This window comes from Pristiophorus japonicus, chromosome 2 (assembly GCF_044704955.1).
Source record: "Pristiophorus japonicus isolate sPriJap1 chromosome 2, sPriJap1.hap1, whole genome shotgun sequence".
NCBI classification, from domain to species: Eukaryota; Metazoa; Chordata; class Chondrichthyes; family Pristiophoridae; genus Pristiophorus; species Pristiophorus japonicus.
In genome coordinates, this window is record NC_091978.1 from 370458681 (window position 1) to 370737735 (window position 279055).

Consider the following 279055-nt stretch of genomic DNA (forward strand, 5'->3'; position numbering starts at 1 on the left):
CTGGACCACCGATCACAATGTAGCATTCTCATTGATAATGGGAGCTCGGAGCCCCCATTACTGTTGTGTCTTTAATACTCTCATGAATGACTCCACGAGGTCTAGTGTTGTACTTGAGCTGTTGTGACCTTAGTCCCATTTATTGTAACTGCAGAGTGAGGCACAAGCATCGTGGTCAGCCTTTTATACCGGGCCCTGCACACCTATGCAGGTGACCCTCAGGTCTCCCACCGCAGTGCCCTCTGGTGGCACACCTTATGTGACTATACAGTTAGTATACATGGTCTACATACATGACAGTAACTGTCAATGAGAACACTCCTAAAATCTAATAAAACACACAAATTTAGAAAAACACCACTTTTTTAAAATAGAAATTGCATTAAATTAAATGTTTTTGAGAAAAAAATATTTTTAAATTTAAAAAAAAAAAAGTTTTAATAGTGTTAAAAATAAATGTATCTTCCTAGACAGGCTTTTAATACAAAAATAAGTAATAACATTTATTTTTTCTATGTTTTAAAACTCTTACGCTGGTAAAAGTAAGCTATATGCCTGCTCTTACCAGGTGTAAGAGTTTGGGGGACATTCGCCGGGCAAGAGTTGGGCAAACAGCCCAAATCTCTGCCCGCGGAGGCCCTTCACCCGGGGCTGCGTGCGATCGGCCAAAGGTCATTGACAGATTGCAAAGCCGGTTCTCGGCGCATGCGCATTGTACGCACCTGGAGAGGCTGAAATGTATGGCCTAATATTGTGAACTAACGTTCTTTAATGTACTGAAACATTAGTGAGACAGACTTGAGGATGTATTATGGCCTTAATAGGCTGGGTTTGTTCTCATTGGAACAGAGGAGGTTGAGAGGAGACCTCATTGAGATGTACAAAATATTGAGGGGCCTGGACATAGTGGATAGTAAGGGCCTATTTCCATTGGTGGAGGGGTCTATTATGAGGGGGCATAGTTTTAAGGTGGTTGGTGGAAGGTTGAGAGAGGATTTGAGGGGGGACTTCTTTACACAAAGGGTTGTGGGGATCTGGAACTCGCTGCCTGGAAGAGTGGTGGATGTAGAAACCCTCACAACTTTTAAGAGATGGTTGGATGGGCACTTAAAGTGCAGTAACCTGCAGGGTTACAGACCTAGAGCTGGTAATTGGGATTAGACTGGATGACCTTTTAGTCGGCGTAGATATAATGGTATGTACTGCAGGGAATAGAATACAGCCAGGGCGATCTAAGAATATAAGAAATAGGAGCAGGAGTAGACCACATGGCCCCTCGAGCCTGCTCCGCCATTCAATAAGATCATGCCTGATCCGATAATGGACCCTGGTCCACTCCCTGCCCACTCCCCATAACCCCTTATTCCCTTATCGGTTAAGAAACTGTCTATCTCTGTCTTAAATATATTCAATGACCCAGCTTCCACAGCTCTCTGAGGTAGCAAAGGTGGCCCCTTATTCTAAGATTATGCCCCCTAATTCTAGTCTCCCCCATCAGTGGAAACATCCTCTCTGCATCCACCTTGTCAAGCCCCCTCATACTTTTAGCACTGAGAGACACTGTCCTGGACGAGTTTCGATCGTCTGGATGGTCGGAGAGGAATTTTCCCAGATTTTTTCTCCCTAAATTGGCCTGGGTTTTTATCTGGTTTTTGCCTCTCCCAGGAGATCACGTGGCTCCGGTTGTGGTGGAGTGGAGAATGTTTCAGTGTAAGGGGTGTCGCAGTTGTGAGGCAGACTGGTTGGGCTGGGCGCTCTTTGCCTTTCCGTTATTGTTCATGGGTTTGCATGTAGCCTTTAGGGCTGCTGACCGAGGGCCGGGCGGCTCTTTGTCGGCCGGCGTGGACACGATGGGCGGAAATGGCGGCCTCCTGCGCTGTAAATTTCTATGTTTCTATGTTAATCCTCTCCCCGCTTGGTTAGAAAAGGAAAAATGTATGCGGTGTGACTCTGTGAAGTACGTCACACTTGTTTTCACGAGTAGCTGCGAGACACGGAACCAAAGAAACATCCTCAGCAATGATTGATTAACTGCACAATTTAGTCTTTCAAAATCAACTAAATGTTTGACCGCAGAAGAAATTAAGTTTGTGAAAATAAAATATTGCGTTTGCATTTTTTTTTAAATACAAAAACGGGGCATGCTCAAAGTCGGTTCTGATTTAGAAATGGTTTTCTCAACGGGTGCCAGTCTTAAATTTTAATGAAACCGAATGTCAGGTTTTTTTTTCGGGGCTGGGAATCTGATGCCGATTCTGCGGCTCCGACCCGGGAGGGAGCCGTAATTATCGCCTCCAGTCCACGACTGCGCCGTGCGATGCTCCACGCGGTATCGCACCCCGCCGCGCGCTCTGCCCCAACCGGGAGATCAGCCATCTCCGACATCCAACGAGCGCTAACGTTACACGCAAGAGAGCTTCGACTATGTAGGCCGATTTGGGAAGTCTTAAGAACGCAAAAAAAAATCAGTGATGGGAAATTGCTGTGTGTCCCTTGGAAACTGATAGAGTTAGGTCACAGATCAGCCGCGATCACATAGACAGGCTCGAGGGGCTGGATGGCCCCCTCCGGTTCCCTACTTCCTAACCTAATCTCTTCCCAATTCTCCCACCGTGATATCTGGCTGCATTTTGAGGGTCCATAATAGTTTTTGTCCAATTATTCCATAGGCCCCCCCCACCCCCTCCCCCGCCCTTGTATTAATGCTCTTGTTTGTTATTTACTCTGGTCGTCAAGGGTACAGCACTGTAAAAGGCCCAACTGGTCTGTGGCGGTGTTTATGTTCGGTGTTGGGGAAGTCCAGAACCAGGGGTCACAGTCTGAGGATAAGGGGTAAGCCATTTAGGACCGAGATGAGGAGAAACTTCTTCACCCAGAGAGTGGTGAACCTGTGGAATTCTCTACCACAGAAAGTTGTTGAGGCCAATTCACTAAATATATTCAAAAAGGAGTTAGATGTAGTCCATACTACTCGGGGGATCAAGGGGTATGGCGAGAAAGCAGGAATGGGGTACTGAAGTTTCATGTTCAGCCATGAGCTCATTGAATGGCGGTGCAGGCTCGAAGGGCCGAATGACCTACTCCTGCACCTATTTTCTATGTTTCTATAAGAAATAGGAGCAGGAGTCGGCCACACGGCCCCTTGAACCTGCTCCACCATTTAATACGATCATGGCTGATCTGATCATGGACTCAGCTCCACTTCCCCACCCGCTTCCCATAATCCTTTACTCCCTTATCGCTCAAAAATCTGTCTATCTCCACCTTAAATATATTCAATGACCCAGCCTCCACAGCTCTCTGGGGCAGAGAATTCCACAGATTTACAACCCTCAGAGGAAATATCTCAGTTTTAAATGGGCGGCCCCTTATTCTGAGACTATGTCCCCTAAAGTTTTAGTTTCCTCTGAGTGGAAATATCCTCTCTGCATCCACCTTGTCGAGCCCCCTCATTTCCTCCCACCCCTCTCCATCTCACCCCGTCGCCATATCCTTCTATTCCTTTCTCCCTCATGTGTTTATCCAGCCTCCTCTTAAATACATCGATACTATTTGCCTCAACCCCTCCCTGTGGCAGCGAGTTCCACATTCTCACCGCTCTCTGGGTAAAGAAGCTTCTCCTGAATTCCCCATTGGGTTTATTAGTGACTGTCTGATATTGATGGCCCCTAGTTCTGGTCTTCCCCACAAGTGGAAACATCTCTACATCTACCCTTTCATAATTTTACAGAGCTCCCTCAACCTTCTCTCTCCGAGGGAAAAGAACCGCAGTCTGTCAGCCTTTCCTGATCAGCGCTGGTATAATCCTTGTAAAAAATGTTTGCACTTTCTCCAGTGCCTGTATATCCTCTTTGTAATATGGCGACCAGAACTCAGCACAGCACAGACTGTGATACATCAGCAACCTTTGGGCGGATAGAGCTTCCGTCCGATATTGAAATTATTTTGCCTGTGACCGAGTACACTTGGCAGTTCTGATCTGTAGGTTTATCGCATTCAATTTAAAAAAAATATGTTTTTCATAAAACGTGAAGCTTTTTCATTAAAGTCTGCTGGCAAGTTATGCTTGGGAGACTTTTATCCTCTTCACACCTATATTACCTTAAAAATCTCATTTTAAACTTAACATCTCGGTTAGTTTAAGATTGGCAGTGACTACTTTCTTTGTAATACAGAACCCAGAACTGTGCACAGTACTCAACATAAGAAATAGGAGCTGGAGTAGGCAATTTGGCCCCTCGAGCCTGCTCGATCTATGGATGGTAGGAGCATGTGTGCACACTAGGTCCATGCAGCAGAGCTGGTCTCCAGTCGCCCTGGTTAACCCTTGCTCTGTCAAGCCCGTGTGGTGGCTGGTGTACAACGGTCACCCCACGTTAAAAAAAATCCACGCACAGGCATCTTCCACCCTTCAGGATGTAGTTCAGGATCTGGAATATTAGGTCCTTCATTGAAACATCTGTGAACTCATCCCTTTTTGGCGTGGAAGCAAGTCATCCTCGATACGATGAACTGCCTAATACTACTACAAGTCTGCTCCGCCATTCAATAAGATCACAGCTGATCTACGACCTGAGCTCCACTTCCCCGCCCCATCCCCATATCCCTTGATTCCCTCCGTTCCCAAAAATTTATCAACTTCTGACTTGAATATATTCAAAGACTGAGCCTCCACAGCCCTCTGGGGCAGAGAATTCCAGAGATTCACCACCCTCTGAGTGAAGAAATTCTTCCTCATCTCAGTCCTAAATGGCCGACGCCTTATCCTGAGACTGTGACCCCTGGTTCTAGACTCCCCAGCCCGGGGGAAACACCCTCCCTGCATCTACTTTCTAAGAATTTTGTATGTTTCAATGAGATCACCTCTCATTCTTATAAACTCTAGAGAATATCAGCCTAGTCTGCTCAATCTCTCCTCATAGGGCAATCCCCCCATCCCAGGAATCAGTCTGGTGAACCTTTGCACTGAACATTGGATTGGGTGCAGGCAAAGTTCCCTTAAAGCTGTGCGATCAGCTCCCGTTAATGGAGCCACGCACACAAAATTAAAAGGAACGTTGGGGGCAGGTGTTCTTTACCTCATGAACAAAAGACTTGCATTTATATAACGCCATTCACAACCAGCTTCTTCTCAAGGTGGTCCCTCGTATCGAGGATGACTTGCTTCCATGCCAAAAAAAGGATGAGTTCACGGGTGTTTCAATGAAGGACCTAATAATCCAGATCCCGAACTACATCCTGAAGGGTGGAAGATACCTGTGGGTGGATTTTTTTAACGTGGGGTGACCGTTGCACACCAGCCACCACACGGGCTTGACAGAGCGAGGTCTTGGTCCAGTGGCAAGAGTTAACCAGGACGACTGGAGACCTGCTCTGCTGCACGGACCCAGTGCGCTCACATATCGCAGTGTGGGCTGGGCCTATGCTGCCCCTGGGCCCCGATCACGTTTCCCTAGCTGTACCTGCCCACGCTCCAATCACCGACCCTGGATTATGGGGACGTCCAATCCAGTCACCTACTTCACTGCCGTCGCCCTCCTGCACCAGCTCGCGCTGCTCCCTGGGACATCTCAGCGCTTTACAGCCAATGAAGTACTTTCGGAGTGTGGTCACTGTTGTAATGTGGGAAACGCGCCAGCCAACTTGCGCTCAGCAAGCTCCCACACAGCAAGGTGATAGTGACTAGATAATATTTTTTTGTTATGTTGATTGAGGGATAAATATTGGCCTCAGGACACCGGGGATAACTCCCCCACTCCTCTTCAAAATAGTGCCATGGGATCTTTTTCATACACCTGAGAGGGCAGACGGGGCCTCAGTTTAACATCTCATCCGAAAGGCAGCATCTCCGACAGTGCGGCGCTCCCTCAGCACTGTCCCTCCGCCAGTGCGGCACTCCCTCAGTACTGTCCCTCCGACAGTGCGGCGCTCCCTCAGCACTGCCCCAGCACTGCCCCTCCGCCAGTGCGGCACTCCCTCAGTACTGCACTGGCAATGTCAGCCTGGACTTGTTTATGCTCCAGTCCCTGGAGTGGGACTTGAACCCACAACCTTCTGACTCATCGAGGCGAGAGTGCTGCCCACTGAGCCATGGCTGACATTTGCCCTAAAGAGCTGTATTATTGTTGCTGGACTTGTGGTGAACACTTTTGCTGTTTTATTTGTTCCTGTGGTGCCCCAATGAAGAAATCTGATGTGATATTTTCCTGGAAGTTCCTCTGATGTGTGTGTGTTTTTCGCCTCACTGTCAGTAGAACTTGGCTTCCCTCCTTTTTTAAAAGAAGCATTCAGTCACTATGGTGACTCCAGGTGTTGTCTAACCAGGGTTATTTATGGGGCTATTTATAAAGTCAAGGTCCCTGTCTGTCTTTTAATCGCCTTCTCAACGTGTCCTGCCACCTTCAAAGATTTGTGAACAAGCACCCCCTCTGTTCCTGCACCCCATGAAATTGTACCATGAGTTTATATCGCCTCTCCTCATCCTTCCGACCGAAACTGCATCACTTCACACTTTCCTGCATTAACTTTCATCTATTTCCACCTCCGTAACATCGCCCGTCTCCGTCCCTGCCTCAGCTCATCCACTGCTGAAACCCTCATCCATGGCTTTGTTACCTCTAGACTTGACTATTCCAACGCACTCCTGGCCGGCCTCCCATATTCTATCCTACGTAAACTAGAGGTGATCCAAAACTCGGCTGCCCCCCCCACCCCGTATCCTAACTCGCACCGAGTCCCGCTCACCCATCACCCCCTGTGCTCAATGCCCCGTGTCCTAACTCACACCGAGTCCCGCTCACCCATCACCCCCTGTGCTCACTGCCCCATGTCCTAACTCGCACCGTGTCCCGCTCACCCATCACCCCCTGTGCTCACTGCCCCGTGTCCTAACTCGCACCGAGTCCCGCTCACCCATCACCCCCTGTGCTCGCTGCCCCGTGTCCTAACTCGCACCGAGTCCCGCTCACCCATCACCCCCTGTGCTCGCTGTCCAGTGTCCTAACTCATACCCAGTCCCACTCACCCATCACCCCCTGTGCTCGCTGACCTACATTGGCTCCTGGTTAAGCAACACCTCGATTTCAAAATTCTCATTGTATTTACAAATCCCTCCATGGCCTCGCCCCCTCCCTATCTCTGTAACCTCCAACAACCCCCAAGACATCTGCGCTCCTCTAATTCTGCCCTCCTGAGCATCCCTGATTATAATCGCTCCACCATCAGTGGCCGGGCCTTCTGTTGCCTGGGCCCCAAGCTCTGGAACTCCCTCCCTAAACCTCTCCGCCTCGCTACCTCCTTTAAGACACTCCTTAAAACCGACCTCTTTGACCAAGTTTTTGGTTGCTGCCGTAATTTCTTATACAGCTCGGTGTCAAATTTATGTTTTGTCCTATAATACTCCCGAGAAGGGCCTTGGGATGTTTCGCAACATTAAAAGGCGCTATATAAATACAGGTTGTTGAACTGTTTCGTGCCCCGTGTGTAAAGTTTAGTAGCTTGGCTCTAATCTCGCATAACTTCTGGAGCTCGGGGCTGTGACTGTTTACGTTGCTTTCCCAAGGGTTTCCACAGATTGATCCTTTCACAACCTCAGGATTTTCCAAAGCGCTTTACAGCCAATGAAGTACTTTGAGTGTAGTCACTGTTGTAATGTGAGAAACGTGGCAGCCATTTTGCGCACAGCAAGCTCCCACAAACAGCAATGTGATAATGACCAGATAATCTGTTTTGTTATGTTGATTGAGGGATAAATATTGCCCACAGGATACTCGGGATAACTGCACTGCCTTTAGTGCCATGGGATCATTTACGCCCACCTAAGGGTGTAGATGGAGCCTCTTTTTAACGCCTTCTCCGATTGATGGCAGCTCCGACAGTGCGACGCTCCCTCAGTGCTGCCCCTCCGACAGTGCGACGCTCCCTCAGTGCTGTCCCTCCGACAGTGCGGCACTCCCTCAGTGCTGCCCCTCCGACAGTGCGGCGCTCCCTCAGTACCGCACAGAGTGTCAACCTGCCTTATGTGCTTGAGTGGGGACTAGTGAGTGTTGCCCACTGACTGACGGCTGGCACTTCACGGAGGGGATGTGCTGTCTGACTAAATTTGGTGAATTGCTGTAGTGGGTCTTGTGCGCTGTACGGACTGCGGTGATGACGAACAGTGAATGTTGAGCCCAATGACGGACGGCTCTGTGCTGGGTCAGTGTCACGTTTCGAGTGCCGGCTCCTCACCTGTCCACGGGAATGCGAGTTTGTCATCATGTTAGAGTTTTGAGGTGTCTACTGTATATGATCCATACAGGAGGGTGGGTATCACTACAGCCCTGTAGACCATGAGCTTGGTGGCAAATCGCTGGCAAAATACCACCAACGATGTCTCTGCAAGATCCTACAAATCCCCTGGGAGGACAGACACACCAACATCAGCGTCCTCGACCAGCCCAACATCCCCAGCATCGAAGCACTGGCCACACTCGACCAGCTCCGCTGGGCAGGGCCACATCGTCCGAATGCCAGACACGAGACTCCCAAAGCAAGCGCTCTACTCGGAACTCCTACACGGCAAGCGAGCCGAAGGTGGGCAGAGGAAACGTTACAAGGACACCCTCAAAGCCTCCCTGATAAAGTGCAACATCCCCACTGGCACCTGGGAGTCCCTGGCCATAGACCGCCCTAAGTGGAGGAAGTGCATCCGGGAGGGCGCTGAGCACCTCGAGTCTCGTCGCCGAGAGCATGCAGCGGAAGGAGCGTGCGGCAAACCAGTCCCACCCTCCCCTTCCCTCAACGACTATCTGTCCCACCTGTGACAGGGACTGTGGTTCCCGTATTGGACTGTTCAGCCACCTGAGGACTCACTTTTAGAGTGGAAGCAAGTCTTCCTCGATTCCGAGGGACTGCCTATGATGATGATGATGTTACGGAAAGAAACGTTGTGCTCTTACTGATTCTGAGTTGCGAGGTTGCCAAGAAAGGGAAACTTTACAGTTGTGTGCAGAATGTAAACATTTATTCAAATACTATATAAACAGACACAAACGTAACACATGGGGAAATCCAGTTGAACCCAGATAGTAAGTCAACAAAATGCCGTGGGGTACTCTTTCTCTCAGAGCTATACTCCACCTTCCTCAACGCAGTGCAAGATTCCTTCGCCATCACAAGAATGCAACAAATGCCCAATTTTAAATAAAGGAATTCAGCCAACAGTTCAGAGTAGTGTACTGTACTGGAGTAAAAGTTAACAAATGTCATTCTTAACAGTGTGGGCTACTTTAAAATAATAAAGGATAGAAATCCAATCGACTGTAAAAGGTATCAAGTTAACAGATCACTAGATCAAACACACTCGTAATTAATTTAAGTTGTAATGAACAGGTTCAGTGTACATTCAATTTTTGAAAAATGTTGTGTGAACACCCTGTACAATGTTTGTGCCGTATCAGTGCCTTGTCCTAATCCTACATTTAACCAGATTGCAATACATGTACTGTGGTAAACGTGGCTCCATTCACTCACAGACACAAGTCTAGTACTCTTACTGGAAAAATCTGCTTCTTCTCAACATGAAGTTCGCAGTGGAGAGAGATCCCCAATCACAGGGCGAAAACTGACAGGACCCAAGCTCGGGTCACACGAGACAGTCCCAGCTCCAACTGGTGGCTTGCTGCAGCCTGTCCTGAGCTGGGTGGACCAACACTCGCGCTCTCTCTCTGCTGTGCAAAATCGGACATCAGGGTGAGAACACGCTATTCAAATCATAGTTGGTAAAGGAATTAAACACAGAGGTAACCAGCGCATCGCAACTGGTGTCAAAGCCCTGTTTGTTTCCAGCCGTGCCCCCTGGTGCCGGGGGAGAGAGAGAGAGAGAGAGGGGGGGGGAGGGGGGGAGGGGGAGAGAGAGAGAGAGGGGGGGAGGGGGGGGAGCAGCGAGGGAGGGGAGGGGAGGGGAGGGGAGGGGAGGGGAGGGGAGGGGAGGGGAGGGGAGGGGAGGAGCGAGGGGAGGGGAGGAACGAGGGGAGGGGAGGAACGAGGGGAGGGAGGGGAGGGGAGGAGTGGGGGAGGGAGGGGAGGGGAGGAGTGGGGGAGGGAGGGGAGGAGTGGGGGAGGGAGGGAAGGGAGGAGTGGGGGAGGGAGGGGGGGAGAGGGAGGGAGGGAGGGAGGGGAGGGAGGGAGCGAGAGGGGGAGCGAGCGCGAGGGAGGGAGGGGAGCGAGCGCGAGGGAGGGAGGGAGGGGAGGAGCGAGGGAGGGAGCAGGGGAGGAGGGATCGAGGGAGGGAGGATGGGGGGGAGCAAGGGAGGGGAGCGAGGGGGGAGGAGCGCGAGGGAGGGCGAGTCTCAGAACCTCCTCGCAGGTCTGCTGGGCGTGTGGCCCAGGTAGGCACGTGCGGGAATCGGACACCGCCTGTTTGGGTGGGGCAACACACGGGACTGCAGTTGTTTGATGGACACGGGCGCCAACATTATTTAAGTGTCCTTTGTTTTATGATTTATTAGTTGTGCCTTTCTTAAAAAGGGGGCACTGCTGTTGACACTGAAGGGGGCGGGGCAGGGGGGGGAGGTGGGGTTAACCAGTGTCTCGTCCTTTAAGTTAACTCGGCAACACCAGCCGGAGAGGCTGAAAAACAAAACATCACGGACCGATCTCAGACGCTGCCCTCTCGCCTCGCGCCAGTAAATGAGCCGCGTGGCGATGAGTGCAGAGGACAGTGCCGTGCAGTTTATAAAGAGCGCTAACGAGCTTTGAGGCACATCTCTCTCTCTCTCTCTATCAGTGATACACAAATACCGAGGTTTTTTTGGGGGGGGGGAAACGTGCACAGCGGGAACGTTACACCAATTTGTGCATTACTGGAAGAAAACGACAAAATAAAGGCGAGGTATCGGTGGTTATCGGCGCACTCGCTCGACGGCCGTCGGTCAGCTGCTCTGGGCCTCAGGGGGGTAGTGTTGTCGAGTATTGCTGTAACAGTGCCGTGTGACACGCATTGCACACGCTCACCGGCTTGATGGAGGAGGGCAGCGGCAATTCATTGTCAGCGCACGCGGTGCAGAAGATCTCCTGACAATTGTTGCACCGTTTCTGTAAGAGAATTAATAAAGCCACAGTTTCAGATCCAGAGACAAAGAGTTAGGCATAGCTAAGAAATAGGAGGAGTTGGCCATTCGGCCCCTCGAGCCTGCTCCGCCATTCAATACGATCATGGCTGATCTGACCATGGACTCAGCTCCACTTCCCTGCCCGCTCCCCATAACTCTTCACTCCCTTATCGCTCAAAAATCTGTCTATCTCCGCCTTAAATATATTCAATGACCCAGCCTCCACAGCTCTCTGAGGCAGCGAATTCCACAGATTTACAACCCTCAGAAGAAATTTCTCCTCATCTCTGTTTTAAATGGGCAGTACCTTATTCTAAGATCATACCCTCTAGTTCTAGTCCCGCCAATCAGTTGAAACATTCTCTCTGCATACACCTTGTCAAGACCCCTCATAATCTTATACGTTTCAATAAAATCATCTCTCATTCTTCTGAACTCCAATGAGTAGAGGCCCAACCTATTCAACCTTTCTTCATATGACAACCCCCTCATCCCCGGAATCAACCGAGTGAACCTTCTCTGAACTGCCTCCAATGCAAGTATATCCTTCCTTAAATACGGAGACCAAAACTGCACGCAGTACTCCAGGTGTGGCCTCACCAATACCCTGTACAGTTGTAGCAGGACTTCTCTGCTTTTATACTCCATCCCCCTTTGCAATAAAGGCCAACATTCCATTTGCCTTCCTGATCACTTGCTGTACCTGCATACTAACTTTTTGTGTTTCATGCACAAGGACCCCCAGGTCCCTCTGTACTGCAGCACTTTGCAATCTTTCTCCATCTAAATTATAATTTGCTTTTCCATTTTTTCTGCCAAAGTGGATAACGTCACATTTTCCCATGTTATACTCCATCTGCCAAATTTTTGCCCACTCACTTGACCTGTCGAGATTGACTCGGTTACCAGGGGTTCCCTACGGTCGTGAGGACGGACTTGAGAAATTTGGGCTTCTAACCCTCGCCCCTCATTATAAACATGCAGGTTAAAGGTCGCTCCAATGGAGGGTTATGATGCCAAGGGATAAGCGTTAATTACCACACGCCCGAGTCTCCTCGGTCTTGCGTCTGCTGACCCGTGTACTAATTCGCACCAAATACCACTCACCCATCACCCCCTGTGCTCGCTGCCCCGTGTCCTAACTTGCACCCAGTCCCGCTCACCCATCACCCCCTGTGCTCACTGCTCCGTGTCCTAACTCACACCCAGTCCCGCTCACTCATCACCCCCTGTGCTCACTGCCCCGTGTCCTAACTCACACCCAGTCCCGCTCACCCATCACCCCCTGTGCTCACTGCCCCGTGTCCTAACTCACACCCAGTCCCGCTCACCCATCACCCCCTGTGCTCGCTGCCCCGTGTCCTAACTCGCACCCAGTCCCGCTCACCCATCACCCCCTGTGCTCGCTGCCCCGTGTCCTAACTCACACCCAGTCCCGCTCACCCATCACCCCCTGTGCTCGCTGCCCCGTGTCCTAACTCGCACCCAGTCCCGCTCACCCATCCTCCCCTGTGCTCGCTGACCTACATTTACATAATTTCTTTTCCTGTAAACTATTATTTAAATGGAGACGACAGAATGCTGCTGTACAGAGGGACCTGTTGTACTTGTGCATGAAACAATGTGCCCTGGACACCGTGGACCACTTCCCTTATCTCGGGAGCCTCTTATCAACAAGAGCAGGCATCGACGACGAGATCCAACACTGACTTCAGTGCAGCCTTCGGCCACCTGAGGAAGAGAGTGTTTGAAGACCAGGCCCTCAAATCTGCCACCAAGCTCATGGTCTACAGGGCTGTAGTAATACCCACCTTCCTCAATGGCCCAGAGACATGGACCATGTATAGTAGACACCTCAAGTTGCCGGAGAAATACCACCAACGATGTCTCGGCAAGATCCTGCAAATCTCCTGGGAGGACAGACGCACCAACGTTAGCGTCCTCGACCAGGCCAACATCCCCAGCATTGAAGCACTGACCACACTCGACCAGCTCCATTGGGCAGGCCACGTTGTCCACATGCCTGACACGAGACTCCCAAAGCAAGCGCTCTACTCGAACTCCTTCACGGCAAATGAGCCAAAGGTGGGCAGAGCAAATGTTACAAGGGACACCCTCAAAACCTCCCTGATAAAGTGCAACATCCCCACCGACACCTGGGAGTCCCTGGCCAAAGACCGCCCTAAGTGGAGGAAGAGCATCCGGGAGGGCGCTGAGCACCTCGAGTCTCGTCGCCGAGAGCATGCAGAAACCAAGCACAGGCAGCGGAAGGAGCGTGCGGCAAACCTGTCCCACCCACCCTTTCCTTCAACCACTGTCTGTCCCACCTGTGACAGGGACTGTGGCTCCCGTATTGGACTGTACAGCCACCTGAGGAATCAATCCCTCGATTCTGAGGGATTGCCTATGAATTGATGCATGAAACACAAAAAGTTAGTATGCAGGAAGACAAATGGAATGTTGGCCTTTATTGCAAGGGGGGTAGACTATAAAAGCAGAGAAGTCCTGCTACAACTGTACAGGGTATTAGTGAGGCCACACCTGGAGTACTAAGTACAGTTTTGGTCTCTGTATTTAAGGAAGGATATACTTGCATTGGAGGCAGTTCAGAGAAGGTTCACAAAGTTGATTCCTGAGATGAGGAGGTTGACTTATGAAGATAGGTTGAGCAAGTTGGGCCTATACTCATTGGAGTTTAGAAGAATGAGGTGATCTTATTGAAACATATAAGATTCTGAGGGGGCTGGGCAGGGTAGAGAGAGAGAGGATGTTTCCCCTCGTGGGGGAATCTAGAACGAGGGGGCATAGTCTCAGAATAAGGGCCCGCCCATTTAAAACTGAGATGAGGAGGAATTTCTTCTCTCAGAGGATTGTAAATCTGTGGAATTCTCTGCCCCAGAGAGCTGTGGAGGCTGGGTCATTGAATATATTTAAGGCGGAGATGGACAGATTTTTGAGCGATAAGGGAGTGAAGGGTTATGGGGAGCGGGCAGGGAAGTGGAGCTGAGTCCATGATCAGATCAGCCATGATCGTATTGAATGGCCGACTCCTGCTCCTAATTCTTATGTTCACATGTAGTAAAACGTCGCAAGTTGTTTCACAGGAGCGTTAGCAGACAAAATTTGTCATGAAGTCACATAAGGAGATACTTAAGACAGGTGACAAAAAGTGGTTGTTTTTTTTTTAAAAAGAAGCGTTTTAAAGGAGGAGAGAGAGGCGGAGAGGTTTAGGGAGGGAGTTCCAAAGCTTGGAGCCCAGGCAACAGAAGGCACGGCCACCGATGGTGGAGCGATTATAATCAGGGATGCTCAAGAGGGCAGAATTGGAGGAGCGCAGACATCTCGGGGGGTTGTGGGGCTGGAGGAGGTTACAGAGATAGGGAGGGTCGAGGGCCATGGAGGGATTTGTACACAAGGATGGGAATTTTAAAAATCTTGCTTAACCGGGAGCCAATGTAGGTCAGCGAGCACAGGGGGTGATAGGTGAGCAGGACTCGGTGCGAGGTAGGACACGGGGCAGTGAGCACAGGGGGTGATGGGTGAGCAGGACTCGGTGCGAGGTAGGACACGGGGCAGCGAGCACAGGGGGCGATGGGTGAGCGGGACTTGGTGCGAGGTAGGACACGGGGCAGTGAGCACGGGGGCGATGGGTGAGCGGGACTCGCTGCGAGTTAGGACACGGGGCAGTGAGCACGGGGGCGATGGGTGAGCGGGACTCGCTGCGAGTTAGGACACGGGTAGTGAGCACAGGGGGCGATGGGTGAGCGGGACTCGCTGCGAGTTAGGACACGGGTAGTGAGCACAGGGGGCGATGGGTGAGCGGGACTCGCTGCGAGTTAGGACACGGGTAGTGAGCACAGGGGGTGATGGGTGAGTTGGAATTTTTGCGAGTTAGGACACGGGGCAGCCGAGTTTTGGACACTGTGATGATTATTATTGTACCTTTGGCCTGGTAACTGAGGCTTCCTCTTGACAGAGTTTGCAAATCACATTCTCCACACTTTCCAATATCGAGCGATCAGATTCCTGAGAGACACAATGTCAGACAGTCACAAATCCAGCCTCATTTTAAACAGCGTGTAATACTGAGAGAGTTGTATACTAACCGTTTCTGATTCTGCTTCTGCTTTTAGATTTGACCTGAAAATAGATGAAAGAAAATGCTAGGTTTAGCTACGTTCCACACAGTGAGCTCATTGTGTGGATACAGTTCGTTATCCAATGAGTGTGTGTCAGCCCAACATTGAGCTGCAAGGAGTGAGACACAGAGGGAGGAAGGGCGAGAGCGAGAGCGAGAGCGAGAGAGGGGGGAAAGAGGGAGAGCGAGAGAGGGGGGGAAAGAGGGAGAGCGAGAGAGGGGGGGAAAGAGGGAGAGCGAGAGAGGGGGGGAAAGAGGGAGAGCGAGAGAGGGGGGGAAAGAGGGAGAGCGAGAGAGGGGGGAAAGAGGGAGAGCGAGAGAGGGGGGAAAGAGGGAGAGCGAGAGAGGGGGGAAAGAGGGAGAGCGAGAGAGGGGGGAAAGAGGGAGAGCGAGAGAGGGGGGAAAGAGGGAGAGCGAGAGAGGGGGGAAAGAGGGAGAGCGAGAGAGGGGGGAAAGAGGGAGAGCGAGAGAGGGGGGAAAGAGGGAGAGCGAGAGAGGGGGGAAAGAGGGAGAGCGAGAGAGGGGGGAAAGAGGGAGAGCGAGAGAGGGGGGAAAGAGGGAGAGCGAGAGAGGGGGGAAAGAGGGAGAGCGAGAGAGGGGGGAAAGAGGGAGAGCGAGAGAGGGGGGAAAGAGGGAGAGCGAGAGAGGGGGGAAAGAGGGAGAGCGAGAGAGGGGGGAAAGAGGGAGAGCGAGAGAGGGGGGAAAGAGGGAGAGCGAGAGAGGGGGGAAAGAGGGAGAGCGAGAGAGGGGGGAAAGAGGGAGAGCGAGAGAGGGGGGAAAGAGGGAGAGCGAGAGAGGGGGGAAAGAGGGAGAGCGAGAGAGGGGGGAAAGAGGGAGAGCGAGAGAGGGGGGAAAGAGGGAGAGCGAGAGAGGGGGGAAAGAGGGAGAGCGAGAGAGGGGAGAAAGAGGGAGGGGGAAGAGCGAGCAGGGGGGAAAGGGAGAGAGAGACGGGGGTAAGAGAAAGGGGGAATGAAAGAAGGAGAAAGGAGAGGGGGGGGAAAGGAGAGAGATAGAGGGAGGGAGGAAAGGGCGAGAGGGAGGGAGGAAAGGGAGAGAGGAAGGGAGGAAAGGGAGAGCGTGGCAGAGATGGAGTATGGGACAAGAGAAGATTCACATTGGTGCAGTGGGAGTTTCCTCTGGTGTGGAAGGTCAGCGTAGAGCAGGGGAGCTCTACTCGGAACTCCTTCACGGCAAGCGATCCCCAGTGGACAGAGGAAACGTTACAAGGACCACCCTCAAAGCCTCCCTGATAAAGTGCAACATCCCCACCGACACCTGGGAGTCCCTGGCCAAAGACCGCCCTAAGTGGAGGAAGTGCATCCGGGAGGGCGCTGAGCACCTCGAGTCTCGTCGCCGAGAGCATGCAGAAACCAAGCGCAGGCAGCGGAAGGAGCGTGCGGCAAACCTGTCCCACCCTCCCCTTCCCTCAACCACTGTCTGTCCCACCTGTGACAGGTTCTCGTATTGGACTGTTCAGTCACCTGAGAACTCACTTTTAGAGTGGAAGCAAGTCTTCCTTGATTCCGAGGGACTGCCTATGATGATGACCCAACTCCATATACCCGCTTTTGCCCGTATTCCTGAATGCCTTTGGTTAACAAAATGCTACCAATCTCCGATTTAAAATTAAGAATTGACCCGGCATCAATTGGGAGAGTCTTCCAAACTTCTACCTCCCTGTGTGTGTAGAAGCGTAAAGAATATGAGAGCAGGGAGGTTATGCTTGAACTGTATAAACTCTAGTTAGGCCACAGCTGGAGTACTGCGTGCAGTTCTGGTCACCACATTACAGGAAAGATGTGATTGCACTTTGAGAGGGTACAGAGGAGATTTACGAGGATGTTACCTGGACTGGAGAATTTTAGCGATGAGGAAAGATTGGATAGGCAGGGGTTGTTTTCTTTGGAACAGAGGAGGCTGAGGGGAGACCTGATTGAGGTGTATAAAATTATGAGGGGCCTGGATAGAGTGGATAGGAAGGACCTGTTTCCCTGAGCAGAGGGTCAACAACCAGGGGGCATAGATTTAAAGTAATTGGGGGGAGGTTTAGAGGGGGTTTGAGCGGAAATGTTTTCACCCAGAGGGTGGTGGGGGTCTGGAACTCACAGCCTGAAAGGGTGGTAGAGGCAGAAACCCTCACCACATTTAAAAAGTACTTGGATGTGCACCTGAAGTGCCGTAACCTACAGGGCTACGGACCGAGAGCTGGAAAGTGGGATTAGGCTGGGTAGCTCTTTGTCGGCCGGCACGGACACGATGGGCCGACTGGCCTCCTTCCGTGCTGTAAATTTCTATGATTCTTAAGTGTTCCCTAATTTCACTCCTGAAAGGTCTGGCTCTAATGTTTAGACTCTGTCCCTAGTCCCAGACTCCACAACCAGCGGGAATAGTCTCTCTCTATCTACCCTCTCAGTTCCCCCTAATATCCTAAAAACTTCGATCAGATCACCCCTTAACCTTCTAAATCCCAGGGAATACAACCCCAGTTTGTGTAATCTCCCCTCGTAACTTAACCCTTGACGTCTGCAACACAAATGAAATGCCGAGCGCAGCGAACACTGAGGTACCTCCTCGGTTGGTGAGTGCCATTGGGCGGACGCCTCTCTCCCGCTTGCCGGAGTCGGAGATTTTCTTCCCGAAGCTGCTCCAGTTCCTGTCAAATTCCCACCCCGCCCCCACACAACCCAAAAACAGTTAGTTGCCGGCAGACACACGGACACAATGCTCACACTGCAAACTCACAGAGCAAGAAAAAAAGACTTGCATTTATATAACACCTTGCACGTCCCTAAACGCTTTACAGCCAATGACATGCTTTTGAAGTGCAGTCACTGTTGTAATGTGGGAAACGCGGCAGCCAATTTGTGCACAGCAAGCTCCCACACACAGCAATGTGATAATGATCCAGATCATCTGTTTTTTATGATGTTGACTGAGGGGCACAGGAGATGATGGGTGAGCGGGACTGGGTGCGAGTTAGGACACGGGCAGTGAGCACAGGGGGTGATGGGTGAGCAGGACTTGGTGCGAGTTTGGACACGGGGCAGCGAGCACAGGGGATGATGGGTGAGCGGGACTAGGTGCGAGTTAGGACACAGGGCAGTGAGCACAGGGGGTGATGGGTGAGTGGGACTGGGTGTGAGTTAGGACACGGATCAGTGAGCACAGGGGGTGATGGGTGAGTGGGACTGGGTGCAAGTTTGGACACGGTGCAGTGAGCACAGGGGGTGATGGGTGAGCGGGACTGGGTGTGAGTTAGGACATGGGGCAGCGAGCACAGGGGATGATGGGTGAGCGGGACTACGTGCGAGTTTGGACACAGGGCAGCGAGCACAGGGGATGATGGGTGAGTGGGACTCGGTGCAAGTTAGGACACGGGGTAGTGAGCACAGGGGGTGATGGGTGAGCACGGTGCGAGTTTGGACATGGGGCAGCGGGCACAGGGGGTGATGGGTGAGCGGGACTCGGTGCAAGTTTGGACACGGGGGCAGCAGGGTTTTGGATGAGCTGGAGTTTACGTACGGAGGGTGGAAGGTGGGAGACCGACAAGGAGAGCCTCCCATTCCTCGTCGCTGGGCGAGATTCCTGGAACTCCTCCAACCCAATCAAGAGAGCACTACCTGCACACGATGTGCCACTCTTCGGGGAGCAGGCTCACCCCACCGCCCTCCCCGGTGTACCGGGGATGGGCAATAAATTCCCGCCTTGCCAGCGTCTCCGCACGGAGCAAACATTCACAACCACGGTAAAACAAAGCCAGTCACACGTGTAACATATCAGATGGGCTCCTAAATTTCAGCTGCCACATCCATCAGGTACCTTTCAATGCTGCCCTTAGAGACAGACACATGGAATCATAGACAATAGGTGCAGGAGTAGGCCATTCGGCCCTTTGAGCCTGCACCGCCATTCAATAAGATCATGGCTGATCATTCCCTCAGTACCCCTTTCCTGCTATTTCTCCATACCCCTTGATCCCTTTAGCCGTAAGGGAATCCCACACACATTGAGAAAAAGGCATATTGCTAATGAGTCAGAGCCTGAAGGACGTGGTTAAAGGCTTAGCGTTCAATAATAATCCACCTCTTGCCTCCACGCACAAATTTACATTTATGAGGGGCTGATCGAGCGGATAGGAAGGACCTATTTCACTTAGCAGAGAGGTCAACATCCAGGGGGCATAGATTTAAAGTAATTAAGAGGTTTAGAGGGGATTTGAGGGGAAATGTCTTCACCCAGAGGGTGGTGGGGGTCTGGAACTCACGGCCTGAAAGGGTGGTAGAGGCAGAAACCCTCACCACATTTAAAAAGTACCTGGATGTGCACCTGAAGTCCGTAACCTGCAGGGCTACGGACCGAGAGCTGGAAAGTGGGATTAGGCTGGGTAGCTCTTTGTCGGCCGGCACAGACACGATGGGCCAAATGGCCTCCTTCCGTGCTGCAAATTTCTAGGAGTCTACAGACAATTTCCAACTTGGAGCAGCTCTTGAAAGGTGGCCAGTCATCGCCCGATCGCCCACTGATATCAAATGAAATGTCTTCTCTCAGAGGGTTGTAAATCTGTGGAATTCTCTGCCCCAGAGAGCTGTGGAGGCTGGGTCATTGAATATATTTAAGGCGGAGATAGACAGATATTTGAGCGATAAGGGAGTGAAGGGTTATGGGGAGCGGGCGGGGAAGTGGAGCTGAGGCCAAGATCAGATCAGCCATAATCGTATTGAATGGCGGAGCAGGCTCGAGGGGCCGAATGGCCGACTCCTGCTCCTATTTCTTATGTTCTTATTTGAGCCTTTGTTTTATAATTTACCTTCTTCATGGCTGCCATCTTTTGATCCCCCTGGGATCCAGCGCGTAGTCCAGCACAGATCTCGAGCTGGGGTTCAACGTGCAGGCTGGGTCTTGGCTCCTGGGAGCTGAAGACAGAGAAATGTGATCAGGCCGAGCGAGGGAGAGACCATTTCTATCGCCGGGCTTAACAGTGACCGAAACGCAGAGAAATGTGCGAGCTCGGGAGTTTGCGGGGTTAATTTGGCATGGGATGCAGAACATCCGAGCAAGCAGCACTGAAGAAAGCCGATAGGAATGTTACTCTACACCGACGGGGCAGTAATCCAACCGTTCACACTTCCTCGCGCACAAAAGCAGAATGCTGCTGGGAGTCTGAAATAAAAGCAGACAATGCTGGAAATACTCAGCGGGTCGGGTAGCGTCTGCGGAGAGAGAGAGAGAGACAGAGTTAACGTTTCAGGTCTGTGACCGCTCATCAGAACTGGAACAAATTCGAGATGTGAGAGTGATTAAGGAAGTGCAGGGGCAGGGAGAGTGGGGGAGGGGGGGGAATAAACAGAAGCGAAGGTCTGTGATTGGGTGGGAGGGGCAGGAGAGACTAGAGAGACAAAAGGGACGATGGGGCGGGGCGAAAGGAGATGGTAATGGGGCAAGTTAAGAAACAAAAGGTGGATCGGGGGGGTAAATGGGAACGGCAGAAACATCGACCGCTGACAATTGGATTGCAATCCAAAAAGGCTAATCGAATGGTGGCCTTCGGGTCAAGGAGGCTGGAATATGAAAGTGAGGTGGTCCAGAGCCCTGGTCAGACCCCGGCCGGAGTCACTGCGGCCAGTCCTGGGCCCCGCCCCTCAGGGAGGTGATAGTGGTCTCGGGGGAGAGGGGCAGCACACATTCACCAGAATGGCTAAAAGACTTGCATTTCTATAGCGCCTTTCACGACCACTGGACATCCCAAAGTGCTTCACAGCCAATGAAGTACTTTTTGGAGTGTGGTCACTGTTTTGTAATGCGGGAAACGCAGCAGCCAATTTGCGCACAGCAAGCTCCCACACACAGCAATGTGATCATGACCCAGACAAACTGTTTTTGTTATGTCGATTGAGGGATAAATATTGGCCCCGGACAAGGATTAAATTATAATAGAGGATAGTTTGTATAAACTTGACTTATAATCCCTTTAGTTGCCACGGTCGGGTGGTGATCTAATCGAGGAGTTTGAAAGGATTCGATTGGGTGGAGAGAGAGAGAGAGAGAAAGTATTCCCTCTGGTGGTGGGAGTCAAAGACAAGCTACGTCACATTAAAATTAGATGAAAGTTCTGATGAAAGGCCATCGAGCTGAAACGTTAACTCTGTCTCTCTCTCTGCAAACGCTACCCGACCCGCTGAGTATTTCCAGCATTGTCTGCTTTTAATACTGCAAAAATCAAAGCCAGGCCGTTCAGGGGTGGTGTAACACAAAGGGTGCTGGGAATCTGGAACCCCCAGAGAGCTGTTGAGGCTGGGGCAGGGGGAGGCAGTTGAAAATGTCAAAATTGAGTTTGGTAGATTGTTGTTGGGTAAGGGTATTAAGGGTTACGGAACCAAGGCGGGTAAGATGGGGTTAAGACACAGATCAGCCACGATCTAATGAGCGGACCAGGCCCGAAGGGCTGAATGGCCTCCTCCTGTTCCCGCTGGGATTGGCGGGGAGACTGGTGGGCAGGAGCGTGGAGAGCCCGGTGTTGGGGGACCAGCGGGAATGCGGATGGGGATTGGGGTGAAGAGAAGGGGGACAGGAGTGATTGCGGTTCCTGGGGTGGGGAGGGGAGGGGGGAGGTTGGTGGGTAGCTCAGCCTGGGAAGGTATACAACAGCTCCCCGTCTCCTGGCCCACGGGGAAATGCTGACAGACAAGCATTGTTTAAGCTCACTCACCATCCACACGCTGCGCCGGCCCTCGGTATCCGGTGCTCCCGGAACCGAAGCGAACAATAGCGTTGCCCTCCGAATGACTTCACCAGGTTCCCGGACTTTTGTATCTCAACCAGGTCCTCCTCGCCTGCCTGGGGAGAGGGTCTCGCACGCTGTCCAAAATTCACTGATACAAGCGGGCTGCCGTGATTTTAACCCCCTCCTCTCCGCCACACGGCAAGTGCCATTCTAGTCAGCCATGGGGGGTTAAAATCGGGGCCAATGACTTCTATTTGTAAGCTCCATTCTTGAAGACAGGTTTAAATGAGCAACGGAGAGAGGACAATTGCTGAACTGAGAGATTCAACTTAAGGGGAACAGAGAGGGTAGATAGAGAGAGACTATTCCCGCTGGTTGGGGAGTCTGGGACTAGGGACAGAGTCTAAACATTAGAGCCAGACCTTTCAGGAGTGAAATTAGGAAACACTTCTACACACAGAGGGTGGGAGAGGTTTGGAACTCTCTCCGCAAATGGCAATTGATGCTGGGTCAATTGTTAATTTTAAATCCGAGATTGATAGCTTTCTGTTAACCAAAGGGATTGAGGGATATGGGCCAAAGGCAGGTATATGGAGTTAGGTCACAGATCAGTCGTGATCTCATTGAAAAAAAAGACTTGCATTTATATAGCGCCTTTCACGACCACCGGATGTCTCAAAGCGCTTTACAGCCAATGAAGTACTATTTGGAGTGTAGGCACTGTTGTAATGTGGGAAACACAGCGGCCAATTTGCGCACAGCAAGCTCCCACACACACAGCAATGTGATAATGACCAGATATGTTTGCTGAGATATAAAGACACCGGGATAAATCACCTGCTCTTTTTCAAAATAGTGCCATAGGATTTTTACGTCCAGCAGAGAGAGCAGACGGGGCCTTGGTTCAACATTTCATCCACAAGTCGGGACCTCCGACAGTGCAGCGCTCCCTCAGTACTGCCCCTCCGACAGTGCGGCGCTCCCTCAGTACTGCCCCTCCGACAGTGCAGCGCTCCCTCAGTACTGCCCCTCCGACAGTGCAGCGCTCCCTCAGTACTGCCCCTCCGACAGTGCGGCGCTCCCTCAGTACTGCCCCTCCGACAGTGCGGCGCTCCCTCAGTACTGCCCCTCCGACAGTGCGGCGCTCCCTCAGTACTGCCCCTCCGACAGTGCGTCGCTCCCTCAGTACTGCCCCTCCGACAGTGCGGCCCTCCCTCAGTACTGCCCCTCCGACAGTGCGGCGCTCCCTCAGTACTGCCCCTCCAACAGTGCGGCGCTCCCTCAGTACTGCCCCTCCAACAGTGCGGCACTCCCTCAGCACGGCCCCTCCGACACTGCGGCACTCCCTCAGCACGGCCCCAGACAGTGCGGCACTCCCTCAGTACTGCCCCTCCGACAGTGCGGCGCTCCCTCAGTACTGCCCCTCCGACAGTGCGGCGCTCCCTCAGTACTGCTCCTCCGACAGTGCGGCGCTCCCTCAGTACTGCCCCAGACAGTGCGGCACTCCCTCAGCACTGCCCCTCCGACAGTGCGGCGCTCCCTCAGTACTGCCCCAGACAGTGCGGCGCTCCCTCAGTACTGCCCCAGACAGTGCGGCGCTCCCTCAGTACTGCACTGGGAGTGTCAGCCTGGATTTGTGTGCTGGAGTGGAGTGGGACGCAAACCCGCGACCTTCTGACTCAAGAGGCCAGAGCCACGGACAGGCTGGAGGGGGTTGAACGGCCTCCTCCTGTCCCTGTAAGCTGTGCCCCTCCCCGATCGACAGTACAAGTGCGAGGTCACCTACCGTCGCCTGCTGAGCATTGCCACCTCCTGCTGCAAGGTGTCGATCTTGTCGCCAAACTCCTGTTTGAAGAGCCAGTTGGCCTTCTCCGCTGACTGCCAGTTGATCTGCGCCTGCCGCAATCTGGATTTGAGCCAGATGAATTTGTGGTAAAACAAAAAGTCATGGGGGAGGGAGGGGGGTAGGTCGGGCGTGGGGTGGGAGGGGCGGGGGAACATCAAGTTTAAACAAAAACACAACGAAAAGAACTCAAAACGATGGCTCGAAACAACAAGAACAGAACAGAACAGAACCGACGACAGTCTCGCTGAAGGAAAGGGACCAGGCAGTGAGGTGGTTGCTTTCCAAGTGTTTTATTTTGATCTAACACTACACAGTTCACAATAATGATGGCTGATTAACAAAACAATTCTTTTTTTTTTTTGACATCTTTTCTCTGTCTGTCTTCCCCCCCCCCCGACCCCCAGCAGTGCTCGGCTGCTCCGGGATTAACTCGGACACGCCTTCGTCCTGGAATTCTCTTCGTTAAAACTAATAAATAATTGCGGACAGCGTAGTGCGCAAGCGGACAGTGGGTGCGCGACGGACTCCCGGGTTCCCTAACTGGCGGACAAAACTGGTTTCCACTCCCGACAGCCAACCGCTCGATCCCGCGCGCTTCCCGATTAATTCCCCGCGCGCTGTCGCTGGGTTAAAATCCGGTTGCATTTCGGCATTGGCCGAGTTCACCGTCAAACAGGGAGCTGGGGCCTGGAACACCCAGGAAGGTGTGTGCTGTATTTGACACGGCAACTCTCGGCACGGCGTCGCCCGCACCATAAACTACCCGAGCCGTGGATCTGGGGCCGAACGGGACTAATCCAGTTTCTGAGCGCAGAGCGCTGGAATAATTGACAAACATAAAACCGCTGCTCATTTGCAGAAAGAAAAAACCCAAATGGTTCCAGTGAAATCTGCTCGGCACCGTACAGTTTGTAAATTGCAGGGTTCCGAAATGCCCAAACCGTTTTACATGGGATATCCGGCACAGAAACAGGCCATTGGGCCCAACCAGTCCATGCCGGCGTTTATGCTCCACTCGAGCCTCCTCCCGTCTTTCCTCATCTAAATCTATCAGCATAACCCTCTATTCCCTTCTCCCCCATGTGCTCGTCTAGCCTCCCCTTAAATGCATCGATACTATTCGCTTCAACCACCATTCCTGATATTCCAGATCCCGAACTACATCCTGAAGGGTGGAAGATGCCTGTGGGTGGATTGTTTTAACGTGGGGTGACCGTTGCACACCAGCCACCACACGGGCTTGACAGAGCGAGGTCTTGGTGCAGTGGCAAGGATTGACCAGGACGACTGGAGACCAGCTCTGCTGCACGGACCCAGTGCGCGCACATATCACAGTGTGGGCTGGGCCCGTGCTGCCCCTGGGCCCCGAACTCGCGCTACTGGGAAAGAGCGGGGGGAGTGGGACTGATTGAATCGCTCTGTCACAGAGCCGACACAGGCACGATGGGCCGAATGGCCTCCTCCTGTGCCATGTGATTCGATGGATGGAAGAGCAGGATCAGACCAGGTGGCTTGTGGAGAAAATCACCGACACAGGTTTGCGGGACACAATGGCGGCTCCTGTACTGCATCATTCAATTATTCTGCTCCTCCGATTGGCCCAGGCCATCACTACCACCATATCCTTCTATTCCTTTCTCCCTCATGTGTTTATCCAGCTTCCCCTTAAATACATCGATACTATTCGCCTCAACCCCTCCCTGTGGCAGCGAGTTCCACATTCTCACCGCTCTCTGGGTAAAGAAGTTTCTCCTGAATTCCCCATTGGGTTTATTAGTGACTGTCTGATATTGATGGCCTCCTAGTTCTGGTCTCTCCCACAAGTGGAAACATTTTCTCTGTATCTGCTCTAGGACCTCTATTGGGTCACCCTTCAGTCTTTTTTTCCCCCAAGAGTAAAGAGACCCAGTCTTTCCCGATATGTATACCCTCGCATTTCTGGTATCATCCATGTAAATTTTCTCTGCACCCTCTCCAGTGCCTCTATGGGGTGGATTTTCTGGCCCCTTGCCGCTCCGTTTCTCGCCCCGGAGCGGCGGCGTTGAGGTGTTCTGGGCGGGCGGCCAACCTCCAGCGCCCCGCGGGAGTTTACGGGGCCGGTTTTGTGGCAGCGTGGAGTGGCACCGCTAGCAAGAGCTGCGACGCCCCCCGGTTGCGACACCGGCGGGTTTTTTTGACTCCCGCCCGACCCGGAGCGCCCCCCCTGGTGACCTCCCGGCAAATCAGGCGGTCCGACCCACACCGACCGCCGAGAGGCAAGTAATGCTCAGGCAAGTGCGATTGGTTTTTCTGTGAATTGTTTTTTTTACGATTTGTATTGTGGGCTGGGCAATGTTTTGGGAATGTTTTTGTGGGGATTTTTCTGCCCAGGCCTCTCCCTTGTTCTTTAGCTGGGGATTGTCCCATGCTCAGCCGGCCTAGCGCCCCGAGAGGTGTGTAACGCCTCCCCTAGCACCCAGACCCACACTCAGCCCAGCTGACCAATTTTGCTGATTGAGGCGCAAACTGTTCCCGGGCGCTAACTTTACCGTCCCCGTCGCCATTACCGCCCCGAAATATGTTTGATGTGAATTTGTACGCAAGGTGAAAACCTGCTGCAGGTCTCGTCATTGTCGCTGTTCTCTCATCGAGCGACTATTCTACAAACCAGGCCTGGCTCAAAGAGGCGCAGACATGATGGGCCGACTGGTCTCCTTCTGGGCCATGAATGTCGAGAAACTACCCCAGCGTTAATCCCATGAAAAATGATCTTGTGAACTGCTGCGTCAGGCAAATTGTTCCTCCTCACCTGTCGTACAACGTTCTTAAAACCAATTCAACTCAACTTGTTCCTACAACCTCTGTCAGTTATCTCCCACCACCATTTCTACTTGTCTTTATAAGCTGCTTTCAAATGAGCTATAAGAACATAAATATAAGAAATTGGAGCAGGAGTCGGCCATTTGGCCCCTCGAGCCTGCTCCGCCATTCAATAAGATCATGGCTGATCCGAACATGGACTCAGCTCCACTTCCCCGCCCACTCCCCATAACCCTTCACTCCCTTATCGCTCAAAAATCTGTCTACCTCCACCTTAAATATATTCAATGACTCAGCCTCCAGAGCTCTCTGAGGTACAGAATTCCAAAGATTCATGACCCTCAGAGAAGAAATTCTTCATCTCAGTTTTAAATGGGCGGCCCCTTATTCTGAAACTATGCCCCCTAGTTCTAGATACCCTCACGAGGGGGAACATCCTCTCTGCATCTACCCTGTCAATCCCCCTCATTATCTTATATGTTTCAATAAGATCACCTCTCATTCTTCTGAACTCCAATGAGTAGAGGCCCAACCTACTCAACCTTTCCTCATAAGTCAACCCCCTCATCTCCGGAATCAACCTCGTGAATCTTCTCTGAACTGCCTCCAATGCAAGTATATCCTTCCTTAAATACGGAGACCAAAACTGTATGCAGTACTCCAGGTGTGGCCTCACCAATACCCTGCACAGGTGTAGCAGGACTTCTCTGCTTTTACATTCTATCCCCCTTACAATAAAGGCCAACATTCCATTTGCTATCCCGTCCCTACATACTGCGTTACTGATAGAATCCCTAATATAGCAAATATACCGTCAACCTACACTTTAGGAACTGCAAACGATGATAATTGGGGAAGTTACACCTCTCTTTCTGCCTTCCTCATCCTATGGATGTGTCTGTAATAAATAAACCCATCCCCACCACCTCAGTGAAAGAGAAATAGACTTTATATAGCGTCTTTCACCACCTCAGGATGTCCCCAAAGCGCTTTACAGCCAATGAAGTACTTTTTGAAGTGTGGTCACCGATGTAATGTAGGAGAGACGGCAGCCAAATTTTGCACAGCAAGCTCCCACAGACAGCCACGTGACAATGACCGGATAATAAGTTTTAGTCGTGCCCCTATTCAACAAGGACAAGGGCAATTAGCTAGGGAGCCCGGGGGAAATTGGTCTTTGAATGTAATCTGCAGCCCCACAACCCCGAGATGTCTGCCCACATAGCCCTCGCCCTTCCCTATCTCTGTAACCTCCTCCAGCCCCACAACCCTCCGAGATGTCTGCGCTCCTCTAATTCTGCCCTCCTGAGCATCCCTGATTATAATCACTCCACCATCGGTGGCCGTGCCTTCTGTCGCCTGGGCCCCAAGCTCTGGAACTCCCTCCCTAAACCTCTCCGCCTCTCTACCTCTCTCTCCTCCTTCAAGACATTCCTTAAAACCTACCTCTTTTGACCAAGCTTTTGGTCACCTGCCCTAATTTCACCTTATGCGGTTCAGTGTCAAATTTTTATCGCATAACGCTTCTGTGAAGCGCTTTGGGACGTTTGACTACGTTAATGGCGCTGTAAGTTGCTGTTGATTCATTCGTAAAAATATTCAGTGGGTCTCAATCGAGGTGCGTCTCTGAAACCGAGACCTCGCAAATCCAAACTAAAGGATAAAAATGCCCATCATCGTGGGAAAGTGGAGTTGAGGTCGAAGATCAGCCATGATCTTATTGAATGGCCGACTCCTGCTCCTAATTCTTAAGTTTTTTTTAAATCGCACCCAACGCCGTACTGTGTGTATCTGTGAGGTCTCATCATTCCCGGCTCAATACCAAGTCGAATCATCGAAAGATACGGCACAGGGGAAGTCCATTCGGCCCATCGTGTCCGTGCCGGCCGACAAAGAGCTACCCAGCCTAATCCCACTTTCCAGCTCTCGGTCCGTAGCCCTGTAGGTTACGACACTTCAGGTGCACATCCAGGTACTTTTTAAATGTGGTGAGGGTTTCTGCCTCTACCACCCTTTCAGGCCGTGAGTTCCAGACCCCCACCACCCTCTGGGTGAAGAAATTTCCCCTCAAATCCCCTCTAAACCTCCCCCCAATTACTTTAAATCTATGCCCCCTGGCTGTTGACTCCTCTGCTAAGGGAAATAGATCCTTCCTATCCACTCTATCCAGGCCCCTCATAATTTTATACACCTCAATTAGATCTCCCCTCAGCCTCCTCTATTCCAAAGAAAACTCCAGCCTATCCAATCGTTCCTCATCGCTTAAAAGTTTCCAGTCCAGGCAACATCCTCGTAAATCTCCTCTGTACCCTCTCCAGTGCAATCACATCTTTCCTGTAATGTGGTGACCAGAACTGCACGCAGTACTCCAGCTGTGGCCTAACTAGTGTTTTATACAGTTCAAGCATAACCTCCCTGCTCTTATATTCTATGCTTCGGCTAATAAAGGCAAGTATCCTGTATGCCTTCTTAACCACCTGTCCTGCTACCTTCGGGGATCTGTGGACATATACTCCAAGGGCCCTTTGTTCCTCTACACTTCTCATTATCCTACCATTTAATGTGTATTCTCCTGCCTTGTTAGCCCTCCCCAAATGCATTACCTCACACATTTCTGGATTGAATTCCATTTGCCGTTTTTCTGCCCCACTGACCAGTCCATCGATATCTTCCTGCAGTCTGGGGCTTTCCTCCTCACTGTCAATCACACGGCCAATTTTTGTATCATCTGCAAATTTCTTTATCATGCCCCCTACATTTGTTTAAATCATTACTATATACTACAAAAAGCAAGGGACCCAGCACTGAGCCCTGAGGAACACCACTGGAAACAGCCTTCCAATCCCAAAAAACACCCGTCAATCATTACCTTTTGCTTCCTGCCACTGAACCAATTTTGGATCCAATTTGCCCTCTCCCTTGGATCCCATGGGCTTTTCTCATCCAGGCCTTTGTTACCTCGAGACTTGACTATTCCAATGCACTCCTGGCTGGCCTCCCACATTCTACCCTATGTAAACTAGAGGTGATCCAAAACTCGGCAGCCCGTGTCCTAACTCGCACCAAGTCCCGCTCACCCATCACCCCCTGTCCTCGCTGACCTACATTGGCTTCTGGTTAAGCAACGCCGCGATTTCAAAATTTTCATCCTTGTTTTCAAATCCATCCATTGCCCTTGCCCCTTCCCCATCTCTGTAACCTCCTCCAGCCCCCGAGCTATCTGCGCTCCTCAAATTCTGAGCGTCCCTGATTATAATCGCTCAACCATCGGTGGCCGTGCGTTCTGTTGCCTGGACCCCAAGCTCTGAAACTCCCTCCCTAAACCTCTCCGCCTCTCCCCCTCTCTTTCCTCCTTCAAGACGCTCCTTAAAACCCACCTCTTTGACCAAGCTTTTGGTCACCTGTGCTAATTTCTCCTTATGGGGCTCAAGTGTCAAATTCTTTATCTGATAACACGCCTGAGAAGCGCCTTGGGACGTTTCACTACGTTAAAGGTGCTATATAAATACAAGTGGTTGTTGTTGTAGATGGGAAAAGTGGTCAAATTTTTAATAGGTGTACGGCAGCGAGAAGATTCCACTGTACGCATTTATTCCGATAATCCTGGTTATTGACCTCAAGGTTCCGCGACATATTGAACTGACCCAGGCGGGCACTCAAGACTTTTGTTGTCAATTGGGGACCCTTTCTATTTTTTGAAAATTGAACAAATTGGCAACTACTTTAAGAGGGGAAGCGTTCTTCCAAAGGCGGCAAAGTATTCTCGAAGGAAATCGCATCACTCCGCAACGGTAAATAAATAAACCAACCCGTGTAGAGGCGGGCAAAAAGGGCCACGTGTGAAACATTAATTATTCAAACACTAGAAGAATCAACTTTTTGGTAGCTGAATTAATTGGAAGAAAAATAAAACTGCTTCACCGCAAACTGTAACCACAACTTTTTTTTTCTGTTTTAAAGGATTTCCGTTAATAAAACCGATGCCAGACACATAGGGAATATTCACTCTCTCGACGCCCTAGAGTTTCTGCGCGGATTTATCCGCTGCAATGTTTAGATTCCGAGCTTGTTTCACCAAATCGTTTTCACTTGGGGAGGGGGAGGGGGAGGAGTGGGTGGAGGTCATTTGTTGTTGAGACACAGAGTCAGAGGGGAGGCGAAGACAACATTGCGAAAACCAAAGGAGGGAAGATGATGAAGAAAACAACAAAAAAAGGAACAGGGGGAAAAAAAAAGAGAGAGAGAGAATAAAAAAACACGCACTTTCATTATTACGTCAGAAGTTAACAGCTTGGAATTGTCTTCCCATTGCACACATTCAGGCACCGGTATTATCTTAAATGGTCGACTCCCGAACATCGCGCAGCTCCAGTTACTTGCCCAGAGTGTTTTGGACAGTTGGCAACCGGGCAGATCTGTTCCCCCCCCCCCTGCCGAGTGCTTCCTCCTCCTCCCCAACCATTCCTCTCCCTCAAGGTGAAGGGTAGAGGTGCACAGAGTGGGGGGAGCAGGAGGAACGGGGCTAATGGTAAAGGGGACAACTATTCCCCAGCGTTTAACATTTCCGGGGCTCAGACGCCCCGCGCTGTCACTATGACGTGCTCCGGGAATGAAGAGCACAGCCCAGCAAAAAGGGAGCGCTCCACCGGACAACACCTGCAAGTCACGGCCAGGACAGAGACGATTGGGTCATTTCCCACGCCTGGAGTAACGACCATCGATTTTCCACGCGTAATTTTTGTATTTATGTAACTATACCCCACTCATTGCATTTTGCTGGAGAGAATGTTTTGGGTCTGGTTCCGCCCCGGTCCGGCATTGACCCAATTTCATTCCCGCAGCATTTTGAAATATCTGGACCCGTTTATGGATAATTTTCTACCGGAAGCATGTAGCGAAAGAGCGAGAGCAGTATTGACAGAAACACTTGCCGGCTGTGCTGGATGGGTCTATGTGAGCTACCAGCGACGTTACAATTGGAAAAGCTGGCATGAGATTCTGGATTGGAATATTAACCATTGTCTATGGAATCTTAAATACAAATTAAGACTGTGGCTATTGAAGGGACGGGCATTCGTTTATTTCCCTCTTTATTTGTTAAATGTAATCATTCAATTTTGTTACATCTCTTTCCTAGCACGGGCTTTATCTTTGAGGCCAACACACCGACACACGGGTGTAACAACCCCACTCCCGTGTAACAACCCCACTCCCGTTAGTCTCAGATACTTTGCGATAATGCCCCAACTGGGGTTTGAAGATCCAGCAACTGTGGGAGTGACTTCTCAGATAAGGCTTCCCGGGGGGGCACAGATTTAAATAATTGGTCGAGGGTTTAGGGGGGATTTGAGGGGAAATGTCTTCACCCAGAGGGTGGTGGGGGTCTGGAACTCACGGCCTGAAAGGGTGGTAGAGGTAGAAACCCTCACCACATTTAAAAAGTACTTGGATGTGCACCTGAAGTGCCGTAACCTGCAGGGCTACGGACCCAGAGCTGGAAAGTGGGATTAGGCTGGGTAGCTCTTTGTTGGCCGGCACGGACACGATGGGCTGAAATGGCCTCCTTCTGTGCTGTAAATCTCTATGGTTCTATGAAGACATTGATGTTGGTCAGGTAGGGCCTGAGAGAGGGGTACGATGGGTTTGGACAATCAGGGTAAGGCACCTAGTGACGGCCAAGTTCCTGTCTGCAGGAATGATAGACAGAGGGGCGGGAATAGATAACATTTAGTACACACCACACCTCCTTCCTGGAATGAGGGGTTTGTCCTATGAGGAGAGATTGAGCATAATGGGCCGATAGTCTCTGGAGTTTAGACGAACGAGAGATGATCTAAATGAAACACAAGATTCTGAGGGGGCTTGACAGGGTAGATGCAGGAAGGATGTTTCCCCCCGGGCTGGGGAGTCTAGAACCAGGGGTCACAGTCTTAGGATAAAGGGTCGGTCATTTAGGACGGAGAGGAGGAGGAATTTCTTCACTCAGAGGGTCATGGGGATTGGGGGTGGGGGAGTGGAGTTGAGGTTGAAGATCAGCCTTGATCTTATTGAATGGCAGAGCAGGCTCGAGGGGCCGAATGGCCGACTCCTAATTCTTATCTTATATTCTCCTTCGTGCCGGTATATCTGCCCACTCTTATTTTTAAGCTTGGGCTGTCAAGCTAGTAAAAGTGGCAGAGAGGGGAATGTAGGAGAGTATTAAAAACCATTCTATGCTCCACATTGCACAACAAACATAGTCCCATCCCTGGTGACACATTCCCCCGGGGATTATCCAAGCTATTATTGAAGCTTGCAGCGCTTGCGCTCTCTGTATCCAAACCTGATGTTCAGAGGCGGGCTGGTGGGTCGCGATGTGAAGCCCCCATGCAGTGGGTGGACCTGGTGGGCAGAGCGTGTGCAGGGAACCCCTGATCGAACGGCCCGACCCCCCCCCTCCACTGCGACAGGGCAGGCGGCCCCCGTGCACGTTGCCGCTTATTTACCTTTGCTCCAGTTGTTTAATGGTCGAGCTCATCTGGTTTGTCTTCTCCTCCAAGCGAGCGATGATTTCATTTTTCTGTCGGATCACGTTATCGGAGCCCTGCCGACGTTTAAAAAACAACAAAAAGAAGCACCGTTTGCAAATGGGAGCAACAAGCCCTGGTTTCCCGTAGCACCAATCACACCGAAGAATTCTCTCAGAAAGCAAACCAGGAAATAAAATGCACTAATCATCCTTCACATTTTGTTCACTCTCATCAAGGGGGGGGGAGGGGGAGAGAAATTGCCCTCCAAAAAAGGCCCGTTAGCGTTTCGAACGGGGCGGTACTGGGCCGGTAAGGTCTCTCCGACCGGAGGGATGACCCAACCATAATTCCACCCCCCCCCCCCAGTGCAGGGGTTCATCAAAAACCGACCGCTCCGAACCCGTTGTCGGTCGCGCACCGACCCGTACCGCCACTCCTACTCCCCACCCCCCTCCCTCCGCGGGGCAGGAAGCTACCGGCGGCTGGGCGGAGCGGCCGCCCTTAAAGATGGAGGGGGCGCACCTCCACGGCCACCATTTTGTTCGAATTGTCAAGAGTCAACCCGACCACGACCGTCCACTGGTCCGGCTAAACCCTTTCCTGGTGGTCTCACTCGGCCTCGCTGCGTCCCTCCCCCCTCGAAGTGAAGGGGAGGGACATTCCGACGCGTTAGCGCGACGCGATCATTGCCTGGCCCCCGCCTCCAACAGCGCCAGGAGGTGGTGTCAGAGTTATAAAGAGCCGAACTTTCTGGCTCTTTCCTCAGACGCGCTGGAAGCCATTCCCGGCCTCTGAATCAGCTTCGTGCTGCGGCGAGACTCTTAGTTGCAGCAAGATCTACCGCCGATAATTCAAAGCCCGCAGGTAGTGCTGCCATTAGTCCCGAGCCAGAACACATGATTGGGTTCATTTGCCCCCCCCCCCCCCCTCAGTCACGCCTGGAGACCGCACTGCTGCGACCGACTGCGAGCAGTTTTACGCACTTTAATTCGTATTGTGGCTCGGTCGTTGCAGTCAGAGGCGATGGGACGACACTCGAGGAAAGCTGCCCACAAAGACCTCGCGCGTTCTCTGCCATATCAATTTCACCTTCCACCGATATTAGTTTGAATCCGCCGTCAGGCCTAGGGGATCTCATCAAGCAGGCTAAGCAGCCAATCACACTGAATAATTCTCAGACAGCAAACCAGGAAATAAAATGCGCTAATCATCTTTCACTTTTTGATCATTTTTTACAGAGAACGAAATAAAGATTGGGACAAACACATGGGATTAAGGTAGAAGCTGAAATATCATAAACAAACTTAAAAAAAATATACTGTATTAAAAATCTGAAATTTTTTTATCAGAAGGAAAAAAATGTGACATTCCACAAATATAAAGTTAGTTTTTCAGAAGTTATGACTCGCTATGGCATTAACACAGTAATGCCTCAGAACAAGGCTTAAACTTTGTTTTAAACAGCGATATTACAGCGCAAAAGTAAAGTTTTCGTCAATTCACTGACTTCAAAATGGTTGCCGCCTGCAGGGAGGTTCAACAGCGCCCCGTGTGGAGAAGCGTAGCGTCACCGACAGAAATTTGGCTTTCCGCATTTAACTGCGCGCTTGCAGATGCCAGACGTTGCTGTCAGTTTCACAGGACAAGGACAGCGATCACTGACAGTTTAACCGTCATTACTGTGCAACTATCCTTCACTCACTGTATTTTGCTGGAAAAATCACCCCGCTGTTATCGGTAGAACTTGCTCTTAAAAAAAAAAAGTGTGTGTTTGCTATAAGGTATACTGCTTGCTGTGAGTCCTGTCATAAGTCCCGCCCCCACCTCCAACCCATTGGCTGACACGGCGGTGTCAACACCAAAGTCTGTGCCAAGTACGGTCGCCTGGATCGTGAAGTTTAGTGTTTCATAGAAATTTACAGCACGGAAGGAGGCCATTCGGCCCATCATGTCCGTGCCGGCCGACAAAGAGCTACCCAGCCTAATCCCACTTTCCAGCTCTGGGTCCGTAGCCCTGTAGGTTACGACACTTCAGGTGCACATCCAGGTATCTTTTAAATGTGGTGAGGGTTTCTGCCTGTACCACCCTTTCAGGCCGTGAGTTCCAGACCCCCACCACTCTCTGGGTGAAGAAATTTCCCCTCAAATCCCCTCTAAACCCTCCCCCCAATTACTTTAAATCTATACCCCCTGGTTGTTGACCCCTCTGCCAAGGGAAATAGGTCCATCCTATCCACTCTATCCAGGCTCCTCATAATTTTATACACCTCAATAAGGTCTCCCCTCCGCCTCCTCTGTTCCAAAGAAAACAACCCCAAGCCTTTCCTCATAGCTAAAATTCTCCAGTCCAGGCAACATCCTCGTAAATCTCCTCTGTACCCTCTCCAGTGCAATCACATCTTTCCTGTAATGTGGTGACCAGAACTGCACGCAGTACTCCAGCTGTGGCCTAACCAGTGTTTTATACCGTTCAAGCATAACCCCCCCTGCTCTTGTATTCTGTGTTTCGGGTAATAGTGTTTGCCATTTCTAGCAGATAAAGAGATAGAAAACGATGTAATACTAAATTGGATTCTAGCCCATGCTGAGCAAAAACTGTTGTTAATGAACCTCCCCCCGTATACGACTGTAAAATGAGGTGGTGCTTGGATTTAATTCAGTGGGAAAAGTGAAAGTACAACCGTGTCCACTCATCAAGGTCATAACTTGTCCAGTGCCTCCAAGAAAGAAAAAGAAAGGAAGGGGAGAAAAGAGATAGAGGGAGAGAGATAAGAAAGAAAAAGTAAAGACAAAGTAAAGAAAGACTTGCATTTCTATAGCGCCTTTCATGACCACCGGATGTCTCAAAGTGCTTTACCATCAATCAAGTACTTTTTGAAGTGTAGTCACTGTTGTAATGTGGGAAATGCGGCAACTAATTTGCGCACAGCAAGCTCCCACAAACAGCAATGTGATAATGACCGGATAATCTGTTTTTTTATGTTGATTGAGAGATAAATATTGGCCCCAGGACACCGGGGATAACTCCCCTGCTCTTCTTTGAAATAGCGGCCGTGGGATCTTTTACATCCACCCGAGAGAGAAGACGGGGCCTCGGTTTAACGTCTCACCCGAAAGACAAAAGCGACGTTGAGCCCCATCTCTTAATTTTGCTCTGAAATAAATGTGGATTATCCAATGAAGAGAGACTTTGAATTAGGACGAGACAGTACGCTTCCCCCTGCAGGAAACGTTTCACTAATTAGTATCAGATGGGGAGGGGGAGGGAAAGATGTTTCTTGTCCTGTCCCGCACACCTTTGAGCTGTGAGCCACGTATCGCAGATTTATCTCTGTGGCGAGATGACTACCCTGGCCAGGTTAACCGAAAATTTACAAAACTGAGATTGACAAATTTTTGTTGGTTAAGTGTATTAAAAGGTTACGGAACCAAGGCGGGTAAGCTGGGATTAAGGTACAGGTCAGGAACAATCTAACGGAATGGGCTGAACAGACTGGAGGGGCTGAATGGCCTTCTATCTTAGATAGAGCAGCCTCACCCCAAGATACAGTGCTAACCTCCCCTCAAGGAGATGGTCGCTAGTCACTCAATTCTTTTGTCAGTGACTGATGGGAGATGCTTGCAAGAACAGAGACAAGGGCTGCCTGGTCCATTAATTGTTATGTGCCTGATAGACATAATGCTTTCATTTCTTTCCTCAGTTTCCGAGGATACCTCAAGCCCAGTCCCGCTCACCCATCACCCCCTGTGCTCACTGACCCCGTGTCCTAACTCGCACCGAGTCCCGCTCACCCATCACCCCCTGTGCTCACTGACCCGTGTCCTAACTCGCACCGAGTCCCGCTCACCCATCACCCCCTGTGCTCACTGACCCCGTGTCCTAACTCGCACCCAGTCCCGCTCACCCATCACCCCCTGTGCTCAATGACCCGTGTCCTAACTCGCACCCAGTCCCGCTCACCCATCACCCCGTGTGCTCACTGACCCGTGTCCTAACTCGCACCCAGTCCCGCTCACCCATCACCCCCTGTGCTCACTGCCCCGTGTCCTAACTCTCACCGAGTCCCGCTCACCCATCACCCCGTGTGCTCACTGACCCGTGTCCTAACTCGCACCTAGTCCCGCTCACCCATCACCCCGTGTGCTCGCTGACACGTGTCCTAACTCTCACCGAGTCCCGCTCACCCATCACCCCGTGTGCTCGCTGACCCGTGTCCTAATTCTCACCGAGTCCCGCTCACCCATCACCCCGCGTGCTCGCTGACCCGTGTCCTAACTCGCACCGAGTCCCGCTCACCCATCACCCCGTGTGCTCGCCAACCTACATTGGGGTTGCCCGATCGGGAACCATCGATTTTAAAATTCTCAACCTTAATCCCTCATGGCCCTCGCGCCCCCCCCCCCCCCCTCCTTCACTATCTCTGTAATCTCCTCCAGCCCTACAACCCCCCCCCCTCCCCCCTCCCCCACACCGAGATGTCTGCGCTTCTCCAATTCTGCTCTCCTGACCATCCCTGATTATAATCGCTCCACCATCGGTGGCCGTGCCTTCAGCTGCCTGGGCCCCAAGCTCTGGAACTCCCTCCCTCTGCCTCTCTCTTTCCCACATTACAACAGCGACTACACTCGCAAAAGGACTTCACTGGCTGTAAAGCGCTTTGAGGCGTCCGGTGGTCGTGAAAGGCGCTAAATAAATCCAAGTCTTTCTTTCTTTCTCTCCTTCTTTAAGACGCTCCATAAAACCTACCTTTTCCATGTCCCGATATCTCTTTTTGCGACTCGGTGTCAAATGTTGTTTTATAATGGCTCCTGTGAAGCACCCTGGGATGTTTCACCATGTTAAAGGCGCTATATAAATACAACTGTTGTATAAAGTGTCTCGCTCCTTTCCTTACCTGAACCTTTTGGGAGAGTTCGTGGTTGAGACCCTGGACATCATCCAGCTGTTGTCGAAATGTCACCAGCACATCCTGCTTGTCACAGATATCCTTCTCTAGCATTTTCATGGCCAGTTCCATCTCTTGTTTCATCCCAATCTGTACCTCCAGCTCTTTCTCAACATCCTAAACCACACAGACGCACAAACACCTTAAAATCTTGTATTCAAAGTGAACATCCCCCAAAAATCGGACACCTGGTCTGGAGTAGGTGTCCAAACTACACTGGAATCATAGAATCACACAGCACAGGAAAGAATGTTCCCAATGTTGGGGAAGTCCAGAACCAGGGGTCACAGTCTGAGGATAAGGGGTAAGCCATTTAGGACCGAGATGAGGAGAAACTTCTTCACCCAGAGAGTGGTGAACCTGTGGAATTCTCTACCACAGAAAGTAGTTGAGGCCAATTCACTAAATATATTCAAAAGGGAGTTAGATGAAGTCCTTACTACTCGGGGGATCAAGGGTTATGGCGAGAAAGCAGGAAGGGGGTACTGAAGTTTCATGTTCAGCCATGAACTCATTGAATGGCGGTGCAGGCTAGAAGGGCTGAATGGCCTGCTCCTGCACCTATTTTCTATGTTTCTATGTTTCTATTCGGCCCATCGAGCCTGTGTCGGCTCTGTGATAGAGCGATCCAATCAGTCCCACTCCCCCAGCTCTTTCCCCACAGTCCGGAAAATTTATCCCCTTCAAGTATTCATCCAATTTCCGGTTTGAAAGTCACTATTGAATCTGCTCCCACCGCCCTTTCAGGCAGCGCATTCCCGATCACAACAACTCGCTGCGTAAAATAAATTCTCCTCATCTCCCCCCCTGGTTCTTTTGCCAATCGCCTTAAATCTGTGTCCCTCTGGTTACCAACCCTCCTGTCACAGTTTCTCCTTATTTAATTCTATCAAAACCACTCAATCAAATCCTTTCAAAGTCAAATTGCTTGCCAGCACATTTCTCTATGCCAAGAAATTACCAATGAACCATTTTGCTAAAAATCACATTCTTAAAAAACACTGTCGCCCTGAAAGTTACTACGAATTATCGCTGCGAATCACAAACTATTTACTAAAGTCTCCTCCTCTTCTGTTGCCCAAGTTCAATTCCTAAACTGCAGACTTTACACAACGGGAAATTGTGTTAGAGAAATTGATGGGATTGAAGGCCGATAAATCCCTGGGGCCCGATAGTCTGCATCCCAGAGTACTTAAGGAAGTGGCCCTAGAAATAGTGGATGCATTGGTGATCATTTTCCAACAGTCTATCGACTCTGGATCAGTTCCTATGGACTGGAGGGTAACTAATGTAACACCAATTTTTAAAAAAGGAGGGAGAGAGAAAACGAGTAATTATAGACCGGTTAGCCTGACATCAGTAGTGGGGAAAATGTTGGAGTCAATTATTAAAGATGAAATAGCAGCACATTTGGAAAGCAGTGACAGGATCGGTCCAAGTCAGCATGGATTTATGAAAGGGAAATCATGCTGGACAAATCTTCTAGAATTTTTTGAGGATGTAACTGGTAGAGTGGACAAGGGAGAACCAGTGGATGTGGTGTATTTGGACTTTCAAAAGGCTTTTGACAAGATCCCACACAAGAGATTGGTGTGCAAAATTAAAGCACATGGTATTGGGGGTAATATACTGACGTGGATAGAGAACTGGTTGGCAGACAGGAAGCAGAGAGTCGGGATAAACGGGTCCTTTTCAGAATGGCAGGCAGTGACTAGTGGGGTGCCGCAGGGCTCAGTGCTGGGACTCCAGCTATTTACAATATACATCAATGATTTAGATGAAGGAATTGCGTGTAATATCTCCAAGTTTGCAGATGACATTAAGCTGAGTGGCGGCGTGAGCTGTGAGGAGGACGCTAAGAGGCTGCAGGGTGACTTGGACAGGTTAGGTGAGTGGGCAAATACATGGCAGATGCAGTATAATGTGGATAAATGTGAGGTTATCCACTTTGGGGGCAAAAACGCGAAGGCAGAATATTATCTGAATAGCGGCAGATTAGGAAAAGGGGAGGTGCAACGAGACCTGGGTATCATGGTTCATCAGTCATTGAAAGTTGGCATACAGGTACAGCAGGTGAAGGCGGCAAATGGTATGTTGGCCTTCACAGCTAGGGGATTTGAGTATAGGTCTTACTGCAATTGTACAGGGCCTTGGTGAGGCCTCACCTGGAATATTGTGTTCAGTTTTGTTCTCCTAATCTGAGGAAAGACATTCTTGCTATTGAGGGAGTGCAGCGAAGGTTCACCAGACTGATTCCAGGGATGGCAGGACTGACATATGAGGAGAGACTGGATCGACTGGGCCTTTATTCACTGGAGTTTAGAAGGATGAGAGGGGATCTCATAGAAACATATAAAATTCTGACGGGACTGGACAGGTTAGATGCAGGAAGAATATTCCCGATGTTGGGAAAGTCCAGAACCAGCCTAAGGATAAGGGGTAAGCTATTTAGGACTGAGATGAGGAGAAGCTTCTTCACTCAGAGAGTTGTTAACCTGTGGAATTCCCTACCACAGGAGAGTTGTTGATGCCAGTTCTTGGATATATTCCAGAGGGCGTTAGATATGGCTCTTACGGCTAAAGGGATCAAGGGGTATGGAGAGAAAGCAGGAAAGGGGTACTGAGGGAATGATCAGCCATGATCTTATTGAATGGTGGTGCAGGCTCGAAGGGCCAAATGGCCTACTCCTGCACCTATTGTCTATGTTTCTATGTAACACAAATCACAAAAAGTTTCTGAGCCCAAGACTGTAGATTCCTGTCGGTAAATCCGAAACTAAGTTCTGCTCATTTCGGGGCGGTAATGGCGGTGGCCGGTAAAGTTTGCGCCCGGGAACAGTTTGCGCCTCAGTCGGCTAAATTGGTCGGCTGGGCTCCGAGTGTGGGTCGGGGCGCTAGGGGAGGCGTTACACACCTCTCTCAGGGCGCTAGGCCGGCTGAGCATGGGACAATCCCCGAGCTAAACAGCCGGCCTCGGAGCGGTCTGAGAGAGGCCTGGGGGGGGTGGGGGGGGGGGGGGGGCGAATAATCTGCAAAACACCCACCAAAAACATTCCCAATACATATCCCACGCCACCACAACATAAATCGGAAAAAAACCAATCACACTGACCGGAGGTGGACGCTACAGCTCGGGCCGCCCGCTTTCCCAGGCGCTCCCAGCAGGGGGCGCTGCGGATCGGGTAGGAGCCAAAAATCGAGCCGGTGTCGCACCCAGGGGGCATTGCACACCGGCCTGCCTCTCCTGGGTGGTAATGCTCCGTGCTCCCACCCAAACCGGCCCCGAAACACCCCCCCCCCCCCCAGCAGGGCGAAGGAAGCTGGCCTCCGCCCGGAACAGCTCACCCCCGCCATTGCTGCTCCTCCGGGGCGCTAACAGGGACGGCAGAAGACCGAAACTCCAACCCATAATGTTCACTCTGTATGTGAGCAAAGGTTTCTGTAAGGGCTTTGCGAGCAGAGTGTGGGTCGGGGCGCTAGGGGAGGCGTTACACACCTCTCTCAGGGCGCTAGGCCGGCTGGGCATGGGACAATCCCCGAGCTAAACAGCCCTGGATTTCAGAAAACTCGGAGGTGGATCTCGCTGTATCACGCGAGTCTAATGATGCCAGATTAGCACTTGAACCTTTCATCACAGGCACACTGAACTCGACTGCAGTATCAGAGTCGGTCCGTTCAAAGCAAATGGAGAGGGTCCAGTGTCCCCACTTCCAACACACAGTCACAATACTGTGGCTACAAGTGCAGGTCAGAGGCTGGGTATTCTGGGGCGAGTGTCTCACCTCCTGACTCCCCAAAGCCTTTCCACCGTCTACAAGGCACAAGTCAGGAGTGTGATGGAACACTCTCCACTTGCCTGGATGAGTTGCAGCTCCAACAACACTCGAGAAGCTCGACACCATCCAGGACAAAGCAGCCCGCGTGATCGGCCCCCCCATCCCCCACCTTCAACATTCACTCCCTCCACCAGCGGTGCACCGTGGCTGCAGTGTGCACCATCTACAAGATGCACTGCAGCAACTCGCCAAGGCTTCTCCAGCACCTCCCAAACCCGCGACCTCTACCGCCTAGAAGGACAAGGGCAGCAGGCGCATGGGAACACCATCACCTCCACGTTCCCTTCCGAGTCTATGTGCTAGTGATCATAATTCAGTCAGATTTAGGGTAGTTATGGAAAAGGACAAAGAGGGACCAGGAATAAAAGTGCTCAATTGGGGTAAAGCCAATTTTGCTGAGCTGAGATTTGGCCAAAGTGGACTGGAAACGGCTACTTGATGGTAAATCAGTGTCGGAGCAGTGGGAGACATTCAAGGAGAAGATCCTGAGGGTACAGAGCAAGTATGTGCCTGTAGAAAAATCAGTGGGGCTAACAAATATAGAGCCCCCTGGATGTCAAGGGACATACAGGGTAAGAGAAAGAAATAAAGGGAAGCTTATGACAGATACCGGGAACGCAACACTGCAGAAACTCTAGAGGTGTATAAGTTCAGGGGTGCAATTAAAAAAGATATCAGGAAAGCAAAGAGAGAGCATGAAAGAATGTTTGCAAGTAAAATCAGGAAAAACCCAAAGATGTATCCGTGCTGTAAATTTCTATGATTCTATGAAGTCACACACACACCATCCTGACGTGGAAATATATCGGCCGTTCCTTCATCGTCGCTGGGTCACAATCCTGGAACTCCCTCCCTAACAGCACTGTGGGAGCACCTTCACCACACGGACTGCAGCGGTTCAAGAAGGCGGCTCACCACCACCTTCTCAAGGGGCAATTAGGGATGGGCAATAAATGCCGGCCTTGCCAGCGACGCCCACATACCCAGAATGAATAAAATAAAACCAATTGTTTCCTCTAATATTTCTTTTGGGTGCGCAGTCCATTAACAGTTCCGCGCATGCACGAAATTTAAGATTGCAAAAGCTGTTCCTGGACTGCGCCAGGAACACTGGTCACAACTTAGCGTAGGGGAATGTTACTGAGCCAGTAATGCAGAGCACATCGAGTTCAAAATCCCACCACGAGCAGTTTGACAATTCTGAATTCAGTTTTTTTTTTATATAAACTCCAGAACTAAAAGTCTGTTATCAGTAAAAAGTGCCGATAAAGTTGTCGGATTGTCATTTAAAAACTCCAACCAGTTTACAAATGTCCTTTGGGGAAGTATATCTTCCGTCCTTACCCAGTCTGGGCCTATATGTTACTCCAGACCCACAGCAATGTGGTAGACTCTTAACTGTCCTCTGAAATGGCCTAGCGAGACACTCAGTTGTATTCATAGAATCATAGAAATTAACAGCACAGGAGGCCGCCATTTCGGCCCATCGTGTCCGTGCCGGCCGACAAAGAGCTACCCCAGCCTAATCCCACTTTCCAGCTCTCGGTCCATAGCCCTGTAGGTTACGCCATAGCCCGAGAATTCATTTTTATTTTTATTTAAAAAAAAAGAAACCTTACAGGGGGACAGCGCTGAGCTTACAAAAACCCCCACTGGCAAATAAATCCATGCAAATTCAACCCGAGCAGCCAGCACCGGACATGTCTGACGGGCCCTGGCTGTTCTCGCGGGATCGCACTGTGCTGACCTACCAGCCGCAGCTGAGTTTCCTCCTTGAGCTGTTTCTTGGTCTCGCTGTGCACGTCGTCCGTGCTGTGGCGGGGCTGTCTGTGCATCTGTCCCTCGCCGTTCCCATCCTGCTTCGGCACCTGCACACACACACACACACACAAACACATCCTGCGTCAAGGCATCGGGACTCACCAAATCTGTCTCAAGAACAGAAGAAATAGGAGCAGGAGTCGGCCACTCGGCCCCTCGAGCCTGCTCCGTCATTCAATCAGATCATGGCTGATCCGATCATGGGCTCAGCTCCACTTCCCCGCCCGCTCACCATAACCCTTCACTCCCTTATCGTTCAAATATCTGTATCTCTGCCTTAAATGTATTCAATGACCCAGCCCCCACAGGTCTCTGGGACAGAGAATTCCACAGATTTACAACCCTCTGAGAAGAAATTCCTCCTCATCTCCATTTTAAATGGGCGACTCATTATTCTGAGACTATGTCCCCTAGTTCTAGATTCCCCCACGAGGGGAAACATCCTCGCTGCATCCACCCTGTCCAGCCCCCTCAGAATCTTATATGTTTAAATAAGATCACCTCTCATTCTTCTAAACGCCAATGAATTCGGGCCCAACATGTTCAACCTTTCCCCAGAAGTTAACCCCCTCATCTCAGGAATCAACCGAGTGAACCTTCTCTGAACTGCCTCCAAAGCAAGTATATCCTTCCTTAAATACGGAGACCAAAACTGTACGCAGTACTCCAGAAATTCAGCAATTTTACCTCAAGAACATAATTAGGAGCAGGAGTCGGCCACATGGCCCCTCGAGCCTGCTCCGCCATTCAATGAGATCATGGCTGATCTTCGACCTCAACTCCACTTTCCCGCCCGATCCCTCGATTCCCCGAGAGTCCAATAATCTGTCGATCCCGGCCTTGAATATACTCAAAGACTGAGCCTCCACAGCCCTCTGGGGCAGAGAATTCCAAAGATTCACCACCCTCTGAGTGAAGAAATTCCTCCTCATCTCAGTCCTAAATGGCCGACCCCTTATCCTGAGACTGTGACCCCTGGTTCGAGACTCCCCAGCCCGGGGGAAACATCCTCCCTGCATCTACCCTGTCAAGCCCCCTCAGAATCTTGTACGATTCAATGAGATCATAGGGGAAACTCAAACTAGGGGACATAGTCTCAGAATAAAGGGTCGCCCATTTAAAACTGAGATGAGGAGGAATTTCTTCTCTCAGAGGGTTGTAAATCTGTGGAATTCTCTGCCCCAGGGAGCTGTGGAGGCTGGGTCATTGAATATATTTAAGGCGGAGAGAGACAGATTTTTGAGCGATAAGGGAGTGAAGGGTTATGGGGAGCGGGCAGGGAAGTGGAGCTGAGTCCATGATCAGATCAGCCATGATTGTATTGAATGGTGGAGCAGGCTCGAGGGGCCGAATGGCCGACTCCTGCTCCTATTTCTTATGTTCACCTTTCATTCTTCTAAACTCCAGAGAGTATAGGCCCAATCTACTCAATCTCTCCTCATAAGAATAGCAATGGTAATCATCCTCATAGGCAGTCCCTCGAAATCGAGGAAGACTTGCTTCCACTCTAAAAGTTCTCAGGTGACTGAGCAGTCCAATACAGGAACCACAGTCCCTGTCACAGGTGGGACAGACAGTGGTTGAGGGAAGGGGTGGGTGGGACAGGTTTGCCGCACGCTCCTTCCGCTGCCTGCGCTTGGTTTCTGCACGCTCTCGGCGACAAGACTCGAGGTGCTCAGCGCCCTCCCGGATGCACTTCCTCCACTTAGGGCGGTCTTTGGCCAGGGACTCCCAGGTGTCAGTGGGGATGTTGCACTTTTACAGAGAGGCTTTGAGGGTGTCCTTGTAACATTTCCTCTGCCCACCTGGGGCTCGCTTGCCGTGAAGGAGTTCCGAGTAGAGCACTTGCTTTGGGAGTCTGCAAATTCCCTGGGAGGACAGACGCACCAACGTTAGCGTCCTCGACCAGGCCAACACCCCCAGCATCGAAGCACTGACCACACTCGATCAGCTCCGCTAAGTAGGCCACATTGTCCGCATGCCCAACACGAGACTCCCAAAGCAAGCGCTCTACTCGTGGTAATGGTAGTTGGCTGACCATCACCTTCTCAAGGAGCAATTAGGGATGGGCAATAAATGCCAGCCTTGCCAGCGACGCCCACATCCCAGGAACAAATAAAACGCTCTCTCATCCCAAGTGACCAATCTGGTGAACCTTTGTTGCACCTCCTGTTAGGCAAGTATGTCCTTTCTCGGATAAGGAGAGCAAACCTGTGTGCAGTGCTCCAGGTGTGGTCTTACCAGAGCCCTGTACAGTTGTAGCAAGGTTTTCCTTGTACTGCTGGAACCTTGAACCAAACCCATGGAAACATGGAAACGGTCCGTTCTTGCCCCGTGACTCGGGCTGGACGATGGGCGGAGCAGATTGTCGTGAGAACGGGACCGTTACTGTGGTTCCACCACAAACAGGACCAGCTCCTTCTGGCACAACTCTTCATCAACCGGGCCTTCTGTTGCCTGGGGCCCTGAGCTGTGAAACTCCCTCCCTAAACCTCTCCGCCTCTCTCTCTCCCCGTTTAACACGCTCATTAAACCCGCCCTCTATGACCAAGCTTATGGTCACCTGCCCCAATATCTCCCAATGTGGCTCGGTGTCAAATTTTGTCTGATAATCACTGCTGTGAAGCGCCGCAGGAGGTTTTTAAAACTACGTTAACGGCACTATAGCAAGTTGTTGTTTCCTCGTGTTTTAGGATCATACAGGAGGAGACCATCGAGCCTGTGCCGGCTCCGTGACAGAGCGATCCAATCAGTCCCACTCTCTACCCCCGCCCCCCCGCTCTTTTCCCGTAGCCCTGCAATTTAATTGGCTGCATCGAGCAGGACTTTCGAGGCCACGTGTCCAAGTGTTCTGTGCAGCAGCGGTCACTGGGCGGTGACGAGAGGCAGGAATCCCAGGGGCTCGGACCGAGACGGGTGAACTCGGCACAGGGCAGGGGTCAAACCCGGAGCCCCTCGGCCCGAGCTCGCTCAGCCCATCGTCCTGGTTACAACTGGGAGCCGCTCGTTACACAATATACACGTTTATTCGCACCATCCAACAATTCCCATTCAAGCTTTTTTTTTGGTCGTAAACTAATACTGGCAACTTGGGCAGTCGTCAGAGGGCTAACGGTCGCGTGGCGCCCTCGTAATGTCTCACAGGCGCGGCTGCTAACAAAGTGGCTCTGTCTCCACCCTCCCCTCCCCTCCTTGACAAGACGAGGACTCTTTGCCAGGCACGCGTGAAAAGATGTTAAAAGATTTCCCCAAGTGCCAGGTGGATTTCGAAGGCCAACTTTCACAAATGAGACAATGGGCCCCCCCATTCGACGATCCTCCCCTCGCTCCCCTCCCCCGGTTCTCGCCTCTCTCCCTCCTCCCCCTCCCCTCCCTCCCCTCCACTGCCCTCACCCTCCTCACCCCCCAACCAAGGAACATACTTCCATCTTTTTCCGAGTGGACTCCAAGTAGTAAGCGTTTTCCTGTTTGATTCGCTCCGTCTCTTCCTGCAAAGTGATGATCCGGTTATTCGCCACGGCGAGCTGTGGGAGTGGGGGGAAGAATAGAATAAATCCAAACTTCCATGTTCCACAAGACAGAAATACCGCCATAAACTTGGCAGCAACAAAAAAAAAAACTGCCACAGCAAAATTACATAAGAAATAGGAGCAGGAGTCGGCCATTCGGCCCCTCGAGCCTGCTCCACCATTCAATAAGATCATGGCTGATCTGATCATGGACTCAGCTCCACTTCCCCGCCCGCTCCCCATAACCCTTCAATCCCTTATCGCTCAAAAATCTGTCTCTCTCCGCCTTAAATATATTCAATGACCCAGCCTCCATAGCTCTCTGGGGCAGAGAATTCCACAGACTTACAACCCTCTGCGAGAAGAAATTCCTCCTCATCTCAGTTTTAAATGGGCGACCCCTTATTCTGAGACTGTGCCCCCTAGTTCTAGATTCCCCCACGAGGGGAAATATCCTCTCTGCATCTACCGTGTCAAGCCCCCTCAGAATCTTACATGTTTCGATAAGATCACCTCTCATTCTTCTGAACTCCAATGAATTCGGGCCCAACCTGCTCAACCTTTCCTCATAAGACAAGTTCCACAAACTAAAAAGGTGGAATTGAAAACTTTAAGCCAGAAAGAGGGGGGACTGGAGCCTTTGGCCCAGTGGGAGTGTACCCACCTGTGACCCAAAAGGCTAAGGGTTCACGCCCCCACTCTGGACAATCCCAGAAAAGCAGAATCTGGAACACCAACCTGGAATACTGGGTTAACGTGCAGCGTGGGGGGATCTCACATCCAATGGGTGCACATAACCCCCGACCTTCCACCCCTGCCCCACCCCACCCCCCATCATTGTAAAGGGTAGGTGGCTATGGCTGTAGCCCCCACCCCCACCAATCTCCTCCCCACCCCGCCCTCCCATCCCCAGGAAAAAGTACCCCGAAATTCAATTTAGCCAATGTCAGCCGTGGCTCAGTGGGCAGCACTCTCGCCTCGGAGTCAGAAGGTTGTGGGTTCAAGTCCCACTCCAGGGACTTGAGCACAAAATTCTAGGCCGACGCTCCCAGTGCAGTGCAGAGGGAGTGCCGCACTGTCGGAGGGGCAGTACTGAAGAAGTACTGCTCTGTCGGAGGGGCAGTACTGAGGGAGTGCCACACTGTTTCGGATGAGTCATTAAACCGAGGCCCCGTCTGCTCTCTCAGGTGGACGTAAAAGATCCCACGGCACTATTTCGACGAAGAGCAGGGGAGTTATCCCCGGTGTCCTGGGCCAATAAACAGATTATCCGGTCATTATCACGTTGTTTTTGGGAGATTGCTGTACGCAAATTGACGTCCGGGTGGTTGTGAAAGATGCTATAGAAATGCAAGTCTTTCCTTCTTTCTGCCCTGTGATGCTCTGTTAATGTCAACATATTGGTGGCATCTGCCCGTTTATTGCGTTCAATCACTGACAACAATTACCGAGCACTGGCTCGCCTGGTAACATAAAGCCAGGCCACCTCTGAACATCTATTCCCATTCTCTCTCAGTCACACACTCTGTAATTCTCTGCAGAGCGAGGTCACGGACCGAGAACGGAGGCAGTATCTTTTCCCAGCTTTCACTCACCTCCTCAGTCAGCTTCGTGTTTGATTTTTCCAACGCATCCACTTTTGCTTGTAGATTATTTACAGTGGCACTGTAAGGAGATAAACTGATTAGGCACATGTTCTACATACATCGCGTGTACAGCCCAGAAACAGGCCACTGAGCCCCACCGCTCCGTGCCGGGGTTTATGCCCCACCGCTCCGTGCCGGGGTTTATGCCCCACCGCTCCGTGCCGGGGTTTATGCTCCACACCAGCCCCCTCCCACCCCTCTCCATCTCACCCCATCACCATATCCTTCTATTCCTTTCTCCCCCATGTGTTTATCCAGCTTCCCCTTAAATACATCGATACTATTCACCTCAACCCCTCCCTGTGGCAGCGAGTTCCACATTCTCACCGCTCTCTGGGTAAAGAGGTTTCTCCTGAATTCCCCATTGGGTTTATTAGTGACTGTCTGATATTGATGGCCCCCAGTTCTGGTCTCGTCCACAAGGGGAAACAATGGGCCCAATTTTCCCCAACCCCTTTTTTCGGCGCACTTACCCTAAATGCACCGACTTTGCGCGCTGGAAACGGTGCCGGAAAAAAGGGGTCCCATCCTGCTCGCTCTGCCGAGTCTCGCGTGTCCCAGCGTGGCGCAGTTAGTGAAGTGGGGTGGGGGGGGGGGCGGAGCAACATACCAGCGCAGAAAACACCGTCGGCAGCTGCGCGCATGCGCAGTGAAGTCTGCGCGCATGCTCCTGGCCTCTCAGCGTGTCCTGTGGGCTGTGAGCAGGACCCGATGCTCGCAGCCCCTATCCCCGGCCGAAGGGACACCCCGATCTCACCGCACCCTATTCCCGGCCGAAGGGACACCCCGATCTCACCGCACCCTATCCCCGGCCGAAGGGACACCCCGATCTCACCGCACCCTATCCCCGGCCAAGTGGCCTCCCGCGCCGACCGGCTAACTTCCCGGGCCGAGGTAGGACTTCAGGACTTCTGTTTTATTTTTTATTTATTGATAGTTGTGCTTTGTTTAGTGAGGAGAGTTTTAATTGGGGGGGTGGGGGGTAGGAGAGTTTTAATTGGGGGGGGTGGGGTAGGAGAGTTTTGATTGGGCTGGGGGGGGGATGACTTTAAAAAAAGACTTGATTCTGGCATAAAGGTAGGACTTCTATTTTTTATTTGTTATTGATTGATTGATTATTACTGTTAGTGCTTTGTAAATCTTGGTGCTTTAAACATACTAACCTGCGCCAATTTCTTAACTGCCTGCAATATTTTTCAGAGCTGCCCACATACGCTGACCTAATGATTTGGAGCAAGTTTTAGCTGGCCAAAGTGGCATAAATGGCCAAAACTTGTGTAAGTGTCTGGGAACGCCCCCTTTTGGAAAAAGAAACTCAACTAAAAAAAATCGTATCTAACCGAGTTACTCTGGTGCAAATTTATTTCGAAAAATGGCGTTTTTTTAAATATACGCCAGAAAAAACCAACTTACTCCAAAAAACTTGGAGCAAGTCATGGCCATAATTGGGCCCATTCTCTCCACGCCTACCCTATCGAACCCTTTCATAATCTTAAAGACCCCTATCAGGTCACTCCTCAGCCTTCTCCTTTCCACAGAATCGAGCCCCACTCTGTTCAGTCTTCTCTGATGGGTATAACGTCCCAGTCCTGGTATCGTCCTTGTAAATATTTATTAATGTCCCTTCTCAAGTGTCTTGATACGCTTTCACTGATGTGGAGTCCAGAACTGTGCACACCCAGAAACTTTAACAGCTCTGGTGATCCCAGAATATAAGACACAAGAACCCCATCCACCTCCTTCAACATTCACTCCCTCCACCACCGGCGCCCCCTGGCTGCAGTGTGCACCATCTACAAGATGCACTGCAGCAACTCGCCAAGGCTTCTTCGGCAGCACCTCCCAAACCCGTGACCTTTCCCATCGAGAAGGACAAGGGCAGCAGGCGCATGGGAACACCACCACCTCCACGTTCCCCTCAGAGTCACACACCATCCTGACTTGGAAATATATCGGCCGTTCCTTCATCGTCGCTGGGTCACAATCCTGGAACTCCCTCCCTAACAGCACTGTGGGAGCACCTTCACCACACGGACTGCAGCGGTTCAAGAAGGCGGCTCACCACCACCTTCTCAAGGGGCAATTAGGGATGGGCAATAAATGCCGGCCTTGCCAGCGACACCCACATCCCATCAATGATTTTTAAAATAAAGAAGAATTAGGAGCAGGAGTTGGCCATTCGGCCCCTCGAGCCTGCTCCGCCATTCAATAAGATCATGGCTGATGGGGAGCGGGCAGGGAAGTGGACTCAGCTCCACTTCCCCGCCCGCTCCCCATAACCCCTTATTCCTTTATCGCTCAAAAATCTGTGTAGCTCTGCCTTAAATATATTCAATGACCCAGCCTCCACAGCTCTCTGGGGCAGAGAATTCCACAGATTTACAACCCTCTGAGAAGAAATTGATCCTCATTTTAAATGGGCGGCCCCTTATTCTGAAACTATGACCCTGATTATGCAACCCTCTGGGGTAGTTTATTTTATTTCCGGTAAATGTTTTTTTTGTAGATGGAGCTGTGTTCAGTGAGGAAGGATTTGTGGAGGTTTAACACTTGACTCTGCCGTACAGCTAGTGTTGCACATTGAATACTCGGTTTCCTACCTGAGGTGTCTGTTCAGTTCCTCCACATAGTTTTTCTGGTCCAAGATGGCAGTAATTTGTCCATCCCTAGAAAGGAAGGTAATTCTCGTTTTCAAAACATAGTGTGAGGAAGTATCAGTTTAAAGGGAATATTAACGATTTCAAAATTCTCAAACTTGTTTTCAGATCCCTCCATGGCCCCTCGCCCCTCCCTATCTCTGTAATCTCCTCCAGTCCCACAACCCCCAGAGCATCCCTGATTATAATCGCTCCACCATTGGTGACCGTGCCTTCAGCTGTCTGGGCCCCTAGCCTCTCTGCCTCGCGACCTCTTTTTCCTCCTTCAAGATGCTCCTTAAAACCTACCTCTTTGACCAAGCTTTTGGTCACCTGCCCTAATTTCTCCTTATGCCACTCAATGTCAAATTTTTGTTCTCATAATCCTCCTGTGAAGCGCCTTGGGATATTTCACCACGTTAAAGGCGCTATATAAATATAACGTTGTTGTTGTTGTGGTAAGCGAGCCTAGTCTTTTTTAGGTCACCTTCCTCTCGTTAGCTCAGTGTGTAGCGCTCTCCCCTCAGTCATAAGGTTGTGGGTTCAAGTTCCACTCCAGACCCTTGAGCACAGAAATCGAGGCCAACACTCCCAGAGGGAGCGCCGCACTGTCGGAGGGGCAGTGCTGAGGGAGCGCCGCACTGTCGGAGGGGCAGTGCTGAGGGAGCGCCGCACTGTCGGAGGGGCAGTGCTGAGGCGAGTGTCTCACCTCCTGACTCCCCAAAGCCTTTCCACCGTCTACAAGGCACAAGTCAGGAGTGTGATGGAATACTCTCCACTTGCCTGGATGAGTGCAGCTCCAACAACACTCGAGAAGCTCGACACCATCCAGGACAAAGCAGCCGCTTGATCAGCTCCCCATCCACCACCTTCAACATTCACTCCCTCCACCACCGGCGCACCGTGGCTGCAGTGTGTACCATCTACAAGATGCACTGCAGCAACTCGCCAAGGCTTCTTCGGCAGCACCTCCCAAACCCGTGACCTCTACCACCTAGAAGGACAAGGGCAGCAGGCGCATGGGAACACCACCACCTCCACGTTCCCCTCCGAGTCACACACCGTCCTGACTTGGAAATATATCGGCCGTTCCTTCATCGTCGCTGGGTCACAATCCTGGAACTCCCTCCCTAACAGCACTGTGGGAGCACCTTCACCACACGGACTGCAGCGGTTCAAGAAGGCAGCTCACCACCACCTTCTCAAGGGGCAATTAGGGATGGGCAATAAATGCCGGCCTTGCCAGCGATGCCCACATCCCAGAAACAAAGTTTGCTGTGACAGGCTGTGGGACGTCCTGGGGTTGCGACAGGCATTTTGTGATGGGCGAGAGTTAGCGCAAAGCAACACGATGTTGGGACTCACCCCTCGCAGGTTTTACTGCTGTGGCCTCCGTCTTTCAAATACAGGGAGAAATCGATCACACCGACCTGAAAGACCAACGGAACTTGCGTTAGGATGGCGTTACATCGCTTTACAACATTAAGATGGTGGGAGACAGCGCAGCCAATGTATCAAATAAATAAACGTTAACTGGCATCACAACCGATGCCTGCGTCTGCGCGCATACAGAGGCTGAACTCCAGGACATAGTCGACGTATTTACTGAGGTGTACGAAAGCATGGGCCTTACGCTAAACATCCGTAAGACAAAGGTCCTCCACCAGCCTGACCCCGCCGCACAGCACTGCCCCCCCCAGTCATCAAGATCCACGGCGCGGCCCTCGACAACGTGGACCATTTCCCATATCTCGGGAGCCTCCTATCAACAAGAGCAGACATCGACGACGAGATCCAACACCGCCTCCAGTACAGCCTTTGGTCACCTGAGGAAAAGAGTGTTTGAAGACCAGGCCCTCAAAACTGCCACCGAGCTCATGGTCTACAGAGCTGTAGTAATACCCGCCCTCCTGTATGGCTCAGAGACGTGGACCATGTACAGTAGACACCAGGTTAGCTGTAAGCTACATCTATAGTGTCAGCCGTGGCTCAGTGGGTCATACTCTCGCCTCTTGCAAAGAGATTTAGATAGGTTAAGCGAATGGGCTAAGGTTTGGCAGATGGAATACAATGTCGGAAAATGTGAGGTCATCCACCTTGGAAAAAAAAAACAGTAAAAGGGAATATTATTTGAATGGGGAGAAATTACAACATGCTGAGGTGCAGAGGGACCTGGGGGTCCTTGTGCATGAAACTCTTTTGGATCCCAAAAAGTTAGTTTGCAGGTGCAGCAGGTAATCAGGAAGGCGAATGGAATGTTGGCCTTCATTGCAAGAGGGATGGAGTACAAAAGCAGGGAGGTCCTGCTGCAACTGTACAGGGTATTGGTGAGGCCGCACCTGGAGTACTGCGTGCAGTTTTGGTCACCTTACTTAAGGAAGGATATACTAGCTTTGGAGGGGGTACAGAGACGATTCACTAGGCTGATTCCGGAGATGAGGGCGTTACCTTATGATGATAGATTGAGTAGACTGGGTCTTTACTCGTTGGAGTTCAGAAGGATGAGGGGTGATCTTATAGAAACATTTAAAGTAATGAAAGGGATAGACAAGATAGAGGCGGAGAGATTGTTTCCACTGGTCGGGGAGACTAGAACTAGGGGGCACAGCCTCAAAATACGGGGGAGCCAATTTAAAACCAAGTTGAGAAGTAATTTCTTCTCCCAGAGGGTTGTGAATCTGTGGAATTCTCTGCCCAAGGAAGCAGTTGAGGCTAGCTCATTGAATGTATTCAAGTCACAGATAGATAGATTTTTAACCAATAAGGGAATTAAGGGTTACGGGGAGCGGGCGGGTAAGTGGAGCTGAGTCCGCGGCCAGATCAGCCATGATCTTGTTGAATGGCGGAGCAGGCTCGAGGGGCTAGATGGCCTACTCCTGTTCCTAATTCTTATGTTCTTATGTTATGTTCTCTGAGTCAGAAGGTTGTGGGTTCAAGTCCCACTCCAGGGACTTGAGCACATAAATCGAGGCTGACACACCCAGTGCAGTACTGAGGGAGCACTGCACAGTCGGAGGGGCAGTAGTGAGGGAGCGCTGCACTGTCGCAGGGGCAGTACTGAGGGAGTGCCGCACTGTCGGAGGGGCGGTACTGAGGGAGTGCCGCACTGTCGGAGGGGCAGTACTGAGGGAGTGCCGCACTGTCGGAGGGGCAGTACTGAGGGAGCGCTGCACTGTCGCAGGGGCAGTACTGAGGGAGCGCCGCACTGTCGGAGGGGCAGTACTGAGGGAGTGCCGCACTGTCGGAGGGGCAGTACTGAGGGAGCGCTGCACTGTCGGAGGGGCGGTACTGAGGGAGCGCCGCACTGTCGGAGGGGCAGTACTGAGGGAGTGCCGCACTGTCGGAGGGGCAGTACTTGAGGGAGTGCCGCACTGTCGGAGGTGACATCTTTTGGATGAGACATTAAACTGAGGCCCTGTCTGCTTTCTCAGGATGATGTAAAAGATCCCACGGCACTATTTTACCCAAGAGCAGGGGAGTTATGGTGTGTGGAAAAAAATGCAGAAATGAGGCACCCTGACTGCATGTTGCCTGCAGGAAGAATTCATCGACACACCCAAGCTTCATTGCAGGACTACCTTTACACTGGGAGCTTTATTAAAAAAAGATCTTACGTTACATGTTTGCAAGATATTGGCTATAAAATGTGTTAGGGCACACCTCTTTCTGGATCATTGTTGGCGTGGATGATATCCAGAAGTCACGATACTGTCGTTATTCACTTCGTACCCAATAAACCTGGTAACAATCCGTACACAATGGCCCATATATGGGGGGGGGGGGGGGGGAAGGCATGCACGAGGACTGGGGTAAGGCACTTCGGCTGGGGGAGGGATGTACGGACTGGGGTAAGGCACTTTGGCTGGGGGAGGGATGTACGGTCTGGGGTAAGGCACTTTGGCTGGGGGAGGGATGTACGGTCTGGGGTAAGGCACTTCGGCTGGGGGAGGGATGTACGGACTGGGGTAAGGCACTTTGGCTGGGGGAGGGATGTACGGACTGGGGTAAGGCACTTTGACTGGGGGAGGGATGTACGGACTGGGGTAAGGCACTTTGACTGGGGGAGGGATGCACGGACTGGGGTAAGGCACTTTGGCTGGCCCTTGCTGTCTTCTGGGGAGCTCTGTCCTCTGTCGCTTCAGGAAGTCAAAGTGGATCGAGTTACATTTTGCAAAGTCAGTGAGACCTTGGGATGAGTGGTTCCAGTGACACATTCATGTGAAACTTCAGGATGTGGCTAATCCGCCAAGAGGACCAATCATGGACAAAGGGTGGAGCATGGCGGCCATTTTTGCAGTACAAATAAGCACGTCCATAAATGCCGGCCTTGCCAGTGACGCCCATATCCCAACAATGAATAAATAAAAATAAAAGATGGAGTTAGGATACAGATCAGCCGTGATCTCAATGAATGGCGGGTCAGGCTCGAGGGGTCGAATGGCCTCCGGTTCCTACCTGAGTATCTAAATCCTCTCCCTTCATACAGAGATTGACGTCGATCACGTTGAGCCCAACCAGGAGCCCAGCAATCACCGCTCCCTCCTCCTCCATCATCAAAGCGTTCGGCTCGTAGAATTCACTGGGGAGGAAGAAGATGATCAACATTGGAACATAAGAAATAGGAGCAGGAGTCGGCCATTCGGCCCCCCGAGCCTGCTCCGCCATTCAATATGATCATGGCTGATCTTTGACCTCAACTCCACTTTCCTGCACTATCCCCATATCCCTCGATTCCCTAAATATCCAAAAATCTATCGATCTCGGCCTTGAATATACTCAAAGACTGAGCCTCCACAGCCCTCTGGGGCAGAGAATTCCAAAGATTCACCACCCTCTGAGTGAAGAAATTCCTCCTCATCTCAGTCCTAAATGGTCGACCCCTTATCCTGAGACTGTGACCCCTGGTTCTAGACTCCCCAGCCCGGGGGAAACACCCTCCCTGCATCTACCCAGTCAATCCCCCTCAGAATCTTACATATCTCAATGAGATAACCTCTCATTCTTCTAAACTCCAGAGTATCAGCCCAATCTACTCAATCTTTCCTTATAGGACAACCCTCTCACCCCAGGGATCAGTCTGGTGAACATCGCAATGATCTGATGCAGTGTTGATCAGCTCTGCTGGGTGGGCCACAATGTCCGCATGCCAGACACGAGACTCCCAAAGCAAGCGCTCTACTAGGAACTCCTTCATGGCAAACGAGCCAAAGGTGGGCAGAGGAAACGTTACAGGGACACCCTCAAAGCCTCCCTGATAAAGTGCAACATCCCCACCGACACCTGGGAGTCCCTGGCCAAAGACCACCCTAAGTGGGGAAAGTGCATCCGGGAGGGCGCTGAGCACCTCGAGTCTCGTCGCCAAGAGCATGCAGAAACCAAGCGCAGGCAGCGGAAGGAGCGTGCGGCAAACCTGTCCCACCCTCCCCTTCCCTCAACCACTGTCTGTCCCACCTGTGACAGGGACTGTGGCTCCCATATTGGACTGTTCAGCCACCTAAGGACTCATTCTATGAGTGGAAGCAAGTCTTCCTCGATTCCGAGGGACTGCCTATGATGGGGATGATGCAAGTCAAAATCATTTTGCCCAACGACACCTGGGGGGGTGCCTTGTGCAAGCGTGGGGTGCTGGGATCTCTCTTCCCACTGCAATCAGCGGCCACACGCTCCGATTCCCACTCCACCCCCCCCCCCGTTCGGAGGAGCGGCTTTTAAACGGGAACAATGACAAAGCGCTGGTTAGTGGGAGGAGGAGGGATGGAATGGAATCAACGAGGTTACCCAAGGCCGGACCAACAATTGCTGACTACGGACAAACTGAAAACATTGGGAACACTCTCTCCCTCAACTAATGCAATGGCAAACAGCAGCCGGTTGAGTCAACGTTCTGAATTCAATGCATCTATAGAGCCGCCAACCAAGCAACCCATCACAGCACCAGAAATAAACATAAAGGAAACAACATACTGAGAGGCCACGTTATTTAGTAATATAAATGCCAGAGTTCTTCATTTAATTTCAGCAACAACACATTATATTACTAGGAAGTCACAATCGCTCCATGGCCCTCGTCCCTCCCTATCGCTGTAATCTCCTCCAGCCCCACAATCCTCCGAGATCTCTGCGCTCCTCCAATTCTGCCCTCTTGAGCATCCCCCGATTTCCATCGCTCCACCATCGGTGGCCGTGCGGTCTGCTGCCTGGGCCCCAAGCTCTGGAATTCTCTCCCTAAACCTCTCCGCCTCTCTACCTTTAAGACGCTCCTTAAAACCGACGTCTCTGACCAAGCTGTTGGGCCACCTGTACGGATAGCCCTTGTGTGGCTCGGAGTCAAATTTTGTTTGATAATCGCTCCTGTCAAGCGCCTTGGGACGTTTTACGACATTAAAGGCGCTATATAAATGAAGATTGTAAGAACCGTTAACCGCGCCACACAGTGAACCATTTCTATGGTGTAATGTATTTGCTTCGTGGGTTCTTTGCTTAAGAATTCATAGGAACACATTGCTATTAAGAACTAGTTGGTTTATTAAGGAATGGAAGATGCCTGTGCTGAGTTCTTTTAACGTGGAGTGGCCATTGCACACCGGCCACCACACGGGCTTGACGGCGCGAGGTCTTGGTCAAGTGGCAAGGGGATCCAAGACAACTGGAGACCAGGCACAGTAGTGCCTGCTTTATTAACAAAAGGTTTAACAACCACACGACACATTACCAGGTCATCCACCAGGCTCACAACCACCTGCCCCCATCGTGGATCCCCCGAACCCAACTGGCTGGGGTTTTATTGAGTCTCATGAACATCACGTGACTGGCTAAAGCCACTCCCAACTCAACAAACCTGTGAGTATCCTCACCGGTGCGTATATTACAGGTGAGGAGTCAGTTATCCCGTGGCAAGTTCCTATTCCCAAGGAGAAGAGCCCTTAAAGTCAACGTGCTAGAAATTCGTCTCCGGGCAGTTGCGCAGAACGGGCGGTGTTGGGTCGGGCCGCTCATTGACTGGAACGGAACATCAGACACTGCGTAAAACAGACCGCCGATCGATATCGCCCGCTTGGCACCGCTGCCCGAGACTAATTGCTCAGCCACGGTCCCCTTCCCTTCCCCACACCCCCAAAGGGAAAACGGAGTTTGCACCGAGGAGGTATTCGATCCTTTGCAATGTGGCTGTAAAACCAACCTCTGTTTGTGGGGGGTGTAAATCACGCCTTAACTCCCGCGGTTTGTTCAACTTATTCTCCCCGTAAATCCAACGGTGACTCAAACTGGTCAAGGACGAGTTTTTGAAATGTTTTTAAAAACTTTTACAGAGGGTCTGTTTACACAATGTTCCCGGTGCAGCCATAAATCCCTCACCGCCGGGAGGGAATATTAAACCGCTAACCTGAGGAGGTCCTTGCGATTAATCAACGCCTTCATATAATCAGACAGCTTCTTCTGCATCAGGGCCAGTCGTAGCCAGGCTCTGCCTCTCCCGACCGGCGTCCTGCAAACGGTCAAAGATCGACAATGTATCCGTCCGTGAAGACACAAAGACATGCATTTCTATAGCGCCTGTCATGGCCTCTGGACGTCCCAAATGTGATGTTGGTTAAGGGATAAATATTGGCCAGGACACCGGGGAGAACTCCCCTGCTCTCCTTCGAAGTAGGGCCATGGGATCTTTTACATCCACCCGAGAGAGCAGACTGGGCCTCGGTTTAACGTCTCATCCGAAAGACGGCATCTCCGACAGTGCGGCGCTCCCTCAGTACTGCCCCTCCGACAGTGCGGCGCTCCCTCAGTACTGCCCCTCCGACAGTGCGGCGCTCCCTCAGTACTGCTCTGGAGTATCAGCCCAGATTTTGTGCTCAAGTTCCTGGAGCGGGACTGGAACCCACAACCTTCTAATTCAGAGGCGAGTGTGCTGCCCACTGAGCCCCGGCTGACAGTAAAAACCTGTGAGTGCCTCAGGACACTTCACCGGTGAAAGGCACTATACAAATGCGAATTGGTGTTATTAAGGAGCAGTAATGGTTGTGGGCGTTCTGTACCCGAATGGATCGAGCAATTTGACTGGATGCAATATCGGACTTGAAATACTCACTTAAGACCCGGGAGGTCTTTGACACTGACTGTGATTTCTCCCGCTTCGGGACACAGTTTCTCCACCAGCTCCAGGGCCCCCCAAAACGACTTGTTCTGTCCCAGGAATGTTTTCTTAGCTGGTACAAGAACAAAACATCACAGTAACATTAGTAACAAATCACATCAGCCGGATCGCGTGCTTCATCCAGACTGAACACGCCTGGAATGTATGCAGCAGAGAGCATGCTCACTGGCTGTTCGAGCTGTTGATTGCGCGGAGGGAGGGGATTCCGGTACGGGCTGCTCTTGCACACTTTCCACGTTGCCATCCTCGTCTGCCGTCCGGACACGCCATGGCGCACCATCTTGCCGTCCGGAGGAGGCAGGGATCCCCATTGGAGTGCCCTCTACGCGGGAGTCCTCCCTCTATTTATTGGGGACTTGGCCTGCAGGGTGTTGCACGGGGCAGTCCGGTGCAATCGGTTTTTAAGTCGGTTCACGGGCTCCCAGGCCGCCTGTAATTTCTGCCATCTGGAGGAGTCCGTGTCCCATGTGTATGTTCAGTGTGTGAGGTTGCAGCCCCTCTTCCAATATTTGAAGGGGCTGCTCCTCAGTCCCACACTCCTGATCTTTGGGCACCCTGTGTGGAGGGGAGCGGGCAGGTCGGAAGGCCTCCTCGTAGGACTGCTCCTGGGCCTGGCCAAGGGGGCCATCAGCCGGTCCAGGCAGCGGGCGGTCGAGGGGGTCATTCAGCCCGACTGCCTGCCTCTCTTCCGCGGTTACATCCGAGCCAGGGTGCCCCTGGAGATAGAACACGTGGTGTCCACCGGTACGCTCGTGGCCTTCCGCGAGAGGTGGGCACCGGAGGGACTGGAGAGCATCATCTCAACAGGGAATAGAATTTTAATTTAATTTGATTTATCAAGGTTCCCTTTAATGTTAATCTGTGGGGTTTTGTGCCCTTACAAAAAGGGGCACTTGAATTAACGATCTACCAAAACAGTTGTAGAGCTGTTGAGTGGCTTATCCAGTCACGTGATGTTCACAAGACTCAATAAAACCCCAGCCAGTTGGGTTCGGGGGATCCACGATGGGGCAGGTGGTTGTAAGCCTGGTGGATGAACCAGTAATGTGTCGTGTGATTGTTAAACCTTTGCTAATAAACCAACTAGTTCTTAATAGCAATGTGTTGCTATGAATTCTTAAGCAAAGAACCCTTGAAGCAAATACAATACAGAATTTAACAAGCAAATCAAACTTCAGAAGGCACTCGAGGTGAATCAGTCAGTCGGTCAAAACGGAGTTAATGGATTGTCCCGAGTGATGCAGGAAATTAGACCCAAAAGAGTTGTGGACATTGAGTTAAATTGCTTCACTGTCTGTACAGGGCTTGTACAGGTAGTTTCAGAGCTGGAGATAGCCGCTAAGCCTCGAAACTGAGAAACCAACAGCTCTCAAGGCAGAGAACATAATTTAAAAAAAACAGAAATGGGCGCTCTCCACAATCGCACAGCACAGGGGGCCATTCGGCCCATCATGCCCGTGTCGGTTCTGAGACAGAGCGATCCAATCAGTCCCACTCTTTCCCCACAGCCCGGCACATTTCTCCTTTTCCAGTATTTATCCAATTCCCCGTTTGAAAGTTACTATTGAATCTGCTCCCACCGCCCTTTCAGGCAGCGCGTTCCCGATCACAACAACTCGCTGTGTAAAAACATTCTCCCCATCTCCCCCTCTGGTTCTGTTACCAATCACCTTAAATCCATGTCCCCTGGTTACCGACCCTCCTGCCCCTGGAAACAGTCTCTCCTTCTTTACTCTATCAAAACCCTTGATCATAGAAACACAGAAAGTAGGTGCAGGATCAGGCCATTCGGCCCTTCGAGTCTGATCATGGCTGATCATGCAACTTCAGTACCCCATTCCTGCTTTCTCTCCATACCCCCTGATCCCTTTAGCCCTAAGGGCCACATCTAACTCTCTTTTGAATATATCTAACGAACTGGCCTCAACAACTTTCTGTGGTAGAGAATTCCACAGGTTCACAATTCTCTGGGTGAAGAAGTTTCTCCTCATCTCGGTCCTAAATGGCTTACCCCTTATCCTCAGACTGTGACCCCTGGTTCTGGACTTCCCCAACATCGGGAACATTCTTCCTGCATCTGACCTGTCCAATCCCATCAGAATTTTATATGTTTCTATGAGATCTCCTCATTCTTCTAAATTCCAGTGAATATAAGCCTAGTCGATCCAGTCTTTCTTCATATATCAGTCCTGCTATCCCGGGAATCAGTCTGGTGAACTTTCGCTGCACTCCCTCAATAGCAAGAATGTCATTCCTCAGATTAGGAGACCAAAACTGAACACAATATTCAAGGTGTGGCCTCACCAAGGCCCTGTACAACTGCAGTAAGACCTCCCTGCTCCTGTACTCAAATCCACTAGCTATGAAGGCCAACACACCATTTGCCTTCTTCACCGCCTGCTGTACCTGCATGCCAACTTTCAATGACTGATGTACCATGGCACCCGGGTCTCGTTGCACCTCCCCTTTTCCTAATCTGTCACCATTCAGATAATATTCTGCCTTCCTGTTTTTGCCACCAAAGTGGATAACCTCACATTTATCCACATTATACTGCATCTGCCATGCATTTGCCCACTCACCTAACCTGTCCAAGTCACCCTGCAGCTTCCTAGCATCCTCCTCCCAGTTCATACTGTCATCCAGTTTAGTGCCATCTGCAAACTTGGAGATATTACACTCAATTCCTTCATCTAAATCATTAATGTATATTGTAAAGAGCTGGGGTCCCAGCACTGAGCCCTGCGGCACCCCACTAGTCACTGTCTGCCATTCTGCAAAGGACCCATTTATCCCAACTCTCTGCTTCCTGTCTGCCAACCAGTTCTCTATCCACGTCAGTACATTACCCCCAATACCATGCGCTTAGATTTTGTACACTAATCTCTTGTATGCAAAACTTTGACTTTGTGGATCACTTTGAACAGCTCGATCTAATCTCTCCTTTAACCTTCTCTGCTCCAAGGAGAACTACCCCAGCCTCTCCACATATCACAATCTTGGCATTTTCCCTTTCCAGACACACACTGAGCTGTCTATTGTCGGCATTTTCTGATCTTACTTTAGATTCTGCCACGTGCAGATTTTTTCCTTTAACTTCAAATTCACAGTAGCTTTTAAAGAATGTCCCTTTTTGTATAAGGTTAAGGTTTGAGCAATAAATCTACCCCTGGAGATTAGTTTTATTACAGTATCAGGGAATGTTTCAGTCTCACTGTTTAAAGCTGGAATATTAAACAAAAAGTAAAGGCCAGTCTGGCACACTTGGGATTTCATAGACCTCAATTTTAAAATTCTCACCCTTATTTTCAAATCCCTCCATGGTCTCGCCCCTCCCTATCTCTGTAATCTCCTCCAGCCCCACAACCCCCGAGATCTCTGCGCTCCTCTAATTCTGCCCTCTTGAGCTTCCCTTGATTATAATCGCTCCACCATCGGTGGCCGTGCCTTCTGCTGCCTGGGCCCCAAGCTCTGGAACGCCCTCCCTAAACCTCTCTGCCCCTCTATCTCTCTCTCTCCTCCTTTAAGACACTCCTTAAAACCGACCTCTTTGACCAAGCTTCTGGTCACCTGCCCCAACATCTCCTTATGTGGCTCGGTGTCAAATTCTGTCTGATGACGCTCCTTGGGACGTTTCACTGCAATGAAGGCGCTATATAAATGCAAGCTGCTGTTGTTGTTGGGACAATGTGTAGCGGTAGCTAGCCCTGGGCGGTAAACTAACAATAGCCAGATCACGCGCCCGTCTTATAGCCCCTGCCCGATCTTCCTGTACGGACGGGGCGTAAACCAGACGATCCATCCTCCGACGCCAGTATTCTGGCTAGCAGTGAAGGTTCGAACTTACCCCATAAAGTGAGAAGTTACGGGACTAATCACACACAGAGACTGCGCTTTCATAAACCAGCGCACGCGGCAGAATAAGTGCCGTACATTTGCTCTTGTGAAGCACTTTGGTTGCTCTCACCATTTACACACTCCAAATAAGTTGACAAAATAAAAATCTGTCGCTGAAGATAAAGGGCCGGAGGTGCGCAGTGTGCGGGGGGCCGAAATTCAGCAACGTAAGAAAGCTGGCTCGCTTGCGATTATTTCTCTGCACTGACCGCACGGAGCCTTGATACGGTCGGAAGAGCCACTTTCAGGACTTCTGAAATTTCTTCAAAGTCCCCGAGGAAATGTGCCATAATGGGGGGGGCGGGCCATAGGCTCAAAGCCCGGCTGATTGGCTGAAGGTGTGTCGGACCGAGACCCCGCCGCGGTCAGTCAGCGTGGTGATGTCACAGCGCGTGTACGTCCCCACGGCTCGCCGCCCTCCGATATAGGGGGGGGGGGATTCTGTCATTTTATACCATCGGCCACTGGGTCACCAGGGAGGGTTTCGGCCGGGGTGCATGTCAGGCTGCCCGTTGGCAGCCCAGCCGAACCTGGGGGCAGTATTTTGCCGGTCGATTGGGGGCAGCACGGGGGAGGGGGAGGGGGGAGGGGGGGCGCGATTTCTGCAGCTGAACTGAGGGGGGGAAAGAATTTTTACGCTGAGGGAAAGTGCTGGTGCGCGTTCTGATGGCGCGCTTTCGGCGGTGATCACAATCGGGCGGGATCGGGGCCGGGCTAAAACATCTCCGATCTGAATTTGGGTCAAGTCGGACAGTTGAGCCCAAAGCAGCGGCCACGGAATTCCCACGTGCGAATTTTGCCCCCTATGTCTCTCCTCCGGAGGTCCGATCTCCATTTCCCCCCCACTACCCCGATCTGTCCCCTACCCCCAATCTCTCCCCCCACCCCCATCTTTCCCCCCCTCCACTTCCCCAATCCTCCTCCCCTCCCCCCCCCAATCTCTCCCCCTCCTCCTCTTTCCCAATCCTCCTCCCCTCCCTTCCATCATTCCCCCATCCTCCTCCTCCAATCTCCCCCCACCCCCCCCTCCTCTCAGGGGCCAGGGCAATGTGGTAAAGGCCCAAGGCTGAGCATCCTACGATTGAAGAGAGGTGGGTGTATCGTGGGGGGTTTCTCGCAACCTTTGGGGAGAGGAGCACCGAGGAGGACCCAGGAGGACGGGCCCCGAAATTTTTGGGCCATCAATCACCCACTCCCCAGTCGGAATGCCTGTCCAATCAAACAATCCCCTCCTACCTTCCCCAGCCCAATCAAATCCTTCTGTAACGGATGAACGTGTGGTAATGCTCAAAGGTTTGTAGAGCTGTTGGGCGCCAGAGGGACAGGAGTGCATTATCACCCCCGGCAACCAAATTTTAATTTTATTTTTAATGTCTAAAACTTAATTTGTTTATTGTGCCAGTTTTTGCGCTCCCCCCCCACCCCCCCACACACCTTGGTACATCAGTCATTGAAGGTTGGCATGCAGGTACAGCAGGCGGTTAAGAAAGCAAATGGCATGTTGGCCTTCATAGCGAGGGGATTTGAGTACAGGGGCAGGGAGGTGTTACTACAGTTGTACAGGGCCTTGGTGAGGCCACACCTGGAGTATTGTGTACAGTTTTGGTCTCCTAATCTGAGGAAGGACATTCTTGCTATTGAGGGAGTGCAGCGAAGGTTCACCAGACTGATTCCCGGGATGGCGGGACTGACCTATCAAGAAAGACTGGATCAACTGAGCTTGTATTCACTGGAGTTCAGAAGAATGAGAGGGGACCTCATAGAAACGTTTAAAATTCTGACTGGATTGGACAGGTTAGATGCAGGAAGAATGTTCCCAATGTTGGGAAAGTCCAGAACCAGGGGTCACAGTCTAAGGATAAGGGGGAAGCCATTTAGGACCGAGATGAGGAGAAACTTCTTCACCCAGAGAGTGGTGAACCTGTGGAATTCTCTACCACAGAAAGTTGTTGAGGCCAATTCACTAAATATATTCAAAAAGAAGTTAGATGTAGTCCTTACTACTAGGGGGATCAAGGGGTATGGCGAGAAAGCAGGAATGGGGTACTGAAGTTGCATGTTCAGCCATGAACTCATTGAATGGCGGTGCAGGCTCAAAGGGCCAAATGGCCTACTCCTGCACCTATTTTCTATGTTTCTATGTTTATAAAGGGGCTGCAGGAGGGGTCAAAACTAAAAATCATGGTTTCAAAACTAGTATTAAAACACTCTACCTAAACGCACGCAGCATTCGAAATAAAGTAAATGAGTTGACGGCACAAATCATTACAAATGGGTATGATTTGGTGGCCATTACAGAAACATGGTTGCAGGGTGGCCAAGACTGGGAATTAAACATACAGGGGTATCTGACAATTCGGAAAGATAGACAAGAAGGGAAAGGAGGTGGGGTAGCTCTGTTAATAAAGGATGATATCAGGGCAGTTGTGGGAGACGATATTGGCTCTAATGAACAAAATGTTGAATTATTGTGGGTGGAGATTAGAGATAATAAGGGGAAAAAGTCACTGGTGGGCGTGGTTTATAGGCCCCCAAATAATTACTTCACGGTGGGGCGGACAATAATCAAGGGAATAATGGAGGCATGTGAAAAAGGAACGGCAGTAATCTTGGGGGATTTTAACCTACATATCGATTGGTCAAATCAAATCGCACGGGGTAGCCTTGAGGAGGAATTCATTGAATGCATACGGGACTGTTTCTTAGAACAGTATGTTACAGAATCTACAAGGGAGCAAGCTATCTTAGATCTGGTCCTGTGTAGAGACAAGAATAATAAACGATCTCCTAGTAAAAGATCCTCTTGGAATGAGTGATCACAGTATGGTTGAATTTGTAATATAGATTGAGGGTGAGGAAGTAGTGTCTCAAACGTACTATGCTGAAACAAAGGGGACTACAGTGGAATACAGTGGCTAAAGTAGACTGGAAACACAGACTAAACGGTGGCATAATTGAGGAACAGTGGAGGACTTTTAAGGAGCTCTTTGATAGTGCTCAACAAAAATATATTCCAGTGAAAAAGAAAGGCGGTAAGAGAAGGGATAACCAGCCGTGAATAACCAAGGAAATAAAGGAGAGTATCAAATTAAAAACCAATGCGTATAAGGTGGCCAAGGTTAGTGGGAAACGAGAATATTGGGAAAATTTTAAACGACAGCAAAGAATGACTAAGAAAGCAATAAAGAAAGGAAAGATAGATTATGAAAGTAAACTTGCGCAAAACATAAAAACAGATAGTAAAAGCTTTTACCGATATATAAAACGCAAAAGAGTGACTAAAGTAAATTTTGGTCCCTTAGAAGATGAGAAGGGGGATTTAATAATGGGAAATGTGGAAATGGCTGAGACCTTAAACAATTATTTTGCTTCGGTCTTCACAGTGGAAGACACAAAAACCATGCCAAAAATTGCTGGTCACAGGAATGTGGGAAAGGTATTAAAAGAGATGGCGGAAGTTATAGCAGATGCATTCATTATAATCTACCAAAATTCTCTGGACTCTGGGGAGGTACCAGCGGATTGGAAAGCAGCTAATGTAACGCCTCTGTTTAAAAAAAGGGGGCAGACAAAAGGCAAGTAACTATAGGCCGGTTAGTTTAACATCTGTAGTGGGGAAAATGCTTGAAGCTATCATTAAGGAAGAAATAGCGGAACATCTAGATAGGAATAGTGCAATCAGCTGACGCAACATGGATTCATGAAGGGGAAATCATGTTTAACTAATTTACTGGAATTCTTTGAGGATATAACGAACATGGTGGATAGAGGTGTACTGATGGATGTGGTGTATTTAGATTTCCAAAAGGCATTCGACAAAAGGTTACTGCAGAAGATAAAGGTACGTGGAGTCAGAGGAAATGTATTAGCATGGATCGAGAATTGGCTGGCTAACAGAAAAGAGAGTCGGGATAAATGGGTCCTTTTCGGGTTGGAAATTGGTGGTTAGTGGTGTGCCACAGGGATCGGTGCTGGGACCACAACTGTTTACAATATACATAGATGACCTGGAAGAGGGGACAGAGTGTAGTGTAACAAAATTTGCAGATGACACAAAGATTAGTGGGAAAGCGGGTTGTGTAGAGGACACAGAGAGGCTGCAAAGAGATTTAGATAGGTTAAGCGAATGGGCTAAGGTTTGGCAGATGGAACACAATGTCGGAAAATGTGAGGTCATCCACCTTGGGGAAAAAAAAAAACAGTAAAAGGGAATATTATTTGAATGGGGAGAAATTACAACATGCTGCGGTGCAGAGGGACCTGGGGGTCCTTGTGCATGAATCCCAAAAAGTTAGTTTGCAGGTAATCAGGAAGACGAATGAAATGTTGGCCTTCATTGCGACAGGGATGGAGTACAAAAGCAGGGAGGTCTTGCTGCAACTGTACAGGGTATTGGTGAGGCCGCACCTGGAGTACTGCGTGCAGTTTTGGTCACCTTACTTAAGGAAGGATATACTGGCTTTGGAGGGGGTACAGAGACAATTCACTAGGCTGATTCCGGAGATGAGGGGGTTACCTTATGATGATAGATTGAGTAGACTGGGTCTTTACTTGTTGGAGTTCAGAAGGATGAGGGGTGATCTTATAGAAACATTTAAAATAATGAAAGGGATGGACAAGATAGAGGCAGAGAGGTTGTTTCCACTGGTCGGGGAGACTAGAACTAGGGGTCACAGTCTCAAAATACGGGGGAGCCAATTTAAAACCGAGTTGAGAAGGAATTTCTTCTCCCAGAGGGTTGTGAATCTGTGGAATTCTCTGCCCAAGGAAGCAGTTGAGGCTAGCTCATTGAATGTATTCAAGTCACAGATAGATAAATTTTTAACCAATAAGGTAATTAAGGGTTATGGGGAGCGGGCGGGTAAGTGGAGCTGAGTCCACGGCCAGATCAGCCATGATCTTGTTGAATGGCGGAACAGGCTCGAGGGGCTAGATGGCCTCCTCCTGTTCCTAATTCCTATGGTCTTATGTTCTTATGATTTGTGTTTTTAGTGCCCTCAAAAAAAAAAGAAGAAAAAAAAAACAAGGGGGCACTTGTTTGAAAGTGTTTGGTGTGCCCCCCTCCCCGCCCCTTTACTCAGTTGTAGTTGTAGAGCTGTTGCATTGTGAGTGGCTTAGCCAGTCACCTGATGTTCACAAGACTCAATAAAACCCCAGCCAGTTGGGTTCGGGGGATCCACGATGGGGCAGGTGGTTGTGAGCCTGGTGGATGAACCGGTAATGTGTCGTGTGATTGTTAAACCTTTTGCTAATAAACCAACTAGTTCTTAATAGCAATGTGTTGCTATAAATTCTTCAGCAAAGAACCCATGAAGCAAATACATGACAGCCCCTAATACCGCCCACTGCTGCAGGCGGAGAACGTTTTGTGGAGAGACTGGAGAAGCTGAGCGCCTTCTCCTCACCATAGCCTTGCCTCCCAAAAATGCATTTGGAAAAAACGCTCGAAATAAATGGCGGCCTGGTCGCGAAGCAGAGGGCACGGATTGAAGGTGATGGGCAGAGGAAGGAGATTAATTTTGACATATTTTGTCTCTTACATCCGTGATGTCTGACTGAACGTGAAAGGCAACACGTGCTGAATTCCCAGTCGCTGCGGGGAGGCAGGAGCCAGGGCCGAACTCACCTTTAAGGCCGTGCTTGAGGCAGTGTTCCATCACCACGAAGAACTGCTGGAGTGGGGCGTAGTCCGAGTCTAGAGAGCGCCCCAAGTTCAAGGCTGATTCAATCAGACCTTTGATGCTCAGCTTGGCCATGTTCATTAAGTTCAGCCGCTCGATGGCGATGGGATCCTTGGGGTCTGAAAAAGTATTAAAAAAATATATATTTTTTAAAGTTTACAGCTCGTGCACAAGGCCACAGAGACCCAAGTAAAAGTAATTCAAGATATTTTTATACTATTTAAAAACACAAAAAATGCTAGTGGATATCGAACAGGGACATCGATGCTCCAGTCATGTAACTGAATTCCCTCATCCTCGGTACCGTTGTCGTAAATCTCCTCCGCACCCAGTCCATGGCCTTGACAAGTCTTCTGCACTCAGTCCAGAGAGATAGCCAGACCATAAAAGCCTTGTGTGCAAGGTCAACCGAAAGAATGCTATAAACACTGAAGGCATCTAGTGATATGGATCAATTGAAAGCGTCTTTACCTCAATTCACCAAATAAACACTGAGCAAATCGGCCCTTCAGCCCCTCCATTCAGTGATCTGTGGCTGATTTGTGACCTACATTCATCTACCCACCTTTGGCCCATATTCCTGAATACCTTTGGTTAGCAGAGATCTATCAGTTTCAGATTTAAAATTCACAATTGTTCGAGCATCGATTGACGTTTCGCAGAAGAGCACGTCAAGCTTTGACCATCCGGTGTGTGTGTGTGTATATATATATAATATAAGAGATGTTTCCGAATTGCAAGGCTCCAGTGTTCTGGTGAGGGGCAAGAGTGCCATCATCCAGGGCCGTAAACCGTGTCCTCTCCGGGTGCATGCGATGTGCCCGAAGAGGCCCCGCAGGTTCCACGTCCAGGCCCGCGAAGCGCATGCGTCTAAAGCTGACACTTTCCATCAGTCCAAAAGAATTGTGACAAATCGGGGGTATCCCCGGGGCAGAGATTGGGCTATTTGCCCAATGCATGTCCTTCAAACTCTTACGCCTGGTAACAGCATCGAGGCCCTACTTTTACCAGCAAAAAAATTTTAAAAGACAGAAAAACGATATTTTATCACAAATTTTTATATTAAAAACTCTGTCCATAAAGGCAAGTTTATTTTTAAGCCTATTAAAACATCAATTCAAAAAAATTTTTTTTTCCAAAACATTTAATTTAATTTCAATTAATTTTAAACATGTGCGGTGTTTTTAAAAAAAAAAAATTGTGTGTTGTGTTTGTGTTTTTGGGGGTGTTCTCATTGATAGTAATCAGAGCTTGGTACAAACAGGGCTCCCATGACTATCAACGAGAATACTCCATGTTGATTGGTGGTCCACGTGACCCCGGGATACGTGGGCCCCTGCGCTGGGCTGCGCATCTACGCCTCGGAGCGCGAGTGTTCGTTCCTCCGGGACCACCAGGGACTTCCGCAAAAAAATTCCGGCCAGAGGCGTCCGTCCGCGGGAAGCCTGCGACCACAATTTCTGGCCCCGAATGTTTCTGGGGAACCGTGGTCATGATCATCAGAGCTTTGAAGGGAATACTTATTACTGTACTTGAACCAAATATAACAATGTGCCTTTATATAGCGCCTTTAGCTGTAGTAAAACGGCCCAAGGTGCATCACAGGAGCGACTGTCAAGACAAAATTTGACACCAAGCCCCAGGAGGAGATATTAGGGTTTTAAGGAATGTTTTCAGAGCGAGAGCGAGAGAGAGAGAGAGAGAGAGAGAGAGAGCGAGAGAGAGAGAGCGAGAGAGAGAGAGCGAGAGAGAGAGAGCGAGAGAGAGAGAGCGAGAGAGAGAGAGCGAGAGAGAGAGAGCGAGAGAGAGAGAGCGAGAGAGAGAGAGAGCGAGAGAGACGTTCGCTAATTTTTCAAGCTACATTTCTCAGAACTAGTCATAGTAGATGCTGCCAGCTTCTCCACAGATTGAAAGACTTGCATTTCCATAGCGCCTTTCTCGACCACCGGACGTCTCAAAGCGCTTTACAGCTAATGAAGTACTTTTGGAGTGGAGCCAATTTGAGCACAGCAAGCTCCCACAAACAGCAATGTGATCATGACCAGATAATTTGTTTTAGTGATGTTGATTGAGGGATAAATATTGGCCCCAGGACACCGAGGAGAACTCCCCTGCTCTTCTTTGAAATAATGCCATGGGATCTTTTAAGTCCACCTGAGAGGCCAGACGGAGCCTCAGTTTATCATCTCATCCGAAAGACGGCACCTCCGACAGTGCAGCACTCCCTCAGTACTGCCCCTCCGACAGTGCAGCACTCCCTCAGTACTGCCCCTCCGACAGTGCGGCGCTCCCTCAGTGCTGCCCCTCCGACAGTGCGGCGCTCCCTCAGTGCTGCCCCTCCGACAGTGCGGCGCTCCCTCAGTGCTGCTCCTCCGACAGTGCGGCGCTCTCTCAGTGCTGCCCCTCCGACAGTGCGGCGCTCCCTCAGTGCTGCCCCTCCGACAGTGCGGCGCTCCCTCAGTGCTGCCCCTCCGACAGTGCGGCGCTCCCTCAGTACTGCCCCTCCGACAGTGCGGCGCTCCCTCAGTACTGCCCCTCCGACAGTGCGGCGCTCCCTCAGTACTGCCCCTCCGACAGTGCGGCGCTCCCTCAGTACTGCCCCTCCGACAGTGCGGCGCTCCCTCAGTGCTGCCCCTCCGACAGTGCGGCGCTCCCTCAGTACTGCCCCTCCGACAGTGCGGGGCTCCTACAACACTGCACTGGGAGTGTCAACCTGGGTTTATTGCCCAAGTCCTTGGAGTGGGACCTGAACACAACTTTCTAACTCAGAGGCTGAGCCACGGAAGATTAAAGCCTCCCCATCATGTGACTGTGGAGCTCCTAATAAGACCCTGGAACATTGCCCTCGGAGGGAATTGGCTGGCAGCCTACAGGATATCCACATGGTTACACCGGAAGCTTTGGCCTGGATATCCGACTCAGATATTGGCGTTGGATACGCTACTATCATACGAAAGAAGAATATAAAGTTTTGCGCATGCGTGTAACTGTGAATGGGCCACGTTATTATATAATCCATGATTGCAGTATTATAATGTTCGTACAGAATCATAGAATAGAACAGCACAGGAAGCCATTCGGCCCATCGAGTCCGTGCCGGCTCATTCGAAGAACAATCCCGTCAGTCCCACTCTCCCGCTCTTTCCCCATATCCCTGAAATTTTTTTTCTCCTTATGAAGTATTTATCCAATTCCCCTTTGAAGGCCACGATTGAGTCTGCCTCCTCCACCCTCTCAGGCCGCGCGCTCCAAATCTTCACCACTCGATGCGTAAAAAGGGTTTTCCCTCAACCTCCCCCCTCTGGTTCTGTTGATGATCGCCTTAAACTGGTTCCCCCTCGTTCCGCCGTTTTGTGCAAACTCCCCCACCCAACATATACCATCTTCCCTCGACAACTTAGCACCTATACCAAGATCCAGGGCTTAAGACTCGCGAAAGAGCCGATAAATGTATTTAATTAATTAAAGAGCAGGTTAGGAAAATGTCTGCACAGATGGTGGTGACAATGTGGAATTCTCGGTCACAAACTCCTGTTAAAGCTGTGTCCTTAAGTACTTAAAAAAAAATAATTACCGTATATACTCGCGTATCATGCGACTTTTCAAGACCTAAATTGTAACCTAAATTTGGGGGGGTCGCATGATACGCGAGATACAAAATTTGCGGGTGTGAAGTGCTGGCCAAGATTAGGCTGTTAAGCAGACTGTATCCACTCTGAATCTCGGCAGGTATCTCCTGGGCTGGATTGCAGCCTCTATTGTCGCTTGTACTGTATCGGGGGGGGGGGAGAGAGAGTCGTGGAGGTCGGGGGGGGGGGGGGGGGGGGGGTGAGGAAAGAAACCGGACCGGATCCGACCTGACCCCCACTCTCCCTACCCCGGCGACCCGACATCCGCTCCCCCAACTCTCCCCCCACCCCCCACCCGGCAACCCGACCTCCACTTCCCCCCGGTGACCCAACCCGACCTCCTCTTCACGCCCCCCCACCCCCCCGGCGACCCGACCTCCGCCACCCACAACTCCCAAACACAGTAGAGGCTGTGGCTGATCGACGCTAGTCAAACCAGCTGGAACGATTGCTGTATCGGTGTTCGATTCGCGAACAGCTTTCACAGCAGAATCCACTCGATGTTTCATGTTAAGGTCTGTATTCGATCTCAAAAAAGTGACTGGCATGATACATGAGATATTTGGTAAAATCATGTTTTGGGGACGAAAATTTAGGGGTCGCATGATACGCGAGATCGCAGGATACGCGAGTATATACGGTAGATAGTTACTTAAATTGAAGATAAACAGCAAAAGAACCAGAGGGGGAGATGAGGAGAATTTATTTTACGCAGCGAGTTGTTGTGATCGGGAACGCGCTGCCTGAAAGGGCGGTGGGAGCAGATTCAATAGTAACTTTCAAACCGGGAATTGGATAAATACTGGAAATAGAAAAAAAATGTGCAGGGTTTCTTCAGCGGTCCCTCGTATCGAGGATGACTTGTTTCCACACCAAAAGGAACGAATTCAAAAAGTTCCCAGGTGTTTCAATGAAGGACCTAATATTCCAGATCCTGAACTACATCCTGAAGGGTGGAAGATGCCTGTGGGTGGATTTTTTTAACGTGGGGTGACCGTTGCACACCAGCCATCTCACGGGGCTTGACAGAGCGAGGTCTTGGTCCAGGGGCAAGGGTTAACCAGGACGACTGGAGACCTGCTCTGCTGCACGGACCTAGTGCGCTCACATATCGCAGTGTGGGCTGGGCCCGTGCTGCCCCTGGGCCCCGAACTCACGCTACTGGGAAAGAGTGGGGGGAGTGGGACTGATTGAATCACTCTGTCACAGAGCCGGCACAGACACGATGGGCCGAATGGCCTCCTCCTGTGCCATGTGATTCGATGGATGGAAGAGCAGAATCAGACCAGGTGGCTTGTGGAGAAAATCACCGACACAGGTTTGCGGGACACAATGGCGGCTCCTGTACTGCATCATTCAATTATTCTGCTCCTCCGATTGGCCCAGGCCATCACTATCACCATATCCTTCTATTCCTTTCTCCCTCATGGGTTTATCCAGCTTCCCCTTAAATACATCGATACTATTCGCCTCAACCCCTCCCTGTGGCAGCGAGTTCCACATTCTCACCCCTCTCTGGGTAAAGAAGTTTCTCCTGAATTCCCCATTGGATTTATTAGTGACTGTCTGATATTGATGGTCCCCTCGTTTGCGACTCACCAGCTATGTCAGTCGTGGCTCAGTGAGCAGCTCTCTCGCCTCTGGGTCAGAAGGTTGTGGGTTCAAGTCCCACTTCAAGGACTTGAGCACAAAATCTAGGCTGACACTCACAGTGCAGTACTGAGGGAGCGCCGCACTGTCGGAGGGGCAGTACTGAGGGAGCGCCGCACTGTCGGAGGGGCAGTACTGAGGGAGCGCCGCACTGTCGGAGGAGCAGTACTGAGGGAGCGCCGCACTGTCGGAGGGCCGGTACTGAGGGAGCGCCGCACTGTCGGAGGAGCAGTACTGAGGGAGCGCCGCACTGTCGGAGGGCCGGTACTGAGGGAGCGCCGCACTGTCGGAGGGGCGGTACTGAGGGATGCTGCACTGTCGGAGGGGCTGTACTGAGGGAGCGCCGCACTGTCGGAGGGGCGGTACTGAGGGAGCGCCGCACTGTCGGAGGGGCGGTACTGAGGGAGCGCCGCACTGTCGGAGGGGCGGTACTGAGGGAGCGCCGCACTGTCGGAGGGGCGGTCTTTCCTATGAGACGTTAAACCGAGGCCCCGTCTGCTCTCTCAGGTGAACGTAAAAGATCCCATGGCACTATTTCAAAGAAGAGCAGTGGAGTTATCCCCGGTGTCCTGGGACCAATATTTATCCCTCAGTCAACATATCAAAAAAAAAACAGATTCTCTGGTCATTATCACATTGCTGTGTGTGGGAGCTTGCTGTGCACAAATTGGCTACTGTGTTTCCCACATTACAACAGCGACTACACTCCAAAAGTACTTCATTGGCTGTAAAGCGCTTTGGGACGTCTGGTGGTCGTGAAAGGCGCTATATAAATGCAAGTCTTTCTTTCTCCCATAAAAGTAGCTCTGGGATTTTATTAGAAGAAATATTGGCATGAAAATTGGTTTTAAGTTTTTGATTTGCTGCTTAGGTCAAGGTAAACATAAATCGGTTCTGATTTAAGAGACCCGCAGTAACGGCAAGACTATAATTCTGTAGCGTCAAGCGCCCAAACGCTGCGGAACTGAGTGATTTAAGAGGGCGTGAAGCACAGCAATTGGTCAGCTGTGCATCAGATCAGGGTCTGTATTTAGATGTGGTTTACCATCAAAAGTCTAACCCACAAAAACAGTGCAAACTTAAACTGACCCAGGTGTTACATTTAAAACCAGAGATTTTTTTTTAAAGCTGAAAAAAGAAGTGAAAGTATAAAAGTCCCGCGAGCGTAATTTGCAAGCAGGGGATTCAAATATTTAGATGTGGAAACACATATTTGGCACATTTGAAAAACATGAAGCAGAAATACCCGACACAGATCAGCACCTGCCAAGTACGTTCGATCCACATACAAAATACTCTCAACATCTGTAAATCCCCAGAGTTCCTGACGCATCACAGTGTGAGTGTGAGTGTGTGTGTGTGTGTGTGTCTGTGTGTGTGTGTGTGTGTGTGACTGTGTGTGTGTGTGTGTGTGTGTTTCTGTCTGTGTGTGTGTGTGTGTGTGTCTGTGTCTGTGTGACTGTGTGTGTGTGACTGTGTGTGTGTGACTGTGTGTGAGTGTGAGTGTGTGTGTGTGTGTGTGTGTTTCTGTCTGTGTGTGTGTGTGTGTGTGTGTGTGTGTGACTGTGTGTGTGTGTGAGTGTGAGTGTGTGACTGTGTGTGTGTTTGTGTGTGTGTGTGTGTGTGTGTGACTGTGTGTGTGTGTCTGTGTCTGTGTGTGAGTGTGAGTGTGAGTGTGAGTGTGAGTGTGAGTGTGAGTGTGTGCGTATGTGTCTCTGTGTGTAATGTCGTACTGTGTACAATTCTGCTCTCCGTATTACTGACATGTTACAGGGGCACTGGAGAAGGTGCAAATATTGACACGGATGGGATTAGAACTGAGAGTTTATACCCATCAAGAAAGGCTGGGGCTCTTATCTCTAGAAAAAAAAAGAGAACATAAGAAATAGGAGCAGGAGTCGGCCATTCGGCCCCTCGAGCCTGCTCCGCCATTCAATAAGATCATGGCTGATCTGATCATGGACTCAGCTCCACTTCCCCGCCCGCTCCCCATAACCTTTTACTCCCTTATCGCTCAAAAATCTGTCTATCCCCGCCTTAAATATATTCAATGACCCAGCCTCCACAGCTCTCTGGGGCAGAGAATTCCAGGGGCCCGAAATTGGTCGATTCACAAGGTGCACCCACTACTCGGCAGTATGTCGGCGATGTGTCGTTTCAAACCACCGGCATACCACCGGAGACTGAACAGGACAAAATGGGTCGAAATGTTTCCGGCGTTATGCAGTGGGCGGTATGTGACTTAGGCGTCGACCCACATCGACTCGGTCTTCGACGGACGGCGCAGCACGGACCTGCGCATGCGCAAATTTTTTTCACCCTTTTTTTTAAAAAAAAAACAGAAGCGTTTTACCCGCGAAGTCAGAGGGTCAGGGGTCACCCGCACATGCGCAGTGAGTTGAAGAGGAGGGAGAGAGAGTGAGAAGGAGCAGCAAGCCAGTCGATGGACAGTCACTTGAAAAACACATTGCAGAGTTTTAAAAAAAATATTCAAAACAACTAATAATTCTACAGTTTGAAGAAGAAGCCATATTTTACAAATCAAAAATCGTAACAACAGAAATATTATGTCAATGTTTAAAAAAAAAAACACATCGAAGCGCAGGAACGGCGAGAAGGACAGGAGATTGAAGCGCTCGCCCTCGACAAGACGGAGTCACCTGCCCTTCGAGAATATCACAGAGAGGTTCGCCGGGCTAATGAAGGGTGGTCGTGGAAAGCCCCCCCTCCCCACCCAAAGGTGTACAACAGGATATGGGCCGAGATCGGGGAGGCCGTGTACCTCCACAACTACCATGCTACGCACCGGGGAAAGGTGCCGTAAGAGGGGGAACGACCTTGTGAGGGTCGCAAGAGTAAGTAATGACTTTATTTACGCAGCCCCCGCCCCCCCCATGTTCCTTGTAAAATGTAGGGTCAGTGTCACACGGATGATGATATTTATCTTAAGGTTGCGGCGATGTAGGTGTGCTTTCAGTCAATGACAAAAGGAGCGAGTGAGAGAGTGAGGCGAGTGAGTGACCCTGTGTCTGCGATGTTACATGGATTGAAGATTTTTACTTTGATTTACTTTACTTTCTGCAGAAGACGACATCTGCAATAGCAGCGGATACCCCTCCTGCTGTGCCTGCCCGCACTGCAATCAGCGACCCGACTTATCAGCCGTCGCCCTCCTGCAGGGGTATGTCGCCGCACGCTGCTCCCTCCGATGGCCCCGACCTGCTGATGGTCTTTGCAGGCTGGGACTGCGCCGATCTCCGGGCCAGGTTGGCCTGCGTCTACCCTGTCCAACCCCCTCAGAATCTTATAAGTTTCAATAAGATCGCCTCTCATTCTTCTAAACTCCAATGAGTAGAGACAATGAGTATGAGGAGCGGCAGGAGTTTGTAGAAGGAAGTGATCGGGGCCCAGGAGAGGCGCGAGTTCGGGGCCCAGGAGAGGCGAGGGCCCAGGGGCAGCACGGGCCCAGCCCACACTGCGATATGTGAGCGCACTGGGTCCGTGCAGCAGAGCTGGTCTCCAGTCGTCCTGGTTAACCCTTGCCCCTGGACCAAGACCTCGCTCTGTCAAGCCCGTGTGGTGGCTGGTGTGCAACGGTCACCCCACGTTAAAAAAATCCACCCACAGGCATCTTCCACCCTTCAGGATGTAGTTCAGGATCCGGAATATTAGGTCCTGTGAACTCATCCCTTTTTGGTGTGGAAGCAAGCCATCCTCGCTTCGAGGGACTGCCTGTGATGATGAGCAGCGGACCAGTGGCGTATGGGGGAGGGCCCATAACCCAGGAGCCTCTGACTGACATCGAGATCCGCCCTGATCCTGGTCAGGGACAGCAACCGTGCCACCATCGGCATCAGAGCTGACCCACCCACACAGGATGGTCAGTTCAATACAATCCCCGGTCTGTGCTGCAGTCCTATGTCATGTCATGTCATGTCATGTAAGTTTATTGCACTGTAATGTTGGCCTCTCATGTGATGTACTGCAATGTTGGGGGCGTGTCACGCGATGTATTGTCTGTCTGCGATGTGTAATGCAGTACTGCAACAGTGGTGGACATTTAAGTAAGACTGCGCTATGTCACTGTACTCTCATAACCCTGACCCCTCCCCTGGTGTCATGTATCTTACATTATTATATATAACTGTATCCTAACATGCTATACATGACTGTAATAAGATATGACCTGTAACCACCAGCATACCTTACCACCAGGGGTGCACTTGCAAGAGACAGGTATATAAGGACAGGTCTCAGGCAAGTGCAGCATTCCAGAGCTGTGAAATAAAGGTGCAGGTCCAGAGTGACCTTGACTTCACTACATGCCTCGTGTGAATCTGTACTGAGGGGACAGGACTTTACAGTGGCGACGGGTTACGGGATTACAGAATCCACAGAATGGCGAACAATGGATCAGGTGAAAAGTACAATGTGGGAGACAATTGGGAGGACTTTATAGAAAGGCTCCAGCAAAACTTTGTAACCAAAGACTGGTTAGGCGACGATAAGGCAGACAAGAGAAGAGCCCATCTCTTGACCAGCTATGGCTCGAAAACATACGCTTTAATGAAAGATCTGTTGGCACCCGAGAAACCAGCAAGCAAGTCGTTTGAAGAATTGAGCACACTGGTAAGAGACCACCTGAAGCCAGCGAGCAGCCTACACATGGCCAGACACAGGTTCTACAACTACAGACGCTGTGTGGGCCAGAGCATACCCGACTTCGTGGCGGAACTTCGGAGGTTGGCTAGTTTATGTGAGTTCTCCGATGAACTGAGGAGAGAAATGCTGAGAGACTTTTTCATTGAAGGAATAGGCCACGCAGGCATATTCCGAAAGCTCATAGAGACCAAGAACCTGACCTTAGAGGCAGCAGCACTGGTTGCACAGACATTCTTCGTAGGAGAAGAAGAAACGAGATTGATTTACAATGCAGGTACGACAACTAACGAAATATCGGAACAAGAAGTTCACAGCACTAAACAAGCTGCTACCCCCACACAGACAAAACCGGGAGAACAGGCTCTCGACAGCAGGCAGAAGCCATCAAGGGCCACAGGAACGGCCATTCACACCTCATCAACCCACAATGCGAGCAATCAATTACAAACTGAGAGAAGCGCAAGAGAGATCAGCCAGACGCAGCTCATTCTTTGGGAACACTTTGAACAATGGAACCGGTCTGTGCTGGAGGTGTGGGGGTGGGCACTAGTCAAGGGGATGTCGATTTCAGCAGGCTGTTTGCAGAAATTGTGAATATACGGGGCATTTGGCCCGCATGTGCAAAAAAACGGCAGCTCGGCTGGTATACAAATCGGATGGGTCGGAAAGCGGACCAGAAGATGGTGGGGACAGTACCCGGGACACCGATGTACAGCGGATCAACACGATCAATGGCCGCTGCTCCTACAACAGGACGCCTCCTATAATGATGAGGGTCCTATTCAACGGGATATCTGTCAACATGGAGCTGGATACGGGAGCGAGTCAATCTCTCATGAGCGCTCAACAATTTGAACAACTGTGGCTGCATAAAAGAGACAGACCAAAACTCACAAGGGTCGACACCAAACTAAGGACCTATACCAAAGAAATCGTACCAGTCCTCGGCAGCGCCATGCTCTCTGTCACACACAAAGGGACAGTGAACCGACTTCCCCTGTGGATTGTCCCCGGAGACCCCCCAGCACTGCTGGGGAGAAGCTGGCTGGCAAAACTAAACTGGAAATGGGATGATGTCCATAACATGTCATTAGAGGAACGGACCTCCTGCTCAACAGTTATAAAGCGATTTGAACATCTCTTTCAGCCAGGTGTGGGCACTTTCAAAGGGGCCGAAGTCAAAATCTACATCACACAGGATGCTAGACCGGTCCATCACAAGGCCAGAGCTGTACCCGATGTGATGAGGGAAAAGATTGAACACGAACTAGACAGGCTTCTACGGGAAGGCATTATATCACCTGTGGAATTTAGCGACTGGGCAAGTCCCATTGGATCCGTACGAATCTGTGGGGACTACAAATCTACCATAAACAGAGTCTCCCTCCAGGACCAGTACCCGCTGCCCAGAGCGGAGGACTTATTTGCCACATTGGCTGGAGGTAAACTTTTCTTAAAATTAGACCTCACATCTGTGTATATGACGCAAGAATTGACCGAGGAATCCAAGCTACTCACCACCATCAACACACATCGAGGCCTTTTCATGTACAATCGATGCCCATTCGGCATCAGGTCGGCAGCTGCCATATTCCAGAGCAACATGGAGAGTCTGCTCAAGTCCATCCCGGGGACGGTTGTATTTCAAGACGACATACTTATCACGGGCAGGGACACCAACTACCATCTCCGTAATTTGGAGGAAGTACTAAAGCGGTTGGATTGGGTAGGCCTACGAGTCAAGAAATCCAAGTTCCTGTTTCTCGCACCCGAGGTTGAATTTTTGGGCAGAAGGATTGCCGCTGATGGAATCCGCCCAACAGAGCCCAAAACAGAAGCAATTCGCCTGGCACCCAGGCCCCGGAATGTCTCAGAACTGCGCGCCTTTCTCGGGCTACTCAATTACTTTGGGAACTTTATGCAGAACTTAAGCACGCTGCTGGAGCCTCTCCACGTGCTACTCAGGAAGGGGTGAGATTGGTTTTGGGGAGACGCCCAGGAACGCGCCTTCAATAAGGCATTCAACCTTCTGTGTTCCAACAGTGTTTTGGCTTTCTTTGACCCAGGTAAAAAGCTAGTTCTCACATGCGATGCGTCAGCGTATGGGGTCGGGTGCGTTTTGCAACATGTCAATGGTGCGGGCAAATTACAACCCATAGCTTATGCCTCCAGGTTACTTTCGCGGGCGGAGCGCGGGTACGGAATGGTAGAGGAGGCACTCGCGTGCGTGTACGGTGTCAAAAAGATGCACCAATACCTTTTCGGGGCCAAGTTTGCGTTAGAAACCGACCACAAGCCCCTCACGTCCCTCCTATCCGAGAGCAAGGTTATAAACGCCAATACCTCGGCGCGAATTCAACGGTGGGCACTCATGCTGGCGTCCTACGACTACACCATAAGGCACAGGCCAGACACAGACAACTGTGCCGACGCGCTCAGCAGGCTACCCCGGGCGACCACGGAAGGGTCTGATGAACAGGACTGTGAGATGGTCATGGCAATCAATGCCTTTGAGTCCACAGGTTTGCCCATGACGGCTCGCCAAATCAGAGCCTGGACGGCCAGCGACCCCACGTTATCCTTAGTAAAAAGATGTGTCCTAACCGGTGACTGGGCAGAGGCTCGCGATGCCTGCCCCGAGGAATTAAAACCCTTTCACAGGCGCATGCATGAGCTATCACTACAAGCAGACTGCCTGATGTGGGGCAGCCGAGTAGTCATGCCTCTGCGAGGCAGAGAGGCATAGAGGCATTTGTCCGGGAGCTCCACCGCGAGCACCCGGGGATCGTTCTCATGAAGGCCATAGCCAGATCCCACGTCTGGTGGCCTGGCATTGACACGGACTTGGAGCTCTGCGTCCGAAGGTGCACCATTTGTGCCCAACTCAGCAATGCCCCCAGGGAGGCTCCACTGAGCCCCTGGCCGTGGCCTACCAAACCGTGGTCGCGGGTGCAAGTAGACTATGCGGGCCCAATCATGGGCAAAATGTTCCTCATAGTTGTAGATACATTTTCAAAGTGGATCGAATGCACCATTTTAAACTCGAGCACAACCTCCACCACTGTGGAGAGCTTCGCAACCATGTTTGCAATGCACGGAATCCCTGACACATTGGTCAGTGACAGTGGTCCGTGCTTCACCAGCGCAGAATTCCAAGACTTTATAATTGACCACGGCATAAATCATGTCAAGACAGCAACGTTCAAGCCAGCCTCCAACGGCCAGGCGGAGAGAGCAGTGCAAATCATTAAACAAGGCATGGTTAAAATCCAAGGTCCCTCGCTGCAGGGTCGCCTGTCGCGACTGCTGCTGGCATACAGATCTCGTCCGCACTCACTGACTGGGATCCCCCCCACGCAACTGTTGATGAAAAGGACTTTAAAAACAAGGCTCTCATTAATCCTCCCAGACATGCACGAAATCGTTGAGGCAAAGCGCCATAAGCTGACTGAGTACCATGACAGAAATTCGAAGGGGAGATGGAATGAGATAGGGGACAAAGTGTTTGTACTAAACTATGGCAGGGGTCCCCAATGGCTTGCAGGGACAGTAACGGGCAAGGAAGGAAACAGGCTACTGGTAGTACAAATGGACAATGGCAAAACCTGCCGGAGGCATGTAGACCAAGTCAAAAGTAGATTTACCAACAATACTGTGGAACCAGAGGCAGACTACAATGTGGAACTCGCACCACACCTGGTGGACAGACAGAGGGAACAACCTGAGGAAAGGGCAATCCCAACAGACAGCCCAGGCGAGTCAACAACAATCACACCAATCGAAACAGACAGCCCAGGCGAGATACCAGCAACCACACCCAAAGAAAAACAGACACCAAGGCAAACAACTGAACCACAACTCAGACGCTCCACGCGAGAGCGTAGACCACCTGAGAGACTGAACCTATAAAGACAATAAGACCTTGGGGGAGGGTGATGTCATGTATCTTACATTATTATATATAACTGTATCCTAACATGCTATACATGACTGTAATAAGATATGACCTGTAACCACCAGCATACCTTACCACCAGGGGTGCACTTGCAAGAGACAGGTATATAAGGACAGGTCTCAGGCAAGTGCAGCATTCCAGAGCTGTGAAATAAAAGGTGCAGGTCCAGAGTGACCTTGACTTCACGACATGCCTCGTGCGAGTCTGTACTGAGGGGACAGACCAAGTGTTTTTAAATGTTGTTTTGTACTTCCAGACTCGGACGATTCAGACCACACCGACACAGAGAGTCAGACAACAGACCCACTGCCTCCAGCTCTGGCAATACCCAGCCCTCTCCCAACTTCACCCCTGCCAGAGATGATGAAGAGGAAGAGGAAGAGGAAGAGGTGCTGATCCTGCAGCCAGTGGGGGTGGAGACGGAGGGGGATACACCAGCTCCATGTGGGCCAGCTGGAACATCCTCCACCACCGAGTCTATATTCAAGGGATTCCCCCGTGGCTGCTCGGATTCTGCGAGAGCAAGCGGTGCGCAGCAAGGCACCCCCAGTGTTGCAGCACCTTTGCCGCAGCGACGGAGGTTGATGAAGGCGTGTACCAGGACATGGTGCATCGACACAGGTCAAGAGCTGCTCAAGGCCATGGCTACGATAGCCGCAAACATCGCGGCTCGATCAGAGCGGCAGTCGGAGGATACGTCGCGTCTGATCACCGCGATGGAGCGAACCGCCGACTCCGTGCCTCAATCGATGGGATCGGGACATGGCACGGAACCCCTCCCGGGCCATGGTAGTCGGGTCGACAGTCGGGTCGAGGGTGGGGAGCTGCCAGCAGCTTCCAGCCCTGAAGCCGTGCCTTCCACATTGCGAGCTTCTCCTGAGGCCCCATTCATTGCGCCTGCAATGTCTGACCCCCAACAGAATCAGCACTCGGGGTGCTGCACGCCGGCTTGGTACAACCACGGGGAGGGTCCGGGCTCAGGGGCAGTGGGAAAGGAAAGGGTGGGAGCAAGAAAGGGGGGGGAATAGTCCCAGGGGTAGTGTAGCATGCGGTTGAGGCCGGGGGAAGAGATCGTAGCCGAAGGGACTTTTTGTTATTCTTGTGCATTGAATAATTTAAGTTTGATTTGTAAAAATTTATTAAAGTTGAAAAGTTGTTATTAAAGTTGTTATTAAAGTTGTTATTAAAGTTGTTATTAAAGTTGTTATTAAAGTTGTTATTAAAGTTGTTTTAATAAGTTTTACAAAGTTTTAAAATTGTTATCTATTTGAGATTTTTACTTCAACGTTTGAATTTAATTCAAGAACTCTTGTACAGTGCCAAACTTTTTGGGTAACAGTAATCAATCTGCGGCCTCCTCCATTACCCCGCTAACTCTGCTCAATAAACCTTCTCCCATCTGGTTCCTCCATTAGACAGGTAGTCAGCAATACAGGCCGAGATAGTACAGGCCCCATTCTTTTTAAATCTCAACAATATTTTTTCGATGAAAAAAATAAGTAACTAAAATGCTTTCTATCTTAATAAGTTGCTCAGTACAATAAAAAATACCCTTTTCTCCCTGAATCGCCCTGTAAAGTCACTGTTCACCTCAGAGATACAGAGGTGCGCTGCTTTAGCTAACAGTTCCCGATTTCCAAAATGGCGGCTGTGTCCACTCCCGGCCACTTACCATCGCGTAAAACCACCTTCTCCAGAACGGTACGCAGCTCCGGTGATATGGCGGCGGTATGCGATGAAAATCGGACTTTTTGGGCGGTCTGCGGGCGGCGTGCATACCGCCCGGTGGTATGTCAATGACGAATATTCCACCGAGCGGTATTTTGGCGGTATTTAGGTGTTTTTTTTAACCAAAATCGCATTTTGGGATGGTACGCAGGCGGTATGTCGACCAATTTTGGGCCCAAAGATTCATGCCCCTCAGAGAGAAGAAATTCCTCCTCATCTCCATTTTAAATGGGTGACCCCTTATTCTGAAACTCTGCCCCCTAGTTCTAGATTCCCCCACAAGGGGAAACATCCACCTTGTCAAGCCCCCTCAGAATCTTACACGTTTCAATAAGATCACCTCTCATTCTTCTAAACTCCAATGTGTATAGACCCAACCTGCTCAACCTTTCTTCATAAGACAGCCCCTTCATCTCCCGAATCAACCGAGTGAACCTTCTCTGAACAGCCTCCAATACAAGTATATCCTTCCTTAAATACGGAGACCAAAACTGTACGCAGTACTCCAGGTGTGGTCTCACCAATACCCTGTACAGTTGTAGCAGGACTTAGAAACATAGAAATTTACAGCGCAGAAGACGGCCATTCCGGCCCATCGTGTCCACACCGGCCGACAAAGAGCCGCACGGCCCTCGGTCAGCAGCCCTGAAGGTTACATATAAACCTATGAACGATGGCGGAAAGGTAAAGAACACCCAGCCCAACCAGTCCGTCTCACACAACTGCGACACCCCTTACACTGAAACATTCTACACTCCACCCCAACCGGAGCCATGTGATCTCCTGGGAGAGGCAAAAACCAGATTAAAAATCCAGGCCAATTTAGGGAGACAAAATCTGGGAAAATTCCTCTCCGACCCATCCAGGTGATCGAAACTAGTCCAGATCATCACCCTGGCCGTATTCTATTCCCTGCAGTACTTACCATTATATCTGCGCCGTCCAACAAAAGGTCATCCAGTCCAATCCCAATTACCAGCTCTATACCTTTATACTCTATCTCCCTTGCAATAAAGGCCAACATTTAATTTGCCTTCCTGATCACTTGCTGTACCTGCATACTCACTTTTTGTGCATCATGCACAAGGACCCTCTGTACCGCAGCATTTTGTAATCACTCCCCACTTAAATAATAATTAGCTTTTTTATTTTTCCTGTAGCGTGACTGGGGAAGCTGGGGTTACAGAAGGGAAGGTTAAGGGAAGAATTAATAAAAGGTGTTCAAAATTGTTATATATGTAAACCTGTAAATACCTTGTGTAGCCACCAGAGGGCTCATCCCCTGGAGTCCCAAGGGATCCCACAATCCCTTGGGAGCACGGGTACTTAAGGAGGCCTCACAGGCTGGAGAGGCACTCTGGAGACCTGCAATAAAAGACTACGGTCACACCTTACTTTGAGATTGCAGTATCTAGTCTGACTCTTTACACTACAAAAGTTATGAGGGACTTTGATAAGAAGAGACAGGGAGAAACGGTTTTCAGTGGCAGGACGGTCAGTAACCAGAGGGACACAAATTTAAGATAATTTGGAGGCAAAGCTCGGGGTAAGATGAGAATTTTTTTTTTATACACGCAGCGAGTTGTTGTGATCAGGAACGCGCTGCCTGTAAGGGCAGTGGGAGAAGATTCAATAGTAACTTTCAAAAGGGAAATGGATAAATACTTGAAAGTCAAAATGCAGGTACAGCAAGCAATTAGGAAGGCAAATGGTATCTTAATAGTCCAAACCCCTTGCCATAAAGACAAAGAGTAAATAAGTCTCGCTGCAATTATGTGAGGCTTTGGTGAGACCACACCTGGAGTATTGTGCACAGTGTCGGTCTCCTTACCACAGGAAGGATATACTTGCCATAGAGAGGGTGCAACGAAGGTTCACCAGACTGATTCCTGGGATGAGGGGATTGTCCTATGAGGAGAGATTAAGTAGATTGGGCCGATACTCTCTGGGGTTTATAAGATTGAGAGGTGATCACATTGAAACATACCAGATTCTGAGGGGGATTGACAGGGTAGATGCAGGGAGGATGTTTCCCCCGGGCTGGGGAGTCTAGAACCAGGGGTCACAGTCTCAGGATAAGGGGTCGGCCATTTAGGACTGAGATGAGGAGGAATTTCTTCACTCAGAGGGTGGTGAATCTTTGGAATTCTCTGCCCCAGAGGGCTGTGGAGGCTCAGTCTTTGAGTATATTCAAGGCCGAGATCGATAGATTTTTGGATATTTAGGGAATCGAGGGATATGGGGATCGGGCGGGAAAGTGGAGTTGAGGTCGAAGATCAGCCGTGATCTCACTGAATGGCGGAGCAGGCTCGAGGGGCCGAATCCTGCTCCTATTTCTTGTTCACTGCTGTTCCTATGAATGACTTGTCTTCGTGCTGCCATTGGATGTAGGTTGGAGCTCATCGCTTCAATTGGACATTCTCTGAAGGATACAATGGTTACTGCAGCAACTTGCATTTATATAGCGCCTTTAACAGAGTTAAAACATCCCAAGGCGCCTCACAGGACATTAATCAAACAAAATTTGGACACCAAGCCTCAGGAGGAGATATTAGGACAGGCTTGGTCAAAGAGGTGGGATTTAAGGAGCATCTTAAAGATGAAAAGAGAGGCGGAGAGGTTTAGGGAGGGAGTTCCAGAGCTTGGGGCCCAGGTAACAGAAGGCACGGCCACCGATGGTGGAGAGATTATAATTAGGGATGCTCAAGAGGCCAGAATTAAAGGAACGCAGACATCTCCGGGGGGGGGGGGGGGGGGGGGGGGGAGGGGGTTGTAGAAGGTTCCAGACAGATATTAAAAGGGGGGGGGGGGGGGGGACAAGACCATTGTCAAGCCGTGGCTCACACTCTCGCCAGAAGGTTGTAGGTTCAAGTCCCATTCCAGGGACTGGAGCACATAATCTACGCTGAAACTCCCAGTGCAGTACTGAGGGAGCGCCGCACTGTCGGAGGGGCAGTGCTGAGGGAGTGCCGCACTGTCGGAGGGGCAGTACTGAGGGAACCCCGCACTGTCGGAGGGGCAGTACTGAGGGAGTGCCGCACTGTCGGAGAGGCAGTACTGAGGGAGCGCCGCACTGTTGGAGGTGCCGTCTTTCGGATGAGATGTTAAACCGAGGCCCCGTCTGCTCTCTCAGGTGGATGTAAAAGATGAAGAAGAGCAGGGGAGTTATCCCCGGTGTCCTGGGGCCAATATTTATCCCTCAATCACCATAACAAAAAACAGACTATCCGATCATTATCACATTGCTGTGTGTGGGAGCTTGCTGTGCACAAATTGGCTGCCATGATTCCCACATTACAACAGTGACTACACTCCAAAAGTACTTCATTGGGACATCCAGTGGTCGTGAAAGGCGCTATATAAATGCAAGTCATTCATTCAAGTGATTGGTGGTCACCCAGCGTTTCTGCCTCTGTGAATGTAAAAGGGGACGCTGGCTCGGACCCTCCCCCCGGGACCCTCAACACCTCCCCCCCCTCCCCCCACCCCCCAGACCCTGCCCCCGGACAGACACAGTACAAGAGCTGATAAACAATCCTGTTACGCACCTTCAGCCTCCTGAAGCATTTGCTCCACCCACACTGTTAAATCCTCCCAAGAGCCTTTGCCAAGAGCAGCAAAAAATAAATAGAAAAAGGAAAAAAAAAGGACAAAATGTCATGCAAATAAAACCACAAAAACAATTGTTTTTTTGGATTAGTGAAAAATAAAGGGGGCTATTAATACTGCGAACATTGCAGATCGAGTTGACACAATAAAAAAAGACTTGCATTTATATAGCACCTTTCACGACCACCGGCTGTCCCAAATCACTTTACAACCAATGAAGTATTGTTGGAGTGTAGTCACTGTTGTAATGTGGGAAACGCAGCGGCCAATTTGCGCACAGCAAGCTCCCACACACAGCAATGTGATAATGACCAGATTGTCTGTTTTTAGCGATGTTGACTGAGAGATAAATATTGGCCCCAGGACACTGGGGAGAACTCCCCTGCTCTTCTTCGAAATAGTGCCCTGGGATCTTTTACGTACTCAGTACTGACCCTCCGACAGTGCGGCACTCCCTCAGTACTGCCCCTCCGACAGTGCGACGTTCCCTCAGTACTGCCCCTCCGACAGTGCAGCACTCCCTCAGTACTGCCCCTCCGACAGTACGGCGCTCCCTCAGTACTGCCCCTCCGACAGTGCGGCGCTCCCTCAGTACTGCCCCTCCAACAGTGCAGCGCTCCCTCAGTACTGCCCCTCCGACAGTGCGGCGCTCCCTCAGTACTGCCCCTCCCTCAGTACTGCACTGGGAATGTCAGCCTAGATTTTTGTGCTCAACTCCCTGGAGTGGGACTTGAACCCACGACCTTCTGATTCAGAGGCCAGAGAGCTGCGCACTGAGCCGCAGCTGACACCCGTTTCAGCAAGAAAGAGTTGCATTTCTGTAGCGCCTTTCACGACCACCAGACAACTCAAAGCGCTTTACAGCCAACGAAGTACTTTTGGAGTGTAGTCACTGTTGTAATGTAGGAAACTGGTTCGGGCCCAGTGGAACATACACAGAAAACAAAAGGCATTGTATGTACACAGCTCAATCACGTACGATAGTTTGCGAAGCACGGGACTTCTCTATGATGGAGGAAGACACTGTTCGGCGAGGTTAGATTTGCTTCAGTGCCCTGGGAAAATGCGCCAAGGTGCAACAATAACAAACAGGCGTCGCCTCCTTTACAAGCGGAGGGTTAAAGCGGTGTGGTGTCTCATCTTGGTTTTCAAACCCCTCCATGACCTCGCCCTCTCCTTACCTCGAACCGCCTCTCGCCCAACAACCGCCCACCCTCGCCCGAGAATTCCACGCTCCTCCAATTCTGCCCTCTTGCACATTGATGATTTCCATTGCTCCACCATCGGTGGCCGTGCCTTCAGCTGCCTGGGCCCCGAGCTCTGGAATTCCCTCCCTAAACCTCTCTACCCTCCTTAAAACCTACCTCTTTGACCAAGCTTTTTAATGACCTGTCCCAATAAGGAAAAGACTTGTATTTCATCATCATAGGCCGTCCCTCGAAGCGAGGATGACTTGCTTCCACACAAAAAAGGGATGAGTTCACAGGTGTTTCAATGAGGGACCTAATATTCCAGATCCCGAACTACATCCTGAAGGGTGGAAGATGCCTGTGGGTGGATTTTTTTAACGTGGGGTGACCGTTGCACACCAGCCACCACACGGGCTTGACAGAGCGAGGTCTTGGTCCAGGGGCAAGGGTTAACCAGGACGACTGGAGACCAGCTCTGCTGCATGGACCCAGTGCGCTCACATATCGCACAGTGTGGGCTGGGCCCGTGCTGCCCCTGGGCCCCTGGCCCCGAACTCTCGCCTCTCTACAATCTCTCGCCACTCCTTCGCCCCGACCTCGCCGCTCCTGCTGTATCTGCCCACGCTCCAATCACCGACCGGGACCTTGATGACGTTATTCATCATCAGAGAAAGCAGGAAAGGGGTACGGAGGTGAATGATCAGCCATGATCTTATTGAATGGCGGTGAAGGCTCGAAGGGCCGAATGGCCTACTCCTGCACCTATTTTCAATGTTTCTTCTATGTTTCTACTCTTCGCTGCCTATATATAGCGCCTATCAAGACCACCAGACGTCTCAAAGCGCTCCACAGCCAATGAAGCGCCCCTGGAATGTGGTCACCGTTGTAATGTGGGACTATCTCCTTATATGGTCCCGATGCCAATGCTGAACTTGCAATGGCACTGAACAGGCACAAGACATGCTCACTACATTGAGACCTCCAGAACAAGGGGACGTGACCTTAAACTTCGAGCCAGGTCGTTCAGGGGTGATGTGAGGAAGCACTTCTTCACACACACGGGGGTGGGATTCTGGAACGCTCAAGAAATGCCACTTAACAAGGGGAAAGTTCCAAAAATACAAGACTTCCCTTTAAAGCCCAACTCTCCTTTACCAAAATAGGCAGAGTGTTGTGGTGGTATCACTGCTGAACCAATCATAGTGTCAGCCTAATTATCGGAGGCTGAAACTCTGGTCAGACCCCGCCCGGAGTCACTGCGTCCAGTCCTGGGCTCCGCTCCTCAGGGAGGATATATCGGGGGCGGCAGAGCAGATTCACCAGAATGGTACCCGGGGGGCTCAAAGGGAGCAGCGAGAGATCATGACGGAGGTGCGGCGAATGTTTGTGGCAGAGGAGCGGCGAGATCATGGGGAGGTGCGGCAACTGAGGGTACGGGGCCCAGAAGAGCCGAGGGCCCAGGGGTAGCACGGGCCCAGCCCACACTGCGATATGTGAGCTCACTAGGTCCGTGCAGCAGAGCTGGTCTCCAGTCGTCCTGGTTAGCCCTTGCCATTGGACCAAGACCTCGCTCTGTCAAGCCCGTGTGGTGGCTGGTGTGCAACGGTCACCCCACGTTAAAAAAATCCACCCACAGGCATCTTGCACCATTTCGATTGGAGTTCAGGACTGGAACATCGGGTCCTTCATTGAAACATCTGTGAACTCGTGTGGAAGCAAGTCATCCTCGTTCGAGGGACCGCCTATGATGATGATGCAAAGGGTTAAATCCCGAGGACAGGTGGCACAGACTGGGCTGTGTTCCCTCGAGTGTGGAAGATTAAGGGCGATCTAATCGAGGTGTTTACGATGATTAAAGGAGTTGATGGGGTCGATCGAGAGAAACTGTTCCCCCTGGTGGGGGGAGTCCAGAACAAGGGGGCGTCACCTTAAAATTAGAGCCAGGCCGTTCAGGGTGATGTCAGGGAGCACTTCTTCACACAAAGGGTGCTGGGAATCTGGAACTCTCTCCCACAAAACGCTGTTCAGGCTGGGGGAGGGGGGCAATTGGAAATGTCAACACTGAGATTGATCAGATTGTTGTTGGGTAAGTGTATTGCGGGTTACAGAACCAAGGCGGGTCGGGTAGATGGAGTTAAGATGCAGATCAGCCATGGAATGATTAAATGGCGGGAACAGTCTCGATGGGCTGAATGGCCTCCTCCTGTTCCTACGATTCTTACACTTTTCCTAAATAAACAGGCTACCCAGTACTTTGAAGAAAAATACCCACTGGACGAGCATTTACATATAGATTGGATCGAGGCCCCTAGTGTCCAACAAAAGTTTGACCTCGAAAAGCCACCAATTCAATCATCAGTGCAGCATTAAATGGTGGTAAAGCTCAGTGTGACAAAATTCGGGCGATGGGAGGACGGAGGATTAAAGGGTGCGTCACACTCCCATGTAGGCACATGCACTATAATGGAATCGTGACCTGCTGCCCTTTTAACGGGGAAGGTAATGAAACGCGTCCTTTCATCGCGACTTCTCTTTGGCTCGGAGTCACAACCAAAAGGCACGGAATAGCGAAAGGAAGGGCCATGTTCTGTTTTTAGCTTAATTTGGGACTTTTTACTGCTTGAAGAAAAAAAAAATCTTTTTGGGTGGGGTGGGGAAGGGGGGGAGGGAGAGAAATCTAAACATTGAACGCTTTGCTGAAGAACTGAAATCAAACTGTTACTGCCACAGAAAGTGGGCCAGAACCACACTGAGATATAATCCAAGGAGGCCAGATAGGATGGTCTGGGCAGCAGAAAATGCTGCCATCGATTTCATAGAATCACATACGGCACAGGAGGAGGCCATTGGGCCCACCGAGCCTGTGCCGGCTCTGTGACAGAGCGATCCAATCAGTCCCACTCCCCCCGCTCTTTCCCCACAGCCCGGCACATTCCTCCCCTTCCTGTATTTACCCAACTCCCAGTTTGAAAGTCACTATTGAATCTGCTCCCACCGCCCTTTCAGGCAGCGCGTTCCCGATCACAACAACTCGCTGCGTAAAAAATACATTTTCCTCCTCTCCCCTCTGATTTTTTTTTGCCAATTTTCCTAACTGTGTCCCTCTGGTTACCGAACCTCCTGCCCCTGGAAACAGTTCCTCCTTATTTACCCCTCATCATTTTGAACGCCTGTGTCAAATCTCCTCTTAACCTTCTCTGCTCTAAGGAGAACAATCCCAGCTTCTCCAGCCTCTCCACATAACCGAAATCCCTCATCCCCGGGACCATTTGGGTCAATCTCCTCCGCCCCCTCTCCCAGGCCTGGACATCCTTCCTAAAGTGTGGAGCCCAGAATTGGACACAATACTCCAGCTGGGGCCTAACCAGCGATTTATGAAGGTTTCGCATAACTTCCTAGCTTTTGTACTCTATGCCTCCATTAAGGTAACATAGTGATTCTGTTACTGGACCAGTAATCCAGGGGTCTGGGCTAATGATCCGGAGATCCGAGTTCAAATCCCCCCACGGCAGCTGGGGAATTTAAATTCAGTTCATTAAATAAATTTGGATTAAAAAACGAGTGTCAGTAATGGTGACCACGAAACTATCAGATTGTCGTAAAAACCCATCTGGTTCACCAATCTCCTTCAGGGAAGGAAATCTGCCGCCCTCACCCGGTCTGGCCGACACGTGACTCCAGACCCACAGCAATGTGGTTGACTATTCACTGCCCTCTGAAATGGCCCAGCGAGACACTCAGTCATCCCAAACCGCTACGACAAAGTCAGCGCTGGGGGAGCACCTTCACCACACGGACTGCAGCGGTTCAAGAAGGCGGCTCACCACCACCTTCTCAAGGGGCAATTAGGGATGGGCAATAAATGCCGGCCTTGCCAGCGACACCCACACCCCGCGAACCAATAAATAAATAAAAGCCCAGGATCCTGCATGTTTTACAGCTCATTAACTTGCCCTGCCACCGTCACAGATTTCTGTACACAGAAACCCCCAGGTCTTTCAGTGCCTGCAAACCCTCTTTAAAATTGTAGCATTGCGTTTATATTTATGACCAGTAATTATATATTTGATGTATTTAAGGGGAAGCTGGATAAACACATGGGGGGAGAAAGGAATAGAAGGATATGGTGATGGGGTGAGATGGAGAGGGGTGGGAGGGGGCTGGTGTGGAGCATAAACCCCGGCACGGAGCGGTGAGGCATAAACCCCGGCACGGAGCGGTGGGGCATAAACCCCGGCACGGAGCGGTGGGGCATAAACCCCGGCACGGAGCGGTGGGGCATAAATCCCGGCACGGAGCGGTGGGGCATAAACCCCGGCACGGAGCGGTGGGGCATAAACCCCGGCACGGAGCGGTGGGGCATAAACCCCGGCACGGAGCGGTGGGGCATAAACCCCGGCACGGAGCGGTGGGGCCCAGTGGCCTGTTTCTCGATGTAACTCTATATTGCTCTGCCTGATCCTTCTGATTTGTCTGTTGCAAATCAGGCGGCACAACGCACCAAGTGATGAGGCTTATCGCAGAACCGTAACATGCTTAACTGTTTACTCGCCACTGCAAGTCTTTCTTTTTGAAAAAGCAAATAAATTCTAAAGCACATTTTTTTTAAATAATAATAACTATTACAACTGGGAAACAAACTCAAGCCTGCGCTCCTGGGTAAAGGTACAATAATGCTTCCAGTACATTCTCAATCTCGCACCTTCAATCCGTGAAATCTGGCAGCTCTGCCCCAGCATCAGGGGGATGAAAGTGTTAAATGCCAACTAAATGAGACGAGCGACTCTCACGTTACGAGCAAACGCAGCTCTCTACCCATCCCTCTTCCCACCCCCCCCCCTTCCCCCCCCCCTCCTCCCCACACCACACAAGGCAGAGGTGAAAATGTGTCTTTGTATTGTCAATTAGCTCAAGCACTACTGATGCAGTTCAAGGGTCAGGCGACAGGGAGGGAGGGTGAGGACAGTAAGCCAGCAAGACACAGCGAGCAGTTATTGCACCGCTGTGACCACAGACCATCACAGTCCTTGTGCTGCAGTGGGAAATCAGAGCGGGTTACTGGCACGGCCAGCATGAATGTATAAAACGGTCTGTGTGTGTGTCTCTCTGTTTCTCTGTCTGTTTGTGTCTCTCTCTGTGTGTCTCTCTCTCTCTCTCTCTCTGTCGCTCTCTCTCTCTCTCTGTCGCTCTCTCTCTCTCTCTGCAAACATCTTTTGTCGCTGCTGCAATTTCTAAAGACGCAGAGTCCTGAAAGGAAAAACAACACACACCAGCCTCACCCGGAGCGGCAGGGAGGGTTGCATCAGCCGGCTGGCTGCACCTTTGTTGTTGCAGTCGAGCTTGCTGCGAAACGTCCAGGCTGGGTTTGCAACCTGCTTTTTATGGTGCAGCTGATGTAGGGACAAGGGAAGGGCATTGATGCTGTCGTTGATTAAATTCAAGGGGATTGGGATAAGGATAAATACGCTCCCGACCAGCAAAGCAAATCTGAACAGGCTTCGTGATGTGATGTGGTGCACAAGCCGATCTCGTTTTACAATTGACACTAAAATTTAAAGTGGTTTACAGCAGCAATGGGCAGGATTGTCGATGCCACAGTTAACGTGAGACAGAACTGTGAAAACTGAGCCGATTTTACCAGGACGTTGCAAATCTAATTTCCAGTGTAATAATGACATCGCACTATTCGGAGCCGGTATCACACTAACTAGGAAGGAGAGGGGAGGGGAACGGGGGGATTGAGAAATATAGACAAGGAAAGAGCAGTGCCTGCAGATAGTCGTACCTTCGTGGGCAGGCTCGGGGTCGGGTGTGAGCGAGATGTCGTTGAGCTCCCGTAGGCAGAGCCACTCTCCGTCGACCGAGACGCGGAAGTTGCACAGGTAGATGGTCTCCCGGGCCGCCTGGGTGATCTTGTCGGTGGTGGGAGTGGGAGCATCACTCTGGGGGGTCAGGTCGGACATGGTGACTCAGCAATCGGAATAGGGGGAGAGGGAGAGAGGGAAGAGAGAGCGGGGGGGGGGGGGAAAAGAGAGTGAGGGGGGCGGCGAGAGAGAGAGACAGAGTGAGAGAGAGGGGGAAAGAGAGAGAGAGCGAGGGGGAGGAGGAGAGAGAGAGGGGGGAGACAGAAAGAGGGGAGAGAGAGAGAGAGAGAGAGAGAGGGAGAGGGGGGGGAGAGAGAGAGAGAGAGAGAGAGAGAGAGAGAGAGAGAGAGAGAGAGAATATTCCTTCCCCCCACTGCGAGGATGGGCAGGCGGGGAGAATCAGGGCGCGGAGAAAGAAAGAGGGGGGCACGCGCTCTGTGTGTGCCGAGACCAGCAAAGTCGGGGGGTCACTGAGAGGCAGCCTCAGTACCGAGGGGAGGGAGGGAAGGAGCGGGGGGAGGGGAGCAGGTAGCAGACAAGTGACTCAGCAGAAAAGACTTCCTTCCCTCCGTCAGCGCTCTCTCCCTCTCGGGTCTGAGGCAGCAAGGCCGGGACGACCAAAAAAAAACCCTTTTTTTTTTGCAAAGAAATCGGCAAAGATTGCCTTGGCTCAAGATCTCCGGCAAAAGATGCTGACAGTCTCCAAAATACAGCAGGGTAGCGAAGAGATGCTCAAACAATTACTGGGCTGACTCGAGACTCAGCCGGCACCATACTATAATCAAAGGAGAGGGGGGAAAAAAAGAAAAGAGAGAGAGAGGAGCCAGGGCTCTCTCTTGCGCAGTGCTCTCAGCTGTAGACCAAAATGGCTGGCTAAATGCAACCCTGGACTGACAATTCCAGCGTCACATGACTCCCAATGCATAAACAATTTCTGAGCTGCCTCTGGGATGCTGCAGCACGCAGTACGATTGGTGCTCGCTGCCTCCTGGTCCCAGCCCCCCCGCTCCCAACACAATTACACACACACCACAGACAGACAGACACACACACACACAGAGACACACACAGACAGACACACACACCACAGACAGACACACACACACAGACACACAGAGACACACACACACACACAGAAACACACACAGACAGACAGACACACACACACACACACAGACACAGACACACACACACACAGACACACACACACACAGACACACACACAGACACACACAGACACACCCATTTATGATCAGGCAGAATGCACTGCACAGCATCACTTACCCCGGGCAGAGCACAGACACTCTGTGTCTGGTTGATGCATTCCCTCCCGACAAACAATTATGCAACCGATTAGATTTCTTTTTTAACTATTATGCCACAGAATCATTTTTAAATACACAGGATATTGTATATTAATGACCTGGACTTGAGTGTAAAGGGACACCATTTCAAAGCCTGCAGATGTAGTACATAGTGACCATGATCGTAACAGGCTACAAGGTGGATATAGACAGGCTGGGGAACGGGGCAGACACACAGGGCAACAACAACTTGTATTTATATAGCACCTTTAACGGGGTGAGACGTCCCAAGTCGCTTCATAAGTCGGTGGTTGGAGCTCGGGCAGGTACAGCAAGGTCGGGGCGAAGGAGCGGCGAGAGTTCGTAGAGCGACGTGCTCGGGGCCCCGGAGAGGCGAGAGTTCGGGGCCCCGGAGAGGCGAGAGTTCGGGGCCCCGGAGAGGCGAGAGTTCGGGGCCCCGGAGAGGCGAGAGTTCGGGGCCCCGGAGAGGAGAGAGTTCGGGGCCCCCGAGAGGCGAGGGCCCAGGGGCAGCACGGGCCCAGCCCACACTAGGTCCGTGCAGCAGAGCTGGTCTCCAGTCGTCCTGATTAACCCTTGCCCCTGGACCAAGACCTCGCTCAGTCAAGCCCCGTGTGGTGGCTGGTGTGCAACGGTCACCCCACGTTAAAAAAATCCACCCACAGGTATCTTCCACCCTTCAACATGTAGTTCAGGATCTGAAATATCAGGTCCTTCATTGAAACACCTGCGAACTCATCCCTTTTTAACGTGGAAGCAAGTCATCCTCCATTCGAGGGACCGCCTATGATGATGATGATGATGAGATAAAAGATTTGACACCAAGCCATACAAGTAGTGACCAAAAGCTTAGACAAAGAGGTCGGTTTTAAGGAGCGTCTTAAAGGAGGAAAAAGAGATAGAGAGGCGGAGAGGTTTAGGGAGGGAGTTCCAGAGCTTGGGGCCCAGGCAACAGAAGGCACGGCCACCGATGGTGGAGCGATTATAATCAGGGATGCTCAGGAGGGCAGAATTAGAGGAGCGCAGATATCTCGGGGGGGTTGTGGGGCTGGAGGAGATTACAGAGATAGGGAGGGGCGAGGGCCATGGAGGGATTTGAACACAAGGATGAGAAATTTGAAATCGAGGCGTTGCTTAACCGGAGCCAATGTAGGTCAGCGAGCACAGGGTGTAATGGGTGAGCGGGACTCGGTGCGAGTTAGGACACGGGGCAGTGAGCACAGGGGTTGATGGGTGAGCGGGACTTGGTGCGAGTTAGGATATGGGGCAGTGAGCACAGGGGGTGATGGGTGAGCGGGACTCGGTGCGAGTTAGGACACGGGGCAGCGAGCACAGGGGGTGATGGGTGAGCGGGACTCGGGGCGAGTTAGGACACGGGGCAGCGAGCACAGGGGGTGATGGGTGAGCGGGACTTGGTGCGAGTTAGGATATGGGGCAGTGAGCACAGGGGGTGATGGGTGAGCGGGACTCGGTGCGAGTTAGGACACGGGGCAGCGAGCACAGGGGGTGATGGGTGAGCGGGACTCGGGGCGAGTTAGGACACGGGGCAGCGAGCACAGGGGGTGATGGGTGAGCGAGACTCGGTGCGAGTTAGGACACGGGGCAGTGAGCACAGGGGTTGATGGGTGAGCGAGACTTGGTGCGAGTTAGGATATGGGGCAGTGAGCACAGGGGGTGATGGGTGAGCGGGACTCGGTGCGAGTTAGGACACGGGGCAGCGAGCACAGGGGGTGATGGGTGAGCGGGACTCAGGGCGAGTTAGGACACGGGGCAGCGAGCACAGGGGGTGATGGGTGAGCGGGACTCGGTGCGAGTTAGGACACGGGGCAGCGAGCACAGGGGGTGATGGGTGAGCGGGACTGGGTGTGAGTTCGGACACGGGGCAGCGAGCACAGGGGGTGATGGGTGAGCGGGACTGGGTGTGAGTTCGGACACGGGGCAGCGAGCACAGGGGGTGATGGGTGAGCGGGACTGGGTGTGAGTTAGGACATGGAGCAGCCGAGTTTTGGATCACCTCTAGTAGGGTAGAATGTGGGAGGCCGGCCAGGAGTGCGTTGGAATAGTCAAGTCTAGAGGTAACAAAGCCATGGATGAGGGTTTCAGCAGCGGATGAGCTGAGGCAGGGGCGGAGACGGGTGATGTTACGGAGGTGGAAATCGATGAAAGTTAATGCAGGAAAGTGTGAAGTGATGCAGTTTCGGTCGGAAGGATGAGGTGAGGCGATATAAACTCATGGTACAATTTCATGGGGTGCAGGAACAGAGGGGGTGCTTGTTCACAAATCTTTGAAGGTGGCAGGACACGTTGAGAAAGCTGTTAAAAAACATACAGGGACCTTGGCTTTATAAATAGCCCCATAAATAACCCTGGTTAGCCCATACATGGAGCACTGGGAGCAGTTCTGGGCCCACACCTGATGGAGGATATATTGGCCTTGGAGGGAGTGCAGCGTAGGTTTACCAGAGTGATACCCGCACTCCAAGGGTTAAGTTACGAGGGGAGATTACACAAACTGGGGTTGTATTCCCTGGGATTTAGAAGGTTAAGGGGTGATCTGATCGAAGTTTTCGGGATATTAAGGGGAACAGAGAGGGTAGATAGAGAGAGACTATTCCCGCTGGTTGGGGAGTCTGGGACTAGGGACAGAGTCTAAACATTAGAGCCAGACCTTTCAGGAGTGAAGTTAGGAAACACTTCTACACACAGAGGGGGGTAGAGGTTTGGAACTCTCTTCCGCAAACAGCAATTGATGCTGGGTCAGTTGTTAATTTTAAATCTGAGGTTGATAGCTTTCTGTTAACCGAAGGTATTAAGGGATATGGGCCAAAGGTGGGTATATGGAGTTAGGTCACAGGTCAGCCACGATCTCATTGAATGGCGGAGCAGGCTCGAGGGGCAGAATGGCCGACTCCTGTTTCCATGTTCCTAATAGAGGCATAGAGTACAAAAGCAAGGAAGTTATGGTAAACCTTTATAATTCACCGGTTAGACCCCAGCTGGGCCAATTCTAGGAAGGATATCAAGGCCTTGGAGAGGGTCCGGAGGAGATTGACCAGAACGGTTCCCGGGATGAGGGACTCCGGTTCCGTGGATAGACTGTAGAAGCTGGGGTTGTTCTCCTTGGAGCAGAGAAGGTTGAGAGGAGATTTAATAGAGGTGTTCAAAATCGTGGAGTGGGTCGGGAAAAACTGTTTCCAGTGTCAGAAGGGTTGGTAACCAGAGGGACACGGATTTACGGTAAATGGCAAAAGAACCAGAGGGGGAGACAAGGAGAATGTGTTTACGCAGCGAGTTGTGATCAGGAACGCACTGCCTGAAAGGGCGGTGGGAGCAGATTCAATAGTGACTTCCAAACCGGGAATTGGATAAATGCATGAAAACGATAAGATTTTGGAGAATGAGCAGGGGGACTGGGACTGATTGAATCGCTCTGTCACAGAGCCAGCACAGGCTCGGGGTGGCCCACTGGCCTCCTCCCGTGCTGTGAGATTCTGTAACACAATTTACACACAGGCTATTTTTAAAACGAGCGAGCCAAATATTACAGCACGGTGCTTTGAGGTTAAAAGCACAACTAGAATGATGATTTAAAAGCCCACAGGCCTTCCAGCAGGTGTGGGATTTTGAAACTCTCACTGGTACCTCTTCAGGTAAAGCGTGGGGTGATACCAGAGCTGAGCGGTTATACCCATCGGGGATAACAGACTGGGGCGCTTTACTCTAGAAAAGTGAAGGCTGAGGAGTGACCTGATAGAGGGCTTTAAATCGATGAAGGGGTTTGATAGGGTAGACGTAGAGACCAGAACTAGGGACCATCAATATAAGAAAGTCACTAATAAATCCAATGGGAAATTCAGGAGAAACTTCTTTACCCAGAGAGCGGTGAGAATGTGGAACTCGCTGCCACAGGGAGGGGTTGAGGCGAATAGTATCGATGTATTTAAGGGGAGACTGGATAAACATAACATAAGAAATAGGAGCAGGAGTCGGCCATTCGGCCCCTCGAGCCTGCTCCGCCATTCAATACGATCATTGCTGATCTGATCATGGACTCAGCTCCACTTCCCTGCCCGCTCCCCCATAACCCTTTATTCCCTTATCGCTCAAAAATCTGTCTATCTCCGCCTTAAATTTATTCAATGACCCAGCCTCCACAGCTCTCTGGGGCAGAGAATTCCACAGATTTACAACCCTCAGAGAGAAGAAATTCCTCCTCATCTCAGTTTTAAATGGGTGGCCCCTTATTCTGAGACTATGCCCCCTAGTCTCGAGGGAGAAAGGAATAGAAGGATATGGTGATGGGGTGAGATGGAGAGGGGTGGGAGGGGGCTGGTGTGGAGCATAAACCCCGGCACGGAGCGGTGGGATATAAACCCCGGCACGGAACGGTGGGACATAAACCCCGGCACGGAGCGCTGGGGCATAAACCCCGGCACGGAGCGGTCTGTGCTATAAATTCTACGGGTGAGGTCATACCTTCAAATGCTCCCGATTTTAAAACATAATCACTGAGCGGAAAAATATAAAAATAATATTACTCAGATTGAGTCAGTGATGAAAAGAAACTTTTCTTCAATAGCCAGAAAGCTTCAGAACTTTTTTTATTGGGGCATAAGTTTAAAGTAATTGGTAGGAGGTTTAGAGGAGGTTTGAGGGGAAGTTTCTTCACCCAGAGGGTGGTGGGGGTCTGGAACTCACGGCCTGAAAGGGTGGTAGAGGCAGAAACCCTCACCACATTTAAAAAGTACCTGGATGTGCACCTGAAGTGCCGTAACCTACAGGGCTACGGACCCAGAGCTGGAAAGTGGGATTAGGCTGGGTAGCTCTTGGTCAGCCGGCACGGACACGATGGGCCGAATGGCCTCCTTCCGTGCTGTAAATTTCTCTGATTCTATGAGCTGTGGAGAGCTTCGCTATGAATAAGATGAAAGGACTCCATTATCTTTCAATCCTAAGCCTGGGTTTTAATCTAGTGTTGCTCAAGCAGAATAAAACATGCAATCTTTAACACTGCATCTTCCACGCAAGATAGGAGTGTACTAAAGTGTGAAGCTTCAGCGCCAGCTGGAGTATAGAAACATAGAAAATAGGTGCAGGAGTAGGCCATTCGGCCCTTCGAGTCTGCACCACCATTCAATAAGATTATGGCTGATCATGCAACTTCAGTACCTCATTCCTGCTTTCTCTCCATACCCCTGATCTCTTTAGCCGTAAGGGCCACATCTAACTGCCTTTTGAATATATCTAACGAACTGGCCTCAACAACTTTCTGTGGTAGAGAATTCCACAGGTTCACAATTCTCTGAGTGAAGAAGTTTCTCCTCATCTCGGTCCTAAATGGCTTACCCCTTATCCTTAGACTGTGACCCATGGTTCTGGACTTCCTCAACATCAGGAACATTCTTCCTGCATCTAACCTGTCCAATCCCGTCAGAATTTCTATGAGATCCCCTTTCATTCTTCTAAATTCCAGTGAATATAAGCCTAGTCGATCCAGTCTTTCTTCATATGTCAGTCCTGCCATCCTGGGAATCAGTCTGGTGAACCTTCGCTGCACTCCCTCAATAGCAAGAATGTCCTTCCTCAGATTCGGAGACCAAAATTGTACACAATATTCCAGGTGTGGCCTCACCAAGGCCCTGTACAACTGCAGTAAGACCTCCCTGCTCCTGTACTCAAATCCTCTCGCTATGAAGGCCAACATACCATTTGCCTTCTTCACCGCTTGCTGTACCTGCATGCCAACTTTCAATGACTGATGTACCATGACACCCAGGTCTTGTTGCACTTCCCCTTTTCCTAATCTGTCACTATTCAGATAATATTCTGCCTTCCTGTTTTTGCCACCAAAAAGTGGATAACCTCACATTTATCCACATTATACTGCATCTGCCATTCATTTGCCCACTCACCTAACCTGTCCAAGTCACCCTGCAGCCTTTTAGCGTCCTCCTCACAGCTCACACTGCCATCCAGCTTAGTGTCATCTGCAAACTTGGAGATATTACACTCAATTCCTTCATCTAAATCATTAATATATATTGTAAATAGCTGGGAATCGTGTCCAATTCTGGGCAGTGCCCTTTAGGAAGGATGTGAAGGCCTGAGGGTGCGGAAGTGGTTTACAAGAATGGTTCCAGGGATGAGGGACTTGAGTTACGTGGGTAGACTGGAGAAGCTGGGGTTGTTCTCCTTGGAGCAGAGAAGGTTAAGGGGAGATTTGATCGAGGTCTTCAAAATAGTGATGGGTTTAGATCGGGTAAATACAGAGAAACTGTTCCCATTGGTGGAAGGGTCGGGAACCAGAGGACACAGATTTAAGGCGATTGGCAGAAGAACCAAAGACGACACGAGGAAAAACGTTTTTACGCAGCGAGTGGTTAGGATCTGGAATGCGCTGCCCGAGAGGATGGTGGAGGCAGACTCAATCGCGGCTTTCAAAAGGGAGTTGGATAAGTCCCTGAAGGAGAAATAATTGCAGGGCTACGGGGAAAGGGCGGGGGAGTGGGACTAATGGGATCACTCTTCGAAAGAGCCGGGGCGGACTGGATGGGCCGAATGGCCCCCTTCTGGGCTGTACTGTTCTATGCTTCCAGTTGTAAAGCGAATGCCAGAATCCTACATTTCACAATTTCTTGTAGTGTGTGTATTGCCTTATAAAAATCTGTATACCTAAAACTTCCTATTTTGTATCATAGGGAAAATAAAGGGAAAGCACAGGGTGGTCATAGAACCACTTTTCTCGGTCATTGCAAAGTGATTTCTGGCCCCGATTTTAACTCCGGGCGGATTGCCCGCTCAGGCCAGAGTTAAAATTACACTTCGGTCTCAATGATGTCGTCAGGTTGCGGCATGCCGATGTTGGCTCCGGGCGAGTCCACTCGGGTAAGAGCCCAGGGCGGTTTTAACTGGCCGCCCGCCAGGTTTCTGCTGAGTGAGTCGGGAGAGGGAGGGGGAGGGAGAGGGGGAACACGAGGAGGCCATTCAGCCCCTCGAGCCTGTTCCGCCACTCGCCGAGATCATGGCTGATCTGTATCTTAACTCCATCTACCCGCCTTAATACCCTTGGCCAGCAAAAAAAATCTGTCGATCGCAAGATTTAAAATGACTAATTCAGCATCTCCTGATTTTTGTGGGAGAGTATTCCAGGATCTCAGGAGCTAAACCAGAAATATCTGGCTAATTCCGAGGATGAGGGGGTTGGCTTATGAGGAAAGGTCGAGTAGGTTGGGCCTCTACTCATTGGAATTCAGAAGAATGAGAGGTGATCTTATCGAAATGTATAAGATTCTGAGGGGGCTTGACAAGGTGGATGCAGAGAGGATGTTTCCCCTGATGGGGGAGACTAGAACAAGGGGCATAATCTTAGAATAAGGGGCCACCCATTTAAAACTGAGATGAGGAAGAATTTCTTCTCTCAGAGGGTTGTAAATCTGTGGAATTCTCTGCCCCAGAGAGCTGTGGAGGCTGGGTCATTGAATATATTTAATGCGGAGATAGACAGATTTTTGAACAGTAAGGGAGTAAAGGGTTATGGGGAGCGGGCAGGGAAGTGGAGTTGAGGCCAGGATCAGATCAGCCATGATCTTATTGAATGGCGGAGCAGGCTCGAGGGGCCGAATGGCTAGAGTTCTGCTCTTATTTCTTATGCTGCAGTTAAATCTAAGATAGTGATCCATCTATAGTGCGTGTATGGGCCTGTTCTGTCGCACTGCTTAAGGACGTCACACGTCAGGAGCGTTAGTAGTTAACACCTCGATTACGTGTCAGCCAAAGCTTCATTTCAACTCAATATCCGACTCACCAAAATGTGGCAGAAGTAGTTGACACAGTAAGCACAATAAAACTGGAACATGTCACAGGGCTATGGGGCAGTGGGACTGATTGGATCGCTCTGTCACAGAGCCAGCACAGGCACGGTGGGCCCAATGGCCTCCTCCTACTCTGCATCATTCTAGGAGCAACGAACAAACGGCAAGAAACCTCAGTCACTCCGAAAGCTCTCAATCCCCAACTGTCAATTGCAGGAAATAGTCAACCACAATGTTATGGAGCAGGAGACACCTTCTTGAATTTCGCATCCACTCCACAGACTGGAGCGCAGAAAATACAGGCAGACACTCCCGGTGCAGTACTGAGGGAGCGCCGCAGTGTCGGAGGGGCGGTGCTGAGGGAGCACCGTACTGTCGGAGGGGCAGTACTGAGGGAGCACCGTACTGTCGGAGGGACAGTGCTGAGGGAGCGCCGCACTGTCGGAGGGGCGGTGTTGAGGGAGCGCCGCACTGTCGGAGGGGCAGTGCTGAGGGAGCGCCGCACTGTCGGAGGGGCGGTGCTGAGGGAGCGCCGCACTGTCGGAGGGGCAGTACTGAGGGAGTGCCGCACTGTCGGAGGGGCGGTGCTGAGGGAGCGCCGCACTGTCGGAGGTGCTGCCTTTCGGATGAGACATTAAAACGAGGCCCCGTCTGCTCTCTCAGGTGGATGTAAAAGATCCTATGTCTACTGCTTTCAAGAAGAGCAGGGGAGTTCTCCCCGGTGTCCTGGGCCAATATTTATCCCTCAATCAACATCAGTGAAACAGATTCTCTGGTCATTATCACATTGGCTGTGTGTGTGGGAGCTTGCTGTGCGCAAATTGGCTGCTGCATTTCTCACATTACAACAGTGACTACACTCCAAAAGTCCTTCATTGACTGTAAAGCGCTTTGGGGCATCCCGAGGTGGTGAAAGGCGATATAGAAATCCAAGTCTTTCTTCCTCTTTCGATGATTTCTTGATGTCGCCACCCAACCTGCCGAGATTTACCTGTTTGTCAGGTTTCCAGCATCTGCAGTATTTTAATTTTTGCTTCAATTGTTTAATTTGCTGCCACGATGTTTCCAGGAACGCCCAGCTTGACGTTCTGCTGCTCCATGTTCTTTTGTTAAATTCATTCTCGAGGTGTGGGCGTCGCTGGCAAGGCCGGCATTTATTGCCCATCCCTAATTGCCCCTTGAGAAGGTGGTGGTGAGCCGCCTTCTTGAACCGCTGCAGTCCGTGTGGTGAAGGTGCTCCCACAGTGCTGTTAGGGAGGGAGTTCCAGGATTGTGACCCAGCGACGATGAAGGAACGGCCGATATATTTCCAAGTCAGGATGGTGTGTGACTGGGAGGGGAACGTGGAGGTGGTGGTGTTCCCATGCGCCTGCTGCCCTTGTCCTTCTAGGTGGTAGAGGTCGCGGGTTTGGGAGGTGCTGCCGAAGAAGCCTTGGCGAGTTGCTGCAGTGCATCTTGTAGATGGTACACACTGCAGCCAGGGGGCGCCGGTGGTGGAGGGAGTGAGTGTTGAAGGTGGTGGAGGGAGTGAGTGTTGAAGGTGGTGGAGGGAGTGAGTGTTGAAGGTGGGGGATGGGGGGCCGATCAAGTGGCTGCTTTGTCCTGGATGGTGTCGAGCTTCTTGAGTGTTGTTGGAGCTGCAACTCATCCAGGTAAGTGGAGAGTGTTCCATCACACTCCTGACTTGTGCCTTGTAGATGGTGGAAAGGCTTTGGGGAGTCAGGAGGTGAGACACTCGCCACAGAATACCCAGCCTCTGACCCACTCTTGTAGCCACAGTATTTATGTGGCTGGTCCAGTTAAGTTTCTGGTCAATGGTGACCCCCAGGATTTCTGTTCGTCTCTTTTATCCTTTTCATCCTTGCCCTCCATTTCACTTACATATCAGCTGTGGCTCAGTGGGCAGCACCCTCGCCTCTGAGTCAGAAGGTTGTGAGTTCAAATCCCACTCGAGACTGGAGCACAAAAAAAAACTAGGCCGACAGTCCCAGTGCAGTACTGAGGGAGTGCCGCACTGTCGGAGGGGCAGTGCTGAGGGAGCGCCGCACTGTCGGAGGGGCAGTGCTGAGGGAGCGCCGCACTGTCGGAGGGGCAGTGCTGAGGGAGCGCCGCACTGTCGGAGGGGCAGTGCTGAGGGAGCGCCGCACTGTCGGAGGGGCAGTGCTGAGGGAGCGCCGCACTGTCGGAGGGGCAGTGCTGAGGGAGCGCCGCACTGTCGGAGGGGCAGTGCTGAGGGAGCGCCGCACTGTCGGAGGGGCAGTGCTGAGGGAGCGCCGCACTGTCGGAGGGGCAGTGCTGAGGGAGCGCCGCACTGTCGGAGGGGCAGTGCTGAGGGAGCGCCGCACTGTCGGAGGGGCAGTGCTGAGGGAGCGCCGCACTGTCGGAGGGGCAGTGCTGAGGGAGCGCCGCACTGTCGGAGGAGCCGTCTTTCGGATGAGATATTAAATCGAGGCCCCTTCTACTCTCACAGGTGGACGTAAAACATAAGAATTAGGAGCAGGAATCGGCCATTTGGCCCCTCGAGCCTGCTCCGCCATTTAATATCATGGTTGATCTGATCATGGACTCAGCTCCACTTCCCTTCCCGCTCCCCATAACTCTTCAACCCCTTATCATTCAAAAATCTGTCTATCACCACCTTAAATATATTCAATGACCCAGCCTCCACAGCTCTCTGGGGCAGAGAATTCCACAGATTTACAACCCTCGGAGAAGAAATTCCTCCTCATCTCAATTTTAAATGGGGGGCCTCTTATTCTGAAACTATGCCCCCTAGTTCTAGATTCCCCCACGAGGAGAAACGTCCAGCCCCCTCAGAATCTTATACATTTCAGTAAGATCACCTCTCATTCTTCTAAACCTCAATGAGTGTAGGCCCAACCTGCTCAAAAGTTCCCATGGCATTATTTAATCAACATAACAAAAGATTTTCTGGCTCATTATCACATTGCTGTGTGTGGGAGCTTGCTGTGCGCAAATTGGTTGTCGTGTTTCCCACATTACAACAGTGACTACACTTCAAAAGTACTTCATTGGCTGTAAAGCGCTTTGGGATGTCCAGAGATCGTGAAAGATGCTATAGAAATGCAAGTCTTTCTTCAGAGCATTAGACACCACAATGTGAGGGGAGAGAACGCGAGAGAGGAAAGAAAGACTTGCATTTATATAGCGCCTTTCATGACCACCAGTCATCTCAAAGCTCTTTAGAAGTTGAGTGAGGGATAAATATTGGCCCCAGGACACCGGGGAGAACTCCCCTGTGCTTCTTCGAAATAGTGCCATGGGATATTTTACATCCACCTGAGAGGGCAGATGGGGCCTCGGTTTAACATCTCATCAAAATAACGGCATCTCTGACAGTGCTGCACTCCCTCAGTACTGCCCCTCCAACAGTGCGACGCTCCCTCAGTACTGCCCCTCCAACAGTGCTACACTCCCTCAGTACTGCACTCCCTCAGCACTGCCTCTCCGACAGTGCGACGCTCCCTCAGTACTGCCCCTCCGACAGTGCTGCACTCCCTCAGTACTGCCCCTCCGACAGTGCTGCACTCCCTCAGTACTGCCCCTCCGACAGTGCTGCACTCCCTCAGTACTGCCCCTCCGACAGTGCGGCGCTCCCTCAGTACTGCCCCTCCGACAGTGCTGCACTCCCTCAGCACTGCCTCTCCGACAGTGCGGCGCTCCCTCAGTACTGCCCCTCCGACAGTGCTGCACTCCCTCAGTACTGCCCCTCCGACAGTGCGGCACTCCCTCAGTACTGCCCCTCCAACAGTGCGACGCTCCCTCAGTACTGCCCCTCCAACAGTGCTACACTCCCTCAGTACTGCACTCCCTCAGCACTGCCTCTCCGACAGTGCGACGCTCCCTCAGTACTGCCCCTCCGACAGTGCAGCACTCCCTCAGTACTGCCCCTCCGACAGTGCTGCACTCCCTCAGTACTGCCCCTCCGACAGTGCTGCACTCCCTCAGTACTGCCCCTCCGACAGTGCGGCGCTCCCTCAGTACTGCCCCTCCGACAGTGCTGCACTCCCTCAGCACTGCCTCTCCGACAGTGCGGCGCTCCCTCAGTACTGCCCCTCCGACAGTGCTGCACTCCCTCAGCACTGCCTCTCCGACAGTGCTGCACTCCCTCAGCACTGCCTCTCCGACTGTGCGACGCTCCCTCAGTACTTCACTGGGAGTGTCAGCCTAGATTTTTGTGCTCAAGTCCCTGGCGTGGGACTTGAACCCACAACCTTCTGACCCAGAGGCGAGAGTGCTGCCCACTGAGTCATGGCTCACAGTCACTCAATCAGGAGATCACACCACGAGAGATTGCAAGAGGACAGCGTAATGTAGTGTGTGGGAGAGAAGAATGTGTGTATGAATGGGAAGAGAGCGGTAGAGAAAAAGCCAGAAAAAGTGATAAGATAACGAGAAAGAAGAATTAATATCGGACTTGAGCAGAGACAAACACAGCGAGGTATTTGTCTGAGCTTTTTCACAGGCGATTAACCAGAACACATTGTGCATTACATTATGTACAGGACTCCAGTACTTATACAATAACAGCACCTCCGACTCTCAATGAAAACGCACATGATGTTCAGATGGTGTCCTTGGCCAATATTTATCCCTCAAACAACATCAGTGAAACAGATGATCACATTGTTGTGTGTGGGAGCTTGCTATGCGCAAATTGGAAACCACGTTTCCCACATTACAACAGTGACCACACTCCAAAACATGCCTCATCGGCTGTAAAACGCTTTGGGACATCCAGAGGTTGCGAAGAAAAGACGTGGGATTCGTACAGCGCTTTCCACGACCATCGGACAAGATCAACTGCTCATTTATTTCACTTGCTTGATTCTGGGATCTTGCTGTGCACAAATCAGCTGCTGCGTTTCCTTACATAACACTAACTGCCCAAAGAGGCACAGGGGTTGCTTGTGAAGTGCCAGAGGGCATTTCGGGAGGACATGAAAGATAAGTTCGGCAGGATATTACGGCTTCTCATATTACAAACTGTAGTCTCACGTTAGTAAAATATTTCAATGGTGCCTTCAACATAGAGACATCAAAAGGCACTTCACAGATCTGCTTCCTGTAACACCTGCTCCCATGACGCCCTGTCGATGTTGCAGAACAAGATCTGAATACACAGTCATTGTCAAACCAGTACTGGCCTATATACCACTGCCAGTTACTGACACGGTATCACCAGAAATCTGCTGGTGTACGAACATACGGTAAAGGTGGGCAGGGGAAGGCCAAGCTGACCCAAGACGCCATCCCCAAGCCCATACCTCATGATGGCTGCAGCATCATGGCCAGACAATTCCTCTCTCCCTCCCGCCCTAGCTCCTATCCCCACTCGCTCTCCAAACACCCTTTCCCCTCCCGCACAGCTCCCACCAACCCATGGGAACACCATCACCTCCAAATCACTGTCGACTCATTGTGCATTGTTTAAACAGGACCAGGCCAACATCCCCAGCCTCGAAGCACTGACCACACTCGATCAGCTCCACTGGGCAGGGCCACATTGTCCGTATGCCAGACACGAGACTCCCAAAGCAAGCGCTCTACTCAAAACTCCTTCACAGCAAGTGAGCCCCAGGTGGGCAGAGGAAACGTTACAGGGACACCCTCAAAGCCTCCCTGATAAAGTGCGACATCCCCACTGACACCTGGGAGTCCCTGGCCAAAGACCGCCCTAAGTGGAGGAAGTGCATCCGGGAGGGCGCTGAGCACCTCGAGTCTCGTCGCCGAGAGCATGCAGAAACCGAGCGCAGGCAGCGGAAGGAGCGTGCGGCAAACCAGTCCCACCCTCCCTTTCCCTCAACGACTATCTGTCCCACCTGTGACAGAGACTGGGGTTCTCGTATTGGACTGTACAGCCACCTGAGAACTCACTTTTAGAGTGGAAGCAAGTCTTCCTCGATTCCGAGGGACTGCCTATGATGATGATAAACAGACTCTATTTGCTGAGTAAATAGACTGTTTGCTGCGAGTCCCTTCGCCAAGGCTTCTTCGGCAGCACCTCCCAAACCCACGACCTCTACCACCTAGAAGGACAAGGGCAGCAGGTGCATGGGAACACCACCACCTCCACGTTCCCCTCCCAGTCACACACCATCCTGACTTGGAAATATATCGGCCGTTCCTTCATCGTTGCTGGGTCACAATCCTGGAACTCCCTCCCTAACAGCACTGTGGGAGCACCTTCACCACACGGACTGCAGCGGTTCAAGAAGGCGGCTCACCACTACCTTCTCAAGGGGCAATTAGGGATGGGCAATAAATGCCGGCCTTGCCAGCGACACCCACATCCCGTTAATGATTTACTGAAAGGTGCAGGGGAAAAATCTCAGAATAATTTCAGTGGACCTTCTGTCAAGCTAATTGAGGACATCAGCTCTCACATAACAATTTTACTGAAATTCAGATAGTTGAGTCCAAAGTTCAAGCTAATTCAGGGAACCTGAGATTTACTATAGCATTTATTCACAAAGATGTGTCTTCCTGTGCGGTGATAAAAGTATTCTATAGTGATACTTCTAGTTCTCAGCCGCAGCTCAGTAGCTAACACCCTCACATCAGAGTCAGAGGTCGTGGGTTCAAGTCCCACTACTGAGACTCGAGCATAAAGTTCTAGGCTGACACTCCCAGTGCAGTGCTGAGGGAGCGCCGCGCTGTCGGAGGGGCAGTGCTGAGGGAGCGCCGCGCTGTCGGAGGGACAGTGCTGAGGGAGCGCCGCGCTGTCGGAGGGGCAGTGCTGAGGGAGCGCCGCGCTGTCGGAGGGGCAGTGCTGAGGGAGCGCCGCGCTGTCGGAGGGGCAGTGCTGAGGGAGCGCCGCGCTGTCGGAGGGGCAGTGCTGAGGGAGCGCCGCGCTGTCGGAGGGGCAGTGCTGAGGGAGCGCCGCACTGTCGGAGGGGCAGTGCTGAGGGAGCGCCACGCTGTCGGAGGTTTTTTGGATGAGATGTTAAACCAAGGCCCCGTCTGCTCTCTCAGGTGCACGTAAAAGATCCCATGGCACGATTCGAAGAAGAGCAGGGGAGTTACCTTGGTTAATATTTATCCCTTCAATCAACATCAATAAAGCAGATTATCTGGTCATTATCACATTGCTGTTTGTGGGAGCTTGCTGTGCGTAAATTGGCTGCCACGTTTCCTACATTACGTCGCCGAGAGCATGCAGAAAACAAGCGCAGGCAGCGGAAGGAGCATGTGGCACCCTTTCCCTCAACCACTGTCTGTCCCACCTGTAACAGAGATTGTAATTCCCATATTGGACTGTTCAGTCACCCGAGAACTCACTTTTGGAGTCTTCCTCGATTCCGAGGGCCTGCTTATGAAGATGACAACAGCGAGTACACTTTTGCAAAAGTATTTCATTGGTTGTAAAGTGCTTTTGGGATCTCCTGAGATTGTGAAAGGCGCTATATATAAATGCAAGTCTGTCTTTTGAATGAGGATGTGCAACTCTGGGGAAAAGGCACCTTGCCCAGTTTGAGCAGGAGGGAGGGGGGCTGGGCAGACACAGCAAAGAGTGACCAGGACAAGGAGTTGCACCACTTTTGTGTTCACTTGAACAACAAACACCAGTTGAAAACAGCAAGCTGAGACCCAAACCCGGCAGACATTGGGAGCCAGGGAGACCCTGCAGGAGAAGCAGGCAGTGCTCTGCAGAGTTTTAATTGCAAATACATTGCAACCTCTTAATTAAATCACATCTTTGCCTCACCCATGCCCACACATACACACACACTTTGTGGTTAAACTCCAGCCACAGCTTTCTAACAGTCCGGCCCCATTTTCTTGCAAAGCACAAACAGACATAATATGCAGTAATTGCAAACCTTGCAGCAACTGAGCCTGGTATGTCCTTTTTGGGCAACTATTCCTAAAATGCAAAAAAAATGCAAAAGTTGCAGGGGCCCCCTCCTTTTTTGTTTTTGCACTTACTTGTCCCGGGCCTGGCGGCGGTGAGGAAGGAAGCTGGAGCAGGAGCAGGAGCAGGAGCTGTGTTGGGTCCCGCCTGCAGCATTGGCTGGAGCTGGAGCTGTGGCGGCGGGCCGCCGGCGTTCTTGACGAAGAAGATGACCGGGTCCCGGCTGCAGGCCGCCTCCCCGTTGGCCGCTTGCTGCAAAACTTGGTGCAGAGCCCCGGCGGCAGCGACGGCGGCGAGCGGCTCCGCCATGATCCCGGTGCTTGGTGCAGGAACAGCGCTGCAGCAAAGCCCCCGGGGCCGCGAGCTCCGAGCCCGGGCCCGGGAATGGAGCGGGGCCCGGATACACTCACACTGATACACTGTGTGCAGTGCTACACTCGGGCTGCTACAAGTGGCTTCACTCACTGCACTATCCACACACACACACACACTCTGGGTTTTGCTGCTTTTTGCATTTTTTGCATATTGCACGACTTGTTGTTGTAGTTGTACATTGTCCAATGACGTCACTTTATTAACACCCTCCTCCCTTCCTGATGTGTTTTATATATTCTATATGTGTGTATATATATTCTATAAGTGTATATATATTCTATATGTGTGTATATATATTATATATGTGTAATGTGTGTATATATTTATTCCATATGTGTTAATGTGTGTATATTTTTATTCTATATGTGGAATGTGTATATATATTCTCTATGTGTAATGTGTATATTCTCTATGTGTAATGTGTATATATTCTATGTGTGTAATGTGTATATATTTATTCCATATGTGTTAATGTGTGTATATTTTTATTCTATATGTGTAATGTGTACATATATATTCTATGTGTAATGTGTACATATTCCATATGCACAGTGTATATATATTCTATGTGTGTAATGTGTACATATATATTCTATATGTGTATATATTCCATATGTGCAGTGTATATATATTCTATATGTGTAATGTGTATATATATGCAGTATGTGTAATGTGTACACATATATGCAGTATGTGTAATGTGTACATATATATATTGTTTGTGTAAATGTGTGTATATATATATATATATAATATGTATATATATATATATAAAATGGGTAAATATGTATATATTTTTATTCTATGTGTAATGTATTTTAATACATATATATAGGACATAGCCGACGTATTTACTAAGCATGGGCCTTACGCTAAACATCCGTAAGACAAAGGTCCTCCACCAGCCTGTCCTCACCGCACAACACTGCCCCCCAAGTCATCAAGATCCACGGCGCAGCTCTGGACACCGTGGACCATTTACTATATCTCGGGAGCCTCCTAACAACAAGAGCAGGCATTGACGTCGAGATCTAACACCACCTCCAGTGCAGCCTTCAGCCGCCTGAGGAAAAAAGTGTTTGAAGACCAGGCCCTCAAATCTGCCACCAAGCTCATGGTCTACAGGGCTGTAGTAATACCCGCCCTCCTGTATGTATCACCAACGATGTCTCTGCAAGATCCTGCAAATCCCCTGGGAGGACAAGCGCACCAACATTAGCGTCCTCGAACAGGCCAACATCCCCAGCATTGAAGCACTGACCACACTTGATCAGCTCCGTTGGGCAGGGCCACATTGTTCGCTTGCCAGACACGAGACTCCCAAAGCAAGCGCTCTACTTGGACCACTTTCACGGCAAATGAGCCAAAGGTGGGCAGAGGAAACGTTACAAGGGCACCCTCAAAGCCTCCCTGATAAACATAGAAACATAGAAAATAGGTGCAGGAGTAGGCCATTCAGCCCTTCTAGCCTGCACCGCCATTCAATGAGTTCATGGCTGAACATGAAACTTCAGTACCCTTTCCTGCTTTCTCACCATACCCCTTGATCCCCCGAGTAGTAAGGACTTCATCTAACTCCCTTTTGAATATATTTAGTGAATTGGCCTCAACTACTTTCTGTGGTAGAGAATTCCACAGGTTCACCACTCTCTGGGTGAAGAAGTTTCTCCTCATCTCGGTCCTAAATGGCTTACCCCTTATCCTCAGACTGTGACCCCTGGTTCTGGACTTCCCCAACATTGGGAACATTCTTCCTGCATCTAACCTGTCTAAACCCGTCAGAATTTTAAACGTTTCTATGAGGTCCCCTCTCATTCTTCTGAACTCCAGTGAATACAAGCCCAGTTGATCCAGTCTTTCTTGATAGGTCAGTCCCACCATCCCGGGAATCAGTCTGGTGAATCTTCGCTGCACTCCCTCAATAGCAAGAATGTCCTTCCTCAAGTTAGGAGACCAAAACTGTACACAATACTCCAGGTGTGGTCTCACCAAGGCCCTGTACAACTGTAGCAACACCTCCCTGCCCCTGTACTCAAATCCCCTCGCTATGAAGGCCAACATGCCATTTGCTTTCTTATGTGCAACATCCCCACCGACACCTGGGAATCCCTGACCAAAGACCGCCCTAAGTGGAGGAAGTGCATCCGGGAGGGCGCTGAGCACCTCGAGTCTCGTCGCCAAGAGCATGCAGAAACCAAGCGCAGGCAGCGGAAGGAGCGTGCGGCAAACCAGTCCCACCCTCCCCTTCCCTCAACCACTGTCTGTCCCACCTGTGACAGAGACTGTAATTCCCGTATTGGACTGTTCAGCCACCTGAGAACTCACTTCAGGAGTGGAAGCAAGTCTCCCTCGATTCCGAGGGACTGCCTATGATGATGATGATGATATATATATATTATATATGTGTTATTTGTTATATATATTACACAGGAGCGGAGAGAAAGTGTGGGCGAAGGTGCGGTGAATGAGGGTACGGGGCCCAGGAGAGGTGAGGGCCCGGGGGCACCATGGCTCAGCTCACACTGCGATATGTGTGCGCACTGGGTCCATGCAGCAGAGCAGGTCTCCAGTCGTCCTGGTTAACCCTTGCCACTGGACCAAGACCTAGCTCTGTCGAGCCCCGTGTGGTGGCTGGTGTGCAACGGTCACCCCACGTTAATAAAATCCACCCACAGGCATCTTCCACCCTTCAGAATGTAGTTCGGGATCTGGAATATTAGGCCATTCATTGAAACACCTGTGAACTCATGTGGAAGCAAGTCATCCTCGTTCGAGGGACCGCCTGTGATGATATGATGATGATAATATACATTTGTTTTAAATTGTGTGCCATTGACATCCCCTGAATATGTACCGTGCACCTTTTTTTTTAGATGAGACATCTCTGCAAATATGCTGGTATTTTTTTGCAGATTCTCACACTTGCATTTTACATGCACTCTCATTTTTCATTGAAATTTTGGGATTGGGGCATTATTAACATAAGAGCATAAGAAATAGGAGCAGGAGTAGGCCATTCGGCCCCTCGAGCCTGCTCCGCCATTCAATGAGATCATGGCTGATCTGATCATGGACTCAGCTCCACTTCCCCGCCCGCTCCCCATAACCCTTCACTCCCTTATCGCATAAAAATCTGTCTTATCTCCACCTTAAATATATCCAACGACCCAGCCTCCACAGCTCTCTGGGGCAGAGAATTCCACAGATTTGCAATCCTCAGAGAGAAGAAATTCCTCCTCATCTCAGTTTTAAATGGGCGGCCCCTTATTCTGAGACTATGCCCCCTAGTTCTAGTTTCCCCTATGAGTGGATACATCCTCTCTGCATCCAGCTTGTCGAGCCCCCTCATTATCTTATATATTTCGATAAGATCACCTCTCATTCTTCTGAACTCTAATGAGTAGAGGTCCAACCTGCTCAACCTTTCTTCATAAGTCAAACCCGTCATCCCCGGGATCAACATCTGCCCCAGAATCTGTACCATGCACCTTTTTTTAATTTAGATGAGACATATTTGTTTTGATTGCAACAGAGGAGGCTGAGGGGAGACCTGATTGAGGTGTATAAAATTATGAGGAGCCTGGATACAGTGGATAGGAAGGACTTAATGCCCTTAGCAGAGGGGTCAACAACCAGGGGGCATAGATTTAAAGTAATTGGGGGGAGGTTTAGAGGGGATTTGAGTGGAAATTTCTTCACCCAGAGGGTGGTGGGGGTCTGGAACTCACTGCCTGAAAGGGTGGTAGAGGCAGAAACCCTCACCACATTTAAAAAGTACCTGGATGTGCACCTGAAGTGCCGTAACCTACAGGGCTACGGACCCAGAGCTGGAAAGTGGGATTAGGCTGGGTAGCTCTTTGTCGGCCGGCACGGACACGATGGGCCGAATGGCCTCCTTCGGTGCTGTAAATTTCTGTGATCTACAAATATGCTGGTATTTTTTGGTGGAGGAACAGCGCCTCATCTTTCGTTTAGGCACTTTACAGCCTTCTGGACTCAACATTGTGTTCAACAATTTCAGAGCGTAACCGCTGCCCATCTTTGGCTCCCTGCCCCCGCTCCTCCCCCCCGCCCCTCAGAGCCCGTTTCTTTTTCTCTCCGTGTCTCTAATGGCCGCTGGTCATTATCGCACCATTCACACCCTATCTCGACTAATGTTTTTCTAACTCCTGCCATTACCATTTCAATTCGGCCCATCGTCCCTTTTGTCTCTCTAATCTCTCCTATCTTCCCCCCTATCACAGACCTTCCCTTTTGCTCTTTCTCCCCTCCCCCTCTCAGGGCTGGTTAACAATCTGTTTTTTCCGAACACTCTCCAGTTCTGACCAAGGGTCATCGACCCGAAACGTTAACTCTGCTTCCTCTCCACAGACGCTGCCCGACCCGCTGAGATTTCCAGCATTTTCTGTTTTATTCCAGATTCCAGCATCCGCCGTATCATTGTTTTTTTTTTTTGCAGATTCTCACATTGCATTTTAGATGCACTCTCATTTTTCATTGGAGATATTTTAGGATTGCAGCATTATTTGGTAGAATTACATTTATTGTGGAATACAATGGGGGGGAGAGGGGGTTTGCAACGCTATCGGACAGGCACGCGGTTATTTTTTTCTCATCAATAACATTGGGGTGGTTTGAGGGGGTGCAACAGGATGGGGACCTGCAGTCCCACCAAATGTCGCACGTCTAAATTTAAGCAATCATCATCATTATCATACGCAGTCCCTCGGAATCGAGGAAGACTTGCTTCCACTCTTAAAATGAGTCCTTAGGTTGCTGAACAGCCCAATACAAGAACCACAGTCCCTGTCACAGGTGGGACAGACAGTGGTTGAGGGAAGGGGAGGGTGGGACAGGTTTGCCGCACACTCCTTCCGCTGCCTGCGCTTGGTTCCTGCATGCTCTCGGCGACGAGACTCGAGGTGCTCAGCGCCCTCCCAGATGCACTTCCTCCACTTAGGGCGGTCTTTGGCCAGGGACTCCCAGGTGTCAGTGGGGATGTTGCACTTTATCAGGGAGGCAGCAGAAGGAGCGTGCGGCAAACCAGTCCCACTCTCCCTTCCCTCAACGACTATCTGTCCCACCTGTGACAGGGACTGTGGCTCTCGTATTGGACCGTTCAGCCACCTAAGGACTCATCTTAAGAGTGGAAGCACTTAATGCAAGCACAGTTCCACGTTGCTTTAGTTGGATTGCAATCTGCATCACTCCTGCTGATCATAAATCGCACTCCGACTATTTCCCCCAGCTTTTGGCTGCTCAGTACATCATTCTCTGTCTCCAGGGTTGGGGGAGGGGGGGGCTAAACCTGATTTGGGTTTCAAGGCAAAATAGCCAGCTTAGTGAAAAGATTGATGGGGGAATAAACACTGATCAGCTTAATATTTTTATTACATTAGGCTATAAGATCATTAGAAATAGGAGCAGGAGTCGGCCATTCGGCCCCTCGAGCCTGCTCCGCCATTCAATACGATCATGGCTGATCTTCGACCTCAACTCCACTTTCCTGCCCGACCCTGCCATTTCAGCCCATCGTGTCTGCGTCGGCCGACAAAGAGCTCCCCAGCCTAATCCCACTCTCCAGCTCTCGGTCCGTAGCCCTGTAGGTTACGGCACTTCAGGTGCACATCCAAGTACTTTTTAAATGTGGTGAGGGTTTCTGCCTCTACCACCCTTTCAGGCAGTGAGTTCCAGACCCCCACCACCCTCTGGGTGAAGACATTTCCCCTCAAATTCCCTCTAAACCTCCCCCCCAATTACTTTAAATCTATCGATCTCTGTCTTGAATATACTCAACGACTGAGCCTCCACAGCCCTGTGGGGCAGAGAATTCCAAAGATTCACCACCCTCTGAGTGAAGAAATTCCTCCTCATCTCAGTCCTAAATGGCCGACCCCTTATCCTGAGACTGTGACCCCCTGGTTCTAGACTCTCCAGCCCGGGGGAAACATCCTCCCTGCATCTACCCTGTCAAGCCCTGTAAGAATTTTGTATGTTTCAATGAGATCACCTCTCATTCTTCTAAACTCTAGAGAATATCGGCCTAGTCTACTCAATCTCTCCTCATAGGACAATCCCCCCATCCCAGGAATCAGTCTGGTGAACCTTGGTTGCACTCCCTCTATGGCAAGTATATCCTTCCTTCGGTAAGGAGACCGACACTGTGCACAATACTCCAGGTGTGGTCTCAACACAGGTGTGAACAACAACACAAACAGAGCCTCGTTCGAGGGACTGCCTATGATGATGATACAGCAGTAAGACGTCTTTACCCTTATACTTAAATCCTCGTAATAAAGAAAGACTTGCATTTATATAACGCCTTTAACGATCACCGTATGTCTTCAAGTGTTTTACAGCCAGTGAAATACTTTTGAAGTGTAGTCACTGTTGTAATGTGGAAAATGCAGCGGCTAATTTTGCGCACAGCAAGCTCCCACAAACAGCAATGTGATAATGACCGGATAATATGTTTTTTTTGTTGTGTTGATTGAGGGATAAATATTGGCCCCAGGACACCGGGGATAACTCCCCTGTTCTTCTTCAAAATAGTGCCATGGGATCTTTTACGTCCAGTTGACAGGGTAGACGGGGCCTCGGTTTTAAGGTCTCATCCGAAAATGGCACCTCCGACAGTGCAACGTTACAAGGACACCCTCTAAGCCTCCCTGATAAAGTGCAACATCCCCACCGACACTTGAGAGTCCCTGGCCAAAGATCGCCCTAAGTGGAGGAAGTGCATCCGGGAGGGCGCTGAGCACCTCGAGTCTCGTCGCCGAGAGCATGCAGAAACCAAGCGCAGGCAGCGGAAGGAGCGTGCGGCAAACCAGTCCCACCCACCCTTTCCTTCAACGACAGGGACCGTGGTTCTCGTACTGGGACTGTTCAGCCACCTAAGGACTCATTTTAAGAGTGGAAGCAAGTCTTCCTCGATTCCGGGGGACTGCCTATGATGATGATGCTGAACGCCCCACCACCCCCAGCCTCTCACCAGAACCACCCACACTGTTCAGAAACATTCCCCGGTGCGTCCAAACACTTTGATCCCACTCTCCGATACTTCCGAACCGCAGGTCTCCCCGCCCTTCGCAGTGCAACCAAACCTCTGAAGTCCATACCCCCTCACCCCCACCCCCCAGTGCCCCTGTTCCTGCTCCCAGACATTGGGCCACACTAGAATCGGAAACAATAATTCACGCGAAGAGGGGTAGAAGTGTAGAACCCTCACCCGCAAAGGTTGTACTTACCTTGGAGGTGGTGCAACGAAGGATCACTGGACTGATCCCTGGGATGGGGGGGATTGTCCTATGAGGAGAGATTGAGCAGACTAGGCCGATACTCTCCGGAGTTTAGAAGAATGAGAGGCGATCTCATTGAAACATACAAGATTCTGAGGGGGATTGACAGGGTAGATGCAGGGAGGATATTTCCCCCGGGCTGGGGAGTCTAGAACCAGGGGTCACAGTCTCAGGATAAGGGGTCGGCCATTTAGAACTGAGATGAGGAGGAATTTCTTCACTCAGAGGGTGGTGAATCTTTGGAATTCCCTGCCCCAGAGGGCTGTGGAGGCTCAGTCTTTGAGTATATTCAAGGCTGGGATCGATAGATTTTTTAATATTAAGTGAATCAAGGGATATGGGGATCGGGCGGGAAAGTGGAGTTGAGGTCGAAGATCAGCCGTGATCTCATTGAATGGCGGAGCAGGCTCGAGGGGCCGAATGGCCAACTCCTGCTCCTAATTCTTATGTTCATAAAAAGGCTATAGATGCTAACTCAGTTAATCATTTTAAATCTGAGATCGATAAATCTTTGCCAGCCGAGGATGTTAAGGGATACGGAGCCAAGGTGGGTGGACGGAGTTAGGATACAGATGATCCGCGATCTCACTGAATGGTGGGACAGTATTTATAGACCTCACGCACAAGCCTCCTGCGTCCCAACGGCTGAATAATGCCCCATGCACACAAGACCCAGCCTCACTGAGAAAGGAAGACTTGCATTTATATAGCGCCTATCACGTCCTCAGGAAGTCCCAAAGTGCTTTACAGACAATGAATTACATTTTTTTAAATGTAGTCACTGTTGTAATGTGGGAAACACGGCAGCCAATTTGCGCACAGCAAGCTCCCACACAGCAATGTGCTAATGACCGGATAATTTGTTTTTGTGTTCTGTTGATTGAGGGATAAGTATTGGCCCCAGGACACCGGGGATTAGTCCCCTGCTCTTCTTCAAAATAGTGCCACGGGATCTTTTACATCTACCTGAGAGAGCAGACGGGGCCTCGGTTTAACGTCTCATCTGAAAGACAGCACCTCCGACAGTGTGGCACTCCTTCAGTACTGCCCCTCTGACAGTGCGGCGCTCCCTCAGTACTGCCCCTCCGACAGTGCGGCGCTCCCTCAGTACTGCCCCTCCGACAGTGCGGCTCTCCCTCAGTACTGCCCCTCCGACAGTGCGGCGCTCCCTGAGTACTGCCCCTCCGACAGTGCGGCGCTCACTCAGTACTGCCCCTCCGACAGTGCGGCGCTCCCTCAGTACTGCCCCTCCGACAGTGCGGCGCTCCCTCAGTACTACCCCTCCGACAGTGCGGCGCTCCCTCAGTACTATGTTTCTACGACCATCTGATTCAAGAGATGAGTGTGCTGCCCACTGAGCCATGGCTGGCACTCAAGCCTCAGCCCCCCTTCCCCTTGGCCCCCACATCCCCGCGAGTATGCCCCAATCACAATCGGCCCTAACACCCTTCTAGCTCAAGGGGTTCCTGCACCTTACTTACATAGGAACAGGAGGAGGCCACCCAGCCCCTCGAGTCTGTTCCACCATCCTGGCTGATCTGTTACCTAACTCCATCTACCCATCTTTGCCCCATATGCCTTAATACTTTCGGTCAACAAAAATCTATCAATCTCTGATTTAAAATTAACAATTGATCCAACATTGATTGCTGTTTATGGAAGGAGCATCTTGAAGGAGGAAAGAGAGGTAGAGAGGCGGAGAGGTTTAGAGAGGGAGTTCCAGAGCTTGGGGCCCAGGCAACAGAAGGCACGGCCACCGATGGTGGAGCGATTATCATCAGGGATGCTTAGGAGGGCAGAATTAGAGGAGCGCAGACATCTTGGGTGGGAAGGTGGGGGGGGGGGGGGTGGGGGACTCTGGAGGAGATTACAGAGATAGGGAGGGGTGAGGGCCATGGAGGGATTTGAAAATAAGGATGAGAATTTCGAGGCGTTGCTTAACCGGGATTGAATGTAGGTCAGCCAGCACAGGGGTGATGGGTGACCGAGACTTGGTGCGAGTTAGGACATTGGGCACAGGGGGCGATGGGTAAGCGGGACTTCGTGTGAGTTAGGACACGGGCACAGGGGGCGATGGGTAAGCGGGACTTCGTGCGAGTTAGGACACGGGCAGTGAGCACAGGGAGTGATGGGTGAGTGGGACCTGGTGCGAGTTAGGACACGGGGCAGTGAGCACAGGGGTGATGGTTGAGCGGAACTCGGTGTGAGTTAGGACACGGGGCAGTGAGCACAGGGGGCGATGGGTGAGCGTGACTGGGTGCGAGTTAGGACACGGGGCAGTGAGCACAGGGGTGATGGTTGAGCGGAACTCGGTGTGAGTTAGGACACGGGGCAGTGAGCACAGGGGGCGATGGGTGAGAGGGACTGGGTGCGAGTTAGGACACGGGGCAGTGAGCACAGCGGGTGATGGGTGAGCGGGACTGGGTGCGAGTTAGGACACGGGGCAGCAAGTACAGGGGACGATGGGTGAACGGGACTGGGTGCGAGTTAGGACACGGGGCAGCGAGCACAGGGGGCGATGAGTGAACGGGACTGGGTGCGAGTTAGGACACGGGGCAGCGAGCACAGGGGGCGATGGGTGAACGGGACTGGGTGCGAGTTAGGACACGGGGCAGCGAGCACAGGGGGTGATGGGTGAGCGGGACTGGGTGCGAGTTAGGACACGGGGCAGCGAGTACAGGGGGCGATAGGTGAGCGGGACTGGGTGCGAGTTAGGACACGGGGCAGCGAGTACAGGGGGTGATGGGTGAGCGGGACTGGGTGCGAGTTAGGACACGGGGCAGCGAGTACAGGGGGTGATGGGTGAGCGGGACTGGGTGCGAGTTAGGACACGGGGCAGCGAGTACAGTGGGTGGTAAACTGCATCTAAGGATAACTGCAGTGCACGAGAACAACAGTGAACAATAACGCAAGGAGAAAGTTGAAAGGAACCTTGGAGAGAGAGTCCCACCACCAGCCTAATGGTCTCCCTCTGCTCCCTCAGTACCTACCTCCAACCTGCTGCATCTTGTCTTGTCTTCTTGCTGTTAATGCTCTGGGTTTCGAGGAAGGTAAGGATTGAAACAGGACGTCAGTAAAGGAATGAGAGTGAGAGTCAGAGATGAAGCATCGATAATTGTCGTACAGTCTCCTTGAGTGAAGTGTCAACAAGAGAAAAAAAATGCCAAGGGGTGGCTTCGTGTGTCCTTTCTGTGACCTCTGGCATACCGTGACCCACTTAAAGGGGACATCGCTCACTTTCAAAGTCCTTCACACCACAGAATGATAGAAATTTACAGCACGGAAGGAGGCCATTTCGTCCCCTTGGTGTCCGCGCCGGCCGACCAAGAGCCATCCAGCCTAATCCCGCTATCCAGAGACTTTCCAGCTCTGGGTCCGTAGCCCTGTAGGTTACGGCACTTCAAGCGCACATCCAGGTACTTTTTAAATGTGGTGAGGGTTTCTGCCTCTACCACCCTTTCAGGCAGTGAGTTCCAGACCCCCACCACCCTCTGGGTGAAGAAATCTCCCCTCAAATCCCCTCTAAACCTCCTACCAATTACTTTAAATCTATGCCCCCTGGTTGTTGACCCTCTGCTAAGGGAAACAGGTCCTTCCTATCCACTCTATCTAGGCCCCTCATCATTTTATACACCTCAATCAGGTCTCCCCTCAGCCTCCTCTGTTCCAAAGAAAACAACCCCAGCCTATCCAATCTTTCCTCGTAGCTAAAATTCTCCAGTCCAGGTAACATCCTGGTCAATCTCCTCTGTACCCTCTCAAAGTGACAGGAAACTGTGGGCAGGACAGAAACGCCCCGAAATTAATATTAACAAGAAGCCCCCTCCCTGGTCACACCACTGGTCCCAGCCTCACGCAGCTCTGGTGGGACAAAGCTCCCACCCGTTTTCCGATGTCAGGAATAATTCAGGAAAATCCAGGTGAGTTGCACCCGAGTTCTGAATGTTTCCAGTCGATGCATTGCAACAACAACTTGCATTTATACAGCGCCTATGTCGTTGTAAAACGTCCCAAGGTGCTTCATAGAAGCGTAACTCAGGCAAAAAATAGTGCATGAAACACAAAAGGTTAGTATGCAGGTTCAGCAAGTGATCAGAAAGACCAATGGTATCTTGGCCTTTATTGCAAAGGGGATGGAGTATAAAAGCAGGGAAGTCTTCCTACAACTGTACAGGGTATTGGTGAGGCCACACCTAGAGTACTGCGTACAGTTTTGGGCTCCGTATTTAAGGAAGGATATACTCGCTTTGGAGGCAGTTCAGAGAAGGTTCACTCGGTTGATTCCGGGGATGAGGGGGTTTGACTTATGAGGAAAGGTTGAGCAGGTTGGGCCTCTACTCATTGGAATTGAGAAGAATGAGAGGTGATCTTATCGAAACGCATAAGTTTATGAGGGGGCTTGACAAGGTGGATGTAGAGAGAATGTTTCCACTGATGGGGGAGACGAGAACTAGGGGGCATGATCTTAGAATAAGGGGCCACCCATTTAAAACTGAGATGAGGAGGAATTTCTTCTCTCAGAGGTTGGTAAATCTGTGGAATTCGCTGCCTCAGAGAGCTGTGGAGGCTGGGACATTCAATAAATTTAAGACAGAAATAGACAGTTTCTTAAACGATAAGGGGATAAGGGGGCGGGCAGGGTAGTGGAGTTGAGTCCATGATCGGATCAGCCCTGATCGTATTAAATGGCGGAGCAGGCTCGAGGGGCTGTATGGTCTACTCCTGCTCCTATTTCTTATGTTCTTAAAAGTTGACACCATGCCATGTTAAGGAGATATTGGGGACAGGTGACCAAAAGCTTGGTCAAAGAGTAAGGTTTTAAGGAGCGTCTTAAAAGGAGGAGAGCGAGGTAGAGAGGCGGAGAGGTTTAGGGAGGGGGTTCCAGAGCTTGGGGCCCAGGCAGCTGAAGGCACGGCCACCAATGACGGAGCGATGGAAATCAGGGGATGCTCAAGAGGCCAGAATTGGAGGAGCGCAGAGATCTCGGGGGGGTTGTGGGGCCGGAGGAGGTTACAGAGATAGGGAGGGGGCGAGGGCCATGGAGGGATTTGAAAACAAGGATGGATAATTTGAGAACACCAATTGTCGGACGGAGGGGTGGCTTGTGGGCTTATCCAAGGGGAGAAGGAAGGATAGAGAGCAGCAATAGATAGGGGGGGAGGGGGGCAAAGTTGATAAAGTACCCAAGTGGGGTGAAATAAAAGGTGACAGGAAGGGGGAGGAGAATAGGTCCTGGAAGGAGCCAGGAGAGGGGGAAAAAAAGATGCGATAGATTTAAGAACCAGAGGCAACAGGAGGAGAGACTGGATCGACTGGGCCTGTATTCACTGGAATTTAGAAGAATGAGAGGCGATCTCATAGAAACATAAAATTCTGATGGGATTGGACAGGTTAGATGCAGGAAGAATGTTCCCGATGTTGGGGAAGTCCAGAACAAGGGGTCACAGTCTAAGGATAAGGGGTAGGCCATTTAGGACCGAGATGAGGAGAAACTTCTTCACCCAGAGAGTGGTGAACCTGTGGAATTCTCTACCACAGGAAGTTGTTGAGGCCAGTTCGTTAAGATTTATTCAAAAGGGAGTTAGATGTGGCCCTTACGGCTAAAGGGTTTGGAGAGAAGGCAGGAGTGGGGTACTGAAGATGCATGTTCAGCCATGATCATATTGAATGGTGGTGCAGGCTCAAAGGGCCGAATGGCCTACTCCTGCACCTATTTTCTATGTTTCTAAACTTTTTTTACGCCGCAAATTGTTAGGATTTGGAGCGGGCTAGCTGATAGTGAGGTGGAGGCAGATTCAATAGCAGCTTTTAAAAGGGGATTGATAAATACTGGAAGGCGAAACAATTGCAGGGATATGGGGAAAGAGTTCGGGGGGAGTGGGACTAATTGGACCTCTCTCCGAAAGGGCACAGACTCGATGGGCCGAATGGCTGAACTATGTGATGTACTATTCCATGATTCGATAAATAACGGGCTTGGGAAAGAAAGACTTGCATTTCTATAGCGCCTTTCACAACCACCGGATGACTCAAAGCGCTTTACAGCCAATGAAGTACTTTTTGGAGTGTGGTCACTGTTGCAATGTGGGACACACGGCAGCCAATTTGCGCACAGCAAGCTCCCACACACAGCAATGTGATAATGACCCAGATCACCTGTTTTTTTGTTATGTTTGATTGAGGGATAAATATTGGCCCCAGGACGCCGGGGAGAACTCCCCTGCTCTTCTTCGAAATAGTACCGTGGGAACACGAGAATGCACACGGTATTCGAGATACATAAACATGGCAGAGATTACAAGCGACATATTCTGGTCATCAGGACAATCTTCCTCCAGGTGCACTGTATTCATTCGAGCAGAAATGGTCACACTTGGAACACTCGGTGCCTTAGTGTTGGAATAAAATGTTACAGTGTCTAATCAGCCGTCTGCCTGCCCCAGAGGTGCAGAAACTTCGCTGGATCGACAATTTCTCCAAAAAGCTGAAACACTCCACCAAGCACAGCTCACTCACTCAACTAAAACTCTCAAAGAAGCAGAAAAATGCTGAAAATGTTCAGCGGATCGGGCAGCAGGTGCGGAGAGAGAAACAGAGTTAACGTTTTGGGTCGATGACCCTTCGTCAGAATGTTCGAAATGAACAGTGAAAGAGGGAACGGGAGGAAAGAACAAAAGGACATACTCGCCATGGAGGGAGTGCAGCCAAGGTTCACCAGACTGATTCCTGGGATGGCAGGACTGCCGTATGAGGAGAGATTGGGTCGACTAGGCTTATATTCACTCGAGTTTAGCAGAATGAGAGGGGATCTCATTGAAAGGTATAAAATTCTGACGGGGTTGGACAGACTGGATGCGGGGAGGATGTTTCCCCGGGGCTGGGAAGTCTAGAACAAGGGGTCACAGTCTCAGGATACGGGGTAGGAAATTTAGGACCGAGATGAGGAGAAATTTTTTCACTCTGAACCTGTGGAATTCTCTACCACAGAAGGCTGTGGAGACCAAGTCACTGAATAGGGAAGACTAGAACTAGGGGGCATAATCTTAGAATAAGGGGCCACCCATTTAAAATTGAGATGCGGAGAAATTTCTTCTCTCAGAGGGTTGTAAATCTGTGGAATTCGCTGTCCCAGAGAGCTGTGGAAACCGGGACATTGAATAAATTTAAGACAGAAATAGAGTTTCTTAAACGATAAGGGTATAAGGGGTTATGGGGAGCGGGCGGGGAAGTGGAGCTGAGTCCATGATCGGATCAGCCATGATCGTATTAAATGACGGAGCAGGCTCGATGGGCCGAATGGCCTACTACTGCTCCTATTTTCTATGTTTGTATGAAGGTCGGTGATAGGGTGGAAAGCAGGAGAGATTCGAGAGACAAAAGGGATGATGGGCCAAATTCGAATGGTAATGGCAGGATTTAGAAAAAGTTTAGTTAAAATTCTGACGGGATTGGACAGGTTAGATAGAGGCAGGAAGAATGTTCTCGATACTGGGGAAGTCCAGAACCAGGGGTCACAGTCTAAGGATAAGGGGTAAGCCTTTTAGGACCGAGATGAGGAGAAACTTCTTTACTCAGAGAGTTGTTAACCCGTGGAATTCCCTACCGCAGAGAGTTGTTGGGGCCAGTTCGTTAGATATATTCAAGAGGGAGTTAGATATGGCCCTTGCGGCTAAAGGGATCAAAGGGTATGGAGAGAAAGCAGGAAAGGGGTACTGAGGTGAATGATCAGCCATGATCTTATCGAATGGCGGTGCAGGCTCGAAGGGCCGAATGGCCTACTCCTGCACCTATTGTCTATGTTTCTATAGGAGCCGCAAATTACCGGAGGTTCATTTTATTTCTCTCCACTGATGCTGCCTGACCCGCTGGGTATTTCTAGCATTTTTCTTTGTTTTCGTTTACGGAGACGTTAGGACAGGTGAGGAGACAGGTCCCAAGGGGCTTCTCAAAGGAGGAGAGAGAGAGAGGCGGGGAGGTTTAGGGAGGGAGTTTCGGGCCTAGGCAGCTGAAGGCACGGCCACCGATGGTGGAGTGACTAAGGGAGGGAGAGGAAATCAGCAGTGGGAGAGAGGAGATCAGGAACTTTGGCTGGGTAGGGAGCTTGGGTGGAGCGAGATTGTCAGAAACTTAGGGGTGGGAGAAGGTCTTAGCCCATGAGAGTGAGCCCTGTCTGTTCCAAGTGAGCTCTCTCTTGTCCGGAGTCAGCACTCGGAATGTCTCGCATTACACTTTGCAGATTCACTGATTACGGAGGTAGGGCGATTTTAATTACACATTCCAGAGAAACCGCTGGGTGTGTCTTGTCCTCCAAGGGGACCAATCAGCAAATGGATCATGTGATCAAGGGGACCCAATCAGTGCTTTAGGTATTGCAAACTGACGCGTTCTTTTATATTCTATGCCTCAATTTACAACAACAACTTGTATTTATATAGCGCCCTTAACGTAGTGAAATGTCCCAAGGTGCTTCACAGGAGTGTTATGAGATAAAAATTTGACACTGAGCTGCATAAGTAGAAATTAGTGCAGGTGACCAAATGGTCGGTTTTAAGGAGCGTCTTGAAGGAGGAAAGAGAGGTAGAGAGGTGGAGAAGTTTAGGGAGGGAGTTCCAGAGCTTGGGGCCCAGGCAACAGAAGGCACGGCCACCAATGGTGGAGCGATTATAATCAGGGATGGTCAAGGGGGCAGAATTAAAGGAGCGCAGACATCTCGGGGGGTTGTGGGGCTGGAGGAGATTACAGAGATAGGGAGGGGCGAGGGCCATGGAGGGATTTGTAAACAAGGATGAGAATTTTTAAATCGAGGCATTGCTTAACCGGGAGCCAACGTAGGTCAGCGAGCACAGGGGGTGATGGGTGAGTGGGACTAGGTGCGAGTTAGGACACGGGTCAGCGAGCACAGGGGGTGATGGGTGAGCGGGACTCAGTGCGAGTTAGGACACGGGGCAGCAAGCACAGGGGGTGATGGGTGAGCGGGACTTGGTGCGAGTTAGGACACGGGGCAGCGAGTACAGGGGATGATGGGTGAGCGGGACTCGGTGCGAGTTAGGACACGGGGCAGCGAGCACAGGGGGTGATGGGTGAGCGGGACTAGGTGTGAGTTAGGACACGGGTCAGCGAGCACAGGGGGTGATGGGTGAGCGGGACTAGGTGTGAGTTAGGACACGGGGCAGCGAGTACAGGGGGTGATGGGTGAGCGGGACTCGGTGCGAGTTAGGACACGGGGCAGCGAGCACAGGGGGTGATGGGTGAACGGGACTCGGTGCAAGTTAGAACACTGGTCAGCGAGCACGGGGGGTGATGGGTGAGCAGGACTTGGTGCGACTTAGGACACGGGGCACAGAGGGTGATGGGTGAGCGGGACTGGATATGAGTTAGGACACGGGGCAGTGAGCACAGAGGGTGATGGATGAGCGGGACTTGGTGCGAGTTAGGACACGGAGCACAGGGGATGATGGGTGAGCGGGACTCGGTGTGAGTTATAAACCCAAGTAACCCATAGCTCTCAAATGATGATCTGTAGTTTACATCTTATCTGCCAGTGAGTCCACCAGTGAATTCTCCTACACCCCCACACCCCCACTCCCCCGAGCTCGTCACAAATTTGCAAGGATAACTGAGTCATGGGCGTTGCCCAGGAATCAGATAATCTTATTTGTGATTATATTCTTGCCTGCTCATATCATAAAGAGTTAAAGAACTTGCATTTATACAGTGTCTTACACAACTTCAGGACATCACAAAATGGTTTACAGCCAATGAAGTACTTTTCTTTTTGAAATGTGGTCACTGTTGTAATGTGGGAAACGCGGCAGCCAATTTGCGCACAGCAAGCTCCCATACGAATAGCAAGAGATAATGACCAGATAATCTGTCTTATTGAAGTAGACTAAGAGCACAATATTGGTCCCAAGGCATCGAGGATAACTTTCCTGGTCTTCTTCGAGATAGTGTCGTGGGATCTTTTACATCAGGAGGAGGCCATTGGGCCCATCATGACTGTGCCGGCTCTGTGACAGAGCGATCCAATCAGTCCCACTCCCCCCGCTCTTTCCTCATAGCTCTGTAAAATATTCCTGTTCAAGTATTTATCCAATTCCCGATTTGAAAGTTACTATTCAATCTGCTCCCACTGCCCGTTCAGGCAGCGCGTTCCCGATCACAACAACTCGCTGAGTACAAACATTCTCCTCATCTCCCCCTCTGGTTCTTTTGCCAATTGCCTTAAATCCATGTCCCCTGGTTACCGACCCTCCTGCCAGTGGAAACAATTTCTCCTCATTTACTCTATAAAAACCCTTCATGGTTTTTGAACGCCTCTATTAAGTCTTGTATTTAATTATGTAAAACACTTCTATAGTTTTCTTTAGCCCCAGTTTGAACATCAAAGAGAAGAGATATTTGTGATCTTAGTCACAATGGTTCATGTCCCACTCCAGAGAATTGATCACAAAATCCAGACTGACACTCCCAGTGCAATGCTGAGGGAGTACTGCACTGTCGGAGGGGCAGTACTGAGGGAGTGCCGCACTGTCGGAGGGGCAGTACTGAGGGAGCGCCACACTGTCGGAGGGGCGGTGCTGAGGGAGCGCCGCACTGTCGGAGGGGCAGTACTGAGGGAGCGCCACACTGTCTGAGGGGCAACCCCGCCTGCCCCCTCAGGTGAATGAGAAAGATCCCATAGCACTAATTCGCAGGGGAGTTATCCCTGGTGTCCTGATCAATATTTATCCCTCAATCAACATAACAAAAACAGATTATCTGGTCATTATCACATTGCTGTATGTGGGAGCTTGCTGTGCGCAAATCGCTGCCGTGTTTCCCACATTACAACAGTGACTACACTTCAAAAGTACTTAATTGGCTGTAAAGCGCTTTGGGACGTCAGGTGGTTGTGAAAGGCGCCTTAGAAATGCAATTCTCTCTTTTTTCTCTGTCTGTTGGGCAGTTGGATGATCTGGGATTAGTGGAAACTCGCTCTCTGAACATACCCACTGAAAGGCCTTTCCGAGGTGGCCAATAGAGCTATAGTAACTGCACTACTTCTGTAGTTTATTGCAGTCAAACAAAATTTTCTGTGTTGATTTTTTTGCTATGGTGGTATGTGGGCGTCGCTGGCAAGGCCGCCATTTATTGCCCATCCCTAATTGCCCCTTGAGAAGGTGGTGGTGAGCCGCCTTCTTGAACCGCTGCAGTCCGTGTGGTGAAGGTGCTCCCACAGTGCTGTTAGGGAGGGAGTTCCAGGATTGTGACCCAGCGACGATGAAGGAACGGCCGATATATTTCCCAGTCAGAATGGTGTGTGACTGGGAGGGGAACGTGGAGGTGGTGGTGTTCCCATGCGCCTGCTGCCCTTGACCTTCTAGGTGGTAGAGGTCGTGGGTTTGGGAGGTGCTGCCGAAGAAGCCTTGGCGAGTTGCTGCAGTGCATCTTGTAGATGGTGCACACTGCAGCCACGGTGCGCCGGTGGTGGAGGGAGTGAGTGTTGAAGGTGGTGGATGGGGTGTCGATCAAGTGGCTGCTTTGTCCTGGATGGTGTCGAGCTTCTCGAGTGTTGTTGGAGCTGCAACTCATCCAGGCAAGTGGCGAGTATTCCATCACACTCCTGACTTGTGGCTTGTAGATGGTGGAAAGGCTTTGGGGAGTCAGGAGGTGGGACACTCGTCGCAGAATACCCAGCCTCTGACCTGCACTTGTAGCTACTGTTGATAAACCCTTTTATAGAATTAATCTGATGCCTCGATTACAGCCGCAGTCACATGGTCTGATAAAGTGAATAGTCTTCCATTATCTCTCGGCCTGGAAAAAATGTCCTGCGACATTCACAGCGAGCAAAGCAAATTAACAAGGGTGTTCTGTTCAAACCTCGGGCAACACAGCTTTGCCAGACATTGCACATGAATAAGGTTACACATTAGTTCGCATGAAGCGAGTGTTTGCTAACGGGAGTGGCTCTTAGCGCCAAGCATTAAAGAAACACTTGCATTTATATAGCACCTTTCACCACCTTAGGATGTCCCAAAGCGCTTTGCAGCCAATGGGGTAATCTTTAAAGTGTAGTCACTGCTGCAATGTGGGAAACGCAGCAGCCAATTTGCGCACATCATCGTCAATGGTCCCTCGGAATCGAGGAAGACTTGCTTCCACTCTAAAAGTGAATTCTCAGGTGACTGAACAGTCCAATATGGGAATTACAGTCTCTGTCACAGGTGGGGCAGACAGTGGTTGAAGGAAAGAGAGGGTGGGACTGGTTTGCCGCACGCTCCTTCCACTGCCTGCGCTTGATTTCTGCATGCTCTCGGCGATGAGACTCGAGATGCTCAGTGCCCTCCCGGATGCACTTCCTCCACATAGGGCGGTCTTTGGCCAGGAACTCCCAGGTGTCAGTGGGGATCCCATAAACAGCAATGTGATAAAGACCAGATAATCCGTTTTAGTGATCAACATTGGCCCCAGGACACCTGGAGAGAACTCCCTTTGCTCTTCTTCGAAAAGGTTCTGTGGGATCTTTTATGCCCAACTGAGAGAGTTGACAGGGCCTCGGTTTAACGTCTCATCCGACAGACAGCACCTCCGACAGTGTTGCACTCCCTCAGTACTGCCCTGGAATGGGACTTGAACCCACAACCTTCTGACTCAGAGGCGAGAGTGCTGCCCACTGAGCCACAGCTTGCAGAGGTGTCTTCTCCAGCTCTATTTTCTTTGCAAATTATAATTTAGGACACCAGACGGCATAATTTTCAAAGAGCAAATAATATAGTGCAGAAGATATGGGGCGTTTGAAGTTTTCAGACTCCCCAAATTAACAGGATGACATTTATTTAGGATAGGTGGAGAAGGTGACTCAGAATTAGCACTCCTGGCACCGTGCTGAGGGAGCGCCGTACTGTCGGAGGGGCAGTACTGAGGGAGCGCCGCACTGTCGGAGGGGCAGTACTGAGGGAGTGCTGCATTGACTGAGGGGCAGAGCTGAGGGAGCGCTGCACTGTCGGAAGGGAGTACGGAGGGAGCGCCGCACTGTCGGAGGGGCGGTACTGAGTGAGCGTTGCACTGTCGGAGGGGAGTACGGAGGGAGCGCTGCACTGTCGGAGGGGCAGTACTGAGGGAGTGCTGCATTGACTGAGGGGCAGTACTGAGGGAGCGCCGCACTGTCGGAGGGGCAGTGCTGAGCGAGCGTTGCATTGTCGGAGGGGAGTACAGAGGGAGCGCCGCACTGTCGGAGGGGCAGTACTGAGGGAGCGCCGCACTGTCGGAGGGGCAGTACTGAGGGAGCGCTGCACTGTCGGAGGGGCAGTACTGAGGGAGCGCCGCACTGTCGGAGGGGCAGTACTGAGGGAGCGCCGCACTGTCGGAGGGGCAGTACTGAGGGAGCGCTGCACTGTCGGAGGGGCAGTACTGAGGGAGCGCTGCACTGTCGGAGGGGCAGTACTGAGGGAGCGACGCACTGTCGGAGGGGAGTACAGAGGGAGTGCTGCACTGTTGGAGATGCCGTCTTTTGGATGCGACATTAAACCGAGACCCTGTCTGCCCTCTCAGGTGGATGTAAAAGATCCCATGGCCACTATTTCGCAGAAGAGCAGGGGAATTATCCTCGGTGTCCTGGGGCCAATATTTATCCCTCAACCAACATCACTAAAAACAGATTATCCGGTCGCTATCACATTGCTGTGTGTATGTGGGAGCTTGCTGTGTGCAAATTTCCTGCTGCGTTTCGCATATCACAACAGCGACTTCTCGCAAAAAGTACTTCATTGGCCACAAAGCACTTTGGGATGTCTGGTGGTCGTGAAAGGCGCTATATAAAAGCAAGTCCTTTGTTGTGCTTCTGTCCAATCCACACTCTTGCAGGACTTGCCTCTGCTCCTCCTCCCCTTGCTCTCTCTCTCTTGCATTGCTAGTTTTCTCTCTCTCTCTCTTGCATTGCTAGTTTTCTCTCTCTCTTTTGCATTGCTAGTTTTCTCTCTCTCTCTCTCTCTCTCTTTTTTGCATTGCACATCATCATGGCCTCTCTCTGCATCCTCTTGCACCCTGTGCGGGCAGCGGTGCTGAAGCTGGCGGCCCGGGGCAGAGGATTGTGTGTGCTGGGCAGGCGAGTGCACACCAGCGGCTCCAGGTGAGTGAGTGAGTGAGTAGTGGGCGGATTTATGAATGGGTGCGTGTCCCCAGGTGAGCTGTTCCCGGGCCAACATTCCAAGGCGGCCTTGGCGCGCGCGCGCTCCCCGGGATTTATGAATGCGGACAAATGCTGCAGACAAATACACACACACATAAACTGCGGCAATAGCAGACTAAATCATGTTCTTTTTAAAAATCTGTGCCAGCAATTAACAATCCATCTGTGATTAGTGCAGCTTTGATTGTTGCAACAACAATCTAAAAAGTGACTTTATATGATTCTACCACTCTGCTGTTTTTGCAATGAATAGGGGAGTTTTGCAGGTGATGTTTTGCCAATGTCATGCAAAAAAAAAGGGTGTTCGGGGGATGGGAGAGCCCGACATCTGGCGGAGAGTTTGCAAACAATCGACTTTTGAGTGTCTCGAGTCTCCACTGGGATGTGTCTCTTTGCAATGTTTCTTTTTTTTAGTGATGAAACAAGCTCTATATAACAAAAGCAAAACACTGCGGATGCTGGAATCTGGAATAAAAACAGAAAATGCTGGAATTCTCAGCAGGTCAGGCAGCATCTGTGCAGAGGAAGCAGAGTTAAGGTCACAAAAGCAAAAGATCTGGTCATTATATCACATTGTTGTTTGTGGGAGCTTGCTGTGCAAATATGGCTGCCGCAGTTTTAAAGTTTTTAAAGTAATTGGGGAGAGGTTTAGAGGGGATTTGAGGAGAACTTTCTTCACCCAGAGGATGGTGGGGGTCTGAACTCACTGCCTGAAAAGATGGTACAGGCAGAAACCCTCACCACATTTAAAAAGTACCTGGATGTGCACTTGAAGTGCCGTAAACTACAGGGCTACGGACCGAGAGCTGGAAAGTGGGATTAGGCTGGGTGGCTCTTTGTCGGTGAGGAATCAGACCCCCCTTGGGCTGTACTTGTTAATCTGCTTGTATACATAGAGCACCATGCACTGAAACACACCTGTGTTGTGCCATGTATAATGAAAGTCTCTGCACTGTTTAGTAACTTGTAAAGAAATATAAATGTATCCCCATCCGTTCCTTGTACTGCTTTCATCTGCATAGTGCTACATGTAACGTGATTCGTGATCGGTATTGAAATGTATCCTGGAATCTAATGTAAACCTGTTCTCATCTGCTCCATGTAATACCCCCATTGTATGGAACTGCTGTCAGCATCCAAACGACTTGTATGGAATTGCTGACCGCAAGGTACTGAGCTATTTTCCAATGCGTTGTGAAAATTTTATATGAATAAAGTATATTTTTGAAAAAAAAAAGCTCTTTGCCGGCCGGTGCGGACACGATGGGCCGAAATAGCCTCCTTCCGTGCTGTAAATTTCTTTGATTCTAAGTCAGGTACGGCTTCAAGCATAGAATACTAACAAATGCTTTGGAATTAAAAGTTCTGAGGGATTTTGATAAAATAAATGGCGGAGAGGGGATGGGGTTGCAGGGGACGAGCGGGAAACTGTTTCGAAGATGGAGAGGTAGGGAGATTTTTAAAATGTTAAGCAGAGGGTTTTAGGACATGGGATGTCCCAACGATAATTAGTGGGGGACAGGGAAGTCCAGAATACCTTCTAAAAGGGAAGGGGATAAATATTTGATAAAGAAGCATTTTAAAAGCTAATAAGCAAGAGAAGTGGGCAGTGGGATTAATTAAATCGCTCGGACAAAGAGCTGACACGGGCATGATGGGCGGAATGGCCTCTTTCTGTGCAGTAATATTCTAGGAGTGAGTGCTTGCTTGCTATAGGGTCACTCATCCCATGGTGGGAAATAGACAGGCAGCAAATCGCTTTGTGGAGTCAAGCCCATAGACTGGTTCGTTACACTGTGGGGACAACACTGCCATCCTATAGAGGAGCAGGGTCTGATAATGAGCTGGTCCGACAGTGAACTGGTCCGATAGTGAGCAGATTTGATAGTGAACTGGTCCGATAGTGAACTGGTCCGATAGTGAGCGGGTCTGATAGTGAGCACTGATAGTGAGCAGGTCCGATAGTGAGCACTGATAGTGAGCAGGTCCGATCGTGAGCACTGATAGTGAGCAGGTCCGATAGCGAGCACTGATAGTGAGCAGGTCCGATAGTGAGCATGTGATGGTGAGCGGGTCTGATAGTGAGTGGGTCTGATAGTGAGCATGTGACAGTGAGCGGGTCTGACAGTGAGCTGGTCTGACAGTGAACTGGTCTGACAGTGAGCTGGTCTGACAGTGAGCTGGTCCGACAGTGAACTGGTCTGATAGTGAGCGGGTCTGATAGTGAGCGGGTCTGATAGTGAGCGGGTCTGATAGTGAGCACAGGATAGTGAACAGGTCCGATAGTGAGCACGGGATGGTGAACAGGTCTGATAGTGAGCGTGTGTGATAGTGAGCGTGTGTGATAGTGAGCGTGTGTGATAGTGAGCGGGTCTGATAGTGAGCGGGTCTGATAGTGAGTAGGATGGTGAGCAGGTCTGATAGTGAGCACGTGATAGTGAGCGTGTGTGATAGTGAGCGGGTCCGATAGTGAGCAGGTCCGATAGTGAGCGGGTCCGATGGTGAGCGGGTCCAATGTCCTAGTGGAAGTGTTTGCTACTGCTGTTGGGGAGCAGTTAAACAAATATGGCAGGGTGATGGGAACCAATGCAGGGTGATAGAGGGAAACAAAATGGAGATAGAAGCAAAAGACAGAAAGGAGATGAGTAAAAGTGGAGGGCAGAGAAACCTAAGGCAAAAAACAAAAAGGGCCACTCTACAGCAGAATTCTAAATGGTCAAAGTGTAATAAAAATGCAAGCATGAAAGCTCGGTGCCTCAATGCGAGGAGTATTCAGAAACCAGGAGAGGGCTCTGAGCAAGTTAGAGTGGGTGAGAGCTCATATGAACAGGACCCCAAGAAAGAATGCAAAAGGCAGGAGGCAACAGAGCAGAGTAGCACTGGGGTAAGTGTAAACCACAAGGTGACAGGAAGGGACAATATGTATGAATATAAAGGGGCTGCAGGAGGGGTCAAAACTAAAAATCATGGTTTAAAAACTAGTATTAAAACACTCTACCTAAACGCATGCAGCATTCGAAATAAAGTAAATGAGTTGACGGCACAAATCATTACAAATGGGTATGATTTGGTGGCCATTACAGAAATGTGGTTGCAGGGTGGCCAAGACTGGGAATTAAACATACAGGGGTATCTGGCAATTCGGAAAGATAGACAAGAAGGGAAAGGAGGTGGGGTAGCACTGTCAATAAAGGATGATATCAGGGCAGTTGTGAGAGACGATATTGGCTCTAATGAACAAAATGTTGAATCATTGTGGGTAGAGATTAGAGATAATAAGGGGAAAAAGTCACTGGTGGGTGTAGTTTATAGGCCCCCAAATAATAACTTCACGGTGGGGCGGACAATAATCAAGGGAATAATGGCGGCATGTGAAAAATGAACGGCAGTAATCATGGGGGATTTTAACCTACATATCGATTGGTCAAATCAAATCGCAAGGGGTAGCCTTGAGGAGGAATTCATAGAATGCATACGGGACTGTTTCTTAGAACAGTATGTTACAGAATCTACAAGGGAGCAAGCTATCTTAGATCTGGTCCTGTGTAATGAGACAGGAATAATAAATGATCTCCTAGTAAAAGATCCTCTCGGAATGAGTGATCACAGTATGGTTGAGTTTGTAATACAGATTGAGGGTGAGGAAGTAGTGTCTCAAATGAGTGTACTATGCTTAAACAAAGGGGACTACAGTGGGATGAGGGCAGAGTTGGCCAAAGTAGACTGGAAACACAGACTAAACGGTGGCACAATTGAGGAACAGTGGAGGACTTTTAAGGAGCTCTTTCATAGTGCTCAACAAAAATATATTCCAGTTAAAAAGAAGGGCGGTAAGAGAAGGGAGAACCAGCCGTGGATAAACAAGGAAATAAAGGAGAGTATCAAATTAAAAACCAATGCGTATAAGGTGGCCAAGGTTAGTGGGAAACGAGAAGATTGGGAAAATTTTAAACGACAGCAAAGAATGACTAAGAAAGCAATAAAGAAAGGAAAGATAGATTACGAAAGTAAACTTGCGCAAAACATAAAAACAGATAGTAAAAGCTTTTACCGATATATAAAACGGAAAAGAGTGACTAAAGTAAATGTTGGTCCCTTAGAAGATAAGGGGAATTTAACAATGGGAAATGTGGAAATGGCTGAGACCTTAAACAATTATTTTGCTTCGGTCTTCACAGTGGAAGACACAAAAACCATGCCAAAAATTGCTGGTCACGGGAATGTGGGAAGGGAGCACCTTGAGACAATCACTATCACTAGGTGGGTAGTGCTGGACAGGCTAATGGGACTCAAGGTAGACAAGTCCCCTGGTCCTGATGAAATGCATCCCAGGGTATTAAAAGAGAAGGCGGAAGTTATAGCACATGCATTCGTTATAATCTACCAAACTTCTCTGGACTCTGGGGAGGTACCAGCGGATTGGAAAGCAGCTAATGTAACGCCTCTGTTTAAAAAAGGGGGCAGACAAAAGGCAGGTAACTATAGACCGGTTAGTTTAACATCTGTAGTGGGGAAAATGCTTGAAGCTGTCATTAAGGAAGAAATAGCGGGACATCGAGATAGGAATAGTGCAATCAAGCAGACGCAACATGAATTCATGAAGGGGAAATCATGTTTAACTAATTTACTGGAATTCTTTGAGGATGTAACGAGCATGGTGGATAGAGGTGTACCGATGGATGTGGTGTATTTAGATTTCCAAAAGGCATTCGATAAGGTGCCACACAAAAGGTTACTGCAGAAGATAAAAATACGCGGAGTCAGAGGAAATATATTAGCATGGATTGAGAATTGGCTGGCGAACAGAAAGCAGAAAGTCGGGATAAATGGGTCCTTTTCGGGTTGGAAATCGGTGGTTAGTGGTGTGCCACAGGGATCGGTGCTGGGACCACAACTGTTTACAATATGCTTAGATGACCTGGAAGAGGGGACAGAGTGTAGTGTAACAAAATTTGCAGATAACACAAAGATTAGTGGGAAAGCGGGTTGTGTAGAGGACACAGAGAGGCTGCAAAGAGATTTAGATAGGTTAAGCGACTGGGCTAAGATTTGGCGGATGGAATACAATGTCGGAAAATGTGAGATCATCCACCTTGGAAAAAAAAGCAGTAACAGGGAATATTATTTGAATGGGGAGAAATTACAACATGCTGCGGTGCAGAGGGACCTGGGGGTTCTTGTGCATGAATCCCAAAAAGTTAGTTTGCAGGTGCAGCAGGTAATCAGGAAGGCGAATGGAATGTTGGCCTTCATTGCGAGAGGGATGGAGTACAAAAGCAGGGAGGTCCTGCTGCAACTGTACAGGGTATTGGTGAGGCCTCACCTGGAGTACCGCATGCAGTTTTGGTCACCTTACTTAAGGAAGGATATACTAGCTTTGGAGGGGGTACAGAGACGATTCACTAGGCTGATTCCGGAGATGAGGGGGTTACCTTATGATGATAGATTGAGTAGACTGGGTCTTTACTCGTTGGGTTTCAGAAGGATGAGGGGTGATCTTATAGAAACATTTAAAATAATGAAAGGGATAGACAAGATAGAGGCAGCGAGGTTGTTTCCACTGATCGTGGAGACAAGAACTAGGGGGCACAGCCTCAAAATACGGAGGAGCCAATTTAAAACCGAGTTGAGAAGGAATTACTTTTCCCAGAGGGTTGTGAATCTGTGGAATTCTCTGCCCAAGGAAGCAGTTGAGGCTAGCTCATTGAATGTATTCAAATCACAGATAGATAGATTTTTAACCAATAAGGGAATTAAGGGTTACGGGGAGCGGGCGGGTAAGTGGAGCTGAGTCCACGGCCAGATCAGCCATGATCTTGTTGAGTGGCGGAGCAGGCTCGAGGGGCTCGATGGCCTACTCCTGTTCCTAATTCTTATGTTGTTCTTGTGTGAGCGGGTCTGATAGTGAGCGGGTCTGATAGTGAGAGGGTCTGATAGTGAGCGGAACCGATAGTGCGCGGGTCTGATAGTGAGCGGGTCTGATAGTGAGCATGTGATAGTGAGCGGGTCCGATAGTGAGCGGGTCCGATAGTGAGCAGGATAGTGAGCGTGTCCGATAGTGAGCGTGTCCGATAGTGAGCAGGTCTGATAGTGAGTGGGATAGTGAGCGGGTCCGATAGTGAGCAGGATAGTGAGCGTGTCCGACAGTGAGTTAGTTCGATAGTGAGCGGGATAGTGAGCGGGTTCGACAGTGAGCGTGTCCGATAGTGAGCGTGTCTGAACTTCTCGCTATGCTTGTGATATAGTTCGTGCTCTCTCTGTTCTCAGGCGGGAGGCTGTGGTGATCTCGGGGACGGAACTGGCCAAGCAGATTCACGCCGAGGTGCGGAGAGACGTGGAGGCATGGGTGGCACTCGGCAACACTCGACCCCAGCTCAGCGTGGTCCTGGTGGGCAACGATCACGGCAGCCACTCATACGTCAAGAATAAGGCCAAGGCTGCCGCGTCAGTCGGTGAGGGCAGGTAGCGTGCTGTGCACCCCGAGCCTGCCATACCAGAGAAAGTCACCTCCACTCACAACATCACATCTGGCGGGGAGATCGTCACTTTGTGCAAAACGGGTGATGGTGAATGGCAGCTCGTATTTACATCTCTCCCCACTCCAGGGATTTGATCACAAAAATCCAGGCCGACACTCCCAGTGCTGTGCTGAGGGAGCGCCGCACTGTCGGAGGGGCAGTACTGAGGGAGCGCCACACTGTCGGAGGGGCAGTACTGAGGGAGTGCAGCACTGTCGGAGGGGCAGTACTGAGGGAGTGCCACACTGTCGGAGGGGCAGTACTGAGGGAGCGCCGCACTGTCGGAGGGGCAGTACTGAGGGAATGCCGCACTGTCGGAGGGGCAGTACTGAGGGAGCGCCGCACTGTCGGAGGGGCAGTACTGAGGGAGTGCTGCACTGTCGGAGGGGCAGTACTGAGGGAATGCCGCACTGTCGGAGGGGCAGTACTGAGGGAGTGCTGCACTGTCGGAGGGGCAGTACTGAGGGAATGCCGTACTGTCGGAGGGGCAGTATTGAGGGAGCGCCACACTGTCAGAGGGGCAGTACTGAGGGAGTGCAGCACTGTCATGGACTGATTATGGTCTCGGCTCCACTTCCCCGCCCGCTCCCCATAACCCTTGACTCCCTTATCGTTCAAAAATCTGTCTATCTCCACCTTAAATATATTCAATGACCCAGCCTCCACAGCCCTCTGAGGCAGAGAATTCCACAGATTCACCACCCTCTGAGTGAAGAAATTCCTCCTCATCTCAGTCCTAAATGGCCGAGCCCTTATCCTGAGACTGTGAGCCCTGGTTCTAGACTCCCCAGCCCGGGGGAAACATCCTCCCTGCATCTACCCTGTCAACCACTCCATGTGGTAGCGGGTTCCACATTCTCACCACTTTCTCCGGGGCCCGAATGTGCATAAAATCCGCCAGCGCTGGATTGCTGCCCAAAAGATCACTCAGATTATTAAACTAATGCCGGCAAAAAATTACACAAAGAAAAGGAAAAAATTCCGTCCGGCGAGAAAAATGGGTCTCACACACAGATTCTGGGCAGAAAAGGCGATCCTGGGCAAATTGGGCGGGTCTTAATCAAAATGAGCGGTGCTTACTGAAATTTAGCCCGAGGCTGCGGGTTGGGCCGAGGGAGGGGAGGGAAACACAAAAAATACTTTTTCCAAAAAATTAAAAATCAGAAAACGTACTCGGGACCCTTTTCAACGTAATCGCTGTAAAAGAATTTTAAAAGAAATATAAAAAGCCCTTTAACGTACCTTTTATTGCGAGGCTCCTTACTGACCACCCAGCTCCGGCTGATTTTGGTGGGCGGGTATTTCGATCTTGCCCACGGGCAGTAGCGGTGTTTCCGGCGGTATTTCGAAACCGCCGGCGGAACACTTTGTGCAACTTTGTGGGAATCTCTGGCCGGGTGGTTTTCCGCCAAAAAAGGGCAGTACCGCCGACAAAACCGGCGGAAATAAGAAATAGGAGCAGGAGTCGGCCATTCGGCCCCTCGAGCCTGCTCCGCCATTCAGTAAGATCATGGCTGATCTGATCATGGACTCAGCTCCACTTCCCCGCCCGCTCCCCATAACCCTTCACTCCCTTATCGCTCAAAAATCTGTCTATCTCTGCCTTAAATATATTCAATGACCCAGCCTCCACAGCTCTCTGGGGCAGAGAATTCCACAGGTTTACAACCTTCTGAGAGAAGAAATTCCTCCTCATCTCAGTTTTACATGGGCGGCCCCTTATTCTGAGACTATGCCCCCTAGTTTTAGTTTCCCCTATGAGTGGAAATATCCCCCCTGCATCCACCTTGTCGAGCCCCCTCATAATCTTATACGTTTCGATAAGATCACCTCTCATTCTTCTGAACTCCAATGTGTAGAGGCCCAACCTCCTCAACTTTCCCTCATAAGTCAACTCTCTCATCCCCGGAATCAGCCTAGTGAACCTCTGAATGGAATGGAAATTCTAGCCCACAGTGTTTCTCCTGAATTCTGTATTGGACTATCTTATTTCGATGGCCTTTTATTTTGGTTTCCCCCCCTACACAAGTGGAAACATCTTCCTTATGTCTAAAATCTGATTAACAGCATCATTTATGTCTTTAGGTATCACCAGTGAGACTATTTTGCGACCAGATAGCATATCGCAGGAAGAACTCATGGAACTAATTGAAAAACTCAACAGGGATCCAAAGGTCACTGGTTTGCTGGTTCAACTCCCGCTTCCAGGTAAGGTTTCAGCAAGGTGGGAATTGGAGGGTGAATGTTTCCATGGAGTGATTGCACCTACCCTGTTCTGCCCAATGTAATTTCTCATGTGTCCTTTTTATTATTGGGCATCGCTGGCAAGGCCGGCATTTATTGGCCATCCCTAATTGCCCCTTGAGAAGGTGGTGGTGAGCCGCCTTCTTGAACCGCTGCAGTCCGTGTGGTGAAGGTGCTCCCACAGTGCTGTTAGGGAGGGAGTTCCAGGATTGTGACCCAGCGACGGTGAAGGAACGGCCGATATATTTCCAAGTCAGGATGGTGTGTGACTGGGAGGGGAACGTGGAGGTGGTGGTGTTCCCATGCGCCTGCTGCCCTTGTCCTTCTAGGTGGTAGAGGTCGTGGGTTTGGGAGGTGCTGCTGAAGAAGTCTTGGCGAGTTGCTGCAGTGCATCTTGTAGATGGTGCACACTGCAGCCACGGTGCGCCGGTGGTGGAGGGAGTGAGTGTTGAAGGTGGGGGATGGGGGGCCGATCAAGCGGGCTGCTTTGTCCTGGATGGTGTCGAGCTTCTCGAGTGTTGTTGGAGCTGCAACTCATCCAGGCAAGTGGAGAGTGTTCCATCACACTCCTGACTTGTGTCTTGTAGATGGTGGAAAGGCTTTGGGGAGTCAGGAGGTGAGACACTCACCGCAGAATACCCAGCTTCTGACCCGCTCTTGTGGTCACAGTATTTATGTGGCTGGTCCAGTTAAGTTTCTGGTCAATGGTGACCCCCAGGATGTTGATGGTGGGGGATTCGGCGATGGGAATGCCGTTAAATGTCAAGGGACGGTGGTTAGACTCTCGCTTGTTGCCAATGGTCATTGCCTGGCACTTGTGTGGCGCGAATGTTTATGCCACTTATCAGCCCAAGCCTGAAATGTCGTCCAGGTTTTGCTGCATGCGGGCCATGGACTGCTCCATTATCTGAGGAGTTGGATGGGAGGAGGGCGGGGTGGGGCGAGGGACGCGCTACAGCACGGACAGTCAGCGTGTTGGTGCCGACTCGAGGGTACAATTGATGCACGGCATTGCAGTGTTTAGTTGGACATCAACCGGCTGCGTGTGGCTACTTCTGGTCCGTACACAGTAATCAGCGACGGAGGGCACCAGAGTGCGCATTGCACCCACTGAGCCAAGGTAGGCACGTAGCTAAGAGCTGGCCATAGGAGATGGCTGGATTCTCGGTTGTCTAATGCCTCAGTTAGCGGCCAGAGGGGGCGTTAATGGGAGCGTAGGAGCTTAAGTGCGTGAGCCTCCCAGTTTGCAGCGGCAGACAGACATAACAGCGCAGGGGGAAATCAAGTGAGTTTGTAAAGTTTAATGGGTGCGTTACTATGCTGCACCTTTAACACTCGGCTTTTCCCGGGGTCTGACTCGGAGTTCCGCGCGTGCTCAATGGGTTCGTTATCGTACCCCCAGCTCTGGTGTGCAAGGGCTAATTTATCGCCCCTGTCAGCTCTTCGATCCATTCTCACCAATTTCTGGGTGGGAGCCACAAACTTTTTCAAGGCGCCAAAATTACCGCTCCGCCTGGATTAACGCACCAACTGAGGCGCGGCCGAATTTCACCACCGTGTATCTCAGTGACAATCGATGTTCCCGCTAATTGTTTATGGGGTGCGCGGCCCATTCAGATTACCGCGCATGCTGGGTTTTATCCATTAGCATGCCGTCGAGCCGGCCACGCGGAAACCTCCCACTCTCTGTGCGGCTGCCCCAGATTAAAGGCAACATTGGTTACAACCACCTTTCTGTCTCGCTTCGCAGATCACATCGATGAGCGCTCGGTCTGTAATGCTGTTGCCCCAGAGAAGGATGTGGACGGGTTTCACGTCGTTAATGTCGGAAGGCTGTGCTTGGATCAGCAGGCCATCCTCCCGGCCACCCCTGCCGGCGTCTGGGAAATTATCAGAAGAACAGGTAATCGGGCGGGAAGCGAAATGTTGCTCTTCACAGTCGTGGGCCGAAAGCGGAGGCAGCTCGAGCCCAGCGGCGAAAATAACGCACGGAGACACAGGACATTCTGAAAAGGGAGGGTGAACAGCCAGTTGTCGTGGTGCACATTGGTACCAACGATATAGGTAAAAAAAGGGATGAGGTCCTACGAGATGAATTTAAGGAGCTAGGAGCTAAATTAAAACGTAGGACCTCAAAAGTAGTAATCTCGGGATTGCTACCAGTGCCACGTGCTAGTCAGAGTAGGAATCGCAGGATAGCTCAGATGAATACGTGGCTTGAGCAGTGGTGCAGCAGGGAGGGATTCAAATTCCTGGGGCATTGGAACCGATTCTGGGGGAGGCGGGACCAGTACAAACCGGACGGTCTGCACCTGGGCAGGACCAGAACCAATGTCCTAGGGGGAGTGTTTGCGAGTGCTGTTGGGGAGGAGTCAAACTAATATGGCAGGGGGATGGGAACCAATGCAGGGAGACAGAGGGAAACAAAAAGGAGACAAAAGCAAAAGACAGAAAGGAGATGAGGAAAAGTGGAGGGCAGAGAAACCTAAGGCAAAAAACAAAAAGGACCACTGTACAGCAAAATTCTAAAGGGTCAAAGTTTAATAAAAAGGCAAGCATGAAAGCTCGGTACCTCAATGCAAGGAGTATTCGGATCCCAGGAGAGGGCTCTGAGCTAGTTAGAGTGGGTGAGAGCTCAGATGAACAGGATCCCAAGAAAGAATGCAAAAGGCAGGAGGCAACAGAGCAGAATAGCACTGGGGTAAGCGTAAACCACAAGGTGATAGGAAGGGACAATATATATGAATATAAAGGGGCTGCAGGAGGGGTCAAAACTAAAAATCATGGTTCAAAAACTAGTATTAAAACACTCTACCTAAACGCATGCAGCATTCGAAATAAAGTAAATGAGTTGACGGCACAAATCATTACAAATGGGTATGATTTGGTGGCCATTACAGAAATGTGGTTGCAGGGTGGCCAAGACTGGGAATTAAACATACAGGGGTATCTGACAATTCGGAAAGATAGACAAGAAGGGAAAGGAGGTGGGGTAGCTCTGTTAATAAAGGATGATATCAGGGCAGTTGTGGGAGACGATATTGGCTCTAATGAACAAAATGTTGAATCATTGTGGGTGGAGATTAGAGATAGTAAGGGGAAAAAGTCACTGGTGGGCGTAGTTTATAGGCCCCCAAATAATAACTTCACGGTGGGGCGGGCAATAATCAAGGGAATAATGGAGGCATGTGAAAAAGGAATGGCAATAATCATGGGGGACTTTAACCTACATATCGATTGGTCAAATCAAATCGCACGGGGTAGCCTTGAGGAGGAATTCATAGAATGCATACGGGATTGTTTTAGAACAGTATGTTACAGAACCTACAAGGGAGCAAGCGATCTTAGATCTGGTCATGTGTAATGAGACAGGAATAATAAACGATCTCCTAGTAAAAGATCCTCTTGGAATGAGTGATCACAGTATGGTTGAATTTGTAATACAGATTGAGGGTGAGGAAGTACTGTCTCAAACGAGCGTACTATGTTTAAACAAAGGGGACTACAGTGGGTTGAGGGCAGAGTTGGCCAAAGTAGACTGGAAACACAGACTAAATGGTGGCACAATTGAGGAACAGTGGAGAACTTTTAAGGAGCTCTTTCATAGTGCTCAACAAAAATATATTCCAGTTAAAAAGAAGGGCGGTAAGAGAAGGGATAACCAGCCGTGGATAACCAAGGAAATAAAGGAGAGTATCAAATTAAAAACCAATGCGTATAAGGTGGCCAAGGTTAGTGGGAAACGAGAAGATTGGGAAAATTTTAAACGACAGCAAAGAATGACTAAGAAAGCAATAAAGCAAGGAAAGATAGATTACGAAAGTAAACTTGCGCAAAACATAAAAACAGATAGTAAAAGCTTTTACCGATATATAAAATGCAAAAGAGTGACTAAAGTAAATGTTGGTCCCTTAGAAGATGAAAAGGGGGATTTAATAATGGGAAATTTGGAAATGGCTGAGACCTTAAACAATTATTTTGCTTCAGTCTTCATAGTGGAAGACACAAAAACCATGCCAAAAATTGCTGGTCACGGGAATGTGGGAAGGGAGCACCTTGAGACAATCACTATCACTAGGGGGGTAGTGCTGGACAGGCTAATGGGACTCAAGGTAGACAAGTCCCTGGTCCTGATGAAATGCATCCCAGGGTATTAAAAGAGATGGTGGAAGTTATAGCAGATGCATTCGTTATAATCTACCAAAATTCTCTGGACTCTGGGGAGGTACCATCGGATTGGAAAGCAGCTAATGTAATGCCTCTGTTTAAAAAAGGGGGCAGACAAAAGGCAGGTAACTATAGGCCAGTTAGTTTAACATCTGTAGTGGGGAAAATGCTTGAAGCTATCATTAAGGAAGAAATAGCGGGACATCTAGATAGGAATAGTGCAATCAAGCAGAAGCAACATGGATTCATGAAGGGGAAATCATGTTTAACTAATTTACTGAAATTCTTTGAGGATATAACGAGCATGGTGGATAGAGGTGTACCGATGGATGTGGTGTATTTAGATTTCCAAAAGGCATTCGATAAGGTGCCACACAAAAGGTTACTGCAGAAGATAAAAGCACGCGGAGTCAGAGGAAATGTATTAGCATGGATCGAGAATTGGCTGGCTAACAGAAAGCAGAGAGTCGGGATAAATGGGTCCTTTTCGGGTTGGAAATCGGTGGTTAGTGGTGTGCCACAGGGATCGGTGCTGGGACCACAACTGTTTACAATATACAATATATAGATGACCTGGAAGAGGGGACAGAGTGTAGTGTAACAAAATTTGCAGATGACACAAAGATTAGTGGGAAAGCAGGTTGTGTAGAGGACACAGAGAGGCTGCAAAGAGATTTAGATAGGTTAAGCGAATGGGCTAAGGTTGGGCAGATGAAATACAATGTCGGAAAGTGTGAGGTCATCCACCTTGGAAAAAAAAACAGTAAAAGGGAATATTATTTGAATGGGGAGAAATTACAACATGCTGTGGTGCAGAGGGACCTGGGGGTCCTTGTGCATGAATCCCAAAAAGTTAGTTTGCAGGTACAGCAGGTAATCAGGAAGGCGAATGGAATGTTGGCCTTCATTGCGAGAGGGATGGAGTACAAAAGCAGGGAGGTCCTGCTGCAATTGTACAGGGTATTGGTGAGGCCGCACCTGGAGTACTGTGTGCAGTTTTGGTCACCTTACTTAAGGAAGGATATACTAGCTTTGGAGGGGGTACAGAGACGATTCACTTGGCTGATTCCGGAGATGAGGGGGTTACCTTATGATGATAGATTGAGTAGACTGGGTCTTTACTCATTGGAGTTCAGAAGGATGAGGGGTGATCTTATGGAAACATTTAAAATAATGAAAGGGATAGACAAGATAGAGGCAGAGAGGTTTATTCCACTGGTCGGGGAGACTAGAACTAGGGGGCACAGCCTCAAAATACGGAGGAGCCAATTAAAAACCGAGTTGAGAAGGAATTTCTTCTCCCAGAGGGTTGTGAATCTGTGGAATTCTCTGCCGAAGGAAGCAGTTGAGGCTAGCTCATTGAATGTATTCAAATCACAGATAGATAGATTTTTAACGAATAAGGGAATTAAGGGTTATGGGGAGCGGGCGGGTAAGTGGAGCTGAGTCCACGGCCAGATCAGCCATGATCTTGTTGAATGACGGAGCAGGCTCGAGGGGCTAGATGGCCTACTCCTGTTCCTAATTCTTATGTTCTTATGTTCTTATGATAATCAGCGAGTTGTTGCGTGGGGTGACTGGAGAAGCTAGGGTTGTTCTCCTTAGAGCAGGGAAAGTTTTTTCACCACCACCGGACATTTCAAAGCGCTTTACAGCCAATGAAGTACTTTTGGAGTGCAGTCACCATTGTAATGTGGGAAACGCAGCAGCCAATTAGCGCACAGCAAGCTCCCACAAACTGCAATGTGATAATTACCAGATAATCCATTTTCGTGATGTTGATTGACGGATAAATATTGGCCCCAGGACACCGGGGCTAACTCCCCTGCTCTTCTCCGACAGTGCGGCCCTCCCTCAGTACTGCCCCTCCGACAGTGTGGCGCTCCCTCAGTACTACCCCTCCGACAGTGTGGCGCTCCCTCAGTACTGCCCCTCCGACAGTGCTGCGCTCCCTCAGTACTACCCCTCCGACAGTGCGGCGCTCCCTCAGTACTACGCCTCCGACAGTGCGGCGCTCCCTCAGTACTGCCCCTCCGACAGTGCGGCGCTCCCTCAGTACTGCCCCTCCGACAGTGCGGCGCTCCCTCAGTACTGCCCCTCCGACAGTGTGGCGCTCCCTCAGTACTTCCCCTCCGACAGTGCGGCGCTCCCTCAGAATTGAGCAGAATGTTTCCAGGGACGAGGGACTTCAGTGACGGGGATAGACTGGAGATGCTGGGGTTGTTCTCCTTGGAGCAGAGAAGGTTAAGAGGAGATTTAATAGAGATGTTCAAAATGATGAAGATTTTTGACAGAGTGAATCAGGGGCAGGAGGGTCGGTAACCAGAGGGTGGCGGATTGACGATAATCGGCAGAAGAACTCGAGGGCGAGATGGGGAGAATGTTTTTACGCAGCGAGTTGTTGTGATCGGGAACGCGCTGCCTGAAAGGGCAGTGGGAGCAGATTCAATAGTAACTTTCAAACAGGGGAATTGGATAAATACTGGAAGGGGAAACATTTGGCCGGCTGTGGGGAAAGAGCGGGGGGAGTGGGACTGATTGGATCGCTCTGTCACAGAGCCGGCACAGGCTCGATGGGCCCAATGGCCTCCTGTGCCCGTATCATTCGATGAAATGTTCCCAAAATGTGTGTGGTGATGCCAAGTTCCTCCTGGTGGCGCTGTTGAATCGCCCGATGGTTTGATGGGAATCTTTACTGGAAGTTAATGGACTCTTGGGGTGGGGTTGCGGGGGGGCTAGAATTTCCACTTCAGATCGCTGGGCTAGTGCCCATATATCGCCCATTTTTGCTTAAAAAGCAGAACGTTGGACCGGTTCGAACATGGCTGGAAAATTGCCGGCCCAACTTTCGGGTCACATTGCCGAGGTGATCGCCCAACGCAACTTTTGGCACATCACTGGCACATCGCCGGGCTGATCGCTCGCCAAGAACATCGCTGGAGAAAAGCTGCACTTACCTTGGCCTTCCTCACAGAATCTCGCAGTACGGACACCACTTTGAACATCGGAGGAAGTGAGGAGACTTATAATTTGTGAGTTGTTTAAGGGTCTCTTACTGATAGATCCACTCATATTTATACTTATATTTATTATTTCCATTTTATATATTCTTTTTAGTACCAAGCGCATTTATAACAACACAGTGATAGTGATAATAGTGATAGTGATAATAGTGATGGGGCCTGTACGTTCTCTACCATTACTTGTATCTGCTCACACGCTGGTGTCTGAAGTTTAGTTAAGTGAAGGGGCCAATCGAAGAGGTGGCAGACTAATGCGGAGGTGGAGGAGGAGAACGTACAGCCGGCGAACTTACAGGGAAAAGCAATCTTACCTCAACTTGTCCGATAACGCGTGCCCTTCGGAGGCTGGGCTTCCGGAAAGAGGTCATCGATGAGACATGCCAGCTCAACAAGGGGGATCTGCAGCCTGCCAGCACCATCAGGACCACACTGCCCGTCAAGGTCAAGGTCACTGCGGCACTATCCTTCTATGCATCGGGCTCCTTTCAGGCCTCAGCTGGCGACATCTGTGGTATCTCTCAGCACGCCACACATTGCTCCATTCGACAGGTGACTGAAGCTCTTTACGCTCGCAGCATGGACTTTATAAGCTTCCCTGTGACCAGGGAGGCACAGACCGGGAGGGCTTTGGGTTTCTGGAGAATAGCAAACTTCCCCAAGGTGCAGGGAGCAATAGACTGTACGCACATCGCCCTGCGAGCACCTTTACAGAACCCGGAGGTGTTTCGGAACCGAAAGGGATTCCCTGAATGTGCAGCTCGTTGTCGACCATAACCAAATAATTATGGCAGTAAATGCTACATTTCTTGGCGGTATCCATGATGTGCACATCCTGTATGAGAGCGCTGTCTCTGACCTGTTTGGCAGTCAGCCACAAGGTCACGTTTGAATGCTGGGGGATAAAGGATATGGCCTTGCTAGCTGGCTCATGACTCCCCCGCCACCCCCCCGCGTAATCCCCAGACGGAAGCTGAGAAGCATTACAAGGAATGCCACATAGCGACACGCAACATCGTCGAAAAGACAATTGGAGTGCTCAAGCAGTGCTTCAGATGCCTGGACCATTCTGGAGGCAGCCTACGATACCACCCTGACCAGGTCGCTGTGTTTGTTGTGGTGTGTTGCATGTTGCATAACCGAGCTATAAAGAGAGGACAACAATTGCCAGATGGGGCTGCCAGTCCACCTCAGGAAGGAGTGGAGACAGAAGAGGCAGACGATGAGGAGGAGGAGGAGGAGGCTGGTGAGGACCTTGAGGAGGACAATCAGCCTGGCGATGAATCCATGATCCCACAACGCTCCCCCCCCACGGAAGACTGGAGAAACCTCGTGGGAGTTACGCAGCTGCAAAGCTGTTGCACCAGCAGCTCATAAATGAACGCTTTGCATGAACTTACATTGGGGGCAGTCACAGTCACAGTCACAGTTACCGTTAGACAACAGCTGCATTGCATTGAGTTATGTTTCATCCTTGCCTGGTCTGGCATGGCTATTGTTGTACAAAGTTACATTCATGTTTTACCTTAACTTACGTTATTAGAAGACACTGCACAATAATTGTAAAATTCAATACATTTTTTAAATAATTTAACAATATTGAAACTAATTTAAAAAAAATGTAACTCCCCACCCCCTCCCCGCCCCCCCAACAATCACTCAGCAACAATAAAACCCCCTCCCGACCTGCGGCCACGTTACCCTCCAGATCCTGTACCCCCCGCATCTTAGCCTCACCCCATTTTGGTCCCAGGGTAGCGCGACAAGTCTGGCGTGCAGCGGGCAACGGCAAGACTTCCTGCCATTGTGCGGGGGGGGGGTGTGCGAGGTGGTGATGGTGGCACGATCGCCTGTTGGGGGGGTTGTTGGAGGGGAAGACAAAGCTGGGACATCGCCTTCCGAGTCAGAGGGATATGCTTCCTCCTGACTAGCTTGTGTGCTGGTGCTGGTGGTGTGTGTGGGACGCAAGGCGTCGATGGCGGCGGTCTGTGCGCTCATCTCCAAGAGCGCCCGCCGCGAAACCACAGCACGCTCCCGGGACACGTCCCTCGTGAACACCACAAACGCCTGGAGATTGCCCGCGACTGGTCGCGGCACGCTCCTCGCACGGTCTGGTCAAGCCCTCGGTCCGATCGGCCAGAGGGGGGCATGCGCTGACCTCGCTGACCCGACCTCTGTGGGGTCGGCGTGTGCGCACCGTCAAACGCCTTGGCATCGCCGGCTGCACGCTGCTTGGTCTCGCCACCCTGTACCGTCGAAACCGATGTTGTGGCTGCGGGTCCCACGGGTACATCAGCCATGGGGCAGGTAGGGGCATCCTCCTCTGGTTCCATGGTGTATTCCTCCTGCTCAGGGTCGCTACTCTCTTCCTTCTCCCCTCCCGTGGTGAGGGTCACCTCCAGCTGGAGGGGGAGGGGTTGCGATCGCGCCTCCGCCTCGCTGTGCATGGGTGGACCCGCAAAACACTATTGAGCTTATCAGAAAGTAATGGTACACATTCTTGTGCTGCGTTGCGCTGGCATACAAAGCAGCAGCACAACGACAATAAATGAGACCGAGAGACGTTTTATAACAACACATCAAACGGTAGTACATATGGTGGTAAATCAAGTTGAAATTCAGTGACCCAGAGAGCTGGATCAGTCGGAGAAAGACAGAATGATAAAGGAGTGAATATTTATGGGGAGTGGACAGAGAAGGAGACAGATGGCTAGATGGCCTGTTCCTACTCTCTTATCTCTTGTCAACCTGAGTGTGGCACAGAGGCTGCAGGGGAATCAGGATAACTGAATGCATAACATGACATCATTCGTTTATTATCATCATCATAGGCAGTCCCTCGAAGCGAGGATGATTTGCTTCCAAACCAAAAAGGGATGAGTTCACAGGTGTTTCAATGAAGGACCTAATATTCCAGATCCCGAACTACATCCTGAAGGGTGAAAGATGCCTGTGGGTGGATTTTTTTAACGTGGGGTGACCGTTGCACACCAGTCACCACACGGGCTTGACAGAGCTGGGTCTTGGTCCAGTGGCAAGGCTTAACCAGGACGATTGGAGACCAGCTCTGCTGCACGGACCTAGTGCGCTCACATATCGCAGTGTGGGCTGGGCCTGTCCTGCCCCTGGGCCCTCGCCTCTTCTGGGCCCCGAACTCACACCTCTCCTGGGCCTCGGTCACGTCCCTCCACAATCTCTCGCCGCTCCTTCGCCCCGACCTCGCCGCTCCTGCTGTACCTGCCCACGCTCCAATCACCGACCTGGACCGTGATGATGTCACTCTTCGCTGCCGTCGCCCTCCTGCACTAACTCGCGCTGCTTCCTGCAGGGGCCTCCACGCTGCTCCCAGGCCGCCAATCACCGCTCCTTTTATGGCCCCGACCTGCCGCTGGTGTTCTCCCGCAGGTCGGGGCCATCGTATATTATAATGAAATGACGTTACATTACTTTAACACTGCTTGAGGCATTACTCACGTGACGCAAGCGAGGGTTCTGCCTCAACACGGGTGGCCGACCGAGTGTGTTCCCCGACCAGTGCCCCAGCGCGTTCCTCCAACTCCGTTAGCTGCGTTAGCTGGGCAGGGCCTCTTCCAGTGCGCCTTCGCTCCAAACAATTCTTCGCTCACTTCTGCAAACGTGAAAAGAGCATGGCATAAGCTCATTGACTAGGTAATATCATGGAAAGACAGCAGTCGCCAACGTTATATGCTAATAGGGTTTTTATCCACAATTGATGCACAGTTATAACGAAAATCATGTTTAGGATCTAATAGAAACATAGAAACATAGAAAATAGGTGCAGGAGTAGGCCATTCGGCCCTTAGAGCCTGCACCGCCATTCAATAAGATCATGGCTGATCATTCCTTCAGTACCCCTTTCCTGCTTTCTCTCCATACCCCTTGATCCCCTTAACAGTAAGAGCCATATCTAACTCCCTCTTGAATATATTCAGTGAACTGGCATCAACAACTCTCTGCAGCAGGGAATTCCACAGGTTAACAACTCTCTGAGTGAAGAAGTTTCTCCTCATCTCAGTCCTAAATGGCCTACCTCTTATCCTAAGACTATGTCCCTTGGTTCTGGACTTCCCCAACATCGGGAACATTCTTCCCGCATCTAACCTGTCCAGTCCCGTCAGAACCTTGTATGTTTCTATGAGATCCCCTCTCATCCTTCTAAACTCCAGTGAATAAAAGCCCAGTTGATCCAGTCTCTCCTCATATGACAGCCCAGCCATCCCTGGAATCAGTCTGGTGACCTTCGCTGCACTCCCTCAATAGCAAGAACGTCCTTCCTCAGACTAGGAGACCAAAACTGAACACAATATTCCAGGTGAGGCCTCACTAAGGCCCTGTACAAATGCAGTAAGACCTCCCTGCTCCTATACTCAAATCCCCTAGCTATGAAGGCCAACATACAATTTGCCTTCTTCACCGCCTGCTGTACCTGCATGCCCACTTTCAGTGATTGATGAACCATGACACCCAGGTCTCGTTGCGCCTCCCCTTTTCCTAGTCTGCCGCCATTGAGATAATATTCTACCTTCGTGTTTTTGGCCCCAAAATGGATAACCTCACATTTATCCACATTATACTGCATCTACCATGCATTTGTCCACTCACCTAACCTGTCCAAGTCACCCTGCAGCCTCTTAGCGTCCTCCTCACAGCTCACACCACCACCCAGTTTAGTGTCATCTGCAAACTTGGAGATATTACACTCAATTCCTTCATCTAAATCATTAATATATATTGTAAATAGCTGGGGTCCCAGCACTGAGCCCTGCGGCACCCCACAAGTTACTGCCTGCCATTCTGAAAAGGACCCATTTATCCCGACTCTCTGCTTCCTGTCTGTCAACCAGTTCACTATCCACGTCAGTATATTACCCCCAATACCATGTGCTTTGATTTTGCACATCAATCTCTTGTACGGGACCTTGTCAAAAGCCTTCTGAAAGTCCAAATACACCACATCCACTGGTTCTCCCTTGTCCACTCTGCTCGTTACATCCTCAAAAAATTCCAGAAGATTCGTCAAGAATTCGTCAATAATGCTTGACAAAAACATCTCTCTCGACTACAATCCCCATTGAGTTGGGCAATGACAGGAGCTAATGTCCCAAAGTGGGCCAGGGCAGCTCTATCCCAGTCCAGGCTGGGTCACTGTGTAAGTGACAGCAGCCGGAGAGACTTAAAAAGGGCGCAGGTTCCGAGCCCTGCCCAGATCTTAGCAGGGAATATATGTCATATATATGTAAGAATAACAAGCTTAAATTCAATCCAGGAGATTTGCAATTATAATTAGAATTTGCATCGTTTCAATATAAAATCTATACTTACTCTTGTCGAAGCAACCAGGCTGTTCCTGCGCTTGCGACACTGGTCGGATCCCCTGGCCCTCGTGGGCCGCAGACGAGACCACGTCGGCAATCTCGCCCCATACTTTTCCGTAGGCCCGGGATGAAGGGTTCCCACGCGCACTCCGGGTTAATTGGGCCCACCGGGAGTGCACCTCCACGACTAAGGCCTCGTCAGAAAATGGTTTCGCCCTCCTCCCCACCTCCACATCTTGCAGGCTATTTTCAGAATCTGACATTTGAAAGATACTGCTCTTTATCTCTATTTCTTTACTCAAACTGCTGCTTTCCTTCCCTCTATCTATTCTCTCTCTCTCTCTCTCTCTCTCTCTCTCTCTCTCTCTTTCCCCCTCCCTTGGCCTTCTGCGCATGTGCGGATGACCCCTGACCTCCCGAAACGTGGGAAAACCTGTTTACCGGAAAAAAAAACGCATGCGCAGAAGACCGTTGCTAGGGAAGCTTTGCGTTCCACATCGCTACTGCTGAGTCGAAAGTTGCGATCCCAAAAATGGGCGACGTTCCAGTGATCATGAAGGCTGGAACATTGCCCATTTTTTGGCCGATAGCCAGCAAAGTGGAAAGTCTCGCCCATAGAATAGTACAGCACAAAAAAAGGCCACTTGGCCCATCGAGTGGGCACCCTGGGGTTTTCTGCTCCAGAGTTATTCCAGAAGACTGGCTCCATTCCGCTCCCATTTTTCCCATTGTCAAGTTACACCCAAGTGTGCTCCTGATCCCATTAGAAGACGCCTGGATTGAAATGGGCGGAATTCGGCGTAAACAATCGGGGGCCCAAGGGATGCTCAGAACTCACGGCGGGTTATTCAATCTCTGAGTCTTAAAATGTCTTCAAATCGTTCAATCATTATCCAGGCACATCTGGCAGGGCTGGTTTCAGCATCTGCAGTCGGGGAAAGGTTTTGATTTTTAATCTAGCTCATAGAAACATAGAAAATAGGTGCAGGAGTAGGCCATTCGGCCCTTCGAGCCTGCACCACCATTCAGTAAGATCATACATAAGAATATAAGAATTAGGAACAGGAGTAGGCCATCTAGCCCCTCGAGCCTGCTCCGCCATTCAACAAGATCATGGCCTATCTGGCCGTGGACTCAGCTCCACTTACCCGCCCGCTCCCCGTAACCCTTAATTCCCTTATTGGTTAAAAATTTATCGATCATGGCTGATCATTCACCTCAGTACCCCTTTCCTGCTTTCTCTCTATACCCCTTGATCCCTTTAGCTGTAAGGGTCATATCTAACTCCCTCTTGAATATATCCAATGAACTGGTATCAACAACTCTCTGCGGTAGGGAATTCCACAGGTTAATAACTCTCTGAGTGAAGAAGTTTCTCCTCATCTCAGTCCTAAATGGCCTACCCCTTATCCTTAGACTGTGTCCCCTGGTTCTGGACTTCCCCAACATCGGGAACATTCTTCCTGCATCTAACCTGTCCAGTCCCGTCAGAATTTTATATGTTTCGATGAGATCCCCTCTCATCCTTCTAAACTCCAGTGAATAAAGGCCCAGTCGATCCAGTCTCTCCTCATATGTCAGTCCAGCCATCCCGGGAATCAGTCTGGTGAACCTTCGCTGCATCCCTCAATAGCAAGAACATCCTTCCTCAGATCAGGAGACCAAAACTGAACACAATATTCCAGGTGAGGCCTCAACAAGGCCCTGTACAACTTCCATAAGACCTCCTTGCTCCTATACTCAAAACCCCGAGCTATGAAGGCCAACATACCACTTGCCTTCTTCACAGCCTGCTGTATCTGCATGCCAACTTTCAATGACTGATGTACCATGACACCCAGGTCTCGTTGCACCTCCCCTTTTCCTAATCTGCCGCCATTCAGATAATATTCTGTCTTCGTGTTTTTGCCCCCAAAGTGAATAATCTCACATTTATCTACATTATACTGCATCTGCCATGCATTTGCCCACTCACCTAACCTGTACAAGTCACCCTGCAGCCTCTTAGCATCCTCCTCACAGCTCACACCACCACCCAGTTTAGTGTCATCTGCAAACTTGGCGATATTACACTCAATTCCTTCATCCAAATCATTAATGTATATTGTAAAGAGCTGGGGTCCCAGCACTGAGCCCTGCGGGACCCCACTAGTCACTGCCTGCCATTCTGAAAAGGACCCATTTATCCCAACTCTCTGCTTCCTGTCTGCCAACCAATTCTCTATCCAAGTCAGTACATTTCCCCAATACCATGTGCTTTAATTTTGAACACCAATCTCTTGTGTGGGACCTTGTCAAAAGCCTTTTGAAAGTCCAAATACACCACATCCACTGGTTCTCCCTTGTCCACTCTACTAGTTACATCCTCAAAAAATTCCAGAAGATTTGTCAAGCATGATTTCCCTTTCGTAAATCCATGTTGACTGGACCGATCCTGTCACTGCTTTCCAAATGCGCTGCTATTTCATCTTTAATGATTGATTCCAGCATTTTCCCCACTACTGATGTCAGGCTAACTGGTCTATAATTACCCGTTTTCTCTCTCCCTTCTTTTTAAAAAAATTATATTACATTAGCTACCCTCCAGTCCTTAGGAACTGATCCAGAGTCGATAGACTGTTGGAAAATGATCACCAATGCATCCACTATTTCTAGGGCCACTTCCTTAAGTACTCTGGGATGCAGACGATCAGGCCCTGGGGATTTATTGGACTTCAAACCCATCAATTTCCCTACCGTAATTTCCCGCCTAATAAGGATATCCTTCAGTTCCTCCTTCTCACTAGACCCTCGGTCCCTTAGTATCTCCGGAAGGTTATTTGTATCTTCCTTCGTGAAGACAGAACCATGAAAGCGCCTTCAAAGAAACATTTAGCACAGAGCAGGGTTCATTAATCTCATTGAAACATACAAGATTCTGAGGGGGATTGACAGGGTAGATTCAGGGAGGATGTTTTCCCCGGGCTGGAGAGTCTAGAACCAGGGGTCACAGTCTCAGGATAAGGGGTTAAGGGGTTGGCCATTTAGGACTGAGATGAGGAGGAATTTCTTCACTCAGAGGGTGGTGAATCTTTGGAATTCTCTGCCCCAGAGGGCTGTGGAGGCTCAGTCGTTGAGTATATTCAAGACAGAGATCGATAGAATTTTGGATATTAAGGGAATCAAGGGATATGGGGACAGTGCAGGAAAGTGGAGTTGAGGTCGAAGGTCAGCCATGATCTTATTAAATGGCGGAGCAGGCTCGAGGGGCCGAATGTCCGACTCCTGCTCCTATTTCTTATGTTCTTATCATAAAGTCAGCCTGGTATTGTGCTTCATTTGAGGATGAAACCCTGCTCAGACCCCGCTCGGAGTCACTGTATCCAGTCCTGGGCCCCGCCCCTCGGGGTGGATATATCGGCCTTGGGGGGGCGGGGGGGTGGCGCACATTCATCAGAATCATACCCGGGGCTAAAAGGGTTAAACCCCGAGGACAGGTCGCACAGACTGGGCTGTGTTCCCTCGAGTGTAGAAGATTAAGGGGCGATCTAATCGAGGTGTTTACGATGATTAAAGGAGTTGATGGGGTCGATCGAGAGAAACTATTCCCTCTGGTGGGGGGAGTCCAGAACAAGGGGGCATCACCTTAAAATTAGAGCCCGGCCGTTCAGGGTGATGTCAGGGAGCACTTCTTCACACAAAGGGTGCTGGGAATCTGGAACTCTCTCCCCCAAAACGCTGCTGGGGCTGGGGGGGGGAATTGAAAATGTCAGAACTGAGATTGATAGGTTTTTGTTGGGTATTAAGGGTTAAAGGATCAAGGTGGATAGATGGAGTTAAGATACAGATCAGCCGCGATCTCACTGAATGTAGGAACAGGGCCCGAGGGGCTGTTCTGATGAATTTATGAGCGGTCATTACATTAATTGTCCAGATGACACTTGACCAAGAGTTTTGAACGAGATTGGAGATTTGGTTGCTCTCTTTCCCCCTCCTCCGCCTCCCAGTCGTTCTGATTTAGTAAGATGCGCATTCTCCCCTCGTCAGGTTGGAATTTAGGCTTTTTGTGTTTTCGGGGTGAAAACGAAAGCGGGGCGGGAAAGTTAGCGGCCGGGAATACTTTGCGCCTTGGTAAGGAAGTCCCGGCATCTGGCCCTGCGTGAGGGGGCTCGGCGCGAAGCGAGGCGTTGGACACCTCTCGTGGCGCAAGGATGGTAAAGTCGCGTACTAAAGTGCCAGGCCGTGTGCGCTCCGAGAGAGGCCGGGCGGGGGGACCTTGAAAAAACCCACAAAAACATTCCCAACACATCGCCCACGCCACCACAACACAAATCGCTAAAAACCTTAAGAAGAACAAACACTCACGCTTACCTTCGGAGAACTTCACCTCCCTCTGAAGACAAATGGAATGTTGGCCTTTATTGCAAGGGGGATAGAGTATAAAAGCAGAGAAGTCCTGCTACAACTGTACAGGGTATTGGTGAGGCCACACCTGGAGTACTGCATACAGTTTTGGTCTCCGTATTTAAGGAAGGATATACTTGCATTGGAGGCTGTTCAGAGAAGGTTCACGAGGTTGATTTCGGAGTTGAGGGGGATGACTTATGAAGATAGTGTAGGCGCGGGGGGGGGGTGGGGTGTTGTTCTCTATGAGGGTGTCAGGTTCCCTTCTGACCAACTTGAGCTGTTCGAATCGCTCCCCCTCCCTTGGGTTTTGTACTCTGGATTTATTTGGGGGGTGTGACAAAAGTGCAGAGGACACTGGTTTGATGCAAATAACTTTGTTTTTATTACAGTCAAAGTAATACAGGCTTATTACTCTAGTAAGAAAATACACGGCCAAACTTACAATCACTCTAATAAAGAACAATACAAGGAAAGGTACAAGATCAAACTTATAATTACTCTAATAAAGTACCATACACTACACATTCAAAGGGGGTTGCAGTAAAATTATACCTCCCACCTCCCAATCCCTAATTCTAGCTAGGTTAGACTCCAGGGCAGGCAGGGAGTTATGCTGACCAACCCTTTTGATAGTTAATGGTAGATGGTGATGTTCTTCCTTCCTTCAGGACTTCAAGACTTCGAGTCCGGAGAAGTTAGTTTTACAACTGTCATGTTGGTTTCTCTCCTTGACTTGATGAGGTAGTAGCGACCACCTCTCTCCCCCACTTCTCTCTCCTCTCGTCTAACCTCTGTTGAAAACAGTGGCCAGTTATACGATTTCAGTGTTCTAATCTTGCCGCCCGTTCTGTTCACAATCCTTTGTGTAATTTTGGCGGGCTTGGTTCTTCTTTGTAATATTTTGTCGGGCTCGTTAAAGTTGATGCGTCTTGGGTGGGTTGATGTTTGAAAACTGTTTCCTGATGGAAATATTAGTTTGGTAATTGCAATGTCCTTTTGTGCTTAGTCTTTCGCATACAGGCTGGATTGGGCCTCTTTATGATGTATATGCTGAAATGGTTTGTCCAGACCCATGTTGATGGGGAGCTATCTCTGGGTGATACTCTGATGGTAATGTCTCTTGTGGAGGAAGATTTCCAAATACTCATTCTTCCAGACAGGTTACCTCAGTCCTCACAACCAGACAGTTCCATTAATCAAGTGGGCTTCTTTTGTTCCCTAGGTCTGCTCACAGGCTTGAATTTGTCTTGTAAAAGTTCATAACTCTATTAAAGTTCGTAGTTTCTTTCATAAGCACTTTAGAGTTCCAAACTTTTCGGTTGATAGTCCCAATTTAAATTTCCTTTCGAATGAGACCAAACATAGGGGTGGAGGGGGGTGGTGGGTTCTGGTGAATTTTGCTCTTTGCAAAAGGTTGAGCAGGTTGGGCATCTACTCATTGGAGTTCAGAAGAATGAGAGGTGATCTTATCGAAACGTATAAGATAATGAGGGGACTCGACAAGGTGGATGCAGAGAGGATATTTCCACTGATAGGGGAAACTAAAACTAGGGGACATAGTCTCGGAATAAGGGGCTGCCCATTTAAAACTCAGATGAGGAGAAATTTCTTCTCTCAGAGGGTTGTAAATCTGTGGAATTCTCTGCCCCAGAGAGCTGTGGAGGCTGGGACATTGAATATATTTAAGGTGGAGATAGACAGATTTTTGAGCGATAAACATAGAAACATAGAAAATAGGTGCAGGAGTAGGCCATTCGGCCCTTCAAGCCTGCACCGCCATTCAATAAGATCATGGCTGATCATTCACCTCAGTACCCCTTTCCTGTCTTCTCTCCATACCCCTTGATCCCTTTAGCCATAAGGGCCACATCTAACTCCCTTTTGAATATATTTAACGAACTGGTCTCAACAACTTTCTGTGGTAGAGAATTCCACAGGTTCACAATTCTCTGAGTGAAGAAGTTTCTCCTCATCTCGGTCCTAAATGGCTTACCCCTGATCCTTAGACTGTGACCCCTGGTTCTGGACTTCCCCAACATCGGGAGAGCGGGCAGGGAAGTGGAGCTGAGGCCAAGATCAGATCAGCCATGATCTGATTGAATGGCGGAGCAGGCTCGAGGGGCCGAATGGCCGACTCCTGCTCCTATTTCTTATGTTCTTGTGTTATGTTCTGCGCCGCCGGCTGTGCTGGAACCGCACTGATTTCCCAGGCGGTCGTTGCGGGTACACTTCCGGGCGGACGGGTCGGGGAAAGGTCCAAACTGATGCTGGTGTCACAACCAGAGGCGTCGCACACCCGGCGTGTCTCTCCCCGGCGGTGCTGCTCCACACCGTCGCAAAACCCGACCCGCGGATCGAGGCGTGGCCCTGGAGACCTGTCCGCCGTCCTTCACACCGCCCCGCGGCCCAAAGTACAGGGCGCAAATCCAGCCCCCTGCGTTTGTTTTCATCACCCTGAGCGGTTATTGTGACGTGACACTATTGCCCAACGTACAGCTTGTATCTCAGATTTTGCCAAGGCCGTACAATGTTAGCAAGACCCTAACGGCAGGTTCCTTCTCCCGCAGGGATTGAGACATTTGGAAAGAACGTGGTGGTGGTCGGACGGTCCAAGAATGTCGGCATGCCGATCGCAATCCTTCTGCACACCGATGGGCACCACGAGAGGCCCGGTGGTAAGTGGAAAACAGACTTGCATTTCTATAGCGCCTTTCACAGCCTCAGGATGCCCCAAAGCACTTGACAGCCAATGAGGTACTTTTGGAAGTGTAGTCACCGTTGTGATGTTGGAAACGCGGCAGCCAATTTGCGCACAGCAAGCTCCCACAAAAATGTGACAATGACCGGATAATCTGTTTGTGTTCTATTGATTGAGGGATAAATATTGGCCAGGACACCGGGGAGAACTGCCCCTGCTCTTAGTGCCATGGGATCTTTTACGTCCACCCGAGAGAGCAGGTGTGGCTTCGGTTCAACGCCTCGAGCTCCCGTTGTTGAATCAGCCGAGAGTGCGGGTGTTTCGAGATGTTCCGAAAAGTAATGAAGCTGCAAAGCAGCGGCGCATTTTTCTTTAACGCTCTTGCAACCAGACCGAAGTCACGGTGTGACGTTGACGCAGACGGTTTTCCAAACCTTCCCTTCGACCTCTGAAATGGACATCCTTTCAAGACATGGATCAATGACCCTTGCGTCCCATCGAAACAGGTAACATCAGGCAAGGACTCTGCCTTCATACCCGCAAACAAGCTCGGTGAAAAACGAGATAACTTGTCAAATGAAATTAATGGATAAATAGGATCAGGTGACAGAATCTTTAACAGAATCACAGAATAGTACAGCTCAGAAAGAGGCCATTCGGCCCATTGAGTCCGCCCCGGCTCTTTCGGAGAGCGATCCAGCCAGTCCCACTTCCCCGCCCTTTCCCCGGAGCCCTGTAATTTTTTCCACTTCAGGGACGTATCCAACTCCCTTTTGAAAGCCACGATTGAGTCTGCCTCCACCACCCTCTCAGGCAGCGCATTCCAGATCCTAACCACTCGCTGCGTAAAAAAGGTTTTCCCTCGTGTCCTGGTTCTTCTGCCAATCGCCTTAAATCTGTGTCCTCTGGTTCGCCACTCTTCCACCAATGGGAACAGTTTCTCTTCATTTACTTGCTCTAAACCCTTTGTGATTTTGAACACCTCCATCAAATCTCCTCACAACCTTCTCTGCTCCAAGGAGAACAACCCCGGCTTCTCCAGTCTCTCCATGTAACTGAAGTCCCTCATCCCTGGAACCATTCTCGTAAATCTCCTCCGCACCCTCTCCAAAGCCTTCATGTCCTTCCCAAAGTGTAATACCCAGAATTGGACGCAATACTCCAGCTGGGGCCGAACTAGTGTTTTATAAAGATTTGGAAGAATGAGATGATCTCATTGAAACATACAACATTCTTACAGGGCTTGACAGGGTAGATGCAGGGAGGATGTTTCCCCCGGGCTGGGGAGTCTAGAACCAGGGGGTCACAGTGTCAGGATAAGGGGCCGGCCATTTAGGACTGAGATGAGGAGAAATTTCTTCACTCAGAGGGTGGTGAATCTTTGGAATTCTCTGCCCCAGAGGGATGTGGAGGCTCAGTCGTTGAGTATATTCAAGGCTGAGATCGATAGATTTTTGGATATTAAGGGAATCGAGGGATATGGGGATCGGGCGGGAAAGTTGAGTTGAGGTCGAAGATCAGCCATGATCTCATTGAATGGCGGAGCAGGCTTGAGGGGCCGAATGGCCGACTCCTGCTCCAATTCCTATATTGGGGGGAAATTTGCGGTCGGAGACTTTCTGCGGGCGAACGCCTTCGACCTGAAATTTTTTTATGAAAATACCTGGTGGTCCTGGAGGAAGGTAGGATTGCGGTCGGAGAACTCCATTCGCTGTGCAGCGTACGGGAACATGTCTTCCAGGTAATTACGTGTATCCTGGGATCATGTGAAGCTGGACCACCAATGGACAGCGAGTATTCTCAGTGATAATAACGGTGTGTTCCATGGTACGAGTTCCCATTACTATCAATGAAAATAAACCCCCCAAAACACAAAAACACAGCACAATAAATTTAAAAAAACATCTCCCACCGTTAAAATTAATTGAAATTGTATTAACAGTTTTAGAAAAAAAATTTATTAAAATTTAAAAAAAAAATGTGTTTTAATAGGGTTAAAAATAAACTTGCCTTAATGGACAGGGATTTTAATATAAAAATGAGTGATTAAATTAAATTTTTCTATGTTTTAAAACTCTTACGCTGGTAAAAGTAAGCTAAGTGCCCCCTTTTTCACCGGGCATGAGTTGGGCAACTATCCCAGTCTCTCCTGCACGGATCTCCTTCTCCCGGGGATGCGTTGGAACTGTCAAACAAGGTTTTGACAGATTGGAAAAGCCAGTTCCTGGCACATGCACATCACGCCCCGAGAGCCGGATTTTTGCGAGGCCTCTCTGGTTGAGAGCGCACATCGTATCCACCCGGCGAGGCTGGAATTTGCGTCCCAATATCTTATGTTCTTACGTTTAGCATAACTTCCCATCTTTTGTACTCTGTGCCGCTATTTCTAAAGATATATGCTTTACTAACTATTTTGTTAACCTGTCCTGCCACCTTCAAACAATTGTTCACACTCCCGCCCCCCCAAGGTCTCTCTGTTCCTGCACCCCCTTTAAAATTGTAATTTTAATTGTAAATTTTGTTTGAAACTCATCATCATAGGCAGTCCCTCGAATCGAGGATGACTGGGATTGGGTGACCCCTGGACAGAAGAGGAAGACCAGGCAGGTAGTGCAGGAGTCCCCTGAGTCCATCTCGCTCTCCAACCGGTACTCTGCTCTGAATGCCGGTGGGGGCAATGGTGGCTCTGGGGAGGGCAGCCAGAGCCAAGTCCACGGCACCACGGGTGGCTCAGCTGCACAGGGGGGGGGGAGGAAGAAGAGTAGAAGAGCTATAGTGCTAGGGGATTCATTAGTCAGAGGAGCAGACAGGCGTTTCTGCGGCCGCAGATGTGACTCCAGAATGGTATGTTGCCTCCCTGCTGCCAGGGTCAAGGATGTCATTGAGCGGCTACAGGGCATTCTGGGGGGAGTAGGTAAACAGCCAGAGGTCGTGGTCCACATCAGGAAAGCCAATGGTATCTTGGCCTTTATTGCAAAGGGGATAGAGTATAATAGCAGGGATGTCTTGCTACAGTTGTACAGGGTATTGGTGAGGCCACACCTGGAATACTGCATGTAGTTTTGGTTTCCGTATTTACGAAAGGATATACTTTCTTTGGAGGCAGTTCAGAGAAGGTTCACTAGGTTGATTCCGGGGATGAGGGGGTTAACTTATGAGGAAAGGTTGAGTAGGTTGGGCCTCTACTCATTGGAATTCAGAAGAAAGTGAGGTGATCTTATCGTAACATATAAGATTATGAGGGGGCTTGACAAGGTGGATGCAGAGAGGATGTTTCCACTGATGGGGGAGACTAGAACTAGGGGGCATGGTCTTAGAATAAGGGGCCGCCCATTTAAACCTGAGATGAGGAGGAATTTCTTCTCTCAGAGGGTTGTAAATCTGTGAAATTCACAGCCTCAGAGAGCTGTGGAAGCTGGGACATTGAATAAATTTAAGACAGAAATAGACAGTTTCTTAAACGATAAGGGGATAAGGGATTATGGGGAGCGGGCAGGGAAGTGGAGCTGAGTCCATGATCAGATCAGCCATGATCTTATTGAATGGCGGAACAGGCTCGAGGGGCTGTATGGCCTTCTTCTGTTGCAATGTTCTTATGTTCTTATGACTTGCTTCCACGTCAAAAAGTTCACAGGTGCTCCGATGAAGGATCTAATATTCCAGGTCCCGAACTAAATCCTGAAGGGAGGAAGATTCCTGTGCATGGATATTTTAACGTGGGGTGACCGTTGCACACCAGCCACCACACGGGCTTGACAGAGCGAGGTCTTGGTCCAGTGGCGAGGGTTAACCAGGACGACTGGAGACCTGCTCTGCTGCACGGACCTAGTGCGCTCACATATCGCAGTGTGGGCTGGGTCCGTGCTGTCCCTGGGCCCATGGCCCAAACGCGCGCCTCCCCTGGGCCCTGATCACGTCCCTCCACAGTCTCTCGCCACTCCTGCTGTACCTGATGAAAGCCCAACTGAGGCAGGACTCAACGTGTGACCCAGTGCAAGTTGCCTGAGCCTGTCTGCTGGCTCCTGGCTCTTGGCCCTCGCTATGTTTCCAGGATGTGAGGTTCCACCCTCAGAAAACACACACACAACGATTGCAGGCAACGCCTTCCTTCCTTCACTTTGTCGACACAAGGTAAATAACTTTCCATCACATTCCTGAGTCTCGGGGCACAGAGGAATGTGAGTGTGAGGCATCATATCTCCATCGCCAGAGTAGATAGAGAGAAGCTGTTCCCATTGGTGGAAGGGTCGAGGAACAGAGGACACAGATTTAAGGCGATTGGCAGAAGAACCAAAGGCAACACGAGAAAAAACGTTTTACGTAGCGAGTGGTTAGGATCTGGAATGCGCTGCCTGAGAGGATGGTGGAGGCAGACTCCGCAAGATCCTACAAATCCCCTGGGAGGACAGACACTGCAGCGTTAGCGTCCTCGATCAGCCCAACATCCCCAGCATCAAAGCACTGACCACACTCGACCAGCTCCGCTGGGCAGGGCCACATTGTCCGCATGCCAGACACGAGACTCCCAAAACAAGCGCTCTACTCGGAACTCCTTCATGGCAAACGAGTAAAAGGTGGGCAGAGGAAACGTTACAAGGGACACCCTCAAAGCCTCCCTGATAAAGTGCAACATCCCCACCGACACCTGGGAGTCCCTGGCCAAAGACCGCCCTAAGTGGAGGAAGTGCATCCGGGAGGGCGCTGAGCACCTCGAGTCTCATCGCCGAGAGCATGCAGAAACCAAGCGCAGGCAGCGGAAGGAGCGTGCGGCAAACTTGCCCCGCCCTCCCCTTCCCTCAACCACTGTCTGTCCCACCTGTGACAGGGACTGTGGTTCCTGTATTGACTGTTCAGCCACCTAAGGACTCATGTTAAGAGTGGAAGCAAGTCTTCCTCGATTCCGAGGGGCTGCCTATGATGATGACTGTTGTAATGTGGGAAACGCAGCAGCCAATTTGCGCACAGCAAGCTCCCACAAACAGCAATGCGATAATGACCAGATAATCTATTTTTTAATGATGTTGATTGAGGGATAAATATCGGCCCCAGGACACCAGGGATAACTCCCCTGCTCTTCTTCAAAATAGTGCCGTGGGATCTTTTACATCCACCTGAGAGAGCAGACAGGGCCTCGGTTTAACGTCTCATCATATAGCACCTTTTACGTAGTAAAACATTCCAAGGCGCTTCACAGGAGCTATTATCAGACACAAATTTGACACCGAGCCACACTAAGAGATATTTGGACAGGTGGCCAAAAGCTGGGTCAAAGAGGTCGGTTTTAAGGAGCGTCTTAAAGGGAGGAAAGAGAGGCGGAGAGGTTTAGGGGGGGAGTTCCAGAGCTTGGGGCCCAGGCAGCTGAAGGCACTGCCACCGATGGTGGAGCGATGGAAATAAGGTGATGCGTGTGAGGCCAGAATTGGAGGACGAAGAGATCTCGGAGGGTTGTGGGGTCGGAGAGAGGGAAAGGGGTAATAACTATTAACCCATGGTTAATGGGTTGGTCTTAGACCCATTTGGCTCCCCTATCTTGTATTCCTTCCCAAGGTATTGGGGCAGTCAGTAATTACCCTTCCTCTGAATTTCCATTACCTCTGTTAGAGACACTCCCTTGTAACTTTCCTTTGCCCAACCTGTGATATAATTCTTCATCAGAGGCAGTCCCTCGGAATCGAGCAAGACTTGCTTCCATGCTAAAAGTGAGTTCTCAGGTGACTGAACAGTCCAATATGAGAATTACAGTCTCTGCCACAGGTGGGACAGACAGTGGTTGAGGGAAGGGGTGGGTGGGACTGGTTTGCCGCACGCTCCTTCCGCTGCCTGCACTTGGTTTCTGCATGCTCTCGGCGATGAGACTCGAGGTGCTCAGCGCCCTCCCGGATGCACTTCCTCCACTTAGGGCGGTCTTTGGCCAGGGACTCCCAGGTGTCGGTGGGGATGTTGCACTTTTTCAGGGAGGCTTTGAGGGTGTCCTTGTAACGTTTCCTCTGCCCACCTTTGGCTCGTTTGCCGTGTAGGAGTTCCTGTAGTGTGTGTAGGCACCTTTAGTAATGACTCCACGAGGCAGGGTATGGTACTTAAACTGTGCAGACCTGTAGTCCTTTATTTGCAACTCTGAGTGAGGACAACAAGCTGTGAGTTCCCTTTTATACTGGGTTACCTGCTGTGTGCAGGCAATCCCTAGGTCTCCAGCAGCAGCACCCTCTGGTGTACAGGTAGGGTGTGTACAGTATAAGGGTACATTCAGTGTTGCATAACAGTGTTACAGACATCACACAGTAAACAGGCATGCATACACAACAATACTCCCCCTGTGCATTTTTCATATCCTAGTTGTCATGACCAGGGGAGGTGATCAGTGGTGGGCTATGGAAGGTTGTGGTGAGGGTTGTGTGGGTTGCCAGGTGTGACCCCTGTGCTTGAGGCTGACCTCGTACGTTTCCTCTCCCTCACACACAAACCAAGTGGGTGTCACTGTTGTGGGATCCCTCGGGGAGGTAGCCAGGGCAGCAGTGGGTGGTGTGTATACACTGTGATGTGGGTCGTTGTGGGGTGGTGGGCAGGACCACAAGACTGGGTGGGCTCCTTGTCCACCAACTGGGATGAGGGTCGGGTCATCCCAGGGTTTGCCAGGGAAGCTGGAGGGTATTGGTCTCATGCTTCTGGTGTTGGCCCAGGTGGCCAGGGGCTGTAGGGCTGGTCTGGTGCAGGTTGCCATTGGTGGTGGCTGGGCTGCCCATTGACCACTGTCCCTGTAGTGGGTCTGCTCCCACTGGCTGTGTGTGTGTCCTGCAAGGGGCATCACATTCGTTCCAAAGGTCCAGGCTACATGGTCAGGTAGCCTGCTGGACCTGGGGGTCTCCCACAGGGGGATTCCATTGGCATCAGCATGGTCCCTGTAGGACCCAATGTCCTTTGGCAGTGTCCTACCAGTATACACGACACCTTGGCTCTGATCACACATAGGCGAGCCTGCATTATACATTCTAGCACTTGCATCACTTTTTGGGTGTCCTGGTTTCAACAAACATGGTTACATTAGGCATTTCACAATCTCTATCATTATTGTTAAGCATAATAAACTTGTTCTTAACATTACTGACACCTGCATTCATCTCATTAGTCACATTAGTTAAACCAGCATCGTAATTCATGGTTACATTGCATACATTTTCATATTTGCATCCTTTAATCGCATCTTTAGCTTTAAAGTCCGTGTACTCAAATAGTTGAAACTTCCCCTTTAAATTTCTTTGGTTACCGGTCTCCTTTAAGGGAGCCTTCAAATCCGATTGGCCGCTTGGTGTCATGTGATGTTCCTCCATGTTCACTGGTGGCATGCTGGCGGCCATTTTGATTACAAGTGTTTCTCCTTGTGCTGCTGGTGCTGCAGCCATTTCCTGGCTTTCCTGCAGGAGGGCTGTGGTGGTCTATTCTTCCACAGGGCCACTTCGCCTGATGTGGACCCGGTTCATCCAATTCCTGCCCAGCAGCATGGGACCGTTGCCGGCTACAATCCACAGGGGGAGTTTGTTCAACACGCCGCCCTGGGAGACCTGGAAGTCTACACTGCCAACGATTTGGATTTTACCTTTGGTGTAGGTGAGCAGCTTTGCCTGGACAGGAGACAGTTTTGGTCGAGTGGTGGGATTCATCCAAATTTTTTCAAAGGTCGTTTGGCTCATCACAGACTGGCTCGCCCCTGTGTCGATCTCCATGGAGACTGGGACCCCATCGATGTCCACTTCCATCATCCACGGAGAACTTCCAGTGGAGCAGGTAAAGATTCCATACTCTTCTCCCAGGGTTTGAGCAGCTTCATCTTCATCTGTGTCGGAGCCCCGGTGATTAGCCAACTCTTCAGAGACACAGTGAGTACAGCCTTTTCTGCACATTCTCTGAAGGTGCCCTTTCTCTTTGCAGCCTTTGCATGCATAGTCTTTGTAGCGGCACTGGTGGGCCTTGTGGTTTCCTCCACAGCGCCAGCACGGGGCCATCTGGTTTGCCCCATGTGGCGGACTCAGGGTTGCGGGACTCGGGGCAGCATTTCTGCCTTTAGAAGTGTCCATGCGGTGCACTGCGCTCGCCGGTTTAGAGTCATGGGTCAGTATTCGCCTGGAGTCGCTGGCCGAAACCATGTAGGCCTGGCTCACTTGAATTGCTTTCTGCAGCGTGACCATGATGTCAGCCGAGAGCAATTTGTGTAGGAGGCCTTCGTGGCCGATCCCGATGACAAATATGTCCCTTAGTGCTTCATTAAGGTGGTCGCCAAACTCACACGATGCAGCTAATCTTCTTAAGTGTACAGCATACTTGGTAATTTCTTGGCCCTCAGGTCGCCGGTAAGTGTAGAACCGGTGCCTGGCTGTGAGGATGCTTTCTTTCGGTTTTAGTTGTTCCTGTATGATTGTTACAAGTTGCTCATAGCTCTTGGTGGTTGTCTTCTCCGGGGCTAGTAAGTCCCTGACGAGACCGTAGATGGTGGGCCCACAACTGCTAAGCAGGATGGCCCTGCGTTTGTTCGGTAGTGTGGCCGGTGTGTCCCCATCCAGGTCGTTGGCTATAAAGAAGTGTTCCAATCTTTCCACAAAAGCGACTCAATCTTCCCCCTCTGTAAATTGCTGAAAGTTGCTGAGGTTAGACATGTTGAGCGTGTGGTTCGTGACCTCGTATTCCCGTCGCCAGTTGTAGTGTATGTAGGCACCTTTAGCAATGACTCCACGAGGCAGGGTATGATACTTAAACTGAGCAGACCTGTAGTCCTTTATTTGCAGCTCCTGAGTGAGGACAACAAGCTGTGAATTCCCTTTTATACTGGGTTACCTGCCGTGTGCAGGCAACCCCTAGGTCTCCAGCAGCAGCACCCTCTGGTGTACAGGTAGGGTGTGTACAGTATAAGGGTACATTCAATGTGGCATAACAGTGTTACAGACATCACACATGCATACACAACAGTTCTGAGTAGAGCTTGCTTTGGGAGTCTTGTGTTAGGCATGCGAACAATGTGGTCTGCCCAGCGGAGTTGGTCGAGTGTGGTCAGTGCTTCAATGCTGAGGATGTTGGCCTGGTCGAGGACGCTAACGTTGGTGCGTCTGTCCTCCCAGGGGATTTGCAGGATCTTGCGGAGACATCGTTGGTGGTATTTCTCCAGCGACTTGAGGTGTCTGCTGTACATGGTCTACGTCTATGAGCCGTTCAGGAGGGCGGGTATCACTACAGCCCTGTAGACCATGAGCTTGGTGGCAGATTTGAGGGCCTGATCTTCAAACACTTTTTTCCTCAGGCGGCCGAAGGCTGCACTGGCGCACTGGAGCACCAGTATAGTTCTTACGACATCACTAAGAAACACACTCGACAAGTTGGCGCCAACTGTCATCATGTGACCTTGGCACATGATCCTTTATTACTTACATCAGCAGTTGCATTACCACAGCAGTCCACTAGGGGGAAGCTCGATGACACAACCCTTTCCGACATTAACAAAAGCCCTTATATCCTAGCACCCTCCTTGCCCTCCCTGATCTAGGAAATCCCTTCCTTATACCCCCACCAAAATGTCTAGACTGTTAGTGAGCGGGGAACAAAATTTGAGCCTAGATGGAAATTGCTTGTCTTGGCTACATTCTCTTTCCCATTATGGCTCCCTGCTCCAGTATAACTGCTAAGATGATGCAAAAAGATTATTGCAAAAGTCTTTTATAGACAGACAGCCCATGTATTAACCCAGGTGAGTTACTGCCAATTGAGATAAATGGTTGTACAGAATTATATTTTTGTAACTTGGCTGCCCCGTGTCCTAACTCACACCAAGTCCCGCTCGCCCATCACCCCCTGTGCTCACTGCCCCGTGTCCTAACTCACACAGAGTCCCGCTCGCCCATCACCCCCTGTGCTCACTGCTCCATGTCCCAACTCGCACCGAGTCCCGCTCACCCATCACCCCCTGTGCTCACTGCCCCGTGTCCTAACTCACACAGAGTCCCGCTCACCCATCACTCCCTGTGCTCACTGCCCCGTGTCCTAACGCGCACCGAGTCCCGCTCACCCATCACCCCCTGTGCTCACTGCCCCGTGTCCTAACGCGCACCCAGTCCCGCTCACCCATCACCCCCTGTGCTCACTGCCCCGTGTCCTAACTCGCACCGAGTCCCGCTCACCCATCACCCCCTGTGCTCACTGCCCTGTGTCCTAACTCGCACCGAGTCCCGCTCACCCATCACCCCCTGTGCTCACTGCCCCGTGTCCTAACTCGCACCGAGTCCCGCTCACCCATCACCCCCCTGTGCTCACTGCCCCATGTCCTAACTCGCACCGAGTCCCTCTCACCCATCACCCCCTGTGCTCGCTGCCCCGTGTCCTAACTCACACCCAGTCCCGCTCACCCATCACCCCCCTGTGCTCGCTGACCTACATTGGCTCCTGGTCCAGCAACGCCTCAATTTTAAAATTCCCCATCCTTGTTTTCAAATCCCTCTGTGGTCCTTGCCCCCTCCCTATCTCTGTAATCACCTCCAGCTCTATACAACTTTCCGAGATCTCTGCGCTCCTCCAATTCTGGCCTTTTGTGAGGTCCCCACTCTCTATCGGTGGCCGTGCCTTCTGTTGCCTGGGCCCCAAGCTCTGGAACTCCCTCCCTAAACCTCTCCACCTCTCTACCTCTCTTTCTTCCTTCAAGACGCTCCTTAAGAACCTACCTCTAAAGTGTTAGTGAGCCACACCTGGAGTACTGCGTACAGTTTTGGTCTCCGTATTTAAGGAAGGATATACTTGCTTTGGAGGCAGTTCAGAGAAGGTTCACTCGGTTGACTCCGGAGATGAGGGGGTTGACTTTTGAAGAAAGGTTGAGTAGGTTGGGCATCTACTCATTGGAGTTCAGAAGAATGAGAGGTGATCTTATTGAAACATATAAGATAATGAGGGGGCTCGACAAGGTGGATGCAGGGGGGATATTTCCACTCATAGGGGAAACTAAAACTAGGGGACATAGTCTCAGAATAAGGGGCTGCCCATTTAAAACTGAGATGAGGAGGAATTTCTTCTCTCAGAGGGTTGTAAATCTGTGGAATTCTCTGCCCCAGAGAGCTGTGGAGGCTGGGTCATTGAATATATTTAAGGCGGAGATAGACAGATTTTTGAGTGATAAGGGAGTGAAGGGTTATGGGGAGCGGGCAGGGAAGTGGAGCTGAGTCCATGATCAGATCAGCCATGATCTTATTGAATGGCGGAGCAGGCTCGAGGGGCCGAATGGCCGACTCCTGCTCCTATTTCTTATGTTCTCTTTGACCAAGCTTTTGGTCGCCTGTCCCTAATACCTCCTTTTGCGGCTCGGTGTCAAATTTTGTCTGACTAGCGCTCCTGTGCGTTAAAGATGGTGGATACGTTTATTGCTGTTGTTCTTTAATGACTTCTTTCTGTGATTTGCAGGAGATGCCACGGTGACCATTGCCCACAGGCACACCCCGAAGGAGCAGCTCGTGGCCCACACCCGGCTCGCGGATATTGTGATCGTGGGCGCAGGTGAGGTCGCCACTATCACCAACAACAACAACTTGCATTTATATAGCGCCTTTAACGTAGTGAAACGTCCCAAGGTGCTTCACAGGTACATTATCAGATAAAAGTTTTGACACCAAGCCGCATAAGTAGAAATTGGGGCATGTGACCTTCTTCTTCTTCGGTGTCCCTCGGAGTCGAGGATGACTTGCTTCCACACTAATACGAGTTGTAAGGTGACTGATGAGCCCAGCGTGGGACCTACAGTCTCTGTCTCAGGGGGGGCAGACGGTGGTTGGAGGGACGGGTGGGTGGGGCGCCTGGGTTGTCGTGCGCTCCTTCCGCTGTTTGCGCTTGGCTTCCGCGTGCTCCCGGCGACGAGACTCGAGGTGTTCGGCGCCTTCCCGGATGCTTCCCGTCCACTTTGAGCGGTCCTGGGCCAGGGATTCTCAAGATTCGGTGGGGATGTTGCACTTTTATCAAGGAGGCTTTGAAGCGTTTTCAAAAGCTTGGTCAAAGAGGTCGGTTTTAAGGAGCGTCTTGGAGGAGGAAAGAGAGGCAGAGAAGCGGAGAGGTTGAGGGAGGGAGTTTCAGAGCTTGGGGCGCAGGCAACAGAAGGCACAGCCACCGATGGTGGAGCGATTATAATCAGGGATTCTCCGGAGGGCAGAATTAGAGGAGTGCAGGAGCAGACACCTCGGGGAGGGTTGTGGGGCTGGAGGAGATTACAGAGATAGGGAGGGGGTGAGGGCCATGGAGGGATTTGAAAATAAAGATGAGAATTTCGAAATCGAGGTGTTGCTTAACCGGGAGCCAATGTAGGTCAGCGAGCACAGGGGGTGATGGGTGAGCGGGACTGGGTGCGCGTTAGGACACGGGCAGCCGAGTTTTGGATCACCTCTAGATTACGTAGGGTAGAATGTGGGAGCACAGCCAGGGGTGCGTTGGAATAGTCAAGTCTAGAGGTAACAGAGGCATGGATGAGGGCTTTAGCAGCGGATGAGCTGAGGCAGGGGCGGCGACGGGCGATGTTATGGAGGTGGAAATAGGCGGGTTTAGTTACGCTGTGGATAGGTGGTCGAAGGATGATTTCAGGGTCAAATGTGACACTTTCACCCAAATCAAGTTGATGCTGTAGATTGTCTATGATCTCAGCCACATGTAATCTGACCTCGAGAGACTTAAGTTTTTTATTTGTCATCGAGTGTACGGCACAGAAACAGACTACTGGGCCCCACCGCTCCGTGCCGGGGTTTATGCCCCACCGCTCCGTGCCGGGGTTTATGTCCCACCGCTCCGTGCCGGGGTTTATGTCCCACCGCTCCGTGCCGGGGTTTATGTCCCACCGCTCCGTGCCGGGGTTTATGCCCCACCGCTCCGTGCCGGGGTTTATGCCCCACCGCTCCGTGCCAGGATTTATGCCCCACCGCTCCGTGCCGGGGTTTATGTCCCACCGATCCGTGCCGGGGTTTATGTCCCACCGCTCCGTGCCGGGGTTTATGCCCCACCGCTCCGTGCCGGGGTTTATGTCCCACCGCTCCGTGCCGGGGTTTATGTCCCACCGCTCCGTGCCGGGGTTTATGTCCCACCGCTCCGTGCCGGGGTTTATGCCCCACCGCTCCGTGCCGGGGTTTATGCTCCACACCAGCCCCCTCCCACCCCTCTCCATCTCACCCCATCACCATATCCTTCTATTCCTTTCTCCCCCCATGTGTTTATCCAGCTTCCCCTTAAATGCATCGATACTATTCACCTCAACCCCTCCCTGTGGCAGCGAGTTCCACATTCTCACCGCTCTCTGGGTAAAGAGGTTTCTCCTGAATTCCCGGTTGGGTTTATTAGTGACTGTCTGATATTGATGGCCCCTAGTTCTGGTCTCCCCCACAGGGGGAAACATCTTCTCTACACCTACCCTATCGAAATCTTTCCTCGAGCGAAGAGCTCCAGCCTGAGTTTTTCCTGATAGATATAATGGGGTTTGGATTTTCGGTTTGGGGCTAATTCAGGCGGTAACGGCAGTAAATCTTGCGCCGGGAATGGTCTGCGTCAGAAGCCACAGAATTGGTCGGCTGGGCCCTGAGTGTGGGTCGGGGCGCTAGGGGAGGCGTTACACACCTCTCTCAGGGCGCTCGGCCGGCTGAGCATGGGACAATCCCCGAGCTAAACAGCCGGCCTCGGAGCGCCCCGAGAGAGGCCTCCCTGGGAAAGAAAAAATTGTCAGAAAAGATATTCCCGACACCTTGCTCACCCCACACAACGATAAATCGCAAAAACAAAACCAACCAATCACACTGACCTCAGGCAGTCCTTCCTTCCCTCCCCGCCCCCGGGACAGCTCGGACCGCCCGCTTTCTCGGGCGGGGTCACTACGGGGTCAGCGCGAAACAAATGTTGAGACCGGGACGATACCGGGGGACGGAGCACACCGGCGCGGTGTGGCGCTCCCGGACGCTACTGCTCCACGCCGCCACAAAACCGGCACCGAATGTCCCGGCGGGGCACTGGAAGCCGCCCGCCCGCCCGGCAATCATTTCCAGACCCGTTACCGCTCCCCCGGGGCCCGAACGGAGGCGCCAGGCCCAACGGAAATCCAGCACAATCTCTCAGATCATGTACCACCTTTGTACGTCTTTTTGCGCACTTTCTCCAGTGCCTCCATATCCTTTTTCATAATATAGGGGCCAGAACTGTGCACGGTTCTCTGAAGTGTGGTCTAACCCAGGTCTGTGAGATGCGGCTGATTGTCGCCTGTACCCTGCAATGTATCTCTGGAAGCCTGTCACAGCCTCTTCTATTGCCTCTGCCCCCCCCCCCCCCCCCCTGTGCTCGCTGACCTACATTGGGCTCCCGGTCCGGCAACGTCTCGACATTAAAACTTTCGTACTTGCCATCAAATCGCTTGCAGGCCTCTCCCCCACCTCCCTATCTCTGTAACCTTCCCGTTCCCGCTCCCCCGCCCAGACCCACCGCCCCCTCCCCTCCCCCCCCCCCCCCCCCCGCTTAACTCGGCCCGGGCGTTTTCCGGATTCGGGATGTCGGAAAGACATTCCGTAATCCGGAAATACCCGGAATCCGCAACTGCCTCGGTGTCAAAGTTTCTGTATTTCGGCTGCTCCACCTGTACCACGTTAAAGGCGCTATATAAATGCAAGTTGCTGTTGCTGGTAATCTATTTTACAGCATGTTCCAGCAGTGTATGTGTGAGCTAGTTAATGCAGTGGTGAACCACAAATTAACTGGTTCCTTGCCAAGACTCGTTACCATTGTCTGGCAGGAGTCCTTGGCAAAGAAAGTTGTGGCATTAACCCTCACCGGCAGCAAAGTGCCGAAATAGTGCTCCTTATTCACAGGCTTTATTCCAGGAAATGGCACAAAATGGCTTCCTTGGTGTGCTGTGGAACAGTCCCATCTCATTCCCAGGTGAGGCCAAGGTAGTACCGGCACCGGCAGTACACAGACTGCCCCCGGTTATCCCCCTGGCCCTCCACCAATGGTATCCAAACTCCATGACTCTCCTGCTGTAATGTATTTGCTTCAAGGGTTCTTTGCTTTAAGAATTTATGGCAACATATTGCTGATAAGAACTAGGTGGTTTATTAGCAAAAGGTTTAACAATCACACGACACATCACCAGTTCATCCACCGGGCTCACAACCACCTGCCCCATCGTGGATCCCCCGAACCCAACTGGCTGGGGTTTTATTGAGTCTTGTGAACATCACGTGACTGGCTAAGCCGCTCACAATGCAACAGCTCTACAACTCTTTTGTTGCAAACCAATAAATAAAGTTAAATCAAGTGCCCCCTTATTAAAGGGGGGGGGGGAACTACAACACTCCAAACACTTTTCAAGTGCCCTTTTTTTTTGTTTGTTGTTTTTTGGGGTTTTTTTGTGTTTTTTTTTGTGTTTTTTTTTTAGGGCACCGGGAGGCACATTATACAAGTGCCCCCTAACTGGGGGACACTAAAACCCGGCAATAAACTTTAAAACATGTAAAATCAAATTAAAATTTGGTTGCCAGGGGTGATGATGCACTCCAGTCCCTCCGGTGCCCAACAGCTCTACAACTCTTTTGGGGGGTACAAAATAAACATTAGATCGAGTGTCCCCCGATCTGGGGGACACTCCAGACACTTGCCCAACAGCTCTACAACTCTTTTTGAGTAAACAAAACAAACATTAGATCAAGTGCCCCCCGATCTGGGGGACACTACAAACATTTCACAAGGCCCTTTTTTTTTGTTTTTTTTGGTGATTTTTGTGGGGTTTTTTTGAGCACTAAAATCATAGTTTTTTTTTCTCCAAGTGCCCCCTATAAAAGGGGAGGGGGACACTAAAACCGGCATTTAAAATAAATTAGACTTTAAAACAAATAAAATCAAATTAAAATTTGGTTGCCGGGGGTAATAATGCACTCCAGTCCCTCCGCTGCCTCAACAGCTCTACAAACCCGTGAGCACCCTCGCAGGTGCATACATTACACCTGTAGCCCCTCCTCCTCCTTCTCCATTAGCCCCTCCTCCTCCTTCTCTAACAACAACAACTTGCATTGATACGGCGCCCTTAACGTAGCAAAACGTCCCAGGGTGCTTCACAGGAGCGATTCACAAACAAAGCCTCATCAGGAGATATTAGGACTTGGACAAAGAGGGAGGTTTTAAGGAGCGTCTTAAAGGAGGAAAGAGAAGTGGAGAGGTTTGGGGAGGGAGTTCCAGAGCTTGGGGCCCAGGCAGCAGAAGGCACGGCCACCGATGGTGGAGCTTTTCCATGCATCTTCCCGGAGAGTTGAGGAGGTGTTAGATCCTCCTAAGATGTGGTTGCAATATTGAAATCTATAATGGATTCTGACATTCTACAGTTAAGGGATCATGAGGTGAAAATAATTTTTTATGAAAGGAAAGGTTGGGCTTCTACTATATCTGTCCATCTCTCTCTCTCACTTTCTCACTTTCTCTCTCACTTTCTCACTCAATCTGTCTATCCATCTTCGTCTGTCGATCTTTCTATATCATCTATCTATCTATATCTCGATACCAATCTTTGTATAACTGTCTCTCTATCTATCTATCTATCTATCTGTCTACCAATCTTTGTATAACTCTATCTATCTATCTATCTATCTACCTATCTCTCTGTCTATCTGTCTCATTCTCTCTCTCCTATCTATATCTATCTATCTATCTATCTATCTATCTATCTATCTATCTATCTATCTATCTATCTATCTATCTATCTATCTATCTCTCTCTACTATCTATATCTATCTATCTATCTCTCTATCTCTCTATCTCTCTATCTCTCTATCTCTCTATCTCTCTATATCTTTATATCTATATACGCTTAGTATTTCAATCCTGGTTTGTCATCTTTACAGCACGAACAAATTTACATGGATTTTTGACGTACATTTCAATCAGTGTGGGGTTTGTTAAACAAAGAGCAGAAATTCCTGCTGATTGAAGCAACCACCCTGTTCCTTGCAACATCTGCCGAACTTGGTCAGAGCACGTTGGAGATTGAGGAGGAAGTGGGTTCGGTCCATTTGTCACATTCCAGGGAGGGGATGGAGTCATTCCTGGTTCCTGTCAGGACCGGGATCTTGGAATTATCTTGAGTGCTGATTTCATCAGACACGGGCAGATGAAGTTCACTTGAACTAATTAATCCACATTACCATGAAGTCCTTATATCATCAGCATCGTACTTAAAGAAAGAAAGATTTACATTTATAAAGATTTAGATTTACAGCCACAAGCACGTCCCAAAGCGCTTTACAGCCAATGAAGTACTTTTTGGAGTGAAGTCACTGTTGTAATGTGGGAAACGGGGCAGCCAATCTGCGCACAGCAAGCTCCCACACACAGCAATGTGATAATGACCCGATAATTTGTTTGTGATGTTGATTGAGGGATAAATATTGGCCCCAGGACACCGGGGAGAACTCCCCTGCTCTTCTTCAAAATAGTGTCGCAGGATCTTTTACATCCACCTGAGAGAGCAGACGGGGCCTCGGTTTAATATCTCATCCAAAAGACGGCCTCTCCGACAGTGCGGCGCTCCCTCAGTACTGCCTCTCCGACAGTGCGGCGCTCCCTCAGTACTGCCTCTCCGACAGTGCGGCGCTCCCTCAGTACTGCCCCACCGACAGTGCGGCGCTCTTTCAGTACTGCCCCTCTGACAGTGCGGCACTCCCTCAGTACTGCCCCTCCGACATTGCTGCGCTCCCTCAGTACTGCCCCTCCGACAGTGCGGTGCTCCCTCAGTACTGCCCCTCCGACAGTGCGGCGCTCCCTCAGTACTGCCCCTCCGACAGTGCAGCGCTCCCTCAGTACTGCAGTGGGAGTGTCAGCCTGGATTTTTGTGCTCACGTCCCTGGAGTGGGACTTGAACCCACAACCTTCTGACTCAGAGGTGAGAGTGCTGCCCACTGAGCCACAGCTGACACCTTAAATTGCCTCAATACAAAAGCAAAATACTGCAGATGCTGAAAATCTGGAATAAAAACAGAGAATGTGCTAAAAACACTCAGCAGGTCAGGCAGCATTTGTGGAGACGGAAACAGAGTTAACGTTTCAGGCAAAAGTTAGTGATGTAACAGGTTTTTAACCTTCGCCGTCTCCAAGGCCAGATCCAAGATCACCCCAACCTGTCGTCGAGCTACAGTACGCGGACGACGCCTGCGTCTGCGCACATACAGAGGCTGAACTCCAGGACGTATTTACTGAGGTGTACGAAAGCATGGGCCTTACGCTAAACATCCGTAAGACAAAGGTCCTCCACCAGCCTGACCTCGCTGCACAGCACTGCCCCCCAGTCATCAAGATCCACGGCGCGGCCCTGGACAACGTGGACCATTTCCCATACCTCGGGAGCTTCTTATCAACAAGAGCAGGCATCGATGACGAGATCCAACACTGCCTCCAGTGCGCCAGTGCAGCCTTCGGCCGCCTGAGGAAAAGAGTGTTTGAAGACCAGGCCCTCAAATCTGCTACCAAGCTCATGGTCTCCAGGGCTGTAGTGATACCCGACCTCCTGTATGGCTCAGAGACATGGACCACGTACAATAGACTCCTCAAGTTGCTGGAGAAATACCACCAACGATGTCTCCGCAAGATCCTACACATCCCCTGGGAGGACAGACGCACCAACGTTAGCGTCCTCGACCAGGCCAACATCCCCAGCATTGAAGCACTGGCCACACTCGACCAGCTCCGCTGGGCGGGCCACATTGTCCGCATGGCAGACACGAGACTCCCAAAGCAAGCGCTCTACTCGGAACTCCTACACGGCAAACGAGCCAAAGGTGGGCAGAGGAAACATTACAAGGACACCCTCAAAGCCTCCCTGAAAAAGTGCAACATCCCCACCGACACCTGGGAGTCCCTGGCCAAAGACCGCCCTAAGTGGAGGAAGAGCATCCAGGAGGGCGCTGAGCACCTCGAGTCTCGTCGCCAAGAGCATGCAGAAACCTAGCGCAGGCAGCGGAAGGAGCGTGCGGCAAACCTGTCCCACCCTCCCCTTCCCTCAACCACTGTCTGTCCCACCTGTGACAGAGACTGTAATTCCCATATTGGACTGTTCAGTCACCTGAGAACTCACTTTAAGAGTGGAAGAAGTCTTCCTCGATTCTGAGGGACTGCCTATGATGATGATTTTACGCAAGTCCGGGGGCGGGGCGGGGGGAGGGCAGGAAGAACAAAAGGGAAGGTCTGTGATAGGGTGGGAGGCAGGAGAAAATGAATGACAAAAGGGATGATGGAGTGAGGGAAGAGGAGACGGTAATGGGATAGGTAGACACAAAAGATGGGTCTGAAGGAGGTTCTGAGCAGAATCTGTCCGAAAAATATGGGCAGAGGTTATAATCTGAAATTGTTGAACTCGATGAGTCCAGGAGGTTGTAAAGTGCCTAATAGAACATCAGAACAAAAGGATTAGGAGCAAGAGTCGGCCATTCGGCCCCTCGAGCCTGCTCCGCCATTCAATGAGATCAAGGCTGATCTTCAACCTCAGCTCCACTTTCCCGCCCGATCCCCATATCCCTCGATTCCCTTAATATCCAAAAATCTATCGATCTCAGCCTTGAATATCAACGACTGAGCCTCCACAGCCCTCTGGGGCAGAGAATTCCAAAGATTCACCACCCTCTGAGTGAAGAAATTTCTCCTCATCTCAGTCCTAAATGGCTGACCCCTTATCCTGAGACTGTGACCCCTGGTTCTAGACTCCCCAGCCCGGGGGAAACATCCTCCCTGCATCTACCCTGTCAAGCTCTGTAAGAATTTTCTATGTTTCAATGAGATCACCTCTCATTCTTCTAAACTCTAGAGAATATAGGCCTAGTCTGCTCAATCTCTCCTCATAGGACAATCCCCCCATCCCAGGAATCAGTCTGGTGAACCTTCGTTGCACTCCCTCAATGGCAAGTATATCCTTCCTTAGGTAAGGAGACCGACACTGTGCACAATACTCCAGGTGCGGTCTCACCAGGGCCCGATATAATTGCAGTAAGACGTCTTTACTCTTATACTCTAATCCTCTTGTGATATAGGCCAAAATACCATTTGCTTCCGTAACTGCCTGTTGTACCTACACGTTAACTTTCTGAACACCAATTTTTGAAGTGTTGTTACTGTTGGATTTAAGGAAATGTGGCAGCCAATTTGCGCACAGCAAGCTCCCACAGACAGTAATATGATAATGACCCAGATAATCTGTTTTAGTGATGTTGATTGGGGATAGATATTGGCTCCAAGGACACCAGGGAGAACTCCCCTGCTCTTCTTCAAAATAAAGCAATGACATTTTTTACATCCATCTGAGAGAGCAGGGGTTTAACGTCTCTTCCGATAAATGGCACCTCCGACAGTGCTGCACTCCCTCAGCACTGCCCCTCTGACAGTGTGGTGCTCCCTCAGTACTGCTCTTCCGACAGTGCGGTGCTCCCTCAGTACTGCCCCTTCGACAGTGCAGCGCTCCCTCAGTACTGCCCCTCCGACAGTGCGGCGATCCCTCAGTACTGTCCCTCCGACAGTGCGGCGCTCCCTCAGTACTGCCCCACCGACAGTGCGGCGATCCCTCAGTACTGCCCCTCCGACAGTGCGGCGCTCCCTCAGTACTGCCCCTCCGACAGTGCGGCGCTCCCTCAGTACTGCCCCGCCGACAGTGCGGCGCTCCCTCAGTACTGCCCCGCCGACAGTGCGGCACTCCCTCAGTACTGCCCCTCCGACAGTGCGGCACTCCCTCAGTACTGCCCCTTCGACAGTGCGGCGCTCCCTCAGTACTGCCCCGCCGACAGTGCGGCACTCCCTCAGTACTGCCCCTCCGACAGTGCGGCGATCCCTCAGTACTGCCCCTCCGACAGTGCAGCGCTCCCTCAGTACTACCCCTCCGACAGTGCGGCGCTCCCTCAGTACTACCCCTCCGACAGTGCGGCGCTCCCTCAGTATGTGGTATATATCAATGATTTAGATTTGAATATAGGGGTATGATTAAGAAGTTTGCAGATGACACTAAAATTGGCTGTGTGGTTGATAATGAAGAGGAAAGTCATGGGCTGCAGGAGGATATCAATCTACTGGTCAGGTGGGCAGAGCAGTGGCAAATGGAATTTAATTCAGAGAAGTGTGAGGTAATGCACTTTGGGAGAGCTAATAAGGAAAGGGTTTTCACATTAAGCGGTAGGCCACTTAATAGTGTGGATGAACAAAGGGACCTTGGAGTGCTTGTCCACAGATCCCTGAAAGTAGCAGGCCAGGTGGATAAAGTGGTTAAGAAGGCATACGGAATGCTTGCCTTTATTGGCCGAGGCATGGAGGTGTAGGGAGTGGTCTGTCTGTTAGCTTGCCTTCCTGACCAGAACGGTTACGAGTCGCTCCCACTCCCTGGTTCTCGAGCCTGGATTTATTAATCGGGGTGTGATAAAGTGCAGCAGACAACTGTTTTGTACAAAGAAGGTTTGGGTTTTATTCAAGAAAGCAAATAACACAAATACACTCCAATAAAACTGTAAAATCTTACAAAAGGTTCTAAACAATGGGGAATACTTTACCACAGGTAATACACAGCAGAAATATCTCCCACCTCCCACTTACTCTCTCGCTAAGTTAGACTCTAGGGCAACAGGGATAATGCTCACCAATCCTTCCTTTGACAGTTAGGGTTGTTTCGCAGTTTTGGGGTTCTTTGGTTATAGCCGGTTTGCCTTGCCGTACCCCGGACGTGGTGGAAGACCTCTGCTGCGTATTGAAGCCAGTTGGGGCAAGTTCTTTTCTCTTCCTGTGGTTTCTCACCCTGTGCTCTCGATCTTGTTGTTCCGAAGTACTTGGCCAGAATAGTTCTTTCTGTGATAGTCAGAATAGAGATAGTTCTCTTGGTACGACGGGCCCTTAATTATACTCTGAGAGCCTGTTTAATCTTCGCGCCAAATCTAACGTTTCTTTTCTTTAAGTTTTGCTGCCCAGCTAACTGAAACTTGATTAAGTTTTAATCTGGCGTTGATAGACTTTTCTGAGTTGATGAGCTCTCGTCCATTGTGATAGCACTGCTTTTTACTTCCGGAAGTCTGTGCCAGATAGTTCTATGCCTGTTGAAAAGGTGTTGGAATATGTATGTGACATTTGGGTCCTGTGAGTGGGGTGGATAATGTTTCTTCCGTGGTCGATTGTTTAAATGCTAATGTTTTCTAGGGGCAGGTTTCGAGGGTAAACAGTTCCCAGATAATTTGATTAGCTCCAATGTCCAAACTGGCCTTTTAGAGATTGACCCCGTCCCTTTTCTTGCAGACCCAAACATTCACCTTTTAAAAATCCCAAACTTGGTTACAAACTTGTAGATTTCTTTCATCAGCATTTTACGATCCAAACTTTCTGTTTGATCGTCCCAAATCAAATTTCATTTTCAATGAGTCCCAACACTGGTGGGTTTCCATGAATTTTGGAATCTTGCAGAGGTTATGCTTAAATTGTATAATACTTTGGTTCGGCCATAGCTGGAGTACTGCGTGCAGTTCTGGTCGCCGTATTATAGGAAGGATGTGATTGCACTAGAGAAGGTGCAGAGAAGATTTACTAGGATGATGCCTGGAATGGAGAATCTTAGTTATGAGGACAGATTGGATAGGCTGGGTTTGTTCTCATTGGAATAGAGGAGGTTGCGAGGAGACCTCATCGGGGTGTACAAAATATTGAGGGGCCTGGTCATAGTGGATAGTAAGGGCCTATTTCCATTGGTGGAGGGGTCTATTATGAAGGGGCATAGTTTTATGGTGGTTGGTGGAAGGTTTAGAGGGGATTTGAGGGGGGCTTCTTTACGCAGAGGGTTGTGGGGATCTGGAACTCACTGCCTGGAAGAGTGGTGGATGCAGAAACCCTCACCACTTTTAAGAGACGGTTGGATGGGCACTTAAAGTGCAGTAACCTGCAGGGTTACGGACCGAGAGCTGGTAATTGGGATTAGACTGGATGACCTTTTGTTGGCCGGCGCAGATATAATGGTAAGTACTGCAGGGAATAGAATACGGCCAGGGTGATCTCCTGGACTAGTGTCGATCGCCTGGATGGGTCGGAGAGGAATTTTCCCAGATTTTTTTCTCCCGAAATTGGCCTGGGTTTTTATCTGGTTTTTGCCTCTCCCAGGAGATCACATGGCTCCGGTTGGGGTGGAGTGTAGAATGTTTCAGTATAAGGGGTGTCGCAGTTGTGTGAGGCGGACTGGTTGGGCCCGGTGCTCTTTACCTTTCCGCCATTGTTCATAGGTTTATATGTAACCTTCAGGGCTGCTGACCGAGGGCCGTGCGGCTCTTTGTCGGCCGGCGCAGGACACGATGGGCTAAAATGGCCGCCTTCTGCGCTGTAAATTTCTATGTTTCTATGTACTGCCGCTCCCTCAGTACTGACCCTCCGGCAGTGTGGCGCTCCTTCAGTACTGCCCCTCCGACAGTGCGGCGCTCCCTCAGTACTGCCCTTCCGACAGTGCGGCGCTCCCTCAGTACTGGCCTCCGACAGTGCGGCGCTCCCTCAGTACTGCCCCTCCGACAGTGCGGCACTCCCTCAGTACTGCCCCTCCGACAGTGCGGCACTCCCTCAGTACTGCCCCTCCGACAGTGCGGCGTTCCCTCAGTACTGCCCCTCCGACAGTGCGGCGCTCCCTCAGTACTGCCCCTCCGACAGTGCGGCGCTCCCTCAGTACTGCCCCTCCGACAGTGCTGCACTCCCTCAGTACTGCCCCTCCGACAGTGCGGCACTCCCTCAGTACTGCCCCTCCGACAGTGCGGCACGGGGAGTGCCAGCCTAAGTTTATGTGCTGAAGACTGGGACCCACAACCTTCTGACTCAGAGGCGAGGGCGCTGCGCAGTGAGTCCCAGCTGACACCGGTAGTGGCAAGAGGCCGGAAGCTCAGGGTCACGCATGCAGAATGAACAGAGTGTGTTCAGCAAACAAATCTCCCAAACTGAGTCCGGTCTCCCCAGTGCAGAGGAGACCTTATTGTGAGCAGCGCATACCTTGCATTGTTGAAAGAAGTATAAGGGCTGTTGGAACAGGAATCCTTTCATCAAAAATCTCACATTTCACAGTAGGAATGTGTGTCACTGACTCCAAAGGAAATTATTTCAAGTTTCTATTCAAATCCAATTGTTACAATTCCTGGAAAAATCAAAGACTAATTATGCAACATAAATTCCTGGGGTTCTCGGTAGTTTCATATCCAGCACGGTTTTGAAGCTTTGGGGGGTGTGGGAGGACAGTTGGTAATAAGACTATATTTCACAATGGGCTCCTTGGCTCAGCCATTTCACTGAATCTGTAGCGCTCCTTGTCCAATCATATGGTGCAGACACAATCCTCCATCCACTTCAAGTTAGCCAAGGTTCATATTCTAGTTTGTCTTCAGCATGATGTTTATGGAAGGAGATAGGAAATCACCCACGCTTTTGTTACCTCCAGACTCGATTATTCCTGGCTGGCCTCTCAGCTTCTATCCTCGGCAAATTGCAGTTCATCCAAATCTCTGCTGCCCCGTGTCCTAACTCGCACCGTGTCCCGCTCACCCATCACTCCCTGTGCTCACTGCCCCGTGTCCTAACTAGCACCGAGTCCCGCTCACCCATCACCCCCTGTGCTCACTGCCCCGTGTCCTAACTCGCACCGAGTCCTGCTCACCCATCACACCCTGTGCTCGCTGACCTACATTGGCTCCCGGTCCGGCAACACCTCATAGAAACATAGAAACATAGAAATTAGGTGCAGGAGTAGGCCATTTGGCCCTTCGAGTCTGCACCGCCATTCAATAAGATCATGGCTGATCATTCTCTCAGTACCTCTTTCCTGCTTTCTCTCCATACCCCTTGATCCCCTTAGCCATAAGGGCCATATCTAACTCCCTCTTGAATATATCCAATGAACTGGCCTCAACAACTCTCTGTGGTAGGGAATTCCACAGGTTTACAACTCTCTGAGTGAAGAAGTTTCTCCTCATCTCGGTCCTAAGTGGCCTACCCCTTATGCTAAGATTGTGTCCCCTGGTTCTGGACTTCCCCAACATCGGGAACATTCTTCCCGCATCTAACCTGTGCAGTGTATAAAGGCACAGTTGATCCAGTCTCTCCTCATATGTCAGTCCTGCCATCCCGGGAATCAGTCTGGTGAACCTTTGCTGCACTCCCTCAATAGCAAGAACGTCCTTCCTCAGATTAGGAGACCAAAACTGAACACAATATTCCAGGTGAGGCCTCACTAAAGCCCTGTACAACTGCAGTAAGACCTCCCTGCTCCTGTACTCAAAACCCCTAGCTATGAAGGCCAACATACCATTTGCCTTCTTCACCGCCTGCTGTACCTGCATGCCTACCTTCAATGACTGATGAACCATGACACCCAGGTCTCATTGCACCTCCCCTTTTCCTAATCTGTCGCCATTCAGATAATATTCTGCCTTTGTGTTTTTGCCGCCAAAATGGATAACCTCACATTTATCCACATTATACTGCATCTGCCATGCATTTGCCCACTCACCTAACCTGTCCAAGTCACCCTGCAGCCTCTCAGCGTCCTCGATTTTAAAGTTATCTTCTTCGTGTTCACATCCCTCCATGGCCCTCGCCCCTCCCTATCTCTGTAACCTCCTCGAGCTCTACAACCCCCGAGATCTCTGCGCTCCTTCAATTCTGGCCTCTTGAGCATCCCCTGATTTCCATCGCTCCACCATCGGTGGCCGTGCCTTCAGCTGCCTGGGCCCCAAGCTCTGGAACTCCCTCCCTAAACTTTGCCGTCTCCCTCTCTCTCCTTTAAGACGCTCCTTAAAACTTCCCTCTCGTCATCTGCCCTAATTTCTCCTTATGTGGCTTGGTTTCACATTTTGTCTGAATAGACCATGCAAAGCACCTTGGGACGTTTTATTATGTTAAAGGTGCTATATAAATGCAAGTTGTTCTTGGTGTAAGGCAATATTTAAGCGAACATTTGATAACATCAAACTGTGTCTGGTTGTCCCACAGTTACTCTCTGTCTCTGTTTGTTGTGTATTTTGATAAATGATCCGATACATCTCAATTTATATTTTCTAATTAAAAGCCAGTCAGGAAAGTTGTGTGAGGAGACACAGTAAGTGCCTTGCTGTAAGATTGTAGGACGGAGAACCTGCTGTGACAATTGGGTTGGTGCTTTCCTCCTCCAGGGATTCCGAAACTGATCACCGCAGACATGATCAAAGACGGAACAGCTGTAATTGACGTCGGTATTAACCGCGTTCGGGACCCTGTAACCGGGAAAACCAAGTTGGTCGGTGATACGGATTTTGAAGGTAACTCGAGGTGTAAAATGGTGGATCTGATCAAACGAGCGGTTATCGGTCAGTATCGAGATGTATCTTGTGAAAAATATCAGCCCAGAAATCCCGGCCAACCTGGGTCTGTATGGGGCGCGTACGGGGTGTGTACGGGGTCCGTACGGAGTGTGTACAAGGTCCGTACAGAGTGTGTACAGAGTGTGTACGGGATCCGTATGGAGTGTGTACGGGGTCCGTATGGAGTGTGTACGGAGTGTGTACGGACCCGGGAAGATGGGACAGATCCTCCGCATCTCGGGAGCCAGGACATTAGCACAGGCAAGATTGCGGGATTTCAGCAAATGTCCTGAAAACTCTTGCGCCTGATAAAAGCCGGTCCATAGCCTACTGTTACAGGCACAAGAGTTTTAAAACATACTGAAAACATAAAAAATAATATTAAAAAACACATTTTATTTTTATAAACCACGTCCATTACGTTACATTTATTTTAAACCATAATTAAAAATCCTTTGTAAAAACTTTTTTTCTCTAAGATATTTATTAACTTTAATTTCAATTAATTTTAATTATGTGAGGTGTGTATTTTATTTTTTATTAGGTGTTATTGTGTTTGTTTTGTCCCATTAATAGCGATGAGAATTGGTAGATACGGAGTCCCTGTTGCTATTAATGGAGAATACTGTACCTGATTGGCTGAGCAGTCACACGTGACTGCACCGTCTCCGTGGGAACCTGGAGGACGGGAGTGCGCTCCGCAGCGCGGGAAGAGAAGGCCTCCCCGCCGGAATCCCACGCTCCTCCCGGACCACCAGCTACTTTCGGAAAAATTCTCCAATCAGAGGCAATTGCCCGCGGGAAGCCTCCGACCCGAATTTCAGGGCCATCTTTTGCTGCTGGCTCTGTGTTGCTCACACCTGTGTTGAGACCGCACCTGGAGTATTGTGCACAGTGTCGGTCTCCTTACCCAAGGAAGGATATACTTGCCATTGAGGGAGTGCAACCAAGGTTCACCAGACTGATTCCTGGGATGGGGGGATTGTCCTATGAGGAGAGATTGAGCAGATTAGGCCGATGTTCTCTAGAGTTTAGAAGAATGAGAGGTGATCTAATTGAAACATACACAATTCTTACAGGGCTTGACAGGGTAGATGCAGGGAGGGTGTTTCCCCCGGGCTGGGGAGTCTAGAACCAGGGGTCACAGTCTCAGGATAAGGGGTCAGCCATTTAGGACTGAGATGAGGAGGAATTTCTTCACTCAGAGGGTGGTGAATCTTTGGAATTCTCTGCCCCAGAGGGCTGTGGAGGCTCAGTCATTGAGTATATTCAAGGCTGAGATCGATAGATTTTTGGATATTAAGGGAATCGAGGGATATGGGGATCGGGCGGGAAAGTGGAGTTGAGGTCGAAGATCAGCCATGATCTCATTGAATGGCGGAGCAGGCTCGAGGGGCCGAATGGCCGACTCCTGCTCCTAACTCTTATTTTCTAATGTTCCTCAGGATGCCCTAAAGTGCTTCACAGCCAATTAGTTTGTTTGTGAAGTGTTTTTGTGTAAGCCGACGCAGAAATATCCTGCAAACAGGAAACGAAGGCTGAGAGAATGGTCTCTTGCTGTGCTGTAATAACCTGCTCTTGGTGCCGTTGGTTATGGACACAAGGAGAGCTCCCCAGCCCGTGAATAAGTGCTGCCGTTGAGATTTCTTCCATCTGCCTGAACAGGTAGGCAGGGCCTCCGTGTAACATCGTATCCTTGGGTACTGCACTGAAGTGTCAGCCTAGATTCTGCGTTCAAGTTCTGGAGCGGCACTTACAATTTTCCCACTCTTATAGAAATACAGAATCGTACTGCACCGGAGGCGGCCATTGGGCCCATCGAGCCTGTGACAGAGCGATCCAATCAGTCCCACTCCCCCCTGCTCTTTCCCCACAGCCCTGTAAATTAGTCCTCTGTGAGTACATGTCCAATTGCCTTTTTGGAAGTTCCTGTAGAGTCTGTTTCGGGCCGTGCGTTCCAGATCACAACAAGCCCTGTGTGTGTAGAAATCTCTCCTCATTTCCCCTTCGTCCTTTTGCCAATTGTTTGAAACTGTGCCGGAAGAAATTGTTTCTCTCTAATTGCTCTACCAAAACCCCGGTTAATTTTGAACACCTCGCTTAAATCTGCCCTTAACCTTCTTTGCTCCAAGGAAAGATCGGATAGGCTGGGCTTGTTTTCTTTGGAACAGAGGAGGCTGAGGGGAGACCTGATTGAGGTGTATAAAATTATGAGGAGCCTGGATAGAGTGGATAGGAAGGACCTATTTCCCTTGGCAGAGGGGTCAACAACCAGGGGGCATAGATTTAAAGTAATTGGGGGGAGGTTTAGAGGGGATTTGAGGGGAAATGTCTTCACCCAGAGGGTGGTGGGGGTCTGGAACTCACTGCCTGAAAGGGTGGTAGAGGCAGAAACCCTCACCACATTTAAAAAGTACCTGGATGTGCACCTGAAGTGCCGTAACCTACAGGGCTACGGACCCAGAGCTGGAAAGTGGGATTAGGCTGGGTAGCTCTTTGTCGGCCGGCACGGACACGATGGGCCGAATGGCCTCCTTCCGTGCTGTAAATTTCTCTGATTCTAAGGAGAACAATTCCAACTTCTCTAATTTCTCCACTGAAGTCCCTCATCCCTGGTGACAGTTTCGAACACTTTTGTGAGGTTGAAGAAGGCCATGTACAAGGGTTGGTGTTGTTCCCTGCATTTCTCTTGTATCTTCCACGTGGCGAAGATCATGTCCATTGCGCCCCTTAGTGGGCGGAATCCGCATTGCGACTCTGGGAGGAGCTCTTCAGCCACAGGGAGAAGGCGATTGAGGAGGATTCTTGCGATGACTTTCCCTGAGGCCGACAGCAGGGCGATTCCTCTGTAGTTACCGCAGTCGGACTTGTCACCTTTCTTCTTGATGGTCACGGTTACAGCGTCTCTGAGATCTCCCAGCATGATCTCCTCCTTCCAGATCAGAGAGATGAGGTCATGGATCTGCGCCAGTAGTGCTTCTCCGCCATGTTTTAGTGTTTCGGCGGGGATTCCATCTGCTCCTGTGCCCTTGTTGTTCTTCAGTTGTCGGCTGGCCTTTTCAACCTCGTGCCGGGTTGGGGTTGTGCTGAGATGTTGGTGGGTGGCATGCTGCGGGATGGAGTCGAGGACACTCACATGGAAGACAAAGTCTTGGTTAAGGAGATCTTCGAAGTGCTCCTTCCAGTGAGCACTGACTGCCTCTCTGTCCTTGATGAGCACCTCTCCATTCTTGGCCAGCAGTGGGATAGGACCTGGTGTGCTTGGGCTGTGGGTCGTCTTGATTGGGCTGAAGAATCCTCGCACGTTGTGGTTGTCGGTGAGCTGCTGGATTTCTTGAGCTTTCTCCACCCACCATCTGTTCTTTAGGTCGCGGGTTTTCTGTTGGACCTCGGCCTTCTGACACCTGTAGAGCTGCTTTCTTGCCCTCGCGTTGTGTTGCTGCTCCCAGTCCAAGAATGCCTTGTGCTTGCAGCTTATTAGCTCCTGGATCTCTTTGTCGTGCTCATCGAACCAGTCTTGGTGTTTCCTGGTCGAGTGACCAAGTGTCTTTTCACAGGTGCTGATTATGGAAGCCTTGAGGGCAGACCAGGCTCTGTGGACTCTCTGCGTCTCTGGGTCACTGGGTCACTGGGAGTCGTCAGGTTGGTAGCAAGGCGCTGGCTGAATAGGGCTTTCTTAGAGGGACCTTTGAGTGCACCGGCATTGATTTTCCTGTGGCATTGTTTCTGTTGCCGTTGCTGTTTTGGGTCAATGTTGATGGTGATGATGGAGCGGATTAGGCAATGGTCCATCCAGCAGTCGTCAGCTCCTGTCATGGCGCAGGTGATGCAAACGTCTTTGCGGTCCCTCGCTCACTCAGATGCCAGTACTTGGAGTGAGGGTGTGGCCATGAAGCTTTATATTTGTCCTTCTGATGGAACAGGGTATTGGTTATGACGAGACCGTGTTCTAAGCATTTTGTCAGGAGGAGGGTACCATTGGAGTTGGCTTTCCCTACCCCCTCTCTGCCGATCACACCATCCCAGAGGGCAGTGTCCTTTCTGGCTCTGGGGTTGCAGCCGGCGAGGAGGATCAGCTTGTCGCTCGTTGGGAGTCGGGACAGGGATTGTTCGAGGCTGGAGTAGAATTCCCCTTTGGTCTCGTCTGTAGCTTCCAGTGTTGGGGCGTACGCACTGATGACCGTAGTGTTCTGGTTCCGGGCTAGGGTGAGCCAAAGAGCCATGAGGCGTTCGTTTATCCCGCAGGGGGAGTCTCTGAGACGGCCCACCAGCTCGCTTTTTACGACGAAGCCCATCCTATGGAGGCGACGTTCTTCCTCTGGTTTGCCTTTCCAGCAGAAGCTGTAACCACCACCTTGTTCTTTGAGCTGGGCTCCCCCTACCCACCGGGTCCCACTTACAGCGGCGATGTCCATGTCGAAGCGTCTGAGTTCCCGGGAATCCCTGGAATCATTCTGGTAAATCTCCTCCGCCCTCTCTCCAAGGCCTTGACATCTTTTCTAAGGCGTGGTGCCCAGAATTGGACGCAATTACTCCCGCTGGAGCCGAACCGGTGATTTATTAAGCAGGAGTTCTGCCGACTGAGCGAAACCAGCTCTTCATCCTGTGCTGACAATTCAGCCTCTTCCTTCGACACACCGTGTACAATCTACACTATCTTGCACCCTCTTCAATCTGTTCCATCTCAGGAGGAGATATTCTGCATGAATGCTGCCTGATATCTAACGGTTAATGGGGAAAATTCCAGAATATTTATCCGCTTACCTCTTGTCGGTGGGCAGCACTCTCGCCTCTGTCAGAAGGTTGAGGGTTCAAGTCCCTCTCCAAGGACTTGAACACAAATAAAATCTTGGCTGACACTCCCAGTGCAGTGCTGAGGGAGCTCCGGGAGTTTCCCCACTGCCCCGGCACATTTCTCCTTTCCAACTATTTATCCAATTCCCGTTTGAAAGTCACTATTGAATCTGCTCCCACCGCCCTTTCAGGCAGCGCGTTCCCGATCACAACAACTCGCTGCGTAAACACATTCTCCTCATCTCCCCCTCTGGCTCTTTTGCCAATCGCCTTAAATCCGTGTCCCTCTGGTTACCGACAAGTTGAGGAAGTTTGGTAATAATGCTTGCTGAATGTTGTCTTCTTGTTATACTCCAGAATACACTTAAAGTGGCACCATCTAAAGTATCGGACTCAACATCGAGTTCAACAATTTCAGATCAGAAACTCTGCCTCTATTTTTTCACAAGGCAGCTGTTGATTCTGCCATTCCCATTTAAACCTGTATTAGACCCGCCTTTGTTTCTTCACATATCCGCAGTATAACTAAGACCCACCTATTTCTACCTCCGTAACATCACCCGACTCCAGCCCTGCCTCAACTCATCCGCTGCTGAAACCCTCATCCATGCCGTTGTTACCTCTAGACTTGACTATTCCAATGCACTCCTGGCCGGCCTCCCACATTCTACCCTAAGTAAACTAGAGGTTACCCAAAACTCGGCTGTCCATGTCCTAACTCGCACCAAGTTCCACTCACCCATCACCCCCTGTGCTCACTGCCCCGTGTCCTAACTCGCACCGAGTCCCGCTCACCCATCACCCCCTGTGCTCACTGCCCCGTGTCCTAACTCGCACCGAGTCCCGCTCACCCATCACCCCCTGTGCTCACTGCCCCGTGTCCTAACTCGCACCGAGTCCCGCTCACCCATCACCCCCTGTGCTCACTGCCCCGTGTCCTAACTCGCACCAAGTCCCGCTCACCCATCACCCCTTGTGCTCACTGCCCCGTGTCCTAACTCGCACCCAGTCCCACTCACCCATCAACCCCTGTGCTCGCTGACCTACATTGCCTCCTCAATTTCAAAATTCTCATCCTTGTTTTCAAATCCCTCCATGGCCCTCGCCCCTCCCTATCTCTGTAATCTCCTCCAGCCCCACAACCCCCCGAGATGTCTGTGCTCCTCTAATTCTGCCCTCCTGACCATCCCTGATTATAATCGCTCCACCATCGGTAGCCGTGCCTTCTGCTGCCTGGGCCCCAAGCTCTGGAACTCCCTCCCTAAACCTTGCTACCTCTTTTTCCTCCTTTAAGACGCTCCTTAAAACCTCCCTCTTTGACCAACCTGCCCTAATATCTCCTTATGCGGCTCAATGTCAAATCTATTTGTTTTGTTCTAAAACACTGCTGTGAAGCGCCTTGGGACGTTTTACTACGTTGAAGGCGCTAGATAAATACAAGTTGTTGTTGTTCTTTACCTGTCCCATTACCGTCTCCTCTTGCCTCCCTCCATCATCCATTTTGTCATTCAATCTCTCCTGCCTCCCACCCTATTGTTCCCTTTTGTTCTCTCCACCGGCCCTCCTTTTTTTTTAAAAACCTGTTACATCTCAAACTTTTTCCAGTTCTGACCAAATAGAGGTCTTCAAAATGATGAAAGGTTTGATAGACTGGATACAGAGAAAATGTTTCCACTTGTGGGGAAGAGCATAAACTAGAGGCCGTCAATATATGATATTCACCCCAGAAACCCAATGGGGAATTTAGGAGAAACCTCTTTACCCAGAGAGCGGTGAGAATGTGGAACTCGCTGTCACAGGGAGGGGTTGAGGCGAATAGTATCGATGTATTTAAGGGGAGGCTGGATAAACACATGAGGGAGAAAGGAATAGAAGGATATGGTGGTAGTGATGGCCTGGGCCAATCGGAGGAGCAGAATAATTAAATGATGCAGTACAGGAGCCGCCATTGGGTCCCGCAAACCTGTGTCGGTGATTTTCTCCACAAGCCACCTGGTCTGATCCTGCTCTTCCATCCATTGAATCACATGGCACAGGAGGAGGCCATTCGGCCCATCGTGCCTGTGTCGGCTCTGTGACCGAGCGATTCAATGAGTCCCACTCCCCCCACTCTTTCCCAGTAGCGTGAATTCGGGGCCCAGGGGCAGCACGGGCCCAGCCCACACTGCAATATGTGTGCGCACTAGGGCCATGCAGCAGAGCAGGTCTCCAGTCATCTTGGTCAATCCTTGCCACTGGACCAAGACCTCGCTCTGTCAAGCCCGTGTGGTGGCTGGTGTGCAACGGTCACCGCACAGTAGTAGTGAGGTTGGGACAGCATCAAACAAGAAATTAGAGATGCGTGCAATAAAGGTACAGCAGTTATCATAGGTGACTTTAATCTACATATAGATTGGGCTAATCAAACTGGTAGCAATGTGGTGGAGGAGGATTTCCTTAAGTGTATTAGGGATGGTTTTCTGGACCAATATGTTGAGGAACCAACTAGAGGGCTGGCCAACCTAGACTGGGTGTTGTGTAATGAGAAGGGACTAATTAGCAATCTTGTTGTGCGGGGCCCCTTGGGGAAGAGTGACCATAATACGGTAGAATTTCTTATTAAGATAGAGAGTGACACAGATAATTCAGAGACTAGGGTCCTGAACTTAAGGAAAGGTAACTTCGATGGTATGAGACGTGAATTGGCTAGAATAGACTGACAAATGATACTTAGAGGGTTGACGGTGGATAGGCAATGGCAAACCTTTAAAGATCACATGGATGAACTTCAACAATTGTACGTCCCTGTCTGGAGTAAAAATTAAATGGGGAAGGTGGCTCAACCATGGCTAACAAGGGAAATTAAGGATAGTGTTAAATCCAAGGATGAGGCATATAAATTGGCCAGAAAAAGCAGCAAACCTGAAGACTGGGAGAAATTTAGAATTCAGCAGAGGACAAAGGGTTTAATTAGGAGGGGGAAAATAGAGTATGAGAGGAAGCTTGGTGGGAACATAAAAACTGACTGCAAAAGCTTCTATAGATATGTGAAGAGAAAAAGATTAGTGAAGACAAACGTAGGTCCCTTGCAGTCAGATTCAGGTGAATTTATAATGGTGGACCAGTTGAACAAATACTTTGGTTCTGTCTTCACGAAGGAAGATACAAATAACCTTCCGGAAATACTAGGGGACCGAGGGTCTAGTGAGAAGAAGGAACTGAAGGAAATCCTTATTCGGCGGGAAATTGTGTTCAGGAAATTGATGGGATTGACGGCCGATAAATCCCCGGGGCCTGATAGTCTGCATCGCAGAGTACTTAAGGAAGTGGCCCTAGAAATAGTGGATGCATTAGTGATCATTTTCCAACAGTCTATCGACTCTGGATCAGTTCCTGTGGACTGGACACCACTTTTTAAAAAAGGAGGGAGAGAGAAAACGGATAATTATATACCGGTTAGCCTGACATCAGTAGTGGGGAAAATGTTGGAATCAATTATTAAAGATGAAATAGCAGCACATTTGGAAAGCAGTGACAGGATCGGTCCAAGTCAGCATAGATTTATGAAAGGGAAATCATGCTTGACAAATCTTCTACAATTTTGTGAGGATGTAACTAGTAGAGTGGACAAGGGAGAATCAGTGGATATGGTGTATTTGGACTTTCAAAAGGCTTTTGACGAGGTCCCACACAAGAGATTGGTGTGCAAAATTAAAGCACATGGTATTGGGGGTAATGTACTGACATGGATAGAGAACTGGTTGGCAGACAGGAAGCAGAGAGTCGGGATAAATGGGTCCTTTTCAGAAAGGCAGGCAGTGACTAGTGGGGTGCCGCAGGGCTCAGTGCTGGGACCCCAGCTCTTTACAATATACATTAACAATTTAGATGAAGGAATTGAGTGTAATATCTCCAAGTTTGCAGATGACACTAAGCTGGATGGCGGTGTGAGCTGTGAGGAGGATGCTAAGAGGCTGCAGGGTGACTTGGACAGGTTAGGTGAGTGGGCAAATGCATGGCAGATGCAGTATAATGTGGATAAATGTGAGGTTATCCACTTTGGTGGCAAAAACACGAAGGCAGAATATTATCTGAATGGTGGCAGATTAGGAAAAGGGGAGGTGCAACGAGACCCGGGTGTCATGGTTCATCATTCATTGAAAGTTGGCATGCAGGTACAGCAGACGGTGAAGAAGGCAAATGGTGTGTTGGCCTTCATAGCTAGTGGATTTGAGTATAGGAGCAGGGCGGTCTTACTGCAGTTGTACAGGGCCTTGGTGAGGCCCCACCTGGAATATTGTGTTCAATTTTGGTCTCCTAATCTGAGGAAGGACGTTCTTACTATTGAGGGAGTGCAACGAAGGTTCACTAGACTGATTCCCGGGATGGCAGGACTGACATATGAGGAGAGACTGGATTGATTGGGCCTGGAATTTAGAAGGATGAGAGGAAATATCATAGAAATATATAAAATTCTGACGGGACTGGACAGGTTAGATGTGGGAAGAATGTTCCCGATGTTGGGGAAGTCCCGAACCAAGGGACACAGTCTTAGGATAAGGGGTAAGCCATTTAGGACTGAGATGAAGGGAAACTTCTTCACTCAGAGAGTTGTTAGCCTGTGGAATTCTCTGCCACAGAGATGCCAGTTCATTGGATATATTCAAGAGGGAGTTAGATATCGCCCTTACGGCTAAAGGGATGAAGGGGTATGGAGAGAAAGCAGGAAAGGGGTACTGAGGTGAATGATCAGCTATGATCTTATTGAGTGCAGGCTCGAAGGGCTGAATGGCCTACTGCACCTATTTTCAATGTTTCTATGTTTCACACATTAAAAAAAATCCACGCACAGGCATCTTCCACCCTTCAGGATTTAGTTCGGGATGTGGAATATTAGGAATGGTGGTTGAAATGAATAGTATCGATGCATTTAAGGGGAGGCTGAATAAACATATGAGGGAGAAGGGAATAGAGGGATATGCTGATAGATTTAGATGAGGAAAGACGGGAGGAGGCTCGAGTGGAGCATAAACACCGGCATGGCCTGGTTGGGCCCAATGGCCTGTTTCTGGGCCGTATATCCGGCGTAATCCTACGACCTGAAACATTAACTCTGTTTCTCACTCCGCACATGCTGCCTGACATGCTGAGTATTTCCAGTATTTTCTGTTTTTATTTCACATTTCCAGATCCGTGGTATTTTGCTTTTGACCGGATAAAGTACACTATTGACAAAAAGTCGTTTGTCGGCAGTGGGAGGGAGGGGGTCTGGGGGAGATTGCGATTCCCGCAAGGGGCTATAGATGAGGCGCGTTGCATTGAATTTTTCTGTGTAAATAAATTGTTCACCGTCTGCAGTCACCAGAACGAGGGTTTCGTGGAAGATTACAGGAATTTCTTACCTGAAATGGATGAAGCGAACCTTTAAACAAACCTGCACTAACAGGAGCAAGTGATATCGGGCAGATTATGAAAACATAAATGGAAATTGTTTAATTCAAGTCTAGGCATAATTATTACATAACTATGGCCTTGCATCTGCTCTCCTGTGAGGCAATAAATCATTTCTTACTTTGACTGAGTTTCAAGCTCATAAATCCGAGTGGGTGAATACATGTTTCAGGGGAGGGCCTGGGGGGGGGCCTGTTTTCACCTCCCCCCGCACCAATATGGCCCAGTCCCGCCTCGTGATGTGCCCGCGCTCCCTACCCGCCATGTCGGACGGTTCGAAAACCCTCCAGCGTCCGAAGACAGGCGCAACGCCATTGCTGTACGTTTCATCGGAGGACAGGAGTTACCGATATTCAACAAGAACATAAGAAATAGGAGCAGGAGTAGGCCATTCGGCCCCTCGAGCCTGCTCTGCCATTGAATACGATCATGGCTGATCTGATCATGGACTCAGCTCCACTTCCCCGCCCGCTCCCCATAACCCCTTACTCCCTTATCGCTCAAAAATCTGTCTATCTCCGCCTTAAATATATTCAATGACCCAGCCTCCACAGCTCTCTGGGGCAGAGAATTCCACAGATTTACAATCTTCTGAGAGAAGAAATTCCTCCTCATCTCAGTTTCAAATGGGCGGCCCCTTATTCTGAGACTATGTCCCCTAGTTTGAATTTCCCCTAGTTACATAATTAATATGCCTGGACTTGCATTAAACAATTTCCATTTTTGTTTTCATAATCTGCCCTAAATTACTTGCTCCTGTTGGTGCAGGTTTGTTTAAAGGTTTGCTAAATCATTTCATGTAAGAAATTCCTGTAATCTTCCATTAAACCTCTCTGCATCCACCTTGTCAAATTCCTCATTATCTTATATGTTTCGATAAGATCACCTTTCATTCTTCTGAACTCTAATGTGTATAGGCCCAACCTGCTCAACCTTTCTTCATAAGACAACCTCTTTATCTCTGGAATCAACCGAGTGAACCTTCTCTGAACTGCCTCCAATGTATATCCTTCCTTAAATACTGAGACCAAAACTGTATGCAGTACTCCAGGTGTGACCTCACCAATACCCTGTACAGTTGTAGCAGGACTTCTCTGCTTTTATACTCCATCCCCCTTGCAATAAAGGCCAACATTCCATTTGCCTTCCTGATCACTTGCTGTACCTGCATACTAACTGTTTGTGTTTCATGTACCAGGACCCCCAGGTCCCACTGTACTGCAGGGAGGGAAGGTCTGTGATAGGGTGGGGGGCAGGAGAGATTAGAGAGACAAAAGGGATGGTGGTGCTCGGCATAACAGGATGGTAATGGGACAGGTAAAGAAACAAAAGGTGGGTCTAGAGGAGGTGTAAATGGTTACAGTAGAATATCAGGGGGAGAGGGAAAATCTGGCAATGAGGAGATGGATCCGGTATCCCGGGAATGTGGAGGGAAAAGGTGGGGAGACCCCAGAGGTGCGGACCACCCCAGCGTGTACCGATAGGGGATCCCCACCCATACCCCACCCTCCCCCCACCATACCCCACCCATACTCCCCTCTCCGCCCAACCATATCTCACCCCCTACTGCCCATACCCTGCCCATACACCCCCTCGCCCCCACCCCCCCACCTAAACCCCATACGCCCCACTCCCGCCCCCCCACCCATACTCTCCCAGCCCCCACCCTCCTCCCACCCATACACCCCCTCGCCCCCACCCCCCCACCTAAACCCCATACCCCACACCCCCGCCCGCCACCCATACTCTCCCCAGCCCCACACCCTCCCCCCACCCAAACCCCATACCGCCCCTATGCCTTCATCCCCATAGCCCCCCCCCCACATACCGGGGTGATGGGCGAGTGGGACTTGATGCGAGTTAGGACACAGGGCAGCGAGCACAGGGGGTAATGGGTGAGCGGGACTCGGTGCAAGTTAGGACACGGGGCAGCCGAATTTTGGAACATAAGAAGTAGGAGCAGGAGTAGGCCATACGGCCCCTCGAGCCTGCTCCACCATAGAATACGATCATGGCTGATCCGATCATGGACTCAGCTCCACTTCCCTGCCCGCTCCCCTTAAACCCCTTATCCCCTTATCGTTTAAGAAACTGTCTATTTCTGTCTTAACTTTATTCAATGTCCCGGCTTCCACAGCTCTCTGAGGCCTAAATGGCCAGAACTAACGCAGTTGACAGGTTACGCCACCCGTTGGCTGAAAAAAAAACTTACCTTAAAAAAACCGTAACTGAGTTAGCTGATTGGGGAAACTGTGTTTTTTAAACTTAGGCCAAAAAAAGCAACCTGCTCCAAAAAAAACGCCACAAATCACCGGCGGAAATTAGCCCAACAACCCAGGAGCTACCCATCAAACATGTGAGACAGGACGCACTCCCGGAAATTATTTGGCAAATTCTGTGCCCGCCCCTCCCTCCCAAATAGAATTTTTCAACTTTCGCTATTTTTGCACCTCAGTTATGTATTTTGTTCCTGTGAAAGAAAACTTTCTATTCCCAGGACAGTTTAAAAGAACTTAATCTGGCTCTCCATCAGTGGAGAGAAGGCCCAAAGCCACTGTGACTCGTCCCTGAGATTTGGGTTAAGACATTCTTAAACTCTGCTTCGGAGAAGCACCCTGACTCCTTCACAACAATACGCCTGTTTCTGGGAGCTAAAGGAATAATAAGAAAGAAAATAATATAGCGCCTTTCACATCCATCGGACATCTCAAAGCACTTCACAGCCAATGAAGTGCTTTTCAAGTGTAGTCACTGTTGTAATGTGGGAAACGCGGCAGCCAATTTGCGCACAGCAAGCTCCCACACACAGCGATGAGGTAATGACCGGATAATCTGTTTTATTTTAGTGATGCTTGTTGAGGGATTTTTATTGGCCCCAGGACACCGGGGCAGAGCTAATTTGAAGAAGGGCAGTGACGTTCTCCACAGTGTTCTGGCGGATTTGCGCACAGCAAGCTCCCACACACAGCAATGTGATAATGACCAGATAATCTGCTATTTCATTTTCTTGATTGAGGGATCAATATTGGCCACAGGACACTGGGGAGAACTCGTCTTCGAAATAGTGCCATGGGATCTTTTACGTCCACCGGTTTAACATCTCATCCGAAAGTCGGCACCTCCGACAGTGCAGCACTCCCTCAGTCATCATCACAGGCAGTCCCTCGGAATCGAGGAAGACTTGCTTCCACTCCTGAAGTGAGTTCTTTGCTGGCTGAACAGTCCAATATGAGAGCCACAGATTCTGTCACAGGTGGGACAGACAGTGGTTGAGGGAAAGGGAGGGTGGGACTAGTTTGCCGCACGCTCCTTCCGCTGCCTGCGCTTGGTTTCTGCATGCTCTCAGCGATGAGACTCGAGGTGCTCAGCGCCCTCCCGGATGCACTTCCTCCACTTAGGGCGGTCTTTGGGCCAGGGACTCCCAGGTGTCGGTGGGGATGTTGCACTTTATCAGGGAGGCTTTGAGGGTGTCCTTGTAACGTTTCCGCTGCCCACCTTTGGCTCGTTTGCCATGAGGGAGCTCCGAGTAGAGCGCTTGCTTTGGGAGTCTCGTGTCAGGCATGCGGACAATATGGCCCGCCCAGCAGAGCTGATCGAGTGTGGCCACTGCTTCGATGCTGGGGATGTTGGTCTGGTCGAGGACGCTAACGTTGGTGCGTCTGTCCTCCCAGCGGATTTGTAGGATCTTGTGGAGATATTTCTCCAGCAACTTGAGGTGTCTACTGTACATGGTCCATGTTTCTGAGCCGTACAGGAGGGCGGGTATTACTACAGCCCTGTAGACCATGAGCTTGGTGGTAGATTTGAGGGCCTGGTCTTCAAACACTCTTTTCCTCAGGCGGCCGAAGGCTGCACTGGTGCACCGGAGGCGGTGTTGGATCTCGTCGTCGATGCCTGCTCTTGTTGATGGGAGGCTCCCGAGATATCCCTCAGTACTGCCCCTCCAACAGTGCGGCGCTCACTCAGTACTGCCTCTCCGACAGTGCAGTGCTCCCTCAGTACTGCCCCTCCGACAGTGCTACACTCCCTCAGTACTGCCCCTCCAACAGTGCGGCGCTCCCTCAGTACTGCCTCTCCGACAGTGCAGCGCTCCCTCAGTACTGCCCCTCCGACAGTGCGGCACTCCCTCAGTACTGCCCCTCCGACAGTGCAGCCCTCCCTCAGTACTGCCCCTCCGACGGCGCAGTGCAGCACTCCCTCAGTACTGCCCCTTTGACAGTGCGGCACTCCCTCAGTACTGCCCCTCCGACGGCGCAGTGCAGCACTCCCTCAGTACTGCCCCTTTGACAGTGCGGCACTCCCTCAGTACTGCCCCTCCGACGGCGCAGTGCAGCACTCCCCCAGTACTGCCCCTTTGACAGTGCGGCACTCCCTCAGTACTGCAGCACTCCCTCAGTTCTGCCCCTCCGACAGTGCGGCACTCCCTCAGTACTGCCCCTCCAACAGTGCAGCACTCCCTCAGTACTGCCCCTCCGACAGTGCGGCACTCCCTCAGTACTGCAGCACTCCCTCAGTACTGCTCCTCCGACAGTGCGGCACTCCCTCAGCACTGCACTGGGAGTGTCAGCCTAGATTTATGTGCTCCAGTCTCTGGAGTGGGACTTGAACCCACAACTATGTGACTCAGAGGCGAGAGTGCTGCCCACTGAGCCACAGTTGACACGCCAGTGGTAATGTTTCCAAGAACAGTTTGTTTTAAAAGCTCCTCGTGCCCTCCCGAGAGCAATGGGTATTATATAATCCGCTGATGGAGAACCAGATTACTTTCTTATAAACTGACCTGGGAATACATTATAGAATCCTTACTTGCCCATGTTTTAATTCACCGCTTTTTTTTCCACCCCATATTTCTCCCTCTCGCTGCTGTTCATTCGAGGGTTTTGCTTGATGGGCACGGACAGCCTTCCGATACCTTCCCAAGGCAGGCATTCTTTAGATAAGTGAAGTCCCTCATCCCTGGGATCATCCTGGTCAATCTCCCTTTCACTGTCTCTGCTCGAAGGAGAACAGCTTCTCTAGTTAAAAAACAAATTGTGGGGTCACTAGCAGGCCGGCATTTATTGCCCATCCCCAATTGCCCCCGAGTGGTGAGCCGCCTTCTTCAACTATAAAGGGCAGTTTAAGAGACACCCACATTGCTGTGGGTCTGGAGTCACATATCGGCCAGACCGGGTAAGGGCGGCAGATTTCCTTCCCTAAAGGGACATCAGTGAACCCGATGGGTTTTTACAACAATCCGGCAGTTTCATGGTCACCATTACTGACTCTGGATTTTTTTAAATTCCAGATTTATTTAATTGAACTTAAATTCCCCAGCTGCCGTGGTAGGATTTAAACTCATGTCTCCAGATCAGTCGTCCAGTACCGTAACCACTATGTTCCCGTACCTTGTACATAACTGAAGTCCGCCATCCCTGGTATCATTCTGGTCAACCTCCCCTTAACCTTCTCTGCTCTAAGGAGCACAATCCCAGCCTCTCCACTCTCTCCGTGTAACTGAAGTCCATCAGCTGGAGCCTCGGAGTCAAAAGGTGATGAGATCAAGTCCCACTCCAGAGACTTGAGCACAAGATCCAGGCTGACACTCCCAGTGCAGTACTGAGGGAGTGTTGCATTGTTGGAGGTGCAGTACTGAGGGAGCGCTGCACTGTCGGAGGGGCAGTACTGAGGGAGCGCTGCACTGTCGGAGGGGCAGTACTGAGGGAGCGCTGCACTGTCGGAGGGGCAGTACTGAGGGAGCGTTGCATTGTCGGAGGGGCAGTACTAGAAACATAGAAACATAGAAAATAGGTGCAGGAGCAGGCCATTCAGCCCTTCTAGCCTGCACCGCCATTCAATGAGTTCATGGCTGAACATGAAACTTCAGTACCCACTTCCTGCTTTCACGCCATGCCCCTTGATCCCCCGAGTAGTAAGGACTTCATCTAACTCCCTTTTGAATATATTTAGTGAATTGGCCTCAACTACTTCCTGTGGTAGAGAATTCCACAGGTTCACCACTCTCTGGGTGAAGAAGTTTCTCCTTATCTCGGTCCTAAATGGCTTACCCCTTATCCTTAGACTGTGACCCCTGGTTCTGGACTTCCCCAACATTGGGAACATTCTTCCTGCATCCAACCTGTCCAAACCCGTCAGAATTTTAAACGTTTCTATGAGGTCCCCTCTCACTCTTCTGAACTCCAGTGAATACAAGCCCAGTTGATCCAGTCTTTCTTGATAGGTCTGTTGAGGGAGTGTTGCATTGTCGGAGGGGCAGTACTGAGGGAGCGTTGCATTGTCGGAGGGGCAGTACTGAGAGAGCGTTGCATTGTTGGAGGGGCAGTACTGAGGGAGCGTTGCAGTGTCGGAGGGGCAGTACTGAGGGAGCGTTGCATTGTCGGAGGGGCAGTATTGAGGGAGTGCCGCACTGTCGGAGGGGCCGTCTTTTGCATGAGATGTTAAACTGAGGCCCCGTCTGCCCTCTCAGGTGGATGTAAAAGAAGAGCAGGGGAGTTATCCCCGGTGTCCTGGGGCCAATATTTATCCCTCAATCAACATCACTAAAACAGATTATCTGGTCATTATCACGTTGCTGTTTGTGTGGGAGCTTGCTGTGCGCAAATTGGCTGCCGCATTTCCCACATTACAACAGTGACTACACTCCAAACACATTCCATTGGCTGTAAAGTGCTTTAAGACGTCCGGTGGTCATTCTAGCCAATCTCCCTTTAGCCATCTCTGCTCCAAGGTGAACAATCCCACTTCTCCTGTGTCTCCCCATCACTGAAGTCCCATTAATATTTGGTTCACGTTAGGTGAACATTTTGAGCCGCCTGTGTAGACATGCAAGTTACTCAGCAATACGTTGTGTAATCCCCTGCAAAAGCCGGTTGCTTTTTGCAATCATCCCAGGAGTTTGCCGTAAGTAACATTTCTGTAATGTTGTCTTTCTAAAGCGTGGACTAGCTGTGGTTAAAAAAAAAATATCAGAAGTAATTGAAGTGAAAGTCACGAGTCGCGGACTGTTTAAATGATATCTGAACGTTGAACGAGCAGAAGCGAGGAACGTGAGGAGGAAGGGTTAACTCAGTACCTGGGGGGGGTCAAGGGATTTGAACAACCTCCCTCTTGTTATTATAGGGCAAAAGAAAATCATGCATTTCTATAGCGCCTTCATAACCACCGGACATCTCAAAGCGCATTACAGTTTTGCTAATAACACTTGCTCACTCGCGCAGCATGGTGGTCCCGACCTGCGAGAGGCCATCAGCGGCAGGTCGGGGCCATAAAAGGCGTGGCCCAGGAGCAGCGTGAAGGTATACCACTTCAGGGTACAGCGCGAGCTGGTGCAGGAGGGCGACGGCAGCAAAGAGTGACGTCATCAAGGTCCAGGTCGGTGATTGGAGCGTGGGCAGGTACAGCAGGAGCAGCGAGAGACTGGAGAGATGTGATCGGGGTCCGGGGGAGGCGCCAATTCGAGACCCAGGAGAGGCGAGGGCCCAGGGGCAGCACGGGCCCAGCCCACACTGCGATATGTGCACACACTGGGTCCGTGCAACAGAGCTGGTCTCCAGTCGTCCTGCTAAACCCTTGCTGTCATGTATTCAACTATCATTGTAACCCATGTAGAAACTGACCGAAGTTGTACACCGTGAGAACATTGACCACTAGGTGGTGAACCTGTGGGAGACACACCTAACCTGGTCTTTCAGGTATAAAAGGGGAAGCTCCACCCATCTTCAGCACTTCAGTGCTGGCGAATAAAGGTTACTGCTCACAGAGCGACTTACTCTCAAGTATGGGCCTCGTGTGTATTTATATTGTATAGTAAGGACATATGACTTGCCACTGGACCAAGACCTCGCTCTGTCAAGCCCGTGTGGTGGCTGGTGTGCAACGGTCACCCCACGTTAAAAAAATCCACCCACAGGCATCTTCCACCCTTCAGGATGTAGTTTGGGATCTGGAATATTAGGTCCTTCATTGGAACATCTGTGAACTCATCCTTTTTTGGCGTGGAAGCAAGTCATCCTCGATACGAGGGACCACCTATGATGATGATGACTGACCTGAGGTCTGTGCTGAGAGTTGGAGGGAGCTCGTTGCAGCTTTAAGGTCCTGCTTTTGGGTTAACACCACATGATCCATGACACTCCAAACAACCGAACACCTTCCATACGATTAAGGCCCAATGTAATCAGAGACTTATTTGGGGCTGAGGGAAATGTCTGTTAATATCACAGCAAACACAATTGTAATTTACCTTCAGAGACATATTGTAGGTGGTGGACATATCTAGGATTAGTAAGCACAGACTTCACAAAAAGTGCATGGGCCTCTAAGTGCGTGGGCCGTTCCACCATTGGTGCAACGCAGAAGGTTGTGTCAGCCGTGGCTCAGTGGGCAGCACTCCCGCCTGAGTCAGAAGGTTGTGGGTTCAAATCCCACTCCAGGGACTTGAGCACATAAATCTAGGCTGGCACTCCCAGTGCAGTACTGAGGGAGTGCCGCACTGTCGGAGGGGCAGTGCTGAGGGAGCGCCGCACTGTCGGAGGGGCAGTACTGAGGGAGCGCCGCACTGTCGGAGGGGCAGTGCTGAGGGAGCGCCGCACTGTCGGAGGGGCAGTACTGAGGGAGCGCCGCACTGTCGGAGGGGCAGTACTGAGGGAGCGCCGCACTGTCAGAGGGGCAGTACTGAGGGAGCCCAGCACTGTCGGAGAGGCAGTACTGAGGGAGTGCCGCACTGTCGGAGAGGCAATACTGAAGGAATGCCGCAATGTCAGAGGGACAGTACTGAGGGAGCGCCGCACTTTCGGAGGGGCAGTACTGAGGGAGTGCCGCACTGTCGGAGGGGCAGTACTGAGGAAGCGCCGCACTGTCGGAGGGGCAGTACTGAGGGAGCGCCGCACTGTCGGAGGTGCCGTCTTTTGGATGACACATTAAATCGAGGCCCTGTCTGCCCTCTCGGGTGGATGTAAAAGATCCCATGGCACTATTCCGAAGAAGAGCAGGAGAGTTCTCCCTGGGGTCAATATTTATTCCTCAATCAGCATCACTAAAACAGAGTATCTGGTCATTTTGTTAAGTTACAGGGCCAGTAATCCAGGGGCCTGGACTAATGATCCAGAGACACGAGTTCAAATCCCCACACGGCAGCTGGGGAATTTAAATTCAGTAAATTAAATAAAGCTGGAATGAAAAGCCAGTGCCAGTAACAGTGACCATGAAACTACCGGATTGTGGTAAAAACCCATCGGGTTCACTGATGTCCCTTTAGGGAAGGGAATCTGCCGTCCTTACCCAGTCTGGCCGATATGTGACTCCAGACCTACAGCAATGTGATTGTCTCTTAACTGCCCTCTGAAATAGTGGCTCAACCCCTTCTCGAGGGGCAATTAGGGACGGGCAATAAATGCTGGCCTTGCCAGCGACGCCCACATCCCACGATCGAATAAATAAATATAACATGGCTGTTTGTGGGAGCTTGCTGTGCGCAAATTGGTTGCTGCATTTCCTACATTACTCGGGACTACACTTGTACACTTGACAAAGCAGTGACTACACTTCAAAATGTATTTAATTGGCTGTAAAGCTCTATGGGACGTCCGGTGGTCGTGAAAGGCGCTATAGAAATGCAAGTCTTGCTTTTGAATTATCTGCCCCAGAGGGCTGTGGATCCTGAATCGTTGAGTATATTGAGGGCTGAGATCGATAGATTTTTTTGATTCTCGGGGAATCGAGGGATATGGGGACCGGGCGGGAAAGTGGAGTTGATGTCAAAGATCAGCCATGATCTTATTGAATGGCGGAGCAGGCTCGAGGGGCCGAATGGCCGACTCCTGCTCCTATTTCTTATGTTGCCCCACAGAGCAAGGTGAAAACGACTAGATAATCTGTCTCAGATAAGGTTTGGGTTACAGCTTCAGAAACATAGAAATTTACAGCACAGAAGGAGGGCATTTCGGCCCATCGTGTCCGCGCCGGCCGACAAAGAGCCACACGGCCCTCGGTCAGCAGCCCTGAAGGTTACATATAAACCTATGAACAATGACGGAAAGGTAAAGAGCACCCAGCCCAACCAGTCCACCTCACACAACTGCGACACCCCTTACATTAAAACATTCTACACTCCACCCCAACCGGAGCCATGTGATCTCCTGGGAGAGGCAAAAATCAGATAAAATCCCACGCTAATTTAGGGAGAAAAAATCTGGGAAAATTCCTCTCCGATTCATCCAGGCGATCGACACTAGTCCAGGAGATCACCCTGGCCGTATTCTATTCCCTGCAGTACTTACCATTATATCTGCGCTGTACAACAAAAGGTCATCCAGTCTAATCCCAATTACCAGCTCTAGGTCTGTAACCCTGCAGGTTACTGCACTTTAAGTGCCCATCCAACCATCTCTTAAAAGTGGTGAGGATTTCTGCATCCACCACTCTTCCAGGCAGCAAGTTCCAGATCCCCACAACCATCGGCGTAAAGAAGCCCCCCCCCCCTCAAATTCCCTCTAAGCCTACCACCAACCACCTTAAAACTATGCTCCCTCCTAATAGACCCTTCCACCAATGGAAATAGACCCTTACTATCCACTATGTCCAAGCCCCTCAATATTTTGTACGCCTCAATGAGGTCTCCTCTCAACCTCCTCTGTTCCAATGAGAACAAACCCAACCTATCCAATTTGTCCTCATAACTAAGATTCTCCATTCCAGGCAGCATCCCAGTAAATCTCCTCTGCACCCTCTCCAGTGCAATCATGTCCTTCCTATAATACGGCGACCAGAACTGCACGCAGTACTCCAGCTGTGGCTGAACCAAAGTATTATACAATTTAAGCATAACCTCCCTGCTCTTATATTCTATGCCTCGGCCAATAAAGGCAAGCATTCCTTATGCCTTCTTAACCACCTTATCCACCTGGCCTGCTACTTTCAGGGATCTGTGGATAAGAACTCCAAGGTCCCTTTGTTCATCTACACTATTAAGTGGCCTACCGCTTAATGTGAAAACCCTTTCCTTATTAGCTCTCCCAAAGTGCATCACCTCACACTTCTCTGAATTAAATTCCATTTGCCACTGCTCTGCCCACCTGACCAGTAGATTGATATCCTCCTGCAGCCCATGACTTTCCTCTTCATTATCAACCACACAGCCAATTTTAGTATCATCTGCAAACTTCTTAATCATACCCCTATATTCAAATCTAAATCGTTGATATATACCACAAAAAGTAAGGGTTCCAGTACTGAGCCCTGCGGAACCCCACTGGAAACATCCTTCCAGTCACAAAAACATCAGTCAATCATTACCCTTTGCTTCCTACCTCCAAGCCAACTTGCCACTTTGCCCTGTATCCCATGGGCTTTAACCTTCATGGCCAGACTACTATCTGGGACCTTATCAAAAGCTTTGCTAAAGTCCATATATAATACATCGTACACACTACCCTCATCGACCCTCTTGGTTACCACCTCAAAATATTCAATCAGGTTAGTCAAACACGATCTTCCCTTATCAAATCCGTGCTGACTGTCCCTAATTAATCCTTGCCTTTCCAAATGCAGATTTATCCTGTCTTTCAGGATTTTTTCCAATAATTTTCCCACCACTGAGGTTAGGCTGACAGGTCTGTAATTACTCGGCCTATCCCTTTCCCCCTTGTTAAACAAGGATACTACATTAGCAGTCCTCCAATCCTCCGGCACCATGTCCAGATCCAAAGAGGACTGGAAAATGATATTCAGAGCCTCTGCTATTTCCTCTTTTACTTCGCTCAACAGCCTGGGATGCATTTCATCTGGGCCTGGGGACTTAGCTACTTTCAAAGCTGCTAAACCCCTTAATACTTCCTCTCTCACTATATTTATTTCATCCAGAATATCACACTCCTCCTCGATAGCAGTATCTGCATTGCCCCTTTCCTTTGTGAAAACAGATGCAAAGTATTCGTTAAGAACCTTACCACCATCTTCCGCCTCCACACAAAGATTACCCTCATGGTCTCTAATAGGCCCTACCCTTTCTTTAGTTACCCTCTTACTCTTAATATATTTATAGAACAACTTAGGGTTTTCCTTAATTTTACTGGCCAAGAATTTCTTGTGCTCTCTCCTAGCATTCCTAATATCCTTTTTAATTTTGCCTCTTAACTTTCTATGGGCCCAATCCTTGCCATGACTTGCATCAATTTTTTTGGAGTAAGTTGTTTTTTCTGGCGTAAGTTTAAAAAATGCCATTTTCCCCAAAAAATTTGCTCCAGAGTAAGAAGTCAGTTAGGTACGATTTTTTTTTAGGTCGTTTTTTTTTTTAAAAAGGGGGCGTTCCCAGACACACCAGTTTTGGCCATTTATGCCACTTTGGCCAGCTAAAACTTACTCCAAATCCACTTAGGTCAGCGTATGCGGCCAGCTCTGAAAAACCTTGAGGGCAGTGAAGAAAAACCAGTGCACATTCGGCAGACATTAGGGCAGGGGCAGGGGAGGGAAGGGAACTGGAGAGGACCTCAACAACCAAGCACCAAACATTGCAAGGAAAAGCTCAAACAATTAAATTACTAATAAAAATGAAATAAATCCTACTGGAGAAATATGAGCTGCTGGCCGTGATGTCACGGGGTGGGAGGGTAGCCAGAGAGACACTTTTTCTCCCTCCCCCAAAACACTCTTTCTCCCCCCCCTAAAACTCTCCTCCCCGCCCCAATACATTAATTCTCTCCCCCCCCCCCCCCCCAATACGCTATTTCTCTCCCCTCGCCCCTCCAAAACTCTCCTCCCCCCCTCCCGCCAATCAAAACTCTCAAGCACAGCCACTAAATAAAAAATAAAAGTGAAGTCCTACCTCGGCCGGGAACTCAGCGGGCCGGCCGGCCGCTGCGGGAGACCACTCGGTCGGGGATAGGGCGCGGCGAGATCGGGGCGTCCCTTCGGCCGGGGATAGGGGCTGCGAGCATCGGGTCCTGCTCACAGTCCACAGGACACGCTGGGAGGGCGAGGAGCATGCGCACAGGTGCCGGCAGTGCTTTCTGCGCTAGCCTGTTGCTCCGCCCCCCCCCCCCCTTCAGTCTCCACGCCACGCCATGACTCCAGGGACACCGCAGAGCGGCCAGGATGGGCCCCCTTTTTTCTGGCGCCCTTTCCAGCGTGCAAAGTCGCCGCGCTTCAGGTTAGTACGCTGAAAAAACGGCTTGGGCAATGTTGGGCCCAAAGATTCTATAGTATTTAGCCATTGATAATTGACATAAGCGTCCCTCTTTTTCTTTATCCTCCCCTGTAAGTCTCTAGACATCCAGGGGGCCCTAGAATTATTTTTCACAGCCTTTTTCTTTAAGGGCACATGTTTGGCCTGAGCCTTCCGGATCGCCTCCTTGAATGCCTCCCACTGTTCCGACCTGCTTTCCCTCCCCCATTCCATGAGTGGTATGCTCTCGCAATATTCTCTCAATGATGGAAGGCTTGGATTTTTACTGGAGGCTTCCTAACAAATTCCGATCAGTGACGGCCCTCGCAAAATCGTCAGAAAATCTCACGTTGTGGTTACGCAGTGTGCCTTTGTGTTGCACCAACATTCCTTCCGTCCGCGTACATCAACCACCACCCAAAGTATGCACAGTAAGGTATCGTATAACTGTCAGTGCACTTGTCTGAGCTATAATTAGAACCTTTCACTTTCATGTGCACTTTTATATTGTCGAATCAGAGAAAGAGGCCATACGGCCCCTCGAGCCTGCTCCGCCATTCAATAAGATGATGGCTGATCTGATCATGGTCTCAGCTCCACTTCCCCGCCCGCTCCCCATAACCCTTTACTTCCTTATCGCTCAAAAATCTGTCTATCTCCGCCTTAAATATATTCAATGACCCAGCCTCCACAGCTCTCTGGGATAGGGAATTCCACAGATTCACGACCCTCTGAGAGAAGGAATTCCTCCTCATCTCAGTTTTAAATGGGCGACCCGAATTACTCCAATCAGTCCCACTCTCCCTGCTCGTTCCCCGTGGCCCTGCAATTGTTCCTCCTTTTCAAGTATTTATCCAATTCCCGTTTGAAAGTTACTATTGAATCTGCTCCCGCCGCCCTTTCAGGCAGCGCGTTCCCGATCACAACTCCCCCTCTGGTTCTTTTGCTAATGACCTTAAATCCATGTCCCCTGGTTACCGACAGTTTCCCCTCATTTACTCTGTCAAAACCCTTTGTGATTTTTGAACATCTCTATTAAACCATCCCCTTCGCTCTAAGGAAAACAATCCCAGCTTCTCCAGTCTCCCCACGTAACCCTTGTACTGCTGGTGTGAGGATGGCAGCAAGAGTGAGACGTTTGCAGTGACACAGGATGGTCACGATAGCTCGAGAGTAAGCACAACTGAATCTTAATCCATTCAAGACTTCATATAAACCTTTCTATTCAACCTCAACGACTCTGGGGGAGAATTTGGCCTGGCTTGCACCGCCTGTTAGTGCCTGCGGGGGGCGGTAACGGGACAGTATGGGATTAACGGGCGCGGCCAATTCACTGATACCCGTGAACCTCCCTGGCGGTTTTGCGTTGGTGCTAACACTGAAGGGTGTTTTGTTTTAAACTCTATCTTGATTCGTAGACCTCGGGAATTAGAGGAAACAGGACGACACGTGACGCTAAGTTTAGGCTTAACCCAAGTGTCAGTTTTCATTACGCAAAAAACTAAGTAAAAACTACAGAACTAGACTTCTGAGAGAATTGACTGAAGACATACAATCGCCCGTCCAGTTCCTAGCTGTAATCGTGGATTGTAGGTTTGTGGTCGCTGGTTCCATGACTGGTTGTTCCCTCTTCTGTTCATTCTCTTCAGTTCTGTTCCTTTCCTTTTGCTTCCGTACTTCGCTTTGCTTCTGTACCTCTCTCCTGAGCTGCTCCCAGCTCGTATACTTATATCCATTTTATGAATAATGCCCCGCTGAGCTGCAGTTTCCGATAATGTGTTTGGATCGATATGTTGTTTGTGGTGATTCGTTTCACTGACTGATGGTGATGGACCTGGATGTCCCCAGTTTGCACACGGAGTCTGCAGGGACAAAGATAACTCCTCATCTTAAGCACCCCGTTCTCCAAAAATGTGCACCTTGTGGGGTCCCTTTGTTGTTCTGGTCCCTTGCAGACTTGGAGTCTCCAGAGAGAATTATTTTTTACCCCACCGGCCAATCAGTTCAGGAGCTCCTCTGTGGGTTCATATCAAATGTATCAGACCCATTGCTTCTATGCATAAACTCAGCCTGGTTCGCAACCACAGAGATTGTCCTTAATCCTCGAGTCTCGTGGCCGAGAGCGTGCAGAAAACAAGCGCAGGCAGCGGAAGGAGCGTGCGGCAAACCAGTCCCACCCTCCCCTTCCCTCAACCACTGTCTATCCCACCTGTGACAGAGACTGTAATTCCTGTATTGGACTGTACAGTCACCTGAGAACTCATGCTAAGAGTGGAAGCAAGTCTTCCTCGATTCCGAGGGTGTGCCTATGAGTCACTGCCTGCCCCAGGTTGGTGCTTTTTTCCTCCCTTTGTCCAATCAATCCCCCAAAGTCTGTATTAAATCAAATTAATCAATTTATAGTTTATGGCCTCTTTCTGTGCCTTTGCAAAAGTGTGTAACCTTACAACACTTACCTCCTCGCTGTCCTGCGCCCCGGAGATCGTGACATCAGCCGGTGCGTAGCACCGCGTTACCGCCCCGGACGCGATATTTGCTCCCGCCCCCTGCAGCATCGCCGGGTGTCAACAGCGGCAGTTGCAGGAGGTGGTGTCACCTTGGCTGGCCGCTCAGGGAGCGATAATCACTGGCAGTGGGGGTCAGCTAGGGCAAACCTTATTTATCTCTCTATTCAGGTGCCTCCCGCTTTCTTTTGCCCCCGCGATTGCTCAACCCCGCGTGCTCTCTCTCAGAGCGCTTGAGGGTCGCTGTGCGAGTATCGCACGTGCCGGGGCCCGGCCCAACACAGACACAGCCTTTCAGGGAGGGAAGGAGACTGTACCGAAGGCAGCACTGCCCCGAGCACTGCTCAGCGCCCTGCCGGTCATCATCATCATAGGCAGTCCCTCGGAATCGAGGAAGACTTGCTTCCACTCTAAAAGTGAGTTCTCAGGTGGCTGAACAGTCCAATACGGGAATTACAGTCCCTGTCACAGGTGGGACAGACAGTGGTTGAGGGAAAGGGAGAGTGGGATTGGTTTGCCGCACGCTCCTTCCGCTGCCTGCGCTTGGTTTCTGCATGCTCTCGGCGATGAGACTCGAGGTGCTCAGCGCCCTCCCGGATGCACTTCCTCCACTTAGGGTGGTCTTTGGCCAGGGACCCCCAGGTGTCGGTGGGGATGTTGCACTTTATCAGGGAGGCTTTGAGGGTGTCCCTTGTAACGTTTCCTCTGCCCACCTGGGGCTCGCTTGCCGTGAAGGAGTTCCAAGTAGAGCGCTTGCTTTGGGAGTCTCGTGTCAGGCATGTGAACAATGTGGCCCTGCCCAGCGGAGCTGGTCGAGTGTGGTCACTGCTTCAATGTTGGGGATGTTGGCCTGGTCGAGGACGCTAACGTTGGTGATCTGTCCTCCCAGGGGATTTGCAGGATCTTGCGGAGACATCGTTGGTGGTATTTCTCCAGCGATTTGAGCTGTTTACTGTACATGGTCCATGTCTCTGAGCCATACAGGAGGGCGGGTATCACTACAGCCCTGTAGACCATGAGCTCGCCGTACAGACAGCAGCACTATGAACATTGCTCCACACTCTGCCGCTCCTGCCCCTCTCACTCCCTGTAGCGCTCTAAGGGAAGTGGTTAGCGCTTGATTCAGCTCCACTTCCCTCGTGGAGCACTAAACTGGAAGTTCCTGACCAAAGCAAATCTTTTCCACCCAAATACTTTTGCGCTCCCTGAAAAGTTAGCGCTCCAAACATTACGCTATGCAATTCTCGCCCTCCCTGTGGCAGCGAGTTCCACATTCTCACCACTCTCTGGGTAAAGAAGTTTCTCCTGAATTCCCCATTGGATTTATCAGTGACTGTCTGATATTGATGGCCCCTAGTTCTGGTCTCTTCCACAGGGGGAAACATCTTCTCTACGTCTACCCTATCGAACCCTTTCATAATTTTAAAGATCTCTATCAGGTCACCCCCTCAGCCTTCTCTGTTCTATTGAGTAGACTAGGCCGATACTCTCTAGAGTTTAGACGAATGAGAGGTGATCTCATTGAAACATACACAATTCTTACAGGGATTGACAGGGTAGATGCAGGGAGGATGTTTCCCCCGGGCTGGGGAGTCTAGAACCAGGGATCACAGTCTCAGGATAAGGGGTCTGTCATGTATCTCACACTACTGTACATAACTGTATCTTACCATGCTATACATGACTGTAACCAGAGATGACCTGTAACCACCAGCTTACCTTACCACCAGGGGTGCACTTGCAGGAGACACTGGATACCTGTCCCAGACAGGTATATAAGGACAGGTCTCAAGCAAGTGTGGCATTCGAGAGCTGTGTAATAAAGGTGTAGGTCCTGAGTGACCTTGACTTCACTATGTGCCTCGTGTGAATCTGTACTGAGGGGACAGGACTTTACAGTGTCGGCCATTTAGGACTGAGATGAGGAGGAATTTCTTCACTCAGAGGGTGGTGAATCTTTGGAATTCTCTGCCCCAGAGGGCTGTGGAGGCTCAGTCGTTGAGTATATTCAAGGCTGAGATCGATAGATTTTTGAATTCTAGGAAAATCGATGTTTATGGAGATCGGGCGGGAAAGTAGAGTTGAGGTCGAAGATCAGCCATGATCTCATTGAATGGCGGAGCAGATTCGAGGGGCCGAATGGCCGACTCCTGCTCCTAATTCTTATGTTATTATGAAAAGAGCCCCAGTTTGTTCATTTAATTTATAAACAATGGAGGAGAAATTCAGTCACGCATCTGCCACAGAATTGGTCGGCTGGGCCCTGAGTGTGGGTCGGGGCGCTAGGGGAGGCGTTACACACCTCTCTCAGGGCGCTAGGCCGGCTGAGCATGGGACAATCCCCGAGCTAAACAGCCGGCCTCGGAGCGCCCCGAGAGAGGCCTGGGGGGGGGGGGTGCTGGGGGGGGGGGGGGAACCTGAAAAACACCCACCAAAAACATTCCCAATAAATAACTCACGCCACGACAACATAAATCGCAAATAAAAACCAATCACACTGACCTGAAGTGGACGTTACTGACCTCACTGAAGCGGCTACAGCTCAGGCCGCCCGCTTTCCCTGGCGGTCCCAGCAGGGGGCGCTGCGGATTGGGCGGCCGCCAGAAATCGAGGCGGTGTCGCACCCAGGGGGCGTTGCACCCCGGCTCACCTCCCCCCGGGCGGTGTTGCTCCGCGCTCCCGCCGAAATCCCGCACCGAATGTCCTGGCGGGGTGCTGGACCCTCCATTGCCGACCCTCCTGGAGCGCTAACAGGGGCGGCAGAAGACCGAAACTCCAACCCAATATGTGTTAAAATGGCGTGTGTGTGTGTGTGTGTGTTTTGTCCTCACAGAGCTGAAGAAGAAGGCGAGCTACATCACTCCTGTCCCCGGAGGAGTGGGCCCAATGACTGTCGCAATGCTCATGAGAAACACTCTCATCGCCGCCAAAAAGTCTGTTACCTACTGAAGATTGCACCACTGAAGGAATCCCTGTCCTCTGACGTACAGTCTTAAGTTATAACACATAAAGAATATTTTTGTTAACTTATATTTATTTATATTTGGCTGTAAAGTGTTACACGTGTGCAATGTCTACTTTATGTCGAGCTTTGGAATGGCGAATACTGTGTCTACACTCATCGAAGGCTTGGCGTTCCGGCTGCTACTCCTCCCTGCATGCTAGGACAAAGTGACACTGCCAGTCCTGCTCACCACATCGTAGTGGTTGTCCATCGGGGCTCTTACCATCTATTATTCACGGGAGGAGTATCTGGTAAATGTAGAGGGCAGATAAGTGTTATGTCACTAAGTGCCAATAACAGCACCGCAATTAGGAGCAGGAGTCGGCCATTCGGCCCCTCGAGCCTGCTCCGCCATTCAATACGATCACGGCTGATCTTCGACCTCAACTCCACTTTCCCGCCCGATCCCCATATCCCTCGATTCCCCGAGAGTCCGAAAATCTACCGATCTCAGCCTTGAATATACTCAACGACTGAGCCTCCACAGCCCTCTGGGGCAGAGAATTCCAAAGATTCACCACCCTCTGAGTGAAGAAATTCCTCCTCATCTCAGTCCTAAATGGCCAACCCCTTATCCTGAGACTGTGACCCCCTGGTTCTAGACTCCCCAGCCCGGGGGAAACATCCTCCCTGCATCTACCCTGTCAATGTCCCTCAGAATCTTGTATGTTTCAATGAGATCCCCTCTCATTCTTCTAAACTCCAGAAAGTATCGGCCTAGTCTACTCACTCCTCATAGGACGGCCCTCAACAACAACTTACATTTATATAGCGCCTTTAACGCTGTAAAACGTCCCAAGGCGCTTCACAGGAGCGATTATCAATCATAAACGTGACACCGAGCCACATGAGGAGATATTGGGACAGGTGACCAAAAGCTTGGTCAAAGAGATGGGTTTTAAGGAGCGTTTTAAAAGAGGAGAGAGAGGCGGAGAGGTTTGGGGAGGGAGTTCCAGAGCTTGGGGCCCGGGCAGCTGCAGGCACGGCCACCAATGGTGGAGCGATGGAAAGCGGGGAATACGTGAGAGGCCAGAATTGGCCACATTGCAGAGATAAGAAAACAGAAATTAAATTTGGGGTGTTCAATATGCACAATCACCTGGAGTTTTCCTTAAGCCTTATTCATATTGTTTGGATCGCCGGTGATTTATGTGCCGTCTTGAATGAAACATAGAAAATAGGTGCAGGAGGAGGCCATTCAGCCCTTCGAGCCTGCACCATCATTCAATATGATCATGGCTGATCATTCAACCTCAGTACCTCATTCCTGCTTTCTCTCCATACCCCTTGATCCCTTTAGCCGTAATGGCCACATCTAACTCCCTTTTGAATATATCTAATGAACTGGCCTCAACAATTTTCTGTGGTGGAGAATTCCACAGGTTCACAATTCTCTGGGTGAAGAAGTTTCTCCTCATCTCGGTCCTACATGGCTTACCCTTTATCCTCAGACTGTGACCCCTGGTTCTGGGCTTCCCCAACATCGGGGACGTTCTTCCTGCATCTACCCTGTCCAATCCCGTCAGAATTTTCTATGTTTCTATGAGATCCCCTCTCATTCTTCTAAATGGATTAAGATTCAGTTGTGCTTCCTCTCGAGGTATCGTGACCATCCTGTGTTATTGGAAACATCTCACCCTTGCTGCAACCTCACACCAGCAGTACGACAATTACATGGAGAGGTTGGAGAAGTCAGGGTTGTTCTCCTTAGAGCAGGGAAGGTCAAGGGGGAGACTTGTTAGAGCTGTTCAAAATCATGAGGGGTTTTGATAGAATGGATCGGGAGAAACTGTTCCCAGGGGCAGGAGGGTCGGTAACCAGAGGGACACGGATTTAAGGCGATTGGCAAAAGAACCAGAGGGGGAGATGAGGAGAATGTTTTTACGCAGCGAGTTGTTGTGATCGGGAACGCGCTGCCTGAAAGGGCGGTGGGAGCAGATTCAATAGTGACTTTCAAACAGGAATTGGATAAATACTTGAAGGGGAGGAATGTGCCGGGCTGTGGGGAAAGAGAGGGGGAGTGGGACTGATTGGATCGCTCTGTCACAGAGCCGGCACAGGCTCGATGGGCCCAATGGCCTCCTCCTGTGTGGTATGTGATTCTATGAAACTAAACACATTTATATTCAGCACCGAGTTTCTCATGAACACAAAGAAGGATTTTACCTTTATTTCTGATTTCGATTTTGGGGAACTCTCTCTGAAATGGCCTGGTCCTGGCACCGAGTGATTCTTATTGGGGACTTTATTCCCACGCTTTCCTAGCCCCGTCTCCCACCATCCAACCTCCATAAACCTCAACCCATCCAAAACTCAGCTGCCCAGGTCCCCCATCACCCCCCTCTGCTCGCTGACCTACATCGGCTCCCGGTCCCAGCAACGCCTGGAATTATCATCTTCGTGTTCATATCCCTCCATATCCTCGCCCCCTCCCTCGCTCTGCAATCTCCTCCAGCCCCACAAACCTCCCCCTCCCACCCCCCGAGATATCTGCTCTCCTCCAATTCCAGCCTCTTGCGCATTCCCCAATTTCCAGCGCTATATGTACATGTATTGTCAGCCGGCGAATTAATTTTGATGCCGGGTTTACAGACGGATTTACCTGTATGCGGGAAATAATGATACCAAAGAGTGGTGTGAGAGGTGGGTAAAGAACCGACTCAAATGGTTTTTGTGATCGTCCTCGTGCATTGTTACAGCATCGATCTTCAACTGAGCACTGACACATGTAAAAAAAACTCAAAGTAATCTGTATGCAACTTTTAAACTGGAGCACAATGTCTATATGAATATAATGTCACGGATCGATCTGTATAAACTCATGTCCTGTATAATGTACCATTGCAAAGGGTATTTTGGTCTACATTTGTATTATAACATTTACATGTTACATAAGCTCAGCTCTTTGTCAACTGTGGTCTGTGCTGAGTCTTTACATCGCCCAACACAACACTTGCAGCAAGAAGTAATTGCATTAAACTTCATACTTATTAAACAAGTATTGCCACCACTGCGTCAGCCAATGAGATGGATCGGAGCGGGACTTACGGCAGAAATATCAAGTGTATGTATTAAAAAAATGGTCTGTTTTTTTGGTGCGCCCCATTGCCGTTGTGAACGCGGGATCTGTGCCGCGATTGAGCGGCCCCAGTGCTCGGCTCGAGTGTCGGGCTGTTGGCACGGCAACCCCGCTCCCCGGTGCTCCAGGCACGAGCCGTTTTATACTGCAACGTTTACAGCTTGGCCCCTTCCCTTTCATCCAGGGGAGAGACCCCCCCTCTCCCTGTACGGTCCATCGCGTAGCACCATGTCCCACACCCGACGTGTCCGCCTTGCTACCGTCCCAGGAAGGATGTGGGACGCGTTATTTTTCAGGGGCAGCACTGTCGGAGGGGCAGTACTGGGGAGTGCTGCACTGTCGGAGGGGCAGTACTGAGGGAGCGCTGCACTGTCGGAGGGGCAGTACTGAGGGAGCGCTGCACTGTCGGAGGGGCAGTACTGAGGGAGAGCCGCACTGTCGGAGGGGCAGTACTGGGGAGTGCCGCACTGTCGGAGGGGCAGTACTGAGGGAGCGCCGCACTGTCGGAGGGGCAGTACTGAGGGAGCGCTGCACTGTCGGAGGGGCAGTACTGAGGGAGCGCTGCACTGTCGGAGGGGCAGTACTGAGGGAGTGCCACACTGTCGGAGGTGCCGTCCTTCGGATGAAATGTTTAACTGAAGCCCCATTTGCTCTCTCAGGTGGATGTAAAAGATCCCATGGCACTATTTCGAAGACGAGCAGGGGAGTTATTCCCGGTGTCCTGAGGCCAATATTGATACCTCAATCGACATCATTAAAAGTAGATCATCTGATCAGTAACACATTGCTGTTTGTGGGAGCTTGCTTCTTCAATCAGAGGGTTGTGGGGATCTGGAACTCACTGCCTGGAAGAGTGGTGGATGCAGAAACCCTCACCACATTTAAAAGGTGCTTGGATGGGCACTTAAAGTGCATTAACCTGCAGGGTTAGGGACCTAGAGCTGGTAATTGGGATTAGACTGGATGACTTTTTGTTGGACTGCGCAGATATAATGGTAAGTACTGCAGGGAATAGAATACGGCCAGGGTGATCTGGACTAGTGTCGATCGCCTGGATGGGTCAGAGAGGAATTTTCCCAGATTTTTTTCCCCCAATCAGCCTGGGTTTTATCTGGTTTTTGCCTCTGATTGAAGAATCTTCCCCTCTAAACCTTCCACCAACCTCCTTAAACCTATGCCCCCTCGTAATTGACCCCTCCACCAATGGAAATAGGCCCTTACTATCCACTATAGCCAGGCCCCTCAACATTTTATATACCTCAATGAGGTCTTCTCTCAGCCTCCTCTGTTCCAATGAGAACAAACCCAGCCTATCCAATCTGTCCTCATAGCTAAGACAGAAGAGGTGAGGGCCCAGGGGCAGCATGGACCAGCCCACACTGCGATATGTGTGTGCATTAGGCCCGTGCAGCAGAGCCTATGTCATCCTGGTTAACCCTTACCACTGGACCAAGACCTCGCTCTGTCAAGCCCCGTGTGGTGGCTGGTGTGCAACAAACACCCCACGTTAAAAAAATCCACACACAGGCATCTTCATGGCTCCGGTTGGGGTGGAGTGTAGAATGTTTCAGTATAAGGGATGTTGCAGTTGTGTGGGGCGGACTGGTTGGGCTGGGTGCTCTTTGCCTTTCCGTCATTGTTCATTGTTCATCGGTTTATATGTAACCTTCAGGGCTGCTGACCGAGGGCCGTGCGGCTCTTTGTCGACCGGCGCGGACACAATGGGCCAGAATGGCCTCCTTGTGCGCTGTAAATTTCTGTGTTTCTATGGGGCCGAAATTCATCACCTCACCGCCCACTGCCACCAACATTTCTCCTGAAGATCTGCCCAGTGCCACTCTCGGGGTGGCCTGGGGCGGGCGGGCGGGGAGAGCCACCAGCAACCGCCCGCTGACATCCGTGGACGGCCGAGTGGCGCAACTGAGCTCCCAGATTCCTGCGGGCGGGAGTCGCCGGCCATCAGCGGCATTTGGCGGGCGGAAGCCTTGATCAAAATTGGCCCCTATGTTTCCATGTAATTACAGTCTCTGTCACAGGTGGGGCAGGCAGTGGTTGAAGGAAAAGATGGGTGGGACTGGTTTGCCACACGCTCCTTCCACTCCTGGGCCTTTGAAGTGCAGTTACAAAAGTTAATTGATTGCTCAAGCGGAGAACCTACGGCAATTATGTCACAATCTCTCAACAAGGAAAATACATTGGAAGTAATTGTGAAATCATTCCTCTCTCTCGCTTGTCAACCTCATTGAGACCAGTAACAAGCTCTCCTACATCTCTGTCCTACAACCTTCACACCATGCGTATAACTGTAATGACTCTAGAGTCTGGTTACTGTAAACTCACCCAGGTGCAACCTGATCCATCTTTATTCCAGCTCAAGAGTACCAGCGTGACAAAGACACCCAGCTTATATACAGGTGACCAAGCACACATGCCACATGCGTGCTGCCCGATGACCTCCAACCGCGGCGCCCTCTGGTGTCTGGTGACCCCCAAGCATTAATACATAACAACATCCCCCCTTTTAAAATCGTAACCACAGTCTTTTTACAAATTGAGACGTTCTGGGGCTTTCCTCTCACGAGTTGATCGTCTCAGTTCAACTTTGTCTCTGGGCGAGCGTTCTTAGTCCGTTGAGACTGAGGGCTGAGTAGCCGATCTGACGGGAGTGGTCATGACCACATCAGAGACTGAAGGTTCAGAGTCAGTAATGTCAGCAGAGTCGTCTGATGAGTGAACAATGGTTGGTGACTGACTGCATCTTCCTCACTCGCTTCCAGTTCATCCGTGTGCCGCAGTTTAACCTGGTCAAGGTGTTTCCTGCATGTTTGCCCATTCTTCAGCACGACAATAAACACTCTGTTACCCTCCTTGGCTGTAACAGTGCCAGCGATCCACTTTGGATCATAGTTCAGTACATAAACTGGATCGTTGACCGAGATGTCGTGTGACACGGCAACACGATCATGATACCCTTGCTGACTTTGACGTCTGTTTTCAACACGATCATTCAAATCAGGATGAACAAGAGAAAGCCTGGTCTTGAGATTTCTCTTCATTAGGAGTTCAGCAGGAGGAACCCCAGTAAGCGTATGAGGTCTTGACCTGTAACTGAGCAATATACACGACAACCGTCTCTGCAGTGAGCCCTGATGCCATTGAATTTCATGAACTCCTGGAATGTAAGACTTGTGAAGCAAGATCCGTTGTCGCTCACAACAATGTCAGGCAAACCATGAGTAGCAAACATGATACGAAGGCTCTCCATGGTACCTGTAGACGTGCTGGATGACATAATAACATACTCTATCCACTTAGAATATGCATCTACTACGACAAAAAACATCTTTCCTAGGAACGGGCCCGCAAAATCAATGTGGATCCTCGACCATGGTTTGGATGGCCACGATCAAAGACTCAGCGGAGATTCCGCTGGTACTTTACTTGGCTGCATGCAAGTATTGCACTGATACACACATGATTCCAGATCAGAGTCAATTCCAGGCCACCAAACATGGGCCCTAGCAATGGACTTCATCATGACAATATCAGAATGAGTGCTATGAAGTTCACGTACAAATTTTTCTCTGGCTTTCTTAGGCATGATTACACGATTACCCCACAGTAAACAGTCTGATTGAATGGACAGTTCATCCTTGCGACGGTTGTAAGGTTTGGCCTCCTCACGCATCTCCATGGGTACGGCAGACCAATCACCACTGAGGACACACCGTTTCACAACCGATAAAATAGGATCATGGCTGGTCCAGATGCTCACTTGTTGAGCAGTGACAGGGGTTCCTTCTCTCTCAAAAGCATCCATTACTAACAGTAGATCTGCAGGTTGAGGTGCCTCCATCTCAGTTGTGGGTAAGGGCAGACGACTCAGTGCATCGGCACAATCCTCAGTGTCACGTCTGACAGATGACGTAATCATAGGCAGACAATGTCAGCACCCACCTTTGAATGCAGGATGATGCATTGGTATTAATACCTTTGTTTTCTGCAAACAATGAAATGAGTGGCTTGTGATCCGTTTCTAGTTCAAAAGGAAGACCAAACAGGTACTGGTGCATTTTTTTTACCCCATACACACAGGCCAAAGCTTCTTTCTCTACCATACCGTAAGCTCTTTCTGCTTTAGACAGACTTCTCGAAGCATACGCAACAGGTTGTAGCTTTCCCGATTCATTTGCTTGTTGGAGTACACAGCCAACCCCATATGATGAAGCATCACAGGCCAATACAAGACGCTCACGCGGATCATAATGAACAAGCAACTTGTTTGAACATAGCAGATTCTTGGCTTTCTCAAAGGCTCTATCTTGAGACGCACTCCAGACCCAGTTGTCGCCTTTTGTTAGTAACACATGCAGTGGCTCTAGTAAAGTGCTCAATCTGGGTAAGAAATGACCAAAGTAGCCCAAGGAACGAAAGCAGCTCTGTCACATTCTGAGGCCTGGGTGCATTTTTGATGGTCTCGGTTTTCGGAATCAGTGGGCCTGATGTCATCAGCAGCGATCTTCCTCCTGAGGAATTCAACTTCAGGTGCCATGAATACACACTTCGAGCGTTTCAGCCTGAGTCCCACTTTGTCCAGACGCTGTAGGACTTCTTCAAGATTGTTCAGATGTTCAGCAGTGTCGTGACCTGTGACCCGAATGTCATCTTGAAACACGACAGTTCTAGGAACGGACTTCAGTAAACTCTCCATATTCCTCTGAAATATGGCTGTAGCCGATCGAATCCCAAAAGGACACCTGTTGTCGATAAACAGTCCTTTATGGGTGTTGATGCAGGTGAGTTTCTTCAAAGTGTTGACAAGCTCCTGGGTCATATAGGCCGACGTGAGATCCAGTTTCGTGAACGACTTTCCATCAGCTAGCATGGCGAATAGGTCATCAGCCTTCGGTAACGGATACTGATCCTGTTTCGAAAATCGGTTAATCGTAACCTTGTAATCTCCACAAATCCTGACAGTGCCATCACTGTTCAACACAGGAACAATGGGACTAGCCCACTCGTTAAACTCGATCGGTGATATGATCCCTTCACGCTGGAGTCTGTCAAACTCAATTTCAACCTTCTCCCTCATCATGTACGGAACAGACCGAGCTTTGTGATAGACAGGCCTTGCATTGGAGTCCAGGTGAATCTGCACCTTGGCTCTCGTAAAATTACCAATGCCCAGTTCAAACAAAGAAGGAAACTTTTTCAATACTTGAGCACATGAAGTATCATCCACCGAGGACAACATCTTGACATCATTCCAGTTCAGCTTGATTTTCTCGAGCCAATTCCTCCTGAACAGCGTTGGACCATTACCTGGGATGATCCATAATGGTAGCTTGTGAACCACACTGTAATATGACACCTCGATTGCTGCACTGCCGAGCACCAGTATGAGTTCCTTCGTGTAAGTACGCAACCTGGCATTGACTGGACTCAGCTTCGGTTTCGCAGCCTGAGTGTCCCACAGCTTGTCGAATGTCCTTTGGCTCATCATCGACTGGCTCGCACCCGTGTCCAGCTCCATTGATACAGGCACGCCATTCAGCTTCACAGTAACAATTATCGGCTGGCTCTTGCTCAGGAACGAAAACAGTCCATTCACTTCCTCCTCGGGTTGTGTATCCGGACCATCACTGAACTGGTCCTCATCAACCACGTGGTGAGCCGCACCACGCTTAGAAACATAGAAAAAACATAGAAACATAGAAACATAGACATAGAAAATAGGTGCAGGAGCAGGCCATTCAGCCCTTCTAGCCTGCACCGCCATTCAATGAGTTCATGGCTGAACATGAAACTTCAGTACCCCCTTCCTGCTTTCTCGCCATAACCCTTGATCCCCCGAGTAGTAAGGACTTCATCTAACTCCCTTTTGAATATATTTAGTGAATTGGCCTCAACTACTTTCTGTGGTAGAGAATTCCACAGGTTCACCACTCTCTGGGTGAAGAAGTTTCTCCTCATCTCGGTCCTAAATGGCTTACCCCTTATCCTCAGACTGTGACCCCTGGTTCTGGACTTCCCCAACATTGGGAACATTCTTTCTGCATCTAACCTGTCTAAACCCGTCAGAATTTTAAACGTTTCTATGAGGTCCCCTCTCATTCTTCTGAACTCCAGTGAATACAAGCCCAATTGATCCAATCTTTCTTGATAGGTCAGTCCCGCCATCCCGGGAATCAGTCTGGTGAACCTTCGCTGCACTCCCTCAATAGCAAGAATGTCCTTCCTCAAGTTAGGAGACCAAAACTGTACACAATACTCCAGGTGTGGCCTCACCAAGGCCCTGTACAACTGTAGCAACACCTCCCTGCCCCTGTATTCAAATCCCCTCGCTATGAAGGCCAACATGCCATTTGCTTTCTTAACCGCCTGCTGTACCTGCATGCCAACCTTCAATGACTGATGTACCATGACACCCAGGTCTCGTTGCACCTTCCCTTTTCCTAATCTGTCACCATTCAGATAATAGTCTGTCTCTCTGTTTTTACCACCAAAGTGGATAACCTCACATTTATCCACATTATACTTCATCTGCCATGCATTTGCCCACTCACCTAACCTATCCAAGTCACTCTGCAGCCTAATAGCATCCTCCTCGCAGCTCACACTGCCACCCAACTTAGTATCATCCGCAAATTTGGAGATACTGCATTTAATCCCCTCGTCTAAATCATTAATGTACAATGTAAACAGCTGGGGCCCCAGCACAGAACCTTGCGGCACTCCACTAGTCACTGCCTGCCATTCTGAAAAGTACCCGTTTACTCCTACTCTTTGCTTCCTGTCTGACAACCAGTTCTCAATCCACGTCAGCACACTACCCCCAATCCCATGTGCTTTAACTTTGCACATTAATCTCTTGTGTGGGACCTTGTCGAAAGCCTTCTGAAAGTCCAAATATACCACATCAACTGGTTCTCCTTTGTCCACTTTACTGGAAACATCCTCAAAAAATTCCAGAAGATTTGTCAAGCATGATTTCCCTTTCACAAATCCATGCTGACTTGGACCTATCATGTCACCATTTTCCAGATGCACTGCTATGACATCCTTAATAATTGATTCCATCATTTTACCCACTACTGAGGTCAGGCTGACCGGTCTATAATTCCCTGTTTTCTCTCTCCCTCCTTTTTTAAAAAGTGGGGTTACATTGGCTACCCTCCACTCCATAGGAACTGATCCAGAGTCAATGGAATGTTGGAAAATGACTGTCAATGCATCCGCTATTTCCAAGGCCACCTCCTTAAGTACTCTAGGATGCAGGCCATCAGGCCCTGGGGATTTATCTGCCTTCAATCCCATCAATTTCCCCAACACAATTTCCCGACTAATAAAGATTTCCCTCAGTTCCTCTTCCTTACTAGACCCTCTGACCCCTTTTATATCCGGAAGGTTGTTTGTATCCTCCTTAGTGAATACCGAACCAAAGTACTTGTTCAATTGATCCGCCATTTCTTTGTTCCCCGTTATGACTTCCCCTGATTCTGACTGCAGGGGACCTACGTTTGTCTTCACCAACCTTTTTCTCTTTACATACCTATAGAAACTTTTGCAATCCGCCTTAATGTTCCCTGCAAGCTTCTTCTCGTACTCCATTTTCCCTGTCCTAATCAAACCCTTTGTCCTCCTCTGCTGAGTTCTAAATTTCTCCCAGTCCCCAGGTTCGCTGCTATTTCTGGCCAATTTGTATGCCACTTCCTTGGCTTTAATACTATCCCTGATTTCCCTAGATAGCCACGGTTGAGCCACCTTCCCCTTTTTATTTTTACGCCAGACAGGAATGTACAATTGTTGTACTTCATCCATGCGGTCTCTAAATGTCTGCCATTGCCCATCCACAGTCAACCCCCTAAGTATCATTCGCCAATCTATCCTAGCCAATTCTCGCCTCATACCTTCAAAGTTACCCTTCTTTAAGTTCTGGACCATGGTCTCTGAATTTACTGTTTCATTCTCCATCCTAATGCAGAATTCCACCATATTATGGTCACTCTTCCCCAAGGGGCCTCGCACAATGAGATTGCTAATTAATCCTCTCTCATTACACAACACCCAGTCCAAGATGGCCTCCCCCCTAGTTGGTTCCTCAACATATTGGTCTAGAAAACCATCCCTTATGCACTCCAGGAAATCCTCCTCCACCGTATTGCTTCCAGTTTGGCTAGCCCAATCTATGTGCATATTAAAGTCACCCATTATAACTGCTACACCTTTATTGCATGCACCCCTAATTTCCTGTTTGATGCCCTCCCCAACATCCCTATTACTGTTTGGAGGTCTGTACACAACTCCTACTAACGTTTTTTGCCCTTTGGTGTTCTGCAGCTCTACCCATATAGATTCCACATCATCCAAGCTAATGTCTTTCCTAACTATTGCATTAATCTCCTCTTTAACCAGCAATGCTACCCCACCTCCTTTTCCTTTTATTCTATCCTTCCTGAATGTTGAATACCCCTGAATGTTGAGTTCCCAGCCCTGATCATCCTGGAGCCACGTCTCCGTAATCCCAATCACATCATATTTGTTAACATCTATTTGCACAATTAATTCATCCACCTTATTGCGGATACTCCTTGCATTAAGACACAAAGCCTTGCTCCGTTGTGGACACATCCTGTGAAGTTGCCCCACTTTCGAACATCCATTGCATGAGTATTGTCTAACCCGACACTGATGAGGCCGATGATTGCCCCCACAACGCCAAGAGGGTGAAATCTGGTTCGAACCAGTTGGCGGGCTCTGAGCAGCGGCAGGTTTCACGTAACCAGCTCTGCCCGAAGACAACGCCATCTTGTTTACAGTACTTGCCGTGGAACTCCGACTCGTCGATGATACCTGCCTCAAATTATCATCCGTCATCATGCATGCCTGGGCAGTCGCGATGGCCTTTTTCAAATCCAGCGTCTCTGCAGCCAACAGCTCCCTGAGGATCGCATCATGGCTGATGCCTATCACAAAGACATCACGCGGCATGTCTTCCAGCATGTTCCCGAACTTACACGGCTCAGCAATACGTCGCAGGTCGGCGACAAATCCCGACTTGACTTGGCCCTCGGCACGAACATGCGTGTAGAAACGGTAGCGTGATATGATGATCCCCTCTTTTGGCTTCAGATGGTTACCCTCCAACATACACAATTCCTCGTACCCTTTTTCCACCGGACGTACAGGCGAGAAAAGATTTTTCATGAAGCCGTAAATTTTCAGACCACAAACGGTGAGGAGAACTGCCCTGTGCTTAACTGCGTAGGCCTCTGCCTCCATGGTGTTGGCCACAAAATACTGATCCAGGCGCTCGACAAAATCCACCCAACCCTCGCCCTCCACGAACCTCTCCAGGATTCCAACAGTGCCCTTTGTGCATGCAAAGGTTCTTAAATTACCTCGTCGTCAATTGTAACTGTAAACTCACCCAGGTGCAACCTGTTGCATCTTTATTCCAGCCCAAGTGTGCCAGCGTGACAAAGACACCCAGCTTATATACAGGTGACCAAGCACACATGCCACATGCGTACAGCCCGATGACCTCCGACCGTGGCGCCCTCTGGTGTCTGGTGACCCCCAAGCATTAATACATAACAATAACCCCTACAAAGAATTACACAGGATATACGGCACAGAAACAGGCCAGTCGGCCCAACCAGTCCATGCCGCCATTTCAACCCCTCCCTGTGGCAGCGAGTTCCACATTCTCACCACTCTCTGGGTAAAGAAATTCCTTCTGAATTCCCCATTGGATTTCTTGGTGACTATCTTATATTGATGCTAAACCAGTATCGAACCTTGGTTAGACCAAACTTGGAGCACTGCGTATAGTTCTGGTCACCATATTATAAAAAGGATATAGAGGCACTGGAGAAGGTGCAGAGAGGATTTACAAGGATGATACCAGAAATGCGAGGGTATACATATCAGGAAAGGATGAACTGGCTGGTTCTCTTTTCTCTTGAAAACAGAAGGCTGAGGGGTGACCTAATAGAAGTCTTTAAAATGATGAAAGGTTTTGATAGAGTGCATACAGAGAGAGTGTTTCCACTTGTGGGGAAGTATAGCTAGAGGCCATCAATATAAAGTCCCGGTCCCCGGAATGTTACTGCTATCAATCAGGGCGGGGGGCAATTTCGCCCTCGAAGGTTCTGCCCCTCATGTGTCCGGCTCGGATTTGAATCTGAACGGCGAGGACAACCACAGTCAAATAGCTCACTCTCCAGGCTCGCCCATCAAGGGTGGCCACTTGCATCGTCTCTCAGTCTTCTCTGCTCGAGAGAATACAAGCCAAATCTGTGCGACCTGTCCCTGTAATTAACTGAATGAATGTCAGTGCAAGAACTCATCTCCCCCGGACCTCCCTTTACAACTCTCGCTGCTTCACGCTGTTCGATGTCGGGACTTCAGAATCAGTCCCGGTGCGCCTGGTGTTAATTTTAGACATGCCTCAACTCTAACCTGGTGCAGATGTCCCAACCATATCGAGATCGGAAGTGTCTCGCTCATAAAGGAAAGTCTCTGTATTCCAATGTATTCAGCTACACTAAGTGCATACAATAGAAAGAAAGACTTGCATTTATATAGCACCTTTCACGACCACCAGACTTCTCAAAGCGCCTTACAGCCAATGAAGTACTTTTGGAGTGCAGTCACTGTTGTGATGTGGGAAACGCGGCAGCCAATTTGCGCACAGCAAGCTCCCACAAACAGCAATGTGATAATGACCAGATAATCTGTTTTTTTGTGATGTTGATTGAGGGATAAATATTGGCCCCAGGACACCGGAGTGAACTCCCCTGCTCTCCTTCAAAATAGTGCGTGGGATCTTTTATATCCACCTGAGAGGGCAGACGGGGCCTCTGTTTAACGTCTCATCCGAAAGACGGCCCCTCCGACAGTGCGGCGTTCCCTCAGCACTGCCCCTCCGACAGTGTGGTGCTCCCTCAGCATTGCACTGGGAGTGTCAGCCTGGATTTATGTGCTAATAATGTTACTATTGTGAAGAGTAGGTATATTACTACTATTGTGTCAGCTGTGGCTCAGTGGGCAGCACTCTCGCCTCTGAGTCAGAAGGTTGTGGGTTCAAGTCCCACTCCAGAGACTTGAACACATAAATCTAGGCTAACATTGCAGTGCTGTACTAAGGGAGTGCTGCACTGTTGGAGGGGCAGTACTGAGGGAGTGCTGCAGTGTCGGAGGGGCAGTACAGAGTGAGTGCTGCACTGTCGGAGGGGCAGTACTGAGGGAGTGCTGCACTGTCAGAGGTGCCATCTTTCAGATGAATCGTTAAACCGAGGCCCCGTCTGCTCTCTCGGGTGGATGTAAAAGATCCCATGGCACTATTTCGAAGAAGAGCAGGGGAGTTCTCCCTGGTGTCCTGGGGCCAATATTTATTCCTCAATCAACATCACAAAAACAAATTATCTGGGTCATTATCACATTGCTATGTGTGGGAGCTTGCTGTGCGCAAATTAGCTGCCGCATTTCCCACATTACAACAGTGACTACGCTCCAAAAGTACTTCATTGGCTGTGAAGCGCTTTGGGACATCCTGAGGTTGTGAAAGGTGCTATAGAAATGCACCAAAATGGTGGGAGGAAATCCAAATAGTAACAGAGACTGAGAACTGGCTAACTGTAGCGGATTGGCTAACTAACAGAAAACAGAGAGTCGGGATAAATGGACCATTTTCCAGTTGGCAAACAGTAACCAGTGGGGTGCCACAGGGATCAGTGTTGGGGCCTCAACTATTTACAATCTATATTAATGACTTGGATGAAGGGACCGAGTGTAATGTAGCCAAGTTTGCTGATGATACAAAGATGGGAGGAAAAGCAATGTGTGAGGAGGACACAAAAAATCTGCAAAGGGATATAGACAGGCTAAGTGAGTGGGCAAACATTTAGCAGATGGAGTGTAATGTGGGAAAATGTGAGGTTATCCACTTTGGCAGAAAAAATAGAAAAGCAAATTATAATTTAAATGGAGAAAAATTGCAAAGTGCTGCAGTACAGAGGGACCTGGGGGTCCTTGTGCATGAAACATAAACAGTTAATATACAGATACAGCAAGTGATCAGGAAGGCAAATGGAATGTTGGCCTTTATTGCAAGGGGGATAGAGTATAAAAGCAGAGAAGTCCTGCTACAACTGTACAGGGTATTGGTGAGGCCACACCTGGAGTACTGCGTACAGTTTTGGTCTCCGTATTTAAGGAAGGATATACTTGCATTGGAGGCAGTTCAGAGAAGGTTCACTCGGTTGATTCCAGAGATGAGGAGGATAGGTTGAATAGGTTGGGCCTCTACTCATTAGAGTTCAGAAGAAATATAAGATAATGGGGGGGGCTCGACAAGGTGGATGCAGAGAGGATATTTCCACTCATAGGGGAAACTAAAACTAGGGGGCATTGTCTCAGAATAAGGGGCCGCCCATTTAAAACTGAGATGAGGAGGGTCTTAAATCTGTGGAATTCTCTGCCCCAGGGAGCTGTGGAGGCTGGGTCATTGAATATATTTAAGGCGGAGATAGACAGATTTTTGAGCGATAAGGGAGTGAAGGGTTATGGGGAGCGGGCGGGGAACTGGAGCTGAGTCCATGATCAGATCAGCCATGATCTTATTGAATGGCAGAGCAGGCTCGAGAGGCCGAATGGCCGACTCCTGCTCCTATTTCTTATGTTCTGATGTGGAACGACCTTGTCAAGGGGAGTATGATGGTTCTCAGGATACGAGGTAAATTCAGAACTCTACTTCAAACAACAGATCATTAGTTGGAATTGGTGAAAGATAAATCTAGGACTGATGTCAGGGAGCATTTTCTTTAACAGAGAGTCAGGAATTCGGCAACACCTCCCAAACCCACGACCTCTACCACCTAGAAGGACAAGGGCAGCAGGCGCATGGGAACACTACCACCTCCACGTTCCCCTCCCAGTCACACACCATCCTGACTTGGAAATATATCGGCCGTTCCTTCATCGTCGCTGGGTCACAATCCTGGAACTCCCTCCCTAACAGCACTGTGGGAGCACCTTCACCACACGGACTGCAGCGGTTCAAGAAGGCGGCTCACCACCACCTTCTCAAGGGGCAATTAGGGATGGCCAATAAATGCCGGCCTTGCCAGCGACGCCCACACCTCGAGAATGAGTAATTTTTTCAAAGATGATGGAAGTAGTTGTCAAAGATTCCGTCAAGCGGCTCTTACTCACCGAGGCTCAGTTTGGGTTCTGCCAGAACCACTCGGCTCCAGACCTCATTACAGCCTTGGCCCAAACATGGACAGAAGAGCTGAATTCCAGAGGTGAGGCCAAAGTGACAGACCTTGACCTCAAGGCAGCATTTGACCGAGTAAAACCGAAGTCCATTGGAATCGGGGGAAAACTCTCCATGGCTGGTGTCATACCTCGCACAAAGGAAGATGGTTATTGGAGGCCAATCATCTCAACCCCTGCAGGAGTTCCTCAGGGCAGTGTCCTAGGCCCAACCATCTTCAGCTGCTTCATCAATGACCTTCCCTCCACCATAAGGTCAGAAGTGGGGATGTTCGCTGATGATTGCTCAGTGTTCAGTTCCATTCACAACTCCTCAGATAATGGAGCAGTTCGTGCCCGCATGCAGCAAGACCTGGACAACATTCAGGCTTGGGCTGATAAGTGGCAAGTAACATTCGCGCCACACAAGTGCTCATCTCCAACAAGAGAGAGTCTTAACCACCTCACCTTGACACCCAATAGCATTATCATCGCCAAATACCACACCATCAACATCAACATGCCCGACACAAGACTCCCAAAGCAAGCGCTCTACTTGGAACTCCTTCACGGCAAACGAGCCAAAGGTGGGCAGAGGAAACGTTACAAGGACACCCTCAAAGCCTCCCTGATAAAGTGCAACATCCCCACCGACACCTGGGAGTCCCTGGCCAAAGACCGCCCTAAGTGGAGGAAGTGCATCCGGGAGGGCGCTGAGCACCTCGAGTCTCGTCGCCGAGAGCATGCAGAAACCAAGCGCAGGCAGCGGAAGGAGCGTGCGGCAAACCAGTCCCACCCTCCCCTTCCCTCAACCACTGTCTGTCCCACCTGTGACAGGGACTGTGGTTCTCGTATTGGACTGTTCAGCCACCTAAGGACTCATGTTAAGAGTGGAAGCAAGTCTTCCTCGATTCCGGGGGGATTGCGTATGATGATTGGGGGAGTGGGGGGGGGGGGGCAGCATTGTCTACATACTCAACTGCACCAGCCACAGAAATACGGTGCTTGCTGGAGCAGGTCAGAGGCTGGGTATTCTGCAGCGAGTGACTCACCTCCCGACTCCCTGAAGACTGTCCACCAAGTCAGGGTGTGCCTGGATGGGTGCAGCTGTAACAAGAAGCTGGACACCATTCAGGGCAAAGCAGATCCACCCGACCACCCACTGAACCACTTGCCCAACTGTCCACCACCGGTGTTCCGTGGCTGCAGTGCGTAATATCCACAAACTGCACCGCAATAAACTCGAGTGCATCGTCTGGGGTTTGTTACTGCAATCCCGAGCTCAAGGGGCTTTCATTTGAAACTTCGATGAAACGCCCATGGTTTCAGCCTTGCAATTGCCTTAATGGGTCGAAATCCTGGAACTCGCTCCCGAACAGCACTGTGGGAGCACCTTCACCACACGGACTGCAGCGGTTCAAGAAGGCGGCTCACCACCACCTTCTCAAGGGGGCAATTAGGGATGGGCAATAAATGCCGGCCTTGCCAGCGACGCCCACATCCCTTGAATGAATTTTAAAACAAGCCAATTTGCGCACAGCAAGCTCCCACAAACCGCAATGCCCAGATAATCTGTTTTAGGTGATACTGTTTGAGGGATAAATATTGGGCAGGACACCAGGGAGAACTCCCCTGCTCTTCTTCAAATGCAGGCATCATATTGAAATGAACCGCCGAATCATTTAGCATAATTGTGACATCAGAAACCAGCGGCTGTTATTACGGGATGTCGGTGGTCGTTCCATGTTTATTCATAAACAATTGTGTTGTCCATTTTTGTGTTACAGTGGACATGGAGTTCATTTTAAATAATCTTTCATTCATCCCTCATCCAAGCTTTGTTACATCTAGACTTGACTATTCCAATGCACTCCTGGCTGGCCTCCCACGTTCTACCCCACGTAAACTAGAGGTGATCTAAAACTCGGCTGCCCCATGTCCTAACTCGCACCAAGTCCCGCTCACCCATCACCCCCTGTGCTCACTGCCCCGTGTCCTAACTCGCACCAAGTCCCGCTCACCCATCACTCCCTGTGCTCACTGCCCCGTGTCCTAACTCGCACCGAGTCCCGCTCACCCATCACCCCCTGTGCTCACTGCCCCGTGTCCTAACTCGCACCAAGTCCCGCTCACCCATCACTCCCTGTGCTCACTGCCCCGTGTCCTAACTCGCACCGAGTCCCGCTCACCCATCACCCCCTGTGCTCACTGCCCCGTGTCCTAACTCACACCAAGTCCCGCTCACCCATCACTCCCTGTGCTCACTGCCCCATGTCCTAACTCGCACCAAGTCCCGCTCACCCATCACCCCTGTGCTCACTGCCCCGTGTCCTAACTCGCACCAAGTCCCGCTCACCCATCACCCCCTGTGCTCACTGACCTACATTGGCTCCCGGTCCGGCAATGCCCTGATTTTAAAATTCTCATCCTTGTTCACAAATCCCTCCATGGCCCTCGCCCCTCCCTATCTCTGTAACCTCCTCCAGCCCCACAACCCCCCCGAGATGTCTGCGCTCCTCCAATTCTGACCTCTTGACCATCCCTGATTATAATTGCTCCACCATTGGTGGCCGTGCCTTCTGTTGCCTGGGTACCAAGCTCTGGAACTTCCTGCCTAAACCTCTCCGCCTCTCTCTCCTCCTTTAAGATGCTCCTTAAAACCCACCTCTTTGACCAAGCTTTTGGTCACCTGTCCCTAATATCTCCTTAACATGGCTCGGTGTCAAATTTTTGTTTGTTAATCACTCCCGTGAAACAACAACCCATCTTAAAGGAAAAAAGCTGCAGTTATTTACAGGTTTCTGCTCTGTTTAATGATTAATTTAATTGGAACAGTTTTTTAATACACTTCTTCCATTCAAAGTGACAAAAATTGTGTCTCCCTGTTATACAAGTAGTCAACACAAGAGGGAGCCGATTAAACGTGTTGATTCTCCCACGTTGCTGATCAAAACTTGCCTCCACATTGTTCTGTGAGTTAATCTGCAAGGATTTGGGATACTCTTTCGGAAGCCGCAATAAAAGACAGAACGTGCATTTATACAGTGTCTTTAATGGCCTCAGGGAGTCCCTAATTGCCCCTTGAGAAGGTGGTGGTGAGCCGCCTTCTTGAACCGCTGCAGTCCGTGTGGTGAAGGTGCTCCCACAGTGCTGTTTGGGAGGGAGTTCCAGGATTGTGACCCAGCGACGATGAAGGAACAGCCAAGGGCATCTCTGCCACCTAGAAGGACAACCTCCATGTTCCCCTCCCAGTCACACACCATCCTGACTTGGAAATATATCGGCCGTTCCTTCATCGTCGCTGGGTCACAATTGTGGACACCGGGGAGAACTCTCTTATTCTTCAAAATAATGGCCGTGGGATCTTTTACGTCCACCTGAGAGGGCAGACGGGACCTTGGTTTAACATCTCATCCAAAAGATAGCATCTCCAACAGTCCAGCACCCCTCAGTACCGCCCCTCCAACAGTGCGGTGCTCCCTCAGCACTGCCCCTCCGACAGTGCGGCGTTCCCTCAGTACTGCCCCTCCAACAGCGCGGCTCTCCCTCAGTACTGCCTCTCCGACAGTGCGGCGCTCCCTCAGTACTGCCTCTGCGACAGTGCGGCGCTCCCTCAGCACTGCCCCTCCGACAGTGCGGCGCTCCCTCAGTACTGCCCCTCCGACAGTGCGGCGCTCCCTCAGTACTGCCTCTGCGACAGTGCGGTGCTCCCTCAGTACTGCCCCTCCGACAGTGTGGCACTCCCTCAGTACTGCCCCTCCGACAGTGCGGCGCTCCCTCAGTACTGCCCCTCCGACAGTGTGGCACTCCCTCAGTACTGCCCCTCTGACAGTGCGGGGCTCCCTCAGCACCGCCCCTCCGACAGTGCGGTGCTCCCTCAGTACTGCCTCTGCGACAGTGCGGCGCTCCCTTAGTACTGCCCCTCCGACAGTGCGGCGCTCCCTCAGTACTGCCCCTCCGACAGTGCGGCACTCCCTCAGCACTGCCCCTCCGACAGTGCGGCACTCCCTCAGCACTGCCCCTCCGACAGTGCGGCACTCCCTCAGTACTGCCCCTCCGACAGTGCGGCACTCCCTCAGTACTGCCCCTCCGACAGTACGGCGCTCCCTCAGTACTGCACTGGGAGTGTCAGCCTAGATTTTTGTGCTCGAGTCCCTGGAGTGGGACTTGAACCCACAACCCCCTGACCCAGCAGCGAGAGTATGAGCCACTGAGCCACTGGCTGACTGTGCCTCACCCTTACACTGCCGGGTGTTGGACCATCTTTTCGCCCAACCTGAGCTGCAGCCGATGGTCGCCGTGTCCCTCTAGTGTCTTGAGTTGGAGAGTTGCCCGAGGAATGAAATTGCGTTGATGCAACGCGCTGCTGGATCTCACTGTGTGGCCATGTACAGCCCACCTAACACATCCTGGCCACAGGCCAGAGGGGAGCCCCCTTGTCAATCCCGATGAAGATTATCGGTGTTGCGTAACTGCGGAGGCCACACCTTGCTCTCGGCTGAGTGTCAGCTTGTTGCCCCTGGCCGTGCGCCGACAAAGCTCTGCGATTGGTGCTTCGAGCCGCTTGACGTATGGCTGGCTGGCCGACGGGGTTTGTATAAATACCATCGGAGCAGCAAGTATCGACACAGCCGAGAGAGCACAGGCACATTCCAGAGACAAGAAGCGAATGTGAGTGTGCACCGTGCTGGCGAGGCTGAGCATGGAACCTGCTGCTGGGGGTCGTGTCTTCATGATAAGTGGTAAGGCTCTTTTTAAAATCGCAACTCGACGGGGCGACAGTGAAATGCCGCGTCATACCGTTTTACAGGTAGCGCGAGGAAACGTGCAGGTCTGGCTCTCCCCCATCCCTTTGCGCAACGTGCGTTCTCCACACAGCAAGGGATCATCGCAAGGTGTTCAGAGCTGTTGAGATATGCCCAGTTTTTTTGCCATATTCTCAGGGCTGGGAGGGGGGGGGGGGTGGTGGGGAGGGAGAACCCCAAAGGGATTCAATGGCAGGTTTTATACTTTAAGGCGGTATTCAGTGCAAAGCTGAGTGTCGGCCGCAAGAAAAAACATTTGTGTAGATACATTTCGCTCCGGAAACGTGGTCCGGGGGACAATTTGTCAGCGCGGTGTTCAGGCCGAATAAATTCCTTCTGTCGCGGGGAGACAAGGGACTTCGGATGGCGGAGGAGACTAAGAGGAGCTGGGGTTGTTCGTCTCAGATCAGAGAAGATTAAGGTGGAGATTTAATCGCGGTGTTCAAAATCACAAAGGGGTTTTGATCGAGTAAATAGGGAGAAACTGTTCCAGGGGCAGGAGGGTCGGTAACCAGGGGGCACAGATTGACGATAATCGGCAAAAGAACCAGAGGGAGAGAGGGGGAGAATGCGTTTACGCAGCGAGTTGTTGTGATCGGGAACGCTCTGCCTGAACGGGTGGTGTGAGCAGATTCAATAGTAACTTTCAAACTGGGAATTGGATAAATACTGGAAAAGGAAAAAAACTGCAAGACTATGGGGAAAGAGCGGGGGGAGTGGGACTGATTGGATCGCTCTGTCACAAAGCCGGCACAGGCTCGATGGGCCCAATGGCCTCCTCCTGTGCCGTGTCGTTCTTCAATTCCACTCTTCGGGTTTCAGCCCGGGGAGATGCTGTACATTCCACTTTTCAGCTGGTTCAGAATACGTGAACTCATCAGTAATATATTTAAGTACAACAGGTATCAAATGGTGCCGGAGTTAATGCACCCCATAAAGGGCTTCTTCCATCGTTACTGCCAACTATCTGGGAAAGCCAGAGTATCCTCAGGCAATTCACAGAATCGAGTCAGAAGTTGTGGGTTCAAATTCCACTTCAGCAACCTGAGCACATAAATCCAGACTGACACTCGGGGGCAGTACTGAGGGAGCACCGCACTGTCGGAGGGGCAGTACTGAGGGAGCACCGCACTGTCGGAGGGGCAGTACTGGGGGAGCGTCGCACTGTCGGAGGGGCAGTACTGAGGGAGCGCTGTACTGTCGGAGGGGCAGTACTGAGGGAGGGCCGCACTGTCGGAGGGGCAGTACTGAGGAAGTGCCGCACTATCGGAGGTGCCGTCTTTCGGATGAGACATTAAACCTGATCTCTCAGGTAAAAGATCCCACAGCCACTATTTCAAAGAAGAACAGGGGAGTTTTCCCCGGTGTCCTGGCCCTCTTGCGCTCCCCTGATTTCCATCGCTCCACCATTGGTGGCCGTGCCTTCAGCTGCCTGTGCCCTGAGATCTGTAACTCCCTCCCTACACCTCTCCAGCTCCCTATTTCTTGAAGACTCTCCTTAAAACAGTGAAGGTGCTCTATAAATGCAATGGTGTTGTTGTTGCCTGACAGTGTAGGCATCAGCCCTTGAGTCAGTTTGAGGGATAGGGTGTGAGAGCCTTCACCGTCGGCAACTTATGTTTCTGACACGGAGCCGTGAGTCAGAACTATACCCCCGTTACCCCGTATTATCTGATAGCCCTGTCGGTGTTGGCTTGGCGTTTACACTATTTTGGGGCCGAAATTGCCCCTTTTATGGCCCCGTTTGGACAACAGTGGGGGCGCCATATTTATTTGTCGGCCGACACAAGGGTTGATCCCACCGTGTCTGCCATTGTGCAGCCCAGCGCGCTGTTTTGTGTTGGCCCGGTCAAGCCTGTCCCTGCGGGCCCTGTGCTGGTCATCAGTGGGGGCTCGTGGAGTGCGTGGTGACCCTCCCCTTTAATGCTCAGCGACACACTGACACCCAACGTCCTCCCCGCAGAGAAAGCGGAGCGTCAGAGATTCTTCCCACCCCTCTCCATCTCACCCCATCACCATATCCTTCTATTCCTTTCTCCCTCATGTGTTTATCCAGCTTCCCCTTAAATACATCGATACTATTCACCTCAACCCCTCCCTGTGGCAGCGAGTTCCACATTCTCACCGCTCTCTGGGTAAAGAAGTTTCTCCTGAATTCCCCATTGGATTTATTAGTGACTGTCTGATATTATGCCCCCTAATTTTGATATTGGGCTGGAGGAGGTTACAGAGATAGGGAGGGGTGAGGGTCATGGAGGGATTTGAACACATGGATGAGAACTTTAAAATCGAAGCGTTGCTGGACCGGGAGCCAAAGTAGGTCAGCGAGCACAGGGGGTGATGGGTGAGCGGGACTTGGTGCGAGTTAGGACACGGGGCAGAGAGCACAGGGGGTGATGGGTGAGCGGGACTCGGTGTGAGTTAGGACACGGGGCAGTGAGCACAGGGGGTGATGGGTGAGTGGGACTTGGTGCGAGTTAGGACACGGGGCAGTGAGCACAGGGGGTGATGGGTGAGTGGGACTTGGTGCGAGTTAGGACACGGGGCAGTGAGCACAGGGAGTGATGGGTGAGTGGGACTGGGTGCGAGTTAGGACACGGGGCAGTGAGCACAGGGAGTGATGGGTGAGTGGGACTGGGTGCGAGTTAGGACACGGGGCAGTGAGCACAGGGGGTGATGGGTGAGTGGGGCTGGGTGCGAGTTAGGACACGGGGCAGTGAGCACAGGGGGTGATGGGTGAGCGGGACTCGGTGTGAGTTAGGACACGGGGCAGTGAGCACAGGGGGTGATGGGTGAGCGGGACTTGGTGCGAGTTAGGACACGGGGCAGTGAGCACAGGGGGTGATGGGTGAGTGGGACTCGGTGCGAGTTAGGACACGGGGCAGTGAGCACAGGGGGTGATGGGTGAGCGGGACTGGGTGTGAGTTAGGACACGGGGCAGTGAGCACAGGGGGTGATGGGTGAGCGGGACTCGGTGCGAGTTAGGACACGGGGCAGTGAGCACAGGGGGTGATGGGTGAGTGGGACTCGGTGCGAGTTAGGACACGGGGCAGTGAGCACAGGGGGTGATGGGTGAGTGGGACTTGGTGCGAGTTAGGACACGGGGCAGCAGAGTTTTGGATGAGGTGATGTTTATGGAGGGTTGGAAGATGGAAACACTGTTTCACTTATAACCCCGTTATGTTTTTTCCAGCAATACTGGCCCTAACCGCAGCGGCGGGAGAACTGACTCAAACGCCCATCACTGACTCTCTTCGCACTTTCAACGCCTTTCACAACCAATCGGATGCCGTGGAAACAGTCTCACCAGCAGAAAGAGGTAGGCTGGAAATAATCTTTGCAGTTTACGCTTGGTTTTGGTACTGAAGGAGCGCCGCACTGTCGGAGGGGCAGTGCTGAGGGAGTGCTGCACTGTCGGAGGGGCAGTACTGAGGGAGTGCTGCACTGTCGGAGGGGCAGTACTGAGGGAGTGCCGCACTGTCGGAGGGGCAGTACTGAGGAAGCGCCGCACTGTCGGAGGGGCAGTACTGAGGGAGCGCCGCACTGTCGGAGGGGCAGTGCTGAGAGAGCGCCGCACTGTCGGAGGGGCAGTACTGAGGGAGCGCCGCACTGTCGGAGGGGCAGTACTGAGGGAGTGCCGCACTGTCGGAGGGGCAGTACTGAGGGAGTGCCGCACTGTCGGAGAGGCAGTACTGAGGGGGTGCCGCACTGTCGGAGGGGCAGTACTGAGGGAGTGCCGCACTGTCGGAGAGGCAGTACTGAGGGGGTGCCGCACTGTCGGAGGGGCAGTACTGAGGGGGTGCCGCACTGTCGGAGGGGCAGTACTGAGGGGGCGCCGCACTGTCGGAGGGGCAGTACCGAGGGAGAGCCGCACTGTCGGAGGGGCAGTACTGAGGGAGCGCCGCACTGTCGGAGGGGCAGTACTGAGGGAGCGCCGCACTGTCGGAGGGGCAGTACTGAGGGGGTGCCGCACTGTCGGAGGGGCAGTACTGAGGGAGTGCCGCACTGTCGGAGGGGCAGTACTGAGGGAGTGCCGCACTGTCGGAGGGGCAGTGCTGAGGGAGCGCCGCACTGTCGGAGGGGCAGTGCTGAGGGAGCGCCGCACTGTCGGAGGGGCAGTGCTGAGGGAGCGCCGCACTGTCGGAGGGGCAGTATTGAGGGAGCGTTGCATTGTCGGAGGGGCGGTACTGAGGGAGTGCTGTCTTCCCGAAAAGATGTTAAACCGAGGTCCCGTCTGCTCTCTCAGGTGGACGTGAAAGATCCTGGGGCCAATATTCATCCCCCTAACCAACATCAATGAAACAGATTATCTGGTCATTATCACGGTGCTGTTTGTGGGAGCTTGCTGTGGACAGATTGGCTGCTGCCTTTCCACATCATCCTTAAGCACTTTGGGATGTTGTGAAAGGTGCTATAGAAATGCAGGTTCTTTCCTTGATGGAACTATGAACAATGCAGAGGTCCAACCTTCACCCGCCTGCTGAGGAATTGTGGGTAGTTTTGCAATGTCAATCGAAAGGCACAGGAATTGGGTTTCGGCCCCGGAAACTGACCTTAATTAGGCCTCTCGAACACCAGCAGAGGAGGGAACCTTCAACTTGGGCTCGATTCACAGTAAAGTGTTCTATTTTTTTGGCCTCCATGATTTAACTTTACCCAGAGAGTGGTGAGAATGTGGAACTCGCTGCCACAGGGAGAGGTTGAGGCGAATAGTATCGATGTATTTAAGGGGAAGCTGGATAAACACATGAGGGAGAAAGGAATAAAAGGATCTGGTGATGGGGTGAGATGGAGAGGGGTGGGAGGGGGCTGGTGTGGAGCATAAACCCCGGCACTCGATGTAATTGCCTCATATATTAATTGTACTTTCTGTCTGTTGACAAGAGAAGGCCGAGGGGTTGACCTGATAGATGGCTTTAAAATTATGAAGGGGTTCGATAGGGTAGGTGTAGAGAAGCTGCTCCCACTTTTGGGGGAGACCAGAACTGGCGGCCATCAATATAAGGGCAAGATCAGGACTAGAATCATAGAGATTTGCGGCACAGAAGAGATCACTCAACCCATCCTGTCTGTGCCCGAACAACGACATCAATATAAGATCATCACTAATAAACCCAACAGAGAATTCAGGAGAAACTTCTTCACCCAGAGAGTTGGTGAGGATGTGGAACTCGCTGCCACAGTCAAACCCGCGACCTCTAACGCCTAGAAGGACAAGGGCAGCAGGCGCATGGGAACACCACCACCTCCACGTTCCCCTCCCAGTCACACACCATCCTGACTTGGAAATATATCGGCCGTTCCTTCATCGTCGCTGGGTCACAATCCTGGAACTCCCTCCCTAACAGCACTGTGGGAGCACCTTCACCACACGGACTGCAGCGGTTCAAGAAGGCGGCTCACCACCACCTTCTCAAGGGGCAATTAGGGATGGGCAATAAATGCCGGCCTTGCCAGCGATGCTTAAGGTGGTGGATGGGGTGCCAATCAAGCGGCTGCTTTGTCCTGGATGGTGTCGAGCTTCTCGAGTGTTGTTGGAGCTGCAACTCATCCAGGCAAGTGGAGAGTGTTCCATCACACGCCTGACTTGTGCCTTGCAGATGGTGGAAAGGCTTTGGGGAGTCAGGAGGTGAGACACTCGCCGCAGAATACCCAGCCTCTGACCCGCTCTTGTGGTCACAGTATTTATGTGGCTGGTCCAGTTAAGTTTCTGGTCAATGGTGACCCCCAGGATGTTGATGGCGGGGGATTCGGCGATGGTAATGCCATTGAATGTCAAGGGGGGGTGGTTAGAGTCTCACTTGTTGGAGATGGTCATTGCCTGGCACTTGTGTGGCGTGAATGTTACTTGTCACTTATCAGCCCAAGCCTGAATGTTGTCCAGGTCTTGCTGCATGTGGGCACGGACTGCTCCATTATCTGAGGAGTTGTGAATGGAACTGAACACTGAGCATTCATCAGCGAACATCCCCACTTCTGACCTTATGATGGAGGGAAGGTCATTGATGAAGCAGCTGAAGATGGTTGGGCCTAGGACACTGCCCTGAGGAACTCCTGCAGCGATGTCCTCCAACCACCACAACCATCTTCCTTTGTGCTGGGTATGACTCCAGCCAGTGGAGAGTTTCCCCCTGATTCTCATTGCCGTCGGTTTTACTCGGGCTCCTTGATGCCACACTCGGTAAAATGCTGCCTTGCTGTCAAGGGCAGTCACTCTCCCCTCACCTCTGGAATTCAGCTATTTTGTCCATGTTTGGACCAAGTGTAATGAGGTCTGGAGCCGAGTGATCCTGGCGGAACCCAAACTGTGCCTCGGTGAGTTCCTGGAGCATGAGGTGTCTTTGTTGTTGTTGATTCAGAGAGTGGAAGTATTTATTTTTGGCAGCACAGGAAGTATTCAGCTTGCATGATTATTTCAAGAGCTGTGTTGCAATGGGAAATTGAGTGTGGACAGAGATACGATTTATACCGTAGGAACGTTATGCTTGAACTGTATAAAACACTAATTAGGCCACAGCTGGAGTACTGCGTGCAATTCTGGTCATCACATTACAGGGAAGATGTAATTGCACTGGAGAGGGTACAGAGGAGATTTACGAGGATGTTGCCTGGACTGGAGAATTTTAGCTATGAGGAAAGATTGGATAGGCTGGGGTTGTTTTCTTTGGAACAGAGGAGGCTGAGGGGAGACCTGATTGAGGTGTATAAAATTATTAGGGGCCTGGATAGAGTGGATAGGAAGGACCTGTTTCCCTTGGCAGAGGGGTCAACAACCAGGGGGTATGGATTTAAAGTAATTGGGGGGAAGTTTAGAGGGGATTTGAGGGAAAATTTCTTCACTCAGAGGGTGGTGGGGGTCTGGAACTCACGGCCTGAAAGGGTGGTAGAGGCAGAAACCCTCACCACATTTAAAAAGTACTTGGATGTGTACTTGAAGTGCCGTAACCTACAGGGCTACGGACCGAGAGCTGGAAAGTGGGATTAGGCTGGGTAGCTCTTGGTCGGCCGGTGTGGACACGATGGGCCGAATGGCCTCCTTCTGTGCTGTAAATTTCTATGATTCTATATTGCGATTTAGGCCCAAGATTGTGGAGAGATGTGGCTCATTTTAAGGCTCATTTCCGTCTATTGGGATCAGGATCAAACTCCTCCTCCCGGTTGATTAGTAAACCTCACGGACTTTGAAATATTTTGCCCTGAATGTGAACCCAGTGGTGACTGTGAGGTGGATTGTAAGCCTGTGACGTAAGACTTGGGCAGAGGTTGAAGAAATGTCTTTGCTGCCCACCTCATGCCTCAGGAACTAATGCCGTCATTTTAATTACACACGCCAACGCTGACAGAATGACACAGCACAACAGCGGTCAGTGCCTGCTTGGGCTGTGGAAAGATATTTCACACGTCGCATTTTCTGTTTGTTGAAGAGCCAGCAGCGGGCGATCTGCCAGAGTGAGGGGGGGGGGGAAACCAAAGCGAGGGAGGGGCGATGGGCGGGAAATTCTGGGTATTCTTTCCCTGATTTTTCTGTTCATTTAATTCAACATGTCCACGATTTACTGACCAGTGCTCCCTCTGACTGTTCGCTCCTTGCTTGGGAGGAATAACAAGAAAGAAAGACTTACGTTTATGACTTTCATAACCGCCAGACGTCACAAAGCGCTTTGGGAGTGTAGTCACTGTTGTAATGTGGGAAACGCAGCAGCCAAATCGCGCACAGCAAGCTCCCACACACAGCAACGTGATAATGGCCCAGATCATCTTGCATTTTAGTGAAGTAGCTGGAGGGATAAATATTGGCCCCAGGACACCAGGGAGAACTCCCCCTCTGTTCTTCTTTGAAGTAGTGCCATGGGATCTTTTACACCCATCACCCCCCCTGTGCTCGCTGACCTACATCGGCTCCCGGTCCGGCAACACCTCGATTTAAGAAATGTTTTCAAATCCCTCCATGGCCTCGCCCCCTCCCTATCTCTCTGCAATCTCCTCCAGCCCCACAACCCCCCGAGATCTCTGCGCTCCTCTAATTCCGCCCTCTTGAGTATCCCTGATTATAATCGCTCCACCATCGGTGGCCATGCCTTCTGCTGCCTGGGCCCCGAGCTCTGGAACTCCCTCCCTAAACCTCTCTCCCTCGCTCCCTCCTCCTTTAAGACGTTCCTTAATACCTACCTCTTGCGCTAATATCTGCTCACGTGTTGCTGGGTGTTAAATTCTGTTTGATAACCCTCCTGTGAACCGTCTTGGGGCGTTTTACGATATCAAAGGCAAGCTGTTGTTGTTGTTGTTGTTGATTGCATTACAATGTCAAACTAGTCGCGAAAGACTAACCAATAGCCAAAGCTGTTGCTGATTGCTGTACTTCACTTTGTGCATGTGACAGGAGACCTGGGCGTGCCTCAAGCCCTGACATTAAAGCAGGCTTGTCACGAAATAGACCAAAGCTATTGTATGAATGGAATTTGCAAGTACTACGAAGATCAGGATCAGAACAACAGACATCGCATCTGCATGTAAGTCTGTGAGAATTTGTATTTCTTTTAAACCACCTTTAACCACCTTAAATGCTGACACCTTAAAGTCCGACTGGAAAGAAAGAAGAAAGATTTGCATTTACATAGCGCCTTTCACAACCTCAGGACGTCTCAAAGCGCTTTACAGCCAATGAAGTACTTTTGGAGTGCAGTCACTGTTGTAATGTGGGAAATGCGGCAGCCAATTTGAGCACAGCAAGCTCCCACACACAGCAATGTGATAATGACCAGATAATCTGTATTTTAGTGATGTTGATTGAGGGATAAATATTGGCCCCAGGACACCGGGGAGAACTCCCCTGCTCTTCTTCGAAATAGTGCCGTGGGATCTTTTACATCCACCTGAGAGAGCAGACGGGGCCTCGGTTTAACGTCTCATCTGAAAGACGGCCCATAGAATCATAGAATGGTTACAGCACAGGACGAAGGCCATTCGGCCCGTCGAGCCTGTGCCGGCTCTCTGCAAGAGCACCTCAGCCAGTCCCACTCCCCCGCCCTTTCCTTGGAGCCTGGCAATTTATTTTCCTTCAGGAACTTATCCAACTCCCTTTTGAAAGCCACGATTGAGTCTGCCTCCACCACCCTCTCAGGCCCCACATTCCAGATCCTAACCACTCGCTGCGTAAAAACGTTTTCCCTCGCGTCGCCTTTGGTTCTTCTGCCAATCGCCTTAAATCTGTGTCCTCTGGTTCCCCACCCTTCCACCAATGGGAACAGTTTCTCTCGATCTACTCTGTCCAGACCCCTCATGATGTTGAACACCTCGATCAAATCTCCTCTCAACCTTCTCTGCTCCAAGGAGAACAAATCTCCCTCATCCCTGCAACGCGAGTGTCAGCCTAGATTTTTTGTGATCAAGTTTCTGGAGTGGGAAATTAACCCACGACCTTCTGAGAAAACATGGCGTGGACTAAGAGGCAAAAATCATCCAATCGGGTAACGGAGACTCTCTTTGCTTTCCGATTGGGCGCAGGGAGGTGTGGGCGTCGTAACGATGGATGTGTCGGGCAACCAATGGCGGGGGCGTGTGTGGGCGGGGCGTGATGGAGGGTGGAGGTCATGTGACGACAGCTCCAGGAATGTGTCCAATCAGAGTTGGTGACCCAAGTGGCCACTGAAATGCTGACGTGTGGCGAGCCAGCGGTTCAATGGGTGAAACTAACGGCAATTTAGTGTCAGTGTGAGTGGAGCAGGTAACGGGGGCCCCGTTCTCTGCTGCTAGTTTGAGGCCACGAGCTCCATATCACTGCACACGGAATGGGAGCGGCAGCTGTAACACGATTCACCGCGCGGGAAGCCCAGGTTTTAACGTGAACGCTGGACGTTGGTTGTTGTTGACCGAAATCGATCGGCGCTCCTGATTCCGTGCCTTTCCTGTCAGGTGGCCGAGGTTAAAATCACCCCAGTTACGTTTCTCAAAATGGGAGTAAGAACATAAGAAATAGGAGCAGGAGTCGGCCATTCGGCCCCTCGAGCCTGCTCCGCCATTCAATAAGATCATGGCTGATCTGATCATGGACTCAGCTCCACTTCCCTGCCCACTCCCCATAAACCTTCACTCCCTTATCGCTCAAAAATATGTCTATTTCCGCCTTAAATGTCCCAGCCTCCACAGCTCTCTGGGGCAGAGAATTCCACAGATTTTCAACCCTCAGAGAAGAAATTCCTCCTCATCTCAGTTTTAAATTGGTGGCCCCTTATTCTGAGACTATGTCCCCTCCTTTTAGTGGAGTTATCCTCTCTGTATCCACCTTGTCGAGCCCTCTCAGAAACTTATAAGTTTCGATAAGATCACCTCTCGTTCTTCTGAACTCCAATGAGTAGAGGCCCAACCTACTCAACCTTTCCTCATGAGTCAACCCCTTCATCTCCGGGATCAACCAAGTGAACCTCCTCTGAACTGCCTCCAAAGCAAATATATCCTTTCGTAAATATGGAGGCCAGCACTGTACGGAGAGTAGACTTTACCGAGGTCGTTCGTGCTCCCAATCACCAAACAGAAATAAAGTTACTCGGTAACCATGGTGATCCGGGGAGGCTTAGAAGTCTCCCGAGAAGAGTCCGAGGGGAGAACCGATAGTGGTCTTTAACATTACGGAGCGGTTCCACAGGGGAGATGTAGAAAAGTTGTTTCCAATTGTGGGCGAGACCAGGACTAGAATCTTAGAAATTTACAGCACAGATGAAGGCCATTCGACCCATCGTGTTCGTGCCGGAACTCGAGGCCATCAATATCCGGCAGACACTAATAAACCCAATGGGGAATTCAGGAGAAACTTCTTTACCCAGAGAGCGGTGAGAATGTGGAACTCGCTGCCACAGGGAGGGGTTGAGGTGAATAGTATCGATGTATTTAAGGGGAAGCTGGATAAACACATGAGGGGGAAAGGAATAGAAGGATATGGTGATGGGGTGAGATGGAGAGGGGTGGGAGGGAGCTGGTGTGGAGCATAAACCCCGGCACGGAGCGGTGGGACATAAACCCCGGCACGGAGCGGTGGAGCATAAACCCCAGCACGGAGCGGTGGGACATAAACCCCGGCACGGAGCGGTGGGACATAAACCCCGGCACGGAGCGGTGGGACATAAACCCCGGCACGGAGCGGTGGAGCATAAACCCCGGCACGGAGCGGTGGGACATAAACCCCGGCACGGAGCGGTGGGACATAAACCCCGGCACGGAGCGGTGGGGCATAAACCCCGGCACGGAGCGGTGGGACATAAACCCCGGCACGGAGCGGTGGGACATAAACCCCGGCACGGAGCGGTGGGACATAAACCCCGGCACGGAGCGGTGGGGCATAAACCCCGGCACGGAGCGGTGGGGCATAAACCCTGGCACGGAGCGGTGGGGCATAAACCCCGGCACGGAGCGGTGGGACATAAACCCTGGCACGGAGCGGTGGGACATAAACCCCGGCACGGAGCGGTGGGGCATAAACCCCGGCACGGAGCGGTGGGGCCCAATGGCCTGTGTCTGGGCTGTAAATACTCTATGCAAGAACTACCCTCGACATTACAAGCCCCTGCCCTTTCCCCATGGCGATCTTCAGAAACACAACACTTCGCACACCAATGAATGACTTTTGAAAGTTATAAATGCAAGCCGGCATTTTGCTCTTGCCAACGGCAGGAAATTTCTCGGCCGCTCCCCCCCCCTCGCCCCCCCCCCCCCGCCCCCCCCCCGGGCGATCAGCGGAAACCCTGGAGAGATGCGTGAATGGGATTTACGGCGATCATACGCCGATGTTACATCTGCTGATTACTGGGTTGCCCGATGAAATTCCCAGCAGATGTTCGCACAGACAGCGCCGAGCGGAATGGCCGGCTAACTACTGTTCCTGGTGTGAGGAAATAACATTGCTCGGGAAACTGGGACAACACCGTGCTGTGGGATCTTCAACATCGACCAACGGGCGGGCCGAGTATCGGTCGTGAACGTCTATAAGGCTGTTAAAATCGTATACGGGATCATTAGCTTCGCATCGAATCCCTCCATGGCCCTCGCCCCCTCCCTATCTCTGTAATCTCCTCCAGCCCCACAACCCCCCCCGAGATCTCTGCGCTCCTCTAATTCTGCCCTCCTGAGCATCCCTGATTATAATCGCTCCACCATCGGTGGCCGTGCCTTCTGTCGCCTGGGCCCCAAGCTCTGGAACTCCCTCCCTAAACCTCTCCGCCTCTCTTTCCTCCTTCAAGACGCTCCTTAAAATATACTTCTTTGACCAAGCTTTTGGTCACCTGCGCCGATTTCTACTTATGTGGCTCGGTGTCAAATTTTTGTCGCATAATACTCCAGTGAAGCACCTTGGGCCATTTCACCAAGTTAAAGGCGTTATATAGATGCAAGTTGTTGTTGTTATAGAGGCAGAGAGTACAAAAGCAAGGAATTCACGCTCAACCTCTATCGGCCCCAGCTGGAGGATTGCGTCCAATTCTGGGCATCGCACTTTAGGAAGGATGTGAAGGCCTGGGAGAGGGGGCAGAGGAGATTCACCAGAATGGTTCCTGGGATGAGGGACTTTGGTTACTTGGATAGACTGGAGAAGCTGGGGTTGTTCTCCTTTGGAGCAGAGAAGGTTAAGGGGAGATTTAATCGAGGTCTTCAAAATGATGAGGGGGTTTGGATGGAGTGGATCGGGAGAAAGTGTTTCCAGTGGCCGGAGGATCAGTAGCCAGGGATACGGATTTAAGGAGATTGGCCAAAGATACCGAAGGGGAGAGGAGGAGTCTGTTTTTACGCGGCGAGTTGTTGTGATTGGCAACGCGCTGCCTGAAAGGGCGGTGGGAGCAGATTCAATAGTAACTTGCAAACAGGGGAAGTGGGTAATGTTGCAGGGCTGAGGGGGAGGAGCTGGGGGGGAGGCGGAGTGGGACGGATTGGGTCGCTCTGTCACAGAGCCGGCACAGGCTCGATGGGCCCAATGGCCTCCTCGACGCCAATGATTCTACTTCTCATCTGAAGGTGAAAGCAACAGGCAGCCCAGCGCTGCACTCGCGTGTCAGCCCAGGTTACACGTGTGAGTGGGTTTTCAACCCACAATCTGATTCAGAGACAGGCGCGGGCTGCGGGCAGATAATTCTATCTTGGAATGCTTTGATGCCACGAACACATCATTGGCCCGAGCCTCCAGACATGAAATCCTTTCAGTGAGAGAGTCACACATGAGTCATACAGATGATCAAAGCCTTTGAGCAGATGGAGTACAGCACAGGTCATCACCATGGTTTCCCCAACAGCATATCTCAACAACAACAACAACTTATATTTATATAACGCCTTCAGCATAGTAAAACGTCCCGCGGCGCTTCACAGGACCGATTATTAAAACTAAGACTGACACCGAACCACATAAGGAGATATTAGGACAGGTGACCAAAAGCTTGGTCAAAGAGGTAGGTTTTAAAGAAGAAAGAAAGACTTGCATTTCTATAGCGCCTTTCATGACCACCGATCGTCCCAAAGCGCTTTACAGCCAATGAAATACTTTTTGGAGTGTAGTCACTGTTGTAATGTGGGAAACGCAGCAGCCAATTTGCGCACAGCAAGCTCCCACAAACAGCAATGTGATAATGACCAGATAATCTGTTTTTATTGATGTTGATTGAGGGATAAATATTGGTCCTAGGACACCGGGGATAACTCCCCTGCTCTTCTTCAAAATAGTGCCATGGGATCTTTTACATCCACCCAAGAGAGCAGACGGGACCTCGGTTTAATGGCTCATCCAAAAGACGGCACCTCCGACAGTGCGGCACTCCTTCACTACTGCCCCTCCGACAGTGCGGCTCTCCCTCAGTACTGACCCTCCGACATTGCGGCTCTCCCACAGTACTGCCCCTCCGACATTGCGGCTCTCCCACAGTACTGCCCCTCCGACAGTGCAGCACTCCCTCAGTACTGACCCTCCGACAGTGCGGCACTCACTCAGTACTGCCCCTCTGACAGTGCGGCTCTCCCTCAGTACTGCCCCTCCGACAGTGCGGCGCTCCCTCAGTACTGCCCCTCCGACAGTGCGGCACTCCCTCAGTACTGCCCCTCCGACAGTGCGGCGCTCCCTCAGTACTGCCCCTCCGACAGTGCGGCACTCCCTCAGTACTGCCCCTCCGACAGTGCGGCGTTCCCTCAGTACTGCCCCTCCGACAGTGCGGCACTCCCTCAGTACTGCCCCTCCGACAGTGCAGCACTCCCTCAGTACTGCCCCTCCGACAGTGCGGCGTTCCCTCAGCACTGCAGTGGGAGTGTGAGCCTAGATTTTTGTGCTCAATTTCTGGAGTGGGACTTGAACCCACAACCTTTTGACTCAGAGACTAGAGTGTCACCCACTGAGCCACAGCTGATACTATTGTTAAGGAGCATCTTAAAGGAGGAAAGAGAGGCGGAGAGGTTTAGGGAGGGAGTTCCAGAGCTTGGGGCCCAGGCAGCTGAAGGCACGGCCACCGATGGTGGAGCGATTATAATCAGGGATACTCAGGAGGGCAGATTTGGAGGAGTGCAGAGATCTTGGGGGTTTATGGGGCTGGAGGAGATTACAGAGATAGGGAGGGGTGAGGGCCATGGAGGGATTTGTAAACAATGATGAGAATTTTAAAATTGAGGCGTTGTTTAACCAGGAGCCAATGTAGGTCAGCGAGCACAGGGAGTGATGGGTGAGTGGAACTCGGTGTGAGTTAGGACACGGGGCAGTGAGCACAGGGGGTGATGGGTGAGTGGGACTCGGTGCGAGTTAGGACACGGGGCAGTGAGCACAGGGGGTGATGGGTGAGCGGGACTCGGTGCGAGTTAGGACACGGGGCAGTGAGCACAGGGGGTGATGGGTGAGCGGGACTTGGTTGCGAGTTAGGACACGGGGCAGTGAGCACAGGGGGTGATGGGTGAGCGGGACTTGGTTGCGAGTTAGGACACGGGGCAGCAGAGTTTTGGATTGGCCGATGTTTATGGAGGGTGGAAGGTGGGACTAGCTGTAATCACCACGCATTATAATAATCACTGCACATTGTCACAGTCAGACTGTCCAAAGATCATTTATTTGGGGTGCTCGGATGCTGTGATTATCTGCAAACTTCAATCTGGATATAGCTGCCGTGTAAATGACCTACAATATTCGTAACTGGAACTGCAACTTCATTCGCTCTGCTGGAGGAGCCGTCTTTATGACGAGACTTTAAACCGAGGCCCCGTCTGCCCTCTCAGGTGGACTTGAAAGATCCCATGGTCACTATTGGAAGAAGAGCCGGGGACTCCAGGGGCCAATATTTATCCCGCAACCAACTTCACGAGAAAAACATGATCTGGTCATGATCACTGTTGTTGCTGTTTGTGGGAGCTTGCTGTGCGCAAATTGGTGGCGGCCTTTCCCACAATACAACAGCCGCTGTTAAGCGCTTTGAGATGTCCGATGGTCGAGGACGGCGCTATAGAAATGCAAATCTTTCGTTCTCTGGACTGGATTTTGGAAGCTCGGATCGAGCTGACTAAGGAGACAGGACACACCCCAGTGGGGTGTAATTCTGGCTGGGGGGGGCAGATCTGGGGAAATTCTGTGTCTTGGCCTGTGATGTGCCTCGCTCTAACCCGCCCCCCCTCCCTCTTGCCTTCCTCCACAAAGCACCTTCTCACTGAACTTTAAAGGTCAGGCTAGGGGGTGGTGTTTAAAGAAAAGGCATCCACCAAGGAAGCATGCTGGTAGGGAGCATTGCTTCACTGCTGTGGACAGCACCGATTGGCTAAATCACATTCCGTGTCCGGGCATCTCGCATTGTCAACAGCCAGTTGATTTTGAAAGTATTTACTCTCTCGTTTTTCATTTTGTGAAGACGCTATCGCTTTTGTTCTTGTTTTTTAAGTGACCTTCATCCATCTTGTCTCGCTGTGCTACGCTTCAAAGGATAATTGGTCTCCTCTCTGGGCTCCGTCAGTGCTGCTCTAAGGAGAGGCGAAGAAGCATTCTTCTATATATATACCTGCATTGGAGGCAGTTCAGAGAAGGTTCACCCGGTTGATTCCTGAGCTGAGGGAGTTGTCATATGAGGAAAGGTTGAGCAGGTTGGGCCTAAAAGCATTGGAGTTTAGAAGAATGAGAGGTGATCTTATTGAAACATATAAGATTCTGAGGGGGCTCGACAGGGTAGATGCAGAGAGGATGTTTCCCCTTGCGGGGGAGTCTAGAACTAGGGGGCATAGTCTCAGAATAAGGGGCCGCCCATTTAAAACGGAAATGAGGAGGAATTTCTTCTCTGAGGATTGTAAATCTGTGGAATTCTCTGCCCCAGAGAGCTGTGGAAGCTGGGACATTGAATATATTTAAGGTGGAGATAGACAGATTTTTGAGCGATAAGGGAATGAAGGGTTATGGGGAGCGGGCGGGGAAGCGGAGCTGAATCCATGATCAGGTCAGCCACGATCTTATTGAATGGCGGAGCAGGCTTGAGGGGCCGAATGGCCGACTCCTGCTCCTAATTCTTATGTTCTTATGTTCATTCAGCAACAGGCCTTCCTTCCAATCTCCACAACCCCCTCCCCCCATCTCCGAAAGATTGTGAGAGTAAACCAATCCCCTGTCACTTGGTGGCACCCCTTGGTGGTGAGCTGGCAAATTACCCCTGTACACTGTTTGGGAATTTTCAAACACTACTTACACAGGATATATAGCTCAGGAACAGGCCATTCGGCCCAACCAGTCCATGCCGGCGTTTATGCTCCACTCGAGCCTCCTCCCGTCTTTCCTCATCTAAATCTATCAGCATAACCCTCTATTCCCTTCTCCCTCATGTGTTTATCCAGCTTCCCCTTAAATACATCGATACTATTCACCTCAACCCCTCCCTGTGGCAGCGAGTTCCACATTCTCACTGCTCTCTGGGTAAAGAAGTTTCTCCTGAATTCCCCATTGGATTTCTGGGTGACTGTCTGATATTGATGGCCTCTAGTTATACTCTCCCCCACAAGTGGAAACATTCTCTCTGTATCCACTCTATCAAAACCTTTCAGCATTTGAAAGACCTCTATTAGGTCACCCTTCAGTCTTTTTTCAAGAGCAAAGAGACCCAGCCTGTTCATCCTTTCCTGATATGTATATCCTCGCATTTCTGGTATCATCCTTATAAATCTCTGCACCCTCTCCAGTGCCTTTATATCCCTTTTACAATATGGCGACCAGAACTGTGCACAGTGCTCCAAGTGTGGTCTAACCACGGTTCGATACAGGTTTAGCATAACATCCCTACTGTTAAACTAAATATTTTTGGGGTATTTTGTTCCTGTTATTTGCAGTGCACTAGTTAACATAGAAACATAGAAAATAGGAGCACTAGTAGGCCATTCGGCCCTTCGAGTCTGCACCGCCATTCAATATGATCATGGCTGATCCTCTATCTCAACACCACAGTCCTGCTTTTTCCCCGTACCGCTTGATGCCCTTTGTGTCTAGAAATCTATCTCTCTCCCTCTTAACTATATTCAGTGACTTGGCCTCCACAGCCTTCTGTGGTAGAGAATTCCACAGGTTCACCACCCACTGAGTGAAAACATTTCTCCTCATATCGGTCTAGGATTATGAGGGGGCTTGACAAGGTGGATGCAGAGAGGATGTTTCCACTGATGGGGGAGACTAGAACTAGGGGGCACGATCTTAGAATAAGGGGCCGCCCATTTAAAACTGAGATGAGGAGGAATATCTTCTCTCAGAGGGTTGTGAATCTGTGGAATTCGCTGCCTCAGAGAGCTGTGGAAGCCGGGACATTGAATAAGTTTAAGACAGAGAAAGACAGTTTCTTAACCGATAAGGGAATAAGGGGGCGGGCAGGGAAGTGGAGCTGAGTCCATGATTGGATCAGCCATGACCGTATTAAATGGCGGAGCAGGCTCGAGGGGCCCGTATGCCTGACTCCTGCTCCTATTTCTTATGTTCTTATGTTCTAACGTGTTTGCGTCAAATTCCTGTGCTGATAGATTGTTAACTTTGTTAAAATGTTGGAAATTATTTGCAAGTACATTACCCACTGCGTTAAAATTCCGATCATTCGAATAGTCCTTTGCTCACATTCCACCATCTAACATCTGCAAAGCTGCTGAATAACTCATGTCTGCCATTGTAAGTTACCAGGGGTAGCTTGCTGTGTGAGCAATCATTGAATCCCTTTTTATATCGTTGTACAGAGCCTCGGCCAAACCCCGCTCGGAGTCACTGCGTCCAGTCCTGGGCCCCGCCCCTCGGGGTGGATATATCGGCCTCGGGGGGGCGGGGCGAGCAGCGCACATTCACCAGAATCATACCCGGGGCTGAAAGGGTTAAACTCCGAGGACAGGTTGCACAGACTGGGCTGTGTTCCCTCGAGTGTGGAAGATTAAGGGGCGATCTAATCGAGGTGTTTACGATGATTAAAGGAGTTGATGGGGTCGATCGAGAGAAACTATTCCCTCTGGTGGGGGGAGTCCAGAACAAGGGGGCGTCACCTTAAAATTAGAGCCCGGCCGTTCAGGGTGATGTCAGGGAGCACTTCTTCACACAAAGGGTGCTGGGAATCTGGAACTCTCTCCCCCAAAACGCTGCTGAGGCTGGGGGGGTGGGGGCAGCGGGGGGGGGGGGGGGCAATTGAAAATTTCAAAACTGAGATTGATAGGTTTTTGTTGGGGATTAAAAGGTAAAGGATCAAGGTAGGTAGATGGAGTTAAGATACAGATCAGCCATCATCATCATCATCATCATAGGCAGACCCTCGGAATCGAGGAAGACTTGCTTCCACTCTAAAAGTAAGTCCTTAGGTGACTGTACAGTCCAATAGGGGAACCACAGTCCCTGTCACAGGTGGGACAGACAGTGGTTGAGGGAAGGGGAGGGTGGGACTGGTTTGCCGCACGCTCCTTCCGCTGCCTGCGCTTGGTTTCTGCATGCTCTCGGCGACGAGACTCGAGGTGCTCAGCGCCCTCCCGGATGCACTTCTTCCACTTAGGGCGGTCTTTGGCCAGGGACTCCCAGGTGTCGGTGGGGATGTTGCATTTTATCAGGGAGGCTTTGAGGGTGTCCTTGTAACGTTTCCTCTGCCCACCTGGGGCTCGTTTGCCACGAAGGAGTTCCGAGTAGAGCGCTTGCTTTGGGAACCTCGTGTCGGGAGTCGGACAATGTGGCCCTGCCCAGCGGAGCTGGTCGAGTGTGGTCAGTGCTTCAATGCTGGGGAAGTTGGCCTGAGCGAGGACACTAATGTTGGTGTGTCTGTCCTCCCAGGGGATTTGTAGGATCTCATTGAATGGCGGGACAGGTTCGAGGGGCCGAATGGCCTCCTCCTGTTCCCATGTTTTGTAACAACCAATACCTACGAAGCAAAATGAAATTAAATACACACAAACCACACTGTGGTGTTTAGGCTCAGTGTGTGTGAACCTTTTTGTGGTTTTTTTGCAGTTGTAAAGCAGGATACAATGGAGAGAGGTGCCAACACATGGTGCTCACGTCCCACACCACACCAAAGTCGGAACGATACTTGTACCTGGCCGTGGGGATCGGGATCGGACTGTTCCTCAGTGCCTTCGCTGTTATTCTATATTACTGTGTTCGACAAAGGTACGCCCCGTGACAGAGGCCAGCTCGCCTTGCAGCTCACCCTTTTCAAAAAAGATAGACTTGCATTTATATAGCGCCTTTCATGACCACCGGACGTCCCAAAGCGCTTTACAGCCAATGAAGTGCTTTTTGAAGTGTAGCCATTGTTGTAATGTGGGAAACGCGGCAGCCAATTTGCGCACAGCAAGCTCCCACAAATAGCAATGTGATAATGACCAGATAATCTGTTTTTGTTATATTGATTGAGGGCCCCAGGACACTGGTGATAACTCCCCTGCTCTTCTTCGAAATAGTGCCGTGGGATCTTTTACATCCACCTGAGAGAGCAGATGGGACCTCGGTTTAATGTCTCAGAAAGACGGCATCTCTGACAGTGCAGCACTCCCTCAGTACTGCCCCTTCGACAGTGCGGCACTCCCTCAGTACTGCCGCTCCGACAGTGCAGCACTCCCTCAGTACTGCCCCTCCGACAGTGCGGCACTCCCTCAGTACTGCCCCTCCGACAGTGCAGCACTCCCTCAGTACTGCCCCTCCGACAGTGCCGCACTCCCTCAGTACTGCCCCTCCGACAGTGCGCCGCTCCCTCAGTATCACCCCTCCGACAGTGCGGCACTCCCTCAGTACTGCCCCTCCGACAGTGCAGCACTCCCTCAGTACTTCCCCTCCGACAGTGCAGCACTCCCTCAGTACTGCCCCTCCGACAGTGCGGCACTCCCTCAGTACTGCCCCTCCGACAGTGCGGCACTCCCTCAGTACTGCCTCTCCGACAGTGCGGCGCTCCCTCAGCACTGCCCCTCCAGCAGTGCAGCACTCCCTCAGTACTGCCCCTCCAGCAGTGCAGCACTCCCTCAGTACTGCCGCTCCGACAGTGCAGCACTCCCTCAGTACTGCCCCTCCAGCAGTGCGCCGCTCCCTCAGTATCACCCCTCCGACAGTGCGGCACTCCCTCAGTACTGCCCCTCCGACAGTGCAGCACTCCCTCAGTACTTCCCCTCCGACAGTGCAGCACTCCCTCAGTACTGCCCCTCCGACAGTGCGGCACTCCCTCAGTACTGCCCCTCCGACAGTGCGGCACTCCCTCAGTACTGCCGCTCCGACAGTGCGGCGCTCCCTCAGCACTGCCCCTCCAGCAGTGCAGCACTCCTTCAGCACTGCACCGGTGCATCAGCCTGGATTTGTGTGCTCGAGTTCCTGGAGTGGGACTTGAACCCACATCGGACTCAGAGGCGAGAGTGCTGCCCACTGAGCCACGACTGACACTTACCGAGTTACTGGGAGGGAAAGGGACAGGGGGATTGGTTATAGGGATTGCAGGTGCAATGAGCAAGCAGTGGCACTATGGGCCGAAGGGCCTCCTTCGCGTGGGGTAAACCTCCGCTGTCCGCTGTTTAGCGTTCTGACGCCGATTGTCCTTGTTCTCAGGTGCCAGGAATCAAAAACAACCTACAGTAAATGCTCGGGCGTAGCAAGTGTTTGACTGGGAGTCTATTGGATGGCAATAGGCAAACTAATTGTTGGTGGTCGTATTACCGAACAGCATTGCATTTTCGTGAAACCCAACTGGGACCAAGAACTGGCGAAGAATTGAACTCCGGACTTTCGCGACACCACAGCATGGAACTCATCACCGAGCATCTCCTGCAAGCTCCCATGGCCTGAGATCCTTGAATGCAACGCGGCAACATTTATTAACTGTAACTTGCATTTATATAGCGCCTTTAACATAGTAAAACATCCCGAGGAGCTTCACAGGAGCATTATAAGAACATAAGAAATAAGAGCAGGAGTCGGCCATTCGGCCACTTGAGCCTGCTCCGCCATTCAATAAGTGGAAATGTTTGAAGGACACCCTCAAAGCCTCCCTGATAAAGTGCAACATCCCCACCAACACCTGGGAGTCCCTGGCCAAAGACCGCCCTAAGTGGAGGAAGGGCATCCGGGAGGGCGCTGAGCACCTCGAGTCTCGTCGCCGAGAGCATGCAGAAACCAAGCGCAGGCAGCGGAAGGAGCGTGCGGCAAACCAGTCCCACCCTCCCCTTCCCTCAACCACTGTCTGTCCCACCTGTGACAGAGACTGTAATTCCCGTATTGGACGGTTCAGTCACCTGAGAACTCACTTTTAGAGTGGAAGCAGGTCTTCCTCGATTCTGAGGGACTGCTTATGATGATGATGATCATGGCTGATCTGATCATGGACTCAGCTCCACTTCCCCGCCCGCTCCCTTTTGTTATCAAACAAAATTTGACACCGATCCACATAAGGAGATATTAAAGTAAATGACCTACTGCTGGGTTGAAGAGGCAAGTTTCAAAGAACGTCTTAAAGGAGGAAAGAGGGTTAGAGAGGCGGAGAGGTTTAGGGAGGGAGTTCCAGAGCTTGGGGCCCAGGCAACAGAAGGCACGGCCACCGATGGTGGAGCGATTATAATCAGGGATGCTCAAGAGGGCAGAAATGGAGGAACGCAGACATCTCGGGGGGTTGTGGGGCTGGAGGGGATTACAGAGATAGGGAGGGGGCGAGGGCTATGGAGGGATCTGAAAACAAGAATGAGAATTTTGAAATTGAGGCATTGCTTAACCGGGAGCCAATGTAAGTCAGCAAACACAGGGGGTGATGGGTGAGTGGGACTTGGTGTGAGTTAGGACACGGGTCAGCAAGCACAGGGGGTGATGGGTGAGCGGGACTCGGTGTGAGTTAGGGCACGGGACAGTGAGCACAGGGGGTGACGGGTGAGCGGGACTCAGTGTGAGTTAGGACATGGGGCAGTGAGCACAGGGGGTGATGGGTGAGTGGGGTTCAGTGCGAGTTAGGACACAGGGCAGTGAGCACAGGGGGTGATGGGTGAGTGGGGCTCGGTGCGAGTTAGGACACGGGGCAGCGAGCACAGGGGGTGATGGGTGAGCGGGACTTGGTGCGAGTTAGGACACGGGGCAGCGAGCACAGGGGGTGATGGGTGAGTGGGACTTGGTGCGAGTTAAGACACGGGGCTGCGAGCACAGGGGGTGATGGGTGATTGGGACTCGGTGCGAGTTAGGACACGGGGCAGTGAGCACAGGGGGTGATGGGTGAGTGGGACTCGGTGCGAGTTAGGACACGGGGCAGCGAGCACAGGGGGTGATGGGTGAGTGGGACTTGGTGCGAGTTAGGACACGGGGCAGCGAGCACAGGGGGTGATGGGTGAGCGGGACTAGGTGTGAGTTAGGACACGGGGCAGTGAGCACAGGGGGTGATGGGTGAGCGGGACTCGGTGCGAGTTAGGACACGGGGCAGTGAGCACAGGGGGTGATGGGTGAGCGGGACTCGGTGCGAGTTAGGACATGGGTCAGTGAACACAGAGGGTGATGGGTGAGCGGGACTTGGTTGCGAGTTAGGACACGGGCTGCCGAGTTTTGGATCACCTGTAGTTTACGTAGGGTAGAATGTGGGAGGCCAGCCAAGAGTGCATTGGAATAGTCAAGTCTGGAGTTAACAAAAGCATGGATGAGGGTTTCAGCAGCGGATGAGCTGAGGCAGGGGCGGAGATGAGCAATGTTACGGAGGTGGTATAAGCTAATATGTAAATAATAACGGGCTGAATCGCTCTGTACATATTCCCCCTCCCCCTCCCCCCAGGGTCTCGACAGCTGTAGGTATGCCCGCCAATGGTGGGGCAATGGAAATCGGGGGATACTCAAGAGACCCGAATTGGAGGAGCGCCCAGATCTCGGGGAGGTTGTAGGGCTGAAGGAGGTTACAGAGGTCGGGAGGTGAGGAGGCCAGGGAGGGGATTTGAAAATAAAGATGAGAATTCTACATTTGAGCCAGAGGTTGGTTACATTGGTGTGTTTCTGGAAAGGCTGCTTTACTGACAACAGCTGATCGTTGTTGAGGCCGGGTACGGGCATCCGTTGAGATTCCGTTTAGACTTTCTGCAATGAGGCACAACATTGGGTCTGGTTGGGAGGGGGGATCACCAGGAACTGGGAGTTCCGTCAGCGCCAGGTTCTGATTGTCCTTCACTGTAATATCCCAGTGACAATCTGAGAGGCGGCTCACCTCAATTGAGAGGGTCCCTCAGTTTCCACCTCCGCTATCGTGCCCTAGATCCCTCAAGCACTTTGAGGCTGTTCAAGGTCCGTCCTGCCCAGACTCACACTCAGATGCTTGTACTCCCAGTCTGTGTCCAGGCTTCCAGGTGAACAGGGGACAGAATTGCTGGAGTCTGCTCTGCCGGTTAAGCTATTAGCTCAGTAGAATCATAAAAATTTACAGCACGGAAGGAGGCCATTTCGGCCAATTGTGTCCGCACCGGCCGACAAAGAGCCATCCAGCCTAATACCTCAGTAACCGGATTAAAAGAAACAGAAAGACTTGCATTTCTATAGCGCCTGTCACGACCACCAGACGTCTTAAAGCACTTTACAGCCAATGAAGTACTTTTGTGGTGTAGTCACTGTTGTAATGTGGGAAACGCAGCAGCCAATTTGCGCACAGCAAGCTCCCACAAACAGCAATGTGATAATGACCCGATAATCTGTTTTTTTGTTCTGTTGATTGAGGGATAAATATTGGTTCCAGGACGCTGGGGATAACTCCCCCGCTCTTCTTCGAAATAGTGCCGTGGGATCTTTTACATCCACCTGAGAGAACAGATGGGGCCTCGGTTTAACGTCTCATCCAAAATTTGGCACCTCCGACAGTGCGGCACTCTTTCAGTACTGCCCCTCTGACAGTGCAGCGCTCCCTCAGTACTGCCCCTCTGACAGTGCGGCACTCCCTCAGTACTGCCCCTCCGACAGTGCGGCACTCCCTCAGTACTGCCCCTCCGACAGTGCGGCACTCCCTCAGTACTGCCCCTCCGACAGTGCGGCACTCCCTCAGTACTGCCCCTCCGACAGTGCGGCACTCCCTCAGTACTGCCCCTCTCACAGTGCAGCTCTCCCTCAGTACTGCCCCTCCGACAGTGAGGCACGCCCTCAGCACTGCCCCTCTGACAGTGCGGCGCTCCCTCAGCACTGCCCCTCCGACAGTGCGGCGCTCCCTCAGTACTGCCCCTCCGACAGTGCGGCTCTCTCTCAGTACTGCCTCTCCAACAGTGCAGCTCTCCCTCAGTACTGCCTCTCCGACAGTGCGGCGCTCCCTCAGTACTGCCTCTCCGACAGTGCGGCTCTCCCTAAGTACTGCCCCTCTGACAGTGCGGTGCTCCCTCAGCACTGCCCCTCCGACAGTACGGCGCTCCCTCAGTACTGCCCCTCTGACAGTGCGGCGCTCCCTCAGCACTGCACTGGGAGTGTCAGCCTAGATTTTATGCTCAAGTCCCTTGAGTGGGACTTGAACCCACAACTTGGCGACTCGGAGGTGAGAGTGCTGCCCACTGAGCCATGGCTGACCTCTGATTACTGTGGAACCTGCTTACCCTTCCTGAGCAGTCCTGCCCTCTGCCCCTTACAGCCTCAGAACTTGCTCCCTGACCCAGTGATATCAAAGTGAAGTCCGTGCTGGCTGTACAACCAACATTACACATTGTCGATATTTATTCGTTGATACAAATAAATTATTTTTTATCCTAATGTATAATCCACTATGTATCAAGTTAAACCTACTGCTGTAAAAACAATATATTTCTAATAAAACTTTTACAAAGCTGCTTCTGCTTGAGTGAACACCGTCTCTATCCATGGAACCTGGATCAAGTTCTAGTTGTTGGGCTCTGTCGGGTTTCTTCTTGAACCGCAGCAGTCCGTGTGGTGAAGGCGCTCCCACAGCGCTGTTAGGGAGGGAGTTCCAGGATTCTGTCCCAGCGACTATCCCCATAATCCCTCGATTCCCTTAATATCCAAAAATCTATCGATCTCAGCCTTGAATATACTCAATGACTGAGCCTCCACAGCCCTCTGGGGCCAAGAATTCCAAAGATGCACCACCCTCTGAGTGAAGAAATTCCTCCTCATCTCAGTCCTAAATGGCCGACCCCTTATCCTGAGACTGTGACCCTTGGCTTAACGTCATGGTCCTCAGGAATGGCTGGTTAGGGCGGGGCCTCTGCCCGCTCACACAGGGCCATCAGCAGAAGAGGGGGTGGATTGTGGACTCTCCACATGGAAAATTCCCACGGCCTCAGCCCTCAGAGTGTCCGGTGACCCAGTGTGAGGTTATGGGGGGCTGTGCACCTTGCCAGGCTATGAGGGAAGTATCAGGACGTGCATGGAGCTTCAGGTCAGCATCCGTGCCAGCGTTAATCTTCCCCCATCAGCCTCCTCCCACCCTCCTCCATCTCACACTATTGGTATAACCTGCAATTCAACAACTTACATTTATACAGCACCTTTAACCTGGAAAAACATCCTAAGAACATAAGAAATAGGAGCAGGAGCCGGCCACCTGGCCCCTCGAGCCTGCTCCACCATTCAATAAGATCATGGCTGATCTGATCATGGACTCAGCTCCACTTCCCCGCCCGCTTCCCATAACCCCTTACTCCCTTATCGCTCAAAAATCTGTCTATCTCCGCCTTAAATATATTCAATGACCCAGCCTCCACAGCCCTCTGGGGCAGAGAATTCCACAGATTTACAAACCTCTGAGAGAAGAAATTCCTCCTCATCTCAGTTTTAAATGGGCGACCCCTTATTCTGAGACTATGTCCCCTAGTTTTAGTTTCCCCTATCAGTGGAAATATCCTCTCTGCATCCACCTTGTCGAGCCCCCTCATTATCTTATATGTTTCAATAAGATCACCTCTCATTCTTCTGAATTCCAATGAGTATCGGCCCAACCTACTCAACCTATCTTCATAAGTCAACCCCCTCAACTCAGGAATCAACCGAGTGAACCTTCTCTGAACTGCCTCCAATTCAAGTATATCCTAAGGCGCTTCACAGGAGTATTTGCCAATTTGCCTTTTAAGACAGAGATCGATAGATTTTTGCATATTAAGGGAATCAAAAAGGCAAAATTTTATCCCGAGCCCATAAGTAGAAATTAGCGTAGGTGACCAAAAACTTGGGCAAAGAGGTATGTTTTATGCAGCGTCTTGAAGGAGGAAAGAGAGGTAGAGAGGCGGAGAGGTTTATGGAGCGAGTTCCAGAGCTTGGGGCCCAAGCAGCTGAGTTTATCCCGCTCTCTCCCTCATGTGTTTATCCAGCTTCCCCTTAAATACATCGATACTATTCACCTCAACCCCTCCCTGTGGCAGCGAGTTCCACATTCTCACCGCTCTCTGGGTAAAGAAGTTTCTCCTGAATTCCCCATTGGGTTTATTACCGTCTTATATATTTCTGACTCCTCGTTCTGGTTTTCCCACATGTAGGACATCTTCTCTACGCCAAGCTATCGAACCCCTTCATAATCTTAAAGACCACTATCAGTTCGCCCCACAGCCTTCTCCTTTCTAGAGAAAAGTGCCCCAGCCCGTTCATCCTTTCCGGACAGTTATAATCTCTCAGTTCTGGTATTATCCTCGTAATTAGCATTTTTTTGCACCTTCACCAAAGCCTCTACATCCTTTCTCCAAGAACATAAGAATCAGGAGCAGGAGTCAGCCATTCGGCCCCTCGAGCCTGGTCCGCCATTCAATAAGACCACGACTGATCTTCTACCTCAACTCCACTTTCCCGCCCGATCCCCATATCCCTCGATTCCCTTAATATCCAAAAATCTATCGATCTTGGCCTTGAATATACTCAAAGACTGAGCCTCCACAGCCCTCTGGGGCAGAGAATTCCAAAGATTCACCACCCTCTGAGTGAAGAAGTTTCTCCTCATCTCAGTCCTAAATGGCCGACCCCTTATCCTGAGACTGTGACCCCTGGTTCTAGACTCCCCAGCCCAGGGGAAACATCCTCCCTGCATCTACCCTGTCAAGCCCTGTAAGAATAATACGGAGACCAGAACTGTGCACCGTGCTCCAAGTGTTCTCCAACCAAAGTTCTGTACAAGTTTAACATAACTTCTCTGCTTCTCAATTTTCTTAAGCTCCCGATCCATGGCTTTGATGATAAATTCGGAATGAGTTGGAGTTTGCGCTTGTAACATCGTCCTTTGGCAGGTGCATCAACCAGGCACTGACCGAAGGCACTGTGGGTGAATCATCTGCGGGATGCAATTCCTGGGAGTTGTCCACGTGTGCTGTGAAAATGGATCCATATCCTGGAGTTCAGCCCAATTATCCCAGTGATCAGGGAGAAATCTTCACACAACGTTTTCTTGGAGGTTTAAGAAAATAGAAAGATTTACATAGCACTTATGTAGCAATTTTCACAACCTCAGGACGTCCCTAAGCGCTTGCAATTGAAAAAGTACTTTTGGAGTGTAGTCACTGTTGTAATGTAGGAAACACGGCAGCCAATTTGCGCACAGCAAGCTCCCACTAACAGCAATGTGATAATGACCAGATAATCTGTTTTAGTGACATGGGATCTTTTATGTCCACCTGAGAGTGGACTCCTTGTTTTACGTCTCATCCAAAAGACAGCGCTTCCGACAGTGCAGCACTCCCTCAGTACTGCCCCTCCGACAGTGCGGTGCTCCCTCAGTACTGTCCCTCCGACAGTGCGGCTCTCCCTCAGTACTGCCCCTCCGACAGTGTGGCTCTCCCTCAGTACTGCCCCTCCGACAGTGCGGCGCTCCCTCAGTACTGCCCCTCCGACAGTGCGGCACTCCCTCAGTACTGCCCCTCCGACAGTGTGGCCCTCCCTCAGTACTGCCCCTCCGACAGTGCGGCCCTCCCTCAGTACTGCCCCTCCGACAGTGCTGCGCTCCCTCAGTACTGCCCCTCCGACAGTGCGGCACTCCCTCAGTACTGCCCCTCCGACAGTGCGGCCCTCCCTCAGTACTGCCCCTCCGACAGTACGGTACTCCCTCAGTACTGCCCCTCCGACAGTGCTGCGCTCCCTCAGTACTGCCCCTCCGACAGTGCGGCACTCCCTCAGTACTGCCCCTCCGACAGTGCGGCACTCCCTCAGTACTGCCCCTCCGACAGTACGGTATTCCCTCAGTACTGCCCCTCCGACAGTGCTGCGCTCCCTCAGTACTGCCCCTCTGACAGTGCAGCACTCCCTCAGTACTGCCCCTCTGACAGTGCGGTGTTCCCTTAATACTGCCCCTCCGACAGTGCGTTGCTTCCTCAGTACTGCCCCTCCGACAGTGCGGCACTCCCTCAGTACTGCTCCTCCGACAGTGCGGCACTCCCTCAGTACTGCACCTCTGACAGTGCGGCACTCCCTCAGTACTGCACCTCTGACAGTGCGGCACTCCCTCAGTACTGCACCTCTGACAGTGCGGCGCTCCCTCAGTACTCGAGTTATGCGTTCAAGTGTCTGGAGTGAGACTGGAACCCACGACCTTCTGACTCCGAGTGCTGCCCACTGAGCCACGGCTGACCCTTTGGGGCGGAATTACATATTGGCACACGTTTCCGCCAGCCCTTGCCGGAACTGACAGCCTCCCTCGCGATGGGTTTGGCACCGGGCTGAATTCCATCACTATTATTCTAAGTTCTGATTGTTCCTGGTGTTGCAAGTTCAGGCTTGAGCTGACTCTCTGTTAATACCTGCGCAAACCTCGATAGGAGTGGGCAGAGCCACCCGAGCTGGGTTTGTTCTCCGGACTCCGAGAGAGAAGAAGCTTTCAGGATCCAGCAGTTCCCGGGGGAAATACTGTGTGCCCCAGTGTTTACCTGTGAAGACCACGCTCTCCCCCGGTACCATGGCCATCGACAGGCACTATTGCACCCTGCTCCTTCTTCTGGGTAAGAACAGTATCTGAAATGGTTTTGATGAGCTGCTGTAACAATGGGGTAGGGAGTGATGTTACATTGTACACACAAGCCACAATCGATCGCTGATAATTTCCTTGGCCAGTTTAACAGGCAAATCTGTTGAACAGTCAAACGAGGTTAAGTTTTCGGGCAATTAGCTGCCGGAGTACAGCTTTGAGCGCCTGTGGACACAGAATGTAGACGCATTACGCTCAATTTTCCATTGCGTTTAAAGGACGGGGAATGTCTGGGGTGCTACCCAACACGTGAGCTGGAATTCCCCATGAGCTCACCCATCGGCTGAAGTTTTTCCCGGGAGAGTTAAACGGCCCCTGAACTATCCGGGTATACTTTCTCCCCTCTTCATCCAAAGCACAAATGTTTTACTGCTATTTGTTAACTGCGCCGAGAGATTAATGGGTTGCTACAAGATGCTCTTTTACTCTGGCGTAAAAATAAAACGGGGAAGGTGGCTCAACTGTGGCTAACAAGGGAAATTAAGGATAGTGTTAAATCCAAGGAAGAGGCATATAAACTGGCCAGAAAAAGCAGCAAACCTGAGGACTGGGAGAAATTTAGAATTCAGCAGAGGAGGACAAAGGGTTTAATTAGGAGGGGGAAAATAGAGTATGAGAGGAAGCTTGCAGGGAACATAAAAACTGACTGCAAAAGCTTCTATAGATATGTGAAGAGAAAAAGATTAGTGAAGACAAACTTAGGTCCCTTGCAGTCAGATTCAGGTGAATTTATAATGGGGAACAAAGAAATGGCAGACCAACTGAACAAATACTTTGGTTCTGTGTTCACGAAGGAAGACACAAATAACCTTCCGGAAATACTAGCGGACCGAGGGTCGAGTGAGAAGGAGGAACTGAAGGAAATTGTGTTACGGAAATTGATGGGATTGAAGGCTGATAAATCCCCAGGGCCTGATAGTCTGCATCGCAGAGTACTTAAGGAAGTGGCCCTAGAAATAGTGGATGCATTGGTGATCATTTTCCAACAGTCTATCGACTCTGAATCAATTCCTATGGACTGGAGAGTAGCTAATGTAACCCAACTTTTTAAAAAAGGAGGGAGATAGAAAACAGGGAATTATCGACCGGTTAGAATGACATCGGTAGTGGGGAAAATGTTGGAATCAATTATTAAAGATGAAATAGCAGCGCATTTGGAAAGCAGTAACAGGATTGGTCCAAGTCAGTATGGATTTATGAAAGGGAAATCATGCTTGACAAATCTAGAATTTTTTGAGGATGTAACTAGTAGAGTGGACAAGGGAGAACCAGTAGATGTGGTGTATTTGGACTTTCAAAAGGCTTTTGACAAGGTCCCACACAAGAGATTGATGTGCAAAATTAAAGCACATGGTACTGGGGGTAATGTATTGACGTGGATAGAGAACTGGTTGGCAGACAGGAAGCAAAGAGTAGGAATAAACGTGTCCTTTTCAGAATGGCAGACAGTAACTAGTGGGGTGCCTCAAGGTTCAGTGCTGGGACCCCAGCTATTTACAATATACATTAATGATTTAGATGAAGGAATTGAATGTAATATCTCCAAGATTGCAGATGACACTAAGCTGGGTGGCAGTGTGAGCTGTGAGGAGGATGCTAAGAGGCTGTAGGGTGACTTGGACAGGTTAGGTGAGTGGGCAAATACATGGCAGATGCAGTATAATGTGGATAAATGTGAGGTTATCCACTTTGGTGGCAAAAACAGGAAGGCAGAATATTATCTGAATGGTGACAGATTAGGAAAAGGGGAGGTGCAACGAGACCTGGGTGTCATGGTTCATCAGTCATTGAAGGTTGGCATGCAGGTACAGCAGGCGGTGAAGAAAGCAGGTGGCCTTCATAGCGAGAGGATTTGAGTATAGGAGCAGGGAAGTCTTACTGCAGCTGTACAGAACCTTGGTGAGGCCACACCTTGAATATATTTTCGTCTCCTAATTTGAGGGGACGAGTATGTACCTGTACATACCGGAGCGGGATATCACTGTATATTTATGAGGGTTTGAATGGCCATAATCACTGTGTGTAACAGCCTTGTTGCTATGTGTATCAAGCTAATGAAAAGTGCCCCATTTTCGGTTCTGTGATGTATGAGGAATGCAGTGCCTCGCCCACACTAAACTACTTGTAGGCTTCAACAAAGAGGTGGACTGTCATAGGGTTGAACCAGATCAGAGGTGTTGAGTGCCAACCAGAACAAAACATACTTGGTACTGAATTATTTTCTGTGACATGTTGTGAGTTAAACCTTCGACTCCAGGTGTTGCAGGCAATATCCTTTGAATACCAGCGATGCAACTGTCAGCTAATGGCCCAGTGCGCAGTACTCTCGCCTCTGAGTCAGAAGGTCGTGGGTTCAAGTCCCACTCCAGGGACTGAGCACAAATATCCAGGCTGATACTCCCATGGAGTGCTGGGAGCGCTGCACTGTCGGAGAGGCAGTACTGAGGGAGCGCCGCACTGTCGGAGGGGCAGTACTGAGGGAGCGCCGCACTGTCGGAGGGGCAGTACTGAGGGAGCGCCGCACTGTCAGAGTGGCAGTACTGAGGGAGCGCAGCACTGTCGGAGGGGCAGTACTGAGGAAGCGCCGCACTGTCGGAGGGGCAGTACTGAGGGAGCGCCGCACTGTCGGAGGGGCAGTACTGAGGGAGCGCCGCACTGTCGGAGGGGCAGTACTGAGGGAGTGCCGCACTGTCGGAGGGGCAGTACTGAGGGAGTGCCGCACTGTCGGAGGGGCAGTACTGAGGGAGCGCCGCACTGTCGGAGGGGCAGTACTGAGGGAGCGCCGCACTGTCGGAGGGGCAGTACTGAGGGAGCGCCGCACTGTCGGAGGGGCAGTACTGAGGGAGCGCCGCACTGTCGGAGGGGCAGTACTGAGGGAGCGCCGCACTGTCGGAGGGGCAGTACTGAGGGAGCGCCGCACTGTCGGAGGGGCAGTACTGAGGGAGTGCCGCACTGTCGGAGGGGCAGTACTGAGGGAGCGCCGCACTGTCAGAGTGGCAGTACTGAGGGAGCGCAGCACTGTCGGAGGGGCAGTACTGAGGGAGAGCCGCACTGTCGGAGGGGCAGTACTGAGGGAGCGCCGCACTGTCGGAGGGGCAGTACTGAGGGAGTGCCGCACTGTCGGAGGGGCAGTACTGAGGGAGTGCCGCACTGTCGGAGGGGCAGTACTGAGGGAGTGCCGCACTGTCGGAGGGGCAGTACTGAGGGAGCGCCGCACTGTCGGAGGGGCAGTACTGAGGGAGTGCCGCACTGTCGGAGGAGCAGTACTGAGGGAGTGCCGCACTGTCAGAGGGGCAGTACCCCTCCAGGGTGCCCAAAGATCAGGAGTGTGGGACTGAAGTGCAACCAGAAATTGAGGAGCAGCCCCTTGAAATATTGGAAGGGGGCTGCAACCTCGCACACTGCACATACACATGGAACACGGACTCCCCTAGACTGCAGAAATTACAGGCGGCCTGGGTGCCTGTGAACCGAACCTTAAAAACCGATTGCACGGGACTGCCCCGTGCACCACCCTCCAGACCAAGTCCCCAATAAATAGGGGGAGGACACCCGCACCGAGAGCATTCCATTGGGGACCCCTGCCTCTTCCGGATGGCAAGATGGTGCATCATCATAGGCGGTCTCTCGAACGAGGATGACTTGCTTCCACATGAGTTCACAGATGTTTCAATGAAGGACCCGATGTTCCAAGTCCTGAACTCCAATTGAGAGGGTGGAAGATGCCTGTGCGTGGGTTTTTTTAACGTGGGGTGACCGTTGCACACCAGCCACCACACGGGGCTCGACAGAGCCAGGTCTTGGTCCAGGGGCAAGGGTTAACCAGGACGACTGGAGACCAGCTCTGCTGCACGGACCCAGTGCGCTCACATATCGCACAGTGTGGGCTGGGCCCGTGCTGCCCCTGGGCCCACGCCTCTTCTGGGCCCCTTTCGCCCACAATGTTTCAGGGCCCGGCGCTCCAGCTTTATTTATAGCCCCGACCTACAGTGGTCTTCTCGCACAAGTTGGGGCGACCCACGATGGTGCATCATGCCACTCACAGGTGCATACATTACAATATTGTTTGTGCAACGCCAGCTGTGGAGAGGCATCAATCAACCTTCCCGCATTGTTAGCACACTGGCATTTTCCCAGCAAGGTCCGGCCCATTTTGTTTAGTTTTGCAGAAGTCCTTGAGTGTTTCACTAACTCTGTATCGGGCAAGTATTCAAAACTTCTTTCAGAATTCACGAAACCTTTTGTGGGTGTTCATTTATAGTGACGCATTCTTGTGACAAATCTCTGCATTCTGTGGGTGGCTTCCCAGACTATTTCGTGACAGCCAATTCAACACAAATTTACATTTACATGTCCCGAACTCTGGAATTCCCTCCCCACATCTCTCCACCACTCTACCTCTCCCGTCTCCTTTAAGGGCGTCTCTTAAAACCTACAGTTTTGGTCTCCTAATCTGAGGAAGGACATTCTTGCTATTGAGGGAGTGCAGCGAAGGTTCACCAGACTGATTCCCGGGATGACAGGACTGACATATGAAGAAAGACTGGATCGACTCGGCTTTTATTTACTGGAATTTAGAAGAATGAGAGGGGATCTTATAGAAACGTATAAAATTCTGACGGGATCGGACAGGTTAGATGCAGGAAGAATGTTCCCGATGTTGGGGAAGTCCAGAACCAGGGGTCACAGTCTAAGGGTAAGGGGTAAGCCATTTAGGACCGAGATGAGGAGAAACTTCTTCACTCAGAGAATTGTGAACCTGTGGAATTCTCTACCACAGAAAGTTGTTGAGACCAGTTCATTGGATATATTCAAAAGGGAGTTAGATGTGGCCCTTACGGCTAAAGGGATCAAGGGGTATGGAGAGAAAGCAGGAATGGGTACTGAAGTTGCATGATCAGCCATAATCATATTGAATGGTGGTGCAGGCTCGAAGGGCCGAATGGCCTGCTCCTGCACCTATTTTCTATGTTTCTATGTTTAACTCTGTGACCAAGCTTTTGGCCACCTCATATCTCCTTTTGTGGCTCGGTGTCAAATTTTGTTTTATATAATCGCTCCTGTGAAGCACCTTGAGACGGTTTTACTATGTTAAAGGCACTATAGAAATGCAAATTGTTGTTATTATTGTTGTTGTTGTAAGCGGTTAAAAGAAAAGGAAAGAACTTGCATTTATATAGCGCCTTTCACGCCCCAAAGCGCTTTACAACCAATGAAGCACTTTTTGAAGTGTGGTCACTGTTGCAATGTGGGAAACACGGCAGCTCAGAATGGGATGACAACCAATTTTCCATCATTTTGTTCCCAAAGTGTTGGTTCCCACCAATGGATTTTCCGTCATTGCAAACGGCAATAAAACAAACATCAATATCTGGCTGTAATAGTTTTGATGCAACATTCGGAAGCCGTCGTCATCGTAGGCAGTCCCTCGAGTCGAGGATGACTTGCTTCCATGTCAAAAAGTTCACAGGTGTTTCAATGAGGGACCTAATATTCCAGATCCCGAACTACATCCTGAAGGGTGGAAGATGCCTGTGCGTGGATTTTTTTAACGTGTGGTGACCGTTGCACACCAGCCACCACACGGGGCTTGACAGAGCTAGGTCTTGGTCCAGTGGCAAGGGTTAACCAGGACGACTGGAGACCAGCTCTGCTGCACAGACCCAGTGCGCACACATATCGCAGTGTGGGCTGGGCCCGTGCTGCCCCTGGGCCCTCACCTCTCCTGGGCCCCGATCACGTCTTTCTACAATCTCTCGCCGCTCCTTCGCCCCGACCTCGCCGCTCCTGCTGTACCTGCCCACGCTCCAATCACCGACCTGGACCCTTGGTGATGTCCCTCTTCACTGCCGTTGTTCTCCTGCTCCAGCACGGGCTGCTCCCTGGAGTGGTACACCGCCACACTGCTCCTTCCGCTCCCCGGCCTGCTCCGATGGTGCTCACAGGCCGGGGGCCGCTCAGTCCGCACAACATGTGCCCTCGCTGCTTATCCCTGATGACTGGAAGCACTGTAGTGAGGAAGATGTATTGAGCTGCAACTTTTGAAAGAGACAGAAAGTGCTATTTCAGGAACGTAACTATACAACATTCTTACAGGGATTGACGGGGTAGATGCAGGGAGGATGTTTCCCCCGGGCTGGGCAGTCTAGAACCAGGGGTCACAGTCTCAGGATAAGGGGTCGGCCATTTAGGACTGTAAGTGGTTTGTCCTTGGTGGTTTCGAATCAGCCCTCTTACAACAGTTCTCGACACCGGAATTATAGTGGTGAACAGTGATATACAGTCATGGACAGATCTTTTGGTCTGAACCGTCACAATGTTTTTATTCAAGTTAAAACACATACCTGCACCCAGTAAAACACACCCTGGTGGTGTAAAACAAACAAACATGGTACAAACACACCCTGGCCCGTCTAAACAGGCCCCTAATGTGAAGTGCCCACATCTAAAACACCTCTGCCTGGATTCAAAAGTGCACCTCTGAGATCTGTCCAACAGAATTGTGCGTGCGCTTACGATCCGTGCTAAAGCCTCTCCACTAAAACCCGTAAGGCTTGACTGGGACACACAACACCCCTTCACACTATGCGGTGGTCTTAAAGATGCGTGGGCTGGGATAAATGCTCACCAATGACCCCTCTGGCTTACTCGCTGCTTCTCCCGATGAGGCCTATCTTCTGGTTCTGTACCAATCTGTGGTATTCAATTGCAGTCTCAAGGTCAGCTTCCCAGTCGAAATAGCGAGGCTCTCTTGCCTCCGAGATGGTGTTTCTGCTCTCTGTCCCAGACAGAGTGCTCAGTCATTGTGTGTTGAACAAACGCAAGCAGGCGTAGAAGAGGGGAGAGAGAGAGAGAGAGAGAGAGAGAGTACTGGCTGAAAACTGCCTTCTCTTATATCTGCAAGATGCTTCTTCTCACACCAAAAGTATTATAGATGCAGACTATAGATATACTCTCTGTGTGGTCACTGTATAGTTGCATAAGATGAAGACTTGTTACCTGATGTACAATCAATAAGGTTTACACTGTGTATATACTATGCTGGCACCACTAGAGGGTGCAACTGGTGGAGACCGGGGTTTCCTGGCCCTGTGGCAGAGGCTGTCTACCAGAGGGCACTGCAATGGGAGGCCCGAGGGTCACCTGCATAGGTGCGCAGGGCCCAGTATAAAAGGCTGCCCACCATGCCTGTGCCTCACTCTGGAGTTACGAATAAAGGACCAAGGTCACTACAGTTTGAGTACAACACACTGCCTCATGAAGTCATTCATAAGTGCATTACAGACACAACAAAAAGTTCAACTTGTTCTTCCCCTGAGGCTGTGCAACTGCAGGAACAAAATCAAGCCTTTGGCCTGTTCCTTTGTCAACTGGGCTGTGCCTCGATGTGTGGCCCCAACGAGGCTGTGGTCAAATAGCTTTCCTTTGTGTCCTGAGCTCCGACCAATCTTGTTTGACCTCTCACTGATTGCATGACAAAGGGCCTGTCCATCAAGCATCTGAGCCATTGATTCCTTGTCCACCCGATGTGTATTCCTGTGGGACATGTTTGGACCTGTCCCAGATCTCCTCTGCAGTAACAGAAATGTGTCCAAGCAATGTCCAAAAAGTCCACAAAGTTTACGCCAATGCTTTCGCCGAATTCTTACAGGACTGAGAGGAGGAGAAACTTCCTCACTCAGAGGGTGGAGAACCTTTGGAATTCTCTACCCCAGAGGGCAGTGGAGGCTCAGTCGTTGAGTATATTCAAGACAGAGATCAATAGATTTTTGGATATTCAGGGAATTGAGGGATATGGGGATCGGGTGGGAAAGTGGAGTTGAGGTCGAAGATCAGCCATGATCTCATTGAATGGTGGAGCGGGCTCGAGGAGCCGAATGGCCGACTCCTGCTCCTAATTACATTCAATTCCTTCGTCTAAATCATTACTGTAACACAATTCTCCTCATCCCTCTCTCTGGTCATTTTACCATTTTCTGACTCAGGAACACAAGCGAGGGCCTGCACTACTAGGTCAATGACAGAAGTAACTTTTGAAAGTTACGAAATAGTTTCACTGCCGCAGGCCTCAATGCTAAAGTTCTTGGAGACGACAAGCATTGAGGCCACATGGCTGGACGAACTGGTTTGTGACCAATACTGAGATGTGTGACTTTCTCCTGCGACAGGCATGTCTTAAAAACGCAAAGCAAATCTGATGTGGCTGGCTAAAGGCTGAGTCATCGGCGGTCATTTGTAAGGAAGCTGCTTATATGCAAATACTTTGTGTCGTCTCCAAGAACTTTAGCATGGGGGCCTGCGGCAGTGAAACTATTTCGTAACGTTCAAACGCTACTTCTGTCATTGACCTGGTAGTGCAGGCTCTCACTTGTGCCCCTGAGTCAGAAAATGGTCATTGGTAAAACGACCAGAGGGGGAGATGAGGAGAATTTTGTTACATTAATGATTTAGACAAAGGAATTGAGTGTAATATCTCCAAGTTTGCAGATGACACTAAGTTGGGTGGCAGTGTGAGCTGTGAGGAGGACGCTAAAGGCTGCAGGGTGACTTGGATAGGTTAGGTGAGTGGGCAAATGCATGGCAGATGCAGTATAATGTGGATAAATGTGAGGTTATCCACTTTGGTGGCAAAACGGAAGGCAGAATATTATCTGAATGGTGACAGATTAGGAAAAGGGGAGGTGCAACGAGACCTGGGTGTCATGGTTCATCAGTCATTGAAGGTTGGCATGCAGGTACAGCAGGCGGTTAAGAAAGTAAATGGCATGTTGGCCTTCATAGCAAGAGGATTTGAGTACAGGAGCAGGAGGTCTTACTGCAGTTGTACAGGGCCTTGGTGAGGCCTCACCTTGAATATTGTGTACAGTTTTGGTCTCCTAATCTGAGAAGGACATTCTTGATATTGAGGGAGTGCTAGCGAAGATTCACCAGACTGATTCCTGGGATGGCAGGACTGACATATGAAGAAAGACTGGATTGACTAGCTTATATTATTCACTGGAATTTAGAAGAATGAGAAGGGATCTCATAGAAACATATAAAATTCTGATGGGATTGGACAGGTTAGATGCAGGAAGAATGTTCCTGATGTTGGGGAAGTCCAGAAGCAGGGGTCACAGTCTAAGGAAAAGGGGTAAGCCATTTAGGACTGAGATGAGGAGAAACTTCTTCACTCAGAGAATTGTGAACCTGTGGAATTCTCTACCACTAGAAAGTTGTTGAGGCCAATTCACTAAATATATTCAAAAGGCAGTTAGATGTGGACCTTACGGCTAAAGGGATCAAGGGGTATGGAGAGAAAGCAGGAAAGGGTACTGAGGGAATGATCAGCCATGATGATGTAGGCTCGAAGGGCTGAATGGCCTGCTCTTGCATCTACTTTCTATGGGCCCAAGTTTCGGGCCGCGCCTAGAACGGCACAGCCCGGACCTGGACGCCCGTTTTTAGCGCCAGAAACTGCGCCTAAAAAAAAACGTACCTATTCTCCGGCTCCCTGCAGGACCTCTGGAGCTGGACGTGGCGCAGCGCGAGCTGTTGGGGACGGAGCCAGGTCCCTGCGCTAAAAACAGTGCCAGGACCTCTGACATGTGCGCTACAGTGGGCGCGCATGTGCAGTAGCTCCAGGCGCCCAAAACTGTGGGAGGGGCCCGAAGTACACAGCCCCTAGCCCTGGCCGAATGGCCTCACTGGGGCTGCGTGGATAAGGCTCCTCCCACCCGACCCGACCCGACTTGACCTCTGCTTCCCCCCGACCCCACCCGACCCCGGCGACCCGACCTCCGCTCCCCACCCTCCCCTCCCCGGACCTCCAAGACTGTCTCTCCGCCGCCCCCCCCCCGACCTCCGCGACCTCTTCCCCCACCCCCCCCTTCCCCACCCCCGGACCTCCGCGACCCCCCCTGAGACCCGACGCCACCTACCTGTAAATCCAGCCTGAGGTCTTGGCCGGCCGTTCAGCCTCCTTCTCTCCCTTCCCCCCTCTTGCCCCCCCTTCCCCCCTCCTCTCCCTTCACCCCTCTCTCCCTGCCCCTCTTCCTTCCCCCCTCCCCCTTCCCTCCCCCCCCCTCTCTCCCTTCCCTCCCCCCTCTCTCCTACCCTCCCTCCCTCCCTCTCTCATTCCCTCCCTCCCTCCTCTCTCCTTCCTTCCCTCCCTCCTCTCTCTCTCCTTCCCTCCCTCCCTCCTCTCTCCTTCCCTCCCTCCCTCCTCTCTCCTTCCCTCCCCTCCCTCCTCTCACCTTCCCTCCCTCCCTCCTCTCTCCTTCCCTCCTCTCTCCTTCCCTCCTCTCTCCTTCCCTCCTCTCTCCTTCCCTCCCTCCCTCCTCGCTCCTTCCCTCCCTCCCTCCTCTCTCCTTCCCTCCCTCCCGCCCTCCTCTCTCCTTCCCTCCCTCTCTCCCTCCTCTCTCCTTCCCTCCCTCCCTCCTCTCTCCTTCCCTCCCTCCTCTCTGCTTCCCTCCTCTCTCCTTCCCTCCTCTCTCCTTCCCTCCCTCCCTCCTCTCTCCTTCCCTCCCTCCCTCCTCGCTCCTTCCCTCCCTCCCTCCTCTCTCCTTCTCCCTCCCTCCCTCTCTCCTTCCCTCCCTCCCTCTCGCTCCTTCCTCCCTCCC

At 50.7% G+C, this 279055-nt stretch overlaps 4 protein-coding genes across 11 annotated transcripts in view; 3 read left to right on the plus strand and 1 right to left on the minus strand.

Moving 5' to 3' along the window:
- Nucleotides 1-10111: 10111 nt before the first annotated feature.
- rufy3 (RUN and FYVE domain containing 3) lies at nucleotides 10112-123324 on the minus strand. 6 transcript variants are annotated; one of them, XM_070873061.1, is made up of 18 exons: nucleotides 95439-95631; nucleotides 69176-69349; nucleotides 59587-59704; nucleotides 58885-58986; nucleotides 55956-56079; nucleotides 52866-52930; nucleotides 51465-51530; nucleotides 48814-48883; nucleotides 47132-47233; nucleotides 43640-43756; nucleotides 38002-38169; nucleotides 33083-33180; nucleotides 23739-23858; nucleotides 20039-20144; nucleotides 17799-17884; nucleotides 15200-15233; nucleotides 15036-15119; nucleotides 10112-11076 (listed from the first exon to the last, which is right to left on the minus strand). In XM_070873061.1, exons 1-18 carry the CDS (start codon nucleotides 95614-95616, stop codon nucleotides 10930-10932), a joined length of 1959 nt encoding a protein of 652 aa, XP_070729162.1. In that variant the 5' UTR covers nucleotides 95617-95631; the 3' UTR covers nucleotides 10112-10929. The 6 variants fall into 6 exon arrangements, with proteins under 6 accessions (XP_070729162.1, XP_070729155.1, XP_070729169.1 ...); XM_070873054.1 differs by lacking the exon at nucleotides 95439-95631 and adding an exon at nucleotides 112601-113003 and having other exon boundaries at nucleotides 10114-11076; XM_070873068.1 differs by lacking the exon at nucleotides 95439-95631 and adding an exon at nucleotides 123190-123324 and having other exon boundaries at nucleotides 10115-11076.
- Nucleotides 123325-126771: 3447 nt separating this feature from the next.
- Nucleotides 126772-220972, plus strand: LOC139250708 (bifunctional methylenetetrahydrofolate dehydrogenase/cyclohydrolase 2, mitochondrial-like). Of its 3 annotated transcripts, none has more exons than XM_070873096.1 (8): nucleotides 126772-127019; nucleotides 140640-140824; nucleotides 142976-143098; nucleotides 144885-145037; nucleotides 162611-162718; nucleotides 174166-174258; nucleotides 188907-189032; nucleotides 217795-220972. In XM_070873096.1, the coding sequence occupies exons 1-8, from the start codon at nucleotides 126829-126831 to the stop codon at nucleotides 217908-217910; spliced, it is 1095 nt and encodes a 364-aa protein (XP_070729197.1). In that variant the 5' UTR covers nucleotides 126772-126828; the 3' UTR covers nucleotides 217911-220972. The 3 variants fall into 3 exon arrangements, with proteins under 3 accessions (XP_070729197.1, XP_070729198.1, XP_070729200.1); XM_070873097.1 differs by lacking the exon at nucleotides 126772-127019 and adding an exon at nucleotides 134113-134312; XM_070873099.1 differs by lacking the exon at nucleotides 126772-127019 and adding an exon at nucleotides 134793-134874.
- Nucleotides 220973-238947: 17975 nt separating this feature from the next.
- Nucleotides 238948-261648, plus strand: LOC139235089 (epigen-like). Its single transcript, XM_070866240.1, has 5 exons — nucleotides 238948-239046; nucleotides 242303-242428; nucleotides 247490-247619; nucleotides 258542-258700; nucleotides 260123-261648. The coding sequence occupies exons 1-5, from the start codon at nucleotides 239007-239009 to the stop codon at nucleotides 260175-260177; spliced, it is 510 nt and encodes a 169-aa protein (XP_070722341.1). The 5' UTR covers nucleotides 238948-239006; the 3' UTR covers nucleotides 260178-261648.
- A 6737-nt stretch (nucleotides 261649-268385) lies between these two features.
- Nucleotides 268386-279055, plus strand: part of LOC139231967 (uncharacterized) — a 21367-nt gene continuing 10697 nt past the window's right edge. The window contains exons 1-2 of the mRNA XM_070862544.1: nucleotides 268386-268428; nucleotides 277954-278051. Of these exons, the coding sequence (XP_070718645.1) occupies nucleotides 268386-268428; nucleotides 277954-278051 (141 nt within the window). The remainder of the gene's footprint in view (nucleotides 268429-277953; nucleotides 278052-279055) is intronic.

Excerpts from the sequence above, each read along its gene's own strand:
- LOC139250708 (XM_070873096.1), top strand. The coding sequence starts at position 126,829 with ATGTTCGAAATGAACAGTGAAAGAGGGAACGGGAGGAAAGAACAAAAG. Across the intron at positions 145,038-162,610 it reads GGAAATTATCAGAAGAACAG|GGATTGAGACATTTGGAAAG; the intron begins GTAATCGGGCGG and ends CTTCTCCCGCAG. Across the intron at positions 189,033-217,794 it reads CGGTGATACGGATTTTGAAG|AGCTGAAGAAGAAGGCGAGC; the intron begins GTAACTCGAGGT and ends TTGTCCTCACAG.
- rufy3 (XM_070873054.1), bottom strand. The coding sequence starts at position 112,835 with ATGGCGGAGCCGCTCGCCGCCGTCGCTGCCGCCGGGGCTCTGCACCAA. Across the intron at positions 59,705-69,175 it reads CCTCAAGCACGGCCTTAAAG|CTAAGAAAACATTCCTGGGA; the intron begins GTGAGTTCGGCC and ends TTCTTGTACCAG. Across the intron at positions 38,170-43,639 it reads AGGAAACTCAGCTGCGGCTG|GATGTTGAGAAAGAGCTGGA; the intron begins GTAGGTCAGCAC and ends TGTGTGGTTTAG.
- LOC139235089 (XM_070866240.1), top strand. The coding sequence starts at position 239,007 with ATGGAACCTGCTGCTGGGGGTCGTGTCTTCATGATAAGTG. Across the intron at positions 247,620-258,541 it reads AACAGACATCGCATCTGCAT|TTGTAAAGCAGGATACAATG; the intron begins GTAAGTCTGTGA and ends GTTTTTTTGCAG. Across the intron at positions 258,701-260,122 it reads TATTACTGTGTTCGACAAAG|GTGCCAGGAATCAAAAACAA; the intron begins GTACGCCCCGTG and ends CCTTGTTCTCAG.